General features: G+C 40.8%; 11 protein-coding genes across 32 annotated transcripts; 6 read left to right on the top strand and 5 right to left on the bottom strand.

Moving 5' to 3' along the window:
• The first annotated feature begins 17,567 nt into the window (after positions 1–17,567).
• LOC101156390 (pro-opiomelanocortin) lies at positions 17,568–19,660 on the top strand. Its single transcript, XM_004066456.4, has 3 exons — positions 17,568–17,703; positions 18,457–18,576; positions 18,911–19,660. Exons 2-3 carry the CDS (start codon positions 18,460–18,462, stop codon positions 19,430–19,432), a joined length of 639 nt encoding a protein of 212 aa, XP_004066504.1. The 5' UTR covers positions 17,568–17,703; positions 18,457–18,459; the 3' UTR covers positions 19,433–19,660.
• A 2,638-nt stretch (positions 19,661–22,298) lies between these two features.
• On the bottom strand, positions 22,299–41,117 carry LOC101166452 (protein EFR3 homolog B-like). Of its 5 annotated transcripts, none has more exons than XM_011482955.4 (23): positions 40,978–41,117; positions 40,216–40,511; positions 33,304–33,380; positions 32,843–32,970; positions 32,615–32,765; positions 31,377–31,498; positions 31,064–31,213; positions 30,895–30,990; positions 30,687–30,765; positions 28,757–28,892; positions 28,529–28,681; positions 28,337–28,448; positions 28,202–28,253; positions 27,928–28,100; positions 27,754–27,829; positions 27,503–27,664; positions 24,949–25,080; positions 24,803–24,870; positions 24,325–24,458; positions 24,126–24,217; positions 24,000–24,048; positions 23,812–23,915; positions 22,299–23,038 (listed from the first exon to the last, which is right to left on the bottom strand). In XM_011482955.4, exons 2-23 carry the CDS (start codon positions 40,484–40,486, stop codon positions 22,904–22,906), a joined length of 2,652 nt encoding a protein of 883 aa, XP_011481257.1. In that variant the 5' UTR covers positions 40,487–40,511; positions 40,978–41,117; the 3' UTR covers positions 22,299–22,903. The 5 variants fall into 5 exon arrangements, with proteins under 5 accessions (XP_011481257.1, XP_020563615.1, XP_078799488.1 ...); XM_020707956.3 differs by having other exon boundaries at positions 40,216–40,521; positions 40,978–41,113; XM_078943362.1 differs by having other exon boundaries at positions 30,895–30,987; positions 40,216–40,521; positions 40,978–41,113.
• A 986-nt stretch (positions 41,118–42,103) lies between these two features.
• iqcb1 (IQ motif containing B1) lies at positions 42,104–54,335 on the bottom strand. Of its 4 annotated transcripts, none has more exons than XM_004066493.5 (15): positions 54,122–54,335; positions 53,381–53,547; positions 53,136–53,304; positions 51,063–51,180; positions 50,916–50,991; positions 50,697–50,796; positions 50,429–50,601; positions 50,245–50,351; positions 49,679–49,797; positions 46,321–46,387; positions 44,496–44,571; positions 43,925–44,088; positions 43,705–43,842; positions 43,464–43,620; positions 42,104–42,459 (listed from the first exon to the last, which is right to left on the bottom strand). In XM_004066493.5, exons 2-15 carry the CDS (start codon positions 53,490–53,492, stop codon positions 42,161–42,163), a joined length of 1,875 nt encoding a protein of 624 aa, XP_004066541.1. In that variant the 5' UTR covers positions 53,493–53,547; positions 54,122–54,335; the 3' UTR covers positions 42,104–42,160. The 4 variants fall into 4 exon arrangements, with proteins under 4 accessions (XP_004066541.1, XP_023820118.1, XP_023820124.1 ...); XM_023964350.2 differs by having other exon boundaries at positions 53,381–53,564; positions 54,122–54,333; XM_023964356.2 differs by lacking the exon at positions 43,464–43,620 and having other exon boundaries at positions 54,122–54,334.
• A 4,967-nt stretch (positions 54,336–59,302) lies between these two features.
• Positions 59,303–126,807, top strand: LOC101166941 (kalirin). Of its 4 annotated transcripts, none has more exons than XM_011482977.4 (57): positions 59,303–59,849; positions 79,355–79,429; positions 79,512–79,626; positions 80,156–80,348; positions 80,433–80,656; positions 80,727–81,042; positions 81,699–81,821; positions 81,907–82,098; positions 82,196–82,327; positions 82,402–82,536; positions 82,631–82,723; positions 83,733–83,855; positions 84,034–84,150; positions 84,223–84,297; positions 85,581–85,703; positions 85,834–85,886; positions 87,809–87,956; positions 88,050–88,246; positions 88,330–88,427; positions 90,579–90,742; positions 90,828–90,947; positions 91,691–91,770; positions 93,053–93,191; positions 93,475–93,609; positions 93,730–93,883; positions 94,025–94,140; positions 94,403–94,525; positions 94,839–95,021; positions 95,154–95,278; positions 95,368–95,434; positions 95,510–95,619; positions 96,468–96,537; positions 96,621–96,710; positions 99,455–99,547; positions 99,927–100,038; positions 100,120–100,310; positions 102,194–102,295; positions 102,368–102,522; positions 103,237–103,339; positions 106,698–106,859; positions 106,933–107,113; positions 112,851–112,907; positions 112,987–113,090; positions 113,186–113,317; positions 113,389–113,505; positions 113,585–113,655; positions 113,733–113,799; positions 113,894–113,997; positions 114,079–114,148; positions 116,436–116,522; positions 116,615–116,707; positions 117,612–117,662; positions 118,661–118,738; positions 120,723–120,908; positions 120,983–121,154; positions 122,376–122,518; positions 122,600–126,807. In XM_011482977.4, the coding sequence occupies exons 1-57, from the start codon at positions 59,795–59,797 to the stop codon at positions 122,783–122,785; spliced, it is 7,080 nt and encodes a 2,359-aa protein (XP_011481279.2). In that variant the 5' UTR covers positions 59,303–59,794; the 3' UTR covers positions 122,786–126,807. The 4 variants fall into 4 exon arrangements, with proteins under 4 accessions (XP_011481279.2, XP_078799440.1, XP_078799419.1 ...); XM_078943314.1 differs by having other exon boundaries at positions 94,403–94,528; positions 113,392–113,505; XM_078943293.1 differs by having other exon boundaries at positions 94,403–94,528.
• Positions 126,808–131,165: 4,358 nt separating this feature from the next.
• On the top strand, positions 131,166–139,656 carry bco1l (beta-carotene oxygenase 1, like). Of its 2 annotated transcripts, none has more exons than XM_004066495.5 (11): positions 131,166–131,344; positions 132,885–133,013; positions 133,089–133,218; positions 134,565–134,712; positions 134,800–134,947; positions 135,371–135,591; positions 135,974–136,240; positions 136,322–136,427; positions 136,508–136,602; positions 138,369–138,480; positions 138,565–139,656. In XM_004066495.5, exons 1-11 carry the CDS (start codon positions 131,281–131,283, stop codon positions 138,717–138,719), a joined length of 1,575 nt encoding a protein of 524 aa, XP_004066543.1. In that variant the 5' UTR covers positions 131,166–131,280; the 3' UTR covers positions 138,720–139,656. The 2 variants fall into 2 exon arrangements, 1 of the variants encoding a protein (XP_004066543.1); XR_002291460.3 differs by having other exon boundaries at positions 131,174–131,344; positions 136,322–136,423.
• A 1,524-nt stretch (positions 139,657–141,180) lies between these two features.
• On the bottom strand, positions 141,181–156,933 carry eif5b (eukaryotic translation initiation factor 5B). 2 transcript variants are annotated; one of them, XM_023964380.2, is made up of 27 exons: positions 156,776–156,933; positions 154,793–154,909; positions 154,656–154,713; positions 154,419–154,565; positions 152,940–153,438; positions 152,719–152,852; positions 152,569–152,646; positions 152,330–152,480; positions 152,163–152,255; positions 151,996–152,085; positions 151,861–151,920; positions 150,479–150,508; positions 148,996–149,267; positions 148,809–148,916; positions 146,043–146,153; positions 145,893–145,960; positions 145,676–145,817; positions 145,467–145,598; positions 145,200–145,382; positions 144,968–145,129; positions 144,521–144,652; positions 144,320–144,451; positions 144,167–144,243; positions 143,907–144,071; positions 143,019–143,157; positions 142,713–142,874; positions 141,181–141,833 (listed from the first exon to the last, which is right to left on the bottom strand). In XM_023964380.2, the coding sequence occupies exons 1-27, from the start codon at positions 156,808–156,810 to the stop codon at positions 141,726–141,728; spliced, it is 3,585 nt and encodes a 1,194-aa protein (XP_023820148.1). In that variant the 5' UTR covers positions 156,811–156,933; the 3' UTR covers positions 141,181–141,725. The 2 variants fall into 2 exon arrangements, with proteins under 2 accessions (XP_023820148.1, XP_078799415.1); XM_078943289.1 differs by lacking the exon at positions 150,479–150,508.
• A 1,676-nt stretch (positions 156,934–158,609) lies between these two features.
• Positions 158,610–162,037, bottom strand: lipt1 (lipoyltransferase 1). 3 transcript variants are annotated; one of them, XM_004066458.5, is made up of 4 exons: positions 161,935–162,037; positions 160,348–160,912; positions 159,264–159,485; positions 158,610–159,184 (listed from the first exon to the last, which is right to left on the bottom strand). In XM_004066458.5, the coding sequence occupies exons 2-4, from the start codon at positions 160,853–160,855 to the stop codon at positions 158,772–158,774; spliced, it is 1,143 nt and encodes a 380-aa protein (XP_004066506.1). In that variant the 5' UTR covers positions 160,856–160,912; positions 161,935–162,037; the 3' UTR covers positions 158,610–158,771. The 3 variants fall into 3 exon arrangements, with proteins under 3 accessions (XP_004066506.1, XP_078799404.1, XP_020563662.1); XM_078943278.1 differs by having other exon boundaries at positions 160,348–160,893; positions 161,935–162,017; XM_020708003.2 differs by having other exon boundaries at positions 161,731–161,996.
• A 356-nt stretch (positions 162,038–162,393) lies between these two features.
• Positions 162,394–178,042, top strand: LOC105355612 (uncharacterized). 5 transcript variants are annotated; one of them, XM_023964386.2, is made up of 16 exons: positions 162,955–163,093; positions 163,186–163,239; positions 164,773–165,006; positions 165,090–165,434; positions 165,514–166,200; positions 166,489–166,535; positions 166,623–166,743; positions 167,568–167,868; positions 168,062–168,137; positions 168,214–168,353; positions 168,434–168,537; positions 170,109–170,154; positions 170,246–170,331; positions 170,847–170,960; positions 174,754–174,803; positions 176,437–176,523. In XM_023964386.2, the coding sequence occupies exons 3-15, from the start codon at positions 164,821–164,823 to the stop codon at positions 174,790–174,792; spliced, it is 2,292 nt and encodes a 763-aa protein (XP_023820154.1). In that variant the 5' UTR covers positions 162,955–163,093; positions 163,186–163,239; positions 164,773–164,820; the 3' UTR covers positions 174,793–174,803; positions 176,437–176,523. The 5 variants fall into 5 exon arrangements, with proteins under 5 accessions (XP_078799375.1, XP_023820154.1, XP_078799382.1 ...); XM_078943249.1 differs by lacking the exons at positions 162,955–163,093; positions 163,186–163,239 and adding an exon at positions 162,394–162,460; XM_078943256.1 differs by lacking the exons at positions 174,754–174,803; positions 176,437–176,523 and adding an exon at positions 177,795–178,042.
• LOC110016177 (required for drug-induced death protein 1) lies at positions 177,846–179,896 on the top strand. Its single transcript, XM_023964409.2, has 2 exons — positions 177,846–178,043; positions 179,484–179,896. Exons 1-2 carry the CDS (start codon positions 177,846–177,848, stop codon positions 179,637–179,639), a joined length of 354 nt encoding a protein of 117 aa, XP_023820177.1. The 3' UTR covers positions 179,640–179,896.
• A 711-nt stretch (positions 179,897–180,607) lies between these two features.
• Positions 180,608–189,238, top strand: si:dkey-190l8.2 (solute carrier family 22 member 6). Of its 3 annotated transcripts, none has more exons than XM_011483019.4 (10): positions 180,608–181,012; positions 182,069–182,162; positions 182,255–182,409; positions 183,579–183,747; positions 183,832–183,934; positions 184,009–184,154; positions 186,027–186,238; positions 187,059–187,167; positions 187,239–187,490; positions 187,575–189,238. In XM_011483019.4, exons 2-10 carry the CDS (start codon positions 182,113–182,115, stop codon positions 187,657–187,659), a joined length of 1,281 nt encoding a protein of 426 aa, XP_011481321.1. In that variant the 5' UTR covers positions 180,608–181,012; positions 182,069–182,112; the 3' UTR covers positions 187,660–189,238. The 3 variants fall into 3 exon arrangements, with proteins under 3 accessions (XP_011481321.1, XP_004066544.2, XP_078799393.1); XM_004066496.5 differs by having other exon boundaries at positions 180,617–181,012; positions 182,065–182,162; XM_078943267.1 differs by lacking the exon at positions 180,608–181,012 and adding an exon at positions 181,321–181,377 and having other exon boundaries at positions 182,065–182,162.
• A 3,165-nt stretch (positions 189,239–192,403) lies between these two features.
• On the bottom strand, positions 192,404–207,048 carry sh3yl1 (SH3 and SYLF domain containing 1). 2 transcript variants are annotated; one of them, XM_004066459.5, is made up of 10 exons: positions 206,822–207,048; positions 200,587–200,694; positions 200,381–200,494; positions 198,325–198,389; positions 198,131–198,243; positions 196,289–196,417; positions 196,065–196,203; positions 194,707–194,791; positions 194,567–194,620; positions 192,404–193,306 (listed from the first exon to the last, which is right to left on the bottom strand). In XM_004066459.5, the coding sequence occupies exons 1-10, from the start codon at positions 207,000–207,002 to the stop codon at positions 193,098–193,100; spliced, it is 1,197 nt and encodes a 398-aa protein (XP_004066507.2). In that variant the 5' UTR covers positions 207,003–207,048; the 3' UTR covers positions 192,404–193,097. The 2 variants fall into 2 exon arrangements, with proteins under 2 accessions (XP_004066507.2, XP_020563692.1); XM_020708033.3 differs by lacking the exon at positions 206,822–207,048 and adding an exon at positions 206,021–206,264.
• Between the last annotated feature and the right edge of the window lie 8,899 nt (positions 207,049–215,947).

The following is a 215,947-nucleotide window of genomic DNA, read 5'->3' as shown; positions in this document are numbered from 1 at the left end:
AGGCAGTGTTTAGTTCTGCTCCATTGTGTCAGGTAAGAGGCTGTAATGAGAGCCGAGAGACAGAGCGGCCCGAGGAGGCGCGCACTCTTCGTCTGCGCATGACTCACAGGAACATCTGTCATTTTTTGGACACGCTTCTTGAGAGAATGTTGAGCTGAGGAATTAAACTGAATTATGTTTTTTTGCCCATTTCAAAGATGCTTTAGACTGCCTTAGTCATTCTAACCACTTCTGTCAATCTAGTTTGTTCAAAGTTAAACATATATAATCAAATAACAGGGTTTGTAACAGTTTCACCCACTCCTGCTTTCTTGAAAATGAAATTTTGCCAGGAAATCAATAAAGTTTGTCTTTTTTTAAAATCTGCACGTAAACATATTTTCATTTAGGACGGACTTAAACATGTAGTGCACCACCAAGTGGTTTCTTGGTAAACAAACTGTTTTTTTTTTTTTTTACTTTGAATCATCGTTAACTCTTTAGCCAGCTGATTGTGACGTCAGCTTTTCTCCACATCAGAATCATTTTGGAGTATGTTGATCGCATAAGAGTGTCGTCTGTGATAAAGCGTTAAACATGCCTCAAATAAGTCATTTCTGCTCCTTTTCATGTTAACCCTTCAACACCGGTAATGTCCTGGGTGACCCCCTAAATAGCACTCGCTTAACACCACTACAACTCTTCATCGTTTCTACGATCATTGCTAGTCAGCTAATTCTGATGTGGAGAAAAGCACCTTGTTATATCAGCTCTGACCCATTATGCAACCTATTATGTGTAAAGCCACTTTTCTCCTCTTCAGAATCCACTGGAATCACGCCAATTGCAGAAATGGTTGGAAAGTCACGGTAGTCGAAAGAATGTCAACACTGGAACTAAGGCTCTGGTGTTAAAGGAGTTTTGCCAGTTTATCTATACTTTTATAAAGAGCTCGTCTATTTTGTGATTTATAGATGTGGATTTCTGAGACTTTTTTGTTTTTTGAGCAAACTCTTTTGTTTGAATTGGAAGAAGCATTTTAACATAGACCGACTCAATGGAATCCACCAAATGCTCAAAAACCTACTTTGAAAACCCTGTAACCCTTGTGCTATCCTAGGCACTTTAACATTGGGAGTTGGGTCATCTAGACCCACTAGACAGTGCGCTGAACCTTTTTTCTTCAATGATTTGTGATCTTTACTGATGTCCATGGATTACATGAAATCTTTCCACCTTTATCCACCTTTGTCATGGTAGGGAGAACACGTCATTGTAAGGGTGGGGTCATAGGATAGCACAAGGGTTAATACCCGAGCTGTGGACAGACAGGAGTTAACACGCACTCTCTGCAATACCATAATACTTTGACTGTTTACGCAATTTCTGTCATTCCATTGTATTCTGATGCAGAGAAAAAGGGGCTTTCTTTGGCGACAGAATCAGTGGATTTACGATGATCACACTTCTCTACTCAAGGCTACTTTTCTCCGCTTTAGAATCAGCTGGAATCATAGTAATGAATTTACACAGTGATGAATGAGTATAGTCGTAAGAATCTATGGAGCTAAAGTGTCATTGTAAAAGGGTTAAAAACAATGTTTTTCTTGGTTTCAGAACAGGAAGTGGGTGTGGCCACTTCTTATGAGACATTTTTAACAGGAGCCAACAATTGTACAATTTTAAAAAAGAACTTTCAAAAATACAATGTTCCTGTCACAATTCATCTTTTGCGGTTTTGCTGTTTCGCAGATTAATATTAGTGCAATTTTGCATGCTTTTTTTTTAACAACGCATTGTGTTCTGTGTCCTGATTGGCTGTAGACCTTATTGATCAATCTTCTCCGTGTCGTGTCTCCTGTACAGATGGCGACGAATTTGCCAAATTTACATAAATCTTAAATCATAATCAGATTTTTGTTTTCATTCTCTAATGGGCTTATTTTTTTATTTTATTTTTTTTATGAAGGTTTCAACTTTGAGAGTTTAAACAAGACAGAAAGGTGTGAAAATGTTCAAGCCTGTCTAAGAAAAGTGTGTAGTGTGTGTAGTGTAGTAGTAGGTTTTACAGCCTTAAAACATCTGTAATTGCAGTTCACTTGTGTGTCGGGGCGGGGGGTTCGGAGCTGATTTGTAAATTTTAGCCATTTGTAATTTTGATTTAAAAGCCAAAAAAAACAACAACATTTTTTTTACCAGTTGGATGCTTCTTTTAAAATCAGTCCACTTCAATGCTATTGTTGTAACCCTTGTGCTATCCTAGGCACTTTAACGTTGGGAGTTGGGTCATCTAGACCCACTAGAGACAGTGCTATGAACTTTTTTTCTTGAATGGTTTGTGATCTTCACTGGTGTCCATGGATTCCATGAAATCTTTCCACCTTTGTCATGGTAGGGAGAACACGTCAATGTAAGGGTGGGGTCATCTAAGATAGCACAAGGGTTAGATGTTGTCACATCTGGCCTTCCGTAGCCATGCAGCAGCAGGTTGAACGTCATGGCACAGTTTCAGTTCTTGAATTGTTTAGCTGATCCTCTGTGTTTCAGACAGGAAGTCAACAGCGCCCTTAACCTCTGGAACCTCAAAAGTTTAAAGCGCCCATCGCCGCTCCCCTTTCACCACAGATCCAACATCATTAGCCAGGAGAGAGACAGTATGTTCCAGTGCGTACAGCCAGTAATGAGCTCTCGCCCATCATCCCTCATGCCGTAATTAGCGGTGGGCAAAGCACTCGCCTCCTGTGCGCCGCTAATGGAGTGAAGTGGGCAGAAAAGGAGCTCCATTAAAGACGAATGTGAACTGCGGCTGGATGAGTGAAACACGTGTAATCATGAGGCGCATGGCTGCCTCTACTTCAGAGAAGCAGGATGGATGGGAAGTCCAAGGCTGTCCCAGCTTCCTGTCAGTCTACATGGAGAACGTGAGTGTCATCCTTAACTCGTGAAACCCCGAATGCTCCTGCAGGGACAAGTGAAACTCAGGCTCTGCTTATCGTTAAGCTCCACGATGAGCGTTGGATGGATCTGCTAGCTTGAACTGATCCAGGGGGAGGAGTAGGTGTAGATTCCCTTCAGTCTGATCATCCGTTGATGCTCAAAGGTCAGAGGTCAAAGCTGTTCAGGCTCAGTGGAAGTGTGTTTGATTTGTTTAAGGTGTCACCTGAGTCGATGAGTGACTGGGGGGGCGGGGTGTCCAAACGGTGCCAGATTCCAAGGCTAGGCAGTTGATTGGTCATAATATCCCTGTTGGTGGGGGGAGGAGGCGGGTCAAGGCTGAAACTGAGGAGAGGAAGAAGATGAAGATGAAGGTGAAGGCAGGATGAAGGAATCAGCAGGGCTCATGCCGGTTACAAATACAAGAATTCTACCAAAGCAAATCTGACTGCTTTCTAACCATGTGATCATCTTTTTAAAAGATTTTTTGGGTAAAAAAGCAACCATTAAAATAAAAGAAAAAAGAGTTGTCAGCTTAACTAAAAGCACAACTAATTTATTGGATTTTCTGCATCAGAATGTGCACTCAAAACCCATCATTTAAAAAAAAAAAGTTGCAAACAAGGTTTGTTGTTGTGAATATGCTAACACGGCTAATGTGATAGCATAGTCACAGTAACTATTTTTTTAGTGGGATCAGTGGCTGTGTCCGAATTCCCACCCTAACCACTAAAAAACGATATAGTGCCCTAGATTTTAAAAGCATTTCGGACACCATGCTCACTACTTTGTTTTTAAACGGCTAATATGACGTTTCGAAATCTAACTGAAATGAGCGTTTTATGACGATCATATATGAACCCACTGTCTTCTGAAGATGAAGACCTTGATGGCTTTTAAAGAAAAATACATTTAAACACTGTTTTTTTGCAAAATGTGATCAAATGCAGCACATTGTGGTTTATATTAACATTGATGCACGCTGGTTTTTCGCAGAGACTTCTGGAAAAATTTCTAAGGAACTAGATTTTGGAATTGTATTTTGGACAGCACTACATGACAAACGCACTTTAAAGTGCACTATGTAGAGAGTGGTGAAGGAATTCAGACAAATTATAATATTTGATCATATTTTGTAAGATTTTAATTTTTAAAAATAAAAAGAATTCTACACTGAGGTGACAGTACACACATGTTGATAAAAAATACAATTGTAGAATTTTTTTCAAGGGTGCCCACTGGGGTGGCCAGCATTTCTTTTGAGGGTGGCCAATGCCACCCCTGGCCATCACGTGGGGTTGCGCCTGCATTTGGCTCCTTTGATATTTGTTATTTGGGTGGCGGTTTAGCTCAGACGGTAGAGCAGGTCGTCTAACAATCGAAGGGTAGGCGGATCAATCCATGATCTCCACAGCCAGCTGTTGCCTGCCCCCCCAAGTGTGACCAGCCTGCAGCTCAATGTGCCCCCCCAGGGGATGGGCCAAAATACAGAGAAGAATCTCCCCATTGTGTGATAAATAATGTATCAATTATTATTAACAAGCATCTGTCCATTTTATAAGCCTGTTCTATCCTCTATGGGGTCACGGGAGTGTAACCCAGCGGTTTACAGGCGGGGTACGTCCAGGTTGCTATTCTGTCGCAAGGCCACAATCCATGCACACACAAATTCACACTTAAGGACAATTTAAATGGTAAATGATGTAAACTTATGTAGTGCTTTTCTACCGTCCTCGAAGACCCAAAGTCACAGGCCTATACACAATGATGGCAGCTCCGCTGCCAAACGCTGGCGTCAACCTTCCACCAGAGGCAAGGTGGGGTCCAGTGTCTTGCCCAAGGACACTTTGACACACGGTCGGGCAAGGCAGGAATCAAACCTGCAATCTTCTGATCCAAAGTCGACCGCCCTACTACTGCACCACGGCTGCCCCACAATTTAACCCTTGTGCTATCTTAGATGGCCCCACCCTTACATTGACGTGTTCTCCCTACCATGACAAAGGTGGATAAAGGTGGGAAGATTTCATGTAATCCATGGACACCAGTGAAGATCACAAATCATTGAAGAAAAAAGGTTCAGCGCACTGTCTAGTGGGTCTAGATGACCCAACTCCCAATGGTAAAGTGACTGGGATTGCACAAGGGTAACAGCCATCAATTAACCTATGAAATATGTTTTTGGACTGTGGGAGGAAATTAGGGTGCCAGGAAAGGGGGCCATGCATGTACGGGGAGAACATGCAAAAAACACACAGAAAGGTCCCAATGGGACTTGAACTGGGGCCTTCTTGCTGTGAGGCAAGAGTGCAAACCACTTTGTCATGCAAAATCAACTTTTGGCTCATTTAACCCTTGTGCTATCCTAGGCACTTTAACATTGGGAGTTGGGTCATCTAGTCCCACTAGACAGTGCGCTGAACCTTTTTTCTTCATTGATTTCTGATCTTCACTGGTGTCCAGTGATTACATGAAATCTTTCCACCTTTATCCACCTTTGTCATGGTAGGGAGAACTCATCAGTGTAAGAGTGGGGTCATCTAAGATAGCACAAGGGTTAAATGTATTATAATGTTCATTCCTCACTACAAACAACCCCAAAGCGGTATTTTGACCCATTCACGCATTTCTGAGTATTCCACTAAACACCTGCTCTCTGAGCACCAGCCTCTCCTAATCCACGAAAAAACGATTGGGTTCTCACATTGTGTCGTAGAGCTAGCGCTGATCGGCAAAACGCTTTCCTTTTATATGGACAATATGCACATCCATCTTTGCCAAAGTTCAGATGTTGTTTGTTTACATGGGCAAAACGCTGACACGTTGCTGAGGCCGACTCAAGGTTGACACAAGATGTGAAAGCCGGTACCTCAGAGATTGAGTCGTCTTACTTCCAAAGAGGAAAATGAGCTGGGAAAACAAGTTGTATTTCATAAGAAAATCATTCTTTCGTGGGCCAAAGGTAGTATATTATCTTATATATGGATATCGTTTACTCTAAAAGACTTAAGAAAAGCATGATATAGGCCCTTTAACCCTTGTGCTATCTTAGATGACCCCACCCTTACACTGACGTGTTCTCCCTACCATGACAAAGTTGGATAAAGTTTGAAAGATTTCATGTTATCCATGGACACCACTAAGGATCACAAATCATTGAAGAAAAAAGGTTTAGCGCACTGTCTAGTGGGTCTAGATGACCCAACTCCCAATGTTAAAATGCCTAGGATAGCACAAGGGTTACACGGAACAAAAACGTATACAGTATGAACTGAATGTTTGGGAAAAAAACTCACATTTCCTGTGGTTTTTTTTGGGTTATTTACTGAAAAGACTTATTAAGATAAAATATTGTGGCATCAAAAACTTACAGTCAACGTTTGCTCTAATGAAATCTAATCTGAGCTGATAGTCGCTGGACGACACCAGTACAAAGGCGAGCATGCCGGTCCAGGTTCCACCTTGGGCAGAAGTTTCTGTTCCTCCAGATCCCTCTGCAGTCCTAACTGGAGTCCTTGTTGAAATTCAGATGAGTCCCCCTGTCTTCTCAAGCAACCAGACCTGACAGGTCGAGGCTCCTGCGGGCTCCCTTTTCTCCTCATTACAAAATGTCCCAGAGATAAAAACAACAATTTCTTTACTGGAAGATTAAAATTCATAATGAAAGTGGGGCGCAATTAAATCAAGTAAACAACATTCAAGTGGATGACAACAGGAAAGCAAAAGAGAATAGACAACATAATAAAAATGCAAAAATTATCAAGCAGCATCTAGAGAATTGCAAATAAAAACACTGATAATATGAGAAAACCTAAAATAACGTTTCGGAAGAAAACAAAATAATTAGCTTTGTAATTTTGGCCCTCAAAATCCCCCACCTCATAAACAGCATCTATGACCTGAAAGTTGTACAGCCATTAGCCTTAGCCTTCCGTATATATTTGATTATAATACAGGTCACATGAAATATGTAACTATAGATGCCCCAGGATAGAGCCTTGAAGAACACCTCACATATCTTTTTGTGGCATCTTCAGCTCAGTTAGCTTGATGAACAATTGAAAGATTTTTTTTTAAAATTCAAACTTGTAGTTTTAGATGAATTAAGTTGATATAAACACTTAGTACAACTGTTTTGGTTTATATAAAATCAAAGGCAAGGTAAGTTTAAACAAAAATATTATAAAAAAAAAAGTTTAGCCTCAGATCCTAAAGGGGTTTATACAAATATGCTCCTTATGTGTCTGACGATTCATAACTCCCTATTGTAACAGAAAAATCTGTCCAACACAAGAGGCTTTCAGCTCTCATCTATTAACTCAGCTACTTGACAGGACAAGCCTAAAAAATAGAATTAATTAATAACTAGATAACGTCCTTTTTTTAAGGTTTCCTCTTTTGTTTTGATGGGGCTTCTACCGTCTACACACTTGATCAGATTTTGTTTTTACTAATTGCTTTTTGGTGTTTTTTTTAAAGCAGAAAGGACAGTTTGTTAGAAAGTGCAGTGAATCAGTGATTAGACAGACCCCAGAGGCTGACCCAGCAGGTCTGAACATCAGTTCAGAAGCCGATGGTCCGGCTGCTTTTCAGAGAGAGTTTGACCCTCTTAAAAGACGTCTGAGCATCAGGTGGAGTCACTCTTCCTCCAAAACAGATGAAGGGGCCATTTAAAGGCAGATGTTGCCCCCCTCAATTACAGTGTGCTGAGTGTGGGGTAATTTTCATCCTTGCTGGTGAAGGTCAGGTCAGTCACTGGCTAATCACAGGATGATGAGCGACTTTATGTCCCACCCCATCTGACAACAGAAAGCTGAGTCGTTATTCACCTTCAGTCCTCATCAGGGTTGAAAGAGGTTTGGCAGCAAATAGACAACAGCGTCTTTACAGGAACGACCTTAGCACTCAGAGGATCAGCTGCTTTTAAAGACTCCTGAATGACAGCGGGAACAACAACAGACTACAAGTGATAAAAAAAACGTGTTTAGCAGATTTATGATGGAGGAGGAGGACCCGACTATGACCTGGGGGCTTCTGTGTGTGACGGTTCCAACTCCTGAATTCTAGAGGATCATTTACAAGTATGAAAAAATAAAAACACTTTTAGAGCGGTGATGTGTTCAGGGTCTATGTATGACAACCAAAGACTTCTTTCATGATGTGTCAATGGACCAAGATGACCGTAACCCTTGTGCTATCCTAGGCACTCTAACGTTGGGAGTTGGGTCATCTAGACCCGCTAGACAGTGCTCTGATCCTTTTTTCTTCAATGATTTGTGATCTTCACTGGTGTGCATTGCATCCACCTTTATCCACCTTTGTCATGGTAAGAAGAACACGTCAATGTGAGGGTGGGGTCATAGGATAGCACGAGGAGTGTAGTGTGTACAAATAAATTCTATAAATATCAATAAATAAAACAAAGATACAGTACAAAAACAAAACAAATACAAAGCAAAAAGTTGCAAAATTAACTAAAGGGTCGTCTGGATGAAATGTCTTTAGAAGCTTGTAAAGACGATTAACAGAATCAGCCACATGGAGAGGCACGGGCATTTTAGAGTCTAAACCATGGACTGTGTTTGATAACTGGACCACTCTCACCAATCAGGATTGAGCTTGTTGGAAAGCCAAAACTCCTACCACTTGAAAGCTGGCTTAAAAGAATGTTAGAGTTCCATGTGAGATGACCTACTTTTATTGAGCCATCTGATTGGTCAGTTTATCATTTAAATAACTTTAGAAAAAATATTTGAAAAAATCAGAATATCAAGAGCTTGTTGAAAAAGGTATCAGAGCAAGAATGATTATTCGGACTAATAGAATGACTGAGTTTATTTCTCAGTAGAAGTCTATGGGATTTTGGCTTCTTGGAGCCAGCAGATACTTTTTCTTGGAAGGACAGGTATCCAGGAGTTTTACATCTTTCCACCTTTATCCACCTTTGTCATGGTAGGGAGAACACGTCAATGTAAGGGTGGGGCCATCTAAGATACCACAAGGGTTAAAGTGCCTAGGATAGCACAAGGGTTAAGGAATTTCAGGCTTGAGGACTGTAAAGGAAGCGACTAGACCTAGCGACTAGACCTGTAAGGAGGAGTGGCGGAGCTAGAACATTTGGGAGGAGAAGACTTTGGAAGGGTGGCAAATAAGAACAGCAGAGCAGAGGGACATTACAAATGAAGATGTCAAAAATACGTATTACAAAGAGTTTCATTAATGTTAAAACAGCATTGCTTTTAGCTGAGGTTATATTTCTAATGCCTAAAGCAGCTTGTGTTGAGGATTACTTAATCTTTGTCAATAATGATACCAACATTGACTAAAAAAAATGGTGGTGGTGGTGGGGGGGCTTCTTATTTGGGGCAACTGCCCCCTGCATGTCCCCCATTAGCTCCACCTTTGGTAATGAGTCAGCAGTTCTGAAATAAAGAGTATTTGGGGGCCTGTCCATTTAAAACTCTAAAATTTAAAGACCCACTCCAATGAAAATGGTATTTTTTATGTTTTTACAACTTGTGTCATTTTTCTCGTGAAGTAGCACATATGCAAAGAAAATGAACGTAAAATTGTATTTCTGAATATTACTTTAGGTCAAATTGCTGTGAATCAGGAGCAGACGAAAAAAATGCAGTGAGAAAAAGATTGTGTTTGTGACGTAGAAAATACGCTGGGAGAGCCACTAGCTTCCTGCTCCCCTCCGTTCTGATGCATCTACTTGTAGACAACTAAACGTTTTCCTCGTCTGAGCTGCAATCTGGATCTAAACTGCAGAGCTGGATAGCTCCAATGTTGCTCTCCATTTTTGTTGCAGCGGTAATGTTTGGTTGGGGTTGTGAGGGGCAGCTTCACAGTGGAAGAGCACCTAAACTGATGGATGATGGGAAGTGGGGTAGGGCTCACCCTGCACCAACAGGCCCACACACAACTAACCTCCTGCCGCTCCACAGAAATTATGTCCTAGCAAACAACACAGGTTTTTTATTTGGGCTAAAAACAACATATAATTATGATTAAAGGACCACTGCGAATGCTTTTAAAATAGATAAAAAGAGGATCCAAGTGGGACTTTAAAAATGTACAATGATTTGTAAACTTAACTGTAAGCCACAATAAAATTGGAGCTTCATTTATAGTAAACTTGGTCAGTTTTTTACTGATACTTTTTCTTAAAAACTGGATGTATGATGGTTGGTTTGGTGTTGAGGATGAAGATCTGAGCGCCTGTTTGTGTTTCATGGATCAATAACACCTCAAACACATATACACGTATGATGAGCACAGCCGTGCAGATAAGCAGGGGAGACAAAGAGCTCAGAGGACTGTGAACTCATAAGGTGAGTGTGCAGCCACTGATCATCAGTGTATATGTGTGTGTGTGTGTGTGTGTGTGTGTGTGTGTGTGTGTGTGTGTAATTGTCCCCTCTGGGACCACAACTGGAGCAAATGTGGCGCGGCGTCTTCCTGCTCGCGGGCGTCTTCCCTCGGCTGAGGTGGGCGGCGTGCACACTTGGAGAATAATTGGATTAGGGGAAGGTGACAGAGTTTGTTCCGCTGGGTGAGCCCACCTGGATGAAGAGCAAGAGTCTCCCTCCATCTGATGCCGCATGGAGCGGAAGAGGAAGCTGGAAGTGGAGCTTCAGAAGATTTCACTCCGACAGAAAAGCCGTCAAAAGATGGAGAAGACTCTTCTGAATGGAAACCCTCACCTGATGATCTGAGGAAAACGTCTAAATGAGGCTGGGTCAAGAAGTGGACACACCTGTGTGTGTGTGTCTTTGTGGTTGGGTGGGGGTGGGTCCTCAGGGACCTTTATTCAGAACTGGGTCAACTACAAAAACACACTCGGAGACACACATGAGGCCTGCGGCTGTAGCACTCAGACCAGTCATTAGATCCTCAGCAGACCCTAAACGCATCATCACAGCAGATAGATGCATGCTGGAGTTTGCTTTGTCTTCATGGTAATACAAAATGCTTTTTTTTTCAGATATGGGAGTGTTAAGTTTTCCTCAGCTAAAATTATTGGTAAAAATACCCATAACTAACAGTAAAAAGTGTTTGTTTCACAAGTTAAAATCCCTCAGAACTGACCCCTAACCAGCCATGTGCTGTCAGCTGATTAAAGCAGCTGGAGGTTTGGTTTTCATCCTTCTGCCCTTTTTTAATCAGCAGGAGCCTCCTAAAATATGAGTCATTATGCAAGATAAAGTACGGCACGGTGGGATAGTGGTCAACACTCTCACCTCACAGCAAGAAGGTCCTAGTTTGCATGTTCTCCAGGTACACGGACCAAAAACATGCTTTCCTATTTGTGTCATTTATATCATGTCAAATATTGCTGTATTCTTATGGTCATTAAAGTACCATAATTCTCATTTTTATAAAATATAAAACATAAAAGAAAAAAGTTAAAGTAGCAAAAGTTGTAATGTGTTCTTTTCTTTAAAAATGCAAATCGATTAAAATAACTCAAAAAACCCAGCACTGATAATTCTTGAAATCTATTTTATTAGGAATGTACGGTGGCCCAGAAGTGTCACGACACAACACTTTAGATTCGCAACACAACACAATTAACACACTACAAATCATCACAACACTAAAAAAAATTAACTTACAATCAGAAACAATAACTCACAACACTAAACAATGTGTCCTTGTGTTGTGAGTTATTGTTTTGTCTTGTGAGTTTTTGTTTGTTGTTGTAAGTTAATTTTTTTTAGTATTTTGATGAAATGTAGTGGGTTATTTTGTATTGTGTTGCAAATCCAATGTGTTGTGACCTTTCTAGGCCACCGAAGGAATGCAACTTTTAATTACACATTTTAAAGAAACACAATCATGTAGATAATTGTGTCTGGTGACACACACACTACACCACAAACCAGAGCTTTTTTATTTATGTATTTATTTATATTTAACTTACTCCTCATCGGTTTGACAGAACTCTTTCTGTTGTGAATGGTGCAGAGAGGACAGCTGTCATCCTGTTTGACTCGACCAGTTTCTTCCAGAATCTTACTCAGAGAAACAGCACCCTCCAGTGGCCTTAGAGGTAAACAGCAATTGAGCTGAAAAGAAAGCACCCTAACAGTATTAGATTAGAAATTTTAGTCAAGTTTTCTTTACACTGATGAAAAATGTAATATTCTAGATGCTTTTCTCATTCTTGCTTTTTTAACAATTGCTACAATAGCGCAGATGTTGCCTTTTTGCAAAGTCCTACACACAGAAAGATTAATGCAGTGCTGCCCTCTGTTGGCGGCTCTGAAAAGTGTAGCAATAATTTGTGTGATTGAATCTTTAAAAACAAGCAGAACATGAGGATGAGGGGATCCTATGTAAATGAGAGCTTCTATTTAAAAGTCACAGATGATAGATAGCACGTTTTTATCCCTTGTGCTATCTTAGATGATCCCACCCTTACATTGACATATTCTCCCTACCATGACAAAGGTGGATAAAGGTGGAAAGATTTCATGTATTTCCATGGACACCAGTGAAGATCACAAATCGTTGAAGAAAAAAGGTTCAGAGCACTGTCTAGTGGGTCTAGATGACCCAACTCCCAATGTTAAAATGCCTAGAATAGAAAAATGGTTACAGCCTTTTAATTTGAAATACAAAGTATCCTCCTGACTGCCAGCAATGCATATGTGACAGAGGACATTTATAAACCTGACTATCTCTTGATCATTGCTTACTACTGAATTAACTCATTTTGGTATCTGCAGAGAACCAAAATGGTTCACAATGGTACCAAATGTGAAGGGATGGGGCTCTGGGAATTGTAGTTTATGGTGGATTTAAACAGTTTTTTGAATGTCTTCTTTTCTCTAGTAAGAAATAAGAACATTTAGTGCTTTTATTGAGTAACTGTTGCAATTATTGGAAAATGATCTAAATGAGACTGAAATAATTTAAAACAGGAGCTTATTTTCCTAAAAAAATGATTAAAAGGTAAAAGACAACTTAAAATATTGATTCACAATTTCACAGTAAAAATGGAACCAAAATCAACGTAACCCTTCTATCCTAGGCACTTTAACATTGGGAGTTGGGTCATCTAGACCCACTAGACAGTGCACTGAACCTTTTTTCTTCAGTGGTTTGTGATCTTCACTGGTGTCCATGGATTACATGAAATCCTCTTCACCTTTATCCACCTTTGTCATGGTAGGGAGAACACGTCAATGAAAGCGTGGGGTCATCTAAGATAGCACAAGAGTTAAAGGGAATTAAAATCTTAATAATTTTAGACCAGTAAAGTGTGGTTTGGGGCTTTCTTACCATATATCCACAGCTGCCAAAATGCATTCTCTCTGTTGTACATCTAAAATGTTGGGGCTAAAGTTAAAATACACTTAAAATTATCTGAACCTTATGTTGATGATGCTTTCTCAAAAAAAAAAAAAAAAAAAAAAGGGTAAAACTGTCCCTCAATCTATAAACTGCTGTGAAAACTTCCCTGTTTGGATTAACCATTATGTTGCCAGATCGAAACTTTACTAAAAAAATGTAATCACAAAATGAGACGTTTTCTTCTGGAAATGTAAAAACGTTGAATTCTTCAGATATTCAGATAAAAAGCTTTGAATTTCAGTTGTGATCCACTTGTTTAGAATATAAATGAGTTATATTCTATTATTTATTCTTTTTCTTTTTTTTAATCATTCCTTTGATTGTTTTTGAATAAAAAGATCATGTTTTATTATTTTTATTATGACTGTTTTATAACTTGTGGCTTGACTGCTTATATAAAAACAGACATTTGATTCACAAAAAAATGTCTTTGTGGACCAGAGAACCTTGATATTTTGGAATGTCTCGGATCTGTCAAACACGTGAACATGTCACGCGTGTCACGCGTGTCACGCGTGTTCATGTGGCAAACAGAGCTTCAGAACAACAGAATGGAGTGAAGGTTGAACGTCATCCTCAGTCTGGTGGAAACATAAAGACACCACCGGCTGTGGACGGTGTTTCCTCTCCTGATGACGCGTCAGTCAAACATCCCCGCTCGTCTGCGGCTGACTTCACCACTGCATCTGTGTGTGTTTGTGTGAGTAATGGCTTAAATACAGATTCAAGGTTGTGAGAGCGCTCTAATGGATTTGCCTTCCTCAAGATGCTGCCCCATCGGTCCATTAGTCCACTGAGACCACTTTAAAAGGTCCTCCAGGCCAGGAAAGGGAAAAAATAAAATAAAAACAGCAATAAAGCAAAAGCTCTGCAGAGAAAGAAATTCACATTTCCTGAATGATGTGAAGTTTCTACTCTGCAAAAAAGGGTTTTTAAGAGCTTAAAAGGAAAACTATTGTGTTTTCTGTCTCAGAGCTGATAAAAGGCAATTTTTGCTGCAGTCAAAAAGTATTTATAACAGATCATCTTTATGTTAAAGGAAAGAGAAATGCAGGAAAAAAAAAACATAGACCAGATTATAATAACATTTGTAAAAAAGAAATTATTAAAATAGCTAAAAGTATCTGGAATTTACCATTTTTTTCTGACATTAAAAGTGGTTCCCATGATTTCTTTTTTTTCTTCTGAATGCTGTATTTTTGTCAAAAATCTGATGGCTTTAGTGGGCTTTTTTAACATAAAAAAATATTTTCAACATTCAGCATAACAAAAATCTCCTTTTTATTATTGGAGGTTTTCAGTGGATTTTAAGACCCAAAACAGATCAAGGTGTTGCTACCCCTCTGGTTTAATCATGAAAGAATATCCCACAATGGTCACTGTTTTGGGTTTGACAATGACAAAGTGATAATAAATGCAAATTTACAGGAAGCCCTGCAACAGACTGGGATAGGCTCCAGCAACCCCATGAAATGGAAAGGAAATGCAGCAGGTTCCGGATGGATGGAAGAAAACTTACAGAAAATAAAGAAATAGAAATCCCATTTTACCTTGATTTTCCCCCCGACAAAATCATTAAAAAAACAACAAATGAACAAATGAAGTCCGGCGAAATATGGAACGCGTTCAAATTTCTCCGGGCCCTCAGGCCCTTTTCATATAATCAATAATATGTGGCCCCCAGGATTTTTCAAAATTAGTCCAGAATTTCTTATTAGTTTTTAATATCGTCACGCTCTTCGCAGAGTCCTCAGTAATTCACTCTAGAGACAGTCTTTTGTTTGTCTACTTCAAGATGCATCTGTATGTGTGGATCTTTTTTCTGGCTAGAGTTTTGTCTTTTCTATCCAAACCTTTTCAACTCCATAACCTTCATGTCACTAAACCCACCTGATTAATGATGAAGTTGGAAGTGGAAAGAATTTGGATTTCTTTGTATACCTTTTGTTGAAATGATTTGACTTGTTCGTTTTTTTTTATGTTTGTCTTTATTTGCAGGACTTAAACTGTATGATTTGGAAAACATTTCTATCTTTTGTTGTGTATTTTCTTTATTGTTTAAAAGTGGCTTCCTTCCTGGGCGTGGCCAGCCAATTCACTGGAGCCCACAAAAAAGAAGGAGCTCAGTGTAAAGGGGAGAGCATGTGTGAGCTGAGCAGCCAAGGTGTGAGACCAGCAAATAAAACCTGAACTTTAAAGTCACCTGCCTCCTGTGTAAACCAGGCCACTCTTGTCACATCACACTGTGACATCCTGAATCACCCGCACGTCCTCCTCGATTCAGCCATGAATCTCTTCTTTGGTCTTTCTCTTTCCTGGTAGCTCAGCTACCTGTTCCTCCGACTGTTCCTCCTCTCAAAGTGTCTGACCCGTCTTAACTTGCTCCCCTGCATTTATCTTAAAAACAACTAACAGTAGCTGTTCCTTTGATGGATTCATCCCTTATCTTATCCACTTTGTTCACTCCCAGGTAGATCTTCATCTCTGCTTCCTCCAGCTCAGCCTCTCGTCTCCTTATCAAAATTTCTAAAGTCCAGGGGTCCCCAAATCCAGGACTCGTGCTGGTTTTCCAGAAAACTGGCTTTATCTATTACCTGGGGCAGGTGGGTTTAGCCAATAAGGTTCAATGGCAGGTTGATTGGAAAACATGTAGGACACCGGCCCTTGAGTCCTGGATTGGGGCACCCCTGCAACCCCTGAGGTGAGAGCATGGCTGCTTTCACCCCAGCATTTCCTTTCACGCTTGCTGACCCTGTTTTCTCACACATCATATCTGAAACCTTCCCCTTCAATAGTTCCACCCTGCTTGCACACGCCTCTTTAGCCTTTCCTCAACGGAAGTTGCTCTAACTGTTGTTCCTAAGTCTTTAAAGCCCTCCACCTTCTCCACCTCTTGAGTTCCTGTCATTTACACACAGATGCTGCAGCTGACCTCTCTAGATGGTTCTCCACCTGCTTTCTTTTTTTTATTTCTTTCTTTTTTTTTATTTGTCCTGTCCTGGGATTAGGAATCTTCTGACAATAAAATCAACAAATCTAAAAGGGGCGGGCGGGGAGGAGTGAATTTCTAATAAACTCTTGCTGCTCTGCATAATCGATGTCTTAAAAATGACAGATTTTTAGATTTTGCCTAAAAACACCATCATTTTAATTGAAAGACCACAGGGAACGCTTTTATAATAGATCCAAAGATGATCATCCATCCATCCAACCATTTCCTCAACCTGCCTCATTCCTTTTGGGGTCACAGCGTTGCTGGAAACTGTCTCAGGTACTGTTGGATGAAGGCGGGGTACACCTTGGACAGGGTGCCTGTCTGTCGCACTCACACTCACACACCTAGAGACCTAGGGACACTTTAGAGTAACCAATCAATCTATAAAGCATGTGTTTGGAGTCTGGAGTGCCCAGAGATTGATCCATCTTTTCAATATTTTTTCAAACATTCAGGACCACTTTACAAAATTTATCTAAATGTGACTTTCTCAGTTGAATGAAGATTAAATAAAAATATCCTTCTGCAGCCATGTCCATGGACGTTGGCTACAGTGCTGCTGACCTTAAACTCACAGTATATTTAATAAGCTTAAGTAACAGGAACATCAAGCTGTTTGGAGATGATCTGTTTTATTAACAGAAGGGGAGCAGCCATGCATCTACATGTTTTTCACTGATTATAAGGAGCTGTGGGAAGCGTGTCCTGGATGGAAAATGTGGCTGCTCTTCATCAGCTGCTCCATGAAATCAGATGAACTCTCCACTGATTCAGCATTAGGGCCACCCGGACCCTGGACAAAGAGATGCCGCTCAGCGCAGCTTTGTGGGTGTGTGACTGTACACCCTGACCCGCGACTTTGACGAAATCCCACCTGGGTGTTAAGCTGCAGAAGCTGCTGCCTGACATTTCACAGACAACAGCAGCGGCGAGGCGCTTTCACGCAGATTTAAACTGATGAGTTTTAGCTGCTGTAGCTTAGATGTGTTTGTTTTCTGTTCCATTTGTGCTTTTTACAATTAAAAGTGACCAAAAAATCTGTGATGTTAAAGACAAACATAAATTCTGAAAACATTTGTTTTGTCTAAAAATCGAGAAAACAAAATAGAAAAAAAAAATGAAGGCAGGTCTTCATGTGTGTGTGCTTGTATCCGTGTGTGTGCAGTGAATGGACGAGGGTGGATCTGGGACATTTTTTATTGATTTTTTGTGTGCGTTTTTGACCGCAAACCCATGCACACGTCATCTGTGTATGCGTGTGTGTGTTCACGCATGTGTGTGCGTCCTTGGTCAGCAGAATATAAAAGTCCAACTCTGCTCGAAGCATCAGAGCAGAAGAGGATCAAGGGAAATCTTCATCCGGCGGCTAAACAAAACAGAAAGCAGCAGCAATAAGAGGAAGAGGAGAGACAAAGAAACTATAAGGAGGGGTGAGAATATTTTATTGTACTTTATAATGAAAATGTAAAAAAAAGTTGTATTTTTAAAGTTTTACAGCCTTTTTACTTCACTTAATTACTAAATTACTAATAATTTTTAACTAACAGTTTCTAAATCAGAGCAGATTTTAAAAAAAAAATTAAGACCAGTGTTAAATATTCGAGGTTAAGAAAACAAAGTGCTTAATATATGAAACTTAAATAAATATTTTATTTTTATTTGTTAATTCTCCAATCTGATCTCCAAAATACATATATTAATACAATAATTTTGCATCATCTAATAATATTATTAAGGTAAAATGGTGAAATGTAAATTTCTTAACATGCTTGTTTTAGGTCTTTTAAAAAGTTTAAATATTTGATTTTAGATATACTTTTCTTAATTTTTGTGACAACGTGTAACCTTTGTGATTGAATAAATAAAAAAAAGGTTAAAAAAATGATATAACCGGTGCCAAAACAAGGTGCTAAAATAATATATCAATGTTTTGATTTTGTTTTTATTCAGTCAGATTTGTGGCCACCACTGTTTTTTTAACATATATTAAAAACAAAGATGTGTTTTTTTTCTTGTCAAATTACTTCCAAAACCTGTGGTTTTTACTTAAAAAATGAAATGTAAACAATAAAAGAAGAGTATAATTGAAAAAAAAATTAACCCCAAAAGATAACTAATCTACATAAAAATTGATTTTAAAACTCCAAAACTGAGTGGGATTGTGTTTTTTTTTTGCTTCACAGAGGATGTATACCGTTTGGTTGCTGGTGGCCGTGGTGGTTGTCGGTGGGGCTGAAGGAGCAGTCGGCCAATGCTGGAAGCACTCCAGCTGCCAGGAGCTGGACTCTGAGAGCAGCATGACGGTACAGAAGACGGTCAAAGCAACAATAAGCAGAATCTGCATTTCCTGATCATTTTCATCCACAGTTCAGCTGTTTTGTTGCTTCAAATGGAGTCAAAACAGAATTTTTTGACTCGACTTCTCTGTTGGTTAATTCTTCCTACATTTACCAATAATTCAGATTTAAGGGGTTTGAGAATCTGTAAAATAAAGTGCAAATTTTGACCCAAAAATAGGTTTTTCTTTAGGAAAATGTGATAAGCACTTTAAACTCAACATCCACATCTCCCATTACAAAAACACATCTGCTGTTTTAACACCTTCAGTTGACTGTCAATCTCATCTTTTTACTCCAGGAGTGCCTCCAGCTCTGCCGCTCTGACCTCACCGCCGAGACCCCCCTCATCCCAGGCAGCTCCCACCTCCAGCCTCCACCTCCCTCAGATCCCTTCTCTTTCATCTCTCCATCCCCTCAAACCAAACGCTCCTACTCCATGGAGCACTTCCGATGGGGCAAGCCCGTCGGGCGCAAACGTCGCCCCGTCAAGGTCTACACCCCAAACGGAGTGGAGGAGGAGTCCTCTGAGGTTTTCCCAGGTGAGATGAGGAGGCGGGAGTTGGCCAATGAGCTGCTGGCGGCTGCAGCGGAGGAGGAGGAGAGGGCTATGGAGGAGGTGGAGGAGGAGGAGGAGCGTCAGCATCTCCTGGCTGGCCTGCAGGAGAAGAAGGATGGCTCCTACAAGATGAAGCATTTCCGCTGGAGCGGCCCTCCCGCCAGTAAACGCTATGGCGGCTTCATGAAGAGCTGGGAGGAGGATCGCCAGAAACCACTGGTGACGCTCTTCAAGAACATCATCAACAAGGACGAGCAGCAGTGAGATTCCAGAAAAAAAGAAAAGAAAAAGGAGAAGTCAAAACACAAAAGGGGGGGGGGGATTTGCCATAAATAATCAGCAGGCAGCAAAGAGTTCTCATTGGTTCTTTTGTTCCCAATAAAAGACTCTGAAACTGCAGTGTTTTGGCGACAGAATTGTGAGGATTTTTACTGTGTTGTAAATAATAATATTCTTTAAATGAAAAGAGATTTATTTGCAAGCAATGACGAACGGTGTTTGTCTTTTTCTCTACATCCGACATCAGCTTAAAGTCCCACTCCAATCATCCTATGATCTATGTTAAAGCAGTGGTCTTTAAACTATGATTATGATTTTTTTCCAGTAAAATCTCTAAAATCTGGGCCGTTTACCAAGACAGAGTTTCTGCAGAAGCTCATCAGAAATTGACCTCTGAGTTGTGGGTGGGGCCATTGGCATGGAGTAAGCTCTACCACACTCCCCGTCATCCTTCTTGTTTACACTCTCTCCCACTAGCTTACAGCCCCTCACAACCCCAACCTAACATTTGCGGTGCAGTTTTGAGCCAGATGCCAGCTTGGAAGAAGAAGCAAAAATGTACTATATTTCCCGCACTAAACGGGGGCACCAGATCATAAGGTGCACCCTATAGCACATTCTTAAACTCACACTATATCGAGAAAGTATTGGCTCACCCACTTTGACTCGCACATGAACGGAAATGGCATCCCTATCCTAACCCATAGTTCAATATGATGTGGGTCCACCTTTTGAAGCTATTACAGCTTCAACTCTTCTGGGAAGGCTGTCCACAAAGTTGAGGAGTGTGTTTCTAGGAATCTTTGACCATTCTTCCAAAAGCGCATTGGTGAGGTCACACACTGATGTTGGTGGAGAAGGCCTGGATCTTAGTCTCTTCTCTAATTCATCCCTAAGGTGTTCTTTCAGGTTTAGGTCCAGACTCTGTGCAGGTCAGTCAAGTTCATCCACGCCAGACTCTGTCCTCCATGTCTTCATTGACTTTGACTTGTACACTGGTGCACAGTCATGTTGGAAGAGGAAGGGGCTGCTCCAAACTGTTCCCACAAGGTTGGGAGCATGGAATTATCCAAAATGTTTTGGTATCCTGAAACATTCAGAGCTCCTTTCTGTCTCCCCCTCTGGCCATCAGCGAGAACAATGACCAGAGAACTGGCCACTTCCTGGTTTGCATACTACAGTTCACATCAGCCCTTGCCCTCAATACCAGGATGTTCCCCAGCTGATACCACTCATTCATTACTCACCTGTCTCTCATCTGCAATCACAGAACCTGTTATTGCAGGTTCTGTATCTACTAACCTTATATTCATGACCTGGGTTTACTCGATTGTGTCGCTTATCGTCACTGGACAGCAGTCACACCTTGTCCCTCATTTTCCAAATCCAAACCCGAAACAGATGACTACCAGAGTGCAGGAGAGACACAGACATGTGGTACAGGTATTTATTTATTTCACATGCACGAACTTGCGGTGCAGTCTGTTAGAAACAATCTGAGCGTAGTTTGTAAGGATGGGAATAGAAGCCCCATGAAGCTTCCCTTGGGGTTCATGTAATTGTGCCGGAGAAATGAACCACCCATTCAGGGCTTTGAAACCACACAGAACAGCGGCATCTGGGGCCAGACTGGACGTATATCTTAAGCTTCAACTGAGCTCCTTGTAGCACGTCAATGTCGAAATGATGATGAAAAAACGTAAAACAAAACAATGTTGTTAATGATGATTTGAAAAAAAAAAACAACGTAAAACAACACCACATGTGACATTTTCCTTGAGAGGTGCTTGACACAGCAAATACACATCACATGAAGAGAATAAACGCAAAGCAAAAAAAAAAATGTAAAAACCATTGTAAAACACTGATCTTGAATTCAGGACCTCTAGATGCTCTGTTCCACTGAGCTATCTCTACCGATACAAATTTAGCTCGCCATTATTGATTCATTGAAGTATTTTTTTATACACAATGTTCATAGTGTATTGTTTTATTCCGAGAAATCGAGTTGAAACGATCCTGAGCCACAGTACGTTTTTTACCAGGAGCCATGGTAAAGTGCAATGAACTGACGCTGATTCCAATACAGGGGAAACAATGGAACTGGTCGGGAAACGTTCAGGATTCATTTCGCATTTCTAGAGAATAGCACGCCCAACTGTACAAAACACAAGTGACATCTGAAGCGTGGTTCGACCAAACGATGCATTTGGCGCGTCCTACGTCATCCACCACGTGATCTGAGCTAGTTGACACACGCCCCGAAACATTGTGGTGAAACACTCTGCTTCATGAAGGTGAAATGCGCGCCGAAGCGTCATGTCAAACGGGCCATCCCTAGTAGTTTGTGTTGGCATCCTATGGACACTGATCACATGCACACTCTGTGCGCGTGGACAATAAGGGGACCAGTTTTTGCCCCTTACTAATGAGTGAAGTGTGGCATAAGAGCACCGTACAACAATGGTACGTTCCATTTTTCGGACGTCTCTCCCTTGGAGTGTTTGTATGAGCCTCAAGGGAACTGCAAGACAAACCTGCGCTCCTCTTAAGATGCAACCCAAAAACCTGCAGCACCTGAACGGGTCAACCCCAGTTTGGGTGTCAAGGTGTTGTGCCAAAGAGAGAGAGAGAGCTCTAAATCACAGTGACAAAATAGTTAAAAACAAAATTTTAATATCATCACTTTAGGGTAAAAAAACAAAATCATTAACTTGATTTAAAAAAAAGCAAAAGCACACACTGCAGGAATTGGCTTCCAGTTTATGGCTTTTGAGATGACATTTATGTGAGAAGTTGAAGGGAAGTTGGGTAATAACATGGAAATAAGAAATGTAAAAAAACAACTGTGTTTGAGTAAGTCTTTGTTTATTATAAGATAGGATGTGAACCCCGGCGCATGACAGTTACATGACGTAAGGGGATAAAGAAACTTCTGTGTATGTGAATGAAAAGGGCAGAATAAAGGTCCTCTACACCCAAACGGTTCGCTGAGCTCCTTATTTTACACATGGGGACATTGGGGTGGGGCTGTCCGTAAAGTCTGCTACACTAACAATGATTTGATTTTGAGTGGTCAAAAAGTTCAGAACTTTATGGTTTTTGAAACCTAATACCAAAATAAAGCTTCACAAAACGATCCACATCTTTCATCTTTAAGCACAGCTCAGATAAACAGACAACTTTTTTTTTTTTTTTTTTGGTCATACATTTAAGACTTTTTTTCTTATAAATGTAAGCGTTTTAAACTAATAAATGCACAACTGCTGTTTCATTGTTGGAAATAAATTCAAAACCTTCAACCACAAATGTTTCGATCACACTGAAGGAGCGTGAACTTAATTAACTTAATTCTTCACGAAAAAACAACAGATGTGTCACTGAGAAACAAACATCTCATAACATCTACACATTTGCTCTTCTGAATTAAACTCCATGTTGAAGTGGAATGTTTGGCTAATACACACAGAGGTCTGGAAACTTCATTTCATAGATGGGTACGGAGCGAGGAGGAGAAAGTCCAGATGGAGACGGAGGAGGACGGATGATCAGTTCGAAGACTCGATTTAGTTTAGACTGAAGCTGTGATGTCTGCAGAGAAAACACAATAATCAGTCAGAAATATTTGGATAATGCTTGATCTGGATCAACTTCTGCTACAATGCGGCGGGCATGTGACGTAAAAGTGCATTTTTGAATATGTCTTCAGCATATGGTGTTCACACTGGACAAGCAGGGAGGGGCTTCTTCTAGGGGTGGGCGGATTGATCTTAGTATAAGTAGTTTCGATACCAAGGTGAAGTACCAATACAAGCGTGATGAGATCAATATTTGTCTCTTTAACACATACAGTAAAGAGCTCGAGTTAACTCATGCGCGTGCGGTGTCTACAGTGTTGCCAGATTGGGTGAAAAAACAGCCCAATTTCAGCAAAAACTGCCCAATCCGGCAACGATGTCTGTCTGATATCTGCCCCCCCCCCCTTACAGACAAATTTATTTGTAATCATGTTAATCGTATTTTTACTCTATAATTATTGTTGTTCCCAAATATAAAACAACGGTCCAAATTGATGACAGCACTAACATATGGGCGTTTCCGTAGACTTTTCATTGAAAGTGGTCATTTGAACGCGTCTTGCAGGGGTGGTGTGAACGCATTTGAAGAGCTGAGGTGGGCGTCATGATAAATGAAAAGTTCTTGAATGTACATAAATGTACTGGAGCTTCCTATTATCATCACTCTAGAACTCTTAGTTCTATGTTAAAGTACTTTTACTTTTACTGAATCATTGAAAACGACTAAATCTGGTGTTTCAACACTTTATGGAAAAAGAAAACTCCTGGTTGGGGTTCAGTCCTCACCCTGGCCCCACAATGAGCGGCTATTTCCTCAAAAGGTGCAGTCTGAAACTTCTCCACCAACTGCATCCTTTTCCTTTCCTCCTCTTCTGCAATCCCTCTATCATCTAAAAAGGTAGGAAATGTGTATAAATACAAACACAACAACAACGTGAAAATATGCAGATGGAACTTGGATTAGACTTTCATACCAACGGCACTCTTTAGTGTCTCAAAGGTGATCTGCTCACTCTGAGGTTTCTGCAGATTGAGGATAGAAGAGTGAAAATGTGAACAGATTGACAGAACGGTTAACGTTTTAGTGGGGAGACAAGCACCTGTGGAGCATCAGCACAACAGTTTAACTCCATGTCCATCTGCAAAGACACGGCATCGACAATACTCTTCCTCCTGGACAGACGATCCTCATCTAAAACACAAAGTTGTGAGACCAACTATTCAACTAGAATCATTTATCTTTTCACTGGAGTTCCACTAGGATGCATCCTGGGCCCACTATTGATTAACCATAACTACCTGTCAGCTCAGGCGTGTATGGCATGTTGATACGTTCAGAATGAGTGCTATAGCTGCTTCCTGCCAGAGCCTCGCAGATTTTGGAGGCTTTAAAGAGAATAGCTTCATCCATCTTCAGCTCTTTTTCTGGAATCCTGACTCGCACACAAACACACACTTTAAACACACTTCAGAGTTACATATGTGCAAATCTACTTTGACAGCTAATAGATGTTTTATGATAACTGTTACTTTTAGGCACATCCTGTTTTGTAAGAATGTTTTACTTCTTTTATATGTTTGTTGTGTCTTTAATTTTAACAAAAAAACACATAATATCTACTCAATATGGGAGAACAATCAGCTGTGATATATACAAAAAGTGTGCACAGATTGATGCAATTTAGTTTTTGCATCCATGCTGTCTGAATTCTGGGCTTATGCTAACTTTTACTCTGAAATCTGTGCAGATCTTTCTTCACCATGTTGTTCTTGTTACCTGGGTTTTTCACACAAAATGTGGTCAGGCAGCAGGTATGGAGCCTCCTTCTGACGAGTTTCTGTGACCTGCACATAAACGACAAAGACACCCTTTACAGTGTGGCACACACTATGTTCCTCTGTCTCACAAACCTGTCTGCTCACCTCTGCGACATGCTGGCGGAGCGCTGGAGGTGGCCCGAGCTGTGACAGCAAGTTGAGGGAGGCGGAGCAGACGGCATGAATGCCGCAGCGGTTGAACACTGACAAATTTTCCTGACTGGACAGCGCCAGTTCCTAGACAATCAATATGAAATACAAATTTACTAATTTTAAAAATGTTATGAACCGTCAACTTAAAGTGGTGGAAGGGTTTGAGAGCTCGACTGATATCAGTAGATAAGCTGTTGGGGGTAACGCCCCTGGTAAGGTCTCCCATGGCAGACAGGACCTAGTAGATGAGCCAGACCAAGTGTGGTTCAGAATTCTTTTATGAGAACAAATAGCCCAGATTGGCTTCAGTGGGGCCCCACTCTGGAGTCAGGCCAGGGGTTGGGGTTTGCAGGCAAGCCCTTGGTGGACGGAGCCCAGCGTGATGATGGGATGTTCCTTCAACTTCAGGCAGGGGCTGTAATTAGGACCATAGCCCATGAGGGCATGGCCTTCTTGATCTGAACCTGATCGGTGTTCTGTTGCTGAACTTGTGTGCTCTTCATTGTTTGTCCTTAACAAACACTACCTTCAAACACAAGGGTGTCAACCAGTGAACCTGACACAAGAACACCCTGGGCAAGAGGTCAATGTTGATTTTGTAGTAATTTAGGGAACCTATAGCTGTGCGTCTTGAAGAGAGGGACAGAGCTGTCCACGATTAATAAGCAAAGACTTGGCAGACCCAAACATACTGTGAGGGTCTGCTAGCAACATGTGGCTAAGCCCTCCATCAGGTAAGTCCTTAACTCCCACATCCAAGAGAACTTCAAAGAGTTCTCGGTGGAGACTGGGGACATTGAGTCTGAGTAAACCCTGTTCTCCACCTCTGTAGTCTCTGCTGCTGTTCAAGGTCTCTGGTGCCTGTCGCGTGGCAAATTCCCAATCTCAGTGGTGGAAACTTTAAGTAAGCTCCTAGACTCCAGATGCAGCTGAGAGCATGACAGTTAAACAACCTGCATCTCTGCTTGCTGTGGAGGCAAAAACTTTACCCTGTGATGAGTTCAGTTAAGCTGTGAAGAATGACTATTGGTCAACCTCAAAGAGATTCTGGCAAACCATCCGTAACCATACAATGGAAAAGTCGTTTTGTGCTGGCACCAATTTTGGTGCAAAGCTGTTGACTTTGACTGGAGACATTGTCGGGCGCTGGAAAAAATACTTTAAAGATCTCCTCAATCAATTATTTTTATTAATTTTTTGGTGTTATCCTATTTTATTTTTTTATTTTTTGTTTTTTTGGCCAAGGAAAGGAGGGAGGGTGTTGGGAAGGGAAGATGGGAGGGCTGGCTGGATTATGCAGATGGGATGAGGGTTGGATAGAATGGGAGGGGAAAATGGTTGAAGGGGTTTGGGGGGGGGGCGGTGACATTCTTTGAATTGTTTTCATTGTTTTCATAGTTGTAAATGTTTTGCCATGGAATGTCTTTTTGAAAATTTTCAATAAACAAAGTTGGGAAATAAAAAGATCTCCTCAATCCTGCTGACCTGCCTTCTGTTGAGGGGCCAGAGGCTGGGGACACTGGGGTGGGGCTGTCCATTAATCAAGCTGAAGTCCCCAAGATAGTTGAGGAGTTTCTCTGTGGCTAGGCGCCAGGGTTGGATGCAGTGAGACAATCTCGGTTGACATGTCCCAGCAACTTCACATCGCAATTGGAGACAGTACCACTGGACTGGCAGACTGGAGTGGTGGTTCCCCTTCTCAAAAACCTGAGTGACCAGAGGTTGTGATCTAACTATCAGGGAATCACTTCTCAGCCTTCCTGGGAAAGTTTATTCCAGGGTACTGGAGAGGAGAGTTTGGCCAACAGTTGAATCTTAGATCCAGGAACAACGGTGCCGTTTTGGAACTGGTCATTGAACACAATTACTGCATAAGGTGCTAGAGGGTTCATGGGAGTTTGCTCATCCAGTAAATATGTGTGTTGTGGATTTGGAGAAAGCGTTACACCGCGTACCCAGCAGTGTTCTGTGGAGTGTGCTTTGGGAAAATTGGGTCTGATCCTTGAGCCTTAGGGCTGTCCAGTTTTTGTATGACCAGAGCAGGAGCTTGGTTCACATAGACGGCAGTGAGTCGTACCTGTTCCTGATGCATGTTAGTCTCTGGCAGGGGTGCCTTTATTACTGGTTCTGTTTATTCTCTATGGAACAAATTTATGGGAACAGTCAGGGGCTGAAGGGGGTCTGGTTTGAGGACCACAGGATTTATTCTCTAATCTTTGCAGATGATGTTGTCCTGTTGTCTTCATGGCTTTCAGCGTGCATTGGGGCAGTTTGCAGCCAAGTGTGAAGCGGCTGGGAAGAGGGGTCAGCACCACTAATTCTGATTCCATTGTTTTTGATCAGAAAAAAACTGCTGATCCTCCACTTTGAGAGGCAGAGGCCCAGAGGGAGACCCAGGACACTACGTCTCTCGACTGGTCTGACAACACCTCAGGGTCCCCCCAGAGGAGCTGGAGAAAGTGTATGTATGGATGGAGGTTACAATTACCTGTAAAACTCCACTCACCTGCATAGCCAGAACCAGTCGAATTAGATCCACCAGCACCTCCTCGTTGGCCAGCTCCACACCGAGAACGCCCAACAGGGTGAAGAGCGCTCGGTAGTGGTTGTGTCCACTGCTCTCCTCCTTAGAGGCTAGAAAGACGTGTCTGTAGAGGCGCTGAGCGTGCTGCATCAACACAAGTACTGCCCATTATCACACAAAGCCAGAGTAAAGCCTAAGACTCAGTGCCTCATCAGGAGATAACATGCACTCACCTTCCTTATGAACAGGTTATCCTGTCGAGAGCATTCATCCTCCTTCAGTTCCAGAGCTGACACCTCGAATGCTGCACTGTGGACGCACAGCTATCGAGGTCAGCTGTATTTTATCAAATGGTTTCAACCTATCACATCACAGTCTTTTGACCAAACTGCCCTAAGAAAAGCAACCTGGTTGAGATGAGCCTGCAGGCATTGTGGCGGCGGTCGATGAGTGAGGTAAGGATGGACAAAACCAGCAGACGGATTTCAGGATCCTCCATCAGAGTGAAAGACAGCAGAGGCTCAAGGAAGGAGGAGGGCAGCGCCGTCAGCAGATTGTTGCTCTCGTAAGGCTCAGAAACCTTAGGGGTGGAGATATCAGGTCATAACCACGTGTCCTTTGCTTGAATGTGAAAGACCTGGAGAACGACACAGCCTTAAGAGGTCAATAAAGGCTTCCCACCTGGAGGAGAGACTTGAGCAGCATCACCTGAATCATCCTGCTGCCTTCAAACCTGAGACAAAAAAAAAAATCATTTACTAAGAACAATTCTTCACTGCTGCCTGTTTACATCATGTGAGCAGGAGTGGGCAGTACCCTGCATTGGGTGACCCTAGAGCAGGGTAAATGCCAGGAACGGGAATCCTTCCCATGATGAAGAGCATGACCTCTGACCTCTGGTAAACAGGAAGTGTGTTGGCAAAGGATCCTGTAAACCAAAAGATCAGCGTATTTTGATAGTGAGGAGAAACCAAAGGGACGTCTTCAAAAACAGATGACAGGCCTCACCAATGGTTTTGATGACGGCGTCCTGCAACATCTTCTCCTCGGGTGAGGTGGTTTTGTGTTTCCTAGCGTTGTCGTAGTAACCCGTCAGCTGGTAATCGACGCTCTGCCTGAGCTGCCGCAGTAAGGTGTTAAACACTTCTAGCACAGTGGGACCTGCAGGAGGACACACAGCTGCAGCGTACCAGAAAACACGCACACAGCAGATTCTGCATTGTTCATCGGACTGACCCACAGATCCAGCCGCTTCTATGACAGCGGCTTCAGACAGAACCTCCACGATCCCCGCCCGAACTGAGGCTGGACTTCTGCTGTTGGCGTCGAGGTGACCCAGCAGCTGCTGGATCACCAGGTGGGAGTGCTGGGACTGACCACAATCAGTTAAGTTACTGAGTTTGTAATGTTTTTGACTAAATCCTACAAATGTTCATGCCCACTGACACATCTAAAGCCTTAGTCACATGCATTCATTTGGGGGGGTTGGCCCATACCGGTGCTACATGTCTTTGGGTCATAGAGAGTAGTGCGGCCACCTTAACCCTGTTGTTGTGTTTGGGTCATAATTGACCAATTTTTAAGTGTGAAAATGGGTCAAATTTGACCGGAACGCAATGTAAGGGGTTAAGGGATGTCATGAAAATTGAACGTACCATTGTTGTGGGTGTGGTAAGTGTGTGATGCCCTTACATCACACTTTAGTAATTAGTAATGTGCAATTACTGGTTCCTTGTCATGTTCAAATGCTGCATATGTGGGGTGGGCATGTGATGCATAACGGCCCGCAGGATGCCCACACAAACTATGCACTTGTGCAGCTCTCAAATTTTGGGGTGGGGGGTAAAAAAAAAAAAAAAGAAGAAAAGTCTGCATGGTTCACACGCATCTCTCCTTCTTGACTATTACTTTACCCCTTGCGTGTTGAATCCATGAACATTTTTGCTTCAACGACCATGATATTTTGTCTAGACCCCATACAGATTTGGCCATTATTTCACCCGCAAACAGCCCGTATTCACCCATAAGGGCAGTTGGGACTAAGGCTTTAGTTAAAAAAACCTAGTGTAAAAGCAACAGCACATGCATGCTTTACCAACATGAGGTGATTCAAGACAGCTGGCCAATTTCAAAACCATCGCATACTTTTGTTACTTTGAATACATTGTAAAAATGTACTTTGAAACTACAAAGTTTTCAGATTACAGCTCTGATGGCCTGACTTGAGTCGCCTACTAAAGTTCGACAGCATGACCCAAACCCTACTGTATTTACAAAGCCAACACATTGGGGTTTGAGTCTCTTAAAATAGCTAAATAATATGTCCAATGTATTTCGCTCATTCGCTTTTCATGAATATTTAAAAACGCTTCTTTTTGGCGATTACGACACGGCACATGCATCAGGATTTATCAAATGTGAAACAGGATTGCAGTGGCATTTTGCTTCTATGTGCATCATGTGTGAAAGGAAGATACTAACTTAACCAACTTTACACACACTTGGTTGCAGTAAGTCAAGGGTTAACCCAGTGATAGGTTAGTGATGGAGTGTGTTTGCTCATAAGTACTTTGACGTGTCAGCAGTAAACTAACATTAGAGCTCATCGGTTTTCCATTGCAATCTTACAATATAGCGGGGTCTGTGTACTCCTTTTTATTGATTGGACTATGAGTCTGGAATAAATAAATCTATCTATCTATCTATCTATCTATCTATCTATCTATCTATCTATCTATCTATCTATCTATCTATCTATCTATCTATCTATCTATCTATCTATCTATCTATCTATCTATCTATCTATCTATCTATCTATCTATCTATCTATCTATCTATCTATCTATCTATCTATCTATCTATCTATCTATCTATCTATCTATCTATCTATCTATCTATCTATCTATCTATCTATCTATCTATCTATAGCCATTTGGAGGATTTAAAGGCTTATATGAAACCAGGAAGTAAAATTAATTATGCTGTTCAACATAAATCAAGAGTATTCCTTTCAGCAACTTCAGCAATATAATTTCTTCAACCTCTATTGTCTCATTCAAACAATATTTCTTCACTAATATCTGTACTTAATGTCCTTAACCCTCCATGGCTTACCATAGCGTGACATAACTGCTGTTTTCCATGTAATATGTGCCGTAATACTAACCTGAATAGAGTACATTATTATTTGAAAACAGCGAACAGCGAATCCTCGTCCTTCCCACAGACTGTGGCTGTCAAGGTGCCTGAAAGCAACAGTTTTACATAATTTTTTCACTACGTGCGTCTCTGCAGGGCCCTCTGTGCTGCACTGTTTTACCAGCACAAGAGGTATTCTAGATTTAAGCCTTATCTTATCCACTGTTGAGTCTTACATGAGCACGGGCCTGATGGCGTTGTTGATGTGTCCATACGCGGCTCGGCCAAGCAGCTCTCTGAAACAAACCTCCGTCTGCTCTGCAGGAGAACTGCTGCACACAAACGCAGCAATCAAATTTTCTGCTTTTTGCTTTATGCTTTAGGTTGAATTGTGCCTGCTGTTACCTGCTGCTGTTGCCATGCGGCTGCAGGTTGACCAGCAGGGCGGGGACGATCTGTTCCATGTGACGGGGCTCCCAGATGTTAGCCTGAAGCTCGTCGTCCACCGTTTTTCTGACCACGCCTTGCAGGCCACGAATCCCAGACACACGGATCCTGGACGCATACAATTTTAACGATGTTAAAGATTTAATTTTGTTGCAACAATGTAGAAACATTGTTCTATGAAACCCTCAACTTCAGGTGAGTTGATATAAAAAAAATGGGTTTAAAGGAGAGCAAACATCGCAGTGGTTTGTGAAAACAGCTGGGGACTGACTTGAGTTTGGTGTTGGGGTCGTGGTGGTCAGAGTGACACATCTCACTGAAGCGAGACACGAAGAAGTCGTAGCTGCGATGGTATGAAGGTGTGTCCTCTTCAATATTGGCAAACTTCAAAAACTACATAAAAAATAATCAAATTTAGGTCAGTTTTAACTTTCATTTTCACTTTGATTTGACAACAAAAACGTAAAATCGACAACTTTATTCATCTTACGAACGGCATCCTCACTGTTTCAGTTGGCAAACAACTTTTAAACATTTTAAACCCCTGTTGCCAGGAAGAAATATAACATTTGAAGAAATATACAAAATACTACTGTATTGAAGATGCTAAAAAGCAGGAGAGATGGATGTGAATAACATGCTGAAGCCGTGGTTAATCCTGCCGTTCTAAATGCACTGATAATCCCTGCGATGGTCATGGTAAATGTACTTATGCTGTAAATCTTTCAGAAGAGGAAATGCGGCATTAAAAATGGATTCTTGGGTTGCATGTTTGACTAAAGCAGTGTTGCCACACTATGTTATGTCACAAGTGGTAAATGGCGTATACTCATAGTGCTTTTCTACCTTCCTTTAAGGCTCAAAGAGCTCTACAGTCACAGTCGCATTCACCCATTCATACACTGCTGCCTTACACTGGCGCCGACCTATAACCACCAGGACCAATGTGGGGTTTAGTGTCTTTCTCAATTTTGACTCATGGGTGAGAACTGAACCTGCGATCCTCTGATCCCAGGTTGACCAGCCGCCCCGACCTATAAAACCTTAATATGGTTAGAATTCACACAATACTCCCCCGGCCAGATGACTATACAGGGTGTTTGCCATCCTTTCATGGTCTACAATTTCAAAATCGAGTGCCCCGGAAATTTTCCAGAACTCCCGGTTAAAAAAAACAAAACAAAAACAGAAAACTATAGATCACCATGCATTAGGTTTGTACAATTTGCCATGTAAAAGAGATGCATCCATCCAAGTTCTCATCATCAGAACACAATGGATTCATAAATTGCCCTGATAAAATGTTGATATTTTTCAGGTTTTTACTTTGGAAAATGGGTGACGTCATACATGGAGTTTAAAAAATAAAAGAAAGTAGTGAGAATGTGTCTAAATTGCATTAAAATCCAGTGCACTGAATAGCCCTGCACTACTTTGGAAATGAGCTCTCCCTGAGATTGAGAAGCATTAAGTTTTTTTTAAGCTTTGACCTTGTGCGAGTTAACATACTGAGTTGGTGGCGAGGATGTGGAGGTGTGGCTTGTCGGCTTCCAGCAGCAGACGCAGCGTACTTAGGAAGCTCTCCACCAGCAGGTTGATGCTCTGGCAGTGACAGGCGAGCAGCAGCTGCTCCATTGCCTCCATGGCTATGCTGACATATCTGAAAACACAGTCGACGCATCATTAGCTGCGGTTTGCCGACACCGTTTTAGGCTCTTCTGGACTTCTAAGTCTGACCCGTAGCGGTGGCGGTTCAGTTCTCTGGTCAGACGTTCAGACAGATATGCAGCAATTCGGTCCAGTTTTTCCGGAGCAGATAGAGCGAAGAAGGTTAGCTTCTCCATATTTGCCTTAACCAGCCCATCCTGTTCAAACAAGTGAAAAACGTCACTGCAGTGGGTTCAGCTGACACTTCCATATAGCTAGCTCTTCCTTCGTTTCTGTAGAAAATTGTGAGCAAAGTCACATGACTTTTAACCCTTGTGCTATCTTAGATGACCCCACCCTTACATTGACGTGTTCTCCCTACCATGACAAAGGTGGATAAAGGTGGAAAGATTTCATGTAATTTATGGACACCAGTGAAGATCACAAATCATTGAAGAAAAAAGGTTCAGAGCACTGTCTAGTGGGTCTAGATGACCCAACTCCTAATGTTAAAGTGCCTAGGATAGCACAAGGGTTACAGGAGCTTTTACCTCGGGGTCTTCTGGGAAAATGTTGTCAACTAGCCGCTTGTAGCGAGGACGCAACGCCCAGCAGCAACCACAAAGACCTGCACAGGGAAAAAGACTTCATTTTTCAGCTTCGCTTGAATGCAGATGTCTTCAGCAATGTGATTTTAGTTTAAAACACAGTTTACTAATTGTATAGATAAATAAGGCCCTTTAAGAAACAATGATGCTAATGTAAATTATAAAACTTATTGAAATTGGTGAGTTTTCTCTCAACAGGAGTTTTGTTTTTCGGACTGGACACATTCGGTTCGCTCCAAAGTAAAACCAGAGTTTGCTTCCCGAAACAAATTTTTCAAGTGGACCCTGGTCCGGGACCAAGAACCGCTCTCTGATCCATCTTTCGAGGTGGTCTCGGTTGGTTTCCAATCAGACTGAGCTTTGGTTTGCTCTGTGTTTCCTCAGTCTGGATAACCTCAATGTTTGGAGCGGGACAACTGGACCAAAACGGACAACGCAGCAGAGCATTTTGGGAAAAAACAGATAAGGAAGGCAGCAACCATGACGATAACACACAGAAACTCAGTGAAATGTGGTCGGATGAATGCAGGCTCATTAAAACAACTTTTAACGTGATCTCACACTGTTTTCCCGGCAATCTAGATGTCATAAACTCTTATCAGCGTGTTTTCTTAGCCGTCATCTCCTCAGTTACTGTCTTGCAGCATGCCTCTGCCGTGCTAAAGTAGCAAGGAAAAGTTCCAAATTTGTCAGCGAAATATCAAGTTTGAAACAGATTTGAAACAGTGACCTCAAGCATGACTTCCACTTTTGTTTCTCTCTGTGCTTTGCCCTGGTCAATGAATGATCTTTAGTCAAGTGTTTTTTTTTGTTTTTTTTCTTTTTTTTACAAGTTTTAGTTTACAACAGAAATTTCTGCTGAAAAACGTCAATCATTCTCTCAAACAAACATGTTTTTTACTATCTAAATCTAAGAAATTTGGGAATGTGCCAGCAAATGAAGAGCATAAAGCGTGTAAAACCTTGCGGCCTGAAGAGGGCAGTGTTGCATCTGTTGAGTTTTTCTTGAAATTTCCTCACTGCTTTTTTTCTTCCCCCTCCAATGTTGTTGTTTGAGGGATTTAAAGCCACAAGAGACGCTGCACTGTTTAACATCTCACACACACACACACACACAACTGTTGGTCTTTCTACATTTGTGAGGACCATCCCAAGCATGATGAAGGTTTCTGGACATCATCAATGCCCTCCACCTGACTACCACATCCAATAGTGAAACAGTAAAGTTAGGATTAGGTAACACGTCAACATCTTCTATCAAGTCCATCGTTGCAATCAACTAAGGAGACCTCCCAGTGACACATGGGCAAGTAATAATTCAGTGAACAAAGCAGGGGCAGCAGCAGCTTTAGAACTGCCTTAAAGGTTAATCCTGCTGCAGCTTGTTGCATAATGTCCTCATATTGTGTGTTCTTTAGTCAAAAGAGCTTAAAGAGTCATTGGGAAGATGCTGGTTTGGTCTTTCCAAATTTTTATTTCATTTTAACAAAGAAAATGTTTCTTTAGGTTGTATTTTCAACTGCACATTTATAATTCCTGATGTATTTTACTTACGATTTAATAGTTGGAATTTAGGGACCGTGGTGGAGTGTTCAAATCATGGTGGGACATTCCTGTAGTTTAGGAGTTTTTCTTGTGTATGTGTGGGTCTACTCCAGGTTTTCTCCCCACAATCCAAAAACATGTTTCATAGCTGCTGGGATAGGCTCCAGCAACCTGAACATGAAGGGTTCCGCAGGTTCTGAAGATGGATGGATGGATGAAATAGTTGGAATTTATTCTTTATGATTATGATTGTATCTACATAACTGTATACGTATGTGTGTATTTATGTACATGATTGTGTTGTTTCTTTGTAGGTCTCACTGTAATCATTATTCATATTTTTACCTCCAGTGTTTCCTTAATCCACAGTTTTTACACAGCATTTCCCTAAGTATCTTATATTTTTAATATTGTTATATTTTTCTATTGCAAGCATGGTATTTAGATTCTTACTATCAATGTTGTGGTCATTATTGAGGCCATATATTTAACTGATATGTGTGTGTAAGTGGGGGAGGGAGGGAAATAGGGCGTCTGACATGGAACTTTGTGTTATCGGCTGATTGATTCAGAGAAATGTGGCTGGATGGACGGATCAATACATTTTTATTATCTAAAAGAACATTTTAGGCTCATCGGCTGCTCTCATACACAGCATTAAAAGACAGTTAAAAAACACCCTTTATCTCCTCCTCCTCCTTTGAGGAACCAGTTTAACAGTCTCTTGATTATGATTCCCTGAACCTCTCAGTGGATGACCTTAGCAACAGCTCCAACTGAAGTTGGTAACAGTAACACCGCCGCGCTGGAACCAGAAATCCTCTGTAATCAGTGATTGGTCCGAGTCGGTCTGAGCCAGCATTTCTGTAGCAACCACTTTCACCAATCAGGAGTGAGCTTGTTGGAAGTCCAAACCCCTTTCCACTGAAAGCAGGCTATGTGAAATCTGTCAATCAAACGCTTCGAACATCTGATGTAAGACCATCTACTTTTATTCAGGCATCTGATTGGTCAGTTGAATAACTTGTATTTAAGAAGAAAAAAACGAGGATTTTCAATAACATGTTAAGAAAAGGTAACATGAATGGTTATTCTGACCAAAAGAATGATAATAGCTGTTTATTTCTCAGTAGACGTCTATGGGATTTTTCCTTCTTGGAGCCAGCGGATACTTCCTGTGCGGAACACAAGGTGGGAGGGGTCACTCAGTCCAGTTCTTCTATACCAGGGGTCGGGAACCTTTTTGGCCAAGAGAGCCATAAATACCACATATTTTGAAATGTAATTTCGAAAGAGCCATACAATAATGTAGTGTCCCTTCCCCACACTGAGGCACGGAGACTTAACCTCTTTTAAAGTTCTTTATTCCGATTACTGCAGACCGCAACAAACGCCGTTCAATTAATTCAGCAACTCCTGAATCTCTCCCGCCGACACGAGAGCGCTTCTCCAAACTTTATATTCCCCTGCTCCCCTCTCCAGCCCTCCCATTTCCCTTATTCGGCCCATAGCTGAACCCCATTGGTCCAAACTACCTAACAACAGGCTGAGCGACAGAACTGAGGGCCAATCAGATCTCTGCTTGACGCGTTCAATGAACTCCAGAACTTTTAACGCGGCCCAACAGCCATCCAACTCAGTCCGCGACAATTTGTTTAAAACTAAATATACAAATGAATGTGTGCATTTGATTTAATTTCAACATTTTTAAAGTACAATAAGTCTGTGGATTCTTTTTAATAACATTGTTATTCTGTTGCTAATAAATGATGAGTATTTCTCGTGGTAGTTTTGCTGATGGTCTAGTCTGGTTGATACGTGGTGAGTTTCTGCTTCATGCAGGCGTTGAGACTTCAAACGTCATCGTAGGTCTGAATGTTCTGTAGATGTGAGACAGACTGATCACATGCAGACGGGGAGCCAAACACACACTCACACGCTGCAGTGAGTGACGGGAAGCGGGTTTTACGTTTTTACAATCCCTGCGCGATTCACCTGCTGCCTGTCCCCACAACACCTCAGCCCCACCCTCTGATTTCTCCCTCACACATCCCGTCCCCGCATCTGTGCGCTCTTTCTCAGAGACGGGAGCGCGCAGTTTTAGGCACGGCAATTCACAGGTTTCCAGCTGGTACAAACTCTGTGAAATAATAGATAATAGTAACTGATAGCGCTGGCGCAGATTTCTCTCTCTAAGCACTGCTACTACTGCGCGCCTCTGGCATCGCATCGCGCCCGAGAAGGACTGGTCTAATGAAAAAAAAAAACTATAATTAAAGATTTGTCTGCAAGCCACATGTGACCATCAAAAGAGCCATATATGGCTCGCGAGCCATAGGTTCCCGACCCCTGTTCTATACAGTCAATGATTACCACAGTGTAGGCCAGAACAGTGCCCGTTGTAGAATTGTTTTAGTTTTTACTATTGTCCGTGCACTAAAATAATTTTTCTGACCAGTCCATCAACCAGCAACATTTTAAATGACTTTTTAAAATCAAAACTTCGACTAAAAAAATAAAACAAAACGATTTTGTCACAAGCATTTTCCCTTTTCCAAGTTCTTCTCTAAGGTTTGACCATTTTTCATCTATCCTTTCCTCTCAGCGCAGTTTTTTGGGACGCATTATCTGGTTGACCTTTTTGCATCCTTTACTCGCTAATGCTTGTAGGTTTTCCTCAAAGCCTTACTTTGAAACTCCGTAGCTCAAACTTCCTCAGCTCTTATTTTGTGGAGACTTCCAAATTTCACAAATTATTCTTCTGAAACTTTAACTTCATTTATCAACTTGTTACACTCCAAGCAATTTCAACTGATCAAATTTCTTTGCATTTCTTTTCAAACATTTTTATGTGATTATTTTCAGGTAAAACCAGCATTAAAAGATTCTATATTACAAGATGTGTGCAATTGAAATCACTATGCAAAACCAGAATCAAAGGTGTTTTTTTTACTTATTAAATAACTAATACATGGATGGTTATTTGGAAAATTGAAGATACTCAGTTGTTTGGAGATCACAGACCTAACAGAGCGACATTTTCCAATCATTTAGCAAGCTACTACTCAATAATGCTCTGTGAGTTGACTCAAAATGGTTAAAATTTTTGCTACATACACTCACATTTTTTTGTAAAAACAACAAGCAGTAACAGTTAAGTCCCACAAATCCTCATATCTCCTCTGATAATCATTCAAAATAGAGGACAAATGTTTTCTTGTAACATTTTACCTGCTAACAACTTATTCTCCTTTTGGTACAGCTATGACATGTAAAACAAATAAAGGATAAAACATCATCTTACCATACATAAGGACGACTTTTGCAGCTCACATCCACATGTCCATGTCCATCATACACATGCACGCATCTCTGTTTAATCCTGACATGGCCCCGCCCTCTTCTCCTTCTTTTTACAGGCTCACCTCTGATTAGATTTGCTCCTTTTACATCACAACGGATTGTTTTTTAGCTGTTTTGTTTTTCTTTAAACCTAAGGTTGCACCTTTTTATCTATTTATTTTTTTGTAACATTGAAACGGGATGGACTGACGTCTCAATGTTGTGGCTGAGTCTGAAAGCTGCAAGATCCTTGTGTGTGAGTGTGATCCAGGCCATGTGCAGCAGCTCAGCGCCCCATAATCTGCTCTGGATTTATTCATCATCCCAGAGAAAAAAAGAAAAAAAAAGAAAAAAAAACAGAAAATATATCAGAAATCTGCAGACCTGGAATGCTGGATGGTCTATTCTTTAACGGAAAAAAGGTTTTTTACCGCTAATGCTGCCAGAAAAATGTGATCTTTTTTTCACTTACAGTCTAACTGATCCCAGCTTTTTTAAACTGTTTATCGCACCAAGCAGAGATCCTGTGCAGTTAATTAACACATTTATTAAAATCTCAATAATCTTGGTTTACAAAATGTAAATAAATCAATTTTCTATTTGAGTAATTTCTTGTTTTTCACCCAAAAAAAATACTTTTTTCATTGTTTGATCAGTTTGTGACATATAAAACCATAACCAAACAACATTAAATCAAAATGATTGGTTGTGTTGGCATCGATGGATGGTCGTTTGTATTTGGCTCAAGACGGGTAATATCTGTGTGAGGTGTTTTTTGAACTATAAGATTGACATTTTGGCAATATGTTGGCATAATCAAAAATTTTGATAACTTGTTTTTAAGTCTGCACAGAATTTTTGCAAATAAATTCCCCCCAAGTCATCATTTTGATCTATTTCTAAATGCATTCCCAGTGGTCTTTTGATTATGATGATGCCGTTTTTAGACAAAATCCAAAACCTGTGTCATTTCTTAGGACAAACTTTCTGCAGAGTTGCAGAATTTCTTTAGAAACATACCTCTGAGTTGGACAATAAAAAGTCTATCTAAACGCTGCACGTGTGTTTCAGGCTTTAGTGTTCAAACCTTCGTATCCCTGCACCGCTGTGCAATTTTTAAAGTCTCTTTTGAGGCTTTACATACAAAAACGTGCGAAATCCTCAAAACTTCGACCAATCAGGGACTCGGATTTAGTAGCGACGTATGGGTACCGTTTAAAAAAAAAGGAAGGGCCAACTGTTTGAGAAATAATCTTGGAGAAGAATAATTTTTAATAATTGCGGTTTGTACTTGCCCAGAATTAGTAGATACCCCAAGTCTTTCATTCATCAGAACAGAGCTGTGAAAGCCTGGAGCAAGATGTGGGCCCCTCAGTGTATTTTCTACATCATAAACACAATCTTTTGCAACCTCTATTTTTCATCTGCTCCTGGTTCACAATGGTTGGAATAAATAAATACTCAGAAATGCAGTTTTAAGCTAAATTTCTTTATAAATGTCCTCCATCGTTAGAAACATCCCATAAGAACACGTTAAAAAAAACACCAAAAACCACAATATTCATCTGAGTGGGTCTTTATGTAGGTTGGCTTTTGATTGTTCTCAGGGGAAGAAGTGGAATAAGAGTCTCTGCAATTACAACACAGTCTCTGGCACTCATCCTGAGCGCAGAATTAAGAATCCTAACCCCTAATTAATGGGAGAGATTTAGTCCTTTACCGAGAAGAACCAGGGAAGGTGGGTAAGAACGGAAAACCAAAGATTTCTGATTAGATGGTTGCTCTTTGATCCCATCCTGGACGATTATCAGAACAGAGATGGGATGAAAGAGGCTGTCAAAGCTATAAGAATAATCGTCTTTAGTTCGTCTCAGTTAAATCACTGCTGTCTTTGGGTTGTACCAAATGTGGCACTGAGAACACCAACATGATTCTGTTTGGTTGGGACGCCCAAATTCTCACCATTACCTGAAGCTGTCTGATGGTCGAACACGGAGCAGCAGTCCTGCAGCAGCCGGCGAGGAGCCTGGGGCACGGTCGGCATGGCGATGACCCTGGACAACGTGACTCCCCTGGACAGACTGGGTATGGTGACCCCTCTTGGCAGACTGGGAAGATTGAGCATGGTGATACCTCTGGGTAGACTGGGAGGGTTGACCCCTCGAGGCAGCGAGCTGAGCAGCGCAGGCATGGTCATGCCCCGTGGCAAGCTGGGAAAACTGGCAAGAGACCCCGGCATCTTTGAGGTGACCCCCGAAGCTGTCCTTAGAGAAGCTGAAGTAAGGAGACGGAAAGGAGGGGGATGAAGGGAAAACCTCCTTCCTCCTTTTTCCCAACATTCCTTTCATTAACTCCTGCTGCACTGCACCTCCTCACATATAAACATGTACATGTACAAATAAACATCACATGAAAATGTAGAGACAATTCCTAAAATAAAAATTACTGCAACAGCAGTTTAGTTTCGCTATCCGACTAAAAATCCATGTCCAGAGAAAATATTTGTCAAAATAATCTTGAAAAATTGCACCAAATCTGTTATAGTTCATTTATGAAGTTGATTATCTTGACATAATCAGAAGATTTTGCAAGAAAAACACATTTTTATAACATAGAGAGATTTGTTTTTGTAAAAACTTGCAAACACAACAAGCACAACATAAAACAGTTTTTTGCACCAAAAGCCCCACATTCAGATTTGCAAAGAGGAGCGCCAAACCCTCCTCCTACCTGCTGGACTCCTGCGCGCCTCTCCTGCAGCTGCTTCTCCGCCAGAACCCAGATCAACAGCTGCTTATCTAACATGTGCCGGCCCGCAGCTCCGTGAGGATCAATGGGTGTGATCGATGGCCTGCTGTGCTTCACGCGCAGCCAGGACCGCCCATTACATCACGGCTAACGGCGCAACAGTCTGTCCATGGACCCTCTTCACTCATGCCCGGATATTTAGGTTCTACAGCAGCATAAGAAGAACTCCTCTTAAGTGAGTATTTAAAGTTTTATAAGGTGCCGCACACCTCCTCCTCTATATTCTGCTTCAGGAATGAGAGGCTCCCTCTGCTGGTTGATCTGTAGTACTGCAGTCGCAGAGATGAACAGCTGTTTTCTACAGAGCTGCGGAGCCCTGGATATGACATTAAAAAGAAAATCCCCCTTCAAATTAGTATTTTGTGCACACAAATGACCGTTGTGTGTGCAAAAATCTTTTTATTTGCATTTTGGTGCATTTGTTTTTTTTGTGTGCAAACATATTAGGATTCTTTGCATACAAATTAACGTTTTTTTCATTTTGTGCACATGAATTGGTATTTTTGCACGAGTTAGTATCTGGTGCACACAAATTAGCAATTTATTTGCATTTTGTTTGCAATTATTATTTTTTTTAATGTCATGTCCAGAGCTCCAAATTTTCCTGCAGACTCTGAAAGAGGAAATCAAGGATATGTTGGAACTAGCTCGAACAGAAGAAATTGACCTTGAATCGAGAATTTAGACAATATGACAACATTTTTATGCTTGAATGTTCAAAGTCAACGTCAAACGAACTCAAGCAAATTAAACTTTCTCGCTGTAGAAAAGCACTCATGTTTGGATTTAGACTGAAAGTCAAGTATTTCTGGATTTTTGCTGTTTTTCAAACAATGTGAAAATCTCTAAAGATCCATTTAATCCAGAGTATCAGGACAAACAACAGGAGCTGCAGGGTTTTTACTGCCCTTTTTAAATGTTTCAGGGAGGAAACATCAGCTGGTGTTTCATTTTGGATGCACCAGATTGAACCAGATTTAGCGACAGAAACAACAACAACAGAAGGAAAAGCTAAAATATTGCCTACATTCAAATTGCATCGAATGTCTTTGGTTCTTTTAGTGCAAACATCTTTTATTAATTAAAAAATATGTTTTTTTTTATTTCATGTAGCAGCTCCTCTTTCTTCCGGTAACAGCTTCACTTTCTCCACCTCAGTCTGCGTCCTGACCACGGCTGACCCTCCAATGTACAGCCCTCCAAGCTTTGCCTCAAGCTCCGCCTCTAGTTCCTGCAGGTGGGCAGAGCCGAAGGTCCTTGCCTCTCCGAGCGTCTTCCACCAGGGAAGCCGGTCTGCCTGCAAGCGGGCGTTGTGGGCGTTGCGCGCACGAGCGGCGAGCGCAGCGGCCGGGGTCAGGAAGGTCTGGGCCATGGTCTCCGTGACAGCACCGAGGGGCGGAGCATCTGTGGGGACAGTTTTATTACTATACTTTAATCTAGTCAGCAGGTTAGGAAAACTGAACAAGTATCAGTTTTTGTAAGTCAATTTAAATAGTAGTTGTTACCATCTGCTGTATACTAGAACTGGACTGAGTTATGTGACGTCACCCATATAACATGGTTTACTTCTAGTTACAACAAAACAAAGCAAAGTCAGTCACTATTTTCATGGTACACATGTTGGAGCCAGATGACGTCAGTAGGTCAGAATCGGTCTGAGTCAACGTTTCTATGGCAACCACTCTCCCCAATCAAGAGCTTGTTGAAAGTTCACAGTGGACAGTTAGCATAATAAAAGATGCAGATCCCAACAAGCTCAATCAATAAAAAATTAAAAAAGAACGCCTGGACATCCCAACAGATCAGCACTTCTGCCGAAAATAGTTTACGTAAGCCTTTCTTCTCATTTAACGGCATGACTTATTAAATAATAAATAAAGGTAGTCAAAAGTAATTACAAGCATTTGTTAAAAGTGTTAATCAGTACCAACAAATAAATGTAATAAACCAGATGATGGTTTATGTCCTCACTTGAAAAAATAACAAAACAGTTACTGTACTTTTTGGAGTTTGTTGCATTTTTTTTGCATAGATTGGCCAGGTGTGCGACTTATATTTAATTTTATATAAAAAAAATAAGATCAAATGTTTGTTTTCTTCCCACTGACAACCACTAGAGGGCACTGTAGGTGTGTGTCTCAGTATTTGCTACAGCTATTCCATTTAAAGATCTGTTCTTGGTCTTGTACTTTATTGAAAACATTTCTGCCAAAAGTGCAACGTAAATATGAATCTTTTTTCGTTATTATGGATTTTTGGTTGCTACTCCGGATCGATTTATAGTGCAGAAAATTGCTTTTCTCAATTTTTCAAGATTATCTTCAAAAACAGTAAAACTACTTATGAATAGCATTGGGAATACTTTAACAGCATAGATGTACAACAAATTGTGCTTTTGTATGCAAGACCTCTGAGTAGCTCAAGCTGCGTGCGTGTGTGTGCCAGCAGAGCCTCCACCCGCTGCTCCTCCCTCCTCTGCTGCGCTCCCTTCTGAAGTTCTGCCTGCAGCAGCAGCTGCGCCTCCTCATGGAGCGACGCACACTCTTCAGGAGACACACGGGAGGACTACACACCCACAACCACACACACACACATGAGTAGCATGCACAGTATACTACAACTGACAAAGGATGGTCAGAAGTCTCTCACTTTGTGTACAGTGATGTACTCCTCCACCTGCTGTTTTAGCTCCGCCCTCCGACTGTCTGTCAAACCTTTCTGACCGATCCACAACAGGTCGAGGGGACGGGCTTTGGCCATTCTACGCTTTTCCAGAAAACGCCGCACCTGAAAGAGCAGAGGAGCTCATCACCTGTCAGGTAGAAACAGATTTCAGCTTGTTGAAGCAGGTGTGTGTGCGAGCGCGCACAGCTCTCTGCAGGGTCCTGGCGGCTTGCTGACGCATGCGCCGCTCTTTCAGCGCTTTTCTGACTGTGTTGTGGTAGTGCCGTCTGTCTCTGACGCCTCTCCAGAAGCTCTGGATCTTCACGGCTGCTCGACGCTCACACTCCTGCAGGTACGCCTGCACCTGGTCTGGACTCACACAGACGCACAAGCATCAGTTATTCTTAGCCACGCCTCCACCCGCCGTTCCTTTTTTATAAAGTTGTTATTTTAATGCACAGAGCAAATATTTAAAGCTGCATTTCCATCACTTGATAGCTGGGATACTATAAATTCAAAAAGTCCCACTCCAATCCTCTTTAGATTTATTGTAAAAGCATTTTCAGTGGTCTTCTAATTCTAGACAAAATCTAAAAACTTGTTTCATTTTTCTTGGACATGGTTTCAGCAGAACAGCAGAGTTCATTAGAAATTCACCTCCAACTTGTAACCTTTAGTTACATCTAGTGAATTAAATTAATGCATTTTGGATTTCTTCCTGTTGTTTCAGACATTTTTTTAAAAATTTATCTAAAATGTTCTCCCTGTCGCTTTACCCGGAGGAAGCAGCTGCAGCAGACGCCTCTGCTTCTGGTGGAACTCCCTCCTCGCCCGCTGTCGTCTCAGACACACCTACAGGACAGAACACGGGCGACGTTGAAACACCACCTGCAGCAGGTCCAACCGAAAAATAGTCCTCTGTGCCTCTTTTCTTTGGTGGAAACACTGTTTTGCTGCTGCGCTCCATTAGAAACAAATGTATATATAAAAAAAAATCCTTTTTGTTTATATTTGATTGATTTTATTTATTGATTGATTTACACCTGAACAAAAACATTAATGTCTGGGTCACCACCATTGACTGTAAATGAGAACTGGACTGAGGGACTCCTCCCCCCCTTTGCGTTCCAAACGGGAAGTAGCTGCTGGCTCCAAAATTCTATAGACTTCTATAGAGAAATGAGCGCTTTGAGATTTTTCTTCTAAATGTAAAGCGCATTCTTTCTAAATAAAATGTATTATTAGTATTATTATTAAATAAACAGCTATTACTCAGACATTGTATTTGTCAGAATAACCATTCTTTCTCTAATACCTTTTATTTTAACATGCTCTTGATAATCCCTTTAAATTTTTTTTTTTTTTTGTAGTGAAAGGTATTTAAGTTGTAAACTGACCAATCAGATCCCTCAATAAAAGCATGTGGCGCCCGCTGGGCCCCCACAAAGTGTTTTATGTAGCCTGGTTTCAACCGTTGAGGGTGTGGTCTTCCAACAAGCTCACTTCTGATTGGCGAGAGTGATCGTCATGGAAATGTTGACTCGTACCGACTCGGACCAATCACTGCTCACTGACCTCGTCTGGCAATGACACGGCAGCATCCGTGTGGCAAAAGAAATGGCGGCTGAATTGACTTCATTTCGATAGAGCTGTGTTCTATGAGGGACATAAGACTCACTCAGTCCAGTTCTCGTATACGATCCATGGCTGAACGCCGCGGTCCTGACAGGTGTGAGTCGATCTGATGTGGAGCTGCAGCCGGCTGACCCAGCAGACACAGACATGTGGGGGTCAAAGTTCAAAAACCTTGATCTCGAATGCCTTACTGAACTGGCGTTTGACTCCCAGAACGCTTTCCCTGACATTTACATCAACAGGAAAAAGTACGCTCTCTGAATCCTCCTGATCCACATGTGTATGTTGGAAGACGTCCTCCTGCGTGAACTCACAGATGAAGATGGTGACATGCATCTCTGATGAGTCAGCACAAAGCTTCAAGAGAAGAAATCGTATGAATCAAGTCTCATTTTTATGTATTTATCGCTTTTTTTATGTTCTGCTAAATTTCTTTTGGTCATTCACGTCAGACTGATGCTTTTTTTCCATTCTTGTCACATTCAAAAACTTGATGTTTATGATTGATTTACGAAATTCAGTTTGTTTGTCCATAAAATAAAGGGAAGATGTTTTATTTTGATATTTGATAGTGCTTCCTTAACAAAAAGATGCTGTACAGTTCTAAGGTTTAGAAGTGTAAAGGCGATGCGGCTGCAGTCGGTCAAGTCCGTGTATTGATCCGCCGCACAAATGCATCAGCTGAGTTTGCTGAATGAACTGATGCTCAGATTCTGTTTTCACCACGGACTTTATTCTCGGGGGAAAAAATACGATAGATCTTCTCCTTGTAGCTGTTTTAAGAACCTAAAAGGAGACACAACCAATCTCCACTCATTTCTATCACCTGAGCGGTTTTATAGACCTTGTTTATTAATGCAGACAGAACCAATCAAACCGTTTATAGTAAATATTCATCTTAAGAGTTAATAAAGATAATTGTTGACCTATTTTTTCTGCAGATATTCGTCTTTAATTGGCTGTCACCTGATATTTGAGCTCCTCCTCCCACTGCTTTGCCTCTTTCTGCTGCTGCTGCTGCCTCCTCTGAGCCCTAAAACACACATTTAAAGGTTGCGTTTCAAAATAAGAGCTCAGAAACAGGGTCATCATAAAAATATAATTAATTCATAAACACAAAGTTTGCCTCCTTATGTGTAAACACACATTTACAAGTTGTTTTTAATTTGTTGTATGTTTTTTGATTCTTTTCTATTTATGTCTGTCTCTACAATGTTTCCATTTTTTTATTCTTATTATCCTTTATTCCTTAAGGATTCTTAATTCTGTCTGATAAAAGTTATGAACCGGATAATGATGAATCATGTAATAAAATGGTTACGGGAGAACGGGGGTGGGATTATATAAGTTTGTTAATTTTATGTCTAAGTAACCTAAGTTTGATACGTCACTGTATGAATGTATCACTGGTCATTGTAATGTTTTTGTGTATTATTCTCATTTGATTGCTTGAAATAAACCATTAAAAAAAACTCTTTTTTGTTTTATGATTGTACAGTGTTTTGTTCTCCCTGTGTACAGAACTTTGGGCCTCCTTAACTGGTGATGGAAGGTGCTGTTTAAAAATAAATAAATGATGAAGATGGTACATTTAAAGTTTGCTCTTCAAAATAAAAGCTCAGAAACAAGGTCATCATGAATATAAGTAATAAGTAATAAACATAAGCGTTGCCTCCTCTGAGTCCTAAAACAAACATTTAAAGTTTGCTCTTCAAAATAAAAGCTCATTGTACGCAAAAGAAACAAGGTCGTCATGAATATAATATTAACTCATAAAGATAAACTGGCCTCCTTAGTGTCTGCATTTTATCTTTTGTTGTAATGCTGAATTTTGGAAAGTGCTCTCTTCTGAAACCAGACACTAGTGGTCATTTGAGGAACTGCAACACATTGTTGATTCCTGGCCGGCTTTAAATTCAGGGACTGAATGTGCAAGCTTGTTTTTAGCACAGGTAAGTAGTTAAAAAAAGAAAAAAAAAAAAAAAAAAAAAAAAAAAAAAAAAAAAAAAAGAATCTAGCCACAGGGGTTGCAAGCCAGTTGCCTCTGTGCCGGTCCCAAGCCCGGATAAATAGAGAGGGTTGCGTCAGGAAGGGCATCCGGCGTAAAAATTGCCAAAATAACCATGCGAATCATCCACAACACTTTAGACATACCGGATCGGTCGAGGCCCGGGTTAACAACGACCGCCACCGATGCTGTTAACCTACAGGGTGTCGGTGGAAATTTGACTTACAGGAATGCGTCCAGAGGAAGAGGTTGGCTAAAAGGAAGTGGGATGTAGAAAGGACTGAGGAAGGTAGACAGGAGTACAAGGAAGCGCAGCGTAGAGTGAAGAGAGAGGTGGCAAAGGCCAAACAGAAAGCTTACGATGAGCTATATGACAGGTTAGACACAAAGGAAGGAGAAAAGGACTTGTACAGGCTAGCCAGACAGAGAGACAGAGATGGGAAGGACGTGCAACAGATAAGGGTGATTAAAGACAGAGATGGAAAGGTGCTAACAACCCAGGAGAGTGTACAGAAAAGATGGAAGGAGTATTTTGAGGAGCTGATGAACGTGGAAAATGACAGGGAAAGAAGGGAGGAAGATGTGGTTGTTGTGGAGCAGGAAGTAGCAGAGATTGGAAAGGATGAGGTTAGGAAGGCTCTGAAAAGGATGAAGAGCGGAAAGGCCGTTGGTCCTGATGACATCCCTGTGGAGGTATGGAAGTGCTTAGGAGAGACAGCAGTGGAGTTTCTAACGAGTTTGTTCAATAGGATTCTAGAGAGTGAGAAGATGCCTGAGGAATGGAGGAGAAGCGTTCTGGTTCCGATCTTTAAGAACAAGGGTGACACGCAGAACTGCAGCAACTATAGAGGAATAAAGTTGATGAGCCACACAATGAAGCTGTGGGAAAGAGTAGTGGAAGCCAGGCTTAGGAAGAAGGTGGAGATCTGTGAGCAGCAGTATGGTTTCATGCCCCGTAAGAGCACCACTGATGCCATTTTTGCTTTGAGAATGTTGATGGAAAAGTACAGAGAAGGTCAGAAGGAGCTGCATTGTGTGTTCGTAGATTTAGAGAAGGCGTATGACAGGGTGCCGAGGGAGGAGCTGTGGTACTGTATGAGGTCGTCTGGAGTGGCAGAGAAGTATGTCAGAGTAGTTCAGGACATGTATGAGAGAAGTATGACGGTGGTGAGATGTGCTGTAGGTCAGACAGAGGAGTTCAAGGTGGAGGTGGGACTACACCAAGGATCAGCTTTGAGTCCTTTTTTGTTTGCTATGCTGATGGACAGGCTGACAGACGAGGTAAGACAGGAATCTCCCTGGACAATGATGTTTGCGGATGACATTGTAATTTGCAGTGAGAGTAGAGAGCAGGTGGAGGAACAGCTAGAGAGGTGGAGGTTTGCTCTGGAAAGAAGAGGTATGAAGGTCAGTCGTAGTAAGACAGAATACATGTGTCTGAACGAGAGGGATCAAGGTAGAAGCGTTAGGTTACAGGGGGCTGAGGTGAAGAAGGTGCAGGAGTTTAAGTACTTGGGGTCAACAGTTCAGTGTGATGGAGAGTGTGGAAAAGAGGTGAAGAGGCGAGTGCAGGCAGGTTGGAGCGGTTGGAGGAAAGTGTCAGGAGTGTTGTGTGACAGAAGAGTGTCAGCAAGACTCAAAGGAAAGGTGTACAAGACAGTGGTGAGACCAGCTCTGCTCTATGGGTTAGAGACGGTAGCAGTGAGACAGAGACAAGAGGCTGAGATGGAGGTAGCGGAGATGAAGATGTTGAGGTTCTCCTTAGGAGTGACCAGGTTAGACAGGATAAGGAACGAGTACATCAGAGGGACGGCTCATGTTGCCTGTGTTAGCGACAAAGTCAGAGAAGCCAGACTGAGATGGTTTGGACATGTTCAGAGGAGGGATAGTGGATATATTGGTAGAAGGATGTTGGAGATGGAGCTGCCTGGCAGGAGGGCAAGAGGACGGCCAAAGAGGAGGTATATGGATGTCTTAACAGAGGACATGAAGTTGGCTAACGTTAGGGTAGAAGATGTTCATGATAGAGTGAGGTGGAAAAGGATGATTCGCTGTGGCGACCCCTGATGGGAAAAGCCGAAAGAGAAAGAAGAAGTAGTTAAAAAAAGAAATTACAACATCACATAAAATAAAAAAAACTTTAGGAATTAAAGCCTCAATCTCTTTCTTCCCTTCATCACTAACAACTTTCATAGATTTAACAAACTATTTAGATTAAAGGGCAGCTGAGGGGACCAGGGCAGTTCTTCAGCAGACTGATGCAGAAATTTGTGATTTCTGCAGGTTGTTCCATGAAACCGCAGACACATTTGTCACCTGTATCTTCTCTGCAGAGCACTGACGGCTCTGTTGAGGCTCTTCACTCTGCGACGGGTTCGATACGACCTCCAGGCCGCCTGGATCAAACACGCAGCCCGCTCACGCTCAGAGCTCACCTGTAGTCACAGGAAAGAGAGCCTTTTATATGAGGTCTGCGCTTTCAAAATAAGAGTTTGTCATTTTACAACACAGTAGGAGTATCTCTTTTTACCTTTTTTTTAATTAAATTTTGTTTAACTCTATACAGTGTGATATATATTATTATAAATACTGAATGAAATTAAGGCATTTTTGCCAAAAGTTTGTGAACTAGGCTACTAAATTACCATCTTGAATCTTAACTTTATCTGAATTAAAAAGTCCAAAATATTTGGAAAAAAGAAAATATAAAAAAAAAAACATTTTCAGAATGAAAAAATACATAATTAATTTACATATTAAATATAAAATAAAATGTATTGTTTATTAAATAATAAACATTTTAAAAGTTGTAGTAGTACACAAGTACATTTTTTTGTTAAATGTTTAAAGTTTTTGGTGTGTGAAAGCAGTTTCAGACAGACCTGGGACTTTCTGGCGTCCTTCTCTGATTGGATGACCTCTATAAGTTGATCTATGTCTTGGTCAAAGCCCCGCCCCCTCCAGTCTTTGAGCAGGAGGCTGTCCAGACCTGCAGAGAGACAATGGGAGATGAGATGTTTTTGAACACCTCCCTCCATTCATGTTCAAATCTGGCCTGTGCCTGACCTTTGAAGCTCATAAGGAGGGGCCGGAAGCGAAACCCCAGCTGACTCGCCATGAGGAGAATCAATTTGATAGAAGCCCCGCCCACTGCAGTGTCAGACATGACAGCTAATTGGCCGACAGCTTCGTTGAGCAGAAGCAGGATGGAGTCATCCGTGAGGCTGGGGAGGAAGCCCCTGCAGAAAGTTGACGTGAACCCCAATTCATTTTCAAAAATTCGTGAACGTCTAATGCTCGCCAAAGCAAAGGTCGTGTGAGCATGGGTCGTTACCTGCTGACCGTGCAGATTTGAATCCACAGCTGCATGCAGAGCAGACACACAGAGGCATCCTCACACATCTGGATCTGCTCATAATGGATAGAACTGAGAACTGCAAAACAGATGTTGGGGAAAAAAGGTTGTTGGGAGCTTTTCTCTCTGGTTGGACTATTCATTTTCCAGGTGTACATAAAAGGAGCAGATTGGACCCAATGTCTTCCAGTAACTGACCCTGACTAGTGAGGTGAGTGTGAGCCGAGACCAGCCAGCCGACTGAATCCATCACCTTCTTGAAGTGAGACACATGCTGACAGAGGCGGGACAGTTACACAGCAATTCATCACAGACATTTAACATTTCACAGGCGCGCATCCTCACCTCGGCGTGACTCATCAGCAGGCTCGCCAGAGACAGAAGCCCATCCATGACCGACGGCAGTAAGAGTTGGTGAAAGGCCTCGGACCGGCGGCCCGGCTCCACGCCGACGCAGCAGGAGCTGAAGAGACAGGTCAACAAAATCAGGTCAAAAACAAAGTCAGTTCTTTACTTTTGTCAAATTTGTAGAAAAACGATGCCTGAAGCTACAGCCAGCAGGCATTGAACATGTGTTCAAGAACCTGCGTTTGGCATGTGGTGTTCACATTGGAAAAGCAGGGAGGGGCTTCTTCTTCTTCTTCTTTTGTTACTATTTACTAGCACATGGACGCCACCTACAGTTGGAAGAGGCTTGGTGCGAAATGTTGAAGTGGTGCAAATCCACTACTCCAATGTATGACAGACTGTGTCACATAATTCCATCTGGGCACAAACCACAATTATTCATTTCTCCTCCATGATCAATTTTTCAAACGGGGGACACTTCCGTGGATTAAAAGGGACGCCATCTGCAACCCACTATCAAATCAGAGTCCCTGGTCAAAGTTCGACCTGGTTTTTAACTGATGTTAACAAAGACTTTTCATTGAAAGTTGCCTCTTGTACGCATGTTGCCGAATTATAGTGAGAGGAACTGGGAAACATCTTGGATGAGAGAGTGACAAGGCAACAAAAAAATATACCTTTCTTTTTAACCAAGTTATGAACATTTGCAAACTTCAGATTTGTACTGTAATGAGCTTAGTCTACAAGTGTCAGGCAATTCAAATCTTAAAATAATGTTGATTTACAGTCCCACTATGATAAAAATGGTATTTTGGGTATTTTTACTATGTTTTTGTGGCATTTCTTTCAGATGATGGAGGACATATGGAGAGAAAGTTAAGCTCAAAATTGCATTTCGGAGTATTTCTTTCTTCAAATCGTGGTGAATCACGCGCAGACGAAAAAATACTGTTAGAAAAAAGGTTATCTGTGACGTAGAAAAAAACGCTGTGCGGGCCACAAGCTCCCTGCTCCGCTCCATTCTTATGCTTCCACTTGCAGACCAATAGATCCGTGTACATCTTTGTATTCCTCTTCTAAGCTAGCATCTGGCTCTAAACTGTACGGCTGGATTGCTCTGATGTTGCTCTACATTTTTTTTACCCCGGTAATGCTAAGTTGTGGGTGTGAGGGGCTGTAAGGTAGTGGGAAAGTGTAAACAAAGGGAATGATGGGAAGTGGGGGAAGGCTCACTTTCCACTAACAGTCCCACCCACAACTGAGAGGCGAAACTCTAATGAACTCCTGCCGCTTTGCAGAGACTTGTCCAACAAATCGACCCAGATATTATTATTGTTTGGCTAAAAACGACATAATCATAATTAAAAGACCAATAATTAATTAATTAGTTAATAATAATTGATACTTTTTATTGATCCCACAATAGCGAAATTCTTCTCCGCATTTGACCCATCCCCTGGGGGAGCGGTGAGCAGCAGCCTAACCACGCTCAGGAGGCAGTAGCGTTAAGGGTCTTACCTAAGGGCCCTTACTGGGTGATGTTAATTGCTCGCCATTGATGTGGTAATTGACCCAGTACAATTGTTCATCCCCCTCCGGGAATCGAACCCTGGATTCCTGCATGGTAGCCTCTCACCTTACCAGCCGAGCTACCCAGCCAAAGCATCCAATGGGAACACTTTTAAAATAGATCAAAAGATGATTGGAGTGGGACTTCAAATGTTTTTATTTGATGGTGCTGGGTTAGGTTTAGCTTTTAAGACAACGTGTGGACGTGGCTAAATTCAGCTCCAGAGGCAACACAGATAGAAGTGTTACTTGTTTGTAATTTTCTAAATTTTCTACCCAAAAATAGGCTGAATAAATAAATTACTTTGGAAAAATGTAATATTTAAAAGTCCATGTGGATATTTATAATAAATTGGAATGAATAAATGAGCACGGTACAGTTTAAATATGCTGTTGTCAAATTACTAAATAAGTTAATTTTACTATTAAAAAATCCACATACTTTAAAAGTTTTTTTAAAAGCAGAATGATGATGTTGTCCTGACAGGTTAGTGGGGGTACCTGGTGAGGTGGGCAAGTGTGGCAGCGGCGCTCCAGCTGCCCCGCAGCCTGCTGGGAGGCAGGGAGAGGGTGAGGGCACACTGGCTCAGGATACCGCTGTGATAGAGCCGAGACTTGACCCGGGTTAAACCATCATTGTGTGGCTGCACGGACGCCAAGTTCAAAGCATCTGATGGGACAGACCAATCAGAGGAACAAACCCTCTCACATAGAGCACGGAGCTGCATTCATTGAAGCGAACTTACTGCTCAATCCGTCATTCAGCAGCCTGATCTTCTCCTGCGGGTTCAGGTCTTCCTTCTGCAGCTGGTTCTGCAACTCTGATACCAAAGCCTCCTCCTCCTCTATCACAACCATTGTACACGATTCTGATCTGAAGAGGAGCTTTGGATCCACGGATTGCAGTAAAAACCTGAAATACGGCACATACTGAAACAAGAATGACTTATGATTGGCTCATAATAAACACCTAAACACTAAAGCAAAACAATGGACCTTCTGAGCTGTAGTGTATTTCCATGAAAGGAGCTTCTCAGACAGTTTACTGACAAGGAGTGGACAAAAATACTTTTTGATATTTGCAGAAACATTGTTATGGAGTAAATACATTTTTAAATTATGATTGTATCAAAAGGTTTTCTTATGTTGTTGTTGCACACTTTGTAAGGTTACCATTTTATTTTCCCTAATCCGGATTCATTATTTTTATTCTTGAAATTATTCTAGTAAACAACAACCAATTTTAAAATCTATTCTGATGATCACTGGTTGATATTTATTGGTACTTTTGCAAATTATGACTTTTTTGTGGCTTTTTCCCCTATCAACATAACTCACATATGTAATATGAATGTATTTAAATGATAAAAACGTGAGAAAAAGAGGAGTTAGAAGCTAACAAATTGCTAGTTCCTTAGTTAAACTATGCCTTTATATCTTTAAATAACTTTAAAACACACCAGCACTATTATAACGAGGCGGCTTACCTGTTAGCTTTAGCTTAGCCGAGGCTAATTAAGACATCGGTGCAACACCTGCTCCATCACAGGATATTATGGAAGCTGCAAGGCCACGTTTTATCCGTACATCAACACATACGATACTTATTTAATCCTAACATTTATATTAGTTGATAATTAACGCTCGTAACCTGTTTAAGGGGATCACAGGGATAGCAGGTAGCATTGGAAAACGGATGTTTTTTTTTTTTTTTTTTTTTTTACAACTTTATTGAACAAAGCATAAGCATACAAAATCCAGCATCAAAGACTCAGAAAGAGCATCAGCAGTGATAGTCAATGTCATCAATCCAAACTTATTGAATCATTTCAAGAAGAAAAAAATAATAATAATAAAATAATCAGAAATATATCCAAAATAGAATATGCTGATAGAAAAATAAATTATCTTAAAATATATAAAAGGGGATTACAAAATAATGATAATAATATTTATAATACAAAGTTTTCTTAGAGGAGGGGATTACCTATCAAACAAAAAAGCACAAATTATTTCAGTGTTACTTGCTTTGGGTGTATTAATTTTTTTTATATATTCATAAAACTGGAGCATCTCGAACTTAAATATGGTGAAGTTGGGAGTTGTTTTTTTAATTCTGCAGCATTGGAAAACGGATGCTCCCCTGTTTCTAAGGCAACGTGACGTCATTAATCCGCGACAGCGGTAAGCTTCTTCTTTTTTTAAACGAACTTTATTGAATATAACAATCCAATGCACAACTGTGCAAGACAACAGGAAAAGAACAAACCAGGGGGTTGTTATTACATTTTTTTTTTTTTTTTTTTTTTTTTTTTTTATTTATAGAACACAATACAAAACAATACCAGAACATTTACATAAAATTACAAAATATGGCGAATACAAAAGAGAATACTATAATTGGAAAGGAAGCAAAAAGAAGAAAAAATTCTTATCAGTATGCAAACATAAACCTATGTATATTCATAATCATAGAGAAATCAGGGAAAAGTATAACATAAGAGAACAACAATTTCAGAGTTGGATAGTGTTGCAAAAAGCAGGGGGATACAAAATATAAATAAACTGTCTTAGACATCCGGAATATCACTCAGGGTGTCATAAATTGTTATGGCTTTAGGTGAGTCGATTAACTTTATGGATTTTAAGTATAAATTGACCTCATTATTAAAGAAGCTAAAGCTGGGGTGGCATTTCTGTAACCTATTTTTGTGTATAAAAAACTTGGCTAAACATAACACAGTATTGATACATACATTATTTACATTGTTGTGTATTGACAGGCCAAAGATTATGACTTCTTTGGAAAAGAAGTCCATGATGAATGGAAATTTATGTCTTAACCATTTGTAAACATCCAACCAAAACACTTGTACAACATCACACAGGAAAAATATGTGGTCGATGTCTTCAACAGCAGTTTGGCAGAAGGAACAGCTGTTGTCATCAATGTTGAAACGTAATCTAAGTAGTTCTTTGGAAGGATAGATATCATTCATAATCTTGAAGTGTGTTTCTTTAACTTTTGGGGGAATAGGAAGTTTCATGAAATCGGTTCTTAATTTAGTAACAACATTTTGTTCAAATTTCTGCAGTATATTATTTTTGTTTTGTCGACCAGGAAAAAACCTTTCAATGAACCAATTTCTGATAAATGAGTTATTACATTTTCTGTCCATAAGAGGGCATCCTTCAATTGACAATGTGGCTAACTGTGGTTTTATCTTTAAATGTGTCATTGTGTTCCTTGTTAGAAATACAAATTGTCGAGGAAGAGAATTGCGTACTTTCAAAAATTCTGAAATAGGAGGATTAAAGTTATGTTTTAAACAAAATTGCTCATAATCTAATAAATTTCCCTCCGTATCCATCAGATCAGACACCGACCAGACTCCTCTGTCAAACCATTCAGCACAAAACAAAGATTTGTTTCTGTGGAGGATGTATCTGTTGTTCCAAATGATATTTGAGTGTGGCGAGAAATTATGCACATATAAGATTTTCCAGTACAGTAGAATTTGTTTGTGGAACTCTGATAATGCTATAGGGAGCTTATTAATGTCAAAATCACTAATAAGCACCAACTTTAACCCGCCTAATTTGTTAAATAAATAATTTGGGATACAAAACCAGAAGGATTGGTTGTGTTTGATCCACGATTTCAACCAGTTTATTTTCAGGGTTCCGTTAAGACAGTCAAAATCAATAACTTTGAGACCCCCATCCTTAAATTCTTTGACCATATAGTTTTTTTTCATGTAATGAGGCTTGTTTCTCCAAATAAAATTAAACGTCATTTGGTTGATGGATTTTATCATTTTGTTTGGGATGGCATTAGAGTAAGAGGGATAAATACATCTAGACAAACCCTCCATCTTTGTCAGATAGATCCGACCCAGCAGCGATATATCTCTTTGGAGCCACATATTCAACCTCGTCCGACATTCATCAAGTTTTTCACCCACATTCCTTGATTGGCTTATTTTTTGGTCTTTGTTGATATAGATGCCCAAGTATTTAATTTCTGATTTAATGGGGATATGATTGATTTCTTTTAAGGGTGTGTCATGAATAGCCAACAGTTCACATTTCTTTAAGTTTAAGTTTAACCCTGATGCTTTGGAAAAGTGTTTGACTTTTTCAATAGCTGCTTTAATTTGATGCTCATCTTTTAAGAACAGTGTTGTGTCGTCTGCTAACTGGCTAATAATGATTGTTGTTATTACATTTTACACAAAGACATTGAAACTGACGCACAGATCGAATGTTTTGGCTTTCTTATTGTCAGAGTTTCTTATTGTGTTCATGTATTGTTTGAACTCATTGATAAAGATGGAAAAATGAGGGGTAGGATTTTTAACTTTGGATTTATGAATGTTGCATTTGCATAAAAAAAATAAGAGTTTAATAAAGTATAATTGTTTTTTTTTTTTATGAGAGGGACAATGGGGTGGTGCAGTGGGATCTTTTGTACATTATAGTTACAATGAAGAAGAAAGTTCATGCCTCCTAATTTGGAGAAAATGTAATTTGGATTCTTAGAAAAATTCTTAGAAAAATTCTTAGAAAAATTTCACAGCCAATTTATGTTAAAGGTTTTATTTAATGTACAAAAATTAAAAAACGTTAAGACCACCCTTATCATAAGTGTTCATTAATACTTTTTTTTTTTTTACATAATGGTTTTTGTTCCTCCAAATATAATTAAATAGCATTTGGTCAATGGCTTTCAGAACTTTTTTGTCAACATTGAGGAAAAGGGCTGCGTGCGTTAGGCAGGAAATTCCCTCAGCTTTAGTTAGCAAAACTCTGCCTCTCAATGACAAATCTCTCTGGAGCCATTGGTTCAGCTTTGTCTGTGTTTTATTGATAATTGGATCAAAGTTCAATTAGAATCTGGCTTTTTTTACCTTTAGAAAGTGTAATTCCTAGGTAGGTGATGGACTCCGTCACTGGAATATTGCAGATAGAGAGGACGTCGCAGTGTTCAAGAGCAAATAATTCAGGTTTTTTTATATTTAAGCAGAGTCCAGATGCAGCAGAAAAATTATTGATTAGATCAATAGCTAACGGTACCTAAGAACCGGCAGCTGCAAGCTATGTAGACCTAAACAAAAGAGCAACAGTTTAGGGACAAACATTCCCACGCCCATTTCTTTCCTTTATTTTATTTCATCTGTCAATTAAAAGTCATATTTCATTTACTGGAAAATATAGCTTCACTGTTACCAGGAAAAAATATATGTATGTAAAAAGAATTATATATTTACATACAGTACAGACCAAAAGTTTGGACACACCTTCTCATTCAAAGAGTTTTCTTTATTTTCATGACTATGAAAATTGTAGCTTCACGCTAACTGTGTCTTAAACACTTTACGCCTTAAATAATGCAAAAGCTGTTTTGTAAACTAGTCATGAAAAGATTTAAACGTTTTAACAATTAAAAATAATTATGGGATGATTACACCCTCAACACTTTTCTATGTTTATTAGCTATATTATGTCTGATTTTTGTTTTTGTTTACTAGGTAAAAAGCAAGTATTGTCTGTATTCCATCCATCCATTTTCTTAACTTTCTGCATCTATTTTGGGGTCACTGGAGCCTACTGTTTGGTGAAGGTGGGGTAAACCATGGACAGGTTACCAGTATGTTGCAGGGTCAAAATCACACTTAAGGACAATTTCGAATCACCAATTAACCTATGAAGCTTTGAACTGTGGGAGGAAGCCGGAGTGGATGGAGAAAACCCACACATGCACAAGGAGAATTTGCAAACTCCACACAGGCAGGGCCCAGCTGGGACTTGAACCAGAGCCTTTTTGCTGTGAGGCAAGAGTGCTAACCACTACTCCAATAAATTCATCTTCCAAATAATATCAATTAGCCTACTCAATATTTTATGAGAGCAAAAAATCTTTTTTTTATAAATCGAACTAAAGTTTTGATTTTCTTGTGTTGCTGTTGTTTGCATTCTTAACCTCTAGATGGCGCTACAACTTCGTGGACCTCATAGAAGTCACCTTTTACTCAGCTGTAGAATATGTCGGTGTCATTTTTTTAGTATTAAATTTAGCTTTAATTATCCTATTTGATTCTCATAAAACAATTACAAAAAAGAAAGGAAAAAAGAATACAACACAAACTTGTTTGTGACAATGAAAGAGGAAGATAAACGAATAAAACGTATTATTTTTGCCTCTTTTTCTTAATTATTAAAACATTTTTGTATTTCTTTCCCGCCTGTTTCAACACAAGAACCAAGTTTTTAGGTATAGATCAATTCATAGCCTGATATCATGTACTGAAACACATATTTCTTTAATTTTAGCTCTTAAAGTTGAAAAAAAAAATCCAAATTTCACTTCACTTCACTTACAGTTAGAGGCAATTTGTTGTTTCTGTTTGAAGCAAAAATGTATATCATTAACAAGTCAAGCCTTATTTTATGGTAGAAATGACACAACTTACTTTTCCCTTTTAGTTTGAAAAAAAAAAAAGAATTAAAAATGTTATGATGTAATTAAATTGGTAATGTTATACTAGTCAGCTGTAGTCAGCTGATCGGGAGTCCCATCCTAGTAGTAACGGTACTAGTAACGTTATAGTAACGGGGAAGTGGGTGTCCTAGTGTGTGTTGCGCGTGCGCGTAAGCCGTCAGTGCAGCAGCTGCTGCAGCCCTCGTGCTCAGCCCCTCTCTGTCTCCGGTGCGCCTGCGTGCTGGTTCACACCGAGCGGCGGACCGTGCGCTGGCCGGACCGGCGGCAGAGGGGAAAAAAAGGGGGGGGGGAGAGTGCACACTGGATTCTCGGAGGGTCCCGCACGGCAACGGAAGCTGGCAGCAAGTGACATTTAGACGCGATGTCGCGCGGGATACGGGGACCTAAGAGCAGCAGCGAACGGCGGAGGAAGGCGCGCGGACGGCCGGGGATGCAGCACTGACGGCCTGATTGGTACCCAGGAGGAGCGAGCGTGCTGGACCGACCGGATCGGATGTGAAGCCGCAGAGGTTTTTGATTCGGTAGGCAGGAGGAGGAGACGGAGCGAGGAGCAACTGACGGCACAAAACGGAGGAGAGAGCGCGAGGAGGAGAAGGAGGAGGGAGGCGGCGGAGCTGCACGAGGAGGAGGAGGAGGAGGAAGAGGAGGAGGAGAAAGGATGAATCCGGCAGATGGAGGAGGAGAAGCGGGCCCGGACGGCCAGGCGACGGCAGGTAGGGTGTGAGCGCGTGCGCGCATGTGTGTGTTGGAAGGTGCTGTCGCCATGATGCCTCAACATCCGCCCATTGACTGCAGGAGTGTGCGTGTGTCCTGTACTACCAATGTGTAGTTCAAGTGTGTGCACGTGCATCATCCCTTGTCCAGTGGGCACTGCTGCGCGTGCACGAGTCTTAATGTATATTGGGGGTGGTGGGTTCCACCGAGGAGGATTGTGGGAAGGCCTGCTGGCTCATTAAGGCATGTGTGTGATGTAACTGCTGTAACTTCCACTTCACGGCTGGAGGAGATTGGACTGCAGAACCTGCAGGGACAGGTGGAGAGACCCCTGGGGAGGCTACCCTACACCCTCAGGGACCATCAAATGCAGCCTCTTGGGACCAGAGCATTGAAAACATCTGCCGCTTTAGCCTATGGAGCTGATGCTCCTGAGATAATTCAACGCTGGCTGCACAGATGAGAGGAATAATCTCAAATCCGTTGACATTCTTCTTAAACAAAATTTACAGAGACACCACTGTGTATAATTTACTTAAGATAATTGCAAAAAAGTGATTTAAAAGACAAAAACTTAAAGTGCTGCTTTATTGTAAGCAATCTTCTTTTTTGATAGAAATGTCTTTAAATGATTGATGTTTCTCTAATAAACACATATTTACTATCTAAATAGTTAATATTGTAAATAAACTCCTGCACATAATAAAAATAATCAATCTCTGATTTAGAATAGTTTTATAAACAATGACTGTAGATGAGAACTGGACTGAGTAACCCCGCCCTCCAAACAGGAAGTACCTCCCGGCTCCAAGAAGCCAAAATCCTATAGGCTTCTATTGAGAAATAAACAGATATTACTCAGTCATTCTATTTTATCACAAAAAAATAGTGACTGAATTGACTTTATTTTGTTGGAGCCATTTTCTATAGATAACATCACACTCACTCAGTCCAGTTCTCTTATACAGTCAATGGATATAAGTAATGGTTATCCATGGCTGTAAGGTAAATGTTGACTGGGCGGCCGTGGTGCAGACGTAAAGCGGTTGACCTCTGATCGGATGATCGCAGCTTTGGTTCCCGGCTTGCCCACCCATGTGTCAACACACTGAACCCCACAATGCCCCTGGTGGTTATAGGTTGGCGCCATCAGTGTGTGAATGTTTGTGTGAATGGGACTGTGACTGTAAAGCGTTTTGGGTATTCAAGGAAGGTAGTAAAGCGCTATACAAGTATGCCCCATTTCTAAGGAGAAAGCGTGAAAGCACCAGGTTCCAGTTTGCTTTGCTTTCTAGGTATAAATTAGGTTTCATTTCCTTCTTTTATTTGCTGATTGCTTCCTTGATGAACAAATTTCCCAAGTAGAGCTTCAACACTTCAGAGAAATGGTAAAAATGTATTCATGAATCTCTTCGCAGTCCCCCTTCTTTATTTGATGAGGCAATTTAATTAGGTAACAGTCTAAATATATGTGCATAATTTCAACAGACATAAAATCTGTATAGATCTTCCAGCTCATGATGCTTCAACAATATTTAATAGGTTGTTAAAGGTTTTTATCAGTTGCACATTTCATGAACTTTGTGCGGTTTGATGAAGCAAGCCTTATTACATTGGATACAATCAAGATGGCTCACCTTTAAATGCTTTTTTTTTACGCTATATCAATGAATCTATGCCAGATTAATCCAAAACTAACTTGGGTGTTGAGCAGATGTTTTGACTCCAAGAGCAGTTTAGCCTTTTTTTTTAACCCAGCCTCAGGGTGGAGAACTAAATGAGTTGAAAATCTGTTTAAATGTCAGTGCGTCCACCTTGATTTTAGATAGATATTAGTCCTTCTGTGGGTTAAAAATCAGAGCCAGAGCATAGACATGTTGCGGCCACAACTAAAGAGAAAACCAAAAACCCTCTTGCACCAGGTTGCCAGTTGCTAAACCCAATGGCCATCAAATTCCGACAGGGGTTAAAAATGGTTTTTTTTCTTCCGAAAAGGTCACCAAGAAAAAGAGCAGTTTTGGGTCTCCAAAGGTAAGCTGTTACAATGAGTGACCCAGACAGCTTTCTCTGTAAGGGAACAGCACTTTAAGAGCTACAAACTGAATAAATAATGAATGCCAGAAATGTAACCATGGGCAGGGGTGACTGCAAACATTATGCATGGCTGGAAGAGGTAAAACAAACCTAGGGACAGCTTGTCTTCCAGCCAGACACAGGGGCCATGTAGATGTTTGTATTCACCTGTTCAAATAGGTTGTTTAAAGGTCTAGTCACTACCACCCTTTTGGCTAAATAGGGGCAGTCTGCAGGCAAAATATGGGCAAAACTGTACAAGTGAACTCAGATAGCCCACATAAAATAGCAAGTTCGTAGCCTGTTTTGTATATATCGTAGAACAAAAAAGTTTACGCACGTCATGCTGCATGCTTTAGGTCCTGGTGAACATTTATACAGCATGCAAGGGTAAGGAAAGCTAAAGTAGGCGGTGTGTCGTACATGTTTCCTTTTCTCAACTCCCCAAACCCTTCAGACTGCGCAAGGAGCCTGTTAAGGCTGTTCCTGTGACAAGTGTGTGCTCCTTGAATGCAGCCAGATTGTTATGCTATATACACACCAGGACTGTGATGAACGCGCTAAACGGGCATTCTTGAACATGCTTTTAGCAGATGGTGTTCACACTGGACTGTCGGTAACCGATACTGGCGCACTTGCTCAAGTCCCATAAAGCTTGCTCCAGGTTTTTTCAGTCACAACCCTATTCCAATATATGAAATACTTACTTGGTGTCATTATTCTGGCTGAGTACAAGCCGCAATTATTAGTTCATCCTTTGTGATACATTTTTAAACGATTGGCACTTCTATGTTTTAAAAAGGACGCAACCCTTCCGTGACAACCAAATCCAAGTTCCTGATTGGTCAAAGTTCAAGTGGTTTAACTTTTGACGCCAGAAAATGGACTTAAAAACTAGCATAGTGATGCGTGAACAGGAGAGTTTTGAACACGGAAGCCTTAAACGTGCATAAATGCACATTTGCATAGACTTCATTGGAGGTGGTCATTTCAACGCACGTTTTCGAGCACATTGTGAACGTAGCATTACAAATGGGGAATCAGGGAACTAGGGAATCAGAGTGTATTAGTTTTGTGGATGTCCTATGACCATCGTACGGACTCTTACATATCAAGTGCACAGCCTTTTCATATGCAAATTGCGGCAGTCAGTAAGTGGCCAGTACTCGCACCATACTAACAACTAGATTGTGGAGTAAAAGGGCACCGAACCACAGCATCACCTTTACGTCAAAAATGGGCAAAACTGGCATTAGCCTTATGAATACTTCGCGAAAGACTTACCACCTGCATGACAATCATATGTTTCATCATCCCGACATCCCTTAAGGTGGCTGTAAGAGTCTCAAGGGAACTGCATAACACACCTGCACTCCCCTTAAGATGTGGCCGCTCCTCCTTACGACCCTCTACAGGCCTGGGCAACCCAAAAACCCACAGCGCCTGTACGTGTCAACTCCTATACGTGTGCACACGACTAAGAATTAAGCTCTGCTGTCAGCTCTGACTGGGACACTTGGGCAACAGCCCACCGTCGTCATAGGTCTTTAAGTCATTTGAACTTAACTATAACTTTCTACCACAATAGGTTTGTGATTCAAGGATCAGCTAAGCTGGTTTGTTTCTATCACGCAGTTTGGACACTTGGTATCTTCAGGCACATACCAGGAGGCACCACTAACCAAGACATGCCGCAAAGGTTATGTCTGTCCGGTGATAATGCAGAGTTGGAAGTGGTGGGAAAGGGATGTGTGGGCCTCTGTAGGTTGTTGCCCCTGTAACCTGTGCATGACCAAATAAAAGTTAGTGAATGTGCTGATAAAATGAATGGATGGAGTTGGCTGGAAATCTTTGACAGAAAAGGTTTTGTTTTGAAACAGCAGGGAGGCTTTTCTTTCAAAAGATCAGAGCGACCTCAATTATGTTTAACAAAGTATATGTGAAACTACTGAAAGGTCTTTTTTTTAAGCATCCTGCACACAAAGGTGAAGTATCTAAGGGATGTCTACTGAGAAACAGCTGAACTGACTAAAAAAAACAAAACTCATCAGTTATATTGGAAAGCAGCTTTAGACCTTTAAATCCAAAGCAACCACATGCAATCGTCTCGAAGCAGCTTTTATTATAAAGGAGATAAAATGTCTTTATTGTAGAAGATGAAGGACTTTCATTTAGAAGCCTCTGCGCGGCATTGATTGTTCAGTCAGTGAACATAATTTGTTAAACAGCTTTGCTTAAAACAAGCTTAAGCACGTCTCAGTTTCTATTTGGCTTGTTGTAGTGTGTGATATGTGATCTCCACAGTTTGGACATGGTGGGTATGATCCAGTGTGTCTATTTGCTTTTTGTCCTGAAGGCACTTTGTGTTGAAGATGTAGGAATTGTGAGGCAAATAAAGATCCAGTAATCGATTTAACTGTTACAAATTAAAAAAATAAACACGTTTCCAATCTGTTAGTTTAAATATTTGGTTGTAACTAAATATAAAGTGCAGTAAGGATGTGATTAAGGTCACTTGGAAAAAGTCTTGACTCTCTGCTGTTTCTTTTTTTTGGTGCCTTGCTGATGCAGAATGAGTCCGAATGCGATGTCTTCATATCCTACAGGCTGACATTTTAGAGAGGACATTGTGCGGAAATGTATTCATTAGTTTTTGTTGCATAATCAGTTTGATGAATCCTGACAGTCTGACAGCAAGTTTCTCCAAAGGCTTTTCATCTGCTCCGCTTGGCGGCTATTTTAGGCTTCACACTGACTCACAAGAGGAGTTTTGTTGGGCTAGGTGAATGGAAATCCTTTCTCCTTCCTCTCTGATTGATGGCGTATTGAGCATCAGTCAGACTTCTGTCGGTGTTGGGCAGTGCGAACACGCCGGTTGGAGTCACGTTCGCACGCCCAACAAATCACAAACACCCACTACTAACCCATTAACGTCTGCAGCTTTCGAGCTACTGCCCTGTCCCGCTATGTAAGACACAAGGTCTTCCTACTCCAATATGTTTGAGGGATCCATGCAAGCAACATGCATTTCTAGTTTGATAAATGCATACAGCAGAAAGCGGTGTTGTGAAATTTAGCACACTTACTGGACATCTGTCACCAGATGGTAATAAATCATTCTTGTAATAATGGGGACTTCAGTTCATCAAACCTCCAGGTATTTCAATAAAAATGCCAGAATTCTGGACATCTAGACCTTGAGTCTACAAGCAGACATCTGCATTATTGATTCATGAATCGATTCTTGTCTGAAAAAGAAAAGAGACAGTTTTTGGTAGGAATTTTATAGAGATCAAAGGAATGTCAACACATGGCGAGTTCTGTTTAAGCAGTGTGAATCCCTAGAAGAGCTCTGTTCCCTTACAGCTGAAACACAAGTGTTTGATGGAATTATGAACTCTAAAGATCATCGGACTTTCAGATTGGAGGCTGATTAAATTTCTGTCCATTAGCTAATTTCCAGTGGGGCCTAGAGGCTTTACACATTTTCACCAACAGAAAATCTAAATCTGACTTTCTGACTTCTGTTTTGATACAGTGAATTGATTTATTTAAGTGTTTTGCTACAGACTTTTTTTTTTTACCGAATAAAGAAAATACGCTGCTTAATTTGGTATCACACAAACATCATATTCTGGATTCATCATGAATAAGGTGAAAAATCATAACCCCTGCTTTTCCTCATATTAGGCTGAATCCAAATTGCTTCCCTACCCCTATGGCTTCTCCTTGTCCCAACATTTATCCCTCCAAGTGCAGAGATATGCAATAAATATTTTCTTCTTATTCGTAAGTTACTGGTGATGATGTCATCAATAGTCGTGTACTTTAGCGCCTGGCTTAACAACATTGATTTTATAACTTTAAAAAGTCATGCTAAAACAAAAACTACTTATATTTAAGTTAAACTTCTGTGCTTCAGAGCACATCCACGTGAAGAATTGCGTTTCTCCTCCAACAAGCGTGACGTGGATTAGCCTACCAACAGATGGATAGTCAGCCCTAAATTGGTCCTCCTTAAAAAAAAAAACACTTTCGGACACCACCACGGCTTCAAATGCCCCTACAATTGGAGCAATAGGGAACAGCCAGAAGGGTGGGGAAGCAATTTGGATTCGGCCATGGTTATAACTTGACTTAGGCAACCGTTGACAAGGAACTTAGTCCAGTCAAGCACCAAAATATGTTTTTTACATAGCACTGTCTTCCACATTGACTGTATAAGATAACTGGACTCAGTGTGATGTCGACCTCTGACATCACACTGATGTCAGAGCCTCTCTCCTCAAATGTCCATTATACTAATTGGAATATATAGGCCTCCATCATCCTCCAATGAATTCTATGAGCAACTGGAGGACATTTTAAAGCAGTGTAATTGGAAAAAGGAAATCCTCCTATTTGGTGACTTCAATGTAAACTGGTTGGATAAAACAAGCCGCAAGAAACTGGAATCTGTTGTAAACAGACATGATCTTGTACAACTAATACAAGGACCAACAAGAATAACTAAATCCACGGAAACATGTATAGACCTAGTGTTCTCTAATAGACAAGAAAGAATTTATAAAACTTACAATTTAGTCACCGGTCTATCAGATCATAACTTAATTCTTTTTTCAAGGAAACTACCCAAACATAGGTCCTTGTGCCCCCTCAATAAACCAGTGAAGCAGGTAAAAATACCACAAAGTGAAACTAAGAACTTAGAGACAACTTTGAAAGGAGTGAATTGGTCAGAACATCTTTTGCATGATCAAGTGAATGAAAACTGTAAAAAATTTACCAAAATACTTCAGGATATATTGCTTCAATTTAAAAAAGAGGTAAAAGCAAGGCACCAAAAAGGGCATCTGCCTTGGCTGAATGACAAAATCTGGAAACTGATGAAACAGAGAGATAAAGCACTTAAAATGTTCATGAAAACTAAATCAACCTCCAATAGATTGCTGTTTACCTCACTAAGGAATAAAGTTACTGCAGAAATCAGACATGCTAAAGCTAATTTCTTCATCAATGCTAGAATTAACTTAAAAGGTAATGCAAAAGAAGTCTGGACACACATTCATAAACTGGCAGGATGCTTTACTGCAACACGTAACATTAGTGAAATAAAATTAAAGAAGGGTCCATCCAATGACCCTTTAGATATTGCAGATGCCTTCAACAGATATTTTGTGACCTCGGCCATAAACTTGACACAGACATTGTCTCCTGTTACAATCCAGCCTGTTGTAATGCCTGCTTCAGTAATAGAACCAACGTTTAGTCTAAGTCCAGTATCACAAGAACAAATTGGAAAAATACTTGATGGTTTTAAAAATTCTAAAGCCGAAGATGCATTTGGCCTGAGCACATTAATTATAAAAACTCACAAAGAGTCACTGGTATGTCCTATTACCACCATAATCAACACATCAATAAACACAAGTACTTTTCCAGACCTCTGGAAAACATCAGTGATCACACCAATCCTTAAATCTGGAGATCCAACAGAAATAAGCAATTACAGACCAATAAGCATCTTGCCAGTCGTGTCTAAAGTGCTGGAAAAGTGTGTAGCAGAACAACTTGTAGGACATCTTAACTATAGTTTTTATAACCTCCATCAAATGCAATTTGGATTTAGAAAGCATCACTCTACGGAAACAGCGGTCTGTTTTCTTCTCGAAAACTTAAAACTAAAGATTGACAGAGGAGGAGTTGTGGGAGCTGTGTTCCTTGACCTTAAGAAAGCTTTTGACACAGTCAACAGGGACATCTTAATCGAAAAATTACATCATTTTAATCTTTCACCAAGAACTCTACTCTGGCTGGAATCTTACCTGACATGCAGGAAACAACAGGTCAGAGTCAATAATACAACATCATCATGTGGAGAAAATCAACTAGGGTTACCTCAAGGCTCATCATTATCCCCATTACTGTTCAGTCTTTACATCAATGACCTCCCTAGCTGCTGCCCACCTAATGTGCAGTGCCAGCTTTATGCAGATGATGCTGTCATCTATGTTCATGCTAGGGACAGATACCAAGCAGCTCAAGAACTCACATCAGCCATGAACAAGATCTCAGAGTGGCTCCAAAAATCCCAGCTGATTCTCAATGTATCTAAAACCGTGTGCATGTATTTTTCTAAAAGCTCAACTAACCAAGACACCCCTCCGGTATTGATAAATGGAACAGCTATACAATCTGTCTCTGAATATAAATATTTAGGAATAACAATTGACACACAATTAACATTCAAATCACACATCAAAAAGGTTGTGAACTCAATTAAATTCAATTTATCAAATTTTAGACACATAAGAAACAACTTAACTCTGGAAGCTGCTAAGCTGTACTATAATGCAATGATTGTTTCACAAATGACCTACTGTATGACCAGCTGGGCATCAGCATGCAGAACCATTCTGAAACCTCTACAAACTGTTCACAAACAAGCTCTGAAAACTTTGGACAAAAAGCCCAAAAGCCACCATAATTGTAAAATACTTCAGAAACACAATCTACTGAGCTTCAATAATATGATTCAACATACAGATTGCATATTGGTCTATAAAATCCTTCACGGTCTGGCTCCTCCCCCACTTCAGGACTTTGTCAAAAAAAGACAAAACAGAAGCACCAGAGCAAGTTCAAGAGGCGACTGCATCATTCCTTCCAGAAAAAGCAGCTTTGGACAGACTGTTTTCTCCTTTCGAGCCTCTCAAACCTGGAACACAATCCCAGAAAGCATTCGAGAGCTCTCCACACTTCCATCTTTCTCAAAACAATTAAGATCTTGGCTGCTGGAAAACCAAACTTGCACTCATAGCTAATTTTAGGGACAATGCAAGAAAACTGTTTGCTAACAAAAGTAAAAATAAACCATTGGGGGGTGAAAAAAAGTGGTCACAGTTGTCATAGTATTGTTCTGATTTTGGCGATTTTATTGATGTATATTTTGGGGAACTATGCATTTGAAACTGTTTTAAATGTTATCCGAGTTATGTTAATTTTATGTCATTTTTCTAATGCAATTTTACGCTATATATGTACATTTTTACTCTGTTTTACTCATTTTATTTTAAGTCTCTAGGTGGCTGGCCATGGTCAGAACGGGACAGAGGATGGAAATTAGCCTAGGCTACAATCCTGCATATTTACAGTGTCTCATTACCTTTAGAGTATTCTACACTGTTTGTTGTATGCATTGTCCCTTAAATAAATAAATACAAATACAAAACCATAGAAAATGGCTAACTTCTGGCTCCAACGAAATTAAGTCAATTCAGTCGCCATTTTTTTTGGCAACATGTTGGAGCCAGACGATGTAATTAAGCAGTGTTGGTCCAAGTCCAACCACTCTGGCCATTCATTAGTGAGTAGTAGTAGTGTAGTGGAAGTTCACACCCCTACCACTTAAGAGCAGGCACACAGAATCAGTTTATCAAAAAATTTGAATGTTCAACATGAGACCACCTAGTTTTACTGCTGCATCTGATTTGCCAGTTTATAACTTGAATAACTTGCAATAAAGATAAAAAAAAATTATGAAAAAAAAATAAATTAACAAGTACATGTTAAAAATTTATCAGGGTATAAATGGTTATTTTTACAAATAGAATGACTGAGTAATAGCTGTTTATTTCTCAATAGAAGTCTATGGGATTTTGGCTTCATGGAATCAACAGGTACTTCCTATTTGGAATGCGATGGGGGAGGGGTCACTCAGCCCAGTTATCATAAACAGTCAAAGGCCTTCCATGTTAAAGCTTGTAAAATGAGCAGTTACTTTTGTGCGCTGTTGATACTAATGTGACCATAATTTGCATTAATATGCCCCAATTTAATTTGGACTCTATTACAAGAGGAAAGTCTGTTGTAGCATTAGAACGCTAATAAACGATGGATAACCCAGAAACCACTCAAAAAATGACGTCATGTTAACATTGATAGCTGGACAGTAGTATCTTTGTCATTTCAGATGGTACAGGATACTGAAATGACATGAGGAAAATTACTGAGAGTAAGTTTAGGTGAAACAATGAAAATGGAATAATTCTTTCTTTGAGGGTGGCGAGGACACTAAGGAGTTCCTCCTGGTTTCTCCAGAGGGATTCTGCAAGAGAAGACTAAGGTGGTGATGGTGAGTTTTGGTCCTGGAGTGAGATGATCTTGAATGCTATTCTGTGAGTGAGTGGCGAGACGTGCTCTCTGTAAAGACTGGAGGGGCGTGGTTGACAACAGAAGCAGAGCTGGTAATGAGGGTCTTGGCTGGAGGACAGAAAAAGGGTCAGTACCGGAGGCTTAGACTGAGATGTGGTCAGAGGCTGAAGCAATGTCGGTACATGGCTGGAGCAGAATTGTGGTCGGAAACACAATCGGCAACGTAGACTTGATAATAACATGAAAGGACCGCTAGAATGAGTAAGGAATCACCTATACAATCTGGCATTGATGGATCTCCATGGAGGTAATGTATGCAGGAGTACATGTGAAAGAAGGTGAGGAGCCTGATCAGGCTGGAGGATGGGTTTAGAGCAAGATATCTGAAAACAACAAGCGGCATTATCCTTAGTCGTTAATGAGCCACCCCTAACATTCAATTGAATCGGTTAGTTCAAAAGGGGCCCAAGTCCAATAGGTTTGTTTTTCCAGGAAATTATTTTTCCAGGAAATTAATAGGTTAAAGGGAGGCTACACCAAATGATTAATACTTTACCCATATTTAGCACCAGTTCATAGCTTACAAATGCTATAATATGAAGCACCTCACTTTTATTATTTCAGAGGACTAGCAAACTAAAGTCTCTGGACTTGGGACCTTCTTGAATCAAACAGGGACGCTGCCATATTGGATAACTAGTGCTGCCATCTATGGGATAAAGCAAATCCCATGCAAGAGAGGCTCAAGTCCAGGAATTTTGCACTTCATGCATTTTAAATGTCAAGCATAGTCGATACATTACAACGCACATGGGAATTTTTTGCACATAATCAGATAGCTTTTCCCTTGAAGACCATAGAACATATATTATCTCTATTTTGAAAAATTGTGGATTTTTGAATTAGCCGATTCAATTAAAAAGACCCAACTGACACAAGGCAGGACACAGGGCTGGACTCAGATGCAGAGTTTTAGATTGTTTTAATTTCTTAAACCTTGATAAACTTGGCTTGGCTTTGTCAAGGAGAAAACAAGACAATCAGGCACAGGACACAGGGAAACTCTGGCTATAAATACATGAGGAGGGGAAGCACAGGTGGAAACGATCAGGGATGATGAGGCAGGCTCAGCTGTGGGGAAACAGACAAGGGAAGGGAGAGGAAGGACTGAAACGAGAGGTAAACCTACAAAATAAAACAGGAAGTTAAACACGAGACAACAGAGACTGACAGGAACTTGACGAGACATGACAGAACCCCCCATTAAGGACCGACTCCTGACGGTCCAGGAGCCCCGGACCTGAAGAAGTCCGTCAGGAGAGACCTGTCCACAATGAAGCGTTCCGGGATCCACTGCCGCTCCTCCGGACCGTAACCCCCCCAGTCCACCAGAAACTGGCGACCCTCTTCCTGACGGCCAGTATTTTCCGGACTGTGTACACCGGACCACCTCCCACCATTCTGGGCGGTGGAGGAGGCTCCGCGGGAGGCACCAGAGAACTGTCCACCACCGGCTTGATGTTGCTAACGTGGAACGTGGGATGGACTCTGAGGGACCGGGGTAGACGAAGACGAACCGCAGCAGGATTGATGACCTTGGTGATGGGAAATGGTCCAACAAACCGCGGGGCCAGTTTCCTACTCGGGACGTGTAGATTTAGATTCTTGGCCGAGAGCCAGACCTTCTGTCCGGGACGGTAATCTGGAGCAGGACGCCTGCGGCGGTCAGCAGCCGTCCTGACCCTGTCCCGATGGAACCGAAACCTCAGACTCCAGCGCCGCAAACAGAGGAGGTTCGTAGCCGAAGACACACTTGAAGGGCGAGAAGCCTGTAGCCGAGGTGGGTAAGGTGTTGTGAGCGTACTCCACCCAGACCAGATGCCTGCTCCATGTCGAGGGATTCTGGGAGACCAAGCACCGGAGACCGGTTTCCAGCTGTTGGTTGAGACGTTCAGTCTGGCCGTTGGACTCCGGATTGTAACCTGAGGTCAGGCTGGCCTTAGCGCCGATGAGCCGACAGAACTCCCTCCAGAACCGGGACACAAACTGCGGACACCGGTCCGATACAATGTCCTTGGGGAAACCATGGTACCTCACGATCTGGTTCAGGAAAATGTCAGCTGTGGCCCTGGCCGAAGGCAGTCTAGGCAGGGCGATGAACCTGACCATTTTAGAGAACCGGTCCACAACTGTCAAAACAGTGTTGTGACCACGTGAGAGGGGAAGGCCTGTGACAAAGTCCATGGAAACCTCCGCCCACGGTCTGGAAGGGATGGGAAGAGGCTGTAGGAGTCCCATGCGTCGTCCGGTGGATGACTTATTCCGGGCACAGACTGAACAAGCGGAAACGTACTCCCGGACCTCCTGCTCCATGCATGGCCACCAGAACCTCCGGGAGATGGCGTGCATAGTCCGCCGCACTCCCGGATGACAGGAAAGCAGTGAGGCGTGGGCCCAGTGAATCACCCTTGAGCGTAGGTTCGGGGGAACGAACAGGCGATTCCTCGGGCACCCACTGGGCGTCAGCACCCCACCGTTAGCCTGCCTTACCTCTGATTCTATCTGCCAAGACACTGCTCCAACCACACAAGTCAGCGGAAGGAGAGGTTCCGGTTCTTTGGCAACAGGCGCGTGGTCGAATCGGCGAGACAGGGCATCCGGCTTGACCTTCTTGGACCCCGGCCTGTAAGAGAGGGTAAAAGAAAAGCGGTCAAAGAACAGTCGCCAACGGACTTGGCGAGCGTTAAGTCTCTTAGCGTTCCGGATATACTCAAGATTTTTATGGTCCGTCCAGACGATGAAGGGGTGCTCGGCCCCCTCCAACCAATGCGGCCACTCCTCCAGAGCCACCTTGACCGCCAGCAACTCCCGGTTGCCGATATCATAATTGCGTTCCGCTGATGAGAGACGCCGAGACAGGAACACACAGGGGTGCATCTTCCCATCCTGTTCAGACCGTTGGGACAGGACGGCTCCGATCCCCTCATTGGACGCATCCACCTCCACCACGAACTGCCGGTGTGGGTCAGGCAGGGTAAGCAGCGGAGCAGATGTGAAGCGGCGTTTCAGAGCTCTGAAGGCGGCCTCGGCCGCCGGCGTTCATTGGAACTGCATACGTGGAGACGTGAGGGCATGGAGGGGCGCAGCAATGGAGCTGAAGCCCCGGATAAAGCGTCGATAAAAGTTCGCAAACCCCAGAAACTGCTGGAGTTTCTTACGGCTGTCAGGAGACGGCCAGTCCATCACTGCGCTGACCTTGGCTGGATCCATCTCCACTGTTCCTGCAGACACTATGAACCCTAGAAAGGCAACGGTGGAGACATGGAACTCACTCTTCTCTGCCTTAACATAGAGATAGTTCTCCAGTAGCCGCTGAAGAACCGCAGAGACATGGGAGACGTGAGAGTCTTGGTCGGGGGAGTAAATAAGGATGTCGTCTAAATAGACGTACACGAATCGGTCCAAGAAGTCTCTGAGTACGTCATTTATCATGGCCTGGAACACGGCGGGAGCATTGGTGAGCCCAAAAGGCATGACCCGGTATTCATAATGTCCTCTGGGTGTATTGAAACCGGTCTTCCACTCGTCTCCTTCCCTGATCCTGACCAGATGATAGGCATTACGGAGATCTAGTTTGGTAAACACTTTGGCCTGCTGGAGCTGGTCAAAAACAGAGGACATAAGTGGCAATGGATATCTGTTTTTAATTGTTATATTATTGAGAGCGCTGTAGTCTATGCAGGGTCTGAGGGTCCCATCCTTCTTCCCGACGAAGAAGAAGCCTGCTGCAGCTGCGGATGAGGAAGGACGGATGAGGCCTGCTGCCAGAGAGTCATCGATGTACTTATCCAGAGCCTGACGTTCGGAAGCTGAGACTGGATACAGACGCCCTTTTGGAATAGTGGAACCTGGAACCAGGTTAATGGCACAATCGTAGGGGCGATGAGGTGGAAGACTCAGAGCCCGGGACTTACTGAAGACCTCCGCGAGATGATGGTAACACGCAGGTACCTTCTTCAGGTCCGGGGTCTCTGGACCTGAAGCAGGATGAACAGGAACAGGTTTATAGTTCATGTTATTTCGTTTACCTGGGGGACTTGAACTTTGGTGTTTGTCACAATCTGGCCCCCATTCCAGAATTTCCCCGTCGACCAGTCCACTCGGGGACTGTGCTCACACAACCAAGGATACCCCAGGACCAGCTGCCTTGAGGAGCACTCGAATAGGTGAAATGACATGAATTCAGTATGGTTATTTATGGACAGTCGGAGAGGTTCAGAGACGTGAGTGATGGTAAAAAGACCTCTTCCGTGAAGACCACGGGCCTTGATAGGTCTGTCTAGGAGACGAGGTTTTAGTCCTAAACCGACTGCCAGCTTCCAGTCCATTAAGCTGACGTCAGCCCCTGAGTCTATGAGTGCTGTGAGAGCTGTGGTGACGCCGTGGTGGGTCACCACTAGGGGCGTGAAGCTCCGTGTGCGTCTGTCTGCAGCGGTGATGTGACTCACCGTCGCAGGGTTCTTCATGGGGCGGGAGAAAACCGAATGACCGTGCTCTCCGCAGTAAAAGCACAAACCCTCCCGCTGGCGGCGCCGTCGTTCCTCCGCCGTAAGTCGCGCACGTCCCACCTGCATGGGTTCGTCACTGCGGTCCGCTGAGGAGCGTGGCGGATCAGCCGTGAAACGAGGGAAATCCCTCCTATCCGTGAACTCAGCCCCGTGAGAAGACCCGCCCCCTGAGGGTCCGCTGCTGCGTCGGGAAGCCAGCTCACGGATCCGGTTGTCTGTTCGGATGGCCAGACCGATCAGGGAGTCCAGACCCGGAGGTAAGTCCAAAGGTATGAGCTGCTCCTGGATGCGCGGAGCCAAACCCTTGAGGAATACGTCATACAGCGCCACCGAGTTCCACCCGCTCTCAGCCGCTAAGGTGCGAAATCGAATGGCGTAATCACAGACGGAGTCCCCACCTTGGCGTATGCTGGTCAGCTCCCGCGCTTTGTCCCGGCTGGTAGACACCGGATCGAACGTGATCTGAAGAGCCTCCTGGAATGCAATGAGAGACGAACAGAGTGGAGAGTCGCGAGCCCATTCGGCCATGGCCCAAGCACGAGCCCTCCCCGATAAATGGGAGATCATGAAGGCGATCCGAGCTCTGTCTGATACAAAGGCATGGGGGGAATGTTCAAAATGAACGGAACAGTCTGTCAGAAAGAGCTTACATAGTCCCTGCTCCCCCGAGTAACGATCGGGGGGGGGCTATCTTGATTTCCTGAGTCCTGGCAGGCATGGTGGGAGAGGGAGGAACAGGGATGGATGCAGAAGCACCCGGAGGTGTGGTGATCCAGGGCGGACCCTGGCGGAGATCCTGAACATGGGTGGAGACCTGCACCATGTGAGATGCCAGGGCCTTCTGGAAGTCCTCCTGCTGAGAAAGGCGGGCCTCCAGGCGTTGCAGAACTGAAGCTAAATCGCTGCGCTCTGCTGAGTCCATTCTGGCCTGATTGTACTGACACAAGGCAGGACACAGGGCTGGACTCAGATGCAGAGTTTTAGATTGTTTTAATTTCTTAAACCTTGATAAACTTGGCTTGGCTTTGTCAAGGAGAAAACAAGACAATCAGGCACAGGACACAGGGAAACTCTGGCTATAAATACATGAGGAGGGGAAGCACAGGTGGAAACGATCAGGGATGATGAGGCAGGCTCAGCTGTGGGGAAACAGACAAGGGAAGGGAGAGGAAGGACTGAAACGAGAGGTAAACCTACAAAAAAAAACAGGAAGTTAAACACGAGACAACAGAGACTGACAGGAACTTGACGAGACATGACACCAACGGGACCCAACAAATCGTTCACTTTACTATCCTACCCAATTCAGCATTTTTGGTAGTTGAAAGGTGTCGAGTCAATATGGCTGCACCATCTTTTAGACTATGCCTATGGCCTCTCCTTACCAGTACATTTAGCCCTTGAAACGGAGAGTTATAGAAAAATATTGTCTTCGAATTTGGACGTTACTCCCACTCAATGACATAATCAATAATCACAGGTCAGCTACGTTGCTAAAACAAAAAATCATTATTTGCATTTAAATGTAAACTTCTGTGCATCAGAGCACACCCACATTAAGAAAGTACTTTTTCTCCACATTACAGCGCAATGCAGATCACGCGATTAGCCCTTGAAAAACTATATCAGACAACCCTACCTCTTGAAATGCCCCTACAATTGGAGGAGCAGTGAGAGGCTGTAGAGGTAGGGTAAGAATTCGGCTCTGGCCTTTGTCTTTGCTGTTCAGAATTCTATAGTCGACATCAAAAGTTCTTTATAAAAAGGGGATCCTTGGCCCTACAAAATGTAAGCAACGTAATGAACCTGTTCATTACGTTTGTGTTGATGTTATTTATACATTTATCATTATTATAATGTAAAACAGTTTTTTTATTAATACATTTCATGTCCTATTTAATGCAGGCATGATGTCCTTTTTAACCACACAACAGTGAAGCAGCATATGCCATGTATCAGGGAAGAACAGGAATGAACAAGTTGATACTTATTAGGTCTCTAGGGTGTCTATACTACAGCAATTTAAAAAAAAGCGACTAAACTGTGTAATAGGTCTTCAAAAGCCAAGCTGGTCTGTGATCTCTCATTGACAATGTCTTTGTGTCTTTTGGAAAAAATGGCATACTGTTGTCTGTAAGTAGAATGGAGCAGAAACAGGCATCATCCCTAACCCACAAACAGTTTTTTTTTAGCCTTTAACCTCTCCTGACCGGAGCTAATATTTAAGATAACCCTCTACACATGCAGTCACAGGGCCCCAGTTAAACAAAATTACCTACTGTGATAATATAACCAAAAATGCAATGTCCACATATGTGGATACCAGGCCTTAAGAGGTTAAAATGTTTAAGTGTGTTTCAATCTATTAATTTTTTTATGCTACTTGTGATCCCTAATGGATTATCTTGTTTCTTTTAATAAAAACAGACTATTTGGAGTTTTAGTTTGTTGCCTGCTGTAGTGTTCGATAAATACATGTCAGACAACTGTAGTTGAATATTTGAAATTTGGAACCAAAAAGGAAATATTTGGAAATGTTTGTCATTCTGTTTTACCATTTGTGTCTTGCATCGTTACTCTTATCACTCCCTCTTTTCACCACATTTATGTCAAGGTCATGTCGCTTTTGTTGTTTGGTCTGTGTTTGAAATTAAAGAGTCAGTCGGTCTGGGTCTGAACTGTCAGTCTGAGCTGTGATGAGACAGATGGAGACGCCTGTGAGGAAGCAGGCCTGGATACATGTTCCACTTCTCCTTGTTTGTAGGTTTTCTCTCCGAGGGTTATCACTGCTTGCTGGGCTGCTAATGTGAGACGTTTAATGCCCTCAGTGTGTGTATGTGTTGGATTAGCTTCCTCCCGCTGTGCAGGATGAGCTAACACATATGGGAGGCTTGTTTGCACACCCATATTTGTATCTGTCTTTAGTCCAGAAGCTGTGGCGGGGACCCTGCTTGACATCATCCATTCCCCACATTGCCTTTATACAACCGCATCCCTAAAACAGATTTAAACCAGAGCCCATAACCCATTCTGAAGGTCAGTTTGTTTAAAATGTCCTCATAAGGCTCCTATATGTCATCGGTCCCCACAAGGATAGTTGTACGAGTACACACACATCCATACTGAGCTGAAGAGATTCAGCTTATTGATTAAAGCATCAGTTTGCTCTTCTCTGAACTTGCTGGGCTCATTGTGGCGGATGGGTGGAAGTGGTTTAAAATAAAGTGAAACTAACAGTACCATCAGTCTGCTGAGCTGAAAAAGTACTATACACAAGATCATTTACATCAACGTGCTCTCAACAAGCTATGTTAGCAACCAGTTCACAGGCAAATGTAAAAAAAAATGATGTGAATCTCTTTTCATATAAAATGAGCAAAAAGCTTTTATCCTTCTACTGGTTTCGGAACAGTGGTAGTATTGGGTGGGATTAATAGCATTTTAGGCAGCAAGGTTAAGTCACTGCTACTACCAGCATTTGTTTCTTTGTCTGTTTGTTTAGCAATTACCACAAAACAAGTATGTAAAGGAAAATCAGTTAAATATGTAGTGACTTCTTTGAGCACAGTGCTGTATTAAGCTACGTTCACACCACCTTTGGCAACGTGCGTTGAAGCTACCACTTTCAATGAAAAGTCTATGTAAACACACAAATTGGTCTTTCACTTCCAAAACTCTCACATGGCTACTCCAGTTTCTACACCTGCTTTCGGGCTCTACGTACAAAACGCGCAGCCCATGAACATGCGTTGATAATTAAACCAGGTAAATCAGACTCGGATTTGGTAGTGACGTATGGACGGCTTCCCTTTTAATTTACAGAAGTGCCGACCATTTGAAAATTGTTAATGGAAGTGAAATTAATATTTGTGATTTGTTTCTGACTGGAATTATACAACACCAAGTCTCGGAAAAGAGCTATGAAAGAAAAAACTTTGAGCAAGATTTGCCAGATTTGCACCGCTTCGACATTTTGCGCCAAACCCACATTAAACCCACAATGGGTGTCACAAGCTTGGTTTTGTTAGTAGCTTTACTGTTCTCTGTGAAGGTCTAAGACATCTCTGCTGATTACTCAGTTAGCCCCCATTATTTAAATACGGTAATAAAAATTAAAAAAACATTGTCCATTTTACCCTGATCTATTTTAAATGCTCCAAGCACTTGAGGGCTATTATTTGTTGCTTCATTCTGTTGGTTTTATCCAACACTTTGGCAGGCATTGAAACTAAATATGAGTTGAAAGACAATGCCTAACAAAGTGAAGTTTAGTTGTAGGCTATCTGATCACTAGTAGCTTATGTCAAAACCTGACTCCTCCTCAAAAGTTGCATGTCAAATTCATTGGGTTGATGCAATCTACATTTGCAAACTAGTGTTTTCAGTAGTCTTGAATTTACTATATTGTGCTCTTCCAGCTCATTGTCAGTAATCAATACTGTGCTGAGATAAGGTTGTTGTAGCTCAGTGGATTAAGTAGCCTGCCTGCCAGTTAGTTGGTTGTCTTTAGGGCGAGACAACATTTCCCTGAATATCCCCATATACAGTAAAAGTGCCTGCTAATGGCCATGTAAAAAATTCTTTTTTTGCCGTACATCTAAAAGTTAAAATATATATTGCATTATAATTTCCACAGTCCTGAGAGTCAGCAGACTTTACCCTGGTCTGGACATCAGCCATCATGTAATGATACCTTTATTTTCCTCTAGGTTCTGGTAAAGGGGAGTCTGTCCGGGCGGTCGATGTCTTGACGGTGCTCAGAGAAAAAGTGGCCTTTGTGTCGGGTAAGACCCAGTAACAGTGCTTTCAGTTTCAGTTTTGTTTCCTCCAAAAGTGCAAGGCTCAAAGTTGCCGTGTGTTCTTCAGGTGGACGCGACAAACGAGGTGGACCAATTCTCACCTTTCCTGCTAGGACCAATCACGATCGAATAAAACAGGAAGACCTCAGCCGCTTGGTTACTTATTTATCAACTATCCCTAGGTACGCCAGAAGAACTTTTTCTGTGATCTTTAGGTTAACACGTCTTCTTCTAAAGCTACGTTCACACCGAATGTGATTTGTGCATTAGGGACATCCAGTTTCAATGATAAATCAATATACCTGCACGACTAGCGGCAGCGCATTTTGATTGTCGTGACAACGCATTGCAGGAGAAATTCTTTCCAGAGTTTAATTATCTGAACTTTGGCAAAGAATTTGCTTTGTGTCAGCAAAGGGGTGAGGCTAAAAACATTGGACAGTAGCTCCTCCCACATGTAGCGGGAGCATCAGGTTGCTGAACACGTTTTTGGAAAAGCGTCGAGCAGTGAATATGCTGCATGTCAAAATAGAGGCGTCAGACACGTGTTTGCCACACGAATTACGTTCAGTGTGAACGCATCAGACCTGTTAGGAGCAGTTTTAGCTTAACATTTTCATAAACTGTTTGAGTCAAAGAAGGATGGCAAAAAGACGACAGTTTGACAATAGCGTGAATTTGGAAATGTGTCATCAACTGCTTCTCCGTCAGCGAGGATGTGCGTGCCCGTGGCTTTACCGTTGTGGTGGATATGCGGGGCAGTAAGTGGGACAGCGTGAAGCCGGTTCTGCGAACACTACAGGAGTCCTTTTCCTCAAACATCCACACAGCACTACTCATCAAACCGGACACCTTCTGGCAGAAACACAAGACCAACCTAGGCAGTGCCAAGCTGAGTTTCGAGGTATTGAACAGTCTGTAAAAATAAAAGCTTGGCTCTTTTGACGGGGACTTTACAGTGAGCAAGAGATCTGTCATTTATCTTCAGACCAGTCTGGTGTCAGTGGAGGGTTTGTCCCGACTTATTGATCCCTCTCAGCTGACCGCTGACCTCGGAGGTTCATTGGAGTATGACCATGTGGAGTGGACTGAGCTGCGTCTTGGTTTAGAGGAGTTCTCAGGGGCTGCCACACAGCTACTAACCCAACTGGAGCAGCTGGAAGCCGGGCTGAGCCGCATACCCGAGCCTCAGGACATTGATGAGGCCCGCAAGTGAGTGTTTAATTCCGACTTTGAGTGTCTCCCTGTGAGGATTTAACTAACTGTCACAGTGTCTGTCCAGACTCTTGGAAGAACACACTCGCCTCCGCAATAGCATCGCCACTGCGCCTGTTGATGCCCTCGACCGAGAAGGGAAGTGTTTACTTCAGCGGATGCGCCTAGGTTCATCCCACGGTGAAGCCTCAAATGAGAGTGGGGGTGGTGGGGGAACTTGGTTGTCAGGAGGAGCAGATTTCCAGAGCGTGGCGCCGAAGGTTTCGTCTTTATTGGACCGGCTGCAGGGGGCTCGCAGTCACTTACTGCAGTGCTGGGGTGATAAGAAGCTGCACTTGGACCAGGCACTGCAACTCCACCTGTTTGAACAGGATGCTACCAAGGTTTTTCACTTTCTTCTGCCTGTTTGGCTGCTAAAAATCATTTGATTTAAAAAATGTTCACAATTAGAAAACTGACATTTTTCTCTTAACTATTATTTTGCGTAAACTTAAACGATCTAGCTGCATACCCGTTATTTTTAGCCTATTGGGCATTTTAAATCTATTTTGGTACATTTAGTTTAAAATATCTTTGTGTCATTATACACACTATATATTGTTGTTCGTAAGTGCTTTGAGTTTTTTTTTTAAATTGAGATATTTTACAAAGCATTCTTTAACACTAATAATTAGTTATCTCTACTCGTGGCCAACACTGTCAGCTAATTAGCTAATCATTCATGTTAGCATTAATTTTTCTCTTTTTAGCCTGTGTACCATATATTTTGTAGATTTTTCTTCCAAATTCTCTATTATTTACAATGTTATGACTTTAATTGATTGAGATTAGGAACACTATTAATTTCAAGTATATTACATTTGGTTTTTGCTTTTAATCATTGGAGAAACATGTTTTGGTGTTCACATGTTTTTGCAGTAAACACAATTGTTTGGAACGTTTTTTTTTGGCGACATTTGTCTTGCATAAGTGGACCAGAACAGCTGTCTGATGTCTAAAGTCTTTCTCCTTCTACCTGTCATGGATGTCTCTGCCGCAGATGTCAGAGTGGATCGCTCACAGTAAAGAGCTCTTCATGCAGAGTCTGGCAGAAGTCGGTCAGAACCACCAGCACGCTCTCGATCTACAAACGCAGCACCAGCATTTCACCGCCAACTGCATGGTGTGGTCTTGTTTTTGTGTGTGTCTTTTTTTTAATTTTTGGAGCACCAGAACCAACCCATCTGTTTGTGTGTGTGTTGGTCCAGAACGGCAGTGTGAATGTGGACAGTGTCGTTACCGTGGCAGCAAGGCTCGCGGAGGCCGGCCACTACGGAGCAGAGCGGATTGCTTTGGTGTCGTCAAAGTTACAGGACAACTGGAAGTCAATGACAAGTGCTCTGGAAGAGCGGAGCAACATGCTTGCCATGGCAACCGGTTTCCATCAAGGGGCAGAGCAGGTGATTTTTTTTTTTTTCAGGCGAAAACAAACCTTCAGGGCCGTCCATCCAATTTACAGACACATCATGCCCCGCCCTCCTGTTTGTGTCTGTCTAGTTTCTAGCCCGAGTGGAGGGATGGGTTAAACTGTGCTCTGAAGGGCCATTGCCATCAACAACAGCCGAGCTGGAACCTGCAATAAAAAAACACCAGGAGCTCAATGAGGAGATTTCAGCCAACTACACACAGGTATCTACACACACATGATTTTTGTCCCTTTATAGTTCGAACACCAATTTCCTTTTGTCCGTGTCTTCACACAGGTCAGTGAAAGCGGTAAGGCATTGCTGGAGGTCCTTCAGCGTTGCCCCACAACAGATTCTGACGAATCAGCAACCAAACCAGATTTCACTGCGGCCACACACACCATTATGGGGGTTCTACACCAGGTGATGCAGGTAAGGGTCATCGTAACGACTTCAAACAATTCAACCAGACAACATGAAAGAAACACGCCAGAGCACTGATGTCAATTTTTTTTTGTGTGTGCAGGGTCATCACGAAGTAGAGGGAGCATGGCAGCATCGTAAGCTCCGCCTCCACCAGCGCCTGCAGTTATGTGTGTTTCAACAGGATGTTAAACAGGTGGGGTTATGACGGTCCAAACTTCAAATTACAATAAGATCCAAACTCTCACCATTTTCTAAATTTCTAAATCAAACATTCTTGATTATTCAGATCAAAGCTACGTTCACACCGCCCTCACCAACGCACTTTCAAGTGACCACTAAAAAAAAAAGGGCTATGTAAACATGCGCAAATTTGCGTTTTGGCCTTCATCTTTCAAAACTCTTGTGTTCACAAGTAGCTACGCACATTTTTAAGACCTTTTTTTGGGTTCTACATGTAAAAACGCAGGGCCATTGCACGCACACTGCAAGTTAAACCAGACTGAACTTTGACCAACCAGAGACTTGCATTTGGTAGTGGCGTTTCTGTGGCGTCCTTTTTAATTCATGGAAGTTCATGGAATTCATGCCAACCGTTTGAAAATTGATCATGGAGGATACATTTTATGACAATTATATATATATTTCATATATCAGAATAGAGGTGTAAAAGAAAAAAACCTGGATTTGTACCGCATCAACATTTCGCACCCAGCCTCTTGAGGATCAACGTAACTTTCCAGAATTAAATAAAATTTGTACGCCTTAATTAGCAAAAGTTTTAACACAAGATGAAGATTTTGATTAAGATACATTAGATTTTAGATTCCCTTAGTTTGTTAATTGAAATTCTCATTTATTATATTTATGTCAGCTTCTATTAAAACAGATAAACATTTTAATTTTGAATTTTTAGAGAGATACTTTAGCTGCTTAAAACCCATCTGGATCAAAATCAGACATTAGATTTGGCTTTGCCTTTTACTTGTAATTTAAATCAGCTTTCACTGATACGGACAGGTGGTTTGACAGGGAGCTTTAATTCCGAATGTCCTTCCTAACAAAACCCTGTATTTTATCCGGGCTGGAGATGGGGACCGTAGATGACGACCAACAATAAGATCTATTTTCAGGTCTTGATAATGTATAAATTATTTGGCTTTAAATTAATATCCAGATTCTCTTCCCAACTGCTTCTGTTTTAGGTTTTGGACTGGGTGGAGCAGCATGGAGAGGTTTTCCTGAACAAACACACGGGTGTGGGGAAGTCCTTGCACCGGGCACGGGCGCTGCAGAAGCGACACGATGACTTTCAGCAGGTTGCACAGGTAAAACACAGATATGACACATGACTTAAGGTTGTAAAATGTTCACTTTTCTTACTTTCAGCAAAAGTTGTGGAAGTGAAATGTTTTGCACTGTTTGTGTGTTTTCATTTTTTTTTTCCCTGTAGCAACAATGAAGGTGCGATAATACATCTGCTCATTTACATTCTATGTGATTCAGAATACGTACACCAATGCAGAGAAGCTTCTGGAGGCAGCAGACCAGTTGGCGCAGTCTGGAGAGTGTGAGGAAGAGGAGATCTACCAGGCAGCCAGAGACCTGGAGCTGCGAATGCAGGTACATATGAAAGGAAGAAGATGTTTAAACGGTGCAGTATAGAGTGTCTTATATTGTTTATGTGCGTTTCAGGCCTTCATTCAGCGCGTTGAACAGAGGAAGCTGCTGCTGGACCTCGCCGTATCCTTCTACACGCACACAAAGGAGGTAGCACACACCTTTTTAGTATTTCAAATCATTCTGAGCTGCACTTTAAAGTAAGGCATCTTCTTATAAATCAGGGGTCGGGAACCTTTTTGGCCAAGAGAGCCATAAATGCCACATATTTTGAAATGTAATTTCGAAAGAGCCATATAATAATGTAGTGTCCCTTCCCCACACTGAGGCACGGAGACTTAACCTCTTTTAAAGTTCTTTATTCCGATTACTGCAGACCGCAACAAACGCCGTTCAATTAATTCAGCAACTCCTGAATCTCTCCAGCGAGACGAGAGCGCTTCTCCCAACTTTATATTCACCTGCTCCCGCTGCAGCCCTCCCATTTCCCTTATTCGGCCCATAGCTGAACCCCATTGGTCCAAACTACCTAACAACAGGCTGAGCGACAGAACTGAGGGCCAATCAGATCTCTGCTTGACGCGTTCAATGAACTCCAGAACTTTTAACGCGGCCCAACAGCCATCCAACTCAGTCCGCGACAATTTGTTTAAAACTAAATATACAAATGAATGTGTGCATTTGATTTAATTTCAACATTTTTAAAGTACAATAAGTCTGTGGATTCTTTTTAATAACATTGTTATGCTGTTTCTAATAAATGATGAGTATTTCTCGTGGTAGTTCTGCTGATGGTCTAGTCTGGTTGATACGTGGTGAGTTTCTGCTTCGTTCAGGCGTTGAGACTTTAAACGTCATCGTAGGTCTGAATGTTCTGTAGATGTGACAAAGACTGCTCACATGCAGACGGGGAGCCAAACACACACTCACACGCTGCAGTGAGTGACAGGCAGCGGGTTTTACGTTTTTACAATCCCTGCGCGATTCACCTGCTGCCTGTCCCCACAACACCTCAGCCCCACCCTCTGCTTTCTCCCTCACACATCCCGTCCCCGCATCTGCGCGCTCTTTCTCAGAGACGGGAGCGCGTAGTTTTAGGCACGTCAATTCACAGGTTTCCAGCTGGTACAAACTCTGTGAAATAATAGATAATAGTAACTGATAGCGCTGGCGCAGATTTCTCTCTCTAAGCACTGCTACTACTGCGCGCCTCTGGCATCGCATCGCGCCCGAGAAGGACTGGTCTAATGAAAAAAAAAACTATAATTAAAGATTTGTCTGCGAGCCACATGTGACCATCAAAAGAGCCATATATGGCTCGCGAGCCATAGGTTCCCGACCCCTGTTATAAATGATAAAAAGAAATTCTCGCTGACTTTTTGTGTTTTTCTCCTCTTACTTTTTTTCCGACTGCCTCCTTCATGTCTCCTCAGCTCTCTGCATGGATGGAGGGCCTCCAGAAGCAGCTCTCCTCAGACCTCCTCGTGTGCCCGGACACTGTGGAAGCTCTGCAGGCTTTAATCAGCCAACAGCAGCAGCAGCAGACCAACACTCAGGTACCGGCAACGCCTTTGACCGCAAGCCCCACCTTAGACCTCTGACCTGAAGTCTAACAACCACCTATCACCGCCTGACACTTTACCTCTAACCCTCACACTAACCTCAAAGTCTAACCCTGACCCACAGGAAGCTGCGATGAGTGTCATCCGGGAAGGAGAAGACCTCATCCTGCAACTCAGGTACACAAAAATGTGTGTCTCTGTTTCTTTGAGGGCATCCTGGGTGTCTCTGGTTTTCTGCAGCGAAGGTCACTGTGATTTCTGGAGTCAGTGAATGACACTTCCCGAGATATCTTTGTTTTTTACTCTCTGGTTTTGATGAATTATGGAAGAGTGTATTTTTTTTATATTATGCGCAAGGTTGGAGTGCACTTGATTTATAGATTAAGCGCCAGCTACGGTTGACCTTGCTTTTAAACTGCACAGATGTTTGTTTTTCTGCATTTTGTTTCACTGGCTTATGTAAAATCTACAGAAAATCAGTGCATCCATTAGTTTTTATACATCCCATAAAAGGTTGTTTTCCGTCATTGGTTGTTTTTTTTTAGACTGGAGTCTGTGTTGCTGTGCTTCCTAGACAATGCAGAGCCAGTGGCTGCATTTGTGTTTTTGCTTTCCGAACATGAACCTGGTGTGACTGACAGGGGGCCAAATCAAAAAACAACACATTATCAAAATCACCACTGAAACACCTTACTAAACTACACAATCCTCATAGTACCACCTCCCAAAAGTGCAGATTCCTGCTGCCTAAGCATATTACAAAACCGGGGAAGAGGGCACCTGAAAAACCAACAACAACAAAAAAGGAGACCAGAGAAAAGTTCCGGTTCCTGCAGCCAAAAGGAGGTGAGAGTGTAACATGGAGAACCCCTCTCCAGAAACATGCGGGAAGTAATGTCTCCCTGTGACAGGACATATTACCACGGGGGACGAACGGTGACCATCCCTAGAAATAAGAAACAAGGAAGCCTCCTCAGAGACAAGACACAGGAAGAGGAGAAGCCCAGGCGACCCTCTTCGGGACAGGACTAATGAAAAGGAGCAGACCTAGTAAGGACACATGAAGTGGAGCGGCCCCTGCGACCCTCCTCAGCAACAGAACACACGACGAGGAGTGGCCCCAGCTTCCCCCGTCAGAGCAAGGACACATGAAGAGAAGACGGCCAGGCAAACCCTCCTCTGGAACAGGACAGGTAAAGAGAAGCCACCCCCGTATCCCCCCTCAGAGACAGGAAATATGAAGAGGAGCATCCCTGTTTGCCTTTCTCTGGTACAGGAAACACACGAAGAGGAGCAGCCCTAGCAACCCTCCTAAGGAACAGGACACGTAGATGGTCCAAGCAATCCCCCTCAGGAATGGAGAGGCTGGATGTGGCATGGCGTAGCTTGAAAAGGGCTGCGGGACATCTTTGAACAGACGTTGCGTGGTATGCCAAGATGTGGACAGCAGTGCCAAGAACCCCATCGCTGCAGTAGACATTGTCCTGCTGCGTCCAGAGTGGGGCAACTCAAAACATGAGCATAAACATCTCTGAAACACCAAACTGAAGTGCACAGTTTTCACACTTTTAAGACAGATTTTTTTCTTGGTCTGCAGTTTCCAGATGGGCTAGGATGCACTCATTTTTCTTTTCTAGATTATTAGCTTTTTAAGTTAGTCAATTTGTATATCTGTTTAAATCGTATTATTTGAAAGAAAATACAGCTTTGGGGTTGAATTAACATCATAATGCCAGATTTTGCATGGTGTAACGTCTTTTCAGTGATGTTCAGCTGAGCTGTGTGAAGCCAGTGTGCTTGTATTCCAGATTTCATATCTGATCACTTTTTGGTTTTGACTTTTCCTGGAGGGCATTGGTGTTCCTAGTTTCTAGATGAACACTCATCCAGCATCCATTTCATCTATTTTTTTATTCTTAGGTTTGTGTAAATCATATTTTTCCTACATCACATTAAACTGAAGAATGACATTGTTTTTTGGTTTGGCATCATCTCTGATTTTTGTCTGGTTTGGGCATCGTCTGTGTGGTTCTCAGAGCCTGGTTTTTGCTGTCTTTGTTTTCAAGCATTTGTAACGTTTTGGGCTTTGTTTGTTTTAGGCCTCAGGGCAGCTCGGTGGCCCATGTGGAATCGGTTTTGCAGCAACTGGAAGAGTCTCATGTTCAGCTTGAGGAACTTTTTCACCAGAGGAAGATCCGAGTGGACATTTTCCTGCAGTTCCGCATACTGCACCAGTGCACGCTGGAGGTATAATTGAGTCGGAATATATTGCAAATGATTCCCTCTTCCCTTCTAATTAGATCAAAGTTTGGATTCTTTGCACGTCTGTGTGTTTCCTAGGTTACAGCTGAGATGGATGCTTGGAAAATGGACTTGGAAAAACAATCCCAGGAATTTTCCTCGGAGAAGGTCGCCTCAAATCGGCTTGCTGAAACCAACCAGGACAAGCTGACCCAGGATAAGCTGGCACTAGGACAGTCCCGGCTTGTGGAGTCCAGCCCGGAAGCGTTAACACTAGCACAGCAGCGGATTCACAGGTGAGCAGGCCCGAGTTGCGGCACACCTTTAGCCAGAAGCTGCTTTCTGCCAAACCTTCAGTGACGGACTGACTGATCTCCAGGCACATGGAACGGAGGCTGGCGATGAACAACATGATATATGAGGTCATCCAGCAAGGTCATGACCTTCAGCAGTACATCTCGGAGGTGCAGGCATCAGGTAATCGTCTCGAGGTTACTGTTTGCCCTACAGCTATGCCTGATTTAAAAAATAAACAGTGGTCATGTTGTAGAAGTAAAAAGGTTTGGTTAACCGTCATGTCCGCCCATGTGTTGAAGTGTCCTTGGGCAAGACACTAAACCCCGCATTGCTCCTGGAAGTTATCTGTCCAGTGTTCAGCAGGGGAGTGGATGGGTGAATGGAACTGTGACTGTGATACTATGTTCACACCGGACTCGGTGAAAAGTAAATGTAAATGCACGATAATGCGCGTTTCAGACCTAAGCGTTTAAAACTAGCATTCATGCATCACTGCACACGTCTGTTCTGCCATCTATGTACAAAATGAACTCGTGTAAAATGTTACAAAACAGTTTAACTTTGACCATTCAGGAACTTTGATTTGAAAGTGACGAATGCTTTACATCTTTTTTAAAACACGGAATAATTGCGATTCGTGCCCGGACGGAATTCTATAACACCAAGTCTTTCATTAGAAGCTGTGTAAGCACTTTGTGTTGTGCTTTTATAGGAAAAGTGCTTTATAAGTAAAGTTTGATTGATCGCATTGAAGATAAAACCTGGAGCAAGATTTGCAAGGTTTGCACAGCTTTGACATTTTTTTTGTGCAAACCTCTTCCAAATGTAAGTATATGCGCTAGTATCGGGTAGCGACAGTCCAGTTTGAGCGCAATATACAAAAAGCACAGTCTTGATCGCGCGTCACATGCCCATATGTACGGAGCATAAATAGCTTTGTGCCTACAATGAAGGCAGTAGAGCGCTTTCTATTACATGCCTTTCCCCATTCATTTACCGTTTTAAACTCGTGATTGATTTGTTCAGATCAGAGATTTCTGTTTGAATTACAACTTCTTGATCACAATTCAAAAGAATTCTTTTGAAAAAATTTGATGCGACTCTTATAAGCTTAGGTGTCATTTTGTGTTAAAGGCTTCTGATCCGTTCTGGTTTTTTCAGCATTCCTGCAAAATTCCCAATGAGATTTTATCATTCCCTAGCTGCCCCAAACAAACATTTAAGCGCAAGTATCTATTTTTTTTTTCCCTTTAGGATTTCTGTGACCCAGATTGTGGCTTTGCAGGGTTTCAGGGTTCGCTTGTGCGTTCCTGCTGCTCCCCAAATGAGCTGCAGATGTGCCTAATGGATTCGGGAGATTTTAGGGAGATATTTTGTTGTAATGCATGCTGAATCTTTGCCAAAGTTGTGAGGGAATGCTCCAAAACTCTTGGAATAAGTGGCTTAAATGGACAGACCCCGGGACTTCCGTCATGTACAAACAAGTTCCTGTGGCGCATTAGTGATTTTTAGGATTGTCTAAATGAGCTCAGAGAATACTGGTGATGGTTCTTGAGGTTTCTGAAGCGCTTCCGCCAGGCCTCAAGGGGGCTTGTGGAATAGTAGCTGCTTTTGTTCGGGAGGCGGTGACAGTTTTAAGTATCTCTTTGTGGGTCCAGTTTTTTCCCCCAGTTTCTCTAAAAAAAGAGAACTCTTGAAAAACTTGAAGGATTCCTGAAAATACCCTGCCATGGTGCAGATGTTGTAACTCCAGTGACAGGGCAGGAGATTTGTTAGAATATGTCGTCCATAAATGTTTGCTGTTTTTGGTTTTTAGTCCAGGGTTAGCCGTTTGCGCTTCAGGGGTTTTGGTTTCAAACGAGGGGATCAAGAAGGATTAAGAATATTAACCGGGATGGGATGAGGTTAAATACATAAGATGGAAATTTATTTAATATTGCGGCAGAATGAAATGTTTGGTAGCAATAAACTCATTTGAAAACACGGTAAATTGTAATTGTATCAAGAAAATAGACACAGAGGAAGTCCTGAGCTGCGGTGCAGCCAATTCTGTAACGCAGTGATGATATTAGGGGTGGAAAGGGGGGCAGAGAGGATAATGGGTGAGGGGGGAAAAGGGGGACGGGGGGGTTACTATGGAAACTGCTCTCTGAAGCACACTGCTGGTCCCCATGGAAACCAGGGTATTGAATTTGCTATGGAGACACACACAGGCAAACACACTCATCCATGCATGCAGACACGAGCACAGGTGTACTCAGACGCACACACGGATTCATCACTGTACCTCGGAGCACCCACAATGCCGTCTGTTTGGAATATGTGGCCCAGGTATCGAGCTGTCAGACGTGGAGGGTGGGCTGTCCTCTCAGGTGGAGGAGCTGCAGCGCCTCCTGCAGGACAAACAGAAGGAGCTGCAGCAGATTGCCGATCACACGCATACGCTGCTGGAGCAGAACCTGCAGCTGAGACACCTCCAGAGCCAGGTCAAGCAGGTAACAGGCAGAAAAGGGGTCACATTGACCCGCGCTGACTAAAGAGCAGAGATCCCACTCACTGCTCTCTGTGCCTCTGTCCCAGGTGCTCGGCTGGATCTCAGAGGGGGAGGTGATGCTGTCCTCCTGCATGTTGAATTCCAGCTGTCTGTCAGAGGCGGAGCAGCTGCAGAAGGAACACGAGCGCCTCCAACAGGCCATAGAGGTTACTGCACAACCCCTTTCACAGTACACCCCCAAAAATAAGCAAGATTTGTGTGCATCTATAGTTCTTATTTCCTCTTTTCAATTATTTTTTTTCATTCTAATCAAATACTTCTATTCCCACTTTAAACATGATATGGTTTAAGTTGAAATACTGCAAAAAATTTCAGTTTGAACAAATTGTTAACACCATAAAAAACTGCTTTGCAAGATTTTAGTTAAAACATCATCTCAAAATAAACACAAATGCGAAAACACATACAACAACACACACACAAGAAACGAAAAAACCAATGCTGTCCTAAAAAATGGAGAAATTACCTTAAAGATGAATGACAGGATAAAAAATATCATTTTGAATGGATAGATTAACAAGATATTATTCCAGATAAGAGACACAAATATTTAACGTAATTTTAAAAATGGATCATTAAGCATAGAATCTAATAATAAATTTGCTTTTCCCCCGGTCCAAATTTTACAGCAGCAGTTGCTGTTCAGGCTCCTGAATCAGTTTGACACACGAGAAATCAAAGTATGGACAAGTCACTGGCTTGGTGAAGCAGAGTCCTCAGAGGCGTTCCGTAAATTTCTGTGACCCTCATGCACAGGGTCAGGCTGATGTGTCACGTCGATCACAGTGGACTCATGTGTTGGTTACCATAGAAACCAGCCTTGGCCACAGATTCCTTCAGCTGAAATACCAATGGAGCCCGGTTCATATTCATGCCTTGTCGCCCTCAGGCTCTGCTGCACGCAGACTCCCTGCAGAGGACTCATCAGGTGGCGCTGGCCCTGCAGCAGAGAGCGGAGCTGCTGGTCAGGTACGGCTTCTGCACACTAAGATCACCTCTGAGCAATAATTGAGTATACAATTATGGTATATGTGAGAAAAAAATTATAAGATCAAAAAAGAAGTTCACAAAAGTTTACACAACTTATTTACATTTATTTGCATTTCATTGACTGAAATTAGTATTTTCCAGAAAGACTTTGCACTTTGTGGCAAAATCCTTATTTGCAGCACCAAAGGTCGGACATTTCTGGTAGTTAAGAAGCAGGTTTCTGTGCATATCAAGAGGAATTTTGGTCCAGCAAGCTGAGGCGGAAACGGATACTCAATACGCTTGTTTACTTTTTAGAATATTGATTTAATTAAGGTTTTTATTAGCCGTGTTAACTTTGAAATCAATATAAGGGCTAAACAAAAGATAACTGCTTTTTAAACTGTGCAAAAAGCTCTCCTGCAGTCGTACACTCAAGTATGAAATGAAATTAACCAAATACAGGTCAGTAACTGTGAGTAATTTTCAAACAAGCATCACATCTAAACAGATCATTGTTAAAGCATCAGTTGTTTCTGCAGAGTCTCTTAGATGTTACCCTGTCTCGTCCTACCCCCTCTCATAATCCCCCTCAGTGCCTTATGCCATCGATTTGCCTTTGAGACTACCATCTGAAAGTTAGCAGACAGAACGAAATGCTTTTTAGTTGTTCCCAAAAAGCATTTTTCTAGAAAAGTTCGCCTTACACTAAGGTTTGTATGTAATGGTGTCCTTCATCAAGGAACACAAAGCTGATAGATCTATCAATATAAACTGCATCCACTGCTACCTGGTATGAATAATGTTTGGAAAAAAGGAGCAACTCTAGAGTCCGTCACAGCCAGAAACACACTTCTTAAATATCTTGACTGTTCCTAGAAATCATGGTGACCCTTATCCAAGCAGCACAGCAGACATTACTGAGTTTTACAGCCGGGGTACAAAAACCAGGCTGTGGGTTGTGGTTAGCAATCTTGCCTTATGGTTTGAAAGCCATGGTTCAAATCCGGGTTGGGACCTTTCTGCTTGGACTTTTGCATATTCTCCTGTTGTGATCTAATTGAACTGTCACAGTCAGAGTTCTTCTTGTTTCTCAAAACTCCAGTCCTGTTATGTCACAGAGTCAAGTAGCCTACAGATAAACGATTAAACAGTCAAAAAATTTAGAATGTGTTATAAATACAAATGTCAACAAATATTGTCTGATAAAAACCGTTTTTTTAAAGGACCAAACTGATTTAATCTCGGTTGAACTCATGTTTGCTTTGACTTCCCTCCACAGGTCTGGCCACTATGATCCAGATGCAGTGAGGTCCTGCGCTCAGACTGTAGCGCTGCATTGGCAGACACTAATGCTCAGGATTGAAGACAGACTCAAACTGGTCAATGCGTCGGCTGCTTTCTACAGGACATCCCAGCAGGTAACACTGACCAGCCACACGTTCAAACGCTGGAAAAGGATTAGGTCAATTGACACCGTCTATCTAATAACTGTCAGTTTATTGTAAACAAACATCAGCTCTTTTAATGTGAAAAAACAAGAACAATTAGTTTTGTACACATGTTAACTACGACCACCAAAAAGGTGTTGGAGAAGATACAAAATTGACCTAAGTGCTTGGTTGTTTCAAAATCTGACCTGGTAAATGGCAGGAGGAATGGAAGATTAGCCTTTATTTTTAAGAATCAACCACATGTTTCCAGGTATGTGGGGTCCTGGAGAGTCTGGAGCAGGAATACCGCAGGGAGGAGGACTGGTGTGCAGGAGGAGAGAGGCAACCAGAGCAACTGCTGCCGCTAATCAATAAACACATGGAGCAGAAGGAGGCTTTTCTGAAGGTGAGGAGAGGACAACAAAGATTTGATTCATTAATACTCCATATAAATCTGCTTTAAGTGCCAAAGCGCATTTCTGAGGTAAAAACTGGGGTTTGAATCCCGTTATTATCTTTTTGACAGGCCTGTACTCTTGCGAGACGGAATGCAGAAGTTTTTCTCAAGTATATCCATCGCAATAGCGTCACCATGGCAAATATCTCTGGCCATAGCATCACTGTCTCTGGGGTCTCTGAGGTTACTGGCCATTCCAGAGTCCCTGAACAACAGGTCAAAGGTGAAGAAAAACAACAACACACATTTAGCTAAAAACTCTAACTAACTAAGTAACTAACAAAAAAAACAAACAACTGCAGCGACACTGGGATAGAGCCTTGAGGGACACCCTGACTAATTGACTTACTAATTCTATGCAAAGGTATCCTTAGTGAGCTGCTCCAGAGGGAAAACAGAGTTCTTCATTTCTGGACTTTAAAGAAACGCAGATTGGATCAGTGCCAGCAGTATCTGATGTTCCAAACCCACGCACAGCAGGTAAACTTCCTCAACAAGGAAGTAGGGAAAATATTTGGTTTACTCTTTTGTTTTTCTGTTTTTTTACTATATAAAAGTCATTGCTAGCTAGCTATTAAGAAAATGTTAAAGCTATTAAGCTCAGTGTGTTTAAAGATGTACAGAAATATCTTGCACTGCTCTGGAACTATATTTTCTTTGGTGTTCAGATTTACCTTCATGCTTTAAATTGAACTATTAACATACCTTATCTATCAAATCTATTTTTTTTATTTCTTTGCAGGCTCTTGATTGGTTGCAGCAGTCAGGTGACCATTACTTGGCCACACATACGTCACCAGGTGCAACCATGGCTGAGACACAGGAGCTGCTGAACCAATACAGAGAGTTCTGCATTTCTGCAAAGGTGGTTGTTTTCATGCTTTTGTTAACACGGTTTACATTTTAGCTGCTAATCCATCGTTAACTGAGCTTTGATGGAAAATAATTAAAAGACAGACAAACAGCGATGTTTATACTCTGTCAAAATGTAGAGCTACAAGCTACAAGCATGGAAATGGAAAGTGACAATAAACAATACAACACAATCAGGTGTTTCTACCTTAATGAAACAATAAATGCTCGTCCAACCATCCAAACTTAATAAAAATATAATACAGCTTTTAAGAAAATATAGTTAAATAATTAGTAAGTTTTAAAGATGGTGACATTTCTTCTAGCACACACAGGAGAAGGTTCACCTGCTGATCCAGCTGGCTGAGAGTATGCTGGCTAAAGGTCACACCCACCGCACTGAGCTCCGCCGCTGCGTTTCAACAGTGGATAAGCGCTACCGTGACTTCTCTGTCAGGATGGGACAATATCGCCACCTGCTAGAGACAGCGCTGGGAGGCTGTTCTCAGGTTGGAACCCCTAAACATATTCGTTTTTTACTTCAAGTTCTATAATTTTCTAATCAGCCAAGAAATTTGATCAAAGAAATCAATAAAAGATAGAGAGACAAACCCTAGATGAACGTACAATGACCTTTTCAGGACAATAAAGACCTGGAGCTGGAGCTGATCCCCAATAGTCTCTCGGACTCTGACCCAGAGGTCAACCTATCTGACCCAAGTCACCAAGTCAGTGATGAGAAAAGACGGTCCGCCCGCAAAAAGGAGTGAGTACCCAGTAAACGTTTATTAATGTCTGCAAAGCTGTAGAACACAACTTCTTCACAACTTCGAACTTCCATTTGTTTTTTTCCAGGTACATCATGGCAGAGCTCCTTCAGACAGAACGAGTCTATGTCAGAGACCTGCAGGAGTGCATAGAGGTTTGTCCCTGGACAGTCAACATTGTACTTCTTCCTTCTAGTTCCCGCTAACAGTCATGCTATCTCCTGGCACAGACGTACCTGTGGGAGATGACAAGCGGTTCAGAAGATGTTCCACTCGGTCTTGCCAACAGTCACTACACTGTGTTTGGAAACATTCAGGACATCTACGAGTTCCATAACAGGTACAGCTTAACATGAAGGTTAGGTTGTACTACGGTTTAGTATATGATTCTGACCAAATTGGCTCTCAAAAGGGGCCCACAAAAGTCTCTTGGTTGCTAGTAAACACTTCAAAGCTGCTCTTGATCAAGTTTAGCTGAGATGTCGTTTCTTCACCAATCTAAAATACCAGTTGTCAGAAAAACCCCGTCTGGAATGTGATGTCATGTAGAGGAAAGAAAGGGACAAAATCATCTTCAGACCTGCCATAGTGGAACCCTTGAAAGAGGGATGATTTGCCCAAAAGAAAGAAACCGCAGCGTCGCCAGTAGTGTGCCTTGGGGTACCCATTGGTTAGGTAATAATATGAAGAAGTCAGCATTTGCAGTGAGATTTAACCCTTGTGCTATCTTAGATGACCCCACCCTTACATTGATGTGTTCTCCCTACCATGACAAAGGTGGATAAAGGTGGAAAGATTTCATGTAATCCATGGACACCAGCGAAGATCACAAATCATTGAAGAAAAAAGGTTCAGCGCACTGTCAAGTGGGTCTAGATGACCCAACTCCCAATGGTAAAGTGCCTAGGATAGCACAAGGGTTAAAGAAGAACCATGTCAGGTAGATTGTGAAAGTGGAAATCCTAGTGTGTGTTAAACATTTGTTTGAAATAATTAAAACTTTTACATTGTTCAAGCAAATGCAACAGAGCGTATACCATCCTTTACATCCAGAGTATAGTGATGCTGGAGGTACTAGAATAATTTACTTAAGTGTATGAACGTGGGAAGTTTACAGCCAGGAAGTCTCTGGTAATATATAAGACAGTGCGTATTATCTTCTTTTCACATAGTAACTCTGTTTTCCAGTATTTTCTTAAAGGAGTTAGAGAACTACGAGCAGCTTCCTGAAGACGTGGGACACTGTTTCGTCACCTGGGTAACCACAACAGTTCCATGTATTTTTTTAATGAAAATCCACATTGCAGTCTAAAGTCTGTCTCTTTGGTTATTTCCCTACAGGCTGATAAGTTCCACATGTATGTGACGTACTGCAGAAACAAACCAGACTCCAGTTTATTGATCCAACAGCATGGAGTGGGATTTTTTGAGGTCAGTTTCTTATTTTTTTTAACACATATTGGGATTTTTCATTTTTTTTACTAAGACACCTTCAATGTCTTGCTAAATGATCTGGCTCTACTTTGGGGTATCCCGGTTCATCGAGGCGCCAACAGAAGGAAACTGAGCAGGATGAGATTCAAATGTTGACTGGTCTTCCTGAAAATGCATCTGCTAATGGAAGATCAAGCATCTCCGACGCTTTGAGAAATGCCCATAAAACTAATTTACCAGAGTGGGCAAGTGGACTCACTTTGGCCATATGGATAATGTTGAACACATCCGCCTGAAGGATTCCGTAGAAAAAACTTCACACCGCTGCCTCAACGCGCCTTTTAGCGACCACTTTCAAGGAACAGTCTATGTGAATGCCTGTCGACCAGAATTTCAAATTCCACGTTCAGAACGCTCGCTGTGCAAGAGTTTAAGTCCAGTCGAGGACTCTGCGTACAAATTGGCCGTTCGTTGATCACCAATCAGGGACTTGGATTTAGTAGTGACGTGTGGGCAGCGTCCTTTTTAAAAACACAGAAGTACCAATTGTTAATCTTAATATTTGCTTTTTTCTGCCCGGCCGGAATGTTATGACTTCAAATCTTTAATGTATGGGAATAGAGCTGTGAAAGAAAAAACCTGGAGATTTGTGGGATTTGGAGTGCTTTGACTTAGTCAATTAGTAGGGGGAACAAGCCCCTTACTACTTGTAGGTGGTGGACATGCGCTTGTAAACAGTAAAAATATAAAACAAAAGAAGACGACACCACTCCGTGCCCTTCCGTGCTTGTCCACCGTGTGAACATCGCTAGCTGAATGCGCGCTCATGAAATCGCATGTAGCGCATTCTTAAACATGTCACACTGCAGGCAAAAAATGCGCAAACCTCTACAGGACATGCACGTGACCCACATGAAATATTAAGGTTGTAGACTGCTGGGTGGAGCTAAAATATTCATGCTTATTTTTTTTCTGTGGGCATGCTGTGGACAATAGGTTGTATACAACACGTAAGGGTAAGTGAGGGTGAAGTAGGGGAAAAACTTATGGATTTTTATTACTTTTGACCCACCCAAATCCTATGAACTGTGCTAGGAACACGAACAGGATTGGTGTTCACATGATAAGTGTAGGGTCCTTGTGGTGCAGTTTGTGGGCATCCTATGGACGTCCTACAGGCACTTACGTTTCACATGCAGGCTTATGCATGCACCCCAGGCAGTTGAGTGTGGTCCGTAAGGGGCCAGTTCCTAATGACTAGACTGTACGTCCTAATTCTGTACAACTTGCATTAGCCTCACGAATACTTCATGATACACTTACGACATGCACATTCCATTTTCACGTCCCCCACAAACACCTCAACACACTTGATGCAAGATACACCTGCACCCCTCTTAAGATGCGGCCGGTCCTCTCTACGACCCTCTACGGGCTCAGACTACCTAAAAACCTGCAACGCCCGTACAGGTCAATAATGTTACAGGTTATTATAGCTGGAGAAAATAAGGATGTAGCAGACATTTCTTTTCTTCACCTCATTTATATGAATTAATGAACTCCAATTTTTTTCACCGAGAGGTTTGTTTGCCTTTTTGTGCCCGACAACTACTCAAAAATAATATGGCGCTGCTGCACTGATCATATTGATTGTGGATCATGTGGTGGCATGGTCTACACAAACATTTTTTAAAGTTTTACTTTTTCTAAAATACTGAATTGACATTCTGCTGGACAAGGCTCCTCCAAACTGAGCATGCTCACATCACCCAGGGCCTGCTGCAGGTCAGACACAGACTGCTAATCAGTTAGTATGCAGGAGATGGTTTGCAGACTGGTGATCACATGTATCACCAAAGCTGCTCTCTGATGACATACTGGAACGTTTCTTTGATCTGAATCCTTCACAGACGTCTGAATATGTTATCATTCTCTTTCGGCTCCTTCATCCCAGCAGCAGTGTAAAGCTCCTCCAAAGCCTTCTTTCCTTGTGTTTGCCTATGCACTTGTTTTGCACACATTTGTGCAAGTTTTTAGTCTTTGGACCAAAAAATCTCTGCTGATGTTGTCTTAAAGACTCACTGCGATAAAAATTGTATTTTTGTGTGTTTTTAACATGTTCTTGTGTCATTTCTATGATGATGGAGGACATATAGGGAGAAAATTAAGCTTAAACTTGCATTCCTGAGTATTTCTTAATACAAATTGTTGTAAATCAGGAGCAGATGAAAAAATACCGTTAGAAAAAGATCGTATTTGTACGTCTTCATTTTCCTCAGCCAAGTATCTGATTGATAACTGTACAGCTGGACAGCTCTGATATTGCCAACCGTTTTTGTTACACTGCTAATGTTCGTTTGGGGATGTGAAAGGCTATAAGCTAGCGGGACAGCAAGGGGGAATGGGGGCGGGGTTGCTCTGCATCAACGGTCCCGCCCACAACCAATAGGTGAATTAATGAAGAACTACTGCTGCTCTGCAGAAACTATGTTTTTTTAATTTTGACTAAAAATGGCATAATTAAGGGAACACTTTCAGAATAGATCAGAAGATGATGAAAGCGGGTTTTTGAAAAAAATCTGTTTTTATTTTTCAGTCTGACAAATGTTATGAAAATATTGCAGACAAAAAAATGATAAAAATTGACTTTGGTGTAGCTAACTATTGGTCTTGCAGGTTTACTTGTGGAAAGCAGCTTGTTTGATATTAATTTTCCGTCTTTCTTGCTTGTGTGTATAAAGGAGGTGCAGAGGAGACACGGACTTGCTAACTCCATCTCCTCTGCGCTGATTAAACCGGTCCAGAGGATCACCAAGTACCAGCTGTTGCTTAAGGTAACCTTTTATTCAGTCGATTGAGTTCCATATGGAGCAGAGAGACCCTGAGTGTAAGCAAAAAGAAAATATTGGCATAGCTGTGTTGTTCTGCAAGACTTTAGAGATTTAGACTGAGTGTAGTTTTTGTATTTGTGTGTGTGTGTGTGTGTGTGTGGGTGTGTATTGGTGGCCAATGGGGTCCTAGAATCCCTGATAAAAACAGTGTTTGATTTCGGGAGCTTTTTCGAAATGTGAGTGTTGCTGCAGGCTGAACATATTGACACTTTCCTCCATTAATTTCCCACAAAGTAATGGAGACAGACAAATGCAGCCATTTGGGCACAAGGAGGCCTACGTGGTGATGAAAATTCAGTGTGACAGAAGTGCTTTTGTGCAGGAGCTGCTGGCTTGCTGCGAGGAAGGCAAGGGGGAGATCAAGGAAGGCCTGGACGTGATGCTGAGTGTCCCAAAGAGAGCCAACGATGCAATGCACGTCAGCATGTTAGAAGGTGATAACAGACTCTGCAGATGTAACAAACAGACCACTTCAGTCGTACTGTCTCTGACCACCTCTGTCTCTAACCCGGCAGGTCTGGAGGACGGGGTGGAGGTGCAGGGAGAGCTCCTCCTGCAGGACTCTTTCCTGGTCTGGGAGCCTAAGTCTCTGATAAGAAAGGGGCGGGACAGACACTTATTCTTGTTTGAACTGTCACTCATCTTTAGCAAAGAGATTAAAGACTCGTCCGGCCGCACCAAGTATCTCTACAAAAGTCGCTTGAGGGTAAAACGACAGCTATGATTCTTATTTTTAGATATACATCTTATTTTTAGACTGAATTCGCCACACTATGAGCGCACAGTCAATGAATGGCCTATTTTTGAAATTATGTCATACAGGAGAAGCATTAGGCAAGATAAAAGAGCCAGAGATAAGTCAGTCAGACTTTATTACCCGCCCTCACAGCTACTCTTGGTGGTATCACGCTGCACGTTAGCCACGCTAGCGTATTAGCAATATTTGTACATTCCTACATCGTTTGCAACGCATGAAAAACAGACCAATGCTATTAAAACAAATGTTACTGTGACTACGCAAACTCCCATCCTTGTTAGTGACATAAAAAAAATAGTCCGCGGCTGCTACATTTTAGCTGCATTTGCGCAAAAAAACCCCTGTTTTTCCCAACCTTGTTTGAAACGTAAAGAAACAGGTTGACACCACTTAAACGTCCTTACCTTGTTAGTAAAAATGTAAAAAAACAACAACACACAATCCGAAACCAATACATGTGAGCCGAGTTAGAGCATTCACAATACCTGTAACTCCCAACCTTGGGTGTAACACGTAAAAAAGGTTATGTCACCGATTTAACAAAATGAAAATCTAATCAATACGAGCATTTTACTACGACTGTGCTCTGATGATAAATATGCTGATTGTTTATCTGAAAAATTCATTTAAATACATCTTTTTATGCAAAAATCGTTCAAACGCAATGCATTTTGGTCTATCTTCGCCAATCTAGTGAGCATTGATGCACACTGGTTTTTTGCAGAGACTTCTGGGAAATTTGTAAGGCACTGGATTTTGAAACTGTAATTTCGGACATCGCTGCAAAATTTCGAATGCACTATATAGTGCATTATGTAGTGAGTAGTGAATGAATTCAGACACAGTCCAACACCACTACACATTAGCCATGTTAGCGTATTCACAATGCCTGTATCTCCTAACCTTGTTTGCCATGTGTAAAAATCCAGACTGATACTAACAAAAGTTAGTATTACTACGCTAACTCCCAACTTTGTTGGTGACACGTAAAAATAAGACAGTCCGAAATCACAGAATCACTCAACCTTGTTTGCAACCGAATGAATCCACCAGTAAGGTGCTCTGTATTATAAGGCACACTGTTGTTTTCAAGGCTTTTAAGTGCACTTTATGATAACTTTTTTTTTTTAAACTAAAACTGGTACTTTTTGAACCAAACATATTACTGCGAGTCAGGATGCCTTGATTTGTCTGGAGTCATAAAACTTTATATAAAAGCATTAAAAAGGTCTTAAAAAAGCGTCCACCCATTGCAGCACTATGACGTTTAGGGCCTTTTTTTTCCCACAGATTCAATTTTGTTGACTTTACTCTGACAGTGATGCCCTCACAGAGTCATTAAATGTTTACAGGAGGGTGGACTCTGTTGCAGATGATTGTCAGAAGCTCTGCCTGCCTTTGTTTCTTTTTTTACATAATTTTTTTTTTTTTGCCATTTTGTAAACATTTTATTATATTTTCGGATATTTGAAGGCCTCTGACCCAGACTAGCGGAAACACTTGAGTGCTTTAGTTTATGGGAATGTCTGAGTTTTTATTTAGCTGTGGTTTTATGGCAGCTTTTATGTGACTAATTACACTTTGAGCTGTTTAAAGATATTTGACGCCTTCTGTGGTTCATGAGCCTCCTTCAGTTTTTAGAATTTACTTACTATAGAAATGTAATTTATGTTTTTTTCTCCCTGCTTTTTTGTGCTAGAATGAGATTATGCTGCATCACCTCTGTTAGATGTGAACAAACAGGAAACAGGATTGAAATATTTGTATGTGATAATGTATGTTTAAAAAGAAGATTAACCCAGTTTTAAATGTAAATGTCAATCTTCCATTAGACGTCAGAGCTGGGAGTGACGGAGCACATAGAGGGGGATCAGTGTAAGTTTGCACTGTGGGTGGGACGAACGCCGACATCAGACAACAAGACCGTCCTGAAGGTACAAATTCAGTTACATTAAAGTAACGTTTTGAATGAGATGTATTCCGACATCCCGGTTTCACGCTTTCAGGCTTCATCCCTCGAGCTAAAGCAGGAGTGGGTTCGCAGTATCCGACAGGTGATCCAGGAGAGGCGGGGTCACCTGCGAGGCGCACTGAGGGAGCCTATCCCGCTCCCAAAAACCCCCAACCCCACGCTGGGACGACAGCGCAGCATCACCCGCAGGCAAGCATGACGAGCTTTAGACTTCTGTTTTCAGTGAAAGTGAGCTTTAGGATTTTGCGATGGAAGATAGAAACTATGCTGTCTAAGACCCACTCCCCCCAAAAATTGTGTTTTTGGGTGTTTTTAACATGTTCTTGTGGCTTTTTTCTAATGATATAGAAAGATTTCATTAGAATTTTTGAGTATTTCTTTATTCAAATAGTTGTTATTCAGGAGCAGACCAAAAAAATTGTTTGACCAAGATCGTATTTGTGACATAGAAAATATTCTGGGAGAGCCACAAGCTCCCTGCTCCGAGCTCGAAGCAGTGAGGGGAAAGGGGGGTGGGGTTGCTTTGCACTAACAGTTCCACCTACAACTCAGAGGGAAATTTCTAATTAACTCCTGCCGCTCTGCAGAAATTATGCTCTAGAAAACGACACAGGTTTTTTTGATTGAGCAATAACAGCATAAACATAATTCGAATGTTTTACAAAGGATCAAAATATGATCACAGTGGGACTTTAAAGGGACGGGAGTTCATAAAAAAAGGGAAAAAAAAACTCAATGTTTGCAAATTTTAGAATAAAGTTCTCAAAAAGAGACTTGACAGTAGAGGAGGCAGTTGGGAAAATTTGTAGCTCCAGTTCCAGCAGTCTTAAAAAAAATTGAAAAAAAGAAAAATTGTGGGATTATTTTTGGCCACATGGATTAAAAAAAATGTGTGACTTTCAGGGAGACGAGCGAGGACGCAGACAGCCTGGGTGATGCCAGCAGTCAGCCTGACACGGTTTCCATCGCATCACGAACGTCGCAGAACACTGCCGACAGCGACAAGGTAAACACACACACACACACACAAACACACACTCAGAGGGGTGTGTCGAGCGCCTCATGACCTCAGCTTTGCTGCAGCTGGCTGGGTGTGAGCATGTTTGCTGCGTTTTCTCTGTCCACACTCTTCTAGAAACTTTCCCTGCTCCACGCCGCTACAGAGGTATGTTTCACTTTTGCTTTTTACCTTTGGGTAGTTAAGGGGTCCAAGTGGTGACCTCTGACCCTTGATATGTTGAATTGAGCTGAATGATGGTAAAGTGATTAAAAGGGAAGTGGAATGGTGAGAATATTTACGACAGATATTTTGAGGTGTGTACCGAAGATAAACTCATAAAAAGTAGGGGTGTAGGAAATAAAAACGGTGATATATCGGTGGCATATATCGATATATCGATGTAGCGATATATCATTGTACCAAAAGAAAAGTACTATGAACTTGCTTGGGTAAAATCAACATGAATAGGAGATACAGTTGCAAGGCTTTTTTGTGAGGTCATTAAATGAAAGGAATTTTACCATTTCACTACAATGAAAGTCATACTCTTTGAAAAATATATTAAAATTGTTCCGGTAGAAAATCTTTAGAAGAATTGGGGCAAGCAAGATATTACAGACAATTTTATAATCATTTGCAAACAATAAGAATTAATTTAAATTTTAAAAATACAATTAAAATAAATAATTATACTTAATTCTATTTTGAAAGAGTCTTTAGCCAGGAGATGGAAAGGAGAGTGTTTTTCCAGGTGTTTGTCAGAGATCCAAAGGGTGACGTTGGTTTAGCTCGGTTTCTTCAGCTTCTTCTTTTCTTTTGGAGCAAACCATCCTGTTTTCGTCCTCCATCAGAGGCTTTCTCTGGCTCTCACCATCAGCTCAGTGCTGGCGCTGCAGCTTTGATGAGCAGACCCGTTTTGAGGCTGTCGTCTCCATTCAGCTCCTCTGCTTCCCCCTCAGTAAAACCCCAGCTGCTTTCATTTAGTCGGGAACCCCCCCCCCCCCCTCCTTTTTCCCCCAGAGGTGCTGGCGGTGGGTGTTTCCTCCCCCGAGCTGGAGCACATGTGCTAATGCAAGCTTTTAGTCTTTTTTTATTTTATTTTTTTATTGAACATTTTCATAATACAAATATAAGAATACAACATGTATAAAAAGACAATATAAGAATAGAACACAGTTCTGAATACAGAATAAAATAATTTTGACCTTTTGAAATGTGAGCTATTAGTCAGCAGAGTTGGTGGTAACCACGGTAACCATGTTTCATGTGACGCTCGGCGGACCAATGAGGGTGTGGGTGGCGCAAAGCAGGATGATATATGAGGGTCATCGGTCAGGTTGCAGCAACAAAGACGCTCTGGTCCAACTGGATAGACATCGCTTAAAAGGAATTTTTTAAAATGTAAAGAAAAATGCCTGTTTCAAGAAGAACGTCAAAAAGTTACAACGTAAATTTCGTGAAATGAAAAACTTTTAGAGAAATTTTGAAAAAAAAAAGTCTCAGGTTTTCATCGTAAAGGCCGTCTTGCTAAAACTAGTGATTTAGACCAAACAAACACATTTTCGTAGGGAAATCTTGTGGTTCCCTTTGATGTTCATTTCTATAACACCCAGAAGAGAAAAAAATGATAAAACATTCACAAAACACACTCAAATTACAAGAATCTTTTGTTTAACCCTTACTAGTCTTTTTATAGTTTATCTTTAAAACAGCTTTTTTGTGGCAATGCTTACCATCCATATTTTATTTCAACCCCAAAGAAATATTATTTTAGGATTATATTACACAATAATTCCAACATGAACCTGAAACTCTCCAGAAAACTAAATTTTCAGAGACAAAATGAAAACTGTCTAAAAAAAACCAGACGAAATTCCACTCAAAGTTCGTAATGTGTCAAAACTTTTTGTGTTTGTTGTAAAACAAAAATTTTAGGGCTAAAAACATTTTTAAAACCGCAACACTAAATTTTGAAGTTAAACGATGCTAACAGCGGGGGTCGTCGTTCCCTGTCTCCCGCCCACCAGACGGGGTGGGGCGAGCTGGCGTCTGCTGCCAGGTGGCTTCCCGGGGGTTCCTGGGCCACTGGCCTTGCAGCTCTTTTCCTTCCCAGTTGGGCGGTCGGTTTCTGCCGCTTCCCCCATTTTGTCCTTGGTAGGGCTGGCGGGCAGGTTGCACGGGTGTGCAGTGCTGGTTGTTACGGCCTGCCTCTGGGGGTGGTGGCGGGAGGGGGCTTAGGGCTCCTGGATGGTGCTGTGCCTCTCATCTGTGGGCTTGCGTAGGTCTCGAGCGGTCAGGGCATTTGGTATCGCCCCAAGCGCCTAAGGGTGGGACCCCTGCCCTGGCGGGGGCTCCGGCTCTGTGTGCTCTCTATTCCTCCGACTCCTCGGCTAGGGGGCTGCTGGGTCTTGGCCTCCAGCTCCGTGGTAGGGGTCCGTTGCGCAAGTGGGTGGTTGTTTCCGGGTCTTTGTCTCACTGTGGGGCTCATGGATACCTGGATCGGCTGGGCAGCTGCGCTGTCTGCCCCTAGCTCTGGGATGCTGGGCCTCTTGCCTTTGCTGGAGCATTCAGTGTGATCAAAGGACACTCTAAGAAGCTTATTCCCTTTTGCACAAAAATGGGCATGGGTATTGTTTCCACACCCCTCTTCAAGAATATTGGTGATGAATATTGTGTGCATAAGTGTTGTGAGATCAATCTTCCATCAATATTGTACGAATATACTTAAACCTGTAAATAGCTGTGTGCAGACTATATGTTGGTGTGTGTAGGTGTGTGCATGTGAGAACTAAGTCATGCATTTTACTTATGACACTCTTATGTTATGATGTCATGACTCTGTATTATCAATTTCATTTAATTCAATTGAATTTTATTTTTATAGCCCAAATTCACAACAACAGTCATCTCAATGGGCTTTGATTGCCCTTATCCCCCATCACTAACATCCCTCTCTCTCTCTCTCTCTCTCTCTCTCCTTTTTTAAGTCCAGTCCAACAAAGAATGCATATAAACATAGTTATTATAAATAAAGCTTCGCCTCAAATACAAAAGGGGCTTATACAAATAGACACTCTTTTTGTCTGAAAAACCATAAACCCCTTTTGTAACAGTAAAATATGTCCAACACAAGAGGCCTTCAAGCTCTGATCTGCTTGCTCAGCTGTTGGACTGGACAAGTTAAAGAAAAAACGATTTGAATATAAAACAGCAATATTGAACTGTGTTCTTCCTTCTCTCTCCTATTTGGGTCTTGACATTTTCCTGTTGTAATGAGGCTGGTTTACCTGCTGGTGGCGCTCCGTGTTGTGGATGTGTGTGCTGTTATCACAGAACCCTCACCAAAGGATCTATGTGTTTGCAGCTCTCTGGGGGCTGCGAGCTAGTGGTGGTGCTGCTGGACTTCACCTCTGGAGGACCGGGAGAGCTCAGCGTCCGCTGCGGCCAGACGGTGGAGCTGGTGGAGCGCTCTGCAGACCGGCCTGGCTGGTGTCTGATCAGAACCACGGATCAGACGCCCCAGCAAGTAAGAGATCAAGGCGGGTAAAACAAATAAAAACCAATCACACCTCTGACTTCACGGCTTTTCCCTCCCACAGGAGGGTTTGCTGCCCATGAGCGCCCTCTGCCTGTCGCACTCCCACAGTGCAGGTGACATGGAGGGGCTCCTCCCAGCCTCCACCACCTCCTCTAGCACCTCCTCCACCTGCACCACCACCTCCTCCTCTCTCAACTCCTCCTCCACCACCACCTCCTCATCCACCATGAGCGCAGCAAAGGGTGAGTGTCCGGATGCCATCCGTCTGAACTTGTTCGTTGCCAGATGTTTGTCCTCCCAGTCTGTAAACAGGGTTGTTGACAAACAGCTTCAGAAGCACAACGACCAGCAAGCGCCTGCCAGCCGTGGCGTTTGCACCGTGTCACTTCCTGTTTAAACCGAGGCAGATTTAAACTTCCTCAGACTGTTGTGATGTCCCACATCCTGCTGATCCCTTGGTTAGCCCTAAAGATTGAAATGCTCTTTTGTGAAGCTATAAATACACACTGTCCCTGCACTCTGCAACAGCAGTCGGATAGGAAATATCTACTTTTTGTGTGTGTGCATTTTTTAAATCCGAATCTGACATTTTTGAGCAAAATTGGATTTTTTTTTTTGCCATGCAGTGTACCCAGCTCAGAAAACCCTGCTTAAGTGAACAGTGACCCTCAACATTCAGACAAAACAGGCCCAGTTGAAATAATTACACCAACCCAAACTGCTCCAAAAGTTACACAATGATGACAAAAATATGGTCACTAAAAACAGAAATGATCACAATTTTACTTGGCATTAGTCAGAACTAATTGAACGACCCTTACTTTGAAATAAACAAGGTAAACTGCCATTATAGATAAACAAAACAGAAAGATTTAAATAAAGAACTGAACAGTCTAAATGACTTAAAAAAATAGTAAACAATTTGTATTTCTCAAAGACAAAGTGAACCAAAGAACCAAAATAAACATCTAACATAAAAAAATTACACAATTTATGAAAGATAAACCAAAAACAAGCCTAAAACTACAGCATAACAATAAACATGAAATCAGAGAAAATAATACTAAACTATCTGCAAACATAGGTTTGTTTTTTTATATATTTTATTATATTAGCCAACATAAAAAGCCTAAATAAGGAACAAAATGTTTTAACAAAATTTTGAAGTTAGAAGATTATATTAATTATTATTAAACAATAATCGTCAAAGATTTAATATAAAATCAATTCAACAAAGCAAACAAATCAGTTGTTGAAAATCCAAAGTCCCTCTTCGTTCAAACTGAAATAAACATCCCTAATTCTCGCTAACTCTTCCATCAGCAGATGGCGCTAAAGATTAGCCACTTTTATCAAACAGAAACGCCGACTTATTCTTGTGCTCTAAGGTCGGCTAAAGTCGTTTAGAGAGCAAATGAAACCACATGAACGCGGCTTCCAGCTGATAAAGATCACACACACACACAACAAATGCACTGCACACACACGCACACACCCACACACAACAAATGCACACACACACACACACAACAAATGCACACACACAAAAACACATTCACTGAACTCATGGTCCAGAGGTAAAGGGGTGTGGGGATTAAACATTAACACCAAAAAGTTTTACGCAGACAGGAACCTGACTGTGAGTCTGTGTGTGTGTGTGTGTGTGTCTGTGTGGGTGTGTGCGTGTGTGTGTGTGTGTGTCAGGAGACCTGCTGGGTGTTCTTCCTCAGACAATTGCAACAGCAGTTTAAAAATAGTTGTTTTCAGGTCAGCTAGCTGTTTGCTTTTACTTACGCAACGTTTTAAAAAATGCAATTGTCATGTTAAATTGATTCATTTTTGTCGGGTTAGTTTATGTATGTCACAGAAAAAATAAAAATTGGAACCTTTTTTTTGATGCATGTATTTGTTTTTCAAATAAATATGTTGCTGGCATTTATTTCCTTTTTATTTACCTTACTTTCTTGATAACTTAGTTTATTTCAAATGTTTTTTAAGTTAATTTGCAACAGACCAATAGTTTATGTTGATATTTTTTAATCTTGTTTGTTTTGAAATGATCCTGTCTTGTTATTTGATCTTTCAAAGTAAAAACTTCATAGTAAAGCAGAATAGAAAAATTCAACTTTTCTTTTGTCTCTTTTAATGGGATTTTAACTTTTTTTTCATTCAATTTGTCATTACAACTCTATTATTCTAATATTCTCATAACCCCTTTTTTCCTAAAGCAGTCATTAGACCACACCCCTTTTAGTAAACCCCCGCCTCTTTATAGTAGCCCCACCCCTTATGTCTTAGCCAGTGGTGCGATTTCATTCAGATTTGTCCAGAGAAGCTCCCGTCCGTTGCTGGCTGTAAGGTTTACCCCCGACTGTCCTCGAAGCGGATTGATGTGGCGGCATGCGGCGGGGCAGAGGTAAATGCTGGAGTTGTTCTGCAGTTTGGGGATGGATTGTGGGAGAGGAAGAGGACGAGCGAGGTGGGTTCACAGTGAGAGAGCAAAGTCGTGTCAGAGGGCAGCAAGAGTGTGTTGGTTAATGAGTGACAGAAGGAAAGAAGGGAGTGTTGGTCTGCGTCTTTAACTGTCTTTGGAGAAACCAGATTCTGACTAACATTTTAGACGTGAACATTTGTGAGTCATGTCTGTATGTGGATGAAGAGACTTTCACACACTTATGACGTATGAGGTGATGCGAGACACAAAAATGATTGTTGTGTCAATTTAAAGATTTGTGTACTAACGATAGAAACTTGTTTTCCAACATTAAATCACTTATTCAGTCACTTTAAAAGCTTTTGTCTGGGCTTTAAAGCTGTTTAAGTCTCTTGACGTGTCTGCAAACGTGACATGACAACCCCGTGATCTTTGAATGGTTCTTTGACAGTCCATGAAGGAATGAAATAACCCTCTTAATGTAAAGTTTATACATTTCCAAAATGTCTGATAACTGAAAGAAAAACACAGAAATACAGAACAAATATTGGGCAAATAGTGTCAATTCAAAAGTGAATGAATACTTTTTATTTTACATAATAACTTCTCTGGCTTCGGTGGAACATGTGATGCAGTAAAGTGAACATCTCAGGAGTTCTGAGCAGCTTTCAAATATTTATTTTCCTGCACAGTCCAACCTTCCTGCAGAGTCAACACACAGTAGGTTTAGTCTACCTTTTGTCTTTTTTGAGGGGTGAATGTAAGCTACAGTCATGTGAAAAATGTAGGACGCCCCATTGGTTATTTGGCTCTCTATCAAGAAACAATCACTTTACCAATGTTTAATCTTTAATTTTGGCAAACTTCAGTCTGGCCTTAATGTTTGCCTTGGAGAGCAATGATTTTCTCCTTGCACACCTCCCATGAACGTCAAACGTGTGTAGTCTCTATCTGATCGAGTCATGTACTTTCACATCAACAGGAGCAAATGCCTGCTGTAGGTCCTGGGATGATATTTTAGGATTTTTGGTGACTTCTTCCACTTGTAAACAATTTTCGGGATGGTGGAATGACTGATGTCAAATTCCTTTGAGTTTTTTTTTTTTTAATCCCTTACCGGACTCGTCATTCCAGTCTTCTTTTTGAGGGTCTCAGGCAGCTTTTTGGATCTCACCGTTGTTCTCACTCTCACTTCAACCTTCAGCAGCACATCAAACTAAATGTATATCCTGGATAGTGATGTCACAATTGTGCACCTGTTGTGATACAAAGGAGTTTGATCATGGTCATTTTAAGTGGGAAAATATGCGGGGTGTCCTAATTCCCTCTTATCCAGAAATTACATTCTTTTTAAATTACATTTCAAACAAAGTTTTCAACTGAATTTTTAGAATTTTATTAGTTGAGTTATTCCACTTAGAGTATTGTTTAAATAGATAGTAATCGCCCACATGTACAAATATGTTATACGGATTTTCAAAGGGTTTCCTAATTTTGTCACGACTGTACTTAGTGCACCACCTGAAACAACTGAATTTCCACCTTTCCCAAGACTGGCCGTGTACTTTCACTAATCTGGATGGGGCGGCATCAAGCTCAACACCAAGTCAAGACACAGCCCTGCAATGGACAGCTTGACGGCTCATGGGGAGACTCGCGTCCCTCTACTAGACGTCTAGATCCATTTAGATCAACACATATTTAAGATGTTGGACTCCTGTTCACCATCCAACAGGGCTTTGTTAAATTTTGTAAGGGTGACTAACCATTCTCACCCGTGTTACAGGGCAAAGATGGAAGGGGAAGGCTGAGCTACCGGGCCAAGAGAGGAAATGGGACAGGGCCTAAAGCAACATTTAAGCCACCACTTTTGATGAAAAGTCTATGTAAACGTGCACAAACACGTGTGTTGGGCTTTAGTGTCCAAAACGCGCGTGTTCACACATCATTACCCAGATTTTTTGGACAGTTTTTGGGCTCTACGTGCAAAATTCAAGGCTGTTGAAAGTTAAACCAGGTTGAACTTTGACCAATAGGGGACTCGGATGTGGTAGTGATGAATGGATGGCATCACTTTTAATTCAAGGGAGTACCAACCATTTGAATGTCATTTTGTATTTCGGAATAGAGCAGTGAAAGAAAAACCTTGGGCAAGATTCACAAGATTTGTGCCACTTTGACATTTTGCACAAAGCCTCTTCCAGCTGTTGGTAATGGATGTGTGCTAGTAAACAGTAGTAAAAGAAGAAGAAACCCCTCCCTGCTTGTTCAGTGTGAACACCATGTGCATTCAAGAACGCTTATTCAGTGGGTTCAGGAAATGTGCATCACATGCCTGGTATGTATCCAAAGTACCATTTCTGAACTTAAAGCTTATTTCTATACAACAGGCTAAGTCCCAAAGTGGACATTCCAGGAAGATGTCGCCCCAAGTAGACCCTGTTAGCATGTTGGTTTCATGAACGCCGTCTCTTAAAAATTTGTTGCAAAGTTTGTTGGAGAATATGGTTTGTGGAGGTGGAATCATGAAGTCAAAGTGTGGAGAAAACATAGAGAACGCTTTTCAAATTATTGCACAGATTGAGAAGCATCTACTGGTGGAGGCGGTGTGATGGTGTGGGCCGGTAGGTCTCTCAGTAAATAAAAGAGAAGCTTGGAGAGAAGCTAAATTCAAAGACATGTAAAGACGAGATTTCGTAATAAGCAGCGATACCAGGTGTTGTCGTAGGGGGTTTAATCAGAGACCACCTCCAGAGTTTGGGCATGACTTCATTGTCATTTGGACATCAGTTTGGCTAGTTTTCCCCCCCTTTTTTCTATAATCTGACTCCTGTTTGTTTGGTTAATTCGTTCTTCAAATCATAATAATTCAGTTCACCAAACAGGAGTCGATGGCAGAATAACGAGTTTGGTGTTGGCGGAGATGACTTGGTTCGTTTAATGAGCACATACTTCAACCCATCCCCCAAATAAATGTTCCTTACCAATGTGCCAATGCATAAATGCACAGGCTTTAGTTCATTTTAAATGATTATTTCTTAATTTAAGAATCTTTTCTTTATTTTTTTTATACTGTATTTCAGTTTGTCCTCTGTTCATATATAAGATCCTGTAACTCTTGTACTATCTTAGGCACTTTAACATTGGGAGTTGGGTCATCTAGACCCACTAAACAGTGTTCTGAACCTTTTTTCTTCAATGATTTGTGATCTTCACTGGTGTCCATGGATTACATGAAATCTTTCCACCTTTATCCACCTTTGTCATGGTAGGAATAACACGTCAAAGTAAGGGTGGGGTCATCTAAGATAGCACAAGGGTTAAAAGGACTTCAAATAGAAGATTATTCATATATTTTCTATTTTTTTTATAATGGATCATTTTGGTTCATTTAAAAAAAAATCAATCTTAATATTTGGAATCATTTTTTGACAATTTTACTTGAATATATTCTCATTTCCTTGGTTTCCATCTCTATTTTAATCTTCTCATTGCTGTGATGTCATAAGCTTTTATAAAAGACTCTTGGCTCTTTGTATTTGCAGATTCCAGTCTGTTCAGTTCTGAGGGTTCAGGCCTCCCGACTCAGACCAGCAGTCAAAGTAAGAAGATTATAAATAAGCAGAGTACCACACTCTCAGAAAAAAGTGTCAACTCCCTGACTTGTTGTGGTTCTCTCAGGTGCCACCTCCCCCACCGTAGGTGGACCGGGCGGAGCTCCAGTAGGTGCAGTAGGGTCTCCGGGGCCCAAACGGAGCGGCTCTGGCACAGGCAACACGTTAAAGGTTTGTTTTGAAACCACCAGCTTTGGAGATCTTTCAAAAGATCTCATAGGTAATTGCTGAAGTGGTCAGTGGTACTAACTGTTGTCTTGCTGCAGCGGTGGTTGACCAGCCCTGTGCGAAGGCTGAGTCAGGGAAAAGCTGACGGACAGAAAAAACCTCCAATCAGAGCCAGGAGGCGGGACAACAAGCTCGAGCTGGCCACGCCCCTTACCGTAAATACACAGATGGTATGTATCACATCTAATTTCCACACACTGGTTGAATTCAGGGTGCAAAGCAAACTTGCTTTTCTAATCAGCAGAAGGCAAGAAAGGAGGAGGCGGGGCAAAGTGGAGGGGAGGAGGAGCAAGAGGAAGAAAGCCACACCCCATTACCTCCACCGATGCAGATTATGAAAGACCCCAACAATCCAGAGGTAAATATGGAGTTTTATTACTAATGCATGTAAGTAGTGACAGTATGGCTGAACACTGTTGCTGATTTTCTTTCTTTAGGCTCTGGACTCAGATCAGGGATCAAACGAGTCCGATACTGAACAGAGAAACAAAGCACTAAGAGGACGAATGTAAGTTTCCCATGAAGTCGACCCTTTAACGAAATATCAGACAAGAAAACGCATAAAAATCTGTGATTCTGGTGCAGGTTTGTTGTTAATGAGATGGTCCAATCAGAGAAGGACTACGTAAAGGACCTAGGAGTGATTGTTGAGGTGAGACCTGGACTAAAAGTACAGTAGTTTTTACTATAAACATCTCCAAACAAGGAAGAAATAAGCCCCGTACTGAACTGCTGTCATGTCTCAGGGCTTCATGTCCAGGCTTGAGGTCAGGGGGATCCCAGAAGACATGAGGGGAAAAGACAAGATCGTGTTTGGCAACATCCAGCAGATCTACGACTGGCACCGCGAGTCCGTTACACAAACGCACACTCTAACGCAAACGTAAAAACAAAGCAAAAGTCATGCTCATTCTGTGGTTTCCTTTTTCAGCTTCTTTCTGGTGGAGCTAGAGCGCTGCATCCAGAACCACGATCTGCTGGCCGACCTGTTCATCAGACATGTGAGTCGTGTGAAAGCAGGAAAAGCAGTGCAAAAATCAAAACAGGGGTCCAGACTTGTCTCTCAGTCTGAAAACTACAAATCAAATCAATCTTTATTTGTAAAAAAAAGCGCTTCTCATGCCTTGTCCAACTCGAAGCACTTTATCATTTAAAACAAAAAACATAAACAAACATACACTGACCAAGTCAGCAAGCCCTGGCAGGAAAGATCCCCAGAAGAAACACTGGGGCTAAAATCATAACAAGAAGCTCAAATTTAATATGTTAGATGTATATAAAAACATAAAATTGAGAATAATATTAAACAGATAAAATGACTGATTTAATTCTAAAAATTGTTGGGTATTTAAAAACTCATTTCGTTGAGTAGCAACACTTTTTTGTATAATTTTACTTAAAAAAAACGGTACGTTGGATACAGGCCTGTAGTTATCCAGAGTATTTGGATCTAAATGACTCTTCTTCAAAAGGGGCCTCAACACTTCTGTCTTACAGGCAGAACGGAAGACACCAGTCTTAGGAGAGCAGTTTACTATTTATAAAAGCCCTGACTCAAAGAATCATAAAATGTTTCAAAAAGTGAAGTGGGAACGGGATCTAAAAGGCAGATTGTGGCGTTTACTCAACACATAACTCGACCAAGCGTCTCTGCCTCAACCAGGACAAAACTCCCCAGGTAAAACCAGTGAATTGCATAGTTGAAATAGTAGATCTTATAGCATTGATTTTTGTCAACATTCATTTATCTTCTAATCCATTTGTTCCCTCCCTGTTGGAGCCTATCCTGGCCACTTGTGGGCGAAGACAGGGGACACAATCACACACCCATGCACACTCACATTCACACCACATTAACCTAGGAAGCACGGAGTCCCCGGAGAATACCCATGCATTCAATAAAACAGGAAGGAGGGTTTGATGTCTGTGACAATTAAAACAGGTGGGTCACCAAGAAGGAAAGCATGACGCTCAAATGAACAATATATTCTGAGCAACATATTTTCAGATGTCTTTTTTTGTGACCAATCGATGCACCTTTCTTTTCTCCCCTGATTGAAAATAAAAAGTGGGTATTAGGTGGAGAAGCCTCAGTGAGAATAGCTGGTGCATCAATGCCAAGCCAGGTTTCAGTTAAAAACAGACAGGTTAAATCATGGTCTAAAACGGATCATTAATGATCAAAGACGGAGTTAAAAGTCATCTGACATTTAAAAGAGCCATCTTCATTGTTGTGGGTAAAATCTGATGAAGGGTTTTGTGACTGTTGTGTGTATTGGGCAGAGGCATCTAACAAATGAGGCACATGGATGTGAATAGAAATGATTTGAATATCTATGCGTGATACCAATAGACTGCAACCAGTAGTTCAGACTTTGAGACACTTACTAAAGAATTTGACTTACAGCTTCTTGTCACATCTTTAACATAAACAGTGATTTTTTTTGACAAATTATTTGAAACTTATGTTGGAACTGAATTTGGACTCAGTACTTGATAAGACACGAATTATGAGTAATTTTTATCTGGACTTGCTTGGGGGAACTCAACTAAGAAATATTCCTGTGTTTGCTAAATTGATTGATTGGTTTCAAGCATTGTAGTCAAAGCACTAAAGAATATACAAAGATTTATCAAACTCGAGAAACTAGAGAAATTATTAAATGCATAGAGGAAAAAAAAATACACACACACGCAAATCACATTTGCTAAATTAAATATAGTGATCATTAACTTAAGTCAAGTAGAGCTTGATTTATTGCTTGAAAAGGAGTGGGCAGAAGCAAGCTTTTATAATCCCACCCCTACTGAGTTAATTCATTCATTCATCATCTTGACCGTTTATTCCCTTTCGGGGTCACGGGGTTGCCGGAGCCTATCCCGGCCACTTGGGCGTAGGCAAGGGATACCCTGGACTGGTCGCCAGTCTGTCACAGGGTAGAATATCTTCAACCACACATCCATTCACTCTCACACTCACACCTATGGACAATTTAGAGTTGCCAATCAACCTATGAAGCATGTTTTTGGAGTTAATTCATTTTATAGTTTTACATAGTTTTTGTAATCCAGTTCTGATCAGATAGATTCTTTTCAAGTTACAAAATCCAATGCCTATTAATGATTGAGTTTCTTCAGAAATGTGATGGTGTGTTGAATCGGTGGTCTCTGCTCTGAGCTTGAATCCACCTTAGATTGCATTTGTAAAGAACTAGTTACTTCTGCAGATGCTGACTCCCCACATTAAACATGAGTGAGAGAAATGAAGTGTGAATGTGTTTGTTGCAGGAGCGTCGTCTGCACATGTATGTGGTTTACTGTCAAAACAAGCCCAAGTCGGAGTTCATCGTCATTGAGTATGAGACCTTCTTTGAGGTAAAACAGCCCAACTTTTTGTTCTCTAACTGATAAAATGAAGCATTTTGCAGAAGCAGCAGAAAAAACACTAAGGACCTTCTGTCTTGCAGGAGATCCAGCATGAGATCAGCTGCAGGATGTCGATCAGTGATTATCTGATCAAACCCATCCAGAGAATCACCAAGTACCAGCTACTACTGAAGGTCTGTGATACTCATGATCAACACTTCTCTGCAATAGAAGACAAAAAAAAAAAAGAAATGTTATATTTAAAAACAAAAAAATTGTATCAAGAACAAAGAAAAGCTGTATCCAAAAAAAGGAAAAGTCATATTTAAAACAAAACCATATTCCATACAAAGAAAAATCGCATCCAAAACAAAGAAAAGTCGTATTTCAAACAGTCGTATGTTAAACAGTCATATTCCAAACTAAGAAAAGTTGTCTTACAAAGATTTTTTCCAAACACGTCGTTTAAAAAAACAAAGATGAAAGAGTTGATTTCCAAGCTAAGCAAAGTCGTGTTCAAAACAAAGAAAAGTCCTGTCCCAAGACGGTGACAATTTGTCTCTCAGAACAGTGAAACTTTGTTTTTTTTTAAAGTGAAAATTTGTATCTAAAGTATGAGTATTTAGACTAAATAATGTATTTTTCTTATTATTTTAGTATCTTTGAATGCTGGAAATTGTTGCAAAAAAATAAAAAATAAACTTTAAAAAATCAAATTTATTTTAAAACCCTAGAAAATGTTTTTGTTAGGTTCTCTGGGGTTAAATTTTTAATATTTTTCCAGTTGAACATAAAAACCTTCACACCTTTAGCCTGAACTCTAGCTTTTATGGCCAGGTTTTTAACGTGTTTTACAAATTGCCCTAGTATGGTGTATGGTGGTAAATTTCAGACCTAAAATGGCATAAAATCTTTTTTATTTTATTTTTTATCATAGTTTGTATATCAGATTGAAAGATATGAAAAGATGAGGAAATAATGAATATTGTGACCCGTTTGTACAAGGATGGAATAACAGCCATTTTTTAAATAATAACTTTGTTGTGATGTCATTTTTGACTTGAGTGCACATAAATGAAATGTTTGTCTGTTCTTAAGGACTTCTTCAAATATACGACCAAAGCAGGGCTGGACACTGAGGAGATTGAGGTCAGTTTCACAAAAATGCTTAATTATTTTTATATTGTAACGGACTTAAACTCTGTAAATGTGAATTCAAAATGAGAGTAACAACAAAGACCCATTCTGATCAACTTTCAGTCTATTTTAAAAGCATTCCAAGTGATCTTTTAACCACAATGATGCCAGTTTTAGACCCAAAAAGAAAAAAAACCTGTGACGTTTCGTTTTCTAGGACATAGTTTTTGCAGAGCGGTAGAAGTTCACTAGAAATTCCCCTCTGAGTTGTGGGTGGGACCGTTTGTGTGGAGTAACCCTGCCCTCCTTTCCCTCCCGATTATTGAGAGCTCTCTGTTTACAGAGAGCTGGCTAACAGCCCCTCACAACCCCAACCTAACATGGTGCAACAAAAATGGCGAGCAATATTGTAGCTATCGAGCCATGCAGTTTTAATCCAGATGTCACACAGATGAGGAAAACAAAGACGTACTGTACATGGATCTATTTGTCTGTAAGTAGATGCTTCAGAATGGAGCGGAGCAGGGAGCTTGTGCTCCTACCAGCGTATTCTCTACGCCATAAATAAGCTCTTTTTCCAACAGCATTTTATCATCTACTCTTGATTTACCACGATTTGAATAAAGAAATACCCAGAAATACATTTTTAAGCTGTATTTTCTTCATATATGTCCTTTATCATTAGAAAAATGCCACAAGAACATTTTAAAAACACCATAAAAACACAATTATCATCGGAATGGGTCGTTAATAAAAACCGTTAGCCACACCCCCTTTTTTATTTGTTTATGTGTATGTTCTCTTCAGTAAAGACAAACGGATTTTTAAATTGTGTTTTTGGTTCACTGATAATGATCGAAAGGTGTGTCATGTGCACAAAGCTGTGCAAACGTTCAGAATAGAGGAAGAATGATTTATGCCGGATGGTGAATCATCCCTCAGAGGAGGATGTTGAACTTTAATCATACTTTTAATCATATATGTAACCACTGTGTGTGTTTGACGTTCAGAAAGCGGTGGAGCTGATGTCATTGGTTCCAAAGCGCTGCAACGACATGATGAACCTGGGACGCCTGCAGGGATATGAGGTTTGGGTCCCTCGGCTTTTTTCGCCCTTTAAAGAAGAAGTATCAAAACATTTTATGCTTCTTGTGAAACTTAACACCAGAGGTGTTTAAGGATTCATTTGATTTTTAAAGGCAGGTACTCTATCTATACCAAAATCAACTGAGTTGTTTGTGAGTTTTAGGTATTTTACTGCCCCCTAGTGTTTGTTGTGATGAACTTACACACAACAGCAGGAACGCATGGACACCATGGTTATTATTCTGGCCTGCAGCAGCCCTGGAAGACCAGATTTTTTATTTTTTTAGCAATTCTTGTTTCTTCCTGTGTCTTTGAGCTAAAAGTTTGCACAAAAATTTGTAAACACCTAGTACCTGGTAAAATTGAAGGAAAAAAATAGATAAAAGGAAGTAGAAACTGTAAATAAATAAAAAAATAAAAACGCATCAAAATCCTCTAAACCTAAAACACATGTCAGAGATGACCAAAGGAAGTTTTAAATTATTATGGGATGGCTTGGTGGCCAATTTGTTTGCAAAGTGTGATAAGCGGCGGTTTTTATGTTTTCCCACAATGTCCTTACCGTATTTCACACACACACCACAGTTAAGTCTACAATCATACTCAAGTTTTGTTTACCTTTGAACTCAGAAAGAGGTTACCATCATGAATAATTAAAAAAAACACCTTTTGTACAAGCTACAAATTTGAACAATATTAAAAAGATCCCATAGGTTGATTCTCAATTTTTTTCCCCTCTCGAACAGAGAGACACGGGATTAGCGGCGGAGAGCGGCTGAATTGCAGTGGGAGTTAGGCTCACTAAACCAGGAAAGACTGAATGATCTCATGAACCCAGACATGAGACGTGATTCCTGATGCTTTTGCAGAGCTCTTTAAAATAAATAGATCCGATGTCTAACAATCATCTGTGTCTTGAGGACATGTGTAATGAGACAGAAATTTGTATTTTTCTACTATAAATCCAAGTATTGCTTACATCCGTGTTTTTGAATGACCTTGTTGGTTGGTCTTTATTCGCATAAACGCTTTAATGTAAACAGTGTAATGACAAATTTTTCTAAGTAATACTTGGCAAATCAAACAAAGTAGATGAGAAGGTTCTCTTCATTTTTTGATTAAATCAGGGCTAGGCTACCCAACAGATTGGTACTTCCAGTTAATGCCAAAGAAAAGTTGTTTTTACGATTTTCTTTATTTTATATAATTCTTTGTTTGAACAAATTATTATTTCAAGGGAATGATTGAACAATTTATTTATTCCATTGAAACAAGTTACTATTATGTGCGAATGATATATTATTCTGTGAGACCGAAATCCTAATTCATGAGAACGATTCAATTTTTTGTTTTCAGGTTACAGGCTACATAAATCTGCAAACTAAATGTTTAATTTGATAAAAATTTAATATTTACTTTACAAACATAAATTACATGAATTAAAACATAAAATATGCATCTGAAAAATGAAACCTGTTTGTTTTTCTCCTAAAACAGGCTAAATTTTGACTGTGCAGCTTTACAAACGGCACCCCATACCAGGGAAATCCAAAAACTGACTTTTGCAGATTTTTCTAAAATTCACATAGGTGTGTTCGTACGACAGAGTTTCAGGGCCAGTTTACAAAAAAAAATGTTTTTAATCACGACTTTAAATCTTGTATTATTACTTTTTTTTTTTTTGGTGGCCCTAAAAGTCTGTTGTAGTGTCGTAAACCCCATGTGACCAAAATTTGAAATGGTTGCTATGAAGATAAAACCTATAGAAAAAGCCACTATATTGAAGATTGAAGATTGTGGTTATATTGAATTAGTCTCATGCAGGCTGGCAGAGGCTGAGGGGGAGAGTGTAAGCAGCTGCTCAGCCAATGAGGGCGGGGTAATAAGGGGGTAACAGGGCAGCAACCAGGGCTTACATTTCTTAAGTTGTTAACTTGCTAAGCGGACAGGGTGGGTTCTCAGAACTCACTGGGGTGTCGTGTCCAGGGGAAGTTGACGTCTCAGGGGAAGCTGCTGCAGCAGGAGACCTTCTGCGTTTGGGAGCAGGACGGGGGAGTCTTGTCTCGCAGCAAAGAGCGCAGAGTCTTCCTCTTCGAGCAGATCATCATCTTCAGTGAACTGCTCCGGAAAGGCTCCAACAATCCAGGATACCAGTTCAAGAACAGCATCAAGGTGAGAAAAGTCCCACAAAAAAGCCATTCTGAGTGTGTGGAGCCAGTTCTGACTGTCATGCTGAGTGCTTCTAGGTGAGTTACCTGGCCATGCAGGACAGCGTAGACGGCGATCCCTGTAAGTTTGTGCTGTGGTCCCGGGGCTCGGCAGAGCGCTTCACTCTACAAGCGTCCTCCGCCAGCATCAAGATGACCTGGGTGGAGACCATTGCCACTCTGCTGGACGCCCAGAACAACTTCCTCTCTGGTGAGCAGGTCTCCTTTAACCGCCTCTGGCATCTGTGGTGGAAATGTTCTTCAACCTAATTTAAGGATTCCTAAATCTGTCTTAAAAGCAGTCAGTTAACACAAATTCTTTATGAATGTATCCAATCTTTTCAGAAGTTTGGTTGTTGATATGCTAATGTGTGACAAGGATTTTTGAAAAGATTTAAAAAGAAAAAAGCACGCATGAGAGAATGTGTGTGTAAGCACTGCCAGTTGGCAGAGATGCACAATAATCTGACCACACAAATTGGGATGCACCAATTTCCATAGTGTTAAGGGGATTTTTCCCGCCCTCTGAAGCTTTCAAGTCCCAAATGGCATTAATGATGATGTCAAATCAGGATAATCTTAAAGTGAATATAAAATAACAACTTTTTTTTAATTCAAGTTTTAAGAACTTATTTACATATTTTTTATTTACAACCTGGTTTTTAATTCACTTTGAGCTGATCTTGATTTGACCACATGGCTCCAGACTTGATGACAGTTCTCTATGTCTGAGTTTGAATGACAATAAACTTTTTAACATCAAATAGTTGTTACAAGTCATGTTTTTTAATGTTGCATCCATTGATTAATGCAACATCCTGTGTAATAATTACACAATTGTGATAGCAAAACTGAAAAACAAAATACTCACTTTATTCAGGGGTGAAATGATCTATTCCCTTCTATCTATTTATTTTTTGTTATCAGACAGACAACACTAGTGACACAACAATTCACTTTCCTCAAGATTCGGCTCAAATCTCGACTTTTAGGTCATGGTTTAGTTGTGTTTTGATAAATGATTTGGGTATTACAAAACGACAACAATAAAGTTAGAAATGTATAATAATCCTTTTTTGATTTGCTATAAATCAAAGTTAATACATTATATAAATGACTCTGCCTGTCTCTGCCTTAAATAAATAAGCAAATAAACAAGTTGTGTATTCAGAACTTGTTTTGAAAATTGTAAACACAAAACAATTTTTACAGTGATGTAACTTCTGCTTTTATTTGTGAATCCTTTGATAGACCTTGTGACTTTTGGGGGACACAAACACATTTGAAATGGTGCAAATTTCACATGCACCATTTCAAAACTTATAAAGGGGGATTGACTCTCTCCCAAACCACTATTACACCTCCCTCATGCCCCTAAACCTTTCTTATTTGAAACAGCCTTCATTCATGTTCCTTTCCTCATCTCTCACAGCTCTCCAGTCACCTATTGAGTACCAGAGAAAAGAGGGCGGGATTTCAGTGACCCGTCCACTGTCGTCTGGTCGTCCACCGTCTGCTCCGCCCACGCCTAACGGCCATGCCACTCAACCTCCTGCTGACAGTGAGGATGACCAGGTCAGGATTCTCAACGTTTTCTGCTTAAGTTGATTTCTGGATCGGGAGGAGTTCAACCCCCCCGCCGTTTGACCCCCACAGGAGCTGGTTCAGGTGCTGCAGGACTTTGTGGCCGTGCGGGAGGACGAGATTTCCGTGTTTCGGGGAGAGAAAGTCCAGATTCTGTCGTCCAACCAGCAGGGTCAGAGTCTTGTTTACAGACCTGCCAACACCGACTCGCCCGCCGCCGAGGGCTGGGTGCCACGAAGCGTGCTCAAAACACACTGACACAAACACACCCACTACAACACTGCCTGACTGCAGGGTCGGACTCTGGTTTACCAACAACACACACACGGCACCAGCTGGGTCAACGGCGCCATCGGGACTCTTGGGGAGGAAAGTGAAGATGGCAGTGTCGACCTCTGGTCCTGATCACAAAATCCCAACTAAAACGAGAATCAACAACAACAAACAAGCTGCTGAGTTTGGACATTTTAAATAGAAATTCCATCAATCAGATCGATTTTGCATCGTCTATTTAAACAGAATATTTCTGCAAATTGTTAGCATCATATCAGGAGAAAGATATACTTTTTACAGTATAAATGCACGTATAATACCAAGGAAATTAAATAAATTTTCCAGGAAAACAAGCATGATTAAAACCAAAGAAAGTATGTTGCTCTTCAGAGACCCCACCGCCCCCACCCCCTTTAGACTGTTTACTAAAAGGGCCCGTGTTTACAGACACCACCAGGTATTAGCGCGATTCATGCAATCAACCCAAAGAGCAGCAGTTTACTGCCATAAGTGACAAAAAATGCAACAAAAAAAGCACAAATTTATTTGAGAAGTTGGAGGCATGTGAGGTGACCAGAGGTAACCGAGGATGTCCGGCTACCCCTAAAAAATACCCCGTCTACTACCCCAGTGCCTGGTGTGTTCCCTCTGGGCCACGGCAACATGCAACACGAAGGCAACTTTTACGTTTTTCTGCAAAAAGCACTCCAGATATTTCTGTTGCAAACATCCCACAGCTGAAACATCCGTGCCCCCTTAAGAAACCGGACCGGTCGGCACTGCCATGCGTTTGACCCTGACATCTGGTTGCAACTGACACACACACACACATGTGCGCAGCAGCAGCGGGTACTGTTAGCGTCCTCCCATCGTTCCTGGTGCTTCAACCTTCAGCAAAAAACCCCGCACTTTCACCCTCTGTCCAACGAGACCTTCAGGCCTGCGGAGCAACCAATCACACTCTCCGATGACTGTGCAGACGGGCGAGAAGGAGGTCATGTGACCACAGCATCCTTTATAGCCAGTCCCGGGACTCGAGCCGGCGCGGCAACCAGAGACGGTGTCCGACAAGAAGCATAAGACAGTCAGCTAATCAGAACTGAGCTCCCCGAGTGTTCATAGTGTGTATAAAGACTGAGAGCTCTCACATACCACTGCTACCGTGACGACGATGAAGATGAGTATGATCCTTCAGAAAATAGATTCTGTTTTTCACCTCGAAAGAGAGGAAAAAAAGAGAGAAGTTGTTATATCAATATTTGTGTGTGAAAGAGAAAAAGAAGTTTGTGTGATACTTTTTGTTGGTGTGTGTGAGTGTGTGTGTTTTACCATGGAAAGTTAGATAACATCCTGGTGTACTGCTGCCATGACGACCCGTTGTGTTAGCGGCCATACCCATTCACTTTGTATCGATGATGGCCTCATCAGTCTCCTCATTGATGCTCCCTGTTACCATGGGAACCATCAAAGATGGAGGACGGCCTCAGCTCTGGTCCGGTCAAAAATCCCGATTATGCATCTGTTGTTTGTGTTTATTGACCAGAAGTTCAACTGCTAACGCTGTGGAGGAGCGGGGGGGAGCTGTTGGCGCCAAAGAACTGCAGCCAACCTACTGTGACTCTGATTTCTCTTGAACACGCACTCCACCTGTCTCTCCGTCCATCTCCTCCTCCTCCTCCTCCTCCTCCTCCTCCTCTACCTCTGTCTTCATCTTTTCCGTTTTCTCGGGTGCCATTCTCAGACAACACTCCAGTCCTTAAGGAGCTGCACGCCCTGCAGAGCGACAGGCGTGGAGTAAAGTGTCATTCAGCATAAAACGGCTTTGGGTTTGAGGGTCGGTGTTCGAGAACAGGCTCCGCTTCTTTAAAGTCTATCTTCATGCAGCCTTCACCGTCCAACCTCTAAAGATTTCGTCTGCTCCTTTATATTACCAGGTATTCCAACTTAAAATGACCTTTAACCCTTTAACATTACTACTGTAACTCCTCAACTGTTTGCACGGTTACCCTAATTCCAGCAGATTCCGAAGCCGAGAAAAGCAGCTTTCCACCGCTATGCCACATTATCTATTGTGTTGCACATCTGTGCAAAGCCGAGATAAAAAGCCACCTCCCTCTGCATCAGAATGAGCTGATTCACCTCGATCAGGAAAATAATCACAGAGCCTGTGTTACTAAGGTGTCCCCAACTTCATCTCGGGCGTTAAAGGGTTAAATTTGTTCAAGTGAGGCAACTTTTATAAAGATATATTTGTAATAAAGTTCATTTTAATCTTGTAACTTTTTAAATTTTGTTTTAGTCTCTCCCGTCCTCCTATAGATGCTGCTTATCTGATCAGCAGCGAAATTCACGGTGTGCTGCCAAGGCCGCTCAACCATTTTGGAACAGCTTTCAAATATGTGAAATGAAAAAAAACACCGGAACAAATATGTTTTAATAATTACAACACACAGCAATTGAACAAATTTCAGTTTAAAATGACAAAAAATAATAATAATAACAATGAAAAGATCAGCCCATTGATTTCTACCAAATTATTTGTTTGCAGCCTTGTGTTGTGTCCAAATGGATTTAAAAAACTCTACTACTTTTTTAAACACCTAAAAGGATTTTTTTTTTTTTTTAAAAAGACTAAATTGTGGTTTAAATTTTCATCCTGGTAGTTTGATTATTGCAGAATGTTTGTCTGAGAGCAGATGGGGATCAGTAGTCATGTGCTGGAAAAAAAAACAAACCCTGAAAAGTCTAACAGGTGTAAACGGGATTTTCTGGTTTCCATATTCAAAACTCTTGCGTTCAGGCATAGCTACGCTTATTTCCACAACCGTTTACAAAATGCCAAGCCATTGAGTTCAACTTTGACCAATAAGGTTCTCTGTTTGGATAATGTCCAAATTAATTCACAGAAGTACCAAGCGTTTGAAAACTTATCATGGAGGAGAAATTGATATTTGCATTTTTATGCCAATATTTTATGACAGTAGATCTTTCATTTATCGGGATTGAGCTGTCAAAGGAAAGCCTGGAGCAAGATTTGTGAGATTTGTCCGCTCTGCACTGATATTTCGCACCAAGCCTGTTCCAACCGTAGGTGGCAGACATACGTTAGTTAACAGACCAGTCCAGTTTGAAAACCAAGAAAACGTTGAAGAATGCGCGTTAGTGCGATGAAGAGGCTCAGCTTTAGTTAAACAGGAACCAACTTTAACATTTTACTTTATTTTGAAAGGCAAAAATAAAACAGAATATGGAGGAGAAGCTTTCTCCTGATGAATTTGGTGGAATCTTTTTCTAAATGTAGCATGTTTTGTTTGGTGGTAACAAAAAAGGTTCAATTATTCAATTTTCTTAAGAAAACAAGTTTTTAAATTGGATTTGGGTCAAATAACAAAGCTGCAATGTTTTCTTTAAAATAGAAAAAATGTTTTCAGGCTGCACATGAAGATAGACTTAAAAAAAACTGTATTGACGAACAAAAAAAAAGAAATCTTTAAAGTGACTTTTCTCGACTCCAAACTGTTGTACATTCTAGATTCATTTAATCTGGTTGTTCTGCTGCATGTCGGTTGCCTGCCTTTCAAATTTTCATACGAAAAAAACCCAGAAAACAATGAGCAGGTACTCTGGTCGCGTCTATATTTCTCAGAGAATTTTCTAAGTTCCAGGTGTAGAGCATCCAAACAACCGTGACTAGAATCTGTTGTAAAATACATTTTGAGAATATTTTCAGCCAACGGTGCATCTCTTTCAACTGTATTTAAAGAAGTGTATTTAAAAAAAAGATATGCAAAGCTGTAGCATTAACACCATGATTTACCAGAGATAGGGTTGATGCCGTCTCGTGTGTTGCACTTAAATGTAGTTTGACGATGTTTTGAAGACGACTATTGTAACTAAAAGCGTCAGTTGTAACTATGACTGTGAATGGAGCTGAAGAATGCCTGACTGATAAACAGTTGGTTATAGATATTTAAATTCAAACTTAGTGAAGAAAAAAAAAAAAGAAAGAGCAGTACGAGAAACCTGTTTTCTGACAAAACCTACATTTTTGTCAATATTGTGACTTTCAATACTACAAGAGAAGCCGAACACCAAGTAATAATGGTAATGGTGAACCTGGAGTGCATGTTGGGCGGTAAGGGGGAACTGAAGAGCACGATGAAGGGAAAAAAAATACCCACAGTGCACTCTGAGGGGTGGAAAGTGGCGCACTTTGAAGAGTCTCTGGTCGGACAAGAAGTTTGAAGAACAAAGTGTTGCTAAAGTTTTGGCGATTGTGCAGTAAGTAGGCTTCAAGCGGGAAATAGAAAGCCTGAACTCATGCACAGAGCAAGGTTTGAGACAAATGGCAGTGCATTAAGGTTGAGAGTGGAGGAGAATGCACTGTAAAAGGGCGAAGGGTGCTGTTTGAGACCTCGCCTTCTTATTTTATTTTTTTGCCCCCCGGCAAACTCAACTAACCAATCAAACAGTATTTGTACAGAACTAACAGCTGCTAACGTGACTGCTAACAGCTCTCTGTTGTTGTTTGTAATAAATTTCATTTTTCATCCAAAACTGTGAGTTTGTGGAACTTTTTGGATTTGATTTTGAATATTTTTTTCCTCTATAAGTTGCACAGCAGGGGCGGAGCTACGGGGGGGAGGGGGGGCTGCCCGCCCAGCAAAAAGCTTTGCCCCCTTAATTTTTGAGTCAGTGTTATTATCATAATTGACCAAGAAATAAAAATCATCATTACAAGATTCTTTAAGCATTAGGAATAGCAAAAGAACTGCTGTTATTTATTTGCATCCCTTCAAAATCCCCCTCATAAAATGTTCTAGCTATGCCACTGTCGCACATCTAATCATATCTTCACACGTTTCACATTTTATCAGCTTTGTCGGCAGGTTTCTGTTCTACTCGTATTACCTCATTTCTGACGTCACCCTTCGAAGTCTAAAGTTATGCCTCGGAATTTTTTGATGGAGTTAATTCCTACCGAACCAACGACATTTGGAAGATGTTCAGTAGGGTGGGTCCACTGTAAGCCCCGCCCACCTGCCGCTCAAAAATGAACAAAGTCAATCTCTAAACAAATCTAAGCAGCTGATTTTAAAAAGTCATTACAGAAAATAAAGCACTTGGCATCCAAAACTATTTTTTGTGTTCAAAACGAGTCAAAAGGAAATGACTTCTTTCTGAAACCATCCTCCTGTGGTCATGTAACCCTTGTGCTATCCTAGGTACTTTAACGCTGGGAGTTGGGTCATCTAGACCCTCTAGACAGTGCTCTGAACAATTTTTCTTCAATGATTTGTGATCTTCACCGGTGTCCATGGATTACATGAAATCTTTCCACCTTTATCCACCTTTGTCATGGTAGGGAGAACACGTCAATGTAAGGGTGAGGTCATCTAAGATAGCACAAGGGTTAAAGGAAACATTTGCTAATTCTGGATTGGCTTAAAATTCAAGAATGTGATGGCTCAGTTCTATATTCACTCTATTTTGCTGGGGGCTGCACCAAGACAGACTAGTTTGAAAGGACTACTCTTTGTTTTGATTGGGAGCTAGACTCTTTGGAAACAGAGGAGGAGAAGACTATTTAAACTCTCGATTCACTCTTCAGCTAGCAGAGCAGGCTGTTGTCCCGAAGGGCATCCATTGAAGGACTTGAAAGATCCTCTGTAGATGGATAGGATAGAGAGCAAGATCCTAGTGGTTCAAACAACACTGATTGTTTATGTTTCCACAAAATCTAATTACACTACTCACAAAAAGTGAGGAATATAGTGAAAAAATCAGGAAATGTCGTTTGTTTCACCACAGATTTTCAGGGTTTTTCAGGATAGGGAGGTTATTGTCTTGGGGTGATAGACACAACTCATTTTGCATTTTCCACATAATGGTCTCGTGTGTACATTGTGTCTGACTTATTGAGGTCAGAACCAGAGAAAGTCTAAAAGAAAAACATTTTCAATGTGGCATCAATTTCGGTGGTTATAAGTTGCCGATTTTTCCGGTATGACAGCCATGAACACATGCTGTCACTTCATGGACGAGCAGCACCATCTGCTGACCATAGCGTGTTTTCCGGTTGGTCGTAGGCGGTCAGATATTGCAGGTAAACATTGGCAGACTTGCATCAAGACTGGCAAAGTTTGTGACAGACCCAGGAGTGGAGTCCTGCCAGTGACTGACCGCAACCATGACCAGTACCTAAGGACCTTTGCACTCTGGTTTGGTTTTGGAAATACCACACAGCTGCGGGCCAGTTTACCAGATGTGAGGGGTACTAGGGTTTCCAGGCAAATCTTTCACGACCAAATCCACTGCTTTGACTTGAATGTGGCACAACCATTGCAAGAGTCCTGGACAATGCAGCAATGGTCTGCTGTCTTGTTCACTGACGAGTGTCGAGTCACGTTGTAAGGAAATGAAGGTCATCACGATTCGCCAGTGATACATTGAGGTCAACATGGTTCATGGTACAGTCTGGGCAGCCATCACCAGTCAGAGCAAAACCAATTTGGTGATGAAGCCCCACCACATGGTACCAGAACTCTAACAGCTGGACTTGAGGAAGTGGGAGTCCCTCTTGTGGTACGGCCAGCAATGACCTCTGACCTGAACCCCATCAAGCACTTGTGGGACCAGCTGGATGATCGTACCAAGTGACCTGGTAGAACTGCATGAAGCACTTGTGGAATAGTGGAACACATTGTCTCAGAACAACATCATGAGGATAGTGAGGATCATGAGACATCACTCTCAAGCTGTCATTGGGACAAATGGTTGAAATACCATTGAAATGGTCAAATGTTTTTGTTTGGGGCTATCTTTATTATTGTCTTAATTTGTAGGGTAATTAATATCAAACTAAGAAAAAAGTTTTCTAATTATTTATTATTAGTAATATCAAAGAGAACTTTGCATATTTCAGTAAAATTCAGACTTAACCTTTATGCTATCCTAAAAGGTCAAGATAAAAATTGACGTTTTCTCCCTACCATGACAAAGGTGGATAAAGGTGAAGAGGATTTCACGTTATCCATGGACACCAGTGATGATCACATATCATTGAAAATAAAATGTTCAGCGCACTGTCTAGTGGGTCTAGATGACCCCTTTCTCAATGTTAAAGTGGCTAGGATAGCACAAGCACAAGGGAAAGGTACTCATGTAAACAAGAATATCCCTAACGTATTGTGAGTAATGTCTTTCATCATCTATATCCATGGCTGGTTTCCTGCACATGCATTGTGCAAAAGCACAACATTCATGTTGTTAAAAAAAGATTGCAGCTGAAAGTTTAACATTTGCAGAACTTTGAGTAGAGTAAACAGACGACTGTTGCAACAATGCTGGATTTTTCACCAATAGATTTTCCATTTCGTTTTTCTTTTTTACACAGAAATGTTATGAGGTCAGGTTAACACAGCTAATTTTAGATAAATAAATAAACCAAATCATCATCACACAGTTTTTGGAATCATACTAGTGAAAGGACTTGTGGATCTGTACTGTGACAGATCCACAATTCCTGGGAAAAGCTGACCAGTACTTTTTATCGTACGCGTTAGAAGATCTAGATTTTTGTCCAGAATTCATTTGTGTTGATGAACTATGTTTGCGTTCCCAGTGATGTGGAAACTGATAAGATCTGTTGTAAAACAGTAAACGGATTTAACCAATTACACAGGTCAAGTTAAAAGGCCTTTTTTGTTTCATCAGCAGTTTGGAAATCAAGAAGAAGATAGATACGCGCTTAAAAAAACAACAAAAAGCATCCAGTAAACACCAAATAAATACAATTTTCTTGAATATTTAAAAATAAAGATATTCTAAAAAAGAAAAGTTGCAGTTTTTTTCATTAAGAAATCTTGTTAACCTCAAGCCTAAATAAACAAGTTTCCTTTTGAGCTTTTCAGGTAACTGTTGAATTACATAGTGATTACACAATTTCACAACATGTCTCTGACAATGTAGGTCAATAAAATCCCACAATGATTGTATTTTATAGCTTAATAGCAGGGAGTATCTCAATTTCTATTTAGATAACAGTAATTTGTTGCCTCTTATCATGATGTAGATGTTTCTGTTGAAGTCCAAGGGTTTCTCATGCAGCACTGGATTGATCTGCTTGATCACTTCAAAATATAAGCTCCAAAGCTATTAAGATCCCCAAGTCTTGGAACAGAGTCAGATGGTCTGTCAGTGACTAGATTTGAAATGATGCAGTGCATTTTCCTCAAGTCAAATGTTATTTAGTCTTTTTTTTTTTTCATTTTGAGGACAAATAAAAAGATTTGCGGTGTTTTAGTCTTTTATTGTGAAAGGCAGACTAAAGTCCATGGCATTATAATTGCATAATAGGAGGATCAAGCACACCTGGAGAGGATCACGTAGACCACAGAGGCTGCATAAAGTGAGCTGCTCTAAGCTGGAATCCATTTAAGCAAGCAGCACTGGTGCATTGTGGGTCAGAGGACGCAAACATGCAGTCGTTCATCGCAAAGAATGGAAATGAAACTCCAGAGCCGGTGAAAGCTCAGGTGAAAGGTGAGCATCTCCAAAGAAGATTAAAAAATAATTTTAAAAATGACTAATATTACAAATCAAATAAGCTATTTGTTTAAATGTATTTGAGTTATAATTTCTCCAATCGCATCCATTGCATCTAATTATGTGATTTGTGTTTATTAGACTAAATTTAGTACATTTTACTTAATGTTAACACTAACTTTTTAATTGAGTTTTAATGAAATTGTAATACAAATTTCAGATTCAAATTTCAAAAACGTTTTTAATGCCTCTTACAATAGAGAAAAAAATTATTAATTTCATTATTTTACTTTTTCTTTTTGTTTCTTAATTCTTTAAGGGTGAATAAAACTTTTCTTTTATCTTGAAGAATCCTCCCTTTTTTTCTGACCCATCTCTTTTTAAAAGACAGTACCGTTTGTGGTAAAAATGTAATAAAAATGTAAAAGGTTTCTCCATAACAGTCGCTAATTTGGCTTCTAAAGACAAAGATTTGTTTTTTTTAAATAAGAACATACATTCTGCCCAATTTGTCTTTGGATGTTTAAAATAGAACACTAAGCAAAACCATGGAATATTTCTGAATGAATGAGTTGCTTTAATCCCAAATGTGGATTTAATTTTAAACTAAATGACCCTTCCAGAAAGAAAATTATAGTCTTAAAATTATATTTCTGAGTATTTCATTATTCAAATAATAGTTAATCGGGATCAGAAAAAATGCTGTTGGAAAAAGCTTATGGGGATGATCTAGAAGCTCTACGGCAAGCAGGTATCTGGATCAAAACTGTACAGCTGGATCCAATATTGCTCGCCGTTTTCTTTTTACCCTAGTAAAGTTAGGTTGGGGGAGGGAGGGTAAAAAGATGAATGACAAGAAGCAGGGGTGGGCTCAATCTGCTCCAACGGTCAAAACAAAACACTAAGTGTTCCCATTTTAATCAGAACAAAAACAAAACAAAAACTCTGGGAACACTTTGAAGATAGAGAAGAAGATCATTAGAGTGGGCCTTTAAATCTTTATGAATTTCCTGATAGCAACTATTTAGATTCTGAAACTTGATTTGGGCTGCACGGCGGCGCAGTGGTTAGCGCTCTTGCCTCACAGCAAGAAGGCCTCCAGTTCAAGTCCCGGCTGGGGGACGTGAAAAACTGCATCAATGGGGGACCTTTCTTTGTGGAGTTTGCATGTTCTCCCCGTGTATGTGTGGGTTTTCTCTGGGGTCTCCAGCTTCCTCCCACCGTCCAAAAAACATGCTTCATAGGTTAATTGGCAATTCTAGGTCCCTAGGTGTGAGTGTGAGAGTGAATGGGTGTGTGATTGAGGACATTCTACCCTGCGACAGACTGGCGACCTGTCCAGGTTGTCCCCTGCCCTTGCCCACAAGTGGCCGGGATAGGCTCCAGCAGCCCCGTGACCCCAAAAGGGAAAAACGGTTAAGAAAAAGGAATTAAACTTGATTTGTTAATTATTTGAGGTTTTGAGGACTGAACACTGAAGCGAAGATGTCTTAACCAGCTGAATGTGAGAGCCTGTGTTTGTGATTCTTTTCTGCAGGGTCCCTGCCTTCCTGGCTGCAGGGGACCCTGCTGAGGAACGGCCCCGGCCTTTTCTCTGTGGGGGACTCTGAATACAACCACTGGTTTGATGGATCGTCACTCATCCATAGTTTCACCTTCAGTAATGGTCAGACCCTGACACCGCCTCGCTCAGTGAGAAAATATACTGCTGCCTGTGTTGACGGTTGTTGTTTTTTTCCAGGGGAAGTGAGCTACAGAAGCAAGTTCCTTAAGAGTGACACCTACAAGAGGAACATCAAGGCCAACCGGATCGTTGTGTCAGAATTTGGAACCATGGTCTACCCTGATCCCTGCAAAAACATATTTGCCAGGTAAATATGTGGGACCTTTAGAACTTTTTTCACTTCGTCATTTCCAAGCAAAGAAAGGTTTGAAACCAATTCAGAATAGGAACAGGCCCTGCAGCAGACTGGTAACCGGTTCAGATTGTCCCCCGCCTTCACCCAAAAGTAGCTGGGTTGGATCCAGCATCTTTCTGAAGATGGATGGATGGATGGATGGATGGATGGATGGATGGATGGATGGATGGATGGATGGATGGATGGATGGATGGATGGATGGATGGATGGTTAGATGGAGGGATGGATGGAATGGATGGATGGATGGAGAAAACATATTTTTTGTTCCACCCAATACGTAGAGAACTCCATCAACAGTTGCTCCAGATCTACGACCTGTATGTTTATAAATACAAAAATAAAGTATCAATGGCATCTGTCTGCTATTTGCCAAATGACTGTCCTGGCTAAAAGGTCAGTGTTTTGCCTACTCTTTCACAAATGAAATATACAATCTATGTACTGATACTTCCAAACAGCTGGAATGGCTTGTCATTCTGTTTTTTTGCTGGTACCTAATATTTAACAGAGGCTTGTGTTTACCAGCCTTGAAATACAATCAAAGTTAAAGTTCTCGAAATTTTTTATAATTAAAAAACAAACATCTTTCCTGAATAATTTTTGCAATCAAGAATTGCATTATTAAAGTTCAATTTTCCCCCTTAAAGTCCCACTCTGATAATCTTTTGATCTATTGTGAAAGCATTCCCAGTGGTCTTTTGATTATAATAACGGCGTTTTAAGCCGATTAAAATAAAAAAAAAGCATGTGTAGTTTTCTAGGTCATAGTTTTGCTGATACTGGAATCTTTAGTCAAAGTATCTTGACCCTAGAACCTTTTTTTGCTATAAAAAGTTACACCATCCAGGTAATTTTTACTTGAACACACTCAACAAAAAGTACTTGTCATAAAAAATAGATCAAAACATGGCAACACATGATAAATAAGAGTTGTTTTCTTGAATTTCCACTGTGGTATGTGTAACAAAATGAAAAAGAAAGACGTGGAAGTTCCTAAAAAATACTCAAAAATTACTGAAAAATTCGGAATTTCAGAACAAAAAAATTGTAAAAATATAATGACATGATGCTAGAAACTTGGACTTTGGTACACCCATCCCTGGAACATGTAAGACTTCCCAGGTGAAGGCACAGACTCCTTGACATGCAACGTATTGAAATTAGTTTTGTAAATAACATGTAAATAGTTTTGCTGGGGTGAAAATCACCCGGCAATATTGCAATAGGGGGTTTGTAAAATCAGAAAAAAAGTCCAATGATGCATGTAAAAACAACTGATGTGAGGTCTTTCCCTCCAGGACAGCCACACACCTTAGCAACATTGTGCCAAACTTTACTGACAACAACTTGATCAACATCATTCGTTATGGAAACGACTACTACGCCTCCTCTGAAGTCAACTACATCAACCAGATTGACCCAGACACCTTGGAAACCGTTGGTAGGGTGAGTGATTTCACATCTGCATGCTCCATAAAAGAGGCTGGGGTCAAGTCTTCATATGTATGTATAAAACTTTCTTTGAAATTCCAGGTCAACTACAGGAACCACATTGCTCTGAATTTAGCAACAGCCCATCCTCACTATGATGATGAGGGCAACACATACAACATGGGGACGGCCATTATTGGCCTTGGACGACCAAAATACATCATCTTCAAAGTTCCCGCTAAAGCCACAGGTAATTTCCCAACAAATATTTTTTTTTTTTAAATTTTGGGTGAGAAACCACCCGCGGATACAAATGATGTCCTGTTTACTACACCTCTAACAAGTCATCTGCTCTTTATTAACTTGTTTATGTCAATGTTAATTAGTGGGACATTAACATGTATTTTGAGGACGCAAGACTTTGATGAGAATTTTTATTTGTCATTCAGTTGAGTGAGCATATTTAGCAGCTGAGTAGTTACTGAGTCATGAAATCGCATTAAAAAAACATGTTTTATTAAAAAATCTAGATCGCAATTCACAAGATCTGCAGACAAATAAGGATCCTGGACAAAAGTTGCACTAAAACCCACTTTTGAGTTTTCGAAAGGTCTTTGCTGTAAAATATGCGCACAAACACAACTCTAAAGCAAAACTGACCCGTCTGTTTCAGGGAAAGACCAGAAGAAGCCCGCGCTGAGGCAAGTTCAGCAGATCTGTTCGATTCCTTTTCGCTCCGCCTTGTTCCCGGGCTATTTCCACAGCTTTGGCATGACTGAAAACTACATCGTCTTCGTGGAACAACCCTTTAAACTGGACATCGTCAAACTGGCAACGGCATATTTCAGAGGGGTCAACTGGGGGAGCTGCCTCAAGTTTGATGAGAAAGACACTGTAAGTTAGAATAATTTCATCCTCAGGGTGACATGTTTCAGAGAGTCCTTTCATTGTGGTTAGTCTAAGGCAGTGCAGTGTTCATGCTTTCTTATCAGCATCTCCATATGGCACACCAGTGAGGGGGGTGGATGATCTCAGCCATGAAGAGGTGCTCACTATCACAGATTTAGACAGATTTGTGGACAATATTTGAGAGGAATTGTTATTTTGTTTATGTGGAAAATGTTTCAGATCTTTGAGTTCATCTCGTGACAAATGGAAGAAAAAACAAAATCGTTGCATTTATATTTTTGTACAATATTTTGTTCAATAATGTGTGTGCTGAGTGCGAGAGCAAGGATTTCTTTCAACCTGCAAATGTTTCTGTATTTCTGTCTAGACCTTGTTTCACATCATTGACAGAAAAACAGGGAAGAAAATATCCGCCCACTACTACGCTGACGCTCTAGTTGTCTTCCATCACATCAATGCCTATGAGGAGAACGGCCACGTGGTCTTCGATATGATCACCTACAAGGACAGCAATCTATACAACATGTTCTATCTTCACAACATGAAGAAGGACACCAATGCCTTCATCCAGACAAACCAGGATTTTTCTCCACCAGTTGGTCAAAGATTCGTCTTGCCTCTCGATGTTCACAAGGTGGAGCAAGAAAAAAGACCTACACCTCTTAGACCCAAAGTTACTTACATAGACTTATACACATGAATGTATCTACTTCAGGAATCCCCTAAAGGAACCAATCTTGTGACTCTGACCGACACATCTGCAGAGGCGGTGATGCAGGAGGATGGATCAGTCTACTGCAAGCCTGACAACATTTTCGTAGGTCTGGCCTCGAAGAAGCCAGTCTGATACAGCTTTGGCATACAAAAGAGAAGTGTGTAACCCTCCAAAACGTCTCCACAGGTATGGAGTTGCCCGGAATCAACTACAAATTTAACGCTAGAAAGTACAGATACTTTTATGGCTCCAGGCTGGAATGGTCTCCGCACCCCAACAAGGTAGGGATATTGTAGATTAAACATTTGAAACAACTGCCTCTGAAAACTCATGAGTAATGTGTTTTCTATTTACATTTAGTGAATATTAGCAGCAATTAGTCTCCTGGATCTTGAAGCCTTAGTCACATGCACCTGTATGGCTGCTGTGGGTTTTTAGGGATTCTGAGCCTGTGGAAGGACGTAGAGAGGAGCCACAGTACCTTAAAGCAGTGTTTTTCAACCAGTGTGCCGTGGGAGATGGTCAGGTGTGCCGTGTGAAATTGCCCTCATTAACTGATCTAAAAACATTTCCCATCTCCAGGATTTCAGCTCTGTGTTCATCCAAACAGGCCCTGATAAAACACTGAGGAGTTAGGAATATAAAAGATCGTAAAATACTTTTTCTTTGCGTTTATTTTATTTTATTAAAGACATTTTGATAAGAATGACGGCAGCGCGATTCAGCTGCAGCTCCGGCTGTATTTAGGAAAAGTCCCGCCCCTTTACCTGTCTCCACCAATCATTCTTGAAGGCTTAATCACATGTCATCAGTCTGCCCAATCAGAAGTGGTTAAAGTCTTCACTTCCTTGTCTCGATTTAGCTCGTAAAGTCGCTCAGTTCTAACAAAAATAGCAGCTAAAGCTCGTCTTTAGCGGTGTAGCTTTCCACAGAATCCGGTATCAGACCGTGGAACAAGTGAACAAAACCATGAAGCTCCGAAAAGCGATCTCCGCCGGCCGTTTTTAAGCACTACATCTCCCATGATGCATTGGGTTGTGAGAGTGACAGCGTAAAACTAAAGGAGTTCTGTTGTTAAACGTCTTGAAAACAACGAACACACTACAAACTTTTTTTAAATCTTCTAACTTAACTTTTATTGCATCTTTTAGAAAAACAGCTGCAGCTTCCAGCTTTTTCTGCAATAATTATCACAAAAATGCATGTGAGATTGTGGAGGGGCTGTAGATCAATACAGACTATGAGTTTCTCCTTTTTTTCATTTTTGGATGCTGGTGTGCCGCGGGATTGTTTTAAAGCTTAAAGTGTGCCGCGGCTCAGAAAAGGTTGAAAAACACTGCCTTAAAGGGAGCAAAGATGTATAAGCATATCATGAAGTATCTGTAAATCTAAATACACACAGGCCAAGTAATAAGGGTTCAAGAACGAGCTAAACACGGGTTCTTGAATGTAGCCCATGGTGTTCATTCTGGACTATCGCTACCCGGTACTAACCCATGTCTGCCACCTACAATTGGAAGAGGCTTGGTGCTAAATGTCAACGCGGCGCAAATCTCGTGATTGTTGCCCCAGGATTTTTCTTTCATAGAAGACTTGTCATAGCATTATCGCCGGGTACAAAACGCAAGTATTAATTTCTCCTTCATTCACTTCCGTGAATTAAAAAAGGGTGCCATCCATATGTCCCTACCAAATCCAAGTCCCTGATTGGTCAAAGATCAACTGGTTTTCTGTCACTCGAGTATATGCTTAGAAAAAACCTGCATGAAGATTTTTGTTGCACAGGCTCACCAAGTGGTTTATAGCTGCCAATTTTTCCCCCAAAGACAGCTCGTATATCCACCCATCAGGGCATTTGCAACTTATGCTTAACCATTATTTTTCAGTATTTGTCCCTTCCTAAACTGATTTCTTCCTTTTTTGCACTTTTAGTTCTTGATTTTGGGAATACATTGATTTTGAACTGACTAATACTCGGACAAGCATGTTGTCCAACCACATGCTTGTTTTCGACTTCTTGATTCAACGTTTTTGTCAATCCCTAAAGATCGCCAAGGTAGACATTGCGACCAGAACCCATCTTGAGTGGTACCAGGAGAACTGCTACCCTTCAGAGCCGGTGTTTGTCGCATCCCCTGGAGCAGTAGAGGAGGACGATGGTGAGGACGTTGTGATCCTTTAGGCACCTGAGCGAGGACGACAGCGATCAAGGTGTTCTGACGGGCTGTGTTTTATTCCCTCAGGTGTTATTCTGTCTTCTGTTGTTTCTTCTGATCCTGACATCACCCCATTCATGCTGGTCCTGAACGCAAAAACCTTTGAAGAAATCGCCAGGGCTTCTATTCCCACCACTGTCCACATGGACCTTCATGGACTCTTCATTCCTGATGCTGTTTGACCACCATCTCTAAGCTGGATGGATAATTCTCTGGGAGTCTAAAAATAATATTCACTTTAATAGATGGTTTTGAGCAGTCTTAATTCATTTTTTCCTCTTCCGCCATTTGATGGTCAGATTTTTTTTTTTGCAATTTAACCCTTTGGCATGTATCTGTTAGTGTCATTTTTAAAGCTTTTATTTTGGCATTGTAAATAGAAAGTAAAAAGCTTTTGACTGTGAATAAGTTTATTATTGTCAAACACTGGCAAAGTTAAACTACATTAAAGTTCACAAGGGTTTTCCATGCAAAGAAACTATGGCGGACACCACCATCCCCGTATTGTAGGGGCATTTGGAGGAATAGGGAGAAGGCGGAGGGGTAGGGGAAGAATTTGGATTTGGCCTAGGTGTCATATAATTCCAACCGGACCCAAACCGCAATGATCAATTATCAAATGGTTGGCACTTCTGTCAACTGAAAGGAATGTCACTACCACATCGAAGTTCCTGATTGGACCAAGTTCAATATGATTTAACTTCCAACATCAGATTAATCATCACACGTTTTGCACATGGCAGTACAAACTTGCATTGCTACGCATAAACGTGGCACTCTTAACAAAGACTTTTCACTGAAAGTGGCTGGGTTGCTGAAGGCGGTGTAAATGTACTATTATTTTAAAGCTCTTTGTGTTTGTTGCTGTGAAAAATTGGACAGCAAAAGTCAAAAGTCCATGGTGAATTTTTTCAAATGCTGTTCAACGCTGTAAATGTTTCTATTGTTATGTTTAAAAAGCATTTGTGTAAATATTGGGAAGAAAAGTGCAACCTTTTATTAATTAATTAGCATTGCTGTAAAAAAAATTAACTACATATTAAGTGTTTTAGTTTTACATGTAAAATAAAGTATTCAATGATTTTGCCTTTAAATATGAATAAAATGTTTGTTTTTTAACTTTTCTGATTTTTTATGGGGTTGAAGTCAAAATATACAACTCGTCACTTAAAATGTGTTTACCTTTCATATTAATTTTAGCTGAAAAATTAATCATTATAATTTCTTAAATGGCATTAAAAGAATATCTATCATTTACTGCATAGAATGTACAAAAAAAAGAAAAAAATAAGTATTTTTCTCTTCAATTGAGGTTATTTCATGCTAAATGCAAAAACAGAAAAACAAAAAATACACTTGTTTTTTAAGGTGTTAAACCCAAATGTTTTAGCCAATATTTTTATTTTTCGTTTTATTTGCAGGAACAGTAAATCTAAGAAAATATTTAACTCTGGTTTTAACTTAAATATTTTTACATTAAAAATACTTTCAATTAAAGGAATATTCTTATATTTAGCTCATGTTTTCACACCACAATGGCTACATTTATACAGCTGCCATTGTTTTTAGATCATGCAGCTTCTTCTTTTTCTGCCAATTAACTAATTAGAAATAGAATAATATTTAGGCTCAAGGATGTAAATCTTAACCTTTTTGATGGCAAATACAGTGGGGCAAAAAATTGTTTAGTCAGCCACCAATCGTGCAAGTTGTCCCACTGTAACCCTTGTGCTATCCTGGGCACTTTTTTCCTTTTCTCTTTTTTTCTTCAATGATTTGTGATCTTCACTGGTGTCCATGGATTACATGAAATCCTCTCCACCTTTATCCACCTTTGTCATGGTAGGAATAACACATCAATAGTCATCTTGACCCCACAGGATAGCACAAGGGTTAAAAGATGAGAATGTCCTGTAATTTACTTTAGACGAGCCTGCACTGTACTGGCTTTAGCAGGGGGGACATGTCTGATTTAATTCCCTGGCGTCGTAGTGTGTTAGTGATTTGGTCCCAGCTCTCTGCAGGTCATTCACTGCATTCCCCCGTGTGGTTCTGGGATTTTTTGCTCACCTTTATTGTGATCATTTTGAACACAGGGTGAGATCTTACAGGAGTCCCAGATGGAGGGAGAGTCTTCCCAGCCTGGTGTAGGTCAACAATTTGGTTTTTGGTGTCCTTAGACAGATCTTTGGTTTTGGCCATAGTGGAGTTTGGAATGTGACTGTTTGAGGATGTGGACAGGTGACTTTTTTTATAAATAACTTCAAACAGAAGCCATTAATACAGGTAATGCGTGGAGGACAGAGGATCCTCTTAAAGACAAAGTTACAGTTCTGTGAGAGCCAGAAATCTTGCTTGTTTGTAGATGACTAAATATTTATTTTCAACCATAATTTACAATTTTTTTTAAATTCAGACAATAGGATTTTCTCATCTTTTTAAGTGGGATAAGTTGCACAATTGGCGTCCGACTAAATACTTTTCTTGCCACGCTGTACGTTTTTCATTAGTTTACTGTTGTAAATAGTCTACAAGATTTGTCTAAAAAAAAGTTCTAGAACCCAAAATTTGAATTTTTAAATGCACTCCTCTAACATTTCCATTATTAAATGCATGTTAGGTCAAAAAAGACTCAAGTGCATGTTTTCTTAGAATCATGAGACTTTATTACATCAGCAGTTGCAGCAAAAAACGGTTTAAAATCTCCTCTGTCATTCGTCCCCCAGCTGTCCAACTGGACGCCCAGCAGCAGAGCCAGGTCAGCTGTAGAGTGACTCGGGTCAACACCGTTGAGAGTCCAAACTGAACAACTCAGTTCCTCCTTTTGTGTCCGACGCCGTTCACCGTGTTTGCCCACATCGACATAGTCTGGGGAGGAAAGGGGCGGAGCCTAAAAGCAGCATCCACGAATCACAACAGGAACCAAGAAGAAGAAAATAAAATAAACCACGTTGATGCTGAAGAACAGGCACGTTGGAATACTGAGTGTGTGGGTGTGAGAGAGAGAGAAATGTGTCTAAACTACCACTGTTTACAACAGTGGGAAAAACGCTTCGTTTCTCACAGGAAAACACTTTCTCTTCTTTTGTTTTTGTTTTGATTTTTTTTTTGTGTCCCTCTGTTGCTGCCTCACGGTCTGAGGGAGGACGACTGCGTCTGTCTCTGTTGTTCTTTGAAGAAGGGATCCTTCAGATGATTTCAAAGGTCTTCTTCAGCTCCATTATGAGCTGCCAGTCCGACTTCTGCATTTCGTCTCTGAACCAGTTCTTAAGGGCGTCGATGGACGCCCGAGTGATCTGAAACAAAAACACATCGTTGTCTTTATTGTTTACCACCAGTAAAGATTAAATCCATTCCTTCATTTATGCGGGAACTGTCTTAAAACCAAAACAACAAAACCATTTATTTTTCTGTCCCACAGCGAGGACCAGATTTGTTTTCGTAATTCTTCTTTCCGTCTGCGTCTTTGAGCAAAAATGTTGCCCTCGCCGTACATGCAAAAACTCGTCACAATTTGCACGCATCTAGTGGAATCTGGTGGAAATGAATTCTGGGCGTGGCCAGGCAGCATGGGGCATACTGGAGCGGCCCACCTACACATTTATAATTCCTCCCAGGGATTTCCTTTTACCGCCTCCTTACTTGTCGAGCATCAATGGGAAGCTGCCTGGGAAAAACTGTTGGGTTTAGGAGTAGATGAGTTGTAGATTTCGAAGAGCGTTAGTGTGAAAAGCTCACAAAAGTGGCGTTCCCCTGCTGCTCTCACGTTTTGTTAGAATATTGTGAATATTTAATACGTGAATTCTTGATTCAAGCTAAACAAAACCAGAGGACATATGATATAAAAATATTAGGAATGTAAGTTTGGTTAACAACAACAACCTCCATTGTAAAGGAAATCCAAAAGTTTACTTTTGCCAATATGTTTGTCACCCCCAGGGGACCAAAAAATAGAATGGTTGCTATGGAGATAAAACCTAAAGAAAAACTGCCATTTTGGTTTTTTCTTGTTTATTACCTAAAAATGTTAGAAAACCAGTCAAAGACTGCAAAAAGAGCAAATTTTTATTCTTTCACTTGTTCTTCTATTTTATGCACATTAAAAATGAATTTATTGCTTGTTGGGAATAAAATTCAGTTAAAGCCCCGCCTCTTTTCAGCGGGCGTGTCCTCACCTTGCTGACAATGATGTCTGTGGCCTCAAAGTGGCGTCCGTACATCTTGGGCGACTCTCCGGGTATGGGCTCGATCTTGATGCAGATCTCCTGGCCTTTCTTGGCCGAGTCCACGGATTTGTGGTTCACCTCGATGCTGGTGACGATGCCGATATCCACAAACTGAAGCGGACACACACACACACACACACACACACACACACACACACACACACCCACACACACACACACACACACGGTTTAGAATGAGGGGGGCATAGTCAGGGTTTACAACCTGAAACAAACCTCAGCCTGTCAGCTTCTTACCCCTTTGCTGGGAACGCAGAGAGGCGTCCCCTGCTTCAGGACGCCAGCCTCCACAGACACGCCCATCACGATGGGATCTCTGGAGTTGAAGATGAACTGAGGAAGAACCCGCAGCTTTGCTGGAAACACAGCTATGTTCCTGAAAGACACACACAGTTAACTTTAAAGCAAACTTCTGTCAATGTAAGAACTCCAAAGAGTGAACGGTCAAAGTTCATCGTTTCCTTTTAGCCCAGAAAGTTTAGAGGACGTGACTCAGAATAAAAAAGACTTTTGTACTCAAGAGAACCTTAATGGCTTTAATTCTTCTCGAAACTATTCATTTGGAAAAACTGAAACTAAAATAAACTTTTAGACTAATTTAAGAAAAAAAAGCCTAGCTGCTTATTTTTTCACAACAAATGTTTTATGGTTATTTAACAAGAATACTTCTAAACACAAAGATGATGCAACTTTTAAGAGATGGAACACTTAAAAACACCTAAAAAACAATAAACTAACTGTTTATTGTTCAAAATCAATATTAGGGCTAAAGCATTTTCTGATTTTTTGGGGCATTTTTTTCATAAAATCTCATGAATCTTTCTGCTTTTGTTTTGGATTCTCTTAATTTTTAGAGCTTTTTTTTTCGTATTTTCTAAAAAAAAAACATTTTTTCCATTTTTGCAATTTTTTGCATTTTCTTAATTTTTCTGCATTTTTATTTTTTCCTGAATTTGTATGAATTCTTCAGCATTTTGAATTTTCTTTTTAATCTTATATTTTTTTCGGTTTACTGGATTTTCTCTTAACTTCTTCTGATATTTGCTGAATTTTTTTGAATGTTTCTGCAGATTTTCTTCTGAATTTTTGACCAAAACCCTAAACCATGAAACCAGCTTCTCTTACTTGAACTCGTCCTGCTTGGCTTTCTTGTACTCTTCTCTGTATTTAGTGAACGCGTCGAACAGGTGGTAGATGATTTCGGCTGCGAAGATGCGCACTCCCAGGCTGTCGGCCATCTCCTGGCTCTCCCTTTCCACCTTCACGTCAAACGCCAGAATCACGGCGTACCTACAGCATCAGGTGAGACAGCGTCACTTCCGCAGCTTCTGGAAAATCCACTTCGATTACCCAAAGACTGTGCTGTGAAGCTGAGGGTGACGTACTGCGGGTCGTGCTCCAACATGGTCGACGCCTTCATTACATCCTTCTTATGGACAGGACCGATGTTAATACCAGCGTACTGCAGGAACATACCAGTGACGGAACAGTCAGAGAGACAGGCGCAGACGGGCGTAGGCAGACAGACGGGCACTCACAGGAACTTTGGATGTCCGTAGGAATTCCAGCAGAGCCTCCAGTGAACCCAGCGTGGACGCCTGGACGTAAACTCCTTTCTCCTCCAGTTTGATTGAGCTCAATGTCTGTTTGAGCTCCCGCACAAGTTCGTCCTGCAAACCAGGAAAGGTCAGTCATCTCTGACCTCACAGAGGCTGCTGCTGACCCAAACGATGACTCACTCGGAGGACCGGGATTTCGTCTTCTTTGTGCGCCACCAGCAGGGGGAGCCCCGCCAGCGTCTTCTCCAGGTCTTTACCCAGAATCTTCACTCCCTGAGACGTCGACACCTCCTTGTGTTTCTCATACTGACTCTGTAGAGAACAAACACACAAAAACCAGTTGCAGGCTCATCCACAGATCAGGATGCAGGATGTCACCATCTCTACATTTCAGAATTAATATTTGATTTCAAATATGAACAAAACAAAGATTTTAAAAGAAATTTGTCCGAAACCCATTTGGGAAAGTCCCGCATTAACCCTTACATTACTTACAGGAAACCTGTTTTTCTGACTCCACATTGTAGCAAAGCTGTAAAATTAGATGCTTCAAATCATAACAACCAAAGAGCTGCTTTTATTTTGAAAAAAAAAAACCCAACAACAATAGATTTTTGGCATTTGTACCTTCACTCTGAGCTCCTTCAGTGGAGGAGGGAGCAGCAAGCCTCGGATCTGTGTGACGATTGGTCCGTCCACCCCTGGAACGATAATGGTCTCTCCCTCCCGCAGACAGCCGTTAATCAGGATGACGTCTATGGTGGTTCCCATGCCGGGCAGAGCTTTCACCTGAGCCCACAGACGCCATCAGTAGAGGGTGACAGAGCCCCAGTGGGGGCAGACAGACACTGGCGCTCACCTCCATGACTTGGGCGCGCAGCTCATCGCAGTGTGCTAGCCGGCGTGCCAGCATGGTCTGCGTGAGGTCGACCAGCAGCGCGATGAGGTTTCCCATCCCGTCGCCGCTGTGGGCCGAAGTGGGGACCAGCGACACGAACGTCCGCGGGTCCTTGTTCTCGTAAAACAAGGCGGCGTTGAGACCCTGAGGAACGGCAACAAGAGAGGCTCAAACTTCTGAGGAGGAAGGACTCAACAGGACGTGGCGTGGCTAGACGATGAAGGACACCTGCTGAGCAAACTCCACTATGATGGCCTTGGTTCTCTCATCAAACTCATCCTTGGTGTTCTTCTTCTGCTTCTTCAGCGTGGTCACCACGTCTGTTTCCGGACTCTTCTTCCAGTCGTACAATCGGTCAATCTGAGTGCAGAACAACAGAAATGTCAAACAACAAAGCGGAGAGGAGGAAGCTGCGGGTGCTGAGCAGCTGGGATCACCTTGTTAAGGGCGACGATAAAGGGACACTTCTTCTCCTTCAACAGGTTGATGGATTCCAGGGTCTGAGGCTCCAGACCATGCATGATGTCCACCACCAGGATGGCGATGTCACACAGGGAGCTTCCTCTGTTCCTCAGGTTACTGCAGAAAAAGACAGATAATTAGACGTGTCAACAAGAGCAGACAGACGGGTCAAAGAGGAGAGGCGGATGTTACCTGAAGGATTCGTGTCCCGGTGTGTCTATGATTAGCATACCGGGAATCCTGATGCTTTCTCGGAGAAACTGAACAAAAAAAGTTCAGGTAAAAAAAACATTAACACACATAACAAATTATAAAAAAAAAGAGATAAAAGAGGTGTCGCACATTTTTAACCATCTTGGTTTGCTCTTCTATTGTTTCCTTTGGGACGTTTGTGGCTCCGATCTGCTGGGTGATTCCTCCAGCTTCACCATCCTGAACGTGGGTGTGCCGCAGCTGCACACAAACAAACAAGTCAGTAAGATACAGTGAAGATATATGTAAAGACAGTATCACTCAAGTAAAAAGAAAAACGATCTGCTAATCTTTGCCAGCAGTGTGTCAAGGTCTTGTGCAGAAAAATTGTTTTCTACATTCACATTGAACGCGATTCGCCCTGTGAATTTGTGTCCATTGAGGAAAAAAAAAAAGACCAAATCTGAGTTTCTGGTTGGCTGACACAATGCAAATCTGAAGTTTGGAAACATTAAGCTCCAGTTCAAATGGAATGCTATGAATGTGGCAGGGGGGACCAGTTTAAATGAGGAAACCCTCACGTCCTACATGAGGCCTTCACCAGCAGGAGTACATCCACTCAGCAATAGACTGCTGTCACAGCGCGACTCCACAGACAGACTGAAGAAATCTTTTGTCCCTCGGGCCATCAGTAACTACGTAAATGTTATTTCTTTAGCACCTTTCACAGACAGAAGTCACAAGGCGCTTCACAGGTTAAAACATAATTATCTGTATCAGGCAATACAACTCTCCAGCGAAGTATCTAAGAAGAAATGTCTTTTAATTCATTTAACCCACTGATTTTTTTCTATTGATTTTTTTAAAATCTTTTGATGTTTAAACCGTTGACCTTTTTTTTGTTTTTAATGTGTGTCTTTTATGATTGTCAGCAGATGGCCATTTTAACATTTCCTCAGGAGTTATTAAAGACCCTATCTTTCTATATTATCTATATCTCTATCTAAACGTGTCGAGCGTGGCGGTCTAGCAGCAGTGTGTTTCGGACAGTGCGGCATGTGACAAATTCTGACGCGCTGGGAATATCTTACCACGCAAAGTTTCCAGAGTTCAACTATCCAAACTTTAGCATAGAATTCACATCGCGCTAACCGATCAGGAACTCAGCTTTGAGTGGCAAATTCCCCACAAATCACAAACAGAGGACTTACAGCGAAAATCTGTAATAGCGCCAAGTGCTCAAAACGCTGTCGGACCCCTGACCGTGTCTGTACATTAAGATAGAAAGTGGACGGCACTGCTACACAGCTATCAGTCATTAAACCACAGCACAGAGACTGCCTTGCTGAGAGTGATGAATGACCTTTTAATGGCTGCAGACTCAGGAAAAATATTGATTTTAGTTCTTTTAGATCTCAGTGCAGCATTTGATACAGTTGACCACTCCATTGTATTACGCCTAAAATCTTGGGTTGGTTTTTCTGGCACAGTTTTTAACTGGTTTTATTCTTATTTATCGGACATGTTTTTGTAATGTTTTCCTCACCAATTCCTTGCTCATCTAAGGTGAAAATGACATGTGGCGTTCCCCAGGGATCGGTGCTGGGACCTCTGTTATTTTCAATTTACATGTTACCACTGGGGGAGATAATACGCCGACATAACCTTAATTTATATTTTTATGCCGATGATACTCAACTTTACTTATCCTTTAAACCTGGTGACCATGGTCTTTTAAAGAATCTCAATAGCTGCATTGCTGATATTAAAACCTGGATGGCCCAAAATTTTCTGCAGTTGAATATGGACAAAACGGATGTAATTATTTTTGGTTCAGTTGAGGCCCGAAATGGTGTGGCTCACAAATTGGAGTCTCTGTCTAAAAATGTTTCTTCAAGCTGCAGAAATCTGGGGGTGATATTTGTACCCATTTGAATTTGGAGACGCATGTTAAATCAGTTGTCAAATCTTGTTTCTTGCAACTACATAGGTTATACAGGATAAGCCCTCTCATATCAAAAAAATGTCTTGAGATGGTGATTCACGCTTTTATTTTTTTCCCGTTTGGACTATTGTAATGCACTCTACACATGCCTTTCACAGCAGAGTGTGTATCAACTCCAGTTAGTCCAAAATGCTTCCGCCAGACTCATAACCAGAACCAAAAGGAGAGACCACATCACTCCAGTTTTAGCGTCTTTGCACTGGCTCCCAGTCTGTTTTAGAATAGATTTTAAGATATTAATGATTGCTTTTAAAGCACTCTGTGGGCTGGCCCCTAAATATATAGCCGATCTCCTCATTCCTTACGTACCTGGTCGCAATCTTAGATCTTCGGCAAAAAGCCTTTTAACAATCCCACAATCTAGATTGAAGACCAGGGGTGACAGGGCCTTTGCTGTAAGAGCCCCAACACTCTGGAACAGTCTCCCTGAAGAGATCAGGCTCGCTGAGTCCCTACCAGTATTTAAATCTCTTTTAAAAACCTACCTCTATAGGCATGCTTTTAATGATTTTACTGGTTCTTAAATTTAAACATTTGGTTTTATTGATTTCATTGATTTATCGATTTTATTGATTCTAACCACTATCACTTTTATTTCTCCATACTGGAAACTGTTTTTAATACTGATTTTGTCTTAAATCACTTGTAAAGCACTTTGTAAGCTGGATTTCGAAAAGTGCTATATAAATAAAGTTTATTATTATTATTATAAATAGTCAGAAATACCAAGAACCCTGTTACTGAAAGTCACTTTTCTCTGCCGATTCAGCATAATTTGCTAAACGGTTCAAGAGTTACGGTTTGTCAAAGAGATTAAGTGTCGCTGGCAACATCTCTGGTGTCAAAGGGCTAAATGTAAATGTCACATGGCAGAAATAGCAAAAACAACAACTTGAACTGTTATAACCCACCTTGTCAAGAATTTTGGTCTTCCCCGTGTCCACGTGTCCGAGCACGCACACCACCGGCGCTCTCAGACGCTCCGTGTCGGTGTTCTTCAAGTTCTCGGCTCTACGTTTCTACAAGCAAACATCTGATAGTTTAGAAAGCAGGGAGAAGATGAGCTCTTCCTCATCCTCCTCAATTTCTGCGCCTCACCTCAATCCTCCTTTTGGCTCGGTCATAGAGCCGCTCCTCCTTCGTCCTCCCGTCGTCGTCCTCGCTCTCGCTGCTCTCGTCCTCGCTCACCACTTTTTTCTTGCTCTGAATCGCTGGCGGCGCCTCTTTCTCCGCATCCACGTCGTCTTCACTTTCGTCCTCGTCGTTGTCCTCTTCCTCCTCCTCTTCGTCCTCCTCGTCCTCCTCACTGGCTGGAGGCTGAGGCGGTCCAGTCGTCTCCTCCTTGACCTCAATGTGGACCTTCTTTAAATCTAACGAAAGATGACGGCACATTTATGGCCTGATGTTGCTCAGCCCACGTCAACGTCACTTTCTTTTTCCAAACATCTCAAACTCTAAATGTTTTTAAAAGGTTTCATGATTGAAAGTCTTTTAAAGTCGAATTTTGTTCGTTTCTGTATCACGTTAACACAGTGTTTGAAAACTCATTTTTCTGCTCTGGCTTTTAATCCAACATTAGACTATTGTTATTTTACTGTTTTTAACTCCCTATATTTAATGTTTAAATGTGTTTTAGTGTCTTCTTTTATTTCTCGTGTTCAGCACTTTGAGTCAACTGCTGTTGTTTGAAAGTGCCATATAAATAAAGTTGAGTGTGTTCAGCATCAACATCAAAGGTTTGTTAAAGGCCACACACATCAGTAGCTTCGCGTTTCAAAATCTCACTTCATTAGTTTATTAACAGTGGATTATTAGGAAAAATCAGGACTTGAAACTGGGGCAGTAGCGTAAAATGTGTCATGATGCATAAAAAAACTTGCAACATGCAAAAAAAAAACTTTAGTCGCCACAAAGTTGTTAGTTTGACCTCCTTAAAAAAAACAATTAAAATAAAACAGAAATCTGGTTAAAAATCAAAGTTGTGTTTTACTTCAACACTTGCTGAAGACCTAACAAGTCAAGTACATCCAGAAATATGTCTACTGTGCTTGAGTAGGACTCGTTTGTTTATGGAATTGTCAAAAATGTCTACCACTGAGGGAAATTATGTCTATGAAGACTCTCATTCATCCAGATTGCTAGATTTAGCTTAACTAAGTTAAGTCCAGATGACAGCCCCTACACCTACTACTATGAAAAAAATTCAAAAAAATGATATTTTAAAAAATTGTATTGCTACCAGTAAAATAAACATAAAATGTAACAGCACATCTGACTACAATCTAATTATTACTATAATAAACAATAATAAGAAAGGAAGCAGCTCTTAAACTGACAAATGGTTTCGGTAAATATTCCTAAAATGGGGAGGGATCAACTACTAAAAGGCATTTAAAAGCTACTAATAAGAAATAACTCATAGTAAAAAAAAAAAAATTCCCCTAAACTACAAAATAAAAAATGAATAATGCAGTGAAAAACAAACAATCACAGCAGTTACTGCCTATGCCCAGAGTCAGTACTACATCGCGCAAACTTTCACAATAAAAGCACAAACAGAGCCCGAAAAGGGAGTCTGTACCTGCTTCCTGTCTGCTCCTTCTGTTCTTCACTGTTTGTTTGTAAACAAAAGTAAACATATTATATCACTGCAACAGATGCTCACTGTCTGCTATGTCACTGTTGTTGGATTTGCTTCTTTTTGATGGGGTAGGATAACTACTAAAATGAAAGATATGCTCATTGACAAAATAGTGCACAAATTAGTACTTTAGGTGGAATTCTGCAAAAAATTAAATAAAATGATTACAACTTTTAGTTTCAAGTTTAACATCTCTGTTGTGAATACGATTTGTCTTGGTTTGGAATAAGAACTTTCCTGTTACATTACTGTTACATAGATAGAGTCACAAAACAGATTCAACAAAGCGCAGATGCGTACGGAGTCTCATTTATTTAACTAAAATAAAACTGAACTTTATTGATCCCGCAATGGGGAAATTACCTTGTTGACATAATTCTGGCGAAAAACATATAACAAATAATAATGACTGCAAGCTACAATGGCTCTGTTTGAATTCCCACCCTAACCCCTAACTACTAAAAAAAACTATTTAGTGCGGCCCTATGTATTGCCCTGGATTTTAAAAGCAATTCGGACACCATGCTCACCATTTATTTATCTATTCAAAACAGCAGATATGACATCATCGATTTCACAAAGTGAAATTCTAATTGATATGAGCATTCTGTGACGATTATTTACAGTATGAGTCCACTGTCTTCTGCAGATCAAAGGTTGACGGTTTATTTAAACAAAAAAAACATTTTTTGGGGGCAAAAATGGTTCTAATGCAATGCATTGTGGTCCATATTCGCCAATCTAGTGAGCATGGATGGACACTGGTTTTTCGTAGAGACTTCTGGAAAATTTCCAGGTCACTCAATTTTGGAATTGTACACTATAAAATGGTGAAGGCACTATGTAGTGCACCTTATAGTGAGTAGGGAAGGAATTCGGACACAACCAATGTTTCATGATCGGACACGGCTAATATTCACATAAAAAAGCAGAGTATGCAACTATATTTATTAGGTATAAAAAAAGTCAATGTCTGTCAAAAAAAAGGTGGATAATAAGAGGATAATGAAACAGAAACAGATAAGCAAACTCTGAGCTTCAGTAACTGGTAGCCTACTGTAGTGCTACATGCACACTTGTTGAATCAATGTTTTGTGACCCCGTGACAGATTTTTGACAGTAATCTAACAGAAAAATGTTGGATTCAAAACAAAGAAAAGTTCAAAACAGACACGCCAAATATTGTATAAATATTCTTTTCCAGAGTGTGCAAAACTTTGTCTATGAGCATCCGTTTCATTTTGACAGTAATCTTACCTCATGCTTTTTATTTCAAAGAAGTCGTGAAATCACAACAGAGTTCAATTTCCGTGGCTTTGTACCTTTTTCCTCGTCGCTGGCGAATTTCTCCCAGTTGTCTACGACAGCTTCGGGCTTCACCTCTGCAGAAACGGGACACTTTTTCAATGCTGACCTGTTGCTCTTTGCTCTTCCTCCTGCCCACAGTGAACCCTCACCTGGCTGTGGAGCTGGCACCGTCTCAGCCTCTGTTTCCATGGCGATGGGTTCTGGAGTCTCTGATGTTGGTGATGTTACAGTGGATGTTTCTGAGAAATAAAGAAATTTTAGACATGAGTGGCTTTTATTGTTTTAGCTCCCGGAGCTGCAGAAAGGGGAGTTCCACCTTCAGGAGTATGGGTGTTGGGCTTCTTCCTCCTCTTGTCTCCGTAAACAGGTTTCTTCTTTGGCACTGTGTCTTTGGATGGCACTTCAACACCTGCACCCACAAACCAGAGACCTTCACACCAAGAAGTCTGTGACAGGAAACGGCATAATGCCACCTCCACACACCCTGAGCCTGCAGCATGGACAGCATGGCCTCAGCACGGAGCTTAGCTTCTTTCTGGGCCTTGGTCAGCAGCTTCCCCTCCTTCTTTAGCCGCTCTTTCCTTTCCTTCTCCTTCTGCTTCTTCTTCTCTTTTCTCTCCTGCTCCAGGCGCTCCTACAAAAGCAAACGTCAACTCAGCAACATGGTTTGAAAAAAAAAAAAAAAGGCAGAGCATGAAGGAGGAGGTTCCTTGGTGTCTTACCTGTTCCTGCCGTTGCTTCTCCAGCTCCTCCAGCCTCTTCTGCCGCTCCTCTTCCTCTCTTTTCAGTCGCTCCTCCTCCTAAAAAAACATGTCAACAAAGCAGTTTTTCGGGGTAATCCGGCAGATCCCCTTCATTTTTAGAAAGCTCACCTCCTTCATCTTAGCCAGAGTCTCCTGCATGGCTTTCACTGTGGCCTTGCTGGGCCCCTTCTTTTTCTTCTCCTCCTCCTTTTCTCCCTTCTTTTTCTTCTTGTCCTTCTTTTTCTTTTCTCCCTCGCCCTCATCTGCTTGAAGACGGTAAGAAAACAGTTAAACTTATCCAAACTGGCGTCTTTAAGGAAAGATGTAAAGGTGATCTGATGATGTCACACCCTCTGCTGCTGGCTCCACCCCCTCCACCTCCTCTGGCACAGCTTCAGATGTGGCCTGAGGAGGCGTGGCCTCCACAGCCTTCGTCTCTGGCTCCTTTTTAGCCTCCACGTTGCCCTCTTTCTCTTTCTGCTTCTTCAGCTTCATCCTCTCTTCTTCCTTCTTTTTCTTTTCCCTCTCTTTCTTCTCCGCCTTCTTCTGGGCCGCCGTCTTCATTTTGAAACCCCCCGCCTCCTCGTCCTGCTCCTCCTCGTCCTCGCTCTCAGCCTTCGCTGCCTTCCCTTTGTTCTTCTTCTTCTTGTCCATTTTGAAGGCGAACTCCTCATCTTCTTCAGAGTCGTCTTCCTTCTGAGCTCCTTTCTTGACGTCTTTGTCCTCGGCGGGGTCTTCTTCCTCAGACACTGAGGCTTTTTTGCCTCCTTTCTTTCCTCCTTTCGTCTTGAGGCGAGAGCGGGAGCTGCTGTCATCGTCAGAGTCATCTGGGAGAGCGGCAGGAGGTGCCTGAAGGAGTGGAGAGGAGATCCTTAAAAACCCATTTAGCTAACAAAAAGATCTTTTTCGCCGGCGTAACCCTTTAATTATACTGGACCGTTATTCTACATTCACACAGAACCTGATTTGCGTGGAAAATTCTCATCGTACGCCGTGCGGAGAATTTTCCTTCACCAACAGCGTTTTGATGCACGTCAACTTGTCTGCTTAATACTAATCCAAAAGTGTTCATAGAGCTTCTGTCAAATGTTAGACGGGCTGCCGTCGGCTGTTGTGTACATTTCACACAGCGTTGGAATGTTTCGCCACGCTGCTTTGCTGCAGGGCGTGCTTGCTGCTAGAAAAATCGCACGTGCTCGGTGCTTAAAACGCACCGCAGGACCTTCAGTCCCATTGGTAGGTTGACGTAACGTTGAAACCTAACACCTCCGCGGCGCAAATCGTGTTCAGCGTGAACGCAGCTTAACATTGAACTTTGATCGGAGAGGCCACCTCTACCCTGTAGAAAACAACACAATCTTTGCAGAAAATCATGTTTCTGACTCTTTTACATCAACTGCTTCATGTTGTAACGATGTTCTATATAAATTAATAGAATTGCGTTTCAAATTTAAAGTATTTTTAAGGTCAATTTTATTTTATTTCCATTTTAACCACATTATAGCTTAAAACTGGTTTAACATATCTCTGATTGGTTAACCATTATTGTAAAAACAGAGAAATATGAATATCTGCATCATTAAACCATAAGATCTTAAATGATGAAGCAATTGCACATTTGCATAGAGCAAAGGTTATTTTCATGTTTATGCACAAGAAATTTAGTCTGGGAAAAATAAAAGCTGATTATTTGATTACAACATAAGTGATGTGTATAGGTTTATTTTTTATTAATTTGTAAACAAAACCAAAAAAAGAGAGAAATTATTTACATCTAAATAAAATACTTTGAGCAAACATCAAATAATGAGATGAATTGATCTGCTGACCTTTTTGTCTTCTTCGTTCTTATCCTCGTTTGCGTCTTCAGCCTTCTCATCCTCAGGGCTGCCTCCACCCTTCTTGCCCTTCCTGGTTTTCTTCTTCTCTGGTCTGGGAGGCTCGAGAGCCTCTACATCTTCTGTGGTGTCTGTTTTCTACACACAAAACACCAAGAAGAAGTTTAGAGCTAGGGGGAGCAGGCCAACAATAAAACAAACAGGTCTTCTAGAAGGGCTCCTCCTGACCTTTCCTCCTTGTGTTTCCAAGGAGAGCTCCTCCAGCTCCTTCAGGATCTCATCCTCGCTGCAGGAGGAGCACAGACACAGTCACACAAAACCCACAGCAGTCCGAAAAACAATCTGGAGAAGGCTCGGTGTCGTACTCAAACTCCTCCTTCTTGGCTCCTTTCTTCTTCTTCTTCCCTTTCTGCTCCTTTGCAGCTCCGGCTCCTTCAATTTCTGCCGCCAAAGCGTCGATGTCCACGCCGTCATCTTTGGCACTAAATCACCCCGAATGACACAGGTTACATGATCACAAGCCAGCCAGTCAAGTGGCTGAGGTGTTTCTTTGTGTCAGAGCAACAAGGCTCTGCTGACTCTCCACTTTCTTTTGTTTGGCAGATGGCATCAGACTCACATCACACACACACACAACTCTCTAAACCAAATGCTTTAACAGGTTTTTGTCACATTACAGACATAAATCTGATGCTGAGGATTGTGTTAGAAAGGAGAGAATATATTTCCACTTTCTTCTGCTCTGCAGAGCAAAAAGGGAACCAACCGTTGTCTGATTTATCGGAACACAACTGTCTGCAGAACAATCTATACATCCAATAAACACACACATAACTGGATTATCAAAGAAAATCATAAGTGACCTATACACAAGAAGATACAAACAGATTTTAAAATGACAGACAGTAACATTGAATTATTATTATTTTTTTTTAGAGAAACCAGGGCTGATGAGCATCAGCTGTTATTACAGGAAGAAAGCCAAGCAAGCTTTTTTCCCCTTTCAAATTAAAAGTCAGCTTTAGATTTTAAATGCTGGACCAAAACCACAATAGCAACATTCTAAAAATCTGAAAAGCCCAAATAAAAAACAAAACGTTGTGCAACGCCGAGACTTTTTATCTCTGTAATTTATGGAAAGCAGTGGCCATGTTGCATCAAATCAAAATGCTACCTTTCTTATAAGTCTCTTTACTTTCTATATCGCTAGGGTGACAAATCGGTTGTCCTTTTATGGGATCCATGAGGTTCTATTATATTCTTTTCAACAGTTGTTTTGAGCAAAATAAAAACAAACTAAGTAAAAATAAACTCTAAAATGAAAAGGTGCATCTGAAATGTTTCAAATTGTATATAATGTCCAACACAATCAACCAAAGTTAGGTTGTTGTTTTTTTGTTCTTTTTACTAGGATAAAGTTTTTTGTAGAATAAATCTACAGGAGGAAAAATGCCAACTGGAAGTTATTTATACATTTTTTGTCACTCCATGAATACATTAAAATCATTAAGAAAATCCCTTTTAAAAATGTCCACCAACTTGTAAATCCCATTTCTTTGCAAATAAACACAATCAACTGGGTAAAAAAAAGAGAATTTTGTTTAAATAGCAATGTAGAAAAATAAAAACTTGAAATAGCATCTAAAGTGTACTCAAAATCATAACTTTTGCACACTAAACAGAAGGTAAATGTTGATTACTTTGCTGTCATCAGCTGCTCAGGTGAGTCCGGCCTGATATGAGGGATCCGGCAGGTGAGCAGTGACATCATCCCACCGTGATGGGTCAAAAACCAATGAGGCATTTCTAGCTAACAGATGGTTTCGCATATGTCTGTTTTAGCATCGTTTAAGTAACAAACTATCAGCAAAAAAATTATCAAATAATATTAAAAGCTTTTCTTTTTTTACTCTGTCAGGGAAAATTTTGTTTGATTCTTTTAGGACTTGTACAAAGCAGTGATGTAAAAGCCGGCTCTGAGAGGACGAATGTGGCTAACTTTGCCGCTGCTATGTTTTTATTTTGGCAAATATAACACCTATGAGACCAAACGTGTCAGTGGGAACACAGCGCGGACTTAACGTTAACTCGGCTGAGCCAACGGAAGGCCCCATAGTGGTTGGATAACCCAACTTAAGCCGTTTGGCTTCTCTTAAAGCATCACCTGTGCTCACACCTCACAAGTGCGACTCGTGGTTAGCATCTGCTAACTCAGGCGGTTGCTAAGCTAACAGCACAGGCTACAAAAAACGGGACTGTTCCGGCCGTATGGACGCTTTACAGAAACTCTCTTAGGTCCGCATCAACGTGAACACCTGTTCTTTAGGGGCTGGCTGTGGTTTCGTTACCTGTCTTCTCCGGCTTTCTTCTGTTTCTTTCCCATCGTGCCACCTCGGCTCTATTGGAACTTCGCTCAGTGCTGGCAAACGACGGTTCACGTCTGACAAAGATCGTTTATTAACAGTGTTTAGTAGAGATGCACTCCTCTGTTGAACAAAATAGGATTTTTTTGTGAAATGGATGAATTGAAAGATGCATTTCATATAAATTATGAGATAAATAAATTGTATTACACATGATTCAAATTAACAAAATATTGTCAAAAATTGTATTTAAAGAAAAAGTAGAATGAGACAAAAAAGAGGTCAAAGTGATACATCTTCTACCTCTCTTACTCTTCGTGCGCATGGTCCTTGTTGGAAGTTTGCGCTTGCGCACAATTTTAGTTATTTTATTAACCTTAATTCAAGCAGAAGCAGCTTATTTAGGTTAAATTCGTAATAAGTTTTAATCTAAATGTCATGGTCTTGAGGCAGCAGCAGATTGAAATTAAGAAATATATAAAAAATGAAAACCTTAAATGAAGCCCATTAAATTCTGTAAAACCAAGGATGCAAGCATTAAAAAAAACTTTACAGCCACACACCTCTTCCTCTAAGGCTTTCAAAAAAATAATTAAACACCTTCAGTAAACCAGTGAATTCTGATTAAACTTTGATCGCAGCTCAATCTATTTTTTAACCCAATTCCCTGGAAAAACTAACTATCATCAGGTTCTGCAATCTGAGAGTAGGATCTAGTTTTTTAGTTAATTACATTCAGTAAGATTTGAATTACTAACACACGTTATCAATGATCAAATGGTGTTTATAATAATAACAGAACACTGATGTTATTTCTTTTGAGGTTAAAGAAATTAAGAAATAACTTTGAGAAGTAAAAAGAAAAAGGGCTTTCTTCAGACAAATAAAGACCACTGAAAATCAGAAAAATCAAAAGAATTTAAAGCTATTTTGGTGAAAATATTCAGGTAAAAAACGAAATTCTCAGAGTTAAGTGACAGCTTAACAAACAAAAACTATTGAAAGATTAAAAGATCAGGACCCCCTACAGTAAAGCTAGTATGTATTAATTTAAAATGTGGATTAAATATTTGTGTATTGAACCCCCTTAAAAGGAGCAAATCTTGCTGCTTACTTGCTAAGAATTTAGTTTAAATAAATATTATGGGTATAACAATTCATTGATTTATTTTTCTTTGATCCAGATTAATCTGTCTGAAGCAAGTTGCGATTCAAATCGATCTTTACCATTCTAAAATTTTTTCAAAATGAAATTAATCAATTTTATCAATCATGGAAAAGACCATTTAAAATTAAGGCATGGCAGGTTATTATTATTGTTTTTGTTACTATAATGTAAAAACGAGCAGACAACACACATGTGATGACAACAAAATAATCAAGCCAACCTTTTCATTCCAATGTGTAGAAACACTTTAAATTCAGTGTGATAGAATGTTCTAAAAATTTTCCTTTTGGGTTTTATTGATGTGGAAAAACACAGTGGGCTAAACTTTATTAAACTAAAATGTGAATGGATGTGACATTCAGTCTTGTTTACTCATTTAATTTACATTTGATTATCTTGTAAAACTTCACCTGCTCTGTTCAGGTATTAATCTCTGAGTCCCACTGGTTGAGGTTTTGCCCAAAGATGTCCTGGATCGATTTTATGTCAGTGAATCGGATCGTTCAGAATGAACCAATATTGACTATGAATCGTATTAAAAATCGCAAATTATGATATGAATCAAATTACTGTTAAAAGGATTTATTACTCCCTTTTAAATATGTTTATATTTTGAATTATTCTAAACCTATTTTAGAAAAAAAACATGAGTTCAGAACACAAAATTATTTATTTCACAGTGACTGACAGAAAGCAGATCCAACAGTCTGCATTTACAATTGTTGGCCTCTCTCCATCTCAATGTTACAGGAACAAATAATCTACATCTGCTGGTGGGGTTGCAGTTCCTGCAGCTGCCTGTAGTGGGTGCTCTCAGCCCATCATAGCCAGCACAGCCTCACAAAGGTTGTTCAGTCTGCTGTGAAACTGCCCTTTCTCAGCCCGCAGCATGGCGGTGACAGCGGCGGCCGCTCTGTGCGGACAGAACCTCTCCCCGACCAGTACGTCGCTCAGCTGCCTGCTGAGCCAAAGAGGAAGCCAGCCCGCAGGGACGTCCAACCTGCAGCTTTCTACCTGTCCGCCCTTCACCTCCATCTGCAGCTGAGCGGAGCAGCGAGCCGGCAGATGCTCGTCCCTCAGCTCCAGCAGAGTTTCGACTCTAAATTTAGGCGTCCTGCCAAACGTCCAGTCCCAGCTTCGCAGCTCTGTTGATATGTTGCCCACGCCGGGAAACACACACTCACTGGATGGGTCGACAAGAGTGAACACCGAGCTGAGGCCAAACTCTGACAGCCAGAAGAAGAAAAAATGGAGACCAAATGAAACCGTGAGCACATAACAAAAACCATATTCTTATAGTAGCACCTGTGTTATACTGCTGCACTAGTGCTTCCAGAAGCTCCTCCCAAGCCAGAGAAGGTGCGTGGTCTATCAGGTTGGCAACGGGTGACGGGACGCTTGGTGTGGCGTTACTTAGGATGCCGGGACATGAAGGGCGGAGCACCGTGGAGAGAGCAGAACGATCAGCAGAGTGGAGGAGGGTGCAATGGTGGTAGGATGACTTTCTACTGAGTCTGGATGCAGTACCTGTGCACAGCAACAATTGGTGAAATGTAAAAGATTGTGGCCAAACTTCTAAAAACCTCACATGACCATCATTAGTGATATATAACAATCCTGATGCAGATTACCAGAATATTGAACCCAACACCAGTGTTGACGTTCTTTCAATTATCGTAACTCTTCAACCGCTTGCGCAGATAACGTAAATGGGGCTGAGAAAAGCCGCTTTGCGCATATATGCACCGCTTTATAGTAGTGAAGTGATCTAAGTAAACTAGTTGTGACACATAAGTGATCACAGCTAGTTACGATTGTTCGAAGGGCGTCCTAGTTTGCTGTTGTAACTCTTTGACTGTTTACGTTAATTGCATAAACGATGCTTTACTTTAGCAAAGTCGGAATCTGTCGGAATTACGTTGATTGCATAAACGATTGAAGAGTTACAACAGTTTAAAACCGTGTGTTATTTTACTGTTGTAACTATTTGATCGTTTACGTAGTCAATGTAAACCAGCTGATTGACAGAAAGAAAAGTGTTTTTGCATTGACACTTTCCAAAAGTGATGTTTGCGTCAGAGTCTGTTGGAATTATGTTAATTGCGTAAACGGTTGAAGAGTTATGATAGTTCATAGAGCGTGTGTTGTTTTACTGTCGTAACTCTATCATAACCAACGTAAACCAGCAGATTCTGGTGTGGGAAGAGACACAATTGCACCTATGCTTCATAGTAGTAAACTGTTGCGTCAGAATCTGTTGGAAATACGTCAACTGCATTAACAGTCAGAGTTACGATACTTCCAAGAATTTGTAATCTGTTGTCTGCGATGTTAAACTCTTATGTAATTGACTACTGAACGCATTTTGTATTAAAAAATATATATTTACCAGATATCTTGTAGTGTCCGTTTAATAAAATATCAAATCTGTCCGTGGCGCGGACGTCTAGGTTTGGCCGCAGCCGTCTCAAAGCTTCGGTCACCACCTTCAGGTTCCTCTTCCGGTCGTATGCCTTCTTGGAAGCAAAGAAAGTCAGGTTGAGGTTCCCGTGGTCGTGGAAGACCGTTCCACCTCCACTTCGCCTGCGGGCCAAAGCGATTCCCATTTTCCTCATTGCCGGGAGGTTGCACTCGCTCCACGGGTTCTGGTGGCGTCCAATGACCACAGCAGGCTGGTTCCTCCACAGTAACAGGATGCCACGCTGCTGCAGGTCCACATGGGCATCGATCCAGTCCTCCAGAGCTAGGTTCTGGTACACATCAGTGGACTGAGACTGCAGGACTAGTCCAGAACTGTTGTTGGCTGAATCCAGAAAGGGGAGGCTGGATCCGGTTCGAGCTAGCTGGTTTCCAGTTTCACCTTTTAGAAGAGCTAATGTCCTTCTGAGTTGCAACATAATTGCGTCTCCTATTTAGTGATGTTTCTTCATCTCAACTGCATGATAGAAATTTCACTGCAAGTTCAAATACAAAAAAAAAAACATTAGCTAGAATGAGAGCAGGTAAGAAGCACTGAATTCTGAGGAGATCTAACAATAGAGAACGTCTGTTTTCAAAGGTTTTTGAAAAATAACTTTAGACTTTTAAATATAGGACATTAGGGTTTATCAGTTAAAACAAATATGACATGCAATGTATACTACACTGAACTCAAAGTAGGGAGAGGTAGATCTGTAGAGATTAACAAGGCAGAATAAAGAAGAAGGGAGGCATGAAGATTTATAAAAACTACAGAGGAATAAAGCTGATAAAGTTATGGGAATGAGTCGTAGAAGTTAGATTGAAGTCAGACGTGAACAATTTTGAGCATCAGTACGATTTCATCCCAAGGAAGAGAACCAGAGATCATCCGCTTTGCATTAAGAATGATGGAACTTCATAGTGTCTTTGTAGATCTAGAAAAAAGTTCAGACACGCTGAGAGGAGTGACAGAGACAATGATGGAGCAATCAGGAAAGAGGTCTAGACTAGAGGACAAGCAAAGAGGAGGCTCATGAAGATAGCCAGGGATGATATAACAGGGTGTGATGGGTATTCAAATGATAGGGGTGGGGTGAAATGGTTTGCTGTTGCAACCTTCAAAAAATAACAGATGCAAGAAAGGGATGAAAAGTCTACACATTTGACAGCAGCTATTTAAAATGTGCAGAAAGTGAGATGTTCTCAGTAATGTGTTTGAGTGAAATGGCAATAACTTAAAAATTAAATAGAGTGGAAACAACTATTGAATACATTCAAAAAGAATGATATAATTAGCAAAGGAAGCTTTTACTTTTTCTAGGGAGACGACGCAAAAACGTAAGGTGTGACGACATTAACCCTTCCCCACAGGAAAGTGACGAACAGAAGGCAGCAAGCACTAGCGTAGTTTCCCTGTATGCTGTCGCCGTAAAACCGGAAATCATAACACACGGATTATTTCCTCTATAAGCACGCGGTCACTAGCATTTCAAACGCTCTATGTGGAGGTGCTGACCTGCACAACAAAAGCTGGAGGGTGAATGTTTCCGACCGTCTTAGCTTCCATATTCGAGACACACGCGTAGTAGTTCCGGCCCGTACCTTTCAGAATAAAAGCAAATTTTGACATTACAGTGAACTTTCTGCCATTGGTGTTATAGCGAATGAAGCATATAATTACCCAAGAAAAAATAAATTTGTTTCTTATATTAGACTCTTTATATGTGTAAAATTCTGAGGTGTGCTAACTTAGGTGTTTAAATATAGGTTTTATGAAAGATATGTGTATTCTGTTACTTTCAATGCAAAACTTGTATTTATTCCACACATAAATCTTCTAGTTTTAAAAAAAAAATTATGTTCTTATCAGCATACATTTCGATTTCTGTATACGTACGGTCACTAATTTGTCGTTTATTTTGAAATTAAAAGGAACATATGGCGTCAGAATTGGTTCCTAAAGTTTTTAACTGTCGTTCACGGTAAAAATAGGTTCGTTGCAGAGACAGGACTCGGGCTTTCATGCGAGCTGCTCAACAAAGGTTCCACCTTTTCTGGTTTTTAATCAAAATTCTTTCAAATGTTTTTATTTATTTTTTTCCATAGAAAACAAAATACTTTGACTAAACAATCCAAAATAAAAAAATAATGAAAGATTAGAACAAACACGTCAATTGCAAATCAAAACTGAAACTTGCTGCTCTTTTTTTAAGACACACAGGTAGCGCGTGAGGCTTCATAAACTGTTTTTTAATTGTCAGATTTTACATGTTTTTCTAAATAAGGGCATTGCATTTATGAAAAGAAAGCATGCAGAATTTTATTTATAAATATTTTATTAAGCATTAATTGCATCATTATTATGCCATTTGCCTTCTTTAAGAACAAAAATAGTTTTTAGTTTCATTTTTACCATCAACATGTTATTAACATTAACCTCTTATTTCATATATAATTCAACAGATGTACGTCCATGATTGCAGATGTTCTCTTAAACGTGTAAAAGTCTTTTCGTTTTCAGTCAGATTCTAAATGTGTCTGTATGAGGAAGAAGCAGAGAGTCTAAAGAGTCAACCAAAGAGAGGAAGAACATATGACCACATCCTGACAACACACAAACACAAACTCACACAAGCTCACACACAGTCATCCTCTTTAGATCGAAGACATTTCAGGTGAGCCCATCTTATTTTAATCCTATTTCAATTTAAGAGATCCTTTTTAAATCTGTATTTTAATTGTCCTTATGTATTTGATTTTATTTCAGTGAAGGCCTTTCTTATTTATGCTGGTTTGCATGATATATCTACCAAATAGAGAGGTACGTTTAAAGATTTTAGAGAAGATAAAGTTGATTAAACCGCATCTTTATCATTATTAGATTAAAAAACGCTGCTTCTAAACAATAATCTAATTTTTATTGTATTTTGAAACCCTACAGGTTTCAAATTAAAATGACCTCAGAATCATATTAAAGAGTCAGATCATTTGTTTTTTTATTATTTTTATGTGGAGTTAAAATTTCATACAGTTTAAGTAAACATTAAAGCTGAAATTGTCCCTTTAAGACATGGCGTAGTTTATCATGTCCGGTTCTGGACTCTCAAACGTGTCATGTTATCACATTCACGCTTAGTCATAAAGCTCCATCCAGCTGCTGTGTGGTCTGCTAAAGTTTCCTCTTAACACTGTAAAACTGTTTAAAACTCAGCAGGGCCAGGAATTCAAATTCAACGTGGGGCCAAACTGACTGGAAATGTGACCACAAGAGTTTAAAATCATTTTTTGTGTTAAATTTAGCTGCTCTTTTCTGTAAGCGACAGCCCACACCGCAGTGTTTCAGTGAAAGGTCAATTTCTAAATTTAGTGTGAATATTTTTGACCAATTTTTCTTCTGAAAATGTTGATATTTAAAGCGTACAAAACTGAAAAAGAAACAAAACAGAAACAGTTATTTTAGTCATTCATTCATCTTCTTAGCAGCCCTGGTCACAGGGACATACAGGACAGGTCGCCAGTCTGTCGCAGGGCCACACGATCACACGACCATGCACACTCAGGGGCATTTTAGAGTAACTAATTAACCTATGAAGTAGAGCCGCACGATATGAAGAAAACTTGCGATATGAGTGAACAATATTGCGATAACGATAAAATTTGCGGTACATAATAGCACAACGACCAAAAACATAATTCCCATTTCATTGCAACAGTTTAAAATTTATACTCCAAATGACCCTCGTCGAGGTCGGATGCAAACATCTAACATAAAAGGGCTCGTCTGATTGGTCAACAACGTGAAAGGCACCATCCGATTGGTCAAATGCATAAATAGATTTATTTGATTCGTTAAATGCTTCAAGCTGCCATAAGATTGTTTTAGCACATTTAAGGCAGGCATTTATTGCGATTTTTGCTGACTTTTGCAATATGCCTATTGCACAGCTTGATATTGCGATAACGATAAATTTGCGGTATATCTGGCAGGCCTACTATGAAGTATGTGTTTTTGTTTGGTGGGAAGAAGCCGGAGTCCCCGCAGAAAACCCACACACGCACGGGAAGAACATGCGAGCTCCACACAGAAAGGTCCCCCATTGGTGTTCTGCTTCAGGTCCCCCAGCCGGGACTTGAAGTGGGGGCCTTCTTGCTGTGAGGCAAGGGCGCTAACCACTGCTCCCCCTTTCAACCTTACAAAATAAAAGCCCTTAATTATTAGATAGTGGTTGCAAAGAGTCATTATCAACAGTGTCCTCAAGCAGATATTAAAAGCGAATAGGTTTCTGTGCAAACAATCAATCAACAGCTGACTCTGATCACTGTTATTGATCTCGCTGCCTATGTGTCCCTACAGAGCCCCATGAGAGCACCGCTCACATAAACATCCACCTGCTCCTCACACATGAAGTCATGTCAGTACACCCACTCGGAGCCAAAAGGTGTGCATGACAGCATGTCTGACTTGTGGGCCTTTTCTTCATCGTCTCCTTCTCCTCCCATAACCCCCCACCCCACCCTGTCGCATTCCCTACCCCCCCTCTCTTCTTTCTCATTCTCGAAGGACCATGGAAGCCCATCACCCAACAAGGTTTTCTATTATTTGATGTATTAAATCTGCGATCTTATTGTTTTATATATCTACATGTTTCTAACTTTTGTTTTTGTGTCCAGGTGTCCTCCCCTCACCCTTATCTGCTGTCCCCAAATCTTTTACCCCAGAGCCAGTTATCCTCATTCCAATTCCCCCAACCTCAGGTCACGTCCCCTCACATGCCCCACCCTCAGGCTCAGCTTTTCTATCAGGCCCCAGCAACATCCCCTTCACCCCACCTAAACTCCCCCCAGGCCAACCCCCTTCTCTTTGCCCAGTCTCACTGCCCCTCACCACAGTTCCGAATTCCAACTCAGCACCCCGCTTTCCACCAGAACCCTAATCTACAGCTAGACTACTCCGACTGGAACAAATGTGAGTCGTCCTCCGAGCTCTCCTGCTTCCACAACGACTTTGCCTTCCAGGTAAGAACCAGTTGGGGCTGACATCATCCCAGCTAAATCTGATTACTCGCATATTAAAATGGTTTCTGATTTGAAACAGTACCCTACAGCAGCTGAGCTGGATCTTCACCTACAGAACCAGAACCTGCTCAGCAATGGTGGGACTCCCCACAGAGATGAAATGGAGACCACAAACTCCTACGACGCTCACCCACTGCTCATCAGTGACTCACTTGGTGTCAGCCACAGCGCAGGGCCCCCGGCTCCTCTGCTGAACTCAGGTGGCACCATGGGCAGATGGAGCTCCTCGTCTGCAGAGGACTACCCAACCAACCAGTTCTACTATGATAATTACAACGACGGTAATGCCTCTCAACCCTTCTGTAGCCCCACCACTCCTGGGCCAAGCCCACATTACCCTCAAACCCCGGCCGTCTCCAGTCCAGGTCCTCACATGCACCTGAGGACAGACCGGACTGGGTTTCACGCACAAACAACTCCACAGCTGAGCAGAAATCAGACCATGGGCTGCGGTCCCAACAAGCCTGACACCTACTACCTGAGCTCTGACACGAACCAGCAACAACATCAAACGAGCCCACACTTCTCCCAGAGCCAAGCTGATACGATTGAGGACTTGATCGGTTTCCTGAAGGGCGCTGTGAGCTCCGAGAACAGCTTCTCCTGCCTGGGAAGAGGGCCGCTTGCTAGCAGTAGTGACTCAAGTCAGGGCCTCTCTGCCGATGTGACCTGCAGGGTGCAGGGTGGAGGACGAGGAAGAGGTCGAGTAAGTAAAAAAATAAAAGTGAATACAAGTTAAAAAAAAAGGGAAAAGAAAACATGATTAAGCATTCAAAATACAAATCAAACCAAAAAAAATTCCACCTAAAGTAGCTCGAAGTTCTTCACAAATAAACATTTTCCAATTTTAAACATCAAAAACAAGAAAAAAAATGTATGAAACACCCCCCTCCCTCCCACACACACACTCACACGCAACATGATGAAGCATAAAATGAGACAATGTCAGCACACACTTAAAAAACACATTTTTATTTATTTTTTGTCCATTCAGGTGAATCAGATGCAACTTGAAAAAAGAAGTGAAGTTCCTGATCCCAGGTAACCTGCAGTGATGATAAAACTATAAACTTTTACAAATATATATCTATGCGCTTAGACTTATCCATGTGTGTGTTTGTGTTGTAGGCTTTTGTGTGTGGTGTGTAAACGAGAGTTCAGAAGCCTGGCAGCGCTGAACGGGCACATGCGCTCCCACAGCGGTTTCAAGTCTCCAGCGTGGTTAAAGAAGGTCCAGAGCAACGCCAAAGTAAATATTAGTTGAAGTAAATGGATGTAAATGTATGGATTTATCATTATTTGAATACAAATACTTTAGAATAACTCAAGGTTACTATTTTAATGTCCAACTCCAATCATGTTTTGATCTATTTGAAAGCGTTCATGATGGTCTTTTAATTATGAATATGCCATTTTAGCCAAAATAAAAATAAAATCCTGTGTTGTATTTTTGGACATAATTTCTGCAGAGTGGCAGAAGTTCATTAGAATTTCACCTCTGAGTTGTGTGGGGACTGTTGGCGTGGAGTAAGCCTTCCCTAATTCCCCATCATCCATCTGTTATCTGTTAACTTACAGCCCCTTACAACCCCAAGCTAACAGTAGCAGTGCAACAAATATCAGATATCAGAGCAATGCAGCCATACAGTATTGAGCCAGATGCTTGGACAAGGAAAACAAAAGATGTACACAGATCTCAGTCTGCAAATGGATACATCAGAATAGAGCGGAGCAGGGAGCTTGTGGCCCGCTGAATGTAGCGCCCTCATCACTACTACAAACTGCGTTTTTTCGTCTGCTCTTGATTCACAATGATTTGAATAAAGAAATACTTAGAAATGTAATTTTAAGAATAATTTTCTTAATAAATGTCCTCCGTCATCAGGAAAAATGCCTAAGGAACATTTTAAAGACACCAAAAACCCAATTTTTTTGGAGGGGGTCTTTAAAAAGAACTCATTATTCAAGTCTATGAGTACAAGCGACAAACAGTTTATCTAGATTTTTGGATGTTTGCCCTGTAGTGACCTCAGTCTTAAAAAAAAAACAATTCTCCTTCCTGCTGTCTTTTAGGACTGCTCCCTTCAGAGCTCAGCCTCTATGGTGATGCCTGTTTCTGTTCCTGTCCGTACAAAAGAAACGCTGGCGGCCTCTAAGAGCAGACAGAGGAAAGGCATCGCCCCTCTGCCAGCCGTCAGAGGAACGCTCCTCTATCGCAGCCTGATGCTCATGGAGGAGGAGAGGGAGGAGGAGGAGGAAGAGGGGGGAGGTCATTACAGACCTCCCCCAATGTTATGTCCACTGAGGGCCGGGCCAGGGTTGTACTGCTGTCTCAGCCCCGTTAGGCTGAGAGCAGAGACGGTTCAGTTACACAGTAAGTTATGTGAAAAACACTGTCAACCATCTGACACTGAATGCGTTGAACTCAGCTTTGCAGATTTTATACTGCAAAAGGACTATTGTGACCTAAAAACAACTGCAGGACTCAACAAAAAGGGGTTTAATACCAAAAGCAGACCTCTTACTCCCCATATTCTCAAAAACTGACGAGAATTTCTAAATCACAGGTGATTTGGATGATCCTGTTGGCCCGGCAACATTCTGTCCTCAACCTGAAACACTAACATCAAGAAAAATTCAACCGTATGTAGCCGTAACTGTGCAAAATGATTATTGCTGCAATGCTACTGTCTGATAACCAGGAATGAAATCATCACAGGCGCATTAATTTGGGGCGGAGCTTCCAGGCTGACATCCCACCTCTCCGGAATGCAAAGTACACACAGTTAGACTCCCACAATGCACTTCTAGCCTGGAGGCCGTTGGACAAGCTAGAAGATCCTGTCAATCAACAGAGAGGTACGCAAAAATTAAGAGATGAAAATAATTAGGAGGTTTATTTTGGGGGGGATTTGGAGAATTGTGATTTGTTTGTACAGTCCAGGCCCTGCTGATGATGGCTCAGTCCAGTCTGGTCCCAGGAAACGGAACCAGTCCAGAACACGCCCTCCACATCCTGTCAGAGTGCAAAGGAGACTTTCTGGTACAATCTTGTGGAATGTTTGGATGTAAAACATATGTCTGCTTCAGTTTTAAAAAAAAACTCTTTCTGATTTTTTTTTTATATATGTTTTTTAACTTTGTAAATGTATAACATACAATGCACCTATTTTTCTACATTGTTAGCAGGTGAGTATAGAAGCATAATATAATGGAACTTAAGCGGGCTTCAGGATTGTGGGGCACTTTGCCTGATGGAAGTCTTAACTGCTGTCATACTGTAAATAATAAAAATGTCCTCAAAGAAACATGCTAGTAATATATTATATATAATTATTTTATATATTTTATATTTAACTAGCTTTAGGCTTTTTTGTTATACATTTGTTTTTAAAAGATTTTAAACTTTTAAAAAGTAGATCTAAAAATCACAATACAAACACAGAAAACCAACACAAATCCCAAGAGTTTTAATACACTCACCCAAATCTTGAAGTAAAAGAAAATACTTTGGTGCCACAAAATGAAAAGAATAAAAAAAAAGCAAAGCAGCTGTGCTTTAATAATAAATCGGATTATTCTTAAGATCCGTGTGAGACAATAAAACATCTTTTGTAGAACTGTGTGGAAAAATCCCTCTAAAGTATTAATACAAACTGTAAATGGTGTATACTCATATAGCACTTTACTACCTTCCTAGAAGGCGCTTTCAGTTACAGTCACCCATTCACCCACACACATTAGAGCACTGGTGCCAACCTGTAACCGCCAGGTCTCATGTGGGGTTTAGTGTCTTGCCCAAAGACACTTTGACACATGGGCGTGGAGAGCGGGAAGTGAATTTGTGATTTTCCGATCGGAGGTCAATTGTTCTCCCTCTGCACCACGGCCGCCCTTTGTAAAGGACCAAGAATTTGGAAAACCAGAGAGAAGTTTTGAGGGAAAGACCTTAGAACGAGACATTTCTGTCAATTGTTCAAGATATTGTAACTACAAATATTAATAACTTGGTTGTCCATTTGAGTAACGTCTATGTAAACGCGTCCTTATGTGCGTTTCTGGCTTACGCATTTAAAAGTCTTCCGCTACGCAAGTTTTTAGCCCATTTCTGGGCTCTACATACAAAACACGCACCAAATGCACGTGTTAAAAGTTTAACTAGTGGAATCTGCGACTTGGATTTGGCCGTGACACATGGATGACGTCCTTTTTAATTCACAGAAATACCAAACGTTTGAAATTGATCATGACGGAGACATTAATAATTGCGGTTTGACACCAAGTCTTTCAAAAGTCAGACTAGAGCTGTGAAAGAAAAAGCCTGGAGCAAGATTGCCAAGATTTGCCTCGCTTTGACAGTTTTCACCAAGCTTCTTCCAACTGTAGGTACATGAGTTAGTAACAGTCCAGTGTGAACACCATATAGTAAAAGCGTGCCAAAGAATGCATGTTTAGTGCGCTCTTGAACGCACCACAGATACCTGTGTGTACACAACATAAGACTTGTGATTTGCATCGCAATTATGACATCAGATGTTATCAACTGTAGTAAAACAATAAAAAAGGACAGCTGCATGACAATGTAAACGCTGATTTAAATCCGTTTTCTTTCAGCTGACAGTGGAGAAGCTGCTGACAACACCAAGGAAGAGTCAAAATGGTGAGCTTCAACTCCTACTCCACTTCATAAAGGGCCCTGATCTACTGCGCAGAAGCTTTTAACTCACAGGTTCATCTTCCTTGTGTTGTAGGTGTTAGCTGGAGTGCAGCTGAGAAGAGGCTTCTGACCAAGTCCCTGCAGCTCCATCGTAAAGACTTTCGCAGTGTCTGCAAATCCGTAAGCAAGACTTACAAAGCGCCACGTCTCCCTTGTAGTTAAATAAGAAGTTATCGACTGCTCCCCCACCACCTCTATGTCCCCCATCTTAACCTGTCTAACATCCCACTCTCTTCCTCTCTCTTCTTTTTTTATGTCCGGTCCAACAAGGAATGCATATAAATATAATTATAACGAATAAAGCTTAGCCTCAAACACAAAAGAGGTTTGTAAAAATATACACCTCGTGTGTCAGAAGATCCATAAACCCCTAATGAAGCAGTAAAATGTGTCCAATACAAGAGGCTCCGATCTGTTTGCTCAGCTGTTGTACAGGACAAGTTAAAAATAAAGTTCTAAGTCATACAAGTTAACGCTGAAAAGAAAAACATCCAGTACCAATTTTAAATCATTAAGTCCTCCTTAAAAAAACCTTTAGATATTAGTCTTCATCAATTTGTAGAAATTCTAGAACAAAATGTCATTGATAAGTAGCCCTGAACATCGGATTTTCCTTTTCCTTTTCCTTTTCAAAGGTTAAGACCAAGTCTCTGTCGGAGTGTGTCGAGTTTTATTACCTGTGGAAAAAGAAGTTGAATTTGAGCTTGAAAACCAAAACATGCCTGACTGTCACCCTGCCGGACAAAAATGTAAGAATCACACACTTTTTCTTTTTTTTACAGTTAATTAATTTATTAATGAAAAGACTGTTAAACTTGTGTGGATAGTACCAGGACAATGAACACTTGATATTGGGTATAACAACTACACGGTTCTGTGTGCAATGATAAATAAATAAGATGAGTAGACTTAGAGAAAATTAATGCCATAGTCATTACTACCGTTATGGGGGGAAACGGGCTGTCTAAGGATAAAAAATGGGCAAACTTTGCAGGTGGCCCACGTGAAATATTAAGATCGTAGACCGCTAAGTGAGCCTGTAGAGGAGGTTGCAAACATTGAAAAAACACACAAGGGTAAGTCAGGGTAAAGTAGGAGAGACATTTGGATTTTTCATTGTTTTGACCTCCCCCATATCCTGCAGACTGCTCAAGGGACATGTTAGTGCTCTGTGCTCATAGTCTGACTGTTAGAGATGAGAAAATAAGGCAATCAGAGCATGGTTTGTGTCGGCATCCTAGGGTCGTTCTGCGTGCAGTTTCATATCCCATTTGGCTTTCTGAACGCAGCCCATTAGAGGTCAATACTCACACCTTTCTAATGACTAGAGTTTGGCGTTAGGACACTGTACCACAGCATCACCCGTACGTCACTAGAAACTTACAGTACATTAGCCTTTCTGATATTTCATGATACTCTTACCTCACGGACGACAATGGTACGTTCCATTTTCACGATGTCCCTTGAGGTGGCGGCATGAGCCTCAAAGGAACTGCAAGACAGACCTGCACTCCACAACCCTTCAGGGGCCCTGATAACCTAAAAACCCACAGCTCCCAGATGGTTGAATGTGACTAAGGGTTTAGCTTGAACCTGTGGATCTTGGGTCTTGACTTGCTGGTCATCAGTTGGTGCATGATGGGGGATTTATTGGCTTTTTTTCAAAATGTTCACTTTGTTTTGAAAATTAACCGGAGATTTACTTTTTTTTTAAGTTAAGGACCCAATTGGTGACTTGACAGTCATGTCTTTCAACTCTGATTGGAGCATGTTGACCTTTACTTAGAACCTGACCAGAGTCTCGATTGCCTTGTTAGTCCTTTCCCTGACTAAGTCTATTTGAACCTCAGAGGAGAATCAACTTGGGATTGTTGGTCTTACTAAGGGAATTGCTGACCTTTACTTGATATCCCTGTTGGAGATTTGATGGCCTTGAAATTTTTGTCTCGTACCGGAAGTTGACCAGTTCATCTCTCAGCATATTCCTACAGGGGTTGCCACAGGTGGTTTGTCAATCCTTTTTTGGATTTAAAGTTGAGACTTGTTGGCTTTGATAGGAAACCTGGTCTTGGAACTTGCTAATTTTGACTCTAAGTTCTGTAACTTAGTTGGTTTTAGCCCCACCTAAAGTTGGAATTCTGCATTTTATCGTAAGATCTGAGATGAGACGGGGAGACCACATTAATAACTTGAAAGCCTTACTTTGTGGGACAGAGCTACAGTCAAAAACACGTAAATTAGGAAGCTATGGTGCTAAAGAAGTCTGATATTAAACGTGTATTTTGTTTTAGAAATGATCTTTGAAAAGGTGGATTTATAAAATAATCCTGTACATGCTAACCCACACCTTTCCCACGGAAAAACACTCAGATGATGCAGCTTAGAGTTAAAGTGCTTATGTTCAACTGGACCAAAGCATACCAGTCCTGCATTTCATATTTTTAACCCTTGTGCTATCTTAGATGACCCCACCCTTGCATTGACGTGTTCTCCCTACTATGATAAAGGTGGATAAAGGTGGAAAGATTTCATGTAATCCATGGACACCAGTGAGGTTCACAAATCATTGAAGAAAAAAAGTTCAGAGCACTGTCTAGTGGGTCTAGATGACCCAACTCCCCAAAAAAGTGCCTAGGATAGCACAAGGGTTACAGCGTGTATGAAATACAGACCTAAGAAGCGGTCCCGTTCACCACTGCCCACAATTTTACATGTTTAATACAACAAAAATCTCACAGTGCTGACATCATAAAATACATTAAAAATAACTTTTAAATAAATCACTCCTCATATCGTGTTTGGAATCTTAGCTAGAGAATGGCAGCAGTTAGGTAAAATGACCTCCACAACGGCGATTACCACATCCTACCATGCTTATTACCATAGCACAGTGCTTGCTGTTACCAGAGATTAACCAACACGAGCATGGAAACAAACCAAGGGGTGTTACAGCGAGCTGAAGTTTCAGTTTCCATTAAGTCAATCAGTTTGGCCTTTCAGGTCAGTGAACACAAATGAAACTACAGGCGGAGTGAACAAAAACCACTAAAACCAAGTTCCTCTTATCACTCCACATGCAACAGTAACTCAAAGCACACATGGAAACACACCAAGAACGCCCACTTCCTGCCATAGCCTTCACGATTTTGAGAAGAACTGTGACATGACATTTAAAAATGCAAAGTGTTTGAGTGTGTCAGTGCGGTCAAACATCAAACTTTTTTTTTTCCATTTGAGAATTTAAAACTTCTCAGAAACAAACTTTGATTATAAATTTTTAGTTTATTTTTTTTTTCAATTTCAAATTAAAAGCACCTACTCCACATTAACTATTGCTATTAAATCTGGCTGATTTTATGTTTTGAAATTAGATTATTATTAAAATTTAAATGAATTATAATCCAATTCATTTAAAATTAGATTATCATAAGATTACCGGATATCAAATTTCTAGTCCGAGTTTATTTTTACAGCCAGAAGTTATCAAAGTACTGTACAGAATAAAACCAAAGTTTAGTATAAAGAAGAACAAGACAAAAAAAGAGTACCGGTGCCTCATTTGATTACTGCAAAAAATGATAATGAAATAAAATATTTAAATAAAATGTGAAAAAACTAAATAATAATAAACTTAATATGAGAGTGGAAAAAGCAGTGAAAAAGAGTGAAAAAATGATGTTGAGCAACAGTCAAATAAATTGAAATAGTTTGAAAAAAACATATTAATCTTAATTAAATGGGATTTTCAAATTAACCGTACACTTCAACTAAAATTTTTAAAGACTGTATTTGCAAAGTATAGTGGAAAAGACATATTTGGCATATATCAATCATCTCAGTTCTGGAAAGCAAGGGGGGAGGGGTCACTAAGTCTAGTTTTCATATGCAGTCAATAGTTTTCACATTGTAGCTACTTTTTTGGTTAATTTCTTCATGCAGATCTCCTCTAGAGCTGTGATGTTTTGGGAGATGCTGTGCAACATGGATTTTAACACCTCTAAAGATTTTCTCAGGGGTTGAGATCTGTAGACTGTATGACCTTTAAATATGTCATATGACTCAACTCCCTCATTTCCCAGGTGTTGTGTTTGGGATCATTGTCATGCTAAAGGATCCAGCCACGTTTCATCTTTGATCCTCCTGCTGATGGAAGGAGGTTTTCACTCAAAATCTCACCATACATGGTCCCCTTAATCCTTTCATTTACATGGATGAGTCGTACTGGTACCTTGGATACAAATCAGCATTTTTTTTCTTCACCAAACACAAGTTGAGTTTTGACCAAGAAGGTCTATCTTGGTTTCATCTGACCATATGAGGTTCTTCTACTCCTCTTCTGGATCATCCAGATGCTCTAGCCATGCACATGTGCAGGATTAAGTAAGCAGACACATCTGGCACTGTAGGATTTGAGTCCCTGGCGGTGTAGTGTGTTACTGATGATAGGCTTTGGCCTTAGCTCTCTGCAGGTCATTCACTGGGTCCCCCTGTGTGGTTCTGGGATTTTTACACACTGTTTTTGTGATCATTTTGACCCCACAGGGTGAGATCTTTCATGGAGCCCCAGATGGAGGGAGATGATCAGTGGTCTTGTATGTTTTTCATTTTCTAGTAATTGCTCCCACAGTTGATTTTTTCCCATCAAGCTGCTTACCTACTGCCAAATCAGTCTTCCCAGTCTGGTCCAGGTCAAGAATTTTGTTTCTGGTGTCCTCAGACAGCTCTTTGGTCTTAGCCATAGTGGAGTTTGGACTGTGATAGTTTGAGGGTGTAGACAGGTGTCTTTTAACCAATTGAAACAACATGTCCAGGTTCAAGCAGATGGCAAAACCCACACAGGTCAGGGCCAAAAATCCAAACAAAATATAAATCCAAATACCAACAACACTGGATTTAAAGGCTTATACATACTACATCCTAGTTATGGGCAGATTATAGAAGAGGTGTCCCAGCTGATGAGAATTACCAATAAGCAGGGTGAGGCTGGTGCACAATCATTACACTACCTGAAGGGAATCAAGAGTTTTAAAAAACGCTTTTAGCATTTGGTGTTCCCCCTGGACTGTCACTGCCACTAACACATGTACTCACAGTTAGAAGAGGTTTGGTGTGAAATGTTGAAATGGTTCAAATGTTGCGAATCTTGCTCCAGGCTTTTTTCTTTGATAGCTCTATTCCGATACATGAAAGACTTGGTGTCATGGAATTCCAACTGGGCACAAACAGCAATGATTAGGTATTCTGTTTTGAAAACGACCAAATCCGAGCCAATGATTGATTAAAGTTCGACAAGTTTAACTTTCAATGCGCGCTCAATGGCTACAGGTTATGTACGTAGAGCCGGAAATTGGACTTAAAAACTTGCTTTCTAGACTTGAACTCAAAAGAAAATGCCTTACTTCAGGCTCCCTCAAAATGAAACCACTTCAGTTTCCACTTTTCTGCTATACGGACATCGCCATGTGACAGTGATTGGTTCAAGTCGGTTTGAGTTAACATTGCTATGGAAACCACTGTTGCCTATCAGGCGTAAGCTTGTTGGAAGTCCACATCCCTTTGACTGAAAGCGGGCTCATGAGAATCTGTCAATCAAATTTTCTAGGTGGGGGCCAGCGAGCACCACATGCTTTTACCGAGGCATCTGATTGGTCAGTTTATAACTTGAATAACTTGTGATAAAGAAAAAATATCATTAAAAGAAAACGTGGATCAGCAAGAATATGATAGGAAAAAGGTATCAGAGCAAGAATGGCAAATATTAATGAAAAAGTTAAAGCTGTTTATTTCTCTATCGAAGTCTATGGGATTTTGGTTTCTTGGAGCCAGCAGGTACTTGCTGTTTGGAACGCCAGGGGGGAGGGGTCACTGAGTCCAGTTCAATTATTCTGTCAATGGTTTTCATAGACTTTTCATTGACAGTGTCTGCTTAAATGTGCGTTGCCAAGATTGATGTGAATTATGCCAAAATGAACTAAAACATTTCCAGTGACAGTTCAGAGAAGAATTGGTAAGCCAACCTCAAAATCAAGAAAGCTCAACACAAAACAATAAAAAATGTCCAGTTCAGGTCCTAAGACAAGAAAACACCCAAACTGAGCAGATTTAGAGCAAATCCAATCTCAGATGGAGGATCAAGCCTTTTATTCAGGCCAAACATTACTTTTTAGTCCTAATCCCTCATGGTTATTATATTTGTTTACATTTTTCTCCTTTATGTTTTTTCAGAACCAAATATCATCAAAGTCTGCAAAAGCAACATGAAGCTCTGGACAGGCTACGCACTACTTTTGAGCATATAACATACATGCACACACAAATGTGTATATATATATATATATCTATATCTATATATATATATAGATATATATATATCTATATATATATGTTATCCACTTATCCTAAAAGGTAAATGTAAAATATGTAGAATTTGTATTTATGACTAGATACACAAATGTAAAAGTTACTCTTGTTTCACTTAGTTTAACCTGTAAACATGGTATTTTTTTATGGATTTTTTTTTGTATATTTTCTCTGTAAATGGAAAAAGAAGGAGCTTCAGTGGATGACTACACATCTTCAGATTTCCTGTTGCAGAAGTTGGAGGTTATTTTTCTTCTTTTTTCCTGTCAAATCTTTGTTTTCAGCCTGAGGGGCCTGATGCTGGACAGCGGTGTACTTATTACTTTCTAAATGAAAAACAAAAGTAAATATGAGACGCCTGAAGTTTTTTTACTTGTCGGAATGCAGCTACTGAGTAAATAAACTTGTAGGCAAAGATTAGCTCTTTGGAACCAAACTAACATGAACCAAAGGACTGAAAATCTATGTCAAATAACACAACCTCACGCTCTGAGTGGATGTTAATAGGCCCAGGTTTGGTTTCATAGCATCTCTAGCTGTTTCCAGGCCACAATATTAGTAAAATCTAACACGTTTAAGCTTTAATAAATCAGGAAAGTCAAAGATTAAGTCATTTAGTCAAGGAACGAAGCAGAATTATATGAAAAAAATTTTTTTTTCATATGTTTGAGGACTTTTTTAAGCATCAAAGTAATATAGCTTAAGAAAAATGTTCTTTACATTTTGTTCCGTTAGTCAAAAAAAAAAAAGTCGAATATTAATCAAGATAATTTTTATGTTTATTTAAAAAAAATATATCTATATATATTTTGTAAATGCTAAGGATGTTTCTTATCCAGATTGTTGCCAAAAAAACAAACACAAAAATGATATTTTATGGGGTAAAAATGACTATGTTTTACAAATGTCAAACTATTTCTTTTTTAAACTAATGGTGACCTTGTATTTAAGTCAGTATTTGTATTTGTGATGTTACTGAAATAAAATCTTTCTAAAGCAAATGTTTCTAGTTTTGGTTTTATTAAAAAAATAATGTTGAATACTTGTCTTTACTTTTAAATGTTTTTTTTATGTGTCTTTCATGTGTTTGGTATGTAAAAAAATGCGCTCTTCAACTCTCTACATTCCTTTCTAATCCTGAGTTTAGTGGATTTGTCAAAGTTTCCTGAGCTTGCTGGGAGCTTCAGGCCACTCATAAAGTTTGACTCCTCCTCATTCCAAAGGTCCTCCTGCCAGTAACCAGGACTGGATAGTGGGAGAAAAAGGAGCCCGTCATGGGAGCGGAGGAGCAGGAGGATGACAGAGCTCCTCCGGGGAGGGAAAAGCAGCAGAAAAGTTCAAAAGAAGTCTATTTCAGCATCCTGCCGGATAGATATGAACCGCTGATTGAGGAGGAGACAGAGGAGGAGAGGAGGAGGAGGAAGGAGGAGAAAAAGGAAAAGAGGAAAAAGAAATACAAGACTTATCGGAAGGTAAGATTACACTGAGATAATAATTTAAAATAATTTAATAATGTTTAAAATGATAAATCAGTGAAAATACTTAGTAAAGGGAAGAAACTTTATATTCAATCAAAAAAAATTTCTTTAGCACAATAAAAATATATATATATTTTTTTAATATTTATATATATATATTTAAAAAAAATATTTAAAATCTTAAAGTTTAGTAAAAACTAAAACATGCAAAGCTGTTGTTGCTTTACTTTTATCAGCACAAACGCAATACAAGATCCTGTCTGTAGGCATTTTAACTTTATCAAACATTTACTCTACTCTGTGAATCTGACCTTTGACTCCCAGTTTTCTTCTGATAACAAAAACTACAGATGTATACAAAGAAAGAAGAAATTTTTTTTCCAGTAACCCTTGTGCTATCTTAGGCACTTTTTTGGGGAGTTGGATCATCTAGACCCACTAAACAGTGCGCTGAACCTTTTTTCTTCAATGATTTGTGATCTTCACTGGTGTCCATAAATTACATGAAATCTTTCCACCTTTATCCACCTTTGTCATGGTAGGGAGAACACGTCAATTTGAGGGTGGGGTCATCTAAGATAGCACAAGGGTTAAGAGATACTTTTTGGTTACAGAACTACATATTCTGCACAGAACATTTTAATTCAACCTCAGCAACCTTGGATGTCAACACCTTATGGTGTCCATATCCTGGTCTCACCTTTGACTTATATTTGCAGCAATGCTATTTGCAGGAAGAACCTTTGTTTTTGTCTGTAAAACCCTGGCCAATATGTGAAAGCAGTTTTGCAGGAGTTTGTTCATTGCTACACAGCATGTTTAATAAATAGAATGCTGGTAAAAAATGTCAATACGTAGTAACGTGTGGTGCCACTTATGACCGCTAGATGTCAGTATTTCTCCACTTTTTTTTCCTGCTGTTGTTGTCTTCTGGACTCTCCTAGACTGGATTTTATCTTTAATCCGCTCAAAAAAGTAACAGTAAAGTTCAACAAATTATTGAATTGTTACAAAAAAGAGATGTTAGTGTGTTTTTGCTGTTATAATTGATATTTATTAAATGTTGAGAGTGGGATTTATGTTTTAGATTAAGAATTATGTAATGTTCTGAAATGGGACGTCCATCTGAATAAAAAAAATCCCACCTAACCTATTTTTAAAGTATCATCCTTGACAAACATTTGTAGTCAGAGTAGATCAGATGGGTACAATTCAAACAGAAACACAAAAAGGAGATCCTAGCAGAAAAGAATACCAGAAGAGAACTGTTCTCTATTCTATCAGAGTATCCTTTGCTGAAGGAGGAAAAGATCTCCTTTCCGTTGCAATTAGCTGAATTCAAGCATCCTTTTTCTGTCATTTCACTCAGCAGGAGTTTAAAAGTGACCCAGAGTTAAACCATCCATACTCATATTTTCTTCTTGTTTGGTGCAGAATGTAGGAAAAGCTCTGCGCTACAGCTGGCGCTGCCTGTTGGCCGGTCTACAGAACATGGCGACCACATACTCCACGCCACTCTCGGCTGTAGCCACGGTGGTGACAGAGATCAACCAAGCCAGCAGCAGTAAAGCATCATGGGAAGCAGAATGATAACGATGAAGGGATCCCGAGATTGAACCAATGACAAAAGCGTGTTTACATGTTTGTTAGCGTGGGGCTGTGGTTTATTATTCTGTGTCTTTGTTATTATACTGTGAGTTTTTAGGATTGAACAGAGATTGCAGAGTTTGTAAGTCCCATTTTGAAAGTCCAAGCCTTAAGTCTCTGGACTCAAGCCCATATCCACAGCATTTTTTATCCGCTCCTGATTCCGATTGATTATGAATAAAAAATACTCATGAATCCCATTTTGTGCGGAATTTTCCTTCTACATGTCCTCCATCTTCAGAAAACTGCCAAAGGAACAGGTTAAAAACACAAAAAACAATGGAAAAGGTAAGAATAACTAAAGTGAAAACAGGGCTGTAAAGTAAATATTCTATTAGAACTAAGATTGTTCTGCTTTTCATACATAGCTGTTCTAACCCTTGTGCTATCCTTGGCACTTTAACATTGGGAGTTGGGTCATCTAGACCCACTAGACAGTGCACTGAACCTTTTTTCTTCAATGATTTGTGAACCTCACTGGTGTTCATGGATAACATGAAATCTTTCCACCTTTATCCACCTTTGTCATGGTAGGAATAACATGTCAATGTAATGGTGGGGTCATCTAAGATAGCACAAGGGTTAAATACCTGTCTTTGCTTTTCATTATTCTGTTTTGCAGCTTAGTAACTTTTTTATTTTCTCATCATTTTAAAAAAAACATTTTATTTATTACATAAATGTGTTCTTAAATGAAAGAAAAATTTACGCAAAAATATTAAATTGCTTGATAAAAATAGTTGAGTTGCATTTACTTAAAATTTTTGAAAATATTTTCTCTTTTTCTGTGGGGGAGTGTCATACTTTGACCAGTGGGTGTCGCTGTTTCCTCGCGCAATGAGCCCTCGCGCTCTCCTTTCTAGGGAAAGAAGGCGGGGGTTGAAACAGCAGAAAGTTCAGCCTAAATGTGACCCGCCTGCTGCCTGGCAGCTCCGCTACTATCCTGTGACAGCAGCAGCTGCTCCCGCAGAGCGCGGAACCCCACAGCAACATGAGCAGCTCCTGAGCATTTCTCCAAACTCCTACAGAAGTCCAAGAACTCCCCGCACGTGGAGCCCAGCCCTGCAGACATGTCCCCTCTGCAGATCTCCGTCTACTGGCGCCTCTCCCTCATTTTTTTCTTCACTTCGTTTCTTTTCTTTGTGGACATTTTTACGGCTGCCAAAGCTGCCGAAACGTGTCGCCATGACAACGACACTGCCGCGTTCTTTTCCCAGCAAGGAACTTTGTCCCCAAAGGTGGAGGTTAACCAATCAGAGCGCGAGGAAGTTTTGGAGGAGGCATCTGATTGGTCCGCGGAGTTGGTGGCCGGAGATGTGAGTGCATTAAAAAAAAAATTAAATGCATTTTTGAAAATTTGATGAGGTTTCCAGCTGCTACAAGCATGGATAAAAATAAATGATGTAAAACCTCTTGTAAAGAACGTTCTTTAGTTTGAAAATTACGTAAACATAAATGAACATGTATGATTTCCATGTAACTATTGATTTTTGTGCAAATAAAAAACGAATTTAGACACACTTCATGGGTAAAAAGAAAGCAGCTGCTAGTGGTGATCAGGCATGCTCATAACAGATTACATAAGATGTCCAGTTTGTTACTGTGCAACACCCACAGTCAAATAATGCTGTCTCTGAGTGTTTAAGTCCAAACTCAGCTGGACCCGGGTCAACTTCTGCACGTGAGTTTGGGGCGGGCGGACTCCATGTGGCTGCTAACAACAATGCTTAAGCTAGTTAATAGAGGCAAATAATTAAAGTGCTATGAATCCACAAATTTTAGAGGACGGAATATAAATTAAAACTAATTTTTAAACACATTTTATAAAACAGATAAAATATTTAGAGAAATCAAAACAAAGCGTTTTAATATACATTGCTATACTGAGATGACAAGTTGTTGTTTTTTACAGCATTGAGATACCAAAGTTAAAGAGTGATGTAATAAAGCTAAATTAATAGAAAAGAGTGAGAAATTCTCATTTCTGATTGATTTGTCTCATCACACTAAAAACTCTAAATAAATTTCACCTAAGCTGGGTTTTTTTTTAACCCAACTCAGAGGTTTAAAAGGGATTCATTATTTTACCCTCAAGAACAAATTGAAAAAGCAGAAATTGGGTTCAAATTTAACCGCTTTAACCTCCAAAAATTTGTATTGCTCCAAATAGTAGTCCAAAAATTTATCCAGATACGAATAACCCAAGATTTGGGTTGAAGAAATAACCCAAATGTTTCAAGTGTGCATCAGGATAACTTTTGTAATGTTTTGTGGACAAAGATAAGATCTTGTAGTTTATTTTTTCTTTTTAGCAAATAATAATTGGTGATGTGTCTTTCTGTCTTTAATGTTTGTCTTTGTGTGTCAGTCAGTGTGTAGCTGGACTGACTGGTTGTCTTATGGTCAGTCTGCCTTCATGATGGGCCTTTTGCTGGGATCTTTGGTGGGCGGAGCATTATCAGACTGGTAAAGCACAAACATGCAGACAGAACATCGGTTTCTTCCAACCGGTAGGAAAGGCAGTTTAAAATAATCCTGATCCAAAACGGTTTGTGCAGGTATGGGAAGCGTCCAGTGCTGCTGGTGTGTGTGTGCGTGCACGCTGTCTGCGGCCTTGTGCCCGTCATCCTTCCTCAGCCGTTTGTCTTCCTCACTGTTCGCTGCCTGACTGGGATTTCGTGCTGCTGCATCAACATTTGTGCCTTCAGTCTAGGTAAGACAGCAGCCTGCGCACACTTCCACTAAGTTTTTGAACTTTTAACCTTAAAGACCCAGTCCAGTAAAATTATGTTTATAACATGTTCTTGTGGCATTTTTCTCACGATGGAGGACATTTATAAACAAAATTGCATTTCTCAATATATCTTTATTCAAAACGTTGTGAATCAAGAGCAGCCGAAAAAAGGCTGTTTGAAAAAGATCACATTTTTAAGTAAATGGTAAATGGTAAATGGCGTATACTTATATAGCGCTTTCTACCTTCTTACGAAGGCCCAAAGCGCCCAAAGCGCTTTACAGTCACAGTCCCATTCACCCAAGCACACACACATTCACACACACATTCACACACTGTAATGTACTGTAATGCAAGTAATTTATTTTGAGTGAGTAATTAATCATGAGCTGTAATTAATGAATACATTTTTAATCTAACCTAATAATTGCTGTGAAAAAACACCATTTGTGACGTGGCACAGTAAAAGATCAACATACTACAAAAAAAGTGTCTTTATGAAGTTTTTTCCAAAAATTAGTCTTTGTTTAATGGTATGTATACCACTTTCCTCCACTGCAACATAGTGAGGTCAGTGCAGGCTCTGTAGCCTTTACCATGACTACGCACTGCGTATTAAATGGTGTACTGTTTGCGAAAAACAATTTAAACTTGAAAATATAACAAGATTGAAGTACTAATAGTTGATTTCATATTTATTTATTTCGTGAGTGACCATGGTATTTCTGGTATCAGAAATTAACGTTGAGCATTATCCCTTACACAATAGTTATAGATTCAAAAAAAAGTGCTGTAATTTGTCTGCAATTAATTAATTGTGATGAATGCGATTACTGGGCCCCAAGCTTCTTGCTCCAAGCTCTCAGCAGGAGGGGAAAGGGGGTGGGGTTGCTCACGGTCCCGCCCACAACCATGAGGTGAATTTCTCATGTACTCCTGCAGAAACTATGTCCTATAAAACCACTCAGGTTTTTTGATTGTGGCTAAAAACAGCATGATCATAATTAAAAGACCACTAGGAGCGATTTTACAATAGATCAAGAGATGATCAGAGTGGGAATTTATGGATGAATCTTGTTTGTCTGTTGCGAGGAATCGTGTTGTGTATCTTGGTGTCTCATCACCATGTATTGGGTGCTTACACACAGCCGTGGAGTGGACCCTTCCTGCTGCTCGGCTCTGGCCGCCCGCCGTCCTGCCGTTTTGCTTCAGCTTGGGGACGATGGGTGGGGCCCCTCTAGCCTGGATCAGCCCCAGCTGGACACACCTGCACCTGACTCTGGCTCTGCCGCAGCTCGTGTGTCTGCCGCTCTTCTTGTAAGCCCTCTCGTCCTTTCCCCTGTTAACTCCTCTTTGTATCTCCTAGACGCTTATTAGTAAAGAATCCTTTTTATCTTTAAGTTCAATACCTGAGTCTCCGCACTGGTTGCTCCTGCAAAAGAGGACAGAAGTTCTGGAGCGTTACCGTGGCAACAGCCCTGCAGATAAACATTGTCTGGACCTGGTAATTTGTGTAGCATTTTCACAGTGAAAGAACTTTTTTATGCAGCTTTGTTTAATCAAACGTCATTTGTGCAGCTGCTGGATTCAGCCCGGTCAGACCTGCAGACGGCTGCAGAGGTGGAGACGGGTGCGCCTGTCAGTGGAGGCCACACCCCCAACGACTTCACCCACTTGAGGCACCCGACAATTCTGTTGCGGCTCTTCGTCATGAGTTATCTGAGGTACCTTGTGTGTTGAGTTTGCAACAAAAGCTGTCCAACAGCGGGGTAAGGTAAAAAAATTTAGAAAAAACGTTGTAGTTTCACAAAAAAGGTTTTTCTTTGAATATAGGTTAATTATTTTAAATAAAATTTCTCTTGTTTTTATGAACAAAATTTCAAATTAAAACACAAGAAAAACAATAAGCATATCAATGTTTTTCAACAATGTTTTAAGAAACAATAAATAAAAAAGTAGTTTAATAAAGTTTCTTTCAAAGTTAAAAACAGCCAAAAATATATCTTTTTCACGTTATACGGGCCACATAATAACATTAAGAACTGAAAAATAAAAAATAAAAGTTGCATTACACAATACTTTCTGCAATGTTGGTGGCATTTATTTATTTAGTGCTTTATTAGAGAGAAGGCATTTATTTTATTTGTCAACTTCACGGCACCAGCTTTGTTTTCTTTTCATAAAAGATATTACATAATAGATAATCTGTTTAGGCGGTCAAAGGTTGCAGGTTTTACAACCCATAAACGAGCCACATCACGTCATTTTGACCTTTGACTTGCTTTTTTTGTCAAATCTGCTGACACACACAACCAAAAAAAAAATTAAAAAATAAATAAAACAGTAAAGCTGGTTAGATGTTCCCGGCTCTGCAATACTCTGATTGGCTTCTGGAAACTTCCTTGAAACAGCTGTTTAGACACGCAGCAGAGTCCTAACTTTTACCTGATAACCAGTGACTGAATAGAGCTGGAACTCATAAACCAGAAGACGTGTATTTGTTTAGCATTCTTGTGTTTATTTTTTAATTAAAAATAAAAAAGATTAAAAAGACACAGGAGCCTCAAAAAAGTCTTCAGGCACAGAAATGAATTCCTCTTCCGTATACTAGGTTAAAAAAGCTAATCTGAGAAAAAAGATAATTGATCAATCTTAAAAATTCTATTATTTGAAGTATTAAAATTTTAATTTAAAAATGCTGCTTTTAAATAATGTAGCTTCTCTCTGGTTACTTGTTACAGTAAAATAAAAATTATTCAAACTTTATTTAATTCCTTCACAAGCAGTTGAAGGACAGTACGTATAACAAGTCAAACTAAAACATTTTGACAGATTTTGGTGTGACGTATCACAGAAAATCTGTTCGAGGTCAGTAACCAACCAGAATTAGGGTTCACCAGATTATAAAGCAGATTTTCTACTTTTGAAGATTTAAGGATTTTAAGTGCGCCTTATGGTCAGAAAATATGGTAAGGGTCACCTAATTTACAAACTTCCTACTGAGATGCACCACAGTAAAATAAACAGTGCTGACATGACACTATCTACTACTACATTTGCTGCATTAAGAGGATCCTATGTGGCACGGGGTGTCTTTTATTTTGAAAGTAAGTCATGTGAACCTTTGTCAAAAGTTATAAACTATTTCATTTTTTGAAGAAAAAAAAGTGTTTTATTCATGCCAAAAAACCCCAAACAAACAAATTCTTTAAGATTGATCATTTTAGTAACAATGACATAAATACAAATACGTGTCTTATTTTTCTAAAAGGTGAAGTCAGACTTTGTGGCTCCTCCTGGGTTGTTGACAGGTTGAAGGCTGCCCCTGGATTAACGGAATTAATCTATCTTAAACTCGAAGTTCAAGCCTCTTTACTTTTTAATTATTTTTGACATTTATTAACCTATTATGCAACATTGTCAACTTTTTTTTCATTTTTTTCTCCTCAGTTTGGTGAGCTGAGGAGAAAAAAAGGTGTAATTGAAGGACTTTTGTGTTGAAATTGAGACGTTCCATTTTAACATCCTCAGCAATGGTCTGCAGGTCCCAACACGTTTGACGGTTTTTTCTCTTTTGGTTTCTTTCTCTGCTCCAGTGCTGCATCTGCGCTGACCTACTTTGGGATTTGCATGAACATCGGCTCGTTTGGCGTCGGCGTTTACACGGGCCAGTTCTTCTCCGGTCTGTCGGAGGCTCCCTGCCTGCTCGTGCCACTGGTTCGGTTGGGACGTCGGCCGATCAGCGTGCTGTCTCTGTTCCTGAGTGGCGCAGCCTGCTTTGTGTCATTACTGCTGTCCAGATACCACTGTGAGCAGATAAAGTCCTTCATACCCACCTACATCAATGATTAAATAGGCTGTTAACTGGTTGATTAAAGGTAGACCTCTGATCGGAAGGTTCTGTTCCTGTCTTGTCTGCTCGTGTGTCAAAGTGTACTTGGGCAAGACGCTGAACCCCACATTGTGTCTGTAAGGCTACAGAGATGCCATCAGTGCGTGAATGTGTGCGAGAACGGATGAATGGGCCTTTAAGTCCCACTTAAATTAAGACTGATGTTTTTAGCCAAAATCAAAAAACCTGTGATGTTTTATAGGACATAGTTTCCCAACCCTGGTCCTCCGGGAAACCCTGCTCAAGCACATGTTTCTTTGATGACTGTCATTGAGCAGCCTGGTAACATGGAAAACACGTAAGACATAGTGCCCCGAGGACCGGGGTTGGGAAACACGGATCTAGAACATAGTTTCTGCAGTAGTAGTAGTAGTTCGTTAGAAATTCGCCTCTGAGTTGTAAGCATCCCCTCCCCCATCCACTGATGTACGCTTGGAGCAGGGCCCATCGTATATTTTACTGAACAAAAAAAAAACATTTTCCCGTCTGCTGGTGATTCACAACATTTTGAATAAAGAAGTACTCTGAAATGCAATTTTTAGCTTAATTTTTTTTTTGATATGGCCTCCATCACCAGACAAACCTCACATAAAACATGTTAAAACAGGATTTTTAACGCCGTGAGTCTTTAGAGCAAGGTAGAAAAGCGCTAATAAGGTATACGCCATTCACCATAAAACCTCTTAACTGGAATTTGGAGGTTTAATTCACGCCGTGTGTCCTCATTATCTTATAGGTCCCCCAGTGTTGGTGATGAGTCTGGCTCTGCTGGGAAAGCTCTGTATCCTAGCTACGATGTTCATTTTCAACCTGTACAGCATAGAGCTGTTTCCCACTGTTGTTAGGTACGAAACAACCCCACCCTATGTAAATGTCAGCGATTTTATTCAGAAACGTTTATCTTTTTCTCATCCAGACAGCGCTGCATATCTATGGTCAACCTGTCTTTCCGCCTTGGCTGTCTGGCCACGACGCTTGTGCCCCCGAGCCCGAGCGGCGCCATCTCGTTGGCCGCCATGATCGTGTACAGCAGCGGGCCGATCTTAGGCTGCTCTCTTTGCCTGCTGCTGCCGGAAACCAGCGGCCTCCCGCTGCCAGACTCTTTGGATGATTGTCACAAGCAGCCCAAGTCACACCCACTAAACATGGGCGCCCTCTGGAGGTGGTGGTGAGTATGCACTACTGTTGCCTGTTTGATAGAGGTCAGACTGAGTGGGAGTGTTGATGTTCTGTTGCACTTGTGTGTTCTCAGGAAGCAACTTCACGGCCAGCCTCCGACAAAAGAGCGCCCCCTTCCTGACAAGGACGACAAGCACTCAACAACACCTTTTATTTGAGTTTTTATTTATCGCACTCGACTTAGACCAAAGAGCCACAGAAACAACAAACACTAGTTTATATTCTTGTGATTTCAATTTTTTTGAAGATTTTTGTTAACATTGTTGCTTAAGTGGATGTTTTCTTTTTTAAACTGTGTTATTGAACAATTTTCATAATTTTGTTCATGCTGCAGCCACACCAATCTACTTAATTTAGATCAAATCTGGAAGCTGTCAAGAGGGAAAGCAGCCCCACTGCGAGGCTGCATGTTACAAAGAGAAGCTGATGGGCCGCTTTGGGTTTCTTTAGAGTTTAAAGTCTTGCAAAGTCCAAACACAGCACAAAAAAACGGTGAGATAAATCAGTTTGATTCATGAGCAGAGCACAAGAGAATGACTGCGACTTTGCATTTTGATATTTTTTTATTGAAAGTAGGGAAAAGATTCACTTTAGGCATAAAACTTATTTTTTTTGTGGAGTAAACATTAGAACCCTGAACTTTGTCTTGTTTAGGTTTCTGGTGGAAACAGGGTAAGAAAAAAACTAGACCCCTAAAACTGGGCATTTCCGTCACAACTATGCAGTCTGAATGTCAAACTTTGGGTCAAAAAGGAAGATAAAATGCTCAAGATTGTCAAAAACGGGGTGAAAGGATATGTTGCCTCATCCTACTAAAGCAACCAGAAAGACAAAAAACCAAAAAAAAAAAGTGGGAAAAAATGCATTTTTACATTCCGGTAGACAAAAACACGACGATAGTGTACTAAAAAGCCCATGAATCATGTGAATGATCTAAGAAAATGTATTATAAATTGTATTTTTTTTAAATCATGTTTTATGTAAAGATGATTGTAACTCATAACTTGCTAGGGTGTCGCTTTACAGAAACCACACAAGGCTCTATAGCAAGTGCGAGGAAAATCATGACACCATATTCATTTTATGTAAGTTTTAAAGTCTATTAAGAGAATTTTGTATTTTTTTTTATTATATTTCTTATAAGTTTTGGCAATTTAAGAACAAATGGAATGTGTGGACTTTTGTCTTTCATGGTGGTTGGTGGGTAAAGATGTGCTCAAATGTGCTGTTTGCTCATGTCTTTACATACTGGAATGGTTGCTTTTGCACAGGTGGCATAGATGAAGTTTTTCGAGTTGTTTTTGGTATGAGACAGGGGAAGTGGTTTTTAAAGTTGTCCTCCATTTATTCACTGAGAGCTATCACAGCCAGAGGTGATAGCTTTTTCAGATCTTCGACAGTAAAAAATAATCATAAAACCTATTTTCCCTTGTGCTATCCTAGGCACTTTAACATTGGGAACTGGGTCATCCAGACCCACTAGACAGTGTGTTGAACCTTTTTTCTTCAATGATTTGTGAACTTCACTGGTATCCATGGATTACATGAAATCTTTCCACCTTTATCCACCTGTGTCACGGTACGGAGAACACGTCAATGTAAGGGTGGGGTCATCTAAGATAGCACAAGGGTTATTCTATTTTATGAATGCATTTTTTTCTCTGAAGCAGCAAAATCACTTTTGTGTTTTTATTAATAACAGTTTTTTTCATTAATTAAAGTATCACCTTTGTGTAATTGTGTGAACTTTATTTTCTAATAAAATAAGAAGGCAGAAGCATCGGACGGTTGCTTCCCAAGTCCATTCGTTTCTGAAAATGGACATCTCGGAAGGCATTATTTCACAAATACCATTGTCACTTACAAAAAAAAAAAATTAAAGAAATTATTAGAACTTTAATCTTGTAATTTTAATGTTTAAATCAAGTTGTCATGGTAACGGCTATTAGAACCTGCCCCTCGCTCTGCTGCAGCTGCTCTATGAGCACGAATCAGCGGCAGAAAGTGGTATATATATGCCAAATGCCATGATAAGTGAAACAAAGCATCTTTTAGAGAGAAAGATCTCTCACCGCTTGTTTTTGTCCAAGTAATCAAAGTCCGCAAGTAGTTTCCTAGATCACTTATATAGCAAGAAAAAAACACCATTAACCCTAATAATTAAATCTGTTTGAACTAACAATTTCTTTCATCATTAATGAAACATGTATTCACTCTGTATCAAGCAAGCAAGACAAAAAGACAAACTTTTAAACATTAAAGGCAAAATTGCCGTTGATGGTCTAGTTTGATAGAGATTCTGACACATCCATCATAGAGACATTTGAAGGGCAGAGATCTTTTCTACCATCTTGCTGTAGTGGTAAACAGTGAAATTATGCATGTCAACCTATGTTCAAAGCTTCTTTTGTTCCAGTTACCAACTTGAGTTTTAAGCCAGCGCAAAAATAGGTAACTTTAAGCCTATGTGATCCGAAGGTCTTTTTTTTAACTCAAACTCAAACTTTATTGATTTGTATGGCGCCTTTAATTTCAGTTCAAAACACAAAGCACTTAACTTAAAAGCAGATAAAATAATCATAAAAAAAGGAAAATTATGAAAAACAGAAAGCACAGGACAATCACACACAGATGGGACCCCTCCCTCACCAGATTCCTCCCTCCAGCCACCCAGTTCCCCCAGTAGAACCCTGAACAAACAAAGAACTGCAGCTTAAAGAAAGTCTGGCTTGGTACTGCTGTGAGAAAACGATATCATGGGGATCCATTCATTCCAAGGCCCAGCCCGACCACAGGGGTAGTTACCACAGCGCCTGCCCAACACAGAGCAGCCTAGGGCCCACCATACAGCTATTAGACCACAGAGGGGGACCCCACCCAGCCCAATGAGAACGGGCACTGCAGCAACAGTACCCCCTACAGGTGAAGCCGGTAGTGCCCCAGAACAATGGATCCCAAAGAGGAAACACTGGAGTAAAAAACATCAGAAGAAAAATTAAAATAAAATAACAACAATAAAAAAAAAGATAACAATATTAGTAATTGAAAATAAAATCATAAAATGATTAAAACATAACCTAAATATCATAAGTAAAAAAACAATAAAAAGAACAGCATATTAAAAACATAAAGATCATAACAGTCCTTAAAAAGAATAAAAATAGATAAATCGATAAATAATAAAAGACATAAGCATTTACCAAAGTCATGTAAAAGCCAGACCAAAAAGGTGGGTCTTGAGCTTCTTCTTATAAATCTCTACAGACTCTGCGGCCCTGAGGTTCTCTGGCAGGCTGTTCCACAGGCGAGGACCATAATGGCGGGACAAGGCCAACTAGGAGGCCAATTCCAGAGGACCTCAGGGTCCGTGAGGCCTCATATTTAAAAATACTATTTAAATAAGAAGGCCCAAGACCATTAAAACATTTATAAACCATTAAAAGAATCTTAAAATCAATCCTGAAACACACAGGAAGCCAAAGCAGTGATTTTAAAATGGGTGTAATGTGTTCCTGCCCTCTGGTCCTTGTCAGAACCCGTGCTGCAGGGTTTTGCAATAGTTGTAGATTTGAGATCAACTTTTTTGGTAAAACAGAGAGCAGGGCATTACAATAATCTAAACGACTAAAAATAAAAAGCATGCATGAGTCCCTCTGTGCTGGCAAGCGAGAGGAATGGGCGGACTCTGGCAATGTTTTTAAGATGATAAAATCCTGTAAACATTTGTTTGAAAAAACATTTTTACAAATTAACTCTGGCCTACAATCAGATCCAACAGGTTAACTGCCAAGAATTTTCTAGGGAAATGCCACCACTCATGACTAATCCTTTTCTGAATCAACTGGATTTCTGAACTTGTTTCAACAGACTCCACTAAACAGGATTTTCCACACGAAGTTTCAACTACAGATTTAGCTACTTTCTTTTTCAAATAAAATTTGCAAGTTTTTAAGGTGAGCATGTGTGCATTAAAATGTACAACACAAAGATCTTTTAACCCTAGTGCTATCCTATGGGGTCGAGATGAACATTGATGTGTTATTCCTGCCATGACAAAGATGGATAAATGTGAAGAGGATTTCATGTTATCCATGGACACCAGTGAAGATCACAAATCATTGAAGAAAATGGTTCAGGCTCAGTCTTGTGGGGTCTAGATGACCCCACTGTCCAATGTTAAAGTGCCTAGGATGGCACTAGGGATAAGGTGTATTCAAAGTAGATAGAATTTAGTTTGTTTCAATTTTTATTTCTGTAGCAACAGCTCCCCCTGGTGGAAGCATGTAAGGTTTAGCAGACGCCAAAGAGGCTGGAGTGTGAATGTATGCCCAGTGGAACAACACCCAGGCTACTCAGTGAGATGGGAGTGCAGAGGAGGGCTCAAAGGCAGGCAATTAAATACCTCTCCCAGGCAGCTGAGAAGGGGAGTCAGTGGCTGTGGATCAAGAGGAAGGACCTGACCTGGGCCTCCAAACGTCTCTTGGCTGACGGGGGGGGGTGAACCTGGGACGCTGGGATTCACTGCTGAACCCTCTGGAGGTGTCGTGGGCCTATCAGCGAAACACTGAAGAAGGGGGCCCACTTGAAGACCCAAAAGATGTCATCACTCATCTTCTTGCGACAGTGTCTCATCGATGCCTCAGAAATTATTCAGGGATAATAACATCTAGTCCTATAGAACAGACCTTGTAAAAATGAAAATGATTATCTTTTGTTATACATCAACAATAAATGTGGAAATATATAGATATTTAAGAGAAATACACCCTTTTGCAATAACTCTAAACTAAAAAACTATTGGTTTGAAAATAACTTTTAGATTAAACTTTGTACTAAATAAAATAGCTTGTTTGAACATTGCATTTCTTCAAAACATTCTGCAGAAAAAAAAACATAAAAACCTTTTTTATTTTTATTTCAGATTTATTCAAACTCTTCTTTGTCATTAAGAACACATGTTAACTTTACAAAAACAGGTTTAGTCCCGGATCCACCTTAAAAAAATCCAGTAGCAGCTCCAAGCATTTCCTTCATTGCAAAAACATTTAATGGTGAAAACTGTAACATCTCAAAAAGCTGAAGCTTAAAACACTGTTTCAGCAAAAAAAAAAATTAAAAGTGAACGCAACTTTATTCCCAGTACTTACACCCAAAAATAACAGAAGTAACAATGTTTTACAAAGTCTAGCCCTGTGAGTGTTACTTTTAGAAAACTGATTCAATACAAAAACAACCCGACTACATAAGTCCATAACGGAGAAGCAAGGCATTACAATAAGTATTAAATATAAAATGCTGCAAACTTGGAAGGGAATTAAAGATCCATACACCAGCTTTAGTAATAGTAACAGTTTAGTTAAAAAAAGAAATAGATGGAAAACATTCAAATTTTTCTTCACCTAGTATAAAAGAGATATTGTTTGGTAGCTTGTGATAAACATTGTTTTATCTAACAATATGCTCATTTTTGATAAATAAACTCAGTTTTAAAAATACTTAACATTTCTTAAGAAAAAAATCTAAATGTTCTTAAAAATGTGTCATCTCTCTTTAATATCTTAAGGCTTTACATCCTGCAGACCACAAGAAGGCAGCATTAGAACGTAACATAGTTGGCGGGAAAAATCCCGACCCGCCCATCGTCCAGTTTCCCCTCCCACCAGTCATGCTGGGACTCTGTCCTGGTGATGACGGTGATCTTGTCCCCTGGGACGATGCTCAAGTCGCCAGGCTGCGCCGCGGTGTATTGGTGAATTGCTGTGACAATCACTGGTCCACTGGCCCCGCCTGATGCAAACCATGACTCTGCAAAAAATAAAAACGTTGCAAAAATAGCATTAAACAATTTTGTCCTGATGTTTCACCTCATCTATCAATTGGCTATTACTGATGATTTTTCTTTATTAGACACAATTAACAGGGGGAGCAACATAACTACCTTTAAAAGACTGCACTTTGCAATAACACTAATGCTCGATTTAGTGAATTTATCCCAAATTAAAACAAATACAAAAAAAAAAAATTTAAAAAAGAAAACTTTTGATAGTGTTTGAGCTTGAAATCTATATATTTTTTACAGGTTCTTTTTTTCCGTTCTGCAGTTACAATTAACATGTCAGTAGAGGGTGCTACAGTTCATTAAAAAACGTATTTCTTTTAATCATAACCCAGTATTTCCAATTTAAAGCATTAAAATGAGTTCAAATTTAGTGGGAATTTTGAATTATTAAAGCATAAACAAATTTTTGGCTTCAAAAAATTACTACTTCACTTTTTTGCTTTATTATTACCATTGAACAAAAGTAAAGCTACAATAAAATATTACAGCCACTATAAAATAAACAAATATATGTCAAAAATAAAAATAAAATTATGATTAAATATAATCAAAGTCAGAAGGTTACGATAATAAAGACCTACATTAATGAGAAAAAAAGTCTACTTTTTACAAACAAAAGTAGTAAAATTAAGAAGATGAATTCTACAATAAGGAAACTAAACTTGTAAAATTATGAGAAAAAGGTCAACAATTTACAAAATAGTAGTAAAATTAAGAAAAGAAATTCTACAATTTACGAAAAAAGTAGTAAAATTATGAGAATTTCTTTTTTCAATTTACAAGAAAAAAGTTGTGAAATTATAAGGATTTTGTACAAGAACATAATTTCATAAATTTACTAGATTAATGGCATACATTTAGCAAAAGGCTTACTATGCTTTACCAAGAGACACAGACTGGCTAGAGATATTTGACCCATGAGGAGTGGATTTTGAGCGGGCGTCCCCTTTACACCGTCGACAGAGTAGTTGCAGAAGTCTAGCTAGTCTAGACTAACTTGTGAATCCACAAATGTACCCAGAGTTGTGTCTCCTAAAGTTGTATAACTTTTTCTTTTACTCCTAAAAGTCAGAAATTTGCGTGCAAAACACATATATGGTAATTTACATAAGAGATTTTTTTCCCTAAAGTGTTTATCTTGCACATCGTTTCTGCATCGTATGTCTTATTGACGAGATCTCCTAGACTTGAAGGAAAGACAGAGTCATGTAAAGCTTTAGACTTACTTGAAGTATCAGATTTATAAGCAGAGACGCTTGGGTAAAGGGCATTTTTCCCTGCTGTTGACACATAGACACAAGGAATTATAAAACAATAAAAGAAAAGAACAACAACGCGTGAACTAGTTTTGTTGAGCGGGTTTTACCAGATGAAGCTGTCAACCTCTGGGAGCTGGACGGTTTGGGTGCAGAAGAAGAAGCAGCAGAAGATCTGGAGGGGCGAACGGGGGACTGCAGACACACAAACGTGCACTGTTAGCAGTCCATCATGATACACACAACCTGGGAAACAAAGGAAACCTCCAGACAGCTTCTGCAATTAGCAAAAAGGACGTTCATCCATAGATACAGTCTGACTGAACACTAAAGCAAACCTTGAAAAGATAAAAATGATCAATAATTATTTTTAAAAAAAGAGAGCAAGCTCTGAAATAATTTAACCACTAAACCATAAAGAGCTAAAAAAAAAAGATTAAAAATTAAATAAAAGTTAACCATTAACCTCAATGGTTGCATCTTTAAACACTACAGTAGTACCTTACACAGGGAACATCTTGGGGGATTTCTTACTACATGAAACACCATTTTTCATAAACTTCAATGAGAAATAGAAATCCTAAAGGCTTTGATGAGAAATCATGTAATCTGTTTTTGGTTGTCACAAAGAATAAAAATAAAGAAGAGGCAAAATTACAGGTTAAAAGAATTCACCAAAGCAGGCAATAACACAAAAAAACACAGTAACAATAGTTGGAGTAAGTCTTTTTTCCCTTATCTTTATCTTATCCTTATCTTTTTACAAAATACTTATTTTTTCCCTCTCGTTAAGCTTTAGCCACTACTGCCCTTTTATGGGTGGATGTGGGCTCTCTGCAGAGAGTATGGGGCATGCAGGTAAAAAATATCAAGGTCATACATCGCTCGGTGAACCCGTAGAGCGAAAATGTTCATGTCAACTTTCTTGGGGGGCGTGCCGCGGGCACTCACTGAACACTGTAAGGGGGGGGGGAGTAGGTGAGATGCAGGCCTGTTGATCTTTTATTCATTTTCACCCCCCTATTTCACAAGGACTGCACCTGTAAGAGCGTTTATGTGACAACCTGGCTGTTAGAAATGAGGAAATTAGAGTGTAGTTTGTGTGGCTGGCACTGATATCTCACATGCACACCCGGTGCGTGCAGCATTTGTATGCGGTCAGTGAGTAGCCATTACTCGCACCTTACTAACGACTAAAGTGTGGCGTAAAGGCCCCCACCGTACAACAGCTTCACCCAAACATAAGTGTGTGCAACTTACATTAACCTAAAGAATGCACAATACACTTTCACTGCACAACAATTGCACGTTCCATTTTCAACAACGTCCCTTAAGGTGGCCATACGATCCTCAAGAGAACTGCAAGACACACCTGTGCTCCGCTTAAAGTTGCAGTGGCTCCTCTCTATGGCTATGACTAAGGCTTGTGGTTATGCAATATATTCAGACTTCCTTAAGGAGCACTCACAGGCTTGTTCTTGTTGGCCCAGTCAGTGCAGTAAGCCTCGGCGTAGATGTCCAGGATGTGGTAAAGGTCAGCACACTCTGAAGGAGGATCCACGTCTCCATTCAGAATGGCTGAAGCCCGGATTTCTTGCCTGTAGAATCTGTTCCATTAAAAAAAAAAACATAATATCTTTAATTTAGGGAAGGAAAAGAAAATTGTTCAAAGGGATAAAGAGCTGTCTGTACTTGCGGTTGGTCTCCTTGCGTTCAATCAGATAGGACCCCTCCAGAGAAATGCCAGCAAACAAACCTCTGGACCGGCAGTAGGTGAAGACGGCCGCAGTGCTCCGCAGAGCCACATCCGCCTCCACATTCCTAACAAACACAGTTGATCTGAGTGAAGCAGCATCAGCAGGACCACAGCGCATTCACCAAGGGTTTGTTGTTTTGCCATGCTGGAATGTAAACAACTTTACCTTTATGGTAAAAATGAATGAACATCAATTATGTGTTGATGATAAACGGATCTAATCCCAACACTAACAACTACCAAACCACTAACACCATCCATCCATCTTCCGCTTATCCAGGACCAGGTCGCGGGGGCAGCAGTCTAAGCAAAGATGCCCAGACTTCCCCCGCCCCGGCCACTTCCTCCAGCTCTCTGGGGGGACCCCGAGACGTTCCCAGGCCAGCTAAGAGACGTAGTCTCTCCAGCGTGTCCTGGGTCTTCCCCAGGGCCTCTGCCCAGTGGGGCATGCCCGAAACACCTCCCCAGGGAGGCATCCTGTACCTGTACCTGCCTTCTCAATACATACAAAAATAAGCCGAAACAAACATTACTGTGACTACGCTAACTTCCAGCTTTGTTAGTAACACGTAAAAAAACAAAAAACAGTCCGACAAAGCTACACGTTAGCCACATTAGCATTTTCAGAAAGATTACACCCAATCAGCGCTGTGTACCTTTCGAAATTGCTTTAACATCATGAACACATTTTCAAATATAAGGCGATCTAGATTATTAGGTGCAATGTTGTTTTTTGCCTTATAGTGTGAAAAAAGATAGTTTGTATAATAAAGAACAAAAATAAGTAAATAAAATAAGTCAGCTTTTGCTAGAGCTTACACAATCCCAGTAAATTCTAAAGCTCAGAAAAGAAAACACTATACAGTAGTGAAGCGTCTACCCAATAAACCTAAACAACTGATTCTGATGCGGCATACCAGCACAAAATCCGCTGTCAGAATCCGTTGGAATTGCGCTGATTGCGTTAACGGTCAAAGAGCTTGTTATTTTGCTGTGGCAGACCACAACTCTGGGGTAAATTTATTTTCGTCATTTCTAATTCTCCAAATACGCCCAAGGAGGTCTATAGAGTATTTGTGAGTCGACTCCTCCATAAACTGAAGGTTTAAATACAGTTTTTATTTTAAAAAAGCGGAAAAATAGTTAAACACAAAAAAATGATGTAAAAAAAAATCTAAACCTATTATTTAATGGCATTTTGTTGTGAGAATAAAAAGCATAAAGGTTTTCAAAGGGTGCTGCAATTGAGTATAAAAATGGATGAAAAATTTTTTTTGGATCACACCAAAAAAAACTACAAAAAAAGTCTCTAGATTGGTTATTTGGATACATTTTTGCAAACGATTAACCGGATGAAATAACCAAACATTGACATAAAAGACAAAAAAAACATATGGATCCATTTTTGTTTTGTTTTTATGTGCAATTTCTATAATTAGAATTTGTTTTCATGCACGAACACGTTGCATCTTCTTATCTGTCAGTAGCTTATTTAGAAAACATGAAGGAATGAGACATCTGGCCACGCCCACAGGCAGAAAGAAAAACCCACAAAATGATGGGAGCCAGAACCCTCCGAGCGTCCCCAACAACGCCCTCCTTATTCCAAATCACGACAACCCTTTAAAATCTGAGCTAATGCTGCTGTGGATGCCTCAGGCTGTCATCACAGCAAGGCCCGTCATTTCCATCAACACTACACATTAGGTGCAATTAAGACGCAGACAGATTGGAGAGGGTTAGTGGGGGGGGGGGGGGGGGGGGGGGCAGGAATTTACCTGCCTACAGGTCCCACAGCGACGGTGCAGTTCCCGCCCAGCGTCAGGTTCCCGCCCTTTGTGAAGGCCTCGATGGCTCTGCGCTGATTCAGGATGATCACCAGATCCGACACCTGAACATAGTGTGGCGTTGAACAACATCATCTAACACTTTCAGGGGATTTTTCACTCAAAAGTTAAGGAGGTGTACTCACTTCCACCCCAATTTCAAATCCTCCGCCTAGGCCGGCAATACCGATGGCTGAGGGTGCTGACCAACCTGAACATGAAAACCATTTCAAACTTGTTAAATGCTTATGTTCAAACCTGGTTTTATGTTTTTATAAAAGATCAAAGCTTGGCTGAAACCAATCATCCAAAGACATTAGAGTTTAACTTTTGTTCATACAAAAGCCTGCTCAATGCAGGTATTAATCTTTCATGTGTAGTAAAAACATCTCTGCATCAACAGAAACAAATGCACCATATTTTTAGGTTTTAAGATGGGATATATTTTAATCGTACATTTCTTTCTGTTGCTCCCTTTAGCGAACCAGCCATTCAAACCTGTCCCCAATTCCTCCTTGCTCACACCTTCATGTCCTCCTTGATTTGTCCATGAACCGTCTTCCTCCAGGCCTCTTTCCTACTGTCCCTCCTTTCAACCTGCCCAAATCATCTCCATCGGCTTCCCTACATTTATTTCCAAAAACATCTAACATCATCTGTTCCTCTGATGGACTCATTCCTGATCCTATCCATCCTCAACATTCCAAACCAACAACATGGCTGCTCTCACCACAGTCTTCCACACCTTTCCTTTCGTTCTTGCTGACACTCTTCACACCTTAACTTTCCTCCATCCATTCCAACCTGCTTGCACACGCCTCTTCACCTCTGTCCCACATGTGGGTGGACCCAGCAGAGCTTTCAACTTTACTTCGTTACCATTTTTAAAGCTCTGGTGAGCCCATGCCACTTCACGCTTCTTTTTTTTGGTGCAGAATCTAATATGATACAGCATGACGGGTATTCTTTAGATAACTAAGCCTGTGCAACAGCTTCTTATGGCAGACAAAAGCTCATTAAAGACGAGCCTGTATTAATAAGACTTTGGGTTCATTCAGACTGGAAAAATCTGTTGGTCCGGACCCAATCAGCTTAATTTGGTCCAGATTCGAGTCCTGAACCTTGTGTTTGACTGCCGTCAAGGGAACTTTCCTGTTCTGGGCTAAAGCTTGTAAACAAAACCATGTGACTAAATATCTCTTTACTCATTGGTCAGGAATTACGAGGGTGGGGCAGAGCAACTAGAGGCATTATGGAGGTCCTGCGCTTTTAGTTCATTCAAACTTAATATTTCGCTCACAACTTTTGGAAGTCTGCATCAACATCAGGCTCAACATTTTTTACTCGCTTTTTGGTCTGGTGGAGTCATGCTGTAGGGCGGTTACTGGCAAGAAGACAGATAAGAAGGTATGCTAATAAGTGTTTATGACATATGATTGTCAGGAAACAGTGAGTAGTTATTTGTATTATGTTAAAAATTTAAGTTTCTGAATTAATCTGATCAAATTTCAGTGAGTTGCTTTGTCTCAGTTGTGGTGTTATGACATTTTTTTAAAAGAGAATTTGTAAGAAAGTATAAAGGTAGCTTTAAGATGACGTCACAGCAACCCCTTTCGGGCATGTTAAAATAAACGTTCTCACAAAAAGCCTATCCTATTTTTTTGTCTGATAACACAAAAATTGTTGCTTTATATTTGTCCACGGCTACTCTGTCGCTGCATTCCTACTCTGCTTACATCAGCTACAGTGTTCATTTTGGTACAACTGCTCGCTCCGGGTCGGACTTTCAGACCGAGTAACCTCACTTTAAGCTGAGCAAATGTGTTCAGGCTGAATAGCCTAAGAGTGAAAGTATGTCAGCGGTAATACGTCTCCTCTGTGTTTATGCATTCAAAGTATGCCTTATCAGACGCATTAGTCACCAGCAACTATCTAATCTTGTATCCACAGTACAGTATAAAAAAGATTTAAGACTGTTGAGAGTAATTTTAAGACTTTAAATGACTTGCCACCATTTAAACTTAAGGGTGAGCTTTCATGTGAGCTACAAACCCCTAATGACTGTCTTACACTCATGGCATTAGTCTTAAAGTCCTGATTGGGTCATGATAAAACTGACGCGAGCATAACTACAGACATGTCTGCAAACGATTCATAAGCCGGCATCAGAAGTCTGTCCAAAACTCCACGAAAAAGTCTTACTTCGGTCAGCGAGTCTGGCAATGACGATTCCACTGCCTCCTCTGGCAGTGATCATGAAGCCAGCTTTGATGACAGAGATGATGGCCAGACCCTCCGCCTTTGCTATGACATGAGCTGACACACACAAAATATATAAAAGTCACATTTTTTTAAACATAATTCCAACTGTTCTCTTAAAACTTAAAAAAAATATACATTTCTTTTACCAGGGATAAGTTTGTCTGGTCCATATCTGTTGGAGATTTCCGTAAATTCTCTCAGGATCTTGGCAGCCTTCTTTGCCTCAGACCTCAAATTGGAAGGTATTGGGTTCACTGTGAACACAAGAATAACAGAGGGTTGAAAAGCATTTAAAAGCTCAAGTAAACCGGATTTAATTTAATTTAAACCAAATTATAAAGCATAATGTTTAACTCTTGGGCTATCTTGTGGGGTCCAGATGACCCCACTCCCAACGTTCACGTTGGTACTCATGATTTCAAATGGGCCACCTTACTAAACTAACACTGAAGCTGTAACTTGAGACACCTAAGTAACACATGGTCTTTGAAGTATCTTAACTCTTCGACTGTTTATGTAATCAATGCCAATCAGCTGGTTCTGATGCGTAGAAAAGTGGCTTTGCACTGATCTACCACACATTACAGTTTTTCCTCCAATGGTTTGGCTCATTTCTTGAAACAGAAATTACATTTTCACAACAACATGGACACACCTCCAAACTACTTGGCAATTGTTCACAACAGAATGGCATTTCTCATTATTTTCATCAAATTGCAAATGTCTCAGTACATGTCTGAATGTCTCAGTACATCTTTGCAATTGATTAAGTACAGGTAGTCTTTATTTAGCACAATTTCCAAGTTAATAAATCTTGTTGATCTAAACTGTTGATTCTCAGTCTAATGGTTGTTCGCTCCAAAATGAGTCAGCATCATTTCATTGTGTAAGTCCTCACATGCACAATAGTCTGTTCAATTGTCAAAAATGGTCAAGAACATAATACCATGGATACAATATATGAATCTCTTGGAACATTTGATCCATTTATTACAGCAATTGACAGTCAGGTGAAACTAGAACTTGGCTAACGAAGGAGGATGTCCCAGGCCAGCGAAGGGGCAATATAACTATGTGTGCTGGCATATCTGAGAATGGTGTGGCCAACCACATCCCCAGTCTTGGCCCATACAATACACAGAAGCTCCTCATCTTCTTGGACTGCCTTCATTTTGATTTGATCCTTGAAAATGAGAGAGATCTCTTAGGGCCTTACCCACCACTATATGTTATTGTACGGGACAATCTGAATTTCCACCGTGGCCCGCTCATCAGGGCCTGGTTCACTAATCATCCAAGGATGGTCATAGTGTTCCTTCAACCTTACTCTCCTTTCCTCAATCCTATTGAGGAGTTTTTCTCCGCTTGGAGGTGGAGAGTGTATGAGCATAAGGCTCAAGATCAGAGGTCCCTGCTCCATGCAATGGATGCTGTGTGTGAGGATATTACACGAGATCAGTGTAGGGGATGGTTGCAACATGCACGCCGTTTCTACCCTCGTTGCATCACAAGGGAGAATATACGCTGTGATGTGGACGAGAATCTGTGGCCAGACAGACAGAAGCGTGTGGACGGCCAGCAGGGTTGAGGACGATGGCCAGGAGAGGGAGGGTGAGGACAGGGACCAGTGAAGAACTGTTAGTTATAAAACTCAAGCATTATTTACAGCACTGTAGGCTACGGTTGTGCCGATGGACAATACCATCGTCCATCGTGATGGGTGACTGACATCCCGATGGAGAGACACCATCCTGGTGCCACGCCCCCGCCACGCTGCGAGTAGACACCATAAGACGCGGTTTCATGTGCAAAATATCTTGATAAGGATTATTGGTCGGATTAGAATCCAACCGTGTACATGGGCCCAGAAAAACTTTTTCAGATTATAAAAACATTCACATGGGTCACACTTTCGGTCGGAATAAATCATTCCCACATGCGCAGTAGTGTTTTTAAAAACCGGAATGGAAACGTAGTTCCGCCGAGCGGCTACATACGTCAGCTCGGTAATATACGAGATGATCTCCTAAACATGCTTTTATTAATGTTATGGTTATTATGAAGCGCCTGTTCGCTCATCATTTTCATTTTAATCCGTGTGGTCAGTGCTTTTTCTGTTGAAAAACGGAGCCGGAAAAAGCCCGTGTTAACTTATTAGCAGTATGCTAACACGGGCTAACAACATTAGCATGAACATAAAATCCATGCGTGAAACGCTGCAATCTGCATCTTGGCTGAACGTAAATATGTGGGAATAACATCAGCTTTTATTTTGTAGGGACACAACTGGAAACACAAATCCATGTGATTATTTGCACGATTTCTAAGGACTGAGCGGCCTTTCTGCTTCGAAGCTTACACACTGCGTGAGCTAGCGCTCCGAGCTCTGCCCCGACACACACTTTTACCGGGAGACCCGGTTCTTCTAAATTCCGGTTGCTCGTTCACGTAGAGCTGCGGGACGGATCATAGTCCTAAGTCTCCCACACGTAACAAAGCATCCTTACTTCCCCTAAAACACAAAACTGTAAGTCCTTCTGCTCTGCTGGAGACACGGTCGCTCGCTCCGCCGGTCCACTTGACTAATCAAGTGCAGGACCGGACCACTTCTTTTCTATTCTGTTTATTTATTTTTTTAAGTCACTTCCCTCAGTTTAGACTGGATCATCACGGATGAGTCATTATTTGGGAAATAAAATAAATAAAGTAATAAAGTAAAATAATGAATAATATTTATATAATAAAAAAATACCCCCCCCGATGATATCATCGTCCATCCCGATGGTTGACTGCAAACATCGTCAACTGCCAATTTAGGGGACATCGCCCAACCCTACTGTAGGCTGTATATCATTTTCATTGTTTTTTGTTTGTGTGTAATAATAAAGTATATTATGCTGTATACATTTTCTTTTTACTCTGATGTATGAAAGTTACTTTATGTGTGTGAATGATAATGGTTACGATTTCCTTGGCAGTATGAGTGCAATGTGTGCTGGTAAACCTAAGAGACTCTTACCCTAAAATCCTTTTTCATTTTTTCAGTTTTATACAAAATTGTATTCCGTTAGCTATACAAAAACAGTACAGTAACCATTGTCAATAAAGGACTGAGCTAAGACTGAAAGGTGGACACGAGGGTTATTTCAATGGTTCTCTGCTGTAGTGACAAAACATCTAATCATTTTGACTTGCTGTGCTTACACAATGTGAAAGGGACAAAGTATTTTGAGGGCACTGACTGTTTGAATAAGGAAATTTAGATTTGACACATGAGTGAATTGTTTTGGGAGAGATATGAGCTTTTGCAGGAGAACCATGGCGTTGTGCTGAACCATCCACATTATTTTGGCAAAAGCACCAAGAGTGTTGAGAACGTCCGGTCTGCTTCAAGAAATTAGCCAAAGCAATTGAGAAGAATCTTTGCCATTTTGGTGGCACTGACTCTTTACATGGGAAAGGAATTTAGTTTGGAGCATGAGTGAACAGTTTTGGGAGATATATTAGATTTTGCAAGTGAGCTATTGTGTTGGGCTGAACTGTAAGACTGTTTTGCCAAATGATCTTAGAGTTTTCAGAATGTAATTTCTGTTTCAAGAAATGAGCCAAACCAATGGAGAAAAACTGTAATGTAAAGTGTGGCATTGCGGTGCAAAGCCACTTTTTTCATGCCAGAATCAGCTGATTTATGCAGTAGAGGTGTAAGAAAGAAAAGAAAGAAAATAGATTATGAGAAATATCACGATGTCTCATTGACAAAACGATATTCAATTCATGATTTATAAGCAAACGTATGGTTCAGTCTCTTACTTTTGTTTGCAACTTAAAACTCCAACCGCTAGCTGGCAGCACCCCACACCAAACCTCTTTCAGCAGCTCTATACCAAAACAACAGGATGTCACGAGAACTAGGCCTGCACAATATACCGCAAATTTATAGTTATCGCAATATCAAGCTTTGCAATATGCATATCGCAAAAGACAGCAAATTTGCAATAAATGGTTACCTTAGATGTGGCCAAACAATCTTATAGCAGCTTGAAGTGTTTAATGGATTGAAGGAAACCCTTTCTGCATTTGACCAATCAGATGGACCCCTTCACGTTGTTAACTAATCGGATGGCGCCCTATTATGTTGTATGTTCGCCTCCTACGTCAACAAGAGTCATTTGTAGTATAATTTTTAAGCTGTTGTAATGGAATGGGAATAATATTTTTGGTTGTTTTGCTAATTGTTTATATACCGCAAATTATATCGTTATCACAATATTAATCACTGATATCGCGAGTTTTCTTCATACCGTGCAGCCCTAACGATCCATCTTGTGTCAGTTCACTTATGAGCTTCAGGGTTATTTTTTTTTTATTACAGAGCTTAACGAGACATGTAACACTCAGTTTTACTTAGGGTTAGGTACTGAAACTGCCAAGTTGCTATCGGTAACTTTGCGTGCACAACTACCGGCACTATAGAAAAGCGCAGATTTTGGTGTTTCGTTTCAGACATGTCAATCACTTAAATTCTATTCAGTTTTAACATACATTTCTAGCCCATCGTTTTACATCTCCACCGATTGTGGACAGGCTCACATTAAAGTGGGTGGGGCCATGATGACAGTCAAAATGCTGAAGGCAAGTTGAGCGAAAGTTTGGCTGCACCTCACACAAAAACATTTTACTTTAGTGACCTGATGGATAAGAGTGACGTGTACAACGCTGTGGAAAATACCCCCGTGTGGTGATTAGATGGGAAAATATGTGTTTGCTAACCCGTGTGAGAAAACTGAGATGCAGAGCTGCAGTGCAGACCGTCAGAAAGAATGAAGTAAAGCCTCTTAGGCATATACAAGCACTCTCCTTAGACCTGTCAGGCAGGTTCGCTGTGGCAGGTTTTTAATGTATTTTTGAAGCAAGAACCATTCAGGCACCTCATTCTGACTCTTAATTAAAATGATAATGAAAATGGTATTTGACATTTCATTTTCAAAAAGTTCTCTAATAAATGTGTAGCAAAATTCAATTAGAAATATCTAATTTGACAATTGAAATGGATTAACAGAAATGCTTTTTCATTTTCACAATGTAACTGCATCAAGACTCAAAAGTGAAATTAAAAATCAACCCTCCAAAATGCTTTTTCATTTTCTACTTCAACACCACTCATTCTGTGACATAATTACAATAATAATACAAAGAGGGGATTGCATTTTTTTTTGACATCCACCGCACAAAAACTGCCGCATAAATCATTTCCAGTCAGCAGTTCCAGGGTGGAGGCTGGCGATGACGTTAGTGCTCACTCTTCCTCTTTTGTTACTACTGCGCGTATTTTTCATTTAATTCTTGATTCAAAGAATGCAGCTTCATTGTGAAAATGAAAAAGCAATTCCGGTATTGACTTTTATTTTGAATTATGAGACACAAATGCGTCCATAAGATATAGTTGCAGTGTTAAATACGCTGATAATTAACAATATATATGTTTTTTTTTACAGCTTTAAAAAAGTGTATTAGTATTTAGACTGCCGTAATTTTAATTCAGTAGATTTAAAAAATCTGATAACAGAAAGAGTGACTCACCATCTCATAAAGTCCCGCTTAACTAAAACCACAAGATTTTCTAAGAAACTCAGATTTCCCTAGAAAACATTCCTTGCTCCTCGACCTACTGTTCCAGTGATAGCGAGACACCGGCTTGCCGACATTCCAACAAGCCTCATGCTGGAGCAGCACATTCCACACACATGACAGCAGCAACACATCCCAATGTCACACCACTGTGGGGTGGGATGATGACCACTATTTGTTACACAGTCACATGTTTAGCTTTTCTCTCATTTGAGCAAGTTCTGTGACTCAGCAACCCACCACATGATCTCATTATAAAATAAACCATAATTTGTCACAGCTCTGCTGATTAAAGGATTACATTTCAAGACAGTAAAGTGTGGTTTATAAAACAAAGTAGTGTCTTGAATTTCTGTTCTTATCTATTTAATAGGATAGACAAGATTTACTGAAATTACTTGATTAAATACAAATAAAGAAATTATCAAGCAAACATAAAAAGATTCAACTTAAAACTTTAAACCTCACAATTTACCAACCACACATTTTCAGAGAATTAATCACAGAAAAAAAAAATTTTTTTTTAATATAAATAAGTTATTTTTCTTAACTTAGTTTTAAAGAAACCATTTATAGTCGATGCACACTGATTAAGAAAGTGACAAAAACAACAGTCCTCCGTTGTCAGTGAACGCAGCACTCGCAGGTGTAATGGAGCATTCAAAAGAGAGAATAGCGCGCGGACAGAATACACAAACAGGCTAAAATAACACAAAACTCCCCCACTTCGACGTTTTGTCAAATTTTACTTACTTCTCTTTCCTTTGTTCAGTCGCTTTTGCGTGTTTACCTGCCGCCAGGTGAGCTGCGCAACTATCTCTCTTTGCACTTCCGCCTCACGAGCTGGCCGGAAACTCGAACAGTTACGCCTTCCTCCTGAACAGGAACAATTAGTCGCTGATACACCTGCGCACGTGGAGGCAGGTGGGGACATTAAAGGGGAAGGTGTCGACGTGTTGCCAGGGGAGACGAACGACGCCCGAGCAAGTAACCCAGCCGTTTACACTGCCATTTAGCAGTCAAGCCATGTCCCCCCCCCCCCAGAATTCAGTCTGCTAGGCGCAAAAACGACACGACACGTATTCGATTAATAAGTTGGAAATCTTAAACGTGGGAACTAATACTTATCTATACGCACACACAAAAACTTCGACTCTTCCTCCGTAATTATAAATGTCATAAAAATGGCTTATATTTCTGCATTTGGAAGTTTATCTAGACCTAGTGTCTCAGCAAATACGATAATGTCTAAACATTCGTTCAGGTTTAAATATTCGTCTAAAAATAATATAAATAAACGTACTACTTAGTATTAGCCCAAGCCCATCATAGGGTGGAATTAAGTCATCTTTGAATCAAATTGCCTTAATTTGAAATAGAGACGACGTAGATTGAAAAAAAAAACAAAAAAACAACCTCTTTGGACATTCTTTGTAAATGTATAACTATCATTTATAAATATAGAAAAGAAGGATATATTGGTAAAAGGATGTTGGAGATGGAGCTGCCTGGCAGGAGGGCAAGAGGACGGCCAAAGAGGAGATACATGGATGTCTTAACAGAGGACATGAAGTTGGCTAATGTTAGGGTAGAAGATGTCCATGATAGAGTGAGGTGGAAAAGGATGATTCGCTGTGGCGACCCCTGATGGGAAAAGCCGAAAGAGAAAGAAGATAAATATAGAAAAGAATACCTACTAGGGGTGTAACGATACGCTAAAATATTAATTTGGTTCAGAATTTCACTGCCGTTTAACAAATATGCCTGATATGAACTGCTATTTTATGAACTATTATGAAACAGTGATATGTCTATTTTACTGATATTATTTTTATTATTTGGTATAAAAAAGGTTGAAAAATATTACTTGCAAAATTCATTGATTGGTTTTACATAACCAAAAATAAAACTGACCTATGTAGGTGATCTGCTTTATAAAATAAGACAAACTAATAGCTGCTTGAATAATTTTCTCTCCTTACTTTTTAACTACTAAAAAAACCATATAGTGCATTAAAATACTTTTTTTCCCCACAAGAATTGTTCAAACGCAATGCATTGTGGTCTATGTTTCCCAATCTAGTGAGTATGGATGGTTTTTCGCAGAGACTTCTGTAAAATGTCTAGGGCACTTAATTTTGAAATAGTTGATTCTGACATATCTACAAAATGGCGAAGGCACTATGTAGTGAATAGTAAAGGAATTCAAACGCAACATTGGATGTTGGAATAAAGAATTTCAGGAATGTGTTAAGAGGAAAAGGTCAGCTAAGAAAAAATGGGACACGAAGACAGGAAATACAGAGTAGGGCTATTTATCGTTAACTATTGATCTGATTCGATTCATGAATCAAGATAAAATATTCACAGATCAAACCACAATTCTTACTGTTTAATATATTATATTTGAATGTTTGCTATATGTTTGCCTTTTTACTGGGTTAAAAAAAATTAAACCGTATTGCATCACCATCTTTTATTCCTTTATTTAGAACAGGATATTGGAATTAGCAAAACACAACTGATAGGAACACAAAGACTTTAAAAGAAAGAAAACAATCTTTATCACTTTAAACAATGTCACACTCAAAAGTCATTTAAATTTAGCAGTAAACATGACGTAAAACTCACTGTTGCTTTGTGTCATTTAACAACAAATCATAACAATGTTTCCACAGTTTTTCCATCCTCAAAGTTTTGTTGAGTACAGTTGACAAGAAGATAGTAAATGAAGATAACAGCTCAATAAACATGACTCTGTAACAACTATAGAAAACACTCACAGTCTTTTAATCTAAACTGACAACAGCGTTTCCAACAGACTTTTTTAGAAACTGAATTGTTTAATTTTTGTGGAATTACAAAAACTCCTACACTTTAGACCAGGGGTCGGCAGCCTGCAGCTCCGGAGCCGCATGCGGCTCTTTCATCCCTGTGCTGCTCTCTGTGGTTTTGGAAAATAACTTATACCGTATTTTCCGGACTATAAGTCGCCCTTTTTTTCATAGTTTGGCAAGGGGTGCGACTTATACTCCGCAGCGACTTGTATTAGAACTAAATTGAAATAAATACATTGTTAACCCTCCTGTTATGTTCATTTGTGAGGAACAGAGATGATGTTCCTGGGTCAATTTGATGTATGAGGTATGTTAAGTGTTAAGAAATATGTTAAGTGCCTCAGAGAATCAGCAAACTTTTTTTTACAATAAGATCTTGAAGGCTAACAACATAATATTCTATTTTCCAAGGATTTCATAGATTCAGAAATGCAATAAAAATGACTACATTCTACAAATACAGGATGTCTCAGATTTTGTCAAATAAATTTACCGTCAAAATGCGAATTATAGTCCAGTGCAACTGTTTTTTTTTCTATTTATAATGCATTTTTGGGCTGGTGCGACTTATACTCCGGAGCGACTTGTAGTCTGGAAAATACGGTATTTTAACTGACTTCTTGGTTCTTTTGTTATCAGACACGGGTTATGTTTTTACACATACCTGACAGACGTCTTCCGTCTTCATCAGAGTCATCATCAGATGGTGTGTGTGTAACGTATATATAAACAGCTGATTTTGACTGAGGCGGAGTCACCTGTCAAACCTGTCAAACCCCTGCTTTAGACGAACATTTACAGACGTATTCCTGTATTCCACTACGCTAGCAGTCAGCAAAATATTACATCGCATAATTGATCACAAGTTTTTTGTGATAATTTTATATTTCAAATTTAATATATTTTTTAAATTCAAATAGTTAACTATATATATTTTTTTAAATCAGTTTTTAAGAACTATTAACGGAATTATTTTTCATTTACAAAAAAACTAAAATTCAACATGATTATGCAACTTTACAGCAACAACTACATTGCCTGAAGTGCGTTTTTACTATACTCTACTATATTTCTAAATATAGCAAATCAGAGATCTCTGACGTCCGATTTTTGTACTTGATTGTTTTGTGAACAGATCCCGAATATCTTTTCAGATACTTGTTACAGTCAGGACTACAGAGAAATACAGCACAATGTGAAGGTGGAGGTGGCAAAGGCCAAACAAAGAAAGTTTGAATACTTGTGTAACATGTTAAACACAATGGAGGGAGCGGGAAATTTATATAAAGGCAAAGAAACAGAGATGGAGAGAAGGTGCAGCAGGTTAGAGAGGTTTAGGACAACGATGAAAATGTTTTGTCAGAGAAACATATTTTTTATATTAGATGAATTCAAGGAAGCCAGATTAAAATGGTTTGGACATGTTTAGAGAATGTATGGTGATAGTATAAAGACGTTGGAGCTACCAGGCCTAGAAGAAGACCATTCATTCATTCATTCATTCATTCATTCATTCATTCATTCATTCATTCATTCATTCATTCATTCATTCATTCATTCATTCATTCATTCATTCATTCATTCACTCATTTTCTATTCCGTTTAGTCCCTTTCGGGGTCACTAGGCTGCCGGTGCTTATCCCGGCCACTTATGGGCGAAGGCAGGGGGACACCCTGGGGAGGTCGCCAGTCTGTCGCAGGGTAGAGGAAGACCAAAGAGGATATTCATGGATGCAGTGAAGGAGAACACAAGGATGGTTGGTTTTACTGTACGTGGATACAGTGTATAAGGTTTGATGTAGGTGGATAATGCTCTCACGAACCCTGAAGGCAGCATCCAGAGGAAATCTATGAATGTGTTGACTATATAAATGTTTTTTTGCTTTAGTGTTTTTTTGTCTCTGTATGTGGTAGATTTTTTAAATCTGTTATTTTATCATGTTTTACCATTAACATTTTGATTTTTTCCCCTAACCTTTTAGATTTATTACAGGATTACTTTTTTATTTAAAACTGCAATTCTTATTATTTTCATTTAATTAAAGAAAAAATGGGTATAAAGCAACAGCTCGTCAAGTTTGTCTCAAGGCGCTACTCAAAAACAAAACAAAACAACAACAAAATCAGACAGAACTTTAATAGTTGTGATTGTTATAATCCAGTTAAGTTCAAATAATTACAATAAGGTTGGGATCCTCATTTTGAGGAGACAAAATTGAACTGAAATTCCTGCAGTAGAATGTTTTTCCTTTGGGCTCCTCCCTTTAGGGGTTGCCACAGCTAATCACACCATGATTTCCTCATGTACTTTGACTTCAGCTTCATAGCAGATGCCCTTCCTTACTCAGGCCTCCGCCTTTACTCAAACTTGAGACTTGCACACGAAAAGACTGGACAGTGCCCCCATGTGGTTACAGTAACGTACAACTCCTGGTGGTTTCTCACCCAAGCTCCAACCCTGATTGACCCTTGAGATCAGACGAGATGGAGCGTGTCCAGTGTACCTTGCAGTTAGGGTTGTGCCGATGGACGATATCATCGTCCATCGTGATGGGTGACTGACATCCCGATGGAGAGACCACCATCGTGATGCCACGCCCCCGCCACGTTGCGCGTCGACACCATAAGCCGCGGTTACATGTACAAAATATCTTGATGGGATCAATGGTCGGATTAGAATCCAACCGTGTACATGGGCCCAGAAAAATGTTTTTAGATTATAAAAACGTTCACTAAGGTCACACTTTCCGTCGGAATAAATCATTCGCACATGCGCAGTAGGGTTTGAAAAACGGAAGGATATAAACTCCGCCGAGCGGCTTTTTTTTTTTCAAACTTTATTGTATGTAACAATTCAATACAAAACATTGTTAAACAGCGCCGAGCGGCTATATACATTGACATGTCAGCTCGGTAAAATACGAGATGATCTTCTAAATGTGCTTTTAATAATGTTACGGTTATTATGAAACACCTGTTCGCTCATCATTTGAATTTTAATCCGTGTGGTCAGTGCTTTTTCTGAACGAAGCCAGGATTAGCAGTATGCTAACACGGGCTAACAACATTAGCTTTGGGTGGCGCTGCACGTAAACGTGTAAGAATAACATCCGCCTTTATTTAGTCGGGACACGACTGGAAACACAAATCCGCGTGATTGTTTGAATGTTTTCTAAGGACTGAGCGACATTTCTGCTTGAAGCTCAAACCGCTGTGTGTGCTGACGATCCGAGCTGTGCTCAGACACACACGTTTAGACCCGGTTCTGAGTACGGTTGCTTGTACCCCTAGAGCTGCGGGACGGATCGCAGTCTTAAATCTCCCACACATACCGCTCATGTAACAAAGCATCCCCCCCCTTCCCCTCAAACACAAAGCTGTAAGTCCGCGCTCCGCCGGTCCACTTCACTAATTAAGTGCGGGAGCGACTACACTTCTTTTCTATCTTGCTTGTAACTTTTTCTGTTAAAGTCACTTCCCTCAGTTTATACTGGATCATCGCGGATTAACCATTAGTTGGGAAATAAAATGAAAAAAGCAAAATAACGAATAGCAGTTATATAAGAACGAAAAATGTAAAAATACCCCCCCCCCCCCCCCCCCCCCGACGATGTCATCGTCCATCCCGATGGTTGACAGCAAACATCGTCAACGGCCAAATTAGGGGACATCGCCCAACCCTACTTGCAGTATAAACACTAAAGCCGTTAAAGTCATTGGAGAAAAAAATCCATCCAGTTGTTCCTGATCCCTGGTTGACTCAGCAGTGTATCATATCATGGATAGGCTATGCTATGTGGTCCAGTACATTTTGTAAATGCAAAATCATTTTTTGTGACTCCGCACCACCACTCTACATAGTCACGTGTGGGACGATTGTATAAGATTTTGTTTAGACCGTGCTCCTGTTGGTTCACTAATTAAAAGTTTAAAGCATTGTGGTCGAACTTTGTGCTCCTCTTTTGATGATTTGGCTTTTATTTTTTTATTTTCACTTTTAGCTTTCCCTGTGTGTCTCATGAATTTTTTTTTCTTGAGTTTCTGTGAAATTAGTTTCTGGGAAACTGAATGTCAGAAAAAGTTGTTAAGTCATGTCTATGCCTATCTATGGTCTATCACTATCTATTTTGGGAGTTCCAATTTCATTTGACATTTTCAGAGTTTGACCCATCCACAGATCTGAAAGTGACAGTAATATGAGAAACATTTCCCATTATTTTAGGAACTCGACAAACACCCCTGAGCAGAGAAACAGGACAGAGCTGTGACGATCAGTGACAAAGCTCACACGCACAGTAACCACAATGTTACCCGAACACGCTACCAAGCTGTCAGTCATGCATCCCCTCCCAAATTGGTTGAGCTACCGTTTGTGCGTGATTAGCGCTAAAATAAGCCAAGGAATGTGTTGATTGAAATAGGCTACCTATGAAAGTGTCTGTGTGTGTGGTGAGAGGTAGACCTTGCTGTTATTACCTGCCACAGGTGTGAGTCATCGGAGCACTTTGCTCCTCCTCCTACTGTTTCCACTGATGTAAAGCCTTAGTCACACCTGCCCTTAGGCTAAATATTGACCGTCTGCAAGCGAAAAATGGGCCAACCTCTACAGGACACTCAGGTGGCCCGCACAAAATGTCAAGGCGCTAGACCAGTAATTGAACTTGTACTGTAGATTTAAAAATGTTGATGCACATTTTTCAAATCCTGCGGATTATGCAAGGGGCTTGTGATTGCTGTTTGGAATTTATGTATTTCAAGCAATCAAAACACTAAAGAAGACACACAAAAGCGATATTTACTGTTCACGTAATAAGTGCATGTTCTTCCTTGCGTGCCTGACTGTTGGACAATAAGGGAATCCTACGGGTGTCCCGCATGCACCTATGCATCACATGCACACCCTGTGCATGTGGCATTCACGCAGGGTCAAATGTGGCGACTCAAATGCGGCGTAAACTAATCTGTAAGAGAGCATCCCTCATTCGTCTTAGGTCCGTGCATCTTAAATTAGCCTTACAAATACTTTACAATGCATTTATCACACGCACGACTTTTGTGTGATCCATTTTCAACTACGTCCCTTGAGATGGCCACTTGAGCCTTAAGGGAACAGTGAGACACTCCCCTTAAAGTCTTAGTCACATACACATGGGGGTTGACCTGTATGGGTGCTGCAGGTTTTCAGGTTGTCCTGGCCAGTAGAGGGTTGTAGAGAGGAGCGGCCACAACCCAAAGGGAGACAGGTGTGTTTTGTAGGCTCCCTTAAGGTTTGTACACCCACCTTAAGGGCCAACATGAAAATGGAACGTGCGACTGCTGTGTGTGTGGTAACTGTATCTTGTAGTATTTGCGAGGCTAATGTAAGTAGTGTGCCCTGACGCCACACTCTAGTCGTTAGTAAGGTGTGAGTACTGACCCCTTATTAACCACACGCGTTGCTTAATGCACTGAGCGCGCACCTTTCACTTGAACAGAACTAACAGGCTTCTTGCTCTGTGCACAAGGTTACTTAGTTTTATTAAGTGTGCCCTGTGATCTGTTGCCTGAAGTATGTCCGGATAAACAATGTGCATGAACATTTACGCTCTAACAAGTGGACAACCCAAAAACCCACAGCACCCATACGAGGCAACCCCTAAACGGGTGCATGTGACTACAGCTTAACTTCAGTCGTCCTAACCTCACTGTCTAACATTTCACTTTCATTGTTATCTTTGAAGACAGAAAGATTTTAGTGTGAGTAAAGAAACGAATGAGTGTGGAGTAACTTGAGGGTAAAAGTGTAGATATGTGCCCAGAGTCCTTCTGGTTTCTGCAGCCGTCTTGCAGATTAGCTGCTGAAGTTTGATTGTTGTTCACGCTTCAAAGAAGCTGAACTTCTTCAGAGGAGAACTGTGGTGTCCTCCAGATCTATGGAGATAATTCATGCAAAATGGGGTTTTTGTATTTCCAAAAAGAGTTTTTAAAAAAACAACAACTGGACAACAGGTGATAATAAAGCAGCATTACAAATTCGCCTCTGACTGTTGCCGCGGAAACTACTCCCACCCCTCACTTGCCGTCAACTATCTATTCAAATGGTTTCCCACGGTTTGTCCACTTTGTTAGCCAGAGAGCGGACGTTTCCTAGGTAGTGCGGTGCGTAAACCTCGCTGCCTCCGTTTGACGAGCGCGCCTGCCCGCTTACCGCGTTGACGCTGCTTTCTTAGTCCGCACAGGGCTGCTGCATCTCCGATTAGGATCTCCAAAAAACGATCCCTGTGAGTGAAAACAGAAGAAAAAATCCGGAACTGGATTGCCCGATGTGCAAGAGATCTTCTCTGCTAAATGTAATTGCTGAGGGAGAGCGGACAGCAACGCCAAAAGGGCAAAAAGTGACAAGTGTGAGAGAGCACAGCACCGAGGCAGCCATCATGGTGCATGTGCAGCGTGAAGAATGAGCTCATATTTTATCATATTATATCATTATTAAGATACAGCACGAACAGCGGCACTGGAAGCTGAGCTGACTTTGTGGGTCTTTATTGGTTTCTCTGTGAAAGTTTGGGTCCCTCAGAAGACATAATTGAACGCATGTCGCCCCCTGTAGATCAAAGTAAATTTTCCTCCAGCAAAAAATTGAGAAATCTCCAAAATAAAGTATTTGATCGTCTTTCACTTTGTAACTCGCACAAAGACGGTATACAAAAGCACACGAGAAGCAGCTGTGACCTCAGCAGACAGCTGTGGTTGGTTCGACTGGGTCTGTGTGACAAGAAAAAGGTGAGCGTCTGCCAAAACAGCAGCGTAGCTATCGGACTGCTAAAACAGACACAAGCATGTGCACACAAACTACTACATTTTGCCCAGTTACATAAAAATCACTGAGGTCCCTTGAACCAACAACAGACTGACAGACCAATCACTTAGCCTAAAGGAAGTGCAGCTGACGTTTTCGGCTAAGTATCATTACTCTAACAAGTTACTAAGACAACGGTGATTACCTTTAAGTATCTTAAAATGTGTCACCTTTTTGACAACTGTTGGGACAAACCCTTCTCTG

This window comes from Oryzias latipes, chromosome 2, assembly GCF_053564925.1.
Source record: "Oryzias latipes strain Hd-rR chromosome 2, Olatipes_Hd-rR_3.1".
Classification (NCBI taxonomy): Eukaryota; Metazoa; Chordata; class Actinopteri; order Beloniformes; family Adrianichthyidae; genus Oryzias; species Oryzias latipes.
Note: the sequence above shows the minus strand (reverse complement) of the source record. Positions and strands in the feature narration are given on the sequence as shown.

Coding starts and splice junctions, on each gene's coding strand:
- bco1l (XM_004066495.5), top strand. CDS start 131,281: ATGCAGTCGTTCATCGCAAAGAATGGAAATGAAACTCCAGAGCCGGTG. Junction 131,345..132,884: donor GGTGAAAGCTCAGGTGAAAG/GTGAGCATCTCC, acceptor TCTTTTCTGCAG/GGTCCCTGCCTTCCTGGCTG. Junction 134,948..135,370: donor AGTTCCCGCTAAAGCCACAG/GTAATTTCCCAA, acceptor CGTCTGTTTCAG/GGAAAGACCAGAAGAAGCCC.
- LOC110016177 (XM_023964409.2), top strand. CDS start 177,846: ATGGGAGCGGAGGAGCAGGAGGATGACAGAGCTCCTCCGGGGAGGGAA. Junction 178,044..179,483: donor AATACAAGACTTATCGGAAG/GTAAGATTACAC, acceptor TGTTTGGTGCAG/AATGTAGGAAAAGCTCTGCG.
- LOC101166941 (XM_078943293.1), top strand. CDS start 59,795: ATGAATCCGGCAGATGGAGGAGGAGAAGCGGGCCCGGACGGCCAGGCG. Junction 81,822..81,906: donor ATTTCACCGCCAACTGCATG/GTGTGGTCTTGT, acceptor GTGTTGGTCCAG/AACGGCAGTGTGAATGTGGA. Junction 88,428..90,578: donor CTCGGAGGTGCAGGCATCAG/GTAATCGTCTCG, acceptor TATGTGGCCCAG/GTATCGAGCTGTCAGACGTG.
- iqcb1 (XM_004066493.5), bottom strand. CDS start 53,492: ATGGTTGTGATAGAGGAGGAGGAGGCTTTGGTATCAGAGTTGCAGAAC. Junction 53,305..53,380: donor GCTGAATGACGGATTGAGCA/GTAAGTTCGCTT, acceptor CTGTCCCATCAG/ATGCTTTGAACTTGGCGTCC. Junction 43,621..43,704: donor AGTACATCACTGTACACAAA/GTGAGAGACTTC, acceptor GTGGGTGTGTAG/TCCTCCCGTGTGTCTCCTGA.
- LOC101156390 (XM_004066456.4), top strand. CDS start 18,460: ATGTATACCGTTTGGTTGCTGGTGGCCGTGGTGGTTGTCGGTGGGGCT. Junction 18,577..18,910: donor ACTCTGAGAGCAGCATGACG/GTACAGAAGACG, acceptor TTTTTACTCCAG/GAGTGCCTCCAGCTCTGCCG.
- sh3yl1 (XM_004066459.5), bottom strand. CDS start 207,002: ATGTCCCCACCTGCCTCCACGTGCGCAGGTGTATCAGCGACTAATTGT. Junction 200,495..200,586: donor ACCAGACAAACTTATCCCTG/GTAAAAGAAATG, acceptor TGTGTGTGTCAG/CTCATGTCATAGCAAAGGCG. Junction 198,244..198,324: donor GATTTGAAATTGGGGTGGAA/GTGAGTACACCT, acceptor CACTATGTTCAG/GTGTCGGATCTGGTGATCAT.
- LOC101166452 (XM_011482955.4), bottom strand. CDS start 40,486: ATGCCGGGGTCTCTTGCCAGTTTTCCCAGCTTGCCACGGGGCATGACC. Junction 28,101..28,201: donor TGCTCAAGTCTCTCCTCCAG/GTGGGAAGCCTT, acceptor TCCACCCCTAAG/GTTTCTGAGCCTTACGAGAG. Junction 25,081..27,502: donor GACTGGTTCTGGCTATGCAG/GTGAGTGGAGTT, acceptor TTGATTGTCTAG/GAACTGGCGCTGTCCAGTCA.
- lipt1 (XM_004066458.5), bottom strand. CDS start 160,855: ATGTTGCAACTCAGAAGGACATTAGCTCTTCTAAAAGGTGAAACTGGA. Junction 159,486..160,347: donor CGGACACTACAAGATATCTG/GTAAATATATAT, acceptor TGCTGTGCACAG/GTACTGCATCCAGACTCAGT. Junction 159,185..159,263: donor AGTGCAGCAGTATAACACAG/GTGCTACTATAA, acceptor TCTGGCTGTCAG/AGTTTGGCCTCAGCTCGGTG.
- eif5b (XM_023964380.2), bottom strand. CDS start 156,810: ATGGGAAAGAAACAGAAGAAAGCCGGAGAAGACAG. Junction 150,509..151,860: donor CGCCAGCGACGAGGAAAAAG/GTACAAAGCCAC, acceptor ACAAACAAACAG/TGAAGAACAGAAGGAGCAGA. Junction 141,834..142,712: donor CAGACATCATTGTCAGCAAG/GTGAGGACACGC, acceptor TTTTTGTTTCAG/ATCACTCGGGCGTCCATCGA.
- si:dkey-190l8.2 (XM_004066496.5), top strand. CDS start 180,767: ATGTCCCCTCTGCAGATCTCCGTCTACTGGCGCCTCTCCCTCATTTTT. Junction 181,013..182,064: donor CGGAGTTGGTGGCCGGAGAT/GTGAGTGCATTA, acceptor TTTGTGTGTCAG/TCAGTGTGTAGCTGGACTGA. Junction 183,748..183,831: donor GTGTGTCTGCCGCTCTTCTT/GTAAGCCCTCTC, acceptor TTTATCTTTAAG/TTCAATACCTGAGTCTCCGC.
- LOC105355612 (XM_078943249.1), top strand. CDS start 164,821: ATGAAGTCATGTCAGTACACCCACTCGGAGCCAAAAGGTGTGCATGAC. Junction 165,435..165,513: donor ACAACGACTTTGCCTTCCAG/GTAAGAACCAGT, acceptor GATTTGAAACAG/TACCCTACAGCAGCTGAGCT. Junction 166,744..167,567: donor AGGTCCAGAGCAACGCCAAA/GTAAATATTAGT, acceptor GCTGTCTTTTAG/GACTGCTCCCTTCAGAGCTC.